Genomic DNA, 288358 nt, shown 5'->3' on the forward strand with positions numbered 1-288358 from the left:
ATCACTTGTCTCAACTCCAATGGACTGCAAGTGCTCCTCCAGGATGTTTTTGTTCACAGCTTGAAGTTCTGGTAGGACTTCCGTGATGGTGACATCTAGGAAGGTTCACTCTGAGTCACTCATACTTGCACTGAAGGAGAAATGCCACATCCAAACAAAATAGAAAATCACATACAGTTCATACACTTGATGGAGCAGGGTGTGGATCAGGTGACACTTATATTAATGTTAAACTATTTACAGTGAGAAGTGAGCTATTAGTTGGACATTATTTTGCCACAATACTATGCTTTAGTGGAATGACTCGGTATTCTTGAAGGATGTATGATACCAAAGGATAGAAATCAGGCAGGTCATTAATGTTGATACACTGTAACCCAAGACTGTCCTTTGTCACAGAATACAGATGGTATTCTGAGAGGAAGATGCCTTTGTGGATATCCATTAGAACATACACAGATGTGTCATTTTGAATCAAGATGAGTAGAAGTTCACCAAACTCCATACACTCGTCATTTCTGTACACAAGAAACTGTCCCTTTTTATATGCAGTGCCCTTGTACTGAATGTCTGTGGTAACTGTGGTATTGCTTTCTGAAAAAGCTAACTCCCTGACCGCATGCTGAATAGTGTCACTGTAGAGGTTGGGATAAAACGCACAGCTCTCCTTGACTTGCAGCAGTTCACGGCATTCTTGCCCTGCTAAAAGATAAGCCTGATACATCTGATGACGTGTTGACAAAGTTTGACAAATATTTTTGAAGCTTTTCAAGTGTCTGGCACATCTTTTGAAGTAACTGTGTTTACATTCAAACCTAAGCGTCCATAACCTCATCAATGGACCAAATTTCAACAACAGTGCTGAATAATGGCGCAAATAGTGGTGCTTGGGTTTTAGTTTAATTCCAGGAAACAACATCTCTCTCATCTCCAAATATTCTTGGATCAAAATGTCAGCGAATGCTATCTGGGACAAGGAAATGCTCTGAGCACAAATAAGATCCACAATGTCTTTCAACTGGAGAGCTAACTGCCATACTTGATGGTTTTGTACTTTGTCACCAATCAAAACTGCAGCAATCTCAAAAGGTTCCAGTTTTGAATGGCTCACCCTGATAATTTGGATCCGTCAGGTTTGACAGTACATGGCTTTGTAAGTGCTTCGGATCCTTTATATTTAAACTGTTTAATGCGTCTGTTTAAAAGGGAGTATGTGAACCATTTTTTATTTTTTATAATGTTCTTCAGGTACAGTGCTAGATCATATGACACAACTCCTTCAAAGAGGTCATGACCTAGACAAGGTGGGAGACCAGGCTGGGATATGTGAAAAGACTGAAGGGTATTGAAGATGGAGTTTACCTTTATTCCTCTGACGTCTTGGATAGTTTCAGACTGGAGATCAGCAACAGCCGCGTCATATGTCTCTGGAGTGCGTGGAGGACCACAGGCATTCGGATCAGCATAAAACTCACTTCGTGTTACTTCACAGTACCTGCAAAAATATTGAGAGCAGCTGAAGTTTTCTGTAAACCCTCCTATGCAATGAGAACCCAAGTTGTCCCCAGCAATACAGTAAAGAACCCCTTTTACTGTTTCTCCATCTACATCTATTCCATCTGTCTCCAAAGATTTCAGATCTGCCAACAACTCTGAGAAAACTTTGGCTATTCCAAAACGCTTGAAGTCATTCTCAACACACAACAAGACTAAAAACATGTTATCTGTATTTGAACGCAAATGAATGGGTAAATTTGCTAATGACAGACTGCAAGAAGTTTGTGCATCTTTTTAGCAGAACCCAGGGGATTCACTACCTCAAATGACTCTTGGTACAAAATCAGTTTGAGGCTTTCAGGGTTTTCATTAAAGAACTGGTGACATTTGAAAATTTTGCCATCATATAAATCCTTAAAAATTTCTACATCAGGACCCCCAAACTGTTGTGACTGTGTATTCCTCCATAACTGTGACTCTAAAAAGCTCTTCAGGGTTTCTCCAACTGGTATGTAGTAAGCACATTTTTCTGTCATGTTTTCATCCATTCCCAATGGCACTTTCTTGGGTTCTGTGTATTTAAACATTTTTTTGAATGTTTGATTTCTGGTGTGTGTTGTTCCTAGTTGTCCCTGATGGCAAGCAGAGAACAAATCTGACTCTTTAATGCAGTCACAGATTTTAGTGACTGCTTCATCTGATAGGTTCATTTCATTTTTTAGTAAACAACTTACCTTATTAATTGTGTAGGCTTGACCCAATTCGTGCACATTCTGCATTTCCTCAGCAATACTCTGTATAGTAGATAATTGGCAAACCTTCTGGAGGAAACCTGGTCTTGTTAGGAGAGACGGCATCCATCCCACTTTGGATGGAGCAGCTCTCATTTCTAGAAATATGGACAAATTTATTAAACCCCCCAAAATATGACTATCCAGAGTTGGGACCAGGAAGCAGAGTTGCAGTCTTACACGCCTCTCTGCAGCTTCTCTCCTCCTGCTACCCCCCCAAAAACCCATCTCCATAGAGACTGTGTCAGCTCCCAAAAAGACAAAAAACAAACTAAAAACCAGCAACAAACAACTTAAACATAAACAATCACAAAGAAAGAACAATACAGTATCCACATCTGAACCAAAGAGTAAAACAGTGAAATGTGGATTATTAAATATTAGGTCTCTCTCCTCCAAGTCTCTGTTAGTACATGACTTAATAATTGATCAACAAATTGATTTACTCTGCCTTACAGAAACCTGGTTGCAGCAGGATGATTATGTTAGTTTAAATGAATCAACACCCCCGAGCCATTCTAACTACCAGAAATCTCGAAGCACAGGCCGGGGGGGAGGTGTGGCAGCCATTTTTCACACCAGCCTATTAATTAATGAAAGACCCAGACAGACTTTTAATTCATTTGAAAGCCTGATGCTTCGCCTCGTCCACCCCAGCTGTGAAACTCAGAAACCAGTCTTACTTGTTATCATCTATCGTCCACCTGGGCCTTACACAGAGTTTCTGTCTGATTTCTCAGACTTTATATCTGATTTAGTTCTGAGCTCAGATAAAATAATTATTGTGGGTGATTTTAACATCCATGTAGATGCTAAAAATGACAGCCTCAACATGGCATTTAGTCTGTTATTAGACTCAATTGGCTTCTGTCAAAATGTAAAAGAACCCACCCACCACTTTAATCACACTCTAGATCTTGTTTTAACATATGGCATAGAAACTGAACATTTAACAGTGTTTCCTGAAAACCCTCTCCTGTCTGATCATTTCCTGATAACATTTACATTTACAATAATTGATTACACAGCGGTGGAGAGTAGACTTTATCACAGTAGATGTCTTTCTGAAAGTGCTGTAACTAAGTTTAAGAATATAATTCACCCACTGTTATCATCTTCAATGCCCTGTACCAACACAGAGCAGAGCAGCTATCTGAACGCTACCCCAACAGAGGTCGATTATCTTGTTAATAATTTCACCTCCTCACTACGTACGACTCTGGATACTGTAGCTCCTGTGAAAACTAAGGTCTCTAATCAGAAGTACCTGACTCCGTGGTATAATTCTGAAACACGTACCCTAAAGCAGATGACTCGTAATCTGGAGAGGAAATGGCGTGTCACAAATTTAGAGGATCATCATTTAGCCTGGAGAAATAGTTTGCTGCTTTATAAGAAAGCCCTCCGCAAAGCCAGAACATCTTACTATTCATCACTGATTGAAGTAAATAAGAACAACCCCAGGTTTCTCTTTGATTTGATTTTATTGATTAGCATTCAAATTCAAATCTCAGTGAAAACAGTGAAAAAACAAACAAACAAACAGTGAAAACAGAACAAAAATCTACCATAAAGAAAGAAAGCATGAGACAAGGCTAATCAAAAGGTATTGGCTGAAGCATTTGCTTATTACGCCAACCCTTTTCACAAAATATCTTTTTGTATGCAGCTCCTGTACACAGGGCTTGAAGAAAATAATAAAACAAAGCAAAAACCAAACAAACAAACAAACAAAAAAAAAACAAAGAAAAAAAAAACTTTCCACCTTAGATAAGTAACTACATCAAAGCAAAAGAATCAAGAGGTTGTTTTTTTTTTTTCTTTCTCCTTTTTGCTCTTTTCATTCTTGATTTATATATTTTTCTATTACTCTATTTTTAAACATGTTTTTAAACAAGGAAAATGAACTACACCTTTTTAAATCACTGTCATAACTATTCCACAGGTTACCTCCTCTAACAGAAACACATCTCTGCTTTATATTTGTCCTTATCTTGTTTTTTTTAAAGAAATCTGTTCCCCTTAAGTCATATTGACTCTCTCTGACTTTGAACAGCTTCTGAGTACTGGGGCAAAGCAAGTTATTTTGTGCTTTATACATTATCTGTGCCATTTTATATTCAACTAAATCATAAAATTTCAGGGTATTCAGATTAATAAACAAAATGTTATTTGGTTCTATATAGTTTGATTGGTTTATAATTCTTATAGCTCTTTTTTGTAACTTGAAAATAGGAAGAGTGTTCGTTTTATATGCATTACCCCATATCTCCAGACAGTAAGTCATATATGGAAGCAACAGAGTACAATAAAGTGTGTATAATGTTTTTTTGTTCAGGACATGCTTTGTTTTATAGAGAATAGCAATGGTTTTTGACATTTTTGTTTTCACGTGGTTTATATGAGACTTCCAACTCAGCTTATCATCAATTATCACTCCAAGAAATTTATTTTCGTACACTCTTTCAATTTCAGTTCCATTAACCCTGATTTTAGATACATTTTTCATTTGTCTAGTGCCAAAAATAATCAATTTTGTTTTCTTTATATTTAATGATAACTTATTTACATCAAACCAGTTTTTTAATATATTTAACTCCTTTTCCGCTGTAGTCAGAAGCTGTTCTAAGTTTTTACCTGAGCAGTACAGAGTGGTATCATCAGCAAACAATACACATTTTAACAGTTTGGAAACACTACATATATCATTTATATATAATATAAATAATTTAGGGCCCAGCACAGAGCCCTGAGGAACACCACAAGTTACCTTCAACTGCTTAGATTTTACATTATTGAATTCGACATATTGATATCTTTCATCCAGGTAACTTTTCATCCACTTGTATGCTATCCCTCTTATGCCATATCTCTCTAGTTTATTCATTAATATAGAATGATCAATTGTATCAAACGCCTTTTTTAAGTCTATAAAAACACCAACAGTATATTCCTTATTATCTATTGCATTAGATATCCCTTCAACAAGTTCCATCACTGCCATTGAAGTGGACCTTTTCACTCTAAAGCCATATTGGTTATCACTTAGGAGATTATGCTTCTCAATATATTTATCAAGTCTATTAACAAATAACTTTTCTAAAATTTTTGAGAACTGTGGGAGTAGTGATATTGGCCTATAATTGGTAAACTGACATCTCTCTCCGTTTTTATGGATTGGAATAACTTTTGCTATTTTCATTTGTGAGGGAAACACACCAGTTTGAAAGGACAGATTACAAATGTGTGCAAAAGGTTGCACTATATATTCTATAATACTTTTAACTAATATCATGTCAATACCAAAACAGTCAGTGGACTTTTTATTTTTAAATGTCTTCACAATGTTAATTATTTCTCTATGAGTTACAGCACCAATAAACATGGAGGACACATTCTGAGTAATATGTTTATTTAGGTCGTTATTATTTCTTGACTCTGGAATTTCTTTTGCTAAATTAAAGCCAACATTTACAAAGAAATCATTAAATTCATTTGCAATGTCTTTAGTTTTATCAAGCACAATATCTTTATCTTTTTTAAAATAATCTGGATAATTCTTATTTTTTGAGCCCTTTTTGATTATACTGTTTAATATCCTCCATGTTTCTTGTGTGTTACTTCTACTTTGCTCCAATAATTTGTGGTAATATTCTTTCTTACTTGTTCTTATAATATTTACTAATCTATTTTTATATAACTTGTACTTTATTTCAGCATCTTTTGTCCTCTGTTTTATGAATCTCTTATATAGGTTATTTTTCTTTTTACATGCATCTTCTATCCCCTTTGTGATCCATGGCTTATTTGATCTGTGATGCTTTCTAGTGATTTTCATTAAAGGACAATGTTTTTCATATAGTGAAATTACAGTTGATAAGAATGCATCATACGCACTATTTGAATCTTCATTTGCAAAAACCTCATTCCAATTGTGTTCCTTTAAGTCCACCTGGAGGGCAGCAATGGCTCTTGTTGTTCTATGTCGTATCATATCAAATATTTGATTCTTTTGTTTAGTTTTAATCCCAAAATAATTTTGAAAAATTGCAAAAACAGGAAGATGATCGCTTATATCAGTTATAAGAAGTCCACCTACTATTTCATGGTCAATTTTATTTGTGAATATATTATCTATCAATGTAGCTGTATCAATTGTTATTCTACTTGGTTTTATAATTACAGGGGAAAGGGAGTTACTATACATTGTATCTATGAAATCTGTTGTTTTCTGATGTCCATTTGGGTTTAGCAAATCTATATTAAAATCACCACAAATTATTTGCACTTTTTTATCATTTAGGTTGCTAAACATAGCAGCAAGTTTTTCATTGAATATCTCAAGGCATGAACCTGGTGTCCTATAGATGCAACTTATAATTATATTGTTAGCTTTTTCAACATGAATTTCAATAGTGACACATTCCAATATGTTATCTATGGTGCTTGACATGCATTCAATCAGACTACATTTCAAAACTTTATCTACATATAAAGCAACACCGCCTCCTTTTTTATTCACCCTGTTCATTGTAAATAATTCGTATCCTTCCAGTCCCATTTCACTAACTTTCTCATTATCGAGCCATGTTTCTGATATTGCAATTATGTTAAACTTTTTTAACTTACTTAAACATTCTGTAATTTTAGAAAAATTTTTATACAGGCTTCTACTATTGAAATGTATGACCGACAATGCATTTGCCATTTTAATATTCACATTGAATTGGTCATCTGTATAGTACTCACAAGTATTATTGGTGTTATTGTAGAAGTGGGTATCTGGGTCAATGTTACTTTCAGGGTCATTCATGTTGTGCTCTGCATAGTTAAACGTTTTGAAGTTCGTTTTCTCAGCGTGTGTGGCAAAATAACCACCTTGACAGTCCTTTTCATAATCAAAGTCTTCCTCTTCAATATCTCCGAATGGAAACCTATAATCTGTGTCCAAACTTGTCATTTATGTGTTTTTGTTGTTGTTGTTTCCATTGTTTTTGAGCCATAAGGCCAGAAACACTTTCCATACCCATTGTTCATTATCCAATCGTCACTTTTCCAATAGATTCCATAGCAGATTCCTGATTATTTATATTGCTCTAAGTCTTTGAGTTCTCTTATCATCACAACTTTCGCTTCTTCGGGATTGCCATTTAGTCTTATCATTACTTTGCAGTTCCTCGTCCATGTCGCTTGTATCTTATTTTGTTTTCTCAGGCTGCGTGCCTGTCTTGCAATTTCAGCAGTCTTTTTCGTTAAATGTTCATTTAAATACACACCAGTCCCTTTTAGCTTCTTACCCTGTTTCAGTAACTCAATCTTTGTTTTGCGACTCACAAACCGAAGAATGATTGCTGGCTTTGTTTTACTGTCTTTTCTGGGGAGCGTGTGGCATGCTGCAATATGATGGCTCTGAATACTTACATTCTTCGTTTGAAGGAATTTTATCACTTGCTGTTCAAGCGTTTGCAGCTCCTCTACCGGGGCATCTTCACCGTCTTTACCTCCGCCAGCTGTTACTCTGGCGTAGGTTCGGTGTTGCGTCTCCAGTCCACTTATGACTAAATCATCCATTCTTGTGTATTGTTCAAGGTCCTCGATTCGCCGTTCCAAGTCGTCTATTTTCTTGTCCTTGTCCTTTATGAGGTTTTTTAGTTGTTTTATTTCATCCATTAGGTCATGTAGCATACCTTGTTGTTTAGCCACTTTGCTCAGTTCATCAGACATGAAATTAAGCGATTTCCTAATCTCCTCCAACTCCTCTTCAACTCCTGGGTTAGCTTTTTTAGGTGGCATTTTGAAAATGGTGAGATTAGTATTTCCTTGTGATGGCCCGTTGAAGTCACTGTTGATTTACTTGTTGGTGCCTTGCTAGAGGAGCCTGGGCCCAGTGGCTGCTGGAGGATCCTGGGCCTGGTGGAGCAGGAGGATCCTGGGCCTAGTGACTGCTGGAAGAGCCTGGGCCTGGTGGCTGCTGGAAGAGCCTGGGCCTGGTGGCTGCTGGAAGAGCCTGGGCCTGGTGGCTGCTGGAAGAGCCTGGGCCTGGTGGCTGCTGGAAGAGCCTGGGCCTGGTGGCTGCTGGAGGATCCTGGGCCTGGTGGCTGCTGGAAGAGCCTGGGCCTGGTGGCTGCTGGAGGAGCCTGGGCCTGGTGGCTGCTGGAAGAGCCTGGGCCTGGTGGCTGCTGGAGGATCCTGGGCCTGGTGGCTGCTGGAAGAGCCTGGGCCTGGTGGCTGCTGCAGGATCCTGGGCCTGGTGGCTGCTGCAGGATCCTGGGCCTGGTGGCTGCTGGAAGAGCCTGGGCCTGGTGGCTGCTGGAAGAGCCTGGGCCTGGTGGCTGCTGCAGGATCCTGGGCCTGGTGGCTGCTGGAGGATCCTGGGCCTCTTCAGCACTGTAGCCAGGCTGACAAAAAGTCAGAGCTGTTTTGAGCCAACAATCCCTTTAACGTTAACTAGTAATGACTTCATGAACTTCTTCACAAATAAAATTTTTATCATTAGAGAAAAAATTACCAGTAATCATCCCACAGATGTAATATTATCTACAGTTACTCTTAGTACCATTGATGTTAAGTTAGACTCTTTTTCTCCAATTGAGCTTTCTGAGTTAACTTCAATAATTACTTCCTCCAAACCATCAACGTGTCTTTTAGACCCCATTCCTACAAAACTGCTCAAAGAAGTCCTGCCATTAATTAGTTCTTCAAACTTAAATATGATCAACCTATCTCTAATATTCAGCTATGTACCACAGGCCTTCAAGCTGGCTGTAGTTAAACCTTTACTCAAAAAGCCATCTCTAGACCCAGCAGTCTTAGCTAATTATAGGCCAATCTCCAACCTTCCTTTCATATCAAACATCCTTGAAAGAGTAGTTGTCAAACAGCTAACAGATCATCTGCAGAGGAAAGGTTTATTTGAAGAGTTTCAGTCAGGTTTCAGAGCTCATCACAGCACAGAAACAGCTTTAGTGAAGGTTACAAATGATCTTCTTATGGCCTCTGACAGTGGACTCATCTCTGTGCTTGTCCTGCTAGACCTCAGTGCAGCGTTCGATACTGTCGACCATAATATCCTATTAGAGCGATTAGAACATGCTGTAGGTATTACAGGTACTGTGCTGCAGTGGTTTGTATCATATCTATCTAATAGACTCCAATTTGTGCATGTAAATGGAGAGTCCTCTTCACACACTGAGGTTAATTATGGAGTTCCACAGGGTTCAGTGCTAGGACCAATTCTGTTTACATTATACATGCTTCCCTTAGGCAGCATCATTAGAAGACATAGCATACATTTACACTGCTATGCAGATGACACCCAGCTCTATCTGTCCATGAAGCCAGATAACACACACCAATGAGTTAAACTGCAGGAATGTCTTAAAGACATAAAGACCTGGATGGCCGCTAACTTTCTGCTTCTTAATTCAGATCAAACTGAGGTTATTGTACTCGGCCCTGAAAAGCCTAGAAATATGGTATCTAAGCAGATTCTTACTCTGGATGGCATTACCTTGGCCTCCAGTAACACTGTGAGGAACCTTGGAGTCATTTTTGACCAGGACATGTCCTTCAATGCACATATTAAACAAATATGTAAGACTGCTTTCTTCCATTTGTGCAACATCTCTAAAATTAGAAATATCCTGTCTCAGAGTGACGCTGAAAAACTAGTTCATGCATTTATTACTTCCAGGCTGGACGACTGTAATTCATTATTATCAGGATGTCCTAAAAACTCACTGAAAAGCCTTCAGCTGATCCAAAATGCTGCAGCAAGAGTCCTGACAGGGACTAGAAAGAGAGAGCAGATTTCTCCTGTTTTGGCTTCCTGTTAAATCCAGAATTCAAAATCCTGCTCCTCACATACAAGGTCTTAAATAATCAGGCCCCATCTTATCTTAATGACCTTGTAGTACCATATCACCCTATTAGAGCACTTCGCTCTCGCTCTGCAGGCCTACTTGTTGTTCCTAGAGTATTTAAAAGTAGAATGGGAGGCAGAGCCTTCAGTTTTCAGGCCCCTCTTCTGTGGAACCAGCTTCCAGTTTGGATTCAGGAGACAGACACTATCTCTACTTTCAAGATTAGGCTTCAAACTTTCCTTTTTGCTAAAGCATATAGTTAGGGCTGGACCAGGTGACCCTGAATCCTCCCTTAGTTATGCTGCAATAGACGTAGGCTGCCGGGGGATTCCCATGATGCATTGAGTTTTTCCTTTCCAGTCACCTTTCTCACTCACTATGTGTTAACAGACCTCTCTGCATTGAATCATATCTGTTATTAACCTCTGTCTCTCTTCCACAGCATGTCTTTTATCCTGTCTTCCTTCTCTCACCCCAACCAATCACAGCAGATGGCCCCGCCCCTCCCTGAGCCTGGTTCTGCCGGAGGTTTCTTCCTGAAAACGGCATTTTCGTCTGAAAACGCTCCGCGTCCACACTACTGTTTTCAGTCATTTTCACAGAGTTGTGCGTCCACATTGAAACGGCCAGAAAACGCTTATGTTCCAGTCCTGCGCATGCGTGAAACGCAAGAAGATTCGACCTGCCTCATTTCTGTCTGCCGTTTATTTACTTTCCTGCTCTTCGAAACGTGGCGGCAAAATGTCGAGGAAAAGCACCGATTTTTTTAAATGGACTAACAATGAGGTGGAGTTGTTGCTGCGAATAACACAAAAGTACAAAGTTGCAAAAGCGAGTGAGAATTAAAGAATTTGAAGAAAAGCTCTCTGGAGCATGTACAGACTGATATTAATCTTTAATAGGGCTGTCAGACAATACAACTGCTGTATAATGCCCTCTGCTATCTTTGTTTAATTGGTCACATGACTGCATCACATTACTAACATGCGTCTCCGTAAGTCTCCGTTTTCACCGTCCACACTGCAACACGAAAGCACCGTCTTCAAATGTATTCGTTTTCGAGAGCGTTTTCCAAACGCTGCGTTTTCGGGGAAAACACCGTCTCAGTGTGGACGGGAGGCCAAAACGGAGAGAAAACGATGCGTTTAGAAACTCCACATGCTTTTAAGATGACCTGGATGACTGAGACTCTACAAAGACATGTTCACAGACAGAAGTGACAGGTAAAGCATTTAATTACTTTCATTGAAAAACTCACAGAATTGGATTCCAGTGGCCACACTGACCACAACTACTGAACTCTTACAAGACTTCAAATGATGGACATCTCTGAGCTTAATCTGATGCTGTGGTGTCTAAATAACTGAACTATGATCTCTGCAGTAATCCAATGTACACTCACTGGTCACTTTATCAGTTAAACCTTAGCATACACTAGTTTTCTGTGGCACAGATTCAACAAGGTGTGGGAAACACATGAAGTCTACACTCTCCACTGACCTGTAGCATCAACAAGCCCCAGGGAGAAAATCCCAGAAGAACAGCAGTTTCTCAAATATTCATACAAACTGATCTGGTACCACGAACCAGGCCGTGTTTAAAAGGTAATTAAATCACCTTTCTTCCCCATTCTGATTCTGGATTTCAGCAGGGCATATTAATACCTAAATGAGTTGCTGCTATGCAACTGCATGATTAGATATTCTGTGAAAAAGCAGTTGAATACCTAATAAAGTGGCCAGTTAGTGTGAATTCTGCTACGGAGAAGTTGGTCTTTGAAAACATCAGTTACCCAGATGCCAAGATTAGAGGCTGATCAAATAAACAGCTAACTCCAATATTTCTTCACGACTGGTGAAGAAGCTCAATGTGATGACGTCATTCAGCTGAAGAATGAAGAATGCAACAGAAACAGCATTTCATACATAACTTCATTATTTACTTTAACAGATGGTGTGTATGCTGCACAGACATTCAGATGTGAGTCACTGAGTCTGTGAATACTCCAAGCATTTAACAGGGTTTTAGGAATAGGGCAGGCCACACAGGTCAATGTTCTTATTAAAGATAATGGAAAACTCCTTAGAAAGCAGCTGGTGAAGGCTGATGCCATCATGAGTATATACCCAGCGTTCACCTGTCCAGCCGTAGCGCTTGGGTCCGCTGTAAGCACAAGAGAAGAAAGGAAGAGGGAAGTAACATTACTCTATACTGACTTATAACAGATTCTTATTATACCAGTTTGTCAACAGAGAAATATATATAAATTTTGTCTGGCTGAGGGGGGAACGCTGGCTGACTCTGGAGTTCGAGTCTCCGGAGGGAAATTCTTGGCAGTTTGAGGCCCCAGGCTTGTGTTGGATACGGTCCATCACAAGAACATTGGCCCAGACCTGTGTTCAGTCCAAGTACGTCACAGGACAGCTGTTCGGGTACACTGTCGGAGTCCATTTCTGCGTACTACAGTGCGCAGAGTGGCGGTGTTCGTTCCTTGGTCCGTAGAAGGCAAGGAACCTCACGGGGGACGCCTCGTGTAGTAATGGGAAACTGGATCCAGTAGAGCGGCAGGCCTTCACCAGGCGGCCAGAGACAAAACTCAATACGTGACTGTATGGTAAGAACTGAGTAAATGTGTGGTGTGTAAGATGGCAGAGAATGGCTGTGTGAGTTGTGGAGAAAGGAAAAGAAATGTTGAACGAGTTAATAGGTTGATGTGTGCGTGTAAAAAGAGTGAAAAACAGGGTCAAATGTTGAAAATGGGGAACAAAAAACAAGGAAAACAAACAAACAAAAAAAGAGGAGTGTAGAAATGTGTGTGAAAGTTGTTTCCAACTAGCAGGAGAAGGTGGTACTGCAGGCCAACACACACACACACACACACACACACACACACACACACACACACACACACACACACACACACACACACACACACACACACACACACCAGAATTGTTGATGAAAATAAGCAATAAAATTAGGGTTTTGTGTCTCAGTGCGTCACTTGCAGGTGAAGAGCAGACCCGGATCAATTTTCCACGTGCAGCAGTCGGAAGAACATTATAGGTTAACATCATTAGAAACACTCCAGCCAAGTTTTGGCTGAATTATTTTACAGCTTAACTTCCATGTGTTTGTCACCCTGAGAACACAAGCTCCAAAATCTCTCCCTGAAGACCAGAAATGCAGTTCCAGAACAACGAGATGGACCTCAAGAGCTCACAGCAGCATCCTGAGCAGTGAAGAAAAGGTCCAGCAGCTGCAGCTGTGCGAGACAGCGGCAGCAAGGAGAAAAATGGCATCATCACGACTGGATGGATGGATGTGCATTTCCAACGAGCTGCAACTTCACTGTGTGTGAATGGACCTTTGAAAGACTGCCTGAGTTGGAAATTTACCACTTTTGGAGCAAAATGAGACAGTGGAAAACAGGACAAAGCTGAAAGACAACTGACTCTCACTGGACTGCTGCAAGGAGATGAGATGAGACCACAGTGGAAGGAGCAGGGAGGACATGGAGGAAGCTGTTTTAGTGTGGGAATGAAATTTGGGTTTATGAAACTGGGAAGAAAGAACGACTGCCTTACGTGGAGAATTGAAAAGTGTCTGGAGCACCGCAAAGAGGAGAGGTACACAAAAATTACACAAACAGAAAAAAGCATTAATCCTACTAACACAAACACACATGCAATGAAGCTCATGAAGATCAAACAGTATTTTAAGCGTTTCTGTTACCATCATCTTGTCCGGTTCACTTAGCAGCTTAAGAAGTGATGCACAGACTAGTGAACTAGTATTATATTGGGCAAAAATGATTGAACCATTGCAGGGGTGAACAGAGTGCTGCAGGGGGTCAGATGAGTGGAGACTAATAGATTATTGAGGTTCTTGTTCCTGATGTGTGGGGGAGGTCTTATCATGATGCACATCTGGGTACATGGAAAAAACTCATCATCTAATAGGATATTGCTGTTGTGTGAGGTGTGACTGGTGGATGAAAGTTTTGGAGATTTATTGATGCATTTTCTTTTGGTACCACTTTGAACCTGCCAGTTTTGATCTATCATTCTAAGAGAGTACGCTTAGACAACTTCTAAAACTAGGCCTTCATATTGTTTTTGATTTTAACAGTGCACTGAGATTTTTTGTTCGGCAATTTTCTCTTTTTCAAGTAGGCCTGCAAGATCGGGATCGAAAGCACTACACGACATGTTGATCAATCACAAGTGAGCTTCTCCAAAATGAAAATGGGCTCAGGAGGAAGCCACTTATTTGGGACAATCAGAAAGTCCCTGCCAAAAAGGACTCAGCGAGGTGATCCAGTCTAAATTATTTTTTCTTTTTTGAAATGGCGTCATTGCTGGCAGTAGAAACTTATTGCGTCACGAGAGGTTCTACTGTCAGCAAATAACAAATGGGGACTGACTGGACTGACAAAAGCTTGACTGACTTGACACCAGTATGCAAGATTGCACCTCCACCTCGACCTGACAAAAGGGTGGATGTTTGTATGTTTCTTTTTACAGGAGCAGAAAGGTGACAGCAGCAGGTTGCATGAGCTTTTGGGCCGTGCTGACTTAACCTCTTAAATGCCACTTTCTGTGTCTGTGAATTTACCAGCAGTGTCTTATTCATGACCTTGTATTGTTTACAGTGCAGAGGTCACTGTGAGAAAGTGTGCACACAGATGCGCTGCGCTAACATCCACATCACTTTTTCCACAGCAGAGGGTTGATCGTGTGATTTACAGCAGGACACACCGCTGGCTAATGTCTTTTTTTCTTATGACAGGGTTACAGGCCTGGAGTGAAGCTACTCCAGGGGAGAGGCCCTGGAAGTTTTAAGAGACAATGCACAACTTCATTGTGCATGTGAGAGCTTAGATTGTGGGGATCAAAGGGTGGGATTGTATAGGAATCTCTTTTACTTCTGTATTAATCACATTATTTTGTTGTATGATGCCTTGGTGCCACTGGATTTAACATGTTCACACTCATGGTGGGGGTGTAGTAAGGAAGTTGGGGGAAGCAGACGACTCCACAGGAAGAGTCTTTTGTGTCTTCGAGGACTCTGGGAGGCAGCAAGGGAGTGTGAACCTTATGGTGTGAAGCAGCTGTGCACTGCCTTTTGTTCCTGGAGAAGGTTTTTAACTGAGAGCCATGCTGGGCTCAGACTCTGCTGACCCTGCGGTCATGCAGGCTCCACCAAGCCTGGTTGTCTGTTCTTTGTGTGTTTGATTAAAGAATGTTAGCTGCAGCTCACCGCTCGTCTGCAGGCTTTATTTAATGGAAAACTTCCACAACAAAGGTGCTGCGCAGTATCTTAGCTGTTCCCAGGACTGCGCTCTTCTGGAAGGAGATCTTAGATGTTGTTCCTGGGATCTGCTGGAGCCACTGGCCCAGTATGGGGATCATGGCACCAACTGTTCCGATTACCACTGGGACCACCGTTACCTTCAGCCTCCACATCTTCTCCAGCTCTTCTCTGAGCCCTTGGTACTTCTCCAGCTTCTGTTCCTTCTTCCTGATGTTGCTGTCATTCGGTATCGCTACATCGATCACTACGGCCGTCTTCTTCTGCTTGTCTACAGATACTATGTCACCACCATGTTGTCCGTCTGGATCAACTTGAAAAACCATTTTAATGTCTTAATACAATGTGAGCAAAAATGGAAAATAGCTGAATCCATGTTCTCGGTTTTGATGTATGCAGAGACAGAACAATAGAATATCCCACGTGTGGGACTAATAAAGGTTATCTTATTCTACTGTATATAGTATTTTATTTTATTCTATTCTGTACAGCTGTGTACTGTATTTATTCTTATTGTATTCTAATTTTTGCCTCATAACTTTTGCACTGTCCACTTCCTGCTGTGACAAAACAAATTTCCCACGTGTGGGACTAATAAAGGTTATCTTATCTTATCTTATCTTATCTTATCTTATATCAAGTCGGGATGTATTTTGTTCTGATGTTGAAAAGAAGACTGCATCTCTAACAGTTACACTAATAATGCTTATCTTCTGACTTTTAAGGTCTCAACAATGTATTACAATGATCACTTAAATGCATTTAGTATTGAGGATGGATTGGAAACAAACTGGATGATTTACTGTTTGAATACATTTTTGTAAATTAATCTCTTACATTTTTAATGGGTGTTTGTCATTGATGGCTGTGGTGGGTACAGTGGTTGTAAATACGTTTAATTGCAGTAGTAGAGATGTCAGAGATGAATGCGAGTTCATTGTTATCTGGCAGTGATGACACTGGTGTTAGAAAATCAGTGCTGTTCAGTGTTAAATTAAACACCAGGTTTAGTGTAAAGTACTACCAACACTAATCAGTGCTAATCTTTTAACACTTAAAACTAGGGCTGTGCGATATGACCGAACTCTCATATCCCGATATAAGACATCTATCGTCCCGACAACGATATTTATGACAAAAATTTACATTTTCTGTCAATTCTGTGAATCTCGGGCAGCTGAACTTGCGTGAAGTGTTTCCAGCTGGGCGTCGTGTAGCTGCAGTCGAGTGCTACGTAAGTTGAAACCGTAAACACTCTGCATACTATTTCACGTGATTCAGTTTATTTTGAAAATCTCAACAGGCTCTTCAGCTTTATTGTGAAAGGTCCATGTGGAAAATAAACAAGCGGACAGCGTCGTTGTTGCTAACGACAACGCGTAGTCCTTCGTCCGTCTGTAGTGTGGTTTTTTAAATATAAGAGAAAGGGACAACTTTAAGAAACTCTACAGTGACCATCAAAATGATGATAAAAAGTTTATTTTGCGACACCAAGAAACAAACGACAGACGTTTTTATATCGTCATCCGATATATATCGTTATATCGAACAGCCCTACACACAGTGTAGAATATTGTTGACACTGCTCCGTGTTAGTGTCATAAACACTAGGTCAGTGTTAAAAATATAACACGTTGAAAAGTGCTCATTTAAACTCAAGTGTGGACACATACAGACACGTTTCTAGTGTTAACTTGAACACTCAGTGTCAATTTCACAGTGGGGATTTTGCTGTGTAGAAGAAGAGAGGTCGGCACTATTGGCTGATGTGCAAGAGAGCTACAACTAACAGGTGGTGACGGAGAAAATGGAAAGGACTTTTGCTTATAGGTGGCGTGATTGTGCAAGAGGCAGGGGCGGGGTTATTTAAGGTCAAAGGTAATTCTGTTCAGCTGCTGCTGATGAGAAGGGCCAAACGGTTTCTACTGTGCTTAATGTAGTCACCTGTTGTGTTTGTGTGAATGGAAATGTCAGGAAAACCAGACATTGCAAAGGAAATAAATGACACATGAATGTGGTGAACTGTGAGTGCACGTACTAACAATTAGCAACCAGAGCGTCAAAATACAGGATTTAATCACCACAATAATGAAATATTTGCATGTCTGCGTTAATCAATCAAGCGATTTATTACTTAAAGCTGACCAGATTGGTTATGTTGGTAACACATAAGTCACTTATTGGCATCTTAAGAATCATTTAGAATTATAAAAAACAAAACAGCTGAGTGGAAAATGTTGACAGAACTGTGTAAACTGAACAGAGACATTGTTGGGTTCCAGTTACTCATATTACCATGAAGTGCTACAAAGCTCGAGTCTCACCTGGTAGGAGAAGAAAGCCAGATTTGTTTGTTTGGCGCCTGTTTGTTGATCACATAGGTGCCGTGGTCTCCACCCAGCTTCACTGTCAGAACACCACTCTGTCAAACAAGAAACAGAAGAAAACGGTTCTGCTTTCATCCGTTAACAAAGCAATTTTGACCAAACATCTACATGGAATATAACTAATCTTAATTTTATTTAACATGTATGTAAAGTTTATCGCAATAAACGTAAATTGTTTCACTCCCTTTCTGTTTGATTTTGGTGACTATGACTGAAAAGCTTAAAATGACTGTAGCAATTTACCCGATGTGCTATCAACGCCTGGGTTTAGACAGAGATACAACGATGTATCGTCTGCATTACAGTAATAAGAAATTCTGTGTTTTCTGAGAAATGAAGCCTGATGGGAGCAAGTAAAGGGAGAATAAAACAGGAACTCCACAAGCGAGTGTAGCAGGGTAACACGTGTTACCCAGCATCTCAGAGTATGTTCTGCTCTCAAGAGGCAAACCATCTTACAGCAGGGCCTCGAATGCCGACGCACGTCTTCAAATGGTTTAATAGGATTGTGTGATCAACTGTGTCAAACGCTGCACTCGGGTCTAGAAGAATTAAAGCAGCCGAAAGCATTGAGCACCTTCAGTAGAGCAGACTGTGTTGCTCTGAAGCCAGACTGAATGTATCCAGAACAGTATCTGAAAATGACAGAACTGACGGGTCCAAACCAGCAGCTTGTTTAGAAGAGGAACAGTTCCATTTCAGACGCTGCTGCTAACAAAGGATGTTAGAAACGTGATGACGACTGTCTTCTCTGAGAAATGGTGTAGGTAACACTTGCACAGGGCAAGTGTCATGTGCATTACTATATCAGTAAGATGGGATAATGAGACTGGTTTGAAGTAGGTGAGAAAGGAGGAACACGTAGGTGGTTCAGAAGGCTCTGGGGACGGGAGCAGAAGACGTTCTCTGATAGGATTCATTTTTCCAGTGAAGAACCTTTAAAATCCTCACAGGTGTGTGCGGCGGTCTCAGACGTGGTGGGATGCAGGACAGAGCTGATTGTGTTGGACAGGACTTTAGGATTCCCAGACTTCTTTGTAATAAAATTCATTTACTCGTTCTGCCTGATAGTTATTCAGACAATCTCTAAACACAACGCTGAGCTTTCTTCCATTTTCATTCTGCTTGACAGCACGAGGGACTTTATTTACCCAAGGCTGAGTTTCTAATTGATGCAGTCTGTGCATTGTTGGTACAAGCTGAACTAAAGCATGCAAGCAGCTCATCACGGTTACAGCGACAAGGAGAGGTTTCATTCAAAGGTGGTTAAAGGAGATTTCAGACGTCATAGGCTGCAGAAAAGAGGCGGTGTGGGTTTGTTTAGGAGATGAGTGAGGGATGGGGATATCAAACATTATGATTAGATGGACACATCAATCACCTCAACACTGATCACTGAAAGCCCAGATGACAAGATGGGGGTTCTTAACCTTTTTTACCTCGGGGCCCAACCTTTCCACTACAAAGTGGCCCCGGGGCCTCATTCAGATATTAACACTATACTGAATAAACTGGTGTTGCTTTTGGTTTGATTTATATTTAATAACTAAATCAAATCTACTTCATTTTAACAGCTAAAACCTTGTCAAATAAATATGGTACAATACAATAGTGTTTGTGGCAGCCTCAGTGTAATTGTATGTTCATCATTTAGTTTCTGTAAATAAGCATTTAGATCATTCTGCCATCATTTATTACAGCTACCATTAAAGTTCACTTCACAGTTAGCAACCTTTACAACATCCATAGACTTACAGAGAAGAGAACATCACAGTCGGCCCCAGTAAGAGCTTCATCTGCGAGGTCTTCAAAGTAATCAGCCAGAGCGTCCAATGTCTCATCGGCCAGCTTCTCATATGCTGCCGCAGACAGTTCACTTTTGGAGAATGACACAAAGTTATAAATGAGTTCAAGTAGTCAAAGCTTAAGCAATGCTTAAGGAGAAAAACAAAAACCAAAATATTGGTTACCTTACATTAGGGCTGCCAAGATTTGTCGACTAGTCACGATTACGTCGACTATCAAAATCGTCGACGACTGATTTAATAGTCGACGCGTCGTTTGAAGCTTTGTAAGATCACAAAAGACGCAGGAATAAGTGGCAGGATTTAAGAGTGTAATAACGGACTGAAACAGAAGATGGCAGCATTGCATGTACAAGGATGCCAGCTACCGCTAAACCCCGAAGAAGAAGAAGAAGGAGCAGCTGTGTCCCAGAATTCATAGCGCGGCCCAGCGCAGTTTCCAACAATGGCGGCAGCTAGTTAGTTTTAATGTTACTCTTATTATTCTTTCTGGGTCACAAAATAAACGTTTAACATATTTTCAGGCGAGAATGTAGCTGTGTAAACCTCAAATATCTGCTCAGTTTATCAGGACACCACATATTTTCAAAAGCGCTCCGACGTTTTCGGAGACGTCTGTTACCCACTAGCTTGTTAGCTAGCCGGGGGCTAGGTCACTAGCGCCGTGAGAACACCGGACTCCCCGCAAATCGTTTTCAAACCCACCGCCGTCTTTCGCTACTCAGGTTAAACATGATATATGAGTCACTTAGATAACTTAAAATGTTATTGTTTGGCTTTTTTTTTTGTATTTTATTTGTTCCTGAGTAAATCAGTTTGTCTGAGATTAAAGTTATAGTTTTTACACAGCTGAATAAACGTCAAGCAGACAGCTGATTATCAGAAGTGTGAGATGCTCCAGAATATACTCCGGTGTCCTGTTATATTTTAGATAGCAAGGAGTTCATTAAACTTCACCGAAACAATCTGCAAATGTCATTAAAATTTAATAAACTATCATCTTGTCTTTATTTTTAGTTAGCACAGACCTTAAACACTTAAAGCTGTAAGCTAATGATAGTTATATGAGCAGATGCTGCTGGTGCAATAAGCTGTAGTTTTACGTCCAATGGATGATCTGATTAGTCGACTAATCGCAAAAATAATCGGTGACTAGTCGACTATCAAAATAATCGTTTGTGGCAGCCCTACCTTACATGCACGAGGGTGACTTTTTTCTGGCTCTGTGAATTCAGGTAGATGGTTTTGCTCCACCTGCAGCCATTAATTCTGCTCCCGAACCACTGAAATAGAAAAACACCAACAAACTTGTTTAATTACTCTTCTCCTTTATGCTCAGCTGGTTTCTGACATTTATGCACCTTATAGAGTATTTATGGCCAACTTTGAAAGTTACAGTTTGTTTTCCCATTTGAAGACAGATGATGAAATCACTCGATGTGAAACATTTGTGACACGCACTTTATCCTTAATAAAGTGTTGAATTTGGAGGTGCAAGGCACTCCCTGATTTTGGACTGAGACATAAGCTAATTCTAACCGTAAACTTTGTTTACTTCTTCAAAGGTTCTGTGGGCCCTTCTATGAACTCTGAGCATCAGGTCTTTCCATAGGTTTTCCAGTTGGATTCGGGTCAGGTGATTGGCTGAGCCTGTGGCAGAGTTCAACTTTGGTGTCATCTTTCCAGAATATATTCTCCCAGTATTTCACAGGCTTGTTGCAAGCAGATGCAACACACTCATGCAATAAAGAGGATGTTTATTGTGTTACAACATTACTCATTTAAGCTGAATTTTCCATTAATATGGTTTATAGCAGGGATGTCCAAACTCCGGCCCGCGGTCCATTTTTAATTGGCCCGCAAGTAATTTCATAAATAGAATAGAATAGAATAAGGCCGCACTTCAACTTTTGCCTGAGTGTATTGCACTTCTTAGTTTTAACACCAGGGGGAGCTGCTGTTGATCAAGTCAGTTGCTCCACCAAAAACGACAATCACAGAAGAAATGTACCCCAAGTTACTAAACAGGTCAGAACCAAAGAAGCGAAAAGTAGAAGAGTGAGTGCAGAAAATTTCAGACACGGTGGGAGAGTGAATGTTTCTTCAAAGAACTCAAGTGTGTCTGTTTGATCTGCACTGAGACTGTGGCAGTTATGAAAGAGGATAATGTACGACGTCATTATGAAACCAAACATCAGGCCTGTGCAGCCGACACTGGTGCTGAGCCAGAGCAGACATTAAAGCTCTGCTGCAGGGTCAGCAACAGTATTTATTTCGTGCTCAACAGGTCCAGGAAAAGGCTCCGATAGCCGCTACACCATCAAACAGTCAATATCTGTAATAATATTCAACTATAGAAGTAATAATATTTGAACAACTCCTCAGTCAGGACGGAGAGTTTAAACAGGCCTAAATTTGATACAGTTCATATTGATTTGTCACATAGTGTGTGTGTGTGTGTGTGTGTGTGCGTGTGTGTGTGTGTGCCGTCTCTGTAAAAACCAGACCGAACATTTGTAGATAAACTGGAGATGGTCGAGAAGCTCGGTGACAACTACAACCCGTCATTAAGTATGTTCAGTTTAAACTAATCACCAGCGAGTAAAAGCTGAACTTACGCTGTGCGACGGCCGGCAGGGGGGATGCAGCGTGCGGTTAATGAACGGACGAAGCCCCGGGAGGTGAGATAATCTCCAGAACTACAGTGGACATAAAGGTCACTGTGAGTGTGGCTCGTATCTACCATTAGCATCATGTTCAGCCATGGACGCAGCTCGTACCTGGTTCCACAGATGCTTCTTCCTCTGCTGCGTCAGCAGGTTGAGCTGACACACGTGTGAGTAAATCCGCGGTGTCTTACAGAGCAGACGCATGGTGACGGTCCCGATAAACAGTCCCGGTGTGTTGACAGCCAACGTTGTTGTCACTACCCGATCCGTACCGGAAACCCGATCGGTACCCCGCATGCGCAAATCTTACGTCACTTCCTCTCTTTGCCAACATTGCGACATTCAATGTATTTGAATGATACGGTTAGCGCCCAGTTAGCTCCAAGCATTTCTCAACAGCTCTGCCTCCTTTTCGACTGCCCGGGACATTTAAACAATGGATTATCTGTATACAAAGAAATGCATGCTTTTCTCCTCAACAGAGAGCGTCCCCCGATTGAGCAACAGCGCCGTAAAATAAGAAGAATGGCGCCTAATTATAGAGTTAATAATGCAGACTTTGTAATATCTCACGTGTAGATTCATCAGCCAGATGAAGTGTTTACTGACAATTGACAGTGATAGCGCACATCATCATCACTATTCCAACAATCCTCTCCTCACAGACAAGCATAAACACACTCGACTATCGCTAAATCAGATTTAACACACGTTTGTAATGACGATAATTCAGTTTATATTGGATTGTGTGTCCACAGGTGTTTGTACTTTGCGTCGTAATAAAATGACGGTAAAAGGCTCCGCCCACTTCCTATCCATGTCTTACCATGCAACGACTCTGTGAATGGACTGGAGAAGTGTAGTGGTAGAGTCCTCCGTCAGGAATGAGATATGTGTGTCGACTTTTTATTCTTCCTTAAAATTATTATGCCATAACGCTGCACAGAGCAGCTCTGCTAACAGTTTATAATAGGGTTTATTCGCTCGGTCAGCAGGTGGCGGTATCCTCGTACACTGGGGAGTAAACTGCCATTAAACGAACAGCAGAAGAAGAAAACATCTGCACATGCGCGGTACGGATCGGGTAGACCCGATTTGTACGGTCAGACTTTACACATGCGCAGTAAGGATCGGAGAGTCCTGATCCGTAACTATCTTTTTATTTTTCGTTTTTGTCCACATTGTACTGAAATGCTTCATTATTGCAAACATTTTAAGATATACTTGTTATTCTTAACATTTTAACAGATACTCTGACCCATAACTATCGTAAAACGCTACGACCGGAAGTAGAAACCTTTCGCGCATGCGGGGTACCGATCGGGTTTCCGGTACGGATCGGGTAGTGACAGTTGTTCCTTCCTCGTCTGCGGCTTTCTTTCTTTTTCGTCATTTGTTGGCGGTTGGCAAACAGCAAAATGGTGTATTACCGCCCCCTGCCGGTGTGGAGAATGAGTTCGTCTTAAACTAAATATGGCCTGATAATCCGGTTGTTCAGTCTGACGTCACTAGCCGTGTCTGGGTCTAAACTCCGCTGCAGGTCCATATATCAAACGATCACTATGGCATTACTGAGAGTTGAAAAACTGTCTAAAGTCTTTCATCTTTAATAAAATGATCAGCGTTCTGCTCTACCAGGTGTAACAATTGAGTTTAACATCCAGGCATCCATGAAAACGGAATTTATGACATTTAACGGAGTTAGAAGTTAGCAGGGAGTTAGCTCGCTAGCTTCTATCTAAATACAATATAGCATGTCCTGACTGCGGGGTTTTGGAAACAAATTAAAACGTACAGCTCTGTTGTCACTTCCAGCATAAATGAAGACAGAAAACTAAACAGCAGTGACGTTTGTAGGGTTACTGAAGTTGGGCTAGCTGGTATATAATGATGTGCTACGTGACCGCTAGCGACACAGCTATGTTAGCATAATATAAACAAGCTAACTTTTTTTCCACTCGATAAAAGTTAATGTGAGTGTTCTCGGTGGTCAGGAACAAATGTAATCGCATGGCAGGATGCTGTAAAAGGACCAAACTTCAGCCAGGAGAACAACTGAGATAATCCATCCACAATACGAGGTTAGTCATTCATATACTGCTGCATGGGCTGGGCTGTAGTTACATCGTAAGGTTTTAAAAACTGAGCTTAAATAAATGATTAGCGGTAATAAAAGCCGAGGGAGCTCAACAGTGATCACTGACTGTTTTAGGAGCTTTTTGAGCTCAAATAGAAGAAAATACATAACATTAAACATGTTAACAACACAAAAGCCATATTAAACGCAGACTACTTTAGACCCGGAAGTAGGATTCGTCGCGTCATCACTGAACAACCGGATACTCGAGTCCATCTCCACTTCCATATCACCGAGCTTCTGGATCAGCTGCCTTCTTTCAGCATCATATTTCTGACAGTAAAACGTGTTTTCCTCCCATTACTTTTGACATCTTTCTTCCATTTTCTGCTGTGTTCTGCTCTTAATCTCTGTCCTGCTAACACTGATAACCAATCCACTGATACCCATGGTACCCATAAGGTGGTGACTCTGAGCTCCATGTCGTTGACTCTGTACAGTGTTTGCTGAATCTCTATCAGAATGTCTGACCTGCTGTCTGAGTCACTGTCTTGTAAACTAGCCAATGATGAGTGTGAACACATCACTGATCTTACTGGTCTTGCGTCTTCAGTCCACTGGACAGCTGACAGAACTGAAACGATTTCTGTGCACTAATAAACTGTCACCGATCCCTTTCCTTACTTTGACATGAAACTCAGGAACAATAAATATATCCCGCTTTGCTCGCCTGTCTTCTTTGATGCATCTGTGTAGATTTTGACATAACTGTAACACCGCTCTATATATGCCTGCACTGTATGTGCGTTTAAAATAAAAGCCCTGTTCCTACAGCATCAGAGAGCACTCAGGACCTTCTTACTGTGAGGCAACAGTGCTGACCACACCACCGCGTTTCCATACTTGTATCATATTCATATGGCATCCCAGGTCGTATCCTCAGAGACTGCGCATACCAGCTAGCTCCTGTGTTCACTGAGATATTCAACATCTCTTTATCTCAGTCGGTGATCCCCACATGCTTCAAAGAGTCCATCATTGTTCCTGTCCCGAAGAAACCCCACCCTGCTTCTCTCAATGACTATCGCCCTGTAGCCCTCACCTCAGTAGTGATGAAGTGCTTTGAACGCCTGGTCAGAGACTTCATCATTTCTTCACTACCAGACACACTGGACCCACTACAGTTCGCTTACCGTCCAAATCGTTCCACAGACGATGCCATCTCTCATCTCCTCCACACATCACTCACTCACTTGGACACTAGAAGGGGGAATTATGTTAAAATGCTCTTCATAGACTACAGCTCTGCATTTAACACCATAATTCCCTCCACACTCACCACCAAGCTGGAGCATCTGGGACTCAGCTCATCTATGTGTCTGTGGATCTCCAACTTCCTAACTGGCAGACCACAGGCAGTAAGGATGGGCGGACATGTCTCAGCCTCCACCACTCTCAGCACTGGAGCCCCCCAGGGGTGTGTTCTGAGCCCCCTGCTGTACTCTTTGTACACATATGACTGCGTGGCCACTACCAGCTCCACCACCATCATCAAGTTTGCTGACGACACCGTCGTGGTGGGCCTGATCTCTGATAACAACGAGACGGCCTACCTGAAGGAGATTAGGAATCTGGAGAACTGGTGCCAGAGGAACAACCTCCTTCTAAACGTCAGTAAGACAAAGGAGCTGATAGTGGACTTCAGCACTAAGCAGGAGAGGAACTACCAGACCCCCGTCATCAACGAGTGCCCAGTGGAGAGAGTGGACAGCTTCAAATACCTCGGAGTTCACATCACGCAGGACCTGTCATGGTCCTGTCACATCAACACCGTGGTGAAAAAGGCCCGACAGCGTCTCTACCACCTCAGACGCTTGAGAGACTTCCAACTGCCCTCCAAGGTGCTCAGGAACTTTTACTCGTGCACCATCGAGAGCATCCTGGCGGGAAACATCTTAACCTGGTTCGGGAACAGCACCATGCAGGACAGACGAGCTCTACAGAGGGTTGTGCGGTCAGCTGAGCGCACCATCCGCTCCGAGCTCCCTGACCTGCACTCAATCTACAGCAGGCGGTGCTGGACCAAGGCCAGGAAGATCGTGAAGGACCTCAGCCATCCCAACAACAGACTGTTCTCTCTGCTGAGGTCAGGAAAGTGATTCCGCTCCCTGAAGACCAACACAGAGAGACTGAGGAGGAGCTTCTTCCCGCAGGCGATACGGTCTCTCAATCACACCACCACACAGTACTGACCCACACATACAGTTCTTACACACACACTGGACTTTCTGGACATTGTTTCACTTCATTACTTAAATCACGCTGCTGTTATTGTGTATATGCTGCTGTTATTGTGTATATATTTATTTAGATTTCTTCATACATTCTTATATAGTTCTATATTGTGTATTTTGTTGTACAGTTATTTTATTTTCAACTTTAATTTATATATTTTATCTTATTCCTTCCTAGTTAAATTTACCCTTTTTAATTTTTCATATTTATTTCCTATCTTATTCATAGCCTTTTCCTTTTTTGTTTTCTTTAGGTCACGAGCAGTTGTCCAAGCATTTCACTGCATATCGTACTGTGTATGACTGTGTACGTGACAAATAAAATTTGAATTTGAATTTAAAAACTATGGCTGTCATAACCTTTAGTTACTTTCCCATCATAAATCAGGGTTCGACATAAGGTGCATCACATCCCTCCTCCCTGCATCAGTCCTGCAGGGTCCTGCAGTCCTGTGGGCCCCGGCTGTTGGGACCCTGCAGGATCTCGTCACACTTTAGTGTCTGATGTACATGATTTAAGAATCCTCTTTTGCACACTCTCAGTCTTACTTACTCATTGTTGCATTTAACTTTTATCACAGCTCAGTCAGATTGGATGTGGAGCGTCTGTGAACAGCAGTTTTCGAGTCTTGCCACAGATGTTCGGTGTGATTTAGACCCAGTACGTGGATATTCTTTGATATAAACCATTACATTGTCTGCTGGAAGGTCAATCTCCACCTCCTTTGCAGTCTCCAACAGGTTTTCTGCCACATGTTTAGCTCCATCCAACTTGATTATCTAATTAGGTGACTTCTAAAGGCCACTGATATCACTGGGTTTTGTTTAGGGGTATCAGAGCACAGGGGGCTGAATACACAACACAATTTTCAGATTTTCATCTGCTTAAATTACTTAAGGGATCCAGAAAATGGAGCTCTCAGAAATGAGGAAAAGAAACAGACCAATGAGGAGGCTCGTGGATGCAGTGATGAAGGGCATGCAGTGGGTGAGGAAGAGGGTGACGACCTTCTGTGGGCGACCCTACAGAGAGCAGCTGAAAGAAGAAGAAACAACAGGCCAACTGACTGACCTCCACCACCAGCACCATGAGCGATGTGTGATGGGGTTTGTCATGGTCCTGAGTCTTTGGGGCTGGGGAGGTGTTGCTGTTCTGGTTCTCTGTACGGGTTTGGTCCTGACTTCATCTGAGTCCACTGATTCCCAGCCTGGGTCTCTCTGCTGTTTCCCTGTTTTATTTTGATAGTCTCCTCTCTAATTCTAATCTGTGATTTTGCTTCCTTTGATCTGGATTAGTGTCAGCTGTGGGCTGTTCCCTTTGTTGTCCGTTGTGAGCTCCCTCGTGGTGCGTGACCTTCTGTCAGCCTGTAACTCAGCTTCGTTCCAGTTTTGTTGCTTTGCCATTTCCAGCACATAAAGCTGTGGTTAAGCTTGTGTGTTATGATTTCTTCTGTGGGATCCACACATGTCTGCAGCAGCAATGCTAATGTTGCTGTCACGTGTGCGATTATGGTCAAAGGCAGTCAGCTACTGTTGCATTACCACATGTGCTTTTACTTTTGTGCAGTATTGTAGTGTTTGTGTCAGGATGTGGACACGTTTTTATAAAACCAGCCAAATGTAATCAGTAGTTCTCGAAGGCTGAAGTGCAGACTGAATGTTTAACAGCTGAAACGTGTCCTTGTTAGACAAGGAAATGAAATAATTATGAAGCATAAAGTGTGATAAACAGCATGTCTCACACATCAGTGACCCGTATGATGGTATTTGTATTCACAGCTCACAGACTGGACGTAGGAGGGGAGGCATTTTAATTTGACTCCAGTGGGCTGTAAAGCTTACATCATTCTGCTGAAATAAAAGAAGTCATGAACTGATTGTTCATGTAAACATACGGATTCATCCTTTAATGTCAGAATAGAAACTGCTGAGCAGAAAGTCTCTTTGATTTGAATCGTCTTTAAGGTCAGTGATGAATCACTCGCCCCTTTCCGATTGGCCACGTGAGTTTTCCCAGCAGACCCAGCTGTTCTTTCACGATGCTTCCCTGGTGCACGTTCCTGCCTCCTGCAGGTTTACCTTCGACCTGTGAACAGAAGAGTCAGAACAGGTGCCATCATGGCGTCGTTGCACCAAAACAAAGACAGAATAGATTCATTAGATCTCTGTGGTTGGTAGAATTAAATAATGATTATTGACATTCACATTTTAAATATAACACAATCATTGAAATGAATTATTCATTATTACAATTCATTATAGGGAATTCTTCTGATTTGGACAACACTGTGACAGCCCTGCAATATCAGGAGCAGCTCAATAACACAAATCAGTCTGCTTGCTTCAGTGAAGTGCAGCGCGTCTGTTTGACTGGCTGTAGATAAAGAATCATTAGGTGAGAGTTTGTACAAACACAAATACAAATTAGTCTAAGAAGGTGGTTCCCAAACTGTTTCTGCAAGGCCCCCCTTTGTCCTACGAGAACCCCCCCATCGAGACACACACACACACACACACACACACACACACACACACACACACACACACACACACACAGATTTTGTTTTTAAATCCCATTGCAGTTTATAATGACGTAACTCCAACACTGGATTACAGGCTCTTACCTGTTGTGGGTCATGTGACTCTTGACCAGATGCCCAGCAGCCAGAGCAGCCATCAGTGAGAGCTCTCCAGCGAGTACGGTGGCACACACGATCCTGGCCAGCTGTCGGGCGTTCTCACCTGGACAGTCCTGACTGGCTCCTTGCACACCCAGCATCTACACACACATGAACACACAAGTTATATGGCAACCAAATCCTTCCACGGATGCAGCTTTGAATGAAACAGTGCTGCTAATCCATTTATCCATGTAAGGATCTAAAAACCACACGACTGTGACATGTTTGTGTCACTGTGCACCAGCACGCCATATACCTCTGCTCACACTTGCACTTGGTCCTATTTTTAGTTGTGACTCACTGCAGACGCACAGGTACAACAACAGACTGTGCAAACTAAAAACAGTCGTCATGGAGACACGGTCCAAGCTGAAATCCAAAATGTTTTGTTTTTACGGACACTGCTGGACATTTAACATCTGCATAAAGTAAATGTGTGGCGTGTTCACTGTGTGTGTTTAATAAAAGGTGCTCGGGGACACGTGTCGCTGATTTGTAATCGTCCAGACAGACACGAACTGGGAGGGAAGCAGAAATAAAAACTGTCTTTATTGAATCAAAGTCTTTTTGAAAAGAGCTTTGAAAGGATTGTTGAGGAAGCTACGCCTGCTTCAGTGGAACGTCATTGTTTTCACTTTTCCTGCTGCAGATGACCGACTGTAAACGGGTTTGCTTTGTTTCTCTCCCGTCATCTTAGCTAGCAGCCTGCTAAACTCTTTTCACGTGACTCACTGATCTACTGTCACAGCAGCGAGTTACACGACTGACAGTTTTTACGGCCTCTTACTTTGTGCTCACCCTGCAGGCTTCCCTCCTGCTCAGCTCTTCATGCACTCAGACCGTGCACCACGCATCCATCAGTCATTGTCATTACTGACACCTCTAACTGAACAATATTACATGATCCTAAACATCTAACAGTTGTGTAACCACTTCAAAATGAAAAGGACTGCCCAGTGTTAACTGTTGATCTTCGGTTGCTTGACATGCTTGATGTGCTCGTACCTGCAGACAGGCCTGTTGTGGAGGCAGGTTGGTCCCTCCTCCTACAGTGCCCAGCTCTATAGATGGCATAGTACAGCAGATGTGCAGGTCGTCTCCTGCTGGGCCTGACGGCTCCATGAGGGTGATGCAGTTACTGCTGCCCACTGACTGAGCTGGGTCCTGTGTGCACACACACACACACACACACACATTAACACAGGACACACACACACACACACACATTAACACAGGACACACACACACACACACACACACACACACACATTAACACAGGACACACACACACACACACACACACACACACACACATTAACACAGGACACATGGGAATAGCTGTGATGCACAGCATTTCCTCACAGGTCATTTACCTGTCCACATGCTATGTAGATGGCTGTGACCAGGTTGGCTGAATGTGCATTAAAACCTCCGATGCTTCCTGCCATGGCTGAACCCACCAGGTTCTTGTTGATGTTAACTTCCACCAGAGCCTCTGTGCTTGTTTTCAAAACCTGAAGGGAGCGAGACCGAGACAGCAGCATGAAACGCTGTCGTCCTTTTACAAACCATCAAAGCGATTCATGAAAAGTGCAGCCACGGTTTGCTTCCAATGAGCTACATCAGAGACCTGACAGGTGGAGCTGTTCTCAAACAGCGAGTCGTTGTTAAATGACAACAGGAAATACTTTAAATACTTTTTAAAATTCAAATCTTTTCAAATGAAAATAGAATTTTAGATGTGAGTGTAGTGTTTCGATTAAAGACGAGTCTCTGCCAGAAAGATGTTCTTCATGTAGGTTAAATCATAAACACCTTCATTTACAAACTGCATGCTGTCTTTGTCTAAAGTTTACATTCGTTTAATGATCGGAAACATTGGGGTGTGACAAACATAAATACATGAGGGCCAAACACTTCTCACCCCACTGTGCACACAGTAGTGATTCTTTGTGACACAGTACTGCGTGCACTCTCACAGTATTGTGTTATAAAGAATGTGATTCTGAAGTTCAGTGTTTTGTGCCGCAGAAAATAAAAAAGCACTGAATGATTGATCAGATCAACATGTTTGACTCAAACTGTGGAGGAAGATCCTGTCAGACTAAGAACAGCAGAGAGTTTAAATATCAGCGTCATTTTTCAAGTCCTCGAAACTCTTCTGGACATTCAAATAGTTTTTTCCTGTGAACAAACTGTGGTTCAGCTCAGCAGGTCCCCCAGGAGGACACTGGAGTCTCCAGATGGGACACACCCAGTGACTCATAGGTAGCACAGGTAAAGAACTCTAACTGCACCTGGTGGGTAAAACCACACAGTTGTGCTCTGTGACGTCATCCTGTTAGAGAGACGATAAAGGTCCATCAGACTTCTGAGTATTATGATCAATAATTTTGAACTTAGATCCTGTTTCTTCAGTTTTGTGTGACAAATTGAATCCTGTTTTCTGTCAGACTGTTTTTAACCCTTAAGGTTGTGCTTAGATTTAATACTTCTCTAAAAAGCAGAGTCAGTACGTGCATCTTCTAAAGTGAAAGTTTGCTTCACTGCAGGTTTCTGCTGAAACTCTATTGGCAGACAGTTAGTCCCAGTAAAGGTTACACAGTGCTTCCTACCTCTCTGACCACCTTGGCAGGGATGGTGGCTTCGCAGACAGCAGACTTTCCCCGGCCCTCGATCCAGTTGATGGCAGCTGGCTTCTTGTCTGTGCAGTAGTTCCCACTAACAGCCACCACCTGCAGCTCTGGGAAGTGCTGCTGCAGTAACCTCAGAGCCTCCTCTGTGCCCTGCGTGTAGATCAGATTCATCACGTATGGTTGCTACGTCATAAATGCATCTGACACAGCGACGCAGGTTCATGTTGAGAAACGCTGATCCATCTAAAACAGTGTTTCCAGAAGTGCTGAATAAGAACCTTTGTTAATCCAGTATGAGTGAGCACTGGGTGATGGTGTAAGTAAACGGTAAATGGCCTGTATTTGTATAACGCTTCACTTAGTCCCTAAGGACCCCAAAGCACTTTACACCACATCCACCCATTCACACACACATTCACACACTGGTGATGGAGCTACATTGTAGCCACAGCCACCCTGGGGCGCACTGACAGAGGCGAGGCTGCCGGACACTGGCGCCACCGGGCCCTCTGACCACCACCAGTAGGCGACGGGTGATGTCGCAGAAATCCCTTTAACAAAACAACACGTGTGTTTCTCCACATTAAACGAAGCTGCAGACACGACCACAGTTACCTTAGAGATCATGTTCATCCCCATCGCATCTCCAGTCTTTGAATGGAAGCGGATATAAAGATTTCTCCCTGCCAGACCCACCAGCAGCTTCTGAAGCCTCGCAAACCTGCAGACAGCAGTCCTCCGTCACACAGGAACAACACACACTGCAGACACACAAACAGAGACTGCAGACACACAAACAGAGACTGCAGACACACAAACAAAGACTGCAGACACACAAACAGACACACAAACAGACACTGCAGACACACAGACAGACACACAAACAGACACTGCAGACACACAAACAGACACACAAACAGAGACTGCAGACACACAAACAGAGACTGCAGACACACAGACAGACACACAAACAGACACTGCAGACACACAAACAGACACACAAACAGACACTGCAGACACACAAACAGACACACAAACAGACACTGCAGACACACAAACAGAGACTGCAGACACACAGACAGACACACAAACAGACACTGCAGACACACAAACAGACACACAAACAGACACACAAACAGACACTGCAGACACACAAACAGACACACAAACAGACACTGCAGACACACAAACAGACACACAAACAGACACTGCAGACACACAAACAGAGACTGCAGACACACAGACAGACACACAAACAGACACTGCAGACACACAAACAGACACACAAACAGAGACTGCAGACACACAAACAGACACACAAACAGACACACAAACAGAGACTGCAGACACACAGACAGACACACAAACAGAGACTGCAGACACACAAACAGACACACAAACAGACACACAAACAGAGACTGCAGACACACAAACAGACACACAAACAGACACTGCAGACACACAAACAGACACACAGACAGACACACAAACAGAGACTGCAGACACACAAACAGACACACAAACAGACACTGCAGACACACAAACAGACACACAGACAGACACACAAACAGAGACTGCAGACACACAAACAGACACACAAACAGACACACAAACAGACACTGCAGACACACAAACAGACACACAAACAGACACACAAACAGAGACTGCAGACACACAAACAGACACACAAACACACACTGCAGACACACAGACAGACACACAAACAGAGACTGCAGACACACAAACAGACACACAAACAGACACTGCAGACACACAGACAGACAGACACACAAACAGACACTGCAGACACACAAACAGACACACAAACAGACACTGCAGACACACAAACAGACACTGCAGACACACAAACAGACACACAAACAGACACACAAACAGAGACACAAACAGACACTGCAGACACACAAACAGACACACAAACAGAGACTGCAGACACACAGACAGACACACAAACAGACACACAAACAGAGACTGCAGACACACAAACAGACACACAAACAGACACTGCAGACACACAAACAGACACACAAACAGACACTGCAGACACACAGACAGACACACAAACAGAGACTGCAGACACACAAACAGACACACAAACAGACACACAAACAGAGACTGCAGACACACAAACAGACACACAAACAGAGACTGCAGACACACAGACAGACACACAAACAGAGACTGCAGACACACAAACAGACACACAAACAGACACACAAACAGACACACAAACAGACACTGCAGACACACAAACAGACACTGCAGACACACAAACAGACACACAAACAGAGACTGCAGACACACAAACAGACACACAAACAGACACTGCAGACACACAAACAGACACACAAACAGACACACAAACAGACACTGCAGACACACAAACAGACACACAAACAGACACACAAACAGAGACTGCAGACACACAAACAGACACACAAACAGACACTGCAGACACACAAACAGACACACAAACAGACACACAAACAGACACTGCAGACACACAAACAGACACACAAACAGACACACAAACAGACACTGCAGACACACAAACAGACACACAAACAGACACACAAACAGAGACTGCAGACACACAAACAGACACACAAACAGACACACAAACAGAGACTGCAGACACACAAACAGACACACAAACAGACACTGCAGACACACAAACAGACACTGCAGACACACAAACAGACACACAAACAGACACTGCAGACACACAAACAGACACACAAACAGAGACTGCAGACACACAAACAGAGACTGCAGACACACAGACAGACACACAAACAGACACTGCAGACACACAAACAGACACACAAACAGACACACAAACAGACACTGCAGACACACAAACAGACACACAAACAGACACTGCAGACACACAAACAGACACACAAACAGACACTGCAGACACACAAACAGAGACTGCAGACACACAGACAGACACACAAACAGACACTGCAGACACACAAACAGACACACAAACAGAGACTGCAGACACACAAACAGACACACAAACAGACACACAAACAGAGACTGCAGACACACAGACAGACACACAAACAGAGACTGCAGACACACAAACAGACACACAAACAGACACACAAACAGAGACTGCAGACACACAAACAGACACACAAACAGACACTGCAGACACACAAACAGACACACAGACAGACACACAAACAGAGACTGCAGACACACAAACAGACACACAAACAGACACTGCAGACACACAAACAGACACACAGACAGACACACAAACAGAGACTGCAGACACACAAACAGACACACAAACAGACACACAAACAGAGACTGCAGACACACAAACAGACACACAAACAGACACACAAACAGAGACTGCAGACACACAAACAGACACACAAACACACACTGCAGACACACAGACAGACACACAAACAGAGACTGCAGACACACAAACAGACACACAAACAGACACTGCAGACACACAGACAGACAGACACACAAACAGACACTGCAGACACACAAACAGACACACAAACAGACACTGCAGACACACAAACAGACACTGCAGACACACAAACAGACACACAAACAGACACACAAACAGAGACACAAACAGACACTGCAGACACACAAACAGACACACAAACAGAGACTGCAGACACACAGACAGACACACAAACAGACACACAAACAGAGACTGCAGACACACAAACAGACACACAAACAGACACTGCAGACACACAAACAGACACACAAACAGACACTGCAGACACACAGACAGACACACAAACAGAGACTGCAGACACACAAACAGACACACAAACAGACACACAAACAGAGACTGCAGACACACAAACAGACACACAAACAGAGACTGCAGACACACAGACAGACACACAAACAGAGACTGCAGACACACAAACAGACACACAAACAGACACACAAACAGACACACAAACAGACACTGCAGACACACAAACAGACACTGCAGACACACAAACAGACACACAAACAGAGACTGCAGACACACAAACAGACACACAAACAGAGACTGCAGACACACAAACAGACACACAAACAGACACACAAACAGACACTGCAGACACACAAACAGACACACAAACAGACACACAAACAGAGACTGCAGACACACAAACAGACACACAAACAGACACTGCAGACACACAAACAGACACACAAACAGACACACAAACAGACACTGCAGACACACAAACAGACACACAAACAGACACACAAACAGACACTGCAGACACACAAACAGACACACAAACAGACACACAAACAGAGACTGCAGACACACAAACAGACACACAAACAGACACACAAACAGAGACTGCAGACACACAAACAGACACACAAACAGACACTGCAGACACACAAACAGACACTGCAGACACACAAACAGACACACAAACAGACACTGCAGACACACAAACAGACACACAAACAGAGACTGCAGACACACAAACAGACACACAAACACACACTGCAGACACACAAACAGACACACAAACAGACACACAAACAGAGACTGCAGACACACAAACAGACACACAAACAGACACACAAACAGACACTGCAGACACACAAACAGACACACAAACAGACACTGCAGACACACAAACAGACACACAAACAGACACACAAACAGACACTGCAGACACACAAACAGACACACAAACAGACACACAAACAGAGACACAAACAGACACTGCAGACACACAAACAGACACACAAACAGAGACTGCAGACACACAGACAGACACACAAACAGACACACAAACAGAGACTGCAGACACACAAACAGACACACAAACAGACACTGCAGACACACAAACAGACACACAAACAGACACACAAACAGACACTGCAGACACACAGACAGACACACAAACAGAGACTGCAGACACACAAACAGACACTGCAGACACACAGACAGACACACAAACAGACACACAAACAGACACTGCAGACACACAGACAGACACACAAACAGAGACTGCAGACACACAAACAGACACACAAACAGACACACAAACAGACACTGCAGACACACAAACAGACACTGCAGACACACAGACAGACACACAAACAGACACTGCAGACACACAGACAGACACACAAACAGAGACTGCAGACACACAAACAGACACACAAACAGAGACTGCAGACACACAAACAGACACACAAACAGACACACAAACAGACACTGCAGACACACAAACAGACACACAGACAGACACACAAACAGAGACTGCAGACACACAAACAGACACACAAACAGAGACTGCAGACACACAAACAGACACACAAACAGACACACAAACAGACACTGCAGACACACAGACAGACACACAAACAGACACTGCAGACACACAAACAGACACACAAACAGACACACAAACAGAGACTGCAGACACACAAACAGACACACAAACAGACACACAAACAGACACACAAACAGACACTGCAGACACACAGACAGACACACAAACAGACACACAAACAGAGACTGCAGACACACAAACAGACACACAAACAGACACTGCAGACACACAAACAGACACACAGACAGACACACAAACAGAGACTGCAGACACACAAACAGACACACAAACAGACACTGCAGACACACAGACAGACACACAAACAGACACTGCAGACACACAAACAGACACACAAACAGAGACTGCAGACACACAAACAGACACACAGACAGACACACAAACAGACACTGCAGACACACAGACAGACACACAAACAGACACACAAACAGACACACAAACAGACACTGCAGACACACAAACAGACACACAAACAGACACTGCAGACACACAAACAGACACACAAACAGACACTGCAGACACACAGACAGACACACAAACAGACACTGCAGACACACAAACAGACACACAAACAGAGACTGCAGACACACAAACAGACACACAGACAGACACACAAACAGACACTGCAGACACACAGACAGACACACAAACAGACACACAAACAGACACACAAACAGACACTGCAGACACACAAACAGACACACAAACAGACACTGCAGACACACAAACAGACACACAAACAGACACTGCAGACACACAGACAGACACACAAACAGACACACAAACAGACACTGCAGACACACAAACAGACACACAAACAGACACACAAACAGACACTGCAGACACACAGACAGACACACAAACAGACACTGCAGACACACAAACAGACACACAAACAGACACACAAACAGACACTGCAGACACACAAACAGACACACAAACAGACACTGCAGACACACAAACAGACACACAAACAGACACACAAACAGACACACAAACAGACACTGCAGACACACAGACAGACACACAAACAGACACACAAACAGAGACTGCAGACACACAAACAGACACACAAACAGACACTGCAGACACACAAACAGACACACAGACAGACACACAAACAGAGACTGCAGACACACAAACAGACACACAAACAGACACTGCAGACACACAGACAGACACACAAACAGACACTGCAGACACACAAACAGACACTGCAGACACACAGACAGACACACAAACAGACACTGCAGACACACAAACAGACACACAAACAGACACACAAACAGAGACTGCAGACACACAAACAGACACACAGACAGACACACAAACAGACACACAAACAGACACACAAACAGACACTGCAGACACACAAACAGACACACAAACAGAGACTGCAGACACACAAACAGACACACAAACAGACACTGCAGACACACAGACAGACACACAAACAGACACTGCAGACACACAAACAGACACACAAACAGAGACTGCAGACACACAAACAGACACACAGACAGACACACAAACAGACACTGCAGACACACAGACAGACACACAAACAGACACACAAACAGACACTGCAGACACACAAACAGACACACAAACAGACACTGCAGACACACAGACAGACACACAAACAGACACTGCAGACACACAAACAGACACACAAACAGACACTGCAGACACACAGACAGACACACAAACAGACACTGCAGACACACAGACAGACACACAAACAGACACTGCAGACACACAAACAGACACACAAACAGACACACAAACAGACACTGCAGACACACAGACAGACACACAAACAGACACACAAACAGACACTGCAGACACACAAACAGACACACAAACAGACACACAAACAGACACACAAACAGACACTGCAGACACACAGACAGACACACAAACAGACACTGCAGACACACAAACAGACACACAAACAGACACACAAACAGACACTGCAGACACACAAACAGACACACAAACAGACACACAAACAGACACTGCAGACACACAAACAGACACACAAACAGAGACTGCAGACACACAAACAGACACACAAACAGACACACAAACAGACACTGCAGACACACAAACAGACACACAAACAGACACTGCAGACACACAAACAGACACACAAACAGACACACAAACAGACACTGCAGACACAACAAACAGACACACAAACAGAGACTGCAGACACACAAACAGACACACAAACAGACACACAAACAGACACTGCAGACACACAGACAGACACACAAACAGACACACAAACAGAGACTGCAGACACACAAACAGACACACAAACAGACACTGCAGACACACAAACAGACACACAGACAGACACACAAACAGAGACTGCAGACACACAAACAGACACACAAACAGACACTGCAGACACACAGACAGACACACAAACAGACACTGCAGACACACAAACAGACACACAAACAGACACACAAACAGAGACTGCAGACACACAAACAGACACACAGACAGACACACAAACAGACACTGCAGACACACAAACAGACACACAAACAGACACTGCAGACACACAAACAGACACACAAACAGACACTGCAGACACACAAACAGACACACAAACAGACACACAAACAGACACACAAACAGAGACTGCAGACACACAAACAGACACACAAACAGACACACAAACAGACACTGCAGACACACAGACAGACACACAAACAGACACACAAACAGAGACTGCAGACACACAAACAGACACACAAACAGACACTGCAGACACACAAACAGACACACAGACAGACACACAAACAGAGACTGCAGACACACAAACAGACACACAAACAGAGACTGCAGACACACAAACAGACACACAGACAGACACACAAACAGACACTGCAGACACACAGACAGACACACAAACAGACACACAAACAGACACTGCAGACACACAAACAGACACACAAACAGAGACTGCAGACACACAAACAGACACACAAACAGACACTGCAGACACACAGACAGACACACAAACAGACACTGCAGACACACAAACAGACACACAAACAGAGACTGCAGACACACAAACAGACACACAAACAGAGACTGCAGACACACAGACAGACACACAAACTGACACTGCAGACACACAAACAGACACACAAACAGACACTGCAGACACACAAACAGACACACAAACAGACACACAAACAGAGACTGCAGACACACAAACAGACACACAAACAGACACTGCAGACCAGTTTACCTGCTGGTGTTGTCAAAGGCGGCTTTGATGGCCTGAAAACCGTGGGTGCTCTCCAGCCAGGCTTTGACTTCAGCAGCACGGCAGGCAGAGGGCAGTCTGACTACAGGGCCCCGAGTCATGCTGTCAGCCAAGATACGACTACGGGCTCCCCCACCCAGCTACACACACACACACACACACACACACACACACACACACACACACACACACACACACATATATGGTAAATATCGACACATGGTTCACAGTGTTTTCATATACTGCGTTCATGCTGTAACTCGTCCTGCAGCACATGCAGAGTAGCAGTAACAACACATGCAACACTCACTGCGATTGCTCGACAGCCGCGGTTGGTGCTGGCGACCAAGCAGCCTTCTGTAGTTGCCATGGGAACTTGGAACTGTTTCCCATCCAGAAGTAGTGGTCCAGCCACACCCACAGGTACGGGCACATAGCCAATCACGTTCTCACAGCAGGTGCCGACAACCTGGGAAACAAGGGCTGTGTTCAAAATAACTTAGTGACATTTTATTTTAAATCTAAGAATTGATGTTTGTACCAAAATAGTTTCTTAGAAAATTAATACTGTACTGGGAATCACCACCACATCCCAGTAAATAAGGTGAGAGAAAAGAACGTGAGAACTTTATTAATCTCAGAGGAAATCATTTGGTCACAGGTGCTTCAGGACAGTAAGAACAGCAACTAAAATAAGTAACACAGATACAGCAGAGCAGCTGTAATCATAAATGTCCCAACACATTACACACAGCTAACATATACAGTGGGTCATTATACTGACTGTGTACTTTTCAGTGTGTACAGTTCTTGTAGTGTGTACGTGTGCTCCTCCTGTACGACGTGATGCTCCATCATGTTGTCACCTGTGCGACTGTAAATACACCTGAGCTTTCCTCCCACTGCTCTGTGGGTCAGGCTGCAATGCTCTGTGTTCATTAATGTTACAGTTATATTAATAATTATAAATGGTAATGATCAGTATAACTAGGCTCACATGGTCAGATGTTGCAGTTACAAGTGTTTGTTTTAATAAAGCTTCTGTTGAGTTTTTTAACCTTAAATGACCTTTGACCTTTTGTTTGATCTGTTTGGTGCCTGTTTTCTTTGTTTTACCCAGCGCTTTGTCACTTCCTGTTTATCAAAACAAACTTTACTTTATAAACAAGACTTTGCTATGATGTGTGTGAACAGTCATTACAGTTGTGTGGTGATAGCTTATAACAAAGAATGTGTAACAGGTACAACACACTACTAAAGTCTTCCTCCTGTCCTTGCCCCGTGGTAAGGCCCTTTGCTTGAAATGTTGAGGTAAGTTTGGAGCAGTTCAGGCAGAAATTAGACGACAACAGAGGAGAACGTAGTTGTGTCTCACCTTCGAGTAGTCATAGTTTGTGTACGGTAAAGAGGAGAGCGCAGAGGAACAGGGAAGCTTGGTTGATAACATTTTTCTTCTAATGGCCACGCCTCGCTCTGCGGTCTCCATGATGGCTTCCAGTTTGTAGGCAGGGATGTGTTTAGAGCTGACCAGGAGCATCACCTCAGCATCACTCAGGAAACGAGGGCCCAGCTGCAACAACCAGACTCACGGTCAGTTATAGTCTGCGCAGACCAGACACTGGGGATTTACTTTAAATACATGATAATAAAATAATATACAGTAAGATAATAAAATAATATACAGTAAGATAATAAAATAATATACAGTAAGATAATAAAATAATATACAGTAAGATAAAATAACTAAAAGACTGAAATAATTCTGAAACGTCTTCATAAACATGTCATTTTCCCCCCACAACAAATAAACATTATGGAAAACAGGTCATAGCCAGTTCATTAAATGATGATGACTGTTGGCATTGACACCATACATGCTGCTTATATAAATATCTACACAGTCCTAACTCAGCAGTAAATGCTGTGGACTACATGCACGCTGTGGTCAAACATTCACTAATTCATTGAATTTCATGGTAATTTGGTTTAATGTTACTTTGTAAGCTGCACGTCGGCCACATGATTCCTGCATCATTGGCAGAGTTTATTTAAAGTAGCTGCTGTGTGTATGAGTACTTTTGACCCCGTGTTTGTACTTTTACCACACAAATGACAGAAAATTCAAACTTGTGAACCAAATTCTTGTTTTTGAAAATCTTTCCAGTTGGAAAAAGAACAGTTCAAAGACATCAATGCGTCTGAGGTTACCGTGGCGTCCGTGACGAGTGTGTGTAAACTGCAGCTCTACAATCACTGCAGATCACACCTTTGTGCAGGTATTTTCTCTTTAAGTAGAGGTGATCTGTTTAACTTATCAAACTGCAACCGAACGAGGTGGAGGTAGGCGGGGTCAGGTCTGCTTTAAAGTGAAGGCAGTCCCATCTTGTAGCTGCAGTTAGCTGCTCTTACTAAATCAAAAGTTGAAACTTTTTGTGGGCTTGTCAGTCTTCCTGTGATAAAGCTGAACCGTTTCAACTGAAAGGGAAACGACATGAGTCAGAAAAGATGAGGAAGGACAAACATGTCAATGGCCTCCACCTGGAAACACTTCCTGTTTGGGGGCCATTGTTTTCCCCTCTTCTCCACATTCACACCAAAGCCGCTGAGGCCGACACCCTCGACTACCTACCTGATGAGGTCAGTAACTTGATTCTATACTCTGATTGAAACGAGCTCCTTTCATTACCAACAACATAACATGTTATGTCAGCATAAGTGCGTTCAAAGCAACATAACGACCCTGAAGTCCAGCACATATACAACTGATGCCTGAGCAGATATGTGTGGGAAATTATTAGCATTCTTTAAAAGATCACAACTGATGGCAACAGTTTTAATATCGCATGATTCGAAACAAAGAAAATGACTAAACGTTTGTGGAACGAGTTTTTCGAAGACGGGCTTCAGCGATTTGCGTCTAATGGCTGACCTTAGGGTCGTTGAGGATGGTCACACAGTGGTTCAGGTCTCTGGGCTTTTGGGGGAGCATGTTCTCCGTGCTCTCAGACTTGGATTCTTCTTCCCTCGTTACAAAGAAGCTCCTTGGATGATGATCGTTGTCGGCAGCAGACAGGGGCCGGATAACCTCGTCTAGGATAACAAGGTTGAATTTGATAACAAAGCGCTAACAAGTCCGTCTGTTTTACCACTATCAGTAGACACACCTCTCTCCTCCTTATGGGCGGGTCCTGGAACAGCCATGGTGTGAGCGGGGGCGTGGCATCGTGACGTAACTAGATCCTCCCTGCAGCAGGGCTCGGATGGGGATGGAGGATTTAGGGTGTGTGTGGAAAGGGAGATGGGGTTCTTCAGTGACAGCGTGGATTCCATCTCAGCCTGTTCAAAGAAGATGTACTTGATAGCCAGCAGCAGGGCCAAGAGCAGACAGATCATTTGCTCTATGTCCATAGTTATCATCCTGTAAGGTAAGATGAAGAGGAACATGTTTCACTTCACAAAAGCACGACAACAGGAATGTCCAGGAAAACTCTGCAATTCCATTATGAACACAAACACAAAGCACAGGTGACCCTGACCACCCATCTCTTCACAGAACAGAGTTTTTGCCCTTTATGTCTCACACAGAAAGTCTCATACGTTCAGCAGCTCAACAGCATGTGCAATGCTCCATGGGGCAGTTATCACAACTGTGCGAACGTTAAATTAAAACAACCTAAACTACTGCATCACCTCGTGAGGTAGAACTGCCAAAGAGGTTTATCCGGCTCAATTCTCCTGGGTGAGAAGTGGTCCAGCTCCATGCCGACCCCGAGCATGTCCACTGCAGAGTTTATGGACAATGGTTCAGCAATCCAGCGGCTGTGAGCATGAACCATGACCAGGCCGAGAGACTGAACGTGGAGCAGAGACAAACATTACACAATTCTTCAAATAAAGACAAAGACACTAAGTAACCCGTTAGAAGCTTACCATGATCATTTTGACCCTCTGTGTTACAGGATTGGGTTTGTTGTCCTCCTCCTCCATTGCTCTGGACAAATCGTTGAGCTGCCAGATAGGATGGCCCCCCTGACTCTCGCGGGACAGCTGAACGAACAAATAACAGGAACAATCTGTCACAGGCTGGGTCTCCGACCCAGCACTCTGAGTTTTCTTTGTATTTTTTGATATGTTATTAGTTTGTGTTATTTCCTATTTGCCTTTAGTTTAGGCAGCTATTGTTCCTGGGTTTTCTATGTTTTGGGGTTTTCTATTTATTTCATCATGTATTAGGTCTGTTAAGTTGTGTTGTCATTTCCTGTTTTATTCTGACAATGTCATGTGTTCTTTGTTCATTGTATTTAGCTTTCCTCTCCTGGTCCTGTCATTAGGTTTATGTCTGTCAGCTGTTTTCCCCCATGTGTCGCCACTTCCCCTGATCACCTCATGTCTGTATTTAAGCCTTTTGTTTTCTTCATGCCATTGTCAGTTCGTCTGTTTATCTCACCAGAGTTACAGTCATAGTCATAGCCTGTTTATTTTCCTCCTCAATCATAGTTATAGTTTTTGGTCTTAGTACCTTTAGTGTTTTGTTTCTTAGTGTTTTGCCTGTTTGCTTTGGTCTCTTGGTTCATTTCCTGCCGTCATCGCAATAAAGGTTCACTTTTCTGTTAATCATTACTATTCCTCGTCATCATCTGCTTTTGGGTCCTGTTTCCGCACACATCGGCGCACCCCGCCGTGACACAATCAAAGAAACCCGCACAAACATCAACATGTCAGACACATGCAGGAAAGCTGTGCCCTTACCTCCAGCAACAGGGAAACACATGCTGGGAAGAAAGTCATGAACACAAAGTAGTTGGCCAAGACAGACATGCATCCAAAGCAGCACATGATTTCCAACTGCCTTACACCTGCAAGACACCACACAGATATCCGCTCGACAACAAGTCACACCTCTATAGCATCATAATTACAGAAAGGCGTTATTCACTTTCTACAGCAACACTCAGTTTCTAAAGTCTGTCCACTATTACAACAGCAATGATAAATTCAGCGTAGTGTCCAGCTTGGTGACCTGTGGGGGAAGAAACCACACCTGGCACTAATGTGCAGTCAGGCAACCTTTGATCTGATTACTAATGCAGTTATGTCCAAATGATTTCACATATAGAAGAAAACTTGTGATTAATAGTCAAACATGTGGGAAACTCAACTGGTGCTAAAGTGACCAGACATAAATACACGACAGCTTCCAGCAAGCTGTGAAAACAGATGATTCAAACAGTGCTTACTTCACAGCAACGTAAAAGTGGCTTCAGGTTACATGTAAAACAGTATGTTTGTGTCTGACATCGGTTCATGGAAACTGTGGAAAACAAGCTCAGGAACCCACAAGCTAGTCTCTCCTAATGCGAACACCCAACAGGAGCACATACCTGACATGGTTCCCACTCCGATCACTAAGCATTCCACCAGAGCATCCAAAGTAAAGGCAGGTCCAAGTACCGCCATCCCATGAGCAATGTTATCCCTCACTTCATCCTGAAAACATATGAGTGACATATCAGTTTCTCCGCTGCTGTTAGGATGTGGCAATAAAAACCAAAATATAATAGTGCATACCTGAGAACTGGAGCTCAAGGCAAACTTGGCGAGAGCGCATGCTTTGGAGAGGTCGATGAGAAGCAGAAAGAAGGGCAAAGCCTCACTGAAAGACAGGATCAAACTCTTTATCGCACGTTTCTGAAAGAGCTCCTGAAAAAAGGACCTTTTTATCGAGTGTGTCCTTACTTGAGGCCAGTGAGCTCCTTATCAAGAAAGTGAATGACAACTGTGCTGAATACAAAGCTGGAGAAGATGGTGAAAAGGCCAGCGATGCCTACAGGAAACGCAGACGGAGTCAGGTCAAAAGGGAGAAACATCACCGGCATGTCCTACAAACACACGAGCACTGATACCTAAAATATATTTGGACCCCAGCTGTCTCAGGTTCTGGAACTGGAAGTAAATATAGACGATGGCGATACAACGCGTAATGGTGAGGATGATGACGTCACTGCTCAGAATCTCCTGCAATAATAAAAAACAATAGAATTAATAGAATAAAATCGCACCACTTGTTATTATTGACACTGATCCTTTGCTCACCTCTGTTTTGGGGCAGTCGAAGTTCCAGCCACATATCTGGTCATTCCCAGTGAACATGTTCATGGACATCATGCAGACAGTGAGGGTGACTGTCCCCACAATCACCTCCCAGGGGTGAGAGGCCACCACGAGCCCGTGGGCACGGAACACGCGGGTCAGCATGCTGCAGCGGGGCTACAACATAACACATGTAAACCGAAGAGCTTCCCGAGGATGCCCGATGATAATCTGACAGTTTGAAACTGGATCGATTGGTTTGATTTCTACAGCGTCTGGTCAAAAGCGCTTAATACGTTAAGATAACAGCCCGTAGAAATGGTTACTGACAGGGTTCGGTTTTACACCACAGCTATTTTAAAGTGCTAAATAAGAAACTTTATTTATACGATTTCAATAAGTCAATTACTCATATAAAGCTGCAGGTTATTGTTATTTTACTAGTAAAATGTCGTTGTGTGAGTGACTGACTTACCTGGTAAGAAGATGATTATGGAGGTCCGATTAACAGCGCGACGTGCAGGAGATGTGAAGCTGCAGATTACACTGCGCTTCACCTCCCAGTGTCACCACACCGATGGAACCATGGCACGCTATGGTGTCATGCAGCACTTCCACCTATCAGCTCCGTCTGACGCTTCGCTAGCGTCGTTGCCCCGCCCCGTTTCCTAGGCGACAGTAGTACTAGGGCATGGCCAAAGCTAAAACGACTAATCTCGCCACACACACCAGGCTGTATGTAAAGATCACGGCATGTTAGTTAGCTGTCAGGCTTTAGAGTCCCCCTTTTATTTCTTTTAAATAAATTAAAACAAAACTTGTCAAAATTTTAAACGAATATCCTCATTTTTGGCTCTTATTTTTCTTAAAAACAAAAATAAGGTTAAAAAAATCTGGTAATTCTTTGTTTTTACATTCATCGGGCCCCAATATGACCAAATATCAAAGAGAAATTAAAAATGCTGCTGTGGAAGAGTTCAGGTCTTAGGAGGTTAAATAACACATTCTAACCGCGATGTAGTACCAATATAGCGGCACCATTTGAATCCAACGGACCGGGGTTATGGAGCGACCCTAAATACAGGAGGGAGACATGAATGAACTTAGTCCGCTCATACCTGAAGTCTGAAGTCTTTGTTTTTTATTTTAAGCAAAAAAAGTTGACGAAGCTCTAAAGCTTTTGACGTTCATATATATATATATATATATATATATATATATATATATATATATATATATATATATATATATGTGTGTGTGTGTGTGTGTGTGTGTGTGTGTGTGTGTGTGTGTGTGTGTGTGTGTGTGTCAGATTACAAAAGAGCAAATTCACTCTTTCTTGCCACAAGAGCTAAATAGTAAAGTCAATATGAACTGGCAGCTACAGCGTTGTGTTAATCCGACTGGATTCAGTTTCCACTTCATGACATCAGTCTTCACAGTCACTTCCACTTCAGCTGATTTAGGTTTGGTATTTCATTTTGCAGTATTTCATTAATCACTGTCCTGTTTACAGTTTTTGTCACTGCACTGTAGTGCTCTAAATGTAATGTATTTCATATATATAATCTTGTGTGTATGTTTGAATAGCACAACAGAACATAAAATGTGGGGTCCCTATTTTATCTGAAATTACAGTATAACTATATTTACCTACTAATACTAAGGTATTTACATTAAAAGAAGGGAATAGAGTTATTTTACCTTATCTAACATCCAGGTGTTTAACAGGAAAGGAGACACAAATTGTAAGGAGTTACTGAGTAAGTACTGCTTAGGTTTGTGCATATTCTCCTTTGTCCCACACGCCATCAGACTGTTTAACTCCTCTCTGGAGGGGAGAGGGAGGGGAGACAGGAGGACAAAGGAGGGGGGAACAACTAAGCTGTAGTGCCTCTTCACCTCACTGTGCAATACTTTTGTTAACAGTCAACGGTGCAATAGACCTCAATACTTGAAATGTGCAATTCACTTGTATTTTTATTTTTATTCCTATTTATCCCCTTTGTATATTTTATTTATATATGTCTCTGTATTTATATATGTGTGTATATATATATAATATTCTGTAACTCTGTAACTTCTGTCGGTGCTGTGCTTTTTGGAAACCGAATTTCCCAGAGGAACCCACCCGAGGGATTAATAAAGTTTTATCTTATCTTATCTTATCTTATCTTATTCAATTGTCTTTTTATATGAAATATAAAAATGATACATTGATAGTTCTCATTATTATATCTGAGCCTGTTTTTATTCACCTTTAATGAAAAACAAAGAACATGAAACACTTCTTAACCGGAAAACGAGCTTTAACTACACAGTGCCAAACAAAACAATCCTTTTTCTAGAGTAACTGTAAATGCAGTAATCTTAATTACTGTGTAAGTCATTTTAAGTACTGGGAAGGACACACAGATTATACTGTAAGTAATTTTGTTGATTTATTTTAATTGTCAGTGAGCCCTTCATTTCCGGGCTCAAAGGTAATTGGACAAATTAAATAAATGAAGATAAAATGTTCATTTCCAATCCTTGGTTGAAAAGCCTTTGCTGGCAGTGACAGCGTGAAGTGTTGAGCTCATGGACATCGCCAGATGCTGGTTTCCTCCTTTTTAATGCTCTGCTGGGCCTTTACTGCAGCGGCCTTCAGCTGCTGTTTGTTTGTGGGCCTTTCTTCCAAAGGTCAGTCTCAATGCTCAGCTGAGTTAAGATCAGGTGACTGAGCTGCCCACACAAGAATTTTCCACTTCTCTGCTTTAATAAAGTCCTGGGTTTCTTTGGCTGTGTGTTTTCAGTCATTGTCCATCTGCATTATGAAACTCTGCAGTCTGACTGCATTTAGCTGGATGTGAGCAGACAGTCTGTCTCTGAGCACTCGGCTGCTTCTGTCCTGTGTCACATCATCAATAAACACTAGTTTCACGATGACACCAAGGTTCCCTCTAATGTTTCATGTGTCTGAGCGAACACACAAACTCATTGAGTGGCCCCTTGGACTGTGGTCACGCCAGCATCGAATCCATCCAAGTCACATGGTTTATTAAAATAATCAAATTACAGCATTTACATGTATGTTAGACTGTGGCGGACCACCAGGTGGCTCCACTCACACCCAAGTTGAAGGGAAGTGCTGGGGTGGAGATTTTGGCGCTTACTGTATGTGAAGTTCTACAGAGCAGGGGCGGAGCGGGGGGGGTGGCTTACTGGGCTTAAGCCCGGGTTGTTTTGTCAGAAGCCCGGGGTCTTTTGGAGTGTAATTTTTTCATAGTTAGATGCCTGGCTGACAACTGTATAAAACAAAAACTACACACAATATTCGAAGCACATAGTGCACACTGTGGGAATTTACGACTGTGCGTGAATCCCCCCTGATATTGGTATGATCCGAGCTCAGGCACTAAGCGGGGGGCGGGGCAGCTGCTGCCTGCGAGTGCGCTGTTGGAGAAACGCAGCCAGGCAGACAGAGGAGAGCTTAAGTTCGACCAGGTACCAAAGCAAATCATTCGTACTGTACAAATAATGTAAATATGACGGTGAATCACGAAAGATTGATATCAAACTGATCACTTGACCCATATTACCTTACTTGCTCTTCGAATGAATCAACAAATGGCGAAATGAAAAGCCGAACAACAACAAAGCTGTTTCTTTAGAGAGTCTCAGCTCACATGTGTTTATTTCATATTTTCAGTTGTTTCCCTCCATGGCTAAATAAATCGGTTTCAGTAATGCACTGATATACAAGAATGGACATAAGGGGCTTCTTTCAAAGAAAAACTCAGGTAGATGTTATTTTATATATTATGCTTTGTATGTTGTTCAGTATAAAATAAATAAATATTGAAATATCTTTTGAATTAGTTAAATGTCAGAATAAAGAGAGACAGAGCTTCTATTTTTTTTTATCACTTTCATCAAATTTAGGAGTACATGTACACTAAGTTTATTGTTAATTAATAAGAAACTCCAGACGATTCTATTCTGAGCTGAAGAAGCTTCTGATTGGTTCGTAGAGTCCATGTGAGTAAACTGGTGGCACAGCTGTGGATGCATACAAGGCAAAACACAGAGCCTGTTTCTGTGACATGGGAACATCAAGAGATGTCAACAAAACACCAGGAAGAGAACTGTGGAGCTCCATAAGTGTGGCTCAGTTTGAATACAATTTGGTGCCATTTGCAATTAAGAAATACAGACAGTTTCTCTCTTTACTCTTAAAGTTAACAAATATGTTTTTATATTTATCAACCTAAAAAAAATAAACATTTAGTCTAATTTGATGTTACAATTAAAAAAGTGTTTGTGTGTAAATATCTGGTTTCAACTGTATATTTGATGATTGTCAGCACAAAGAGGGAGAGAGGAACACACAGAGAGAGGTGAAACAAGAGCAGGTGAGACTCACATGTTAGTCACATGGTTGTTTACCAGAAGTATCACCGTATCACAGGACCTCATGTATCTCGTACCTAGTGTTTCTTTTTAGGTTTACTATTTTTCAAATTCTATATTTATTAAGTTCTGCAGCTTGTTTGCACAACAAGACTAAATAATTATATAAACTTTTCTCAATCTAAATATTGTACTTTGGTAGAATTAAAAAATAAGTGTAGTGCAGGTCTATGATGATTTTTAGTGCTGCTATCATCTAGTTCTGATTCTGGTTCTGTCTTGGTTAAGTCCCAAGTAGTCCTGATTTTGAACTGTTGTAGTCCTGTTTTAATTCCGGATCAGTTCTGGGTCTGGTTGAATTGGGGTTTAGTCCCTGTGTCTTGATACAGCCCTGATTTTGTTCTGCCTTGCTGCTTAATTAAAAACCTAGCTTAAGGTGTCCTGTATATGTGATATATTTTTTTCCTATATGAAGTCATTCTTTTTTGAACAAAACTCAAAACAGAGCCAATTAATCTTTCAGTCATTTCTACCTATTCTACCTATTCTAAAAAAAAAAAAAAATCCCACATGCATACTACCCTTTAGGGCTAAGCCCCAGGTGTTTCAAATGTCTGGCTCCGCCTCTGCTACAGAGTCAGTTAATAAAGTTGGAGTGAGACATTGAGACCTCTCCTGTCGTTATTACATACCTCCACATTGGTGACCCCCACATTGGTGGCCTGGAAGCATCGGCTGCTGCCGGACTTCCACCTCCGCCGATGGCTGCGTTTGCTGTAGCGCTTAAATTGCCGGATTTTTGGCTTCACGACCCTCCTTTATGGTTCGTGCACGTAGAAGCTCAGTTTGCTCTTCGTGGAGTTTCAGCCGACGATACTAAATACCAGAGGTGGGACCAAGTCATTGTTTTGCAAGTCTCAAGTATTTATCCTGAAGTCACAAGTCAAGTCTCAAGTAATGTCAGGCAAGTCAGAGTCGAGTCTCAAGTCACTGGTGTAACAGTCCGAGTAAAGTCACAAGTCTGAAACTTTGAATTTCAAGTCCTTTCAAGTCTTTAAAAAAAAAAAAAAAAGCATGTTGCAGTTATATGCTAAATGTAAATGTTAGACCAGCGGTCCCCAACCCCCGGGCCTCGGACCGGTACCGGTCCGTGAGTCGTTTGGTGCCGGGCCGCGAGAGTTGAGGCTCAGGTGTGAAATGTCTGGTTTTCAGGGTTTTTATCGGTTTTCAGCGTTATTTTGTTATCGTTTTTATCGTTTACTCTGGTTTCCTGGGTCTTTCACGTGTGTTATGAATAAATCTTCTTTTTTTCGGTCCCGGTACTAGTTTTATTTTGTTGTATTTATCCGCGACACCTTAAAGGCCGGTCCGTGAAAATATTGTCGGGCATAAACCGGTCGTGGCGCAAAAAAGGTTGGAGACCGCTGTGTTAGACCATGTAATTTTTAAATCTGTGTTTTTCTCAACACATAACGAAATAGTGAACTTAGAAAATATACACAAATTGTGAAATTGCACCTCTATAAAATGCAGCTCAATTAAACCTAGCTCCAAGAATAATTTTCACCGAAAGTTCTGAGATAAGCTGCATGTTATTCTTGGATGCGCTTGTAGGACCGGCTTTAAAATCGCATGACAAAAATATCATACACATTAAAAAAAAAACTGTATCTCCAATGGAGCCTGGACAACATTTGCTAGTTAGATGAAGTCAGCTATCTCATCGTAGCAAAAGAGAAGCCCCGCCTACTGTTCTTTATGCAACTTCAACTGTCGGACAAAGTTGGAAGTTGTTCCATATCTTTCTGTGATTCTCTTCTTACATGTTTTGCATGTTGCATTTCGGTTTTTTGTTGACTACTTAATAATTTATGTACCTGAAAAAAATAACTCTTTGCAGCATTTTTGAGCGTTTTTTTTTCTTTTAATAAAAACATCTGGTTAATTTGATTGGCTGTGCTACAGCTCACGCACACATATGTACGGAGTGTGGTTTGAATAAATGAATGAATGAATTTAATTAATGGTGCACACTTTCTATATAATATGCGTGTTAACTTTTATATTTGGGTGAAATATCAAGTCTCTTCAAGTAAACCGGTTCAAGTCCAATTCAAGTCCCAGGTCATTGGTGTAAAAGTCCAAGTCAAGTCACAAGTCTTAGAACATCTAAAGTCATAAAATTAATGACTCGAGTCTGACTCGAGTCCAAGTCATGTGACTTGAATCTACACCTCTGCTAAATACCACCATGTGGTGGCCTCACTTGACCCGCTGTCAACCCGCTGCGTGATGACTCTCCTCCGGGACCCCCCAGCCCAGGCAAGTACACCGCCCTCAAGGCGCTGCTGCGGCGTTACTCCCTCTCTGATGCTGAGCGGGCCGAGAAACTCCTTTCCCTCGCGGGCCTGGGCGACGGCACCGCTCTCGAGCTCATGGAGAGCATGCTGTCCTTACTGGCCACGGATGACGGAGGATTCCTCTTCACCTACCTCTTTCTCCGACAGCTGCCGGCTCCAGTGCGCGCTGGCCTTACCAACTCCCCGCTATTGGCCACGAAGGATTACCGCTCCCTTGCGGAAGAGGCGGATCACATCCTCCTGGCTACCAGGAGTTTCGGCGTCCAGGCGATTGTCCCGGACTTATTGGTGGGTAACTGGTGCGTAGAGAACAGTCCAACCCTGCCAGGAAATATGTGCTGGGGAAGGAATGGTATTAAGACACTTTTTATACTTTTTATAGGTAACGAACAATTTCAGAAAAAGAACTGAGGGGCGTACAGGAAAAAGTTGAGTCCAAGTTGTGTAAATGGACATGGTTGCTACCCCAGCTGTCATATAGGGGTAGGGCTCTGATTGCCAATAATCTGGTTGCCTCGTCCCTGTGGCACAAGCTTGTGGGGTTGGTTCCACCTGCTGGGCTGTTCAGCGTCTCATTGTGGATTTTTTCTGGTCCGGGCAGCATTGGCTTAAGGCATCTGTACTGTTTCTTGCCGTGTCAGAGGGAGGTCAAGGACTTGTGGATATCATGGCCAAGACCACTGCCTTCAGATTACAAACTGCTCAGAAGCTGCTTTATGGAAGTAGTTACTGTTGGCTGCCCTTGGCTCGGCTGCTTCCCCAGAAAGCTGGATATCCTGGACTGGATAAGCATCTGTTTTTGCTTAAAACAGCAGAGCTTGATATGATGGGTTTAACACCTTTTTATCATTCAGTGTTGGATGCTTGGAAAACGCTGAAGATTTTCCGTGATCCTGACCCTAGACCTGGCTGGGGATTTTTGAAGAACCATTGTTTCACAATGACTTTTTGTTTGCTGTCATCACCTACAATAAGGACCAAGTTCATTCAAGCTGGGATTGTGAAACTGGGTCACCTCGCAAAACTATCGATAGAAAGGATGTGCAACCTTACTAACATCAAGTCCACCAGAATCTTAAAGAGGATCCTGGAAGACGTCTGGGAGTCCTTACCTGTGTCACTGAAACTATTTGCTGAAAATTGCAATCTAGCTGACCAGTGGTATAATGGGTACGAGTACGTATTTCCAGTACTTTCAGCTGCGCCAGCTTTTGATGGATGGCATGAGGAGAATGGACTGGTGTCGGGTGTTCTCAGTTCATGTGGGAAGAAGCACCTGTATCAGAGTTGTGCCAAGGTGCTGAACTTGTGCTCGGGGGGTCAGGGAGTCGAGGTGGACACAGGTTTTTGGTTCAGACCTTGCCCCGAAGGGCAGATGGAGGGTCCTGTATAAGCCACCTGTTGAGAAACAGGTTGGTGACCTCCAGTGGAGGATTATACATGGATTTATAGCTACGAACAGACACACAGCTAGACCCGACTACTAGGGGTGGATGTCTATTTTGTGAACAACAGGAGTCGCTGTCACTTGTTTTTGTCCTGTGTGAGGTTAAAAAGCCTGTTTAGTTTATTGCAGGAATGGGTGGAAGCCCTGGGTGAGCGTTTTTCTATGGCAGTTTTTGTTTTTAGTCTTAAGTACAGAGCTTTGAAAAGGAAGACTCATGTCTTAATCAATTTCCTTCTTGGTATGGCAAAGTTCGCAATTTGGAAAACGAGGAAACATGAAATGCTTGGACAGGGTTGGACTGATGCAGCAATTAGTTTTAAGGGCTTAGTTGTGTTGTGTTGTATCGTGTTGTAATCTACAGATGTTTACAGATTTGTGGTGTATTAGAGATGTTTTATGTTCATTGAGGGAGGATGGTGCACTTGTTTTGCATTTTTAGAGTGATATTATTATTCAGTGTATTTGTTTTGATAACTACACGTGGATCTAAGTGTGTGTGGTTTTTGGGTGGTGTTTTTGTGATGCTTCCTTTGACTTTGTGAGCGTTTTGTTTGTATTATTGAATTGTGATATGAATAAATGTGTTTGTTAAAGGTCAAACGTCTTTCTTTCTTTCTCAGGATGTACCAACCTGTAGAGTTCGCTACTCTAATATTGCAGCAGTTTCTTGGATGCATTTCCTCTGTTTTGGCAGTTTACGGATGGCTTGTTCCACCTGCTCCCTTGACTGCGTGTTGTCTGTTCACAGTAAAATCTTCCACATGCAAGCACCACACCTCATGATGTGCTGTGCAGGAGACAGGAATAGGACGCAAACGCAGGACTCACAACACAAAGGGGTGAACTAAAGGAGGCAGTAAAACATCTGGACGTTAGATAAGGTTAAACGACTCGATTCCCTTATTTGAAGGTAAATACCTTAGTATTAGTAGGTAAATATAGTTATGCTGGAATTACAAATAATTAAAGCGTACTTAGGGCCTTAGTCTCATGCCAAAATAGGAACCCCACATTTTGTTGTGTTTTGTTGTGCTATTTAAACATATTATAAGGTGTCATGTTTAAAGTATTAGTTCTTTTCAAGTTACTAATCAGGATACCACTTTTGTTGCTTTTCATTAAAAAAAGCAAAGACCTAAAAACGGAGAGCAGTGAATAATGCAATAACTGAATGCTGCCATTCATTTATTGCATTATTCACTCCTGGACTGTGTGAAAGCTGCGCCACAGCTGAATGCTGACACTGTAAAGGACAGAGTGAGGGAGACAGACACCAACAGATTACCCACGTGGTAGCCTCCGTCTCAGTCCGTGTAATCGCCTAATTAATTCTCACTATTAAAACAATAATAGCAAATTTACATTTCATAGTACAGAGTTAATAAAAACATATTGTTCTCTTCTCTCTCTGCTGTGTTCTCCCAGTGGAGCCCAGCTCATCATATTTATATCAATATTCAAAATGTTCAACCAAAAAAAGGTATAACCCCAGATGTGTGAGGATGCTTTGTTACAGGCAGCACAAGAGTAAGAAAGAAAAAGTGAATTAAATAAAAGAATAAATAAGTCCAATAATGTGCAAAAGGCCAAAACTAGAAGAATGCGACTGGCCTGCACCGCGTTCGATGAACTAGAATGAAATATGATGTCATCAAACGACTAAAAGGATGTTTGATGACATCATATTTCATCAAAATATGGATGCATGACAAGGAACATGCAAACGCGGTGTAGCTTTCACACAGTCCCGGAGTGAAGACTTTAGAAAAGTCCAAGAAAAGATGACTTGTGTCTTGAAGAAGCTCAAAATATTTGACTCCATTGGGCACGTGACTCGTTTTTATAATCGGCGCGAGAGGTCCACAGCAGCAGAGCTGCAGATGTGTGGGACGAAGCTCACTGTTGCAACAAACACAAAGCATAAGAAGAGCCTCTGTTCAGTGTAAGTTACAGTTCAGAAACAGTCGTTTAATCAGACACACGCTTCAACGGCGTTATTAAAGGTTAAGTTCACATATGAATCTGATGTTTACATCCCAAAACATACAGTTTAGATTTATTTTAAACTATGAATGCTCAAAACTCCAGTGGCTGTAGGTGACATACAGTTGTTAAAGTCCATGACAGACTTGCTTTTATCCGTCAAGCTCACAATCTCAGACATGAAAGATGACAGTTACTCTTTTTTAATGATAACATCTGCAACAGGGAAAAAAGCCCACCAGTACCAGAGTAATAACCAAACCAGGACTGCAGCTAGCTGTGAAAGAAGAAGCAACACAGGAGTTGTTGATGACAGGACAACTCAGTTATCACGAAACATGAGATCAGTTTAAAGAACATATCAACACGGTCAGTGAGAGAGCCATATTTTTGTAATGTGCTGATTCCAGAAGCCATGAAAAAATTACAAGTTCATCTGCAAATCATAAAACATGGAGCGTACCCACGTATTACTGCAAATGTGATCTGAAGGTCCCTGTTAGTGTCACAGTGATAGGAGTGCAGTTGTTGTCAGGAATTCAAATCCACCGTTCAGGCTGTTACAATGCTGCTCATGTTCACTGCAGGTGGAGTTATTGTTCTTATTATACACAGTGCCCCATTTACAGAGGATCTTCTCACCAGAATGCACAACATAATAACATGTTACAATAATATTCATAAAAATAATAAGAATATAAATAAAAATACTAATATGTAAAACAGAAAAGAAAGCGACCACGTGTACAGTGTCAGAACAAACCGAGAGGAGGAGGCATCACCATGACAACACCCGTGTACATTCACCTGGTAACATCAAAGAAGGCAAGAAGGCCTCCTGCTCCCCCACAGGTCCACGCACGCCCCCTTACAGGGTGCCCCCCCCACGCAGAAAAAAGAAAGAAAAAGATTTAAACAAACGAACCAACACAGCAGTTTGTAGCTGCCTTCAAAATAAATCTTACCACAGAAAAACAGGGTGTATTATCATCATCACAGCATGCACTCAAGGCAGGTCTACAGAGTAACAAGGACCCTTTGTGATTAGGGGGTGATTCCAGTCAGCTCAGAGACACCAGTGGAATCAAAGACTTGGTTTTTAACATTTCATAAAGGGTTCAAATTCACACACTCAAAGTATAATGTTGCCGTCCTAGTGCAGAGTCCATCTGAAGCCTGAAATACTGAACCTCAGGTGCTGTGTTCAGAGAGTTTTGGTCCTCTTCAGGGTCGCGGTGCCATACTCTCAGGAACGCATAGCTCAGACCAGTGGGATCAGGGGTCCCCCCTCTGCCCTCCCCTCTGCTCTCTGATGTGAAAGTAGCTCATTTTAACAGAGGGTGTCTGTATTGAAAGAGAGCTGCACCTGCCAAACACACACAAATATACACACCAGAAAATCACTACACGTGCTAACACGTAGTGGTGATGTCTTTGTCAGGGAGCGTGCATAAGAAAATCCAGTGTTTGTTTGAGAACAGTGTGAGAAAGTTCTTGGTTCAGACCTGCAGCTCATCTGCAGAGTCTGCACATACTACCTGTTGCTCCACAGTCTGAAGTCTGACAGACTAACCACCTGTTCAGGGTGCAATCCTGTTCTGTTACCTGATGATAGATGGGCTGAGACCCTGTGTGAACACTTACATTTATGTAACACTGTCAGCGTTAGATGGTTCGCTCCTTTAGAGGCCACTGCTGCATTGAAAACGGGCTGAATGTGTTTAAATCATTAGCTTTTACACGTGTAGAGGAAACCATGCTGGTTAAGCACATTTGTTTACTCTGCTGGTGAAAAGCTACTCCAGTGTTAACTCTTCACTGTTGTCTCCTGAGGTTTGTGCTGTGGTGATGAGGGTCATTGAGTACCTGTCCTTCTACAGTAGTAGCAGTGTTTCCATTGCTTGCTGCAAGCTACACTGATGCTACAACATCTCGTGGTAACACTACAGTATGTCCTAGCCCAAGTTCTGGGTGATGTCTCTTCCACACACTATAGCTCTGTTTGTCTCATGTTACTGACCTTCCAGACACAGATGTGGGGCCTGCTGCACCTTCACCTGTGTACCCCTCCCTCTGAACTTCAATGAACAGAGAAACAGAAAACTCTAGGCAGGATCTGCTCACCCGTTCCTCTTCGAAGCTAATGAGACCTTCATCATCATCGCTCTCCAGCTCTTCTGGCGCCTCACTGATCAGAGCGTTGAGTTCTGTGTTGGCCGTTCGAGACTTTAGAAGGCTGAAGATGCGCTGCAGGGGGGACTTTCCACTGCCCAGTGGCGACACATCCTGCTGCTCAAGGTTATCGCTTTGTTTCTTGGCAAAGTTAACAAACACCTGGATGGAAAAAGAGATCCTGTACTTTATTTTTTATTTAAGATATTCCTTTTTGAAGTCTTGGATGAAACTGAGTCACTCACATTATCCAGAGTAGTCTGACTGACAGAGTAGTCCTCAATACCCAGCACCTCCACCACCTGCTCCATCTTACTAAAGACCTGAGCCAGGGACATGCGCTCAGACTTCAGCTGGTACTGCACCTTGGTGTGGTGACGCTCCTGCAAATATGATAACACGGTTTACAGTTTACCACATTTTTCAGCTGTGGTATTGTAACTGTGGCCAGTGACTCCAATTATAGGGATATGGACCAGCTCTTGATCCTGTGGGTATCACCTATTAGGTTAGTAATTAGTAGCTAACTCAAGCTGGTGTTGAGGATACTGGCCTAGCTTTAACTGCCTACGACCGGATGCCTGCCCTGTTTCACCTGAATGTAGGGCTGCCACAAACGATTATTTTGATAGTCGACTAGTCACTGATTATTTTTGCGATTAGTCGACTAATCAAATCCATTGGACGTAAAACGTACAGCTTATTGCACCAGCAGCATCTGCTCTCATATAACTATCATTAGCTTACAGCTTTAAGTGTTTATGGTCTGTGCTAACTAAAAATAAAGACAAGATGATAGTTTATTAAATTTTAATGAAATTTGCAGATTGTTTCGGTGGAGTTTAATAAACTCCTTGCTATCTAAAATATAACAGGACACCGGAGTATATTCTGGAGCATCTCACACTTCTGATAATCAGCTGTCTGCTTGACGTTTATTCAGCTGTGTAAAAACTATAACTTTAATCTCAGCCAAACCGATTTACTCAGGAACAAATAAAATACTAAAAAGCCAAACAATAACATTTTGAAGTTATCTAAGTGACTCATATATCATGTTTAACCTGAGTAGTGAAAGACGCGATTTGCCGGGAGTCCGGTGTTCTCACGGCTCTAGTGAGCCTAGCCCCCGGCTAGCTATCGAGCTAGTGGGTAACAGACGTCTCCGAAAACGTCGGAGCGCTTTTGAAAATATGCGGTGTCCTGATAAACTGAGCAGATATTTGAGGTTTACACAGCTACATTCTCGCCTGAAAATATGTTAAACGTTTATTTTGTGACCCAGAAAGAATAATAAGAGTAACATTAAAACTAACTAGCTGCTGCCATTGTTGGAAACTGAGCTGGGCCGCGCTATGAATTCTGGGACGCTGCTTCTTCTTCTTCGGGGTTTAACGGCAGCTGGCATCCTTGTACATGCAGTGCTGCCATCTTCTGTTTCAGTCCGTTATTACACTCTTAAATCCTGCTACTTATTCCTGCAGCTTTTGTGATCTTACAAAGCTTCAAACGACGCGTCGACTATTAAATCAGTCGTCGACGATTTTGATAGTCGACGTAATCGTGGCAGCCCTACCTTAATGCTACATGGACTGATTCTTATATAAAGAGTACAGAGTACTCACAGCGCTCTATACAACATGCCACATCCACACAAGCACTTTCTTCTATGCTTTAAGTGCTTACTATCTAACATTCACACACATTCATACTCGGATGGATGCATCGGTGAGCAACTTAGGGTTAGTATCTTGCTGAAGGCATGCAGACTGGGGCAGCCAGGGACTGAACCACCAACCTTCTGATCATGTACACCCTGAGCTACAGCCAGCCAAAGATGCACCCCACTAGAACCTAAAGTTAGGGACAGTCAACAGCTGTACCAGTTGTAGGAGGCTCCTTGCACTTGTTGAATGGACAGGTAAGTACTGAATGTCCACATCGTCAGACTTTATGTGCAGAGGTTTTATTACAGTGATATAGCACAGGCAAAGTAGCTTAATGAAACAATACAGATCTTCTAATTAAACCACACAAAACTTTACATTCTTGAATCGATTCTATGGCGATGCTAAAGATCTACCACCAGTTTTGGTATATAACCACACTCTTCAGGTAATATTTGCTCTTTATTATATTTATTAAACCGTGGTATTATTTTCTCTCTGATGAGGATCTTTAGATCTACAATATAAAGCAGCTGTTGGGGTGAATTTACACTATATCATGAAAACACAACTGAACTGATAGTGAGGTTTAGTCGGGTGCTACGTCTGTCAGGTTGGTGCTCTGTGGGTAAAATGACGACACTGGAGAGTTGCTGTAACGTACCTTCAGCAGAGCCTCGGGGAAGTTTCTGTTGAAAAACCGAACCACCTCTTTGACGCTGGAGCTGCTCTTTGTCCTCACTGTGATCATGTAGCCATCTCCAAACCTATAACATGTTAAGAGAAGCATGACTGTGCCAAGTCAGGACATAATGGTACAATCATAAAGTTCTCCAACTCTGCCCCTTTAAAAAAAGCACCCCAACATATGTTATATGAGTACTGAGCGAGCCAGAACTGTAAACTTTTTTCTAATTCGGATTTTTTTAATATACCTTTGTCTTTTTTAACCTCATGAACGTGGGCAGCACTGTGCTGTGGTGATTAGCGCTGTTGCCTCACAGCAAGAACTGTTCTCCCAGTGTTTGCTGGGTACTGGGTACTCTGGCTTCCTCCCACAGTCCAAACACATGCAGTTAGTGGGGACCAGCTTAATGGGGAATCCCAAATTGCTCATGCGTGTGAATGGTGGTCTGTCAGACAGACTGGCGACCTGTCTGGGGTGCACCCTGGCTCTCACCCTTTGACAGCTGGCACATCTGTAGTCAACTATGAGACCTGAGTCTGTGAAGGTTCTCAGTCATCCAGGTCATCGTAGTCAAAGGAGCGACCATCTTTGAACAGAGGCGGGGTTTACGACACCAACTCTCTGCCATCTATAATCCAGTTTTGAGATCCCTTCCCAGACGCCTTAACGCCCACTCACATCCTGGGCCATCTGACCTCAGGAATTCACATGATAAGGTGGGGCCAGGTTTCACAATGAACACACCCGAAACTCTGGCTGATTGGGACCCACGCCCAGTTTCACACCTTGGCTCAGGTGATTAGAGGATCATCAGGGGGTCCTTTTGTCCCTCTGTGGGGGGAAACTCCCACTAGGTTTATATCTGGGACTCTCCACCATTTGACCTTAGAACTGAAGAAGCTTCTCGGATGAGAGGTGAAACGTCTTCAAGCAACTTAAAGAAGTCCAGACGCTTTTCTTTGCAAGCTCCTTTGACTACGATGACCTGAGGTTAAGGGTGGTCTTTTGCGGTTGCCTGTGGGATCCCCTGGAAAATACCCAATTAAGCTTCAGTTTCTATGGGAGTATGCATGATGAAGCAGAGCTGCTTCTAAATGTGGACAAATGTAAAGATTTTCTGTCCTTGCATCCTCTGATAGCTAAAGAAATGATGGCAGCTGTGTGCAATGTCCTGGACAGAACAGACTGCAGGATCTGGTGCAGCTGCCACATAAACCTCGTCTGATTTTAAGGACTGCCTGTTTTTCCATGGACTGTGAGGATGAACTAGTGGAGACAGGGCATGAGTGCACGATGAGGAGGAAAGCTTATATGTACTGTTCATTATACCAAAGGTAGAAACCTGATATTGATGACCTCACAGTACTCAAGCTGATTTTAAAATGATAAGTCAGAGCTGTGGATGAGCATGGTCAGGTTGTAAAAACAGCTGGAAAAAGATGAGATCACAGGAGAACAGTGTCTCACCTCAGATTTACTCCACCTCATCCCAAACCACCACAAACATCAGGTGAAAATACTCCTCCCTCACATCCAGCGTTACATCTCCTTCTACTGTCCAAGATCAGCTGTTCCACAGCCCAGGAGAAATTACTGTCCTCTTGTGGCAGTTGAAAGTCTCCATAACTGTGAAACATTAGACTGGAAATGCTGTTGTGGGTACTGGTTCGACATATACTCCCCAGCTGACAAACTCACCTCATGTACTTGTCTAACAGACCACCGAGCTAGCTGCTGGGCTGGATGGAGACAGAAATGACTCTTTAGAGTAAAAGCTGGCATGTGCCTGTGGTGGTGCTTGTTTCAAAGACAACGGCATTTCCTGCTCTACTGCGTTTAGATTTCATATTATTCACTGGTATGCAGCTGGATGTTTCAGAAGGAAAGTATTGGTTTGATGATGATGATAAGATAAGACACTTCAGGAGTGGGGGGTGTGGTGGGGTGGGTGACCAGAGTACTGCTTTCTTTCAGCAGACACTCCTCGTGTCTCCACGTCAGAATGTGCCACCATCATCTGTGCTCTACAGGGCCCCTCACAGAAGCTTACAATAGAGGTGGAAGGCAGAGCAGAAAACCAGAAAGTCACACCCTGAATCAGAAAATCACTGATACAGGAGATATAACATCAATCCCACCATGTCATCAAAACAGGGCTTTATCTATCTATCTCAAGCTTCCCTACAAGACCATGTGCCAGCCACAATCCTTCCCCTGGACATCTGGGAAGACACCAAACCTACTGACGATTGCAGAAATGGTCTGCTGGCTAAAACCGAGCTGGGATGTTCAGGAGAATGTGCAAAACTGTAATGTGTTCTATTGTACAAACTTCAAAACCAGCAACCAGCAGGCAAACACCAACAAACGATGGTCCAAAGGCTGCTAGGGATGTATGTGATGGGTCCATCCCCCAAGAAGATCAACCAAAGTGTCTTTGTTGACACCACTCCAGGTAAGTAGGATGATTCTCTTTAAGAAAGTAACATCAGAAGCTCTGACACAGTGGCCCCTATCTGATCCATTGTCCTCCTGGAAGTCATGAAACCCAGTTTGTCTCCTCACTCTTGCAGACAGAGTCCCAAACATGGACAAATGAACACATCCTCGGAGCAGTGCTGTGGAAAGAGTAAACTGCACCTTAAAAAAGAGACTCTTACACTGAAACCAGACATAAACAGTGGGACAAATCCATGACTCCCAGTTTGCCCTAAATCCAGCTCTTCAGGTGTCCTCTGGTTTCTCCTGCAGAGCTGAATCTTTAACGACGACGACTCTTGGATGTGTTGCTGCACCCTCGAGATGTCACACATCAAACCTCTGGATGTGCCAAATCTCAGTGCTGCAGGTCCTGAGTAACCGTGTCTTCAGAAACCTGGACTATATAACTATGAGTAACTATGATTAAAGAAGGTCCTGACCTGTTCTTTAGGTGCTGGATGCTCCCCAGGCATTTAAACCTGCCATTCACCATAATGCCCAGTCTGGTACACAAGGCCTCACACTCCTCCATGCTGCAGATGTAGTGAAAACACTTTGGTGAAACATTTGTAACACAGATGGTATAACAGGAGGTGTTCCAGAGGAACATGCATGTCATTACTAAGCTTTATAACCTGTGTGACGTCAGCACTACAGAGCGTCCGGTCTTGATTATGTCCAGGATTAAATTCCAGAGGAACCTGCGGGCTTTCGGGTCCATCCCAGTGGTGGGCTCATCCTAAACACAAGCAAACACAACAATGTTTAAAACAGCGACAGACTCTGGATGGACTCTGAACCTTACTGCCTGGGACGTTGATAGGCTGGCATGTGTGATGTAGAAATGTTGGACAACTTTGGACTTTTTTACTATTTGACCAACTGGATGTTGGGTTGATGCTGTCTCCACAGGCTGTTCAGGGACACTCACTGCAGTCTTTAAGTAAAACTGGTTGCATATTTTCTGTATCCATGTTACACTTAATCATTAAAAATGATCACATATTACGATGTTTATATCAAAAGATTACTGTGTTGCACACAGACATTAAAATATAATCCAAGGTATGAGTAGAACTCGCAGAGTAACTAACTTATATAATACTATCACTACTTTTGTAATACTTTGTATACATGTATGCAATACTATCAAGTTTTAATAAAAATATTTATGAATGATCACTCAGATTACTGATTAGCCCCATAGTCACACATTCACATCGTCCTTCATTTTATGCTTTTAAGCACTTCTATCGGCTCCATTTCAATGTTAAACATGCTTCCAAAAATGAACTAAAGCTTCAAACAGAATGTGAAGAAACCGGCGGATTGACCCTCTGATCTTTGTTACGCTGCCCCGAGCACAGAGAGCATCTATTCTTCTTACCAGGAAGATGAGTGATGGGTACCCGATGAGAGCAATGGCAGTGGAGAGCTTGCGTTTGTTTCCTCCACTGTAAGTGCCCGCTGGTTTGTCTGCATACTTGGACAGCTCCAGCTTTTCCAATGCCCACTGCACCACCTGCAGGGGGTAAAGAGTAATGTGAGCTGTTGAAATTCTGCTGTTCAGGCGATGAAGGAGACAACGGTAGGATATCCCCCCTTAATGTGGAACTGCATAACATTTGCTGAATTGTTCCAATATTTGATCCTCAGTTTGTATTCTCTGTCCTACATGTTGGGTCTGACTCTGACCGTAAGTATGGGTCTTTTACTAAATAACTGCGCAATCAGCAAAAGTTCTTGTAGGTTAACATGTCTGCATGTTTTGCTGGCTGTGTTAAGTGGATAATTACAAGACACCACAAAGTTACAAGCTACACAGAGTCCTGTGGAGTCTGATAAAAAAAATAACACAATTAAAATAACTAACTGTTGTATAAAACAGCAGTTATAAAGGTTATTGGGAAATAAAGGTCAGAGGAAGAAGATTACTGCATAAGACTAAACTTCAGCTCTTTTTCTTTGTAATTACTTCACAAAAAACGGTGATAAAACACGCTTCACAGAGTGAGCAAGTTTATCATGCACAGGATATTCTCTTCATTATCTTACTGCACAAAGTCCAACAACTGCCGTCACAATGTGAAGTCGTTTTTAGCTCAATGAGTCAACTCAGGTTTCACCTGCTCGAAAAATGAACCGGAAACTCAGTCATCACAAAAAGTTGCAATTAAGTTTTATCAGTTTAGATGGACCTCACCTGCTGCAGACACACGACTACAGGAGGGGGTCGGGGCTTTGTGAATTCGGTGGCTGTCAGGAGCTGAGGCTCTGACGGTAGGCTGGCCAGTTAGCAAACATGACCGTTTAACATCACCTCTTTGGCAGGACAAGAGCCTGAGGTCGAGGGTCTCTGAATGATTCAGTAGAGAATTGGGGTTCAACCTAGTGGAGGAAAGAGATATTTCCCCTTCATGTCAGGGATTGCATCCTGACTGGTGTCTGTGATTATAGTTCAGCTTACTGAGCCTTCATGTTCTTGGTTTTTGTTTTCTCCATGGGCAGGAAACAAAAACAACATGTAATAGTGGCTCTAGCAGATTTACATTTAGCCAGACTGATGGTCAAACCAGTTCAGGTGTCTTCATTTGCTCTACATGCTCCTCCCAGGTTTCACTGTAAACACCTACGTCGTCTAAATAAACTGCACTGCTTTATAATCCTGACACAACTGTATTCATTAATGTTTGAAAAGAAGCTGCTGCATTTCAAAGACCAAATGGCATGACAGCATATAAATACAGACCTGAAGGACAGAACAAATGTATTTGGCTCTCTGAGACGGAGGAACCTGTCGACGCCCTTTCTAAAGGTCAAACTTGCTCACAAAGTTTGTCGTGGCTACCTGGTCAATACAATCTTTCATTCTGGGAAGAGGATATGCACCTGGCTGTGTGACGCCATTAATTTAGCAAAAGTCAGTGCAAGACCTAAATTTGAAATCTGACTTCTACATCAGCAAACACAGAGATGAACAAGCAGAGGAAGAAGGCAACACCATTTTACCATTTACCTCAGATTCTAATATCTGTCGCTTATCAGGAGATGACCGGTAAAAATGCTGTTTAATAGGCTGAGTATCATCAATATCATGGTCCACTAAATGACCACAAGATGGTGTACCTGAGAACAGAGACAGATAAGACTCTATAATGTTCCCAAAAAGTTTATTCTGTTCATCTGGATGCAGCGTTTCCAGTGCATGTAACTGTCTGTTGTCAATCAGTTGTTCGGGTTTATCTTCATCCAAATGTACAAGTTGCCCAGAGCTTCCCACCAATTTTTTTAAGATGATGTTGCAGCATCCTATCTTCCAATACTCCTCCTTCCTCTCAAGCACCACCGAAGATGAGGTAGAGGCCGCAGTCTTGTGAAAGAGGCGTCTTGGTGCTGAAGGTAAGGCTTTACCAAACATCCCTGTATCACCGCACATTAACATTTAGACAGCACAAAGAGATGCTGAGACGCTGTAGAAACAAAGTCTGCTCACCATCCGACCAACCACGTGAATCTACAAGCTTCTCAAACATACAAAAGAATATATCTGGGTCCAGAACTCGAGCACCACACTGAGTGTGTTAGCGTGCAACCTACGAGCAACACGCTGGTAAGGGGCCACAACCAACCTATATTAAATTTTAGGAGGTGCGGAGCAAACTTCTCCCCGAGTTACACACTGGGCTCTTTTTGCAGGCTGGAGAGGAACCCTCACTGACCACCAGATTACTGAACCAAATCAAGGTCCCACCCAGCATGTAAACTGAGCAACACGCCAGTAAGGACCACAGGTTACAGAAGACTCTAAGGCTGCAAACGTGTGACTCCATGAGCAACCCACCGGGCTCTCTTTATAAGCTAGAGAGAAACTCTGACTCACCTGACCCACCAACGTCAACGCCTTTCTAAAAGGAGAGTCATACGCTGTACATGTAATATGTAACATATATGTAACATATGTGAAAGAGAACTGGATTAGTACAAACCTTAATTTCAACCTTAAGTTGTACAATGATACACAACCAGATAGCAGGTATGTAACTAGCTCTGATTTCTGTCTCTGCTCAAGTACAAACAAACGAAGCGATAAGTTCTGTAACATCAAAAGAACCTGTTTATTAATCTCAATGGAAACAGGAAGCATAATATCAGCTGTTGTTGCTGTTGCACGCCTCACTTATCTTGCTCAAAGTAACATTAGAACCCTTCAGGCTTAATATATTGGATTTCTAAAGTGGGGCCGCCACATCTCCCTGCGACTAGTTGTGACTGGGTGGTGGCCGAGAGGTGACAGGTGGTGCCAGGGCTCAATGCCAATGCCTAGCCCCGCTGTACCACCTGGTTGTGAATCAGGGGGCAGGAGAGGATGCTGAACATGGCACAGTGATCCCAAAAGCATGGTGTGGCATAGTGTGGGTAAGCTGGGAGAGTATGACAGTGGCCCTGCTGTATGAGAGCTTCAATTCAGACCATCGGCAGAGATCTGACAGCATTTCGAGGGAGGCTGGAGGCAGGCCGCTCTCTCCGGTAAGTCCAAAGGTGGAGGTCTCTGCTTCTACATCAATAGTGGCTGGTGCACAGATGTGACAGTGATTGCTCAGCACTGCTCTTCCTCTCTGGAATATCTTTTTATCCACTGCAAACCGTTTTATTCTCCGCGGGAGTTTGCTTCATTCATCCTGGCCGCTGTTTACATCCCGCCAGACGCAGATGCGCAGGCAGCTCAGTGCGCACTCGCGGAGCAGATTCTCCACACGGAGCGGACATTCCCGGACTCTCTCATCATTGCTCTTGGGGACTTTAACAAAGCCAATCTGAGCCATGAGCTTCCAAAATATAAGCAGTATATTAAATGCCCAACCAGAGAGGAGAGGACATTGGACCACTGTTACAGCACGATCAGCGGGGCCTATCGTGCGGTGCCGCGCGCTTCACTCGGACTTTCTGACCACGTCATGATCCACCTAATCCCCGCGTACAGACAGAGGCTGAAGCTCTCCAAACCTGTCGTGAGGACTAAAAAACTGTGGAGCAACGAGGCTGTGGAGGAGCTTCGCACGTGTTTGGAGACCACAGACTGGGACACATTGAAGGCTGCTTCTAACAGCTTGGACGAGTTTACGGACACTGTCACCTCCTATATCCACTTCTGTGAGGACAGCATTGTGCCATCACACACCAGGGTGAGTTATAACAATGACAAACCCTGGTTTACTCCTAAACTCAAAAAGCTGTGGCTGGAAAAGAGAAAGGCGTTCAGAAGCGGAGACAGGGACTGCTACAGAGAGGCCAAGTACAGGTTCACTAAAGAAGTGGACATTGCTAAACATCAGCACTCTGAGAAGATGCAGCAGCAGATCTCAGAGAATGACTCGGCCTCTGTGTGGAAAGGTTTTAGGAATATCACAAACTACAAGCCTAAAACCCCCCACTCCACTGACGACTTGCTCTTAGCCAACACCCTCAACGACTTCTACTGCCGTTTTGACGAGCCATCAGGCAGCCTTCACACCTCCAACGACCCCAACAATAGAGGCACTTTGGACACTCATTCCCCCACCTCTCCCCCCTCCATAGAGCCATCACCACCTTCAAACTGTTCACCTACAACACCCGCCCCCTCACCCCACACAAAAGAGGATTTCACACAACCTCCTCCCACCACAACTCTTCATATTCATGAAGCAGATGTGAGGAAGCAGTTTAGGAGTCTGAATGCTCGGAAAGCTCCCGGCCCAGACGGTGTGTCTCCTGCCACCCTCAGACACTGTGCAAACGAGCTGGCCCCAGTGTTTTCTGGCATCTTCAACTCCTCACTGCAGGCATGTCATGTGCCTGCCTGCTTCAAGTCCTCTACCATAATCCCTGTCCCCAAGAAACCTAGGATCACTGGACTAAATGACTACAGACCCGTGGCTCTGACATCTGTGGTCATGAAGTCTTTTGAGCGCCTAGTTCTCTCCCATCTCAGGACCCTCACGGCCCCCCTCCTGGACCCCCTGCAGTTTGCATACAGAGCCAACAGGTCTGTAGACGACGCCATCAACATGGCCCTACACTTCATCCTGCAGCATCTGGACTCCCCAGGAACCTACGCCAGGATCCTGTTTGTGGACTTCAGCTCTGCCTTCAACACCATCCTTCCAGACCATCTCCGAGGCAAGCTTTCCCAGATGAATGTGCCTGATCCCATCTGCCGGTGGATCACTGACTTCCTGACGGACAGGAAGCAGCACGTGAGGCTGGGAAAGAATGTCTCGGACTCCCGGACCATCAGCACCGGCTCCCCTCAGGGCTGTGTTCTTTCTCCTCTGCTCTTCTCCCTGTACACCAACTGCTGCACCTCCACCCACCAGTCTGTCAAGCTAATCAAGTTTGCAGATGACACCACCGTTATTGGACTCATCTCGGACGGGGATGAGTCTGCCTACAGGAGGGAGGTTGAACGTCTGGTGTCCTGGTGCAGCCACAACAACCTGGTGCTGAATGCCCAGAAGACAGTGGAGATTATTGTGGACTTCAGGAAGCACACAGCCCCACTCCCCCCCATCATCCTGACTGACACCCCCATCACCTCTGTGGACTCATTCCGCTTCCTGGGTACCACCATCACCCAGGACCTGAAGTGGGAGCCCACCATCACCTCCGTCATCAAGAAAGCCCAGCAGAGGATGTACTTCCTGAGGCAGCTGAAGAAATTCAACCTGCCAACACGGACGATGATGCAGTTCTACACTGCAATCATCGAGTCCATCCTCACCTCCTCCATCACCGTGTGGTACGCTGGAGCCACTATCAGGGACAAACAGAGACTGCAGCGTGTTGTGCGCTCTGCTGAGAAGGTGATTGGCTGCAGACTCCCATCTTTGCAGGACCTGTACACCTCCAGGACACTGCGGCGTGCAGCTCGGATCTCAGCTGACCCTTCTCACCCTGGACACAGTCTGTTCGACCTGCTCCCCTCAGGCAGGAGGCTCCGGTCCATTCGCACCAGAACCTCTCGCCATAAGAACAGTTTCTTCCCCTCTGCTGTTGGACACATGAACAATAACCGTATGACTGTACCCGCCACTAACACATGACCCTACGCTGTGTCACTGCATCATTCCATGTTTGGCACTGATCACCACCTGCACTCATGTATATATCTTTCAACGTAGCACTCTTAATTCTTATTCTCATGTATATATCTCATGTATAGCTCATGCACATATCTTTCTACGTAGCACTTTTAATTCTTATCCCTACTTTTATTTTTTCATGTCTATTTAAGTGCTATTTATGACACTATGTTTGCACTGAAGCACCGCAGCAATTTCCTAATGTTGTAAACCTGCTCAACATTTGGCAATAAACCCCTTTCTGATTCTGATTCTGATTCTGATCAAGTCCAAGTGAACCATTCTGCTCTGGTGGTTCCCTTTTCAAAAAAACTGTACCAGAGGTTGAGCTTTCAGAGGCAACTTATCTCTCAACCTTCCCAGTAATATCTATGCTAGTGTGCTGGAAGGAAGAGACTACCAGTTAGTCAAATCTTGGAACTAGGAGGACACAATGTGGTGTTCATCCTGTTTGTGGGACACTGAAGTCAGACTCCGCCAGGGCTGCTCTTTGCCATAACTTTTACAGGCAGCATTTCAAGGCGCAGGAAAGTGGCAGAGCGGTTTGCATATTGGTGGTCATGAGATGGTTATGAGCAGACGGACACTGTAGTGGAGAGAGAGCTGAGGATAAAAGTGATCACCTGTTTCATCTACATTTCTACCCTCAACCACGGTCACAAGCTGTGGGTACGGTTCCACCAAAGCTGCTACTCCTACACATCAAAATAAGCCAGATGAGCTGGTTGGATGCCCCCTTAGTAAAGGGTTTAGGGTATGTCCTATAGGGCTGTGCGATATGACCAAAATCTCATATCCCGATATAAGACATTTATCGTCCTGACAACGATATAAATCACAACAATGTAACATTTTCTATAAATTCTGTGAATCTCGGGCAGCTCGACTTGTGTGAAGTGTCTCCAGCTGGGCGTCGTGTAGCTGGAGTCGAGTGTTTTCTTTCCACCATTTTCTTTCAAAGGTTTATTTTTTAGCACCTGACGGCTCTTTTTTGCTTCTCATCCGTAAACACTCTGCATACTCTTTCACCTGATTCAGTTTATTTTGAAAAATCTCAACAGGATCTTGAGCTTTATTGTGAAAGGTTTACGTGGAAAACAAACAAGCGGACAGCGGAGCCACGCGATGGTTTTACCGTCATTGTTGCTAACGACAACACGTAAAAACAGGTGCTTGTCTGTCTGTAGTGTGGTTATATTAAATATAAGAGAAAGAGAGAACTTTAAGAAATTAATACTACAGTGACCATCAGAACCATGAAAAATATTGCTGTAAACAGTTTATTTTACGACACCACAAAACAAACGACAGACGTTTTTATATCGTCATCCGATATATATCGTTATATCGAACAGCCCTAATGTCCTGCTGGGCAGAGGTCCCGGGGTAAACCCACACTACAGAGATGATGTCTCTGCTGGCTTGGAAACATCTTGATGTCCCCTCAGAGGTGACTGTGTAGTTGGAGGTCTGGGCATCTCTGCTGCTGCCACAGCAGAAAATGAATGATAAACAGATGGATGTCAGTCTGTCCAGATACAAAAATATAAACCATTACGAACACCTGCCTTGGTTCAAAGATGGAGGGCAGCAGGTTCATGGGAGAGGAAACAAGAAACGAGAATGCTTTTTCAAGCAGTGGCACAGATCATCTTTTCTTATCCCTCCATGCAGACTGGTTTGGTTTCTGTGCCGTATTATTGAGCAAGACACTCACCTCAACTTGAAATCGATGCAACCACTGGAATATGTACAGTTGTGTTCAAAGTAATAGCAGTCCAACATGATTAACCAGATCAGTCAGTGTTTTTGATATAAATCATATTATTACATGGCAAATAATTTATCAGTAGGTGCAGCAGAGTCAGAGAAACCAACAGACCCAACAATCATCACATGAATGCACCTGAGTCTGTGCAACTGAATAATGAAGTGAAAGGGGCGTGTTCAAAGTAATAGCAGAGTCCAATCAGTGAGGTCGTTCACTATGTGAAGAAACAAATCTACAATTTGCCAAAGAACATATGGACTGGCCTAAAGAGAAATGTAGAAACATTTTCTGGACTGATGAAAGTAAGATTGTTCCTTTTGGGTCCAAGTGTTTGGGGGTCCACGACCCCCAAACACTGAAATCAAGCCACAGAACACTCTGAAGACCGTGAAGCCTGGTGGTGCAAGCATCACCATATAGGGCTGTTTTATTAAGGTGTCGGGCCTATTTATCACGTACCAGGGATCATGGATCAATTTGCTTATATCAAAACACTTGAAGAGGTCATGCTGCCTTATGCTGAAGAGGAAATGCCCTTGAAATGAGTGTTTCAACAAGACAACGACCCCAAACACATTCAAAACATTCAAAAATGCTGCCTCTTAGGCAAAACCAAGAAATGCAGAGGAATTGTGGAAGGTTGTCCAATCATCCTGGGCTGCAAGAAGCTGGGCGACTCCATGCAGGACAGATGTGAAGCAGTTCTCAGAAACAGTGGTTATACAACTAAATATTAGTTTAGTGATTCACAGGAATGCTAAAATATAATGTGCAGTGTTACAATATTACAGCGTTGTAATGTTGTAAAAACGTTATTATATTTTGAGCTTTACTCATGTTTTAAAACACACTGCTATTATTTTGAACACAACTGTATGTGTGTGAATGTTACACAGCCTGCACACACAGTGCTTGTATAAATGGGTAAACGGGGCAAGTTGCTGAAACTGCTTTGGGTGCTCAGGTAGAATATATATCAGAACCAGTCCATTTACATTCACCATGGCTTTAGCAGTGGGTCAGCGACTGTCTGAGGAAATATATCCATGTTTCCAAGTTAGCCAGTGATACTTTGACTGTAGGAAGGTTATGAAATGCCGGACCCAGAATGAGTTTGGTCATGAATATGAGGCATTATCCTCTTCACTGAGAAAGTGAGGACTGGCCAAAATCTTCATGATCAACATGCTGGCATATCCTCACTTCTGATACTTGTCTTTCTATTATTACGATTTTGATCACAGTTTCTGTTAGTAAACCTAAAGCTGTGTGTGTGTGTGTGTGTGTGTGTGTGTGTGTGTGTGTGTGTGTGAGAGAGAGAGACTAACCCTTTCTTGGTCTTTCCAAGGAATGCCACGCAGGCGAGTGTAAAGCTGCAGATGCTCCCTGGCTGTCAGGTCATCAAACAGAGCATCAAACTGTGGACAGTAGCCGATACCTTGTTGCACACGTAACAGGTCCTTCAGGATGCTGCACACATGCACACACACACAAGCACACTTGGCATCACTTCAGCAGTGGTCCTGCAGTACAAACCCAGACTATAGTCAGTGCCCATGTATTTGATGTCTGATGTCCTTTGCTGCTAAAGTATCTGCTAAGAATGTTACAGTCACATTTACAGTGCACTCTGTTAGTTCAGCCACTAACCTGTTTCTGTTAATGAAAGCCTCTCCTCCAGTAGTACACTCGTCTCCTGTCAGCATCTTAAAGGTGCTGGTTTTCCCAGCTCCATTTACTCCGAGCAATCCAAAGCACTCTCCGGGCCGGACACCCAGACACAGGCGGTCCACTGCAAGGATACGTCCCATCTTTCTGGATTTGTATACCTGAGGATCAAGCAAAGTAACTTTTTGATAGTAATGACCACTTTAACAGAGTAGGATCATTTTAAAGTAATGGCATAACTGAACAAATAGTTTAAAATATGCAGTTGTGTAAAAGTTAGCAAAGTACATATTAAAGTTTAACCTTGGTTAGGTTCTTGATCTTCAGCATGTCATTGTCAGCGTCTCCACGCAGCACTCTTTGTCTCTCACAGGCCACGTCTACATCATCGTCATCGATAGGCTTGGAGCTGACCGGCACCCTCCTAAGCACATATACTCCAGTCATCTTTTAGCGTATTCACTCTGTCAGTAAGTAATTCCACTTGTCTTTACATATCTTTTATCAACTACAAGAAGGGGGATATGAGCATAGTTTCTCCTTGGTCTGCAGTTACAGAACTGTATTGAAGACTTTTACAACAACATTTTTTAAATGTATTTGTATTTTAAAAGTATGTGTATTTAGATGGACTGATCCGATATTACGTATCGGTGTCGGTCTGATACTGACCTAAATTACTGGATCGGATATCGGAGAGAAATAAAAAATGTAATCGATCCATTAAATATCCCAAAAGCACCTCACAAAACTTGCCACATGGCGTAACTCAGCTCAGAACCGTAGCACGTCGGAGCAGTGTGGTCACGTGATAGAGCGGCTGTGGCGTGCGAGACCATTATAATATTATTATTGTGTAGGAACTATTAAGTCTAATATACCCTAGTAAGCTATAGTACTTTTTCCTTTGGGAACCATCTGTGAAAGAAAGATGTTGAATCTATTTAATTATTGTAGAAAAATAATTGATTTCTGTGCATTTTCTTTTACATGTGCATTAAATTAAATTTGATTACGTCAATTAAGCATTATAAGGCAGAGGGTGGGGGGTGGTTCCCTTTTTTTTTATTTTTTTTGCTGGGAGTTGGCAACCATGTTAGTTAGGTTGTTTAATATTTCCACTAAGTACTCTTTAAAATACCAGAATGAGGAGGAGGTGCAGGTTTAAGTAAATTAGATTGATGAGTGCTGAACTATGAAAGATTTTGGCTGCAGTGTATTTTTTGCATACAGTTATAACAGAATAGCTTTAGTTTAGTTTAGTTTTTTAAACTTAAGTATGAACTTGTGCAAAATGCAGCAAGATATTGAAAAAAAACAAACGTTTCATTGATTATAAAATATGCTCTATCGGATTTATATCACTATTGGGAGATATCCAAATTTATGATATCGGTATCGGACATAAAAAAGTGGTATCATGCCATCTCTGTTCACGTTAGCCATATACAAGCAAAGAATAGTGAAAATCAATTTCATTGAGATTTTGATTTTGGCTTCTCAAATTACACGGATTAAGGCCAAGCAGAACTTGGCTCGGGCAGCGGCTGTTGGGTCTGCACTTCCACAGGCCGCTGGTTTAGAGACTTATTCCCATTAAGGAAGCAAGACGAACAGCGATTTTACTTGCGCAAGGGAGGATCTCAGAGCAGCCCTTCTGCCCTCGTTCAGACCACTTCCACCCCGGCCTCCGCTTGCTGCCTTTCATTGAAAACAGTTACAGTACACACAGCACCACCCATTGTAAACCCCCCTATGGTTATAAAAGATAAGGTACCATATGTGTGTAAGCACGTGTGTGTGTGTGTGTGTGCCTGTGTGAGACTGTGTGTGTTTGCATGTGAGTGTGTGAGTTTGGGGGTGCGTTTGTGTGACCTCCTGCCCACAAAAGGATCATAAAAGCAGGAAGCTTACTAAACAAGAAAACAGAACCCTCACATAGGATGTGCCTACAATAAACACTACAGCCTCCCCCACCAGTCAACAGGCTGCGGACGGCAATAGAAACAAAGGAATGTCTTTGATCATACAGTTTTACAAATTTAAGTAACACAATGATAACATTTAACAATTTAAACCTAACAGCGGCTGAAGCAAAAACTTAAACTGTAGGAGGAGTTTGGAGAGGCCATGGAAAAAGACTTTCAGATTGCCTCATTCTGGCAAACTGTCAGGTGACTCAGGAGGGGAAAGCAGTGCTCCACCCACACTCTGCATAGTGTGGGTGGAGCACTGCTGATTTGGACTGTCGGACGGTGGAAGGAAAACTTCAATGACCTCTTTAATCCCACCTCTTCCTTCCATAGAGGAAGCAGAGTCTGGGGACCAGGGGGATGAGTCGTCTATCACCGTGGGCGAGGTCACTGAGGCAGTTAAACAATTCCTTGGTGGCCCCTGGGGTAAATGAGCTTCGGCCTGAGTTCCTGAAGACTCTGGATGTTGTTGTAGGGCTGTCTTTGTCGACACGTCTATACAATGTTGTGTGGAGATCAGGGGCGGTAGCTCTAGACTGGCAAACTGGGATGGTGGTTCCCATCTTCAAGAAAGGGGACTGGAGGGTTTGCTTCAATTATAGGGGGATCACACTCCTCAGCCTCCCTGGGAAAGTCTATGCCAGGGTGCTGGAAAGGAGAGTCTGTCCGTTAGTCCAACCTCGGATACAGGAGGACAATGCAGTTTTTGTCCTGGTCGTGGAACACTGGACCAGCTCTTTACCCTCTCAAGGATACTTGAGGGTGCATGGGAGTTTGTCCAACCAGTCTATGTGTGTTTCATGGACTTGGAGAAGGCATTCGACCGTGTCCCTCGGACTGTCCTGTTGGAGGTGCTCTGAGAATATGGGGTGTCTGGCCCATTGCTACGGGCCATTCGATCATTATACAACTGTTGCGAGAGCTTGTTCTGCATTGCCGGCAATAGGTTTTACTTGTTTCCGGCGGGTGATGGACTTGGGTGTAAATGGGAGATGCCCCCTAGGGTGCGAGCTAAGATCCTGTCTGTCCAGAGTCAATCCTGGGAACAGCTAAAATACTGCGCAGGACCCTGTGTTTTATTTACGTATTTTTGCTGTTTTCTGTTATTCTACTGTTTTTAACTTGTTTTCTGCACAGCACTTTGGTCCTGTGCTGGGTATTTTAAATTGCTTTATAAATAAAATTGGATTGGACCCTCAAGCTCCCAGGCCTCTGGTAGACGACCCGAGCATGAAGGCTGGGGCGAGTGGGGAATTATTTTGTTTTATTTTGTAGCTGCGCCTCAGACCACGCCCTGCCACACTGATATTTGAAAGCTGTGTAACAGCAGGAAACCCTACTACATTATTTGTCTTATATACGAAGCATCAATCTGAAAGCTGCTTTGGTGCCGGCTTGGTACAGTACATAAGTTCTGGGGTTTTTCCCCTTTTTCCTGTTGTTAAGTCATTCATGCTTACCGGTAGTTGTGTTTTTAACGTACCCTTTGTTTATATTGTAAGTACATTTTTAGTACAGTCCTCAGCCAACTCTAACTGTAGATCTCTCAGCATACGACCCTCTGTGTAACTAAGTGGTAGGCATCCAGTTCAAAACTATATATAGAAAACTCACGGCGGGTTCCTCAGAAAGTTGTACTGACAGAGGATGGTGATGAGGAAGCCAACAAAGCCTTCGACTGTCATTGCAACAAGTCCTCGAGTCACAATATCCCACTCAAATGGTGATTTCATCTTGTCAAACTGCCCTAAAACACATAATTACAACAACTTAATGTGCAGCTTTGCGCTTCAATCTCCTAAAATCATTATGAATAAAACAAAAAAGCCTGCAAGACTGTAAATCTTTGTTCTCAACAAATCTTCTGTAGCACCAAACTAAGAATGTGCTCTGAATACCCTTATAAATCTTTAAGTATGTATAGCACAACTTTTAGGTTCTTGCAAGAAGTGTTGGTTCATCTCTGTTAAATAAATCATAGTAGTTTAAGATATTTCTCTTAACTTTATTGTAATTAGCCAGCTCGGTGCTTAGTGTACCTATTTTAGCGTAGTATTCATTGATGTACTCGTTGTAGGCCATCTGCATCAGGCCATGACCCAGGTTGTAGTTGGGGAAGATGAGGAAACAGGACTTTAGGTAACTGTTCACTTTTTTCAAATCCTGCAAAAAGAAAAAAAAGAAGTAAAAGAAAGAAATACAGTAAAAAGCAAAGGTCATGTCAGATACTTTTCCATTTTGTAGTATTCATTCCAGTATGTGGAAGAGCAGGTGATCTAACTCAAAGATCACCATCTCTTCCAAATCTGTACTTTTGCTGTTGAAGGGGAAACGAGTGATGCGTTTGGCTGTGTGTCTGAGGTAAGATAAAAGAATCCAACAGACCTTGTCGTGTTCAAAGAGCTGTAGAAGGAAGGTTGCAACAGTTGCAGTGATGCCTATGAAGAGGTTGATGACTATGAGAAAGACATAGGCTGTACTGGGAACCTTAAACCAGAAGGATGCAGGATACATTATGGGAGTGATCGACCAACTGGAAAGGGGAAGAAAGAAACTTGCTATATGTTTCCATGTTTATAAACAGATCTTAGTATTTCATTTACATTTAGACAAGTAGTAGAGTTTTGTGAAAACTGCACCTAAACAGGACCTAGCATGATACTAGAGTTGAGTTTGCATGTCAATATGACAAAATGTGCTCCTGGAGACATCCACTGTACCGGAACCACCACGACATGTGGTTTTTAATATTTTTCCCTGTTTGTGAAAATAGTTTGCTAATACTATAAAATTACAGCTGTTAAAAATACAAGTGTGCAGCTGATATCAGAGAAAGGCAAAGTGATGATAATATGTTAGCAATAATTTAAAGCATCCCTATGATACTTTATATAATGCATTAGCACCAATCGTCTGAACTGTGCGCTAAAACAATTACAAGGAAAAGTGCAGGTGGTGGAAGTGGACTGACTTCTGTATATTATGTCTATTTAATGGAAGTCAGTATACAACTAAACTACATAACAATGTGAGCAGAGACTCAGAACCAAGGTGAAAAATCGTGTGTGCAGACAGATGTCTCACCCGTAGAGAAGAAAGAGGGAGAGGACAGCAGGGAAGTTTGTTGGAGAGGTGTAGGCTGGCAGGTCAAACACAAACAGAATAATAACGCAGCATGTAGCAGGTACCAGGTAGTTCAGCTGAGGACAGATAAAAGGAGAAACCATGTTCAGGAGCTGCACACACGTTAAAGCATTTAGTAAGACATTCACATCTGCAACATCACATCCTCACCATATCCCAAATATAGTTGGCTAGCCAGTAGATGACTGGGTCACAGCCACTGACAAACTGCAGGTGTTTGGCCTTTGTGGATTTTTCTGCTACTAGGAAAACCACAAAGCTGGCTGGGACAAAGGACATGGCGACAATAATGAAGATGGCAATCACTACATCTGTGCCCTGGAGCCTGCAGGTACAAAAACAAGGACAAGAGCTAGTTCAGTTTCAGTTTACAGTATTTGGTCCTCAACAGTCATTTCAAAGCACTTTTGATAGAAACATTCATAAAGCAAAACTCTCTGAAGTTAAAGCTATACATCAATCTTTACAGTAAAGGAGGAATCTCTCTCTCTGTCTCTGTCCTCTTCTCAGGCCTCTTTGTGGCTCCTCTGCTATTTGTTTTTCCGAAGCACAGTTATAACTGCGATGGATGATCTGATATCAGTACCTCACATAACTCGCCACATGGTAGTGACCTCAGCACGTCGGAGCAGTATGCGTCACGTGACAGAGCAGCTGTGGTGTGTGAGACGTCTGGAGTTACTTCACACTCAAAGCATCTGGAGCCTCACTACGTGCTGCCAAACCAGCATTTCGTCTGTGAGTAGGCTCAGTTAAATGTGATAGAAACCGGCGCTCTCATGACTCATCAAGTGATGCTACTGACCAGCCAGTCGGTGGCATTCAGTCTGATGATGTCACATTTTAGTACCTGCTCGGATTGCTTGGATCCCGGGTGAGCAGATACTAAAAACGTACCTGGTACCAGGTACTACAACCTAACCGAAAACCCTGAAAACCGCACCGAGTCGATTTGAGTAGATACGAATGGAAAAGGGGTTTAATAGACACTAGCCCAGGAGAAGCATTCCCTTTTAGGAGAACTTCCTTTCAACAGGAAGAGAGGCCTGGCAGAACCAGGCTCAGGGCGTAGCAGCCATCAGCCATATGGCTGGATTCACTCGCTGGACCCACGTCCTCATTTTAGGTTTGACAGTGTTTGTAGTAGATAAAGGTGAATGACTTAAACATGAACTGAGCTGCAGTTTGGGGAAGGCTTCAGAGGGGACAGGTGGCGGCTCCCGGGCCTGGCAGATCCCCCATGAACCAATGAGAAGTGAAAGAATTGAAAAAGGGGAGGGAGGGTGGGGCACGAAAACGAGAATGAACAGCTTGTAGAGCTGGGGGAGCATGTATAGATAAGAAGCTAAAGGAGCTTGTTTGGAGGCCAGTCCTGCTCCTAAAATTCAGATACTTTAACTCCAATGAAGAGAAGAGACAAAATACCAGCAGCTGCCAGCGCTACTCCTACGCCTCCTAGCAGAACTTGAGGTCAAGGTCAACAGGATCCAAACTCATCTGAGACTTTTAGAAGATGCACCGATGGTATCAATTTGAAAATCATATGTCGCCTTGTTCTTGAGTTATCGTGTTCACAAAGTAGCGTGTCCATGAAGGGTGACGACCCCCAGTGTTTTACAGCTGAGGGTTAAGGAAGTCTATGACTAACTTTTCTGTTTGATGAATGCTGAATGGACGGGTTCTGACATCGGGGTTTTCTATTCGATCTGAACACTCAAAGCACTTTATACAACCTGCCGCATTCACACAAACACTTTTTCTGTGCTTCATCTATTGAAGTGCTTTCTATATACCACTGACACAGTCATACTCTGTTGGATGCATGGGTGAACAACTTAGTATCTTGCCCAAGGATTCTTGGCATGCAGACTAGAGGAGCCAGGAATCGAACCACCAACTTTCTGATTAGTAGATGGTCTGCTTTCTTCCAGAGCTAGCAACAATGAAGACTCATCGTTTACGTGAACAGAAATGTGACTCTATCACATAAATATATGAGGTAAAGCCACAGACACTTACAAATAGTCTAAAGAAAGGCTGGCACTGGTGCGATTCATCGGGTGGTTTGTTACTGTGATTCCTGCAAACAAACAGAACAAACAATCTGTTGTGTAGTTAAAAATAACCAACCAAACTGGCACAACTTTATTCAGCAGCTATATCTGGCGTGTCTACCATAGGCAGCAGGATTGCCCTTGGAGGGAGGCATGTTGGCACGCAGGATGGCATTGTTGAGGACATTCAGATACGTTGGCATGCTGTGGTAGCCTTTATTGTTGTAGAGAACCTGGACACAGTAAGTTGCACTGTTAGCAGTATTGTATACTGTACCTGTCCAGTTTAGAGTCATTGCGTCTTTGTCTTTACCTGAGCTGATCTGCGCACCGCTATTTTACGAACCATAGGTGGAAGATTTCTCCCAAAAGATGTTGGGATTGATTTCTGAATGTTGCCCACTGTTAAACCACCATATCTGTAACAAAATTAATTTGACAGAAAACCAGTATGTGCATGTTACTGTATCCATGTGAAATTAAGACGAAGTGTAGCCAAAGAGCAATGCACAATTACAATAAGTATGACTTGGCAAAATTAATGGACTTAGGAATTCAGAAAAGTACCAGCAAATACTGATCCACCATTAATAACATCTGGAAAGTGTCTGATTGATGATTTACTTTTCAGCATGACAATGATCTCAGGAGCTCGGACAGAAAAGCATCTGGACATCTTTAAGCTTCTTGAAGACGTTTCATCCGAGAAGCTTCTTCATCATACATGACGAAGGGGATGTAATACCCTGTAGACTTCCAAAGATCCACAAAGGAGTCCCACTCAGACCCATTGATAGCAGCATTACCTCAGCCACTTACAACACTGCAAACACCTCACCACCATCCTAGCGCCCCTTGTAGGGACCATCACATCAAGAACTCCACGACTTCACCGACAAGGTCCAGAAACTTCCCCTGGATCCAGATGAAACCATGGTGTCCTTTGATGTAGTCTCTCTCTTCACTTGCATACCCACCACGGAGGCCGTGGAGACTGTCAGAAAATGACTACAAGAAGACAGCTCCTTGGAGGACAGGACCAACTTCACACCCGATCAGACCTGCACACTGTTAGACCTCTGCCTCACCACTACATACTTCAAATACAACGAAGGCTTCTACAGACAAAAACATGGCTGTGCCATGGGCTCCCCCGTGTCACCTATTGTAGCCAACCTTTACATGGAGGAAGTGGAAAGGAAGGCTCTCGGCTCTTTCAAAGGAAGAGTACCCAGCCACTGGTACAGATATGTGGACGACACCTGGGTCAACATCAAGACACAAGAAGTGGAATCCTTCACTGCGCACATCAACGCTGTGGATAAGAACATCAAGTTCACCAGGGAAGACACAAAGGACAACTGTTTGCCGTTCCTGGACTGCGCCGTGCACATTGAAGAGAACGGCAACCTCAACATCGAAGTTTACCGGAAGCCCACACACACGGACCAGTACCTCCTCTTTGACTCCCATCACCCTCTGGAGCACAAACTTGGAGTAATCAGGACCCTACACCACCGGGCAGAACATGTTCCCTCTAAGCCTGATGGTAAATGGACTGATTCTTACAGAGTGCTTTTCTACTCTCCCAGAGTACTCAAAGTCCTGTATACAACATGCCTCATTCACCCATTCACACAAGCACTAAACACAAGTGCAAACTAATCTACATTCACACACATTCACACTCTGATGAACACATCAGAGGGCAATTTGCGGTTAGTATCTTGCCCAAGGATATTTGACATGCAGACTGGGGAAGGCACCAACCTTCCAACCAGTAGCTGATCTGCTCTACCACCTGAGCCACAGCCACCACAGCCCTAAGCCTAAGCCTGAAGGGAAAAAGAAGGAGCACACACATGTAAAGGAAGCTCATCAAGTCAGCAAAGATGCACAGAAAAGAAGATCAGACACCAGCTAGAGAAAATCAGAAGGACAAACAGAGCAGCACTGTCAGCCCTCATGTAGCGCGTTTATTAGAGAAATTCAGGAGTCTTCTCCAAGCACGACATCCCAGTGTACTTCAGACCCAGCCACACACTCAGACACAAACTGGTTCATCCACATCCGTTTTCACGCCTTGGCTCGCGTGATTAGGCAGAGGATCAATACCGGGTCCATGACTCCCTCAGAGACACTCCCATAGGGCTTAAAAATCTGGGACTCTCCACCAGTTGCTCTTAGAACTAAAGAAGCTTCTCGGATGGGAGATAAAACGTCTTCAAGCAAGTTAAAAAAGTCCAGATGTTTTTCTTTCTGACCTCCTTAGACTATAATGACCTGAACTGAGAACCTTCACAGACATCACAATGATCCCAAACACTGCCAGAGCACTAAGCAAACCTAAAGAAGAGCTTTGGTATATCCTTCAAGAAGCCTGGAGAACTGTTCCTGAAGATTACCTAAGAGAGCTTAGGCTGTGTGGAAGAATAAAGAACTGTACAAACTCTGTTTTTGCCTTATATGCTGTGTCTCTGTGTTCACATGTTTCAACAATGATGCCTGCTGTGTACTCTGAGGGGAGCTCGCAGCTACTCAGGCTCAGGAGGTCCCAGTAGCAGCCCATGACATATAACATATAAGTTATAATTCTGTTTAAACTAAGGTGATCCAACTAGTATTTTGTGCAATTAGATTCTACACTGAAAAGTCAAAGCATCAGTTTGCAGTATGTTGTCAGTATTTCTGTTGTGTGGCTGTTTCCTTAGAGTTGCTCCAGCAGCTGTCCTACCTGTGCAGCCGCACTCTGTCTGATGTGAAAAGCAGATATTCAGAGACGTTCCGGCCTGTGATGTCCACCATAATGTCACCGGTCACCACCTTCATGAGAGGGGGTTGTCCTCCTACCCCACTGGGACAGGAGAAGCCTGTCCCCTGCATAGAGCAGACGCAGCGCACCGGCTCATGGATGGACAAGGGAAAGGTAGGTGGAGATGTAACAGGCTCTAAGCAAAAGTGAAAGAGTCATCATTCATTCAGCGGATCTTTTCCTTAGTCCACGTGGACTTCTCAAAACCGAAAAAACACAGGGGGAATAAACTGCGTTAGAAATGATTTATTAGCTCTCCCAACGAGCCAAGACACAAGTAGGCATCACTGTACGTGTCTATTGGTCCACATTAGCAAAATATAATAAGACAATAACAATATTCTGCTTAAAAACATGAAAGGAACACTTTGCAATCACAGTATGGCATCACATAAATTAAACTTGGTGATCTGGTCAGGTAAGGAGCAGAGGGGTTATTGATCAGTTTCAGCTGCTCTGGTGTTAATAATATTAACACCAGGTGGACTAGATGGGCAACAATGAGACAACCCCCAAACAGAAATGGTTTTCAGATTAAGACCACCGACAGTGTTCGTCTCCTTATCTTTTCTGACTGCAGCGTCATTACTGGTGGCATGAAGTACTCCCTGCACCCTACAGAGGCTGCACAGGCAGGCCAACTCCTACAGCGAGGCACATCAATACATTTCATTATCAGAGGTTATCTGTGTCTCAGCATGCCGTGAGACACAGGCTAGGATAGCTGGACAGGACCGCACAAAGTCCTTAACCCATCAGCTGTACCAGTATCTGCTCCTTTCTGCAGGTGGAACAGGACGAGTGCTGCCAGAGACCTACAAGTGACAGCCAGCAGCCCACTGCTGTCAATGTCTCTAACCCAACAATCATAAGCAGGGCCTGAGAGCCCGAGGTCCTTTAGTGGGGCCCTGTGGTCACTGCCCAGTACTGTGGAGCCTGACTGGCCTTTAACCATACCAGAACTGGCAGGTCCAGCAGTGGTGCCCTGTTAGTGTTACTGTGAGACAGACGTGAACGGGTCCGGAGAAGCCATAGAGAAAGTACATGCATGCATTTGCTGCAATTAATTTTCCACCAAACAGACTCGCATGCTGCATCATTTTTTCACTCTGACTTCAGCCCTCTGTAGATTGATCATTTTCATCAAATGATGTGTCATCCTTCACTCCTAATATATTACCTGGACCACATCACCTCAGACATGCAGCATGATGATGTGTTTCCAAAGTGTTCCTGTCACGGTTCTGGGTCAGTTTGACCCAGTATTTTGAGTTATGCTTTTGGTGTGTTTTGCATTTTGGATTCTTTTCTTATTATGATGATAATGATGATTATGACTCTATGTTTCGGTTATTCTTGTTTAGGGATTAGTTCGTAGGTTTTTGTGTTCTCATGTTTATTGCAGGTTTAGTTCAGTGTCTAGTCTATCTCTCTGTGTCGTGTCCGCGTGTTTGTTTAGTGGTGTCTTGTTTCCTGTTTTACTCTGAAGGCTCATGTTCAGGTCTTATTCCTCCCAGCTGTGTTCCCCTTCTGTCTCTAATTTCTTGATGACTGCCTCAGTGTATTTAAGCCCAGTGTGTCTTTGTGTCAGTGTCAGATCGTCTGTTATCCTCACCTCGTATTTTCCCTTATTGTGACACTGTGTTCATAGCCTGCTTAGTTACTCTGTGTTTATAGTTTTTTCCATAGTTCCTTCACAGAGTGCCTTAGCCTTCTTAGTTTACACAGTGTTCTCTGTCTTCTTAGTTTTCCCAGTTTCAGTGTCCCCTAGTGTTTTTGTTATGCCTGCAGCCACAATAAAGGCTTGCCTTATTTTGGAAACCTAGTTCTGTCTCCACCGTGTCTGCTCTTGGGTCTACCTCATTCCTCACGCCGGCGCGCCCCGCCGTGACAGTTCCTTTAATTATTTTTTGTTTAAGTCAAGTCTTGATTTTCAGATCTAGAGCTACATACGTTAAATGGGTCGCACGCATATTATGGAAGCACTTACTATGAACTGTAATTGGAGGAGTGACTGTTAGGTTCCACAGACCGTCCTCAAAATTAGAGTCTGGGTCATCTGAAGGTGCTGGCGAAGGTGGTGGGGGCACAAAGTTGGAGAGGGGGACGCCCTGAGTGAAGGAGTCCAGACACATAGAATCAAAGTATTTGGCAGCTAGGGTTTTGGAGTTATTGGCATTGGGGTTGAGGGTTTGTGCCAGCTGGTCCAGGGTGCTGTTGAAGGGGGTTTTGAGGATACAAGTAGCACCGATACCCGAGGGCAGGCGGAAGGTGTTGATGATCTTCTGTGGGCTGGCGTCTGGTGACAGCTTGTTCCTGAGAGTGGACCAAAGATGTGTCAGTCACATTTCTTTCTATTCCACTGTGTCAGTGTTGACTTGAGCAAAATGCTGCTGTGCACCAGGATTCTGTTTAAAGTAACAGCTTATTTCAGCGTCTAAAGGCTCCAGTATTTGGACTCATAAGATCTCTTTTGGTCAACCTTGCTAAGCTCTGCTACAGGTCGAGGTGACAGGACTCCATGGAATAATATATGAGGTGATCGAGTTAGTCCATGACCCTGAACCACAGTTATGCTTGGCACGCTCATCACTGACAGTCCTGCTAACACAAGGCTATATCGTTTTTAACACAGGTCACTTTGGCTGTTGTGTGTAAGGGTGACAGTAGCAGGCATAAACAATCAGCACACATCATCACACAACTTGACAATTTAGCCACATATACTGAAACTAATCCTTTCATTACTGATGTTGAGATGATTCACCACCAGAAACCCTTTCCATGTCTTGGTAGAGCTTTCTTATATGCAGCTGTTTACTAAGCAAAAGACAAGTTGCTACAGCAGTGTGGGGACTTACGTAGGACAGTTACAATCAGGGCGTCTACGCTAATTAAACCTGACAGACAGTTTAGTATAAATAATATCAAGCATGCTGAATTTTTATTTGCTGAAAACATGACGCGATGTTCCAGTTTAATTCACAGAGATATCAGACATTGTTATTTGTCAGTCAAGTTGCTGTACTGGCTTTACTTCAGGCTAGCGTGCACTAGAGTGAGCACGAGCAGTTACTTTTCTAATATCGAGTAATATAAAAGAAGTCAAACACAAACAGTTTGTTTGGTAAATGTTCAGCTGAGAAATGTGACTTCACTGTCAAAGAAACATCTGCAATATTTAGTTTTAATGATAAAAATCTGCATGAGTTATATCAGTAAATTAAACATCATCCTACCTGTACTGGGGTCTGTCTTCATTGGCATAAGGGATGAAGTTGCCTCTTGGTTGGGTGTAGTTATGATACTGAGATGGGGACAAGATCAAGGGTGGCAAATCTCCTGTAAAATAATTCACACACAACATCCATCCATTAATCAGGGATCTTTTTACGTAGATTTTACAGCTAATTGTAAAAATAAAGTGCACTGAGCCCTAGAAACCCATGTATTTCATTAGTTTAGTAGCTCCACTGTTTTAACTGTTGAGTGAATAAAATAAACAAATAATTTAAATATCGACTGAAGTGAGCGTGCTCACCAGCTACTGCTACCCTCCACCCTGGTATATCACACATTCTTCATAGCAACACGAGTCACAATGAGCCAAACTTAACAACAAGACAACAAAGTGACGCTTTCAGTCCATGATTATTGATGCTCTCCGTTTCTAAGCATGAAAGCATAAAATGATTATTTAACTACGCTGCTCTGTTCTTATATAAAATGTGAAATCTAAACATGAAACACACTCACATATGTGCGTGTTTCTGCTACAAATATGGGGGCTTTTTTCTGAATATTTCAGGTGATTGCTGCAGGACACGGACATGAATCTCTGGCACTGTGTGTAAAACTCCTCCTCGCCATTTACGCTTTCCAAAAAATCAACGATCATGGCGGCAGCGATCACAGTCACGCCTGCTGACTAAATGTGCAGCATTACCCGTTTGACCCACCGCTGGTTCTGGTTCACGTCTCAGGTCAGTCGGGTTCCACCCCACCCTGCCAACCCAGCTCAACAATCTGGTCTGAGTAACCCTCATCAGTCATCACTCGTGGACTCAGGGTCCTTATCACTACTTCTAAGCGCTTTGCAACCTGTTCTCCAATATGTGCCTTTCTCTTGTTTGTATAGATTTGTTCCTGCTGTCTTACCATCGATACTTTATTGTCATTGTCAATCGTGCAGGAGTAAAGGGCTATTCTATTCTATTCTATTCTATCCTATTCTATCCTATTCTATTACTCGGTTTCTTTGCTGCTAATCTTAGTGTACCACCTTCATGATTCATTTGAATACTTTGGTTCAAACATTTATCTTGTAAAGTTTGATCCACGTATTTTAAGTTTTTCTATTTTAGGAAGATGTTTATGAGCAAAGACTGTTCGATGAATGTGAAATTCAATACAGTTTTATTTACATGTGGCCAAATCACAACAACTTATATCGTCTAAACTGCTGAGAGCCCGCTCAGCAGTTTATTTTTAATAGACTGTTAAAGTATTAGGAGCTCTGTACAAAACTGTATTCACCATAATCTAAATACTGAACTGTTTAACAGTATACAGACAACTTCTGCAATCCTGTTTATCTTCTTGGTAAGGCGGGACAGCAGCAATATTAAAACCAGCAAAGGACGAGTAAAATCTCACCGATCTCGGGCACAGATAAGGCCACGGTCATGGCCACACAGACAAAGAAGGCAGGCAGGAGGATCTGAGAGAAGAGACCCTTGGTGTTCCTCTTGGCACAGTGAAACCTCTTGATAATAAGTCCGTGAAACTGGCTCAGTTTCAACCACCAACCCTCCAGCTTGAAGGTGCCCTGCCCTTCCAGCACCTCCGGCTCTGGTGACGAGGGGTTCTCTGCATCTCCTAAAGTGAAAAAGTTAAAACATGAAATAGACAAACTGACAAATTATGGATGAGAACAGTAATCACAACCGGTCTGTATGATTCTTTAGTGCTCACACTATATGAGCATTTTTATTCCAGAAGCATGAAAAGAAAAAAGATCTAAAGAAAAACAAAAACTAAGAAAAAAACATTTAATGTTGTAGCATTGTCACTTGCATTTATTAACTAATAAACTGATGAAAATATTCATCTAAATTTTGACAATATAAGTCACTAAACCCTGAAACGAGCCATGAGATTCATGGGTTCGAGCATCTAAACTCATGATGAGACTGTGTGTTTTTATAAAACAAAAAGTCTGTTCTTTCCTTTAAAAACGTGTTCAACTTTAAGTCATCTTAGATAAATATTTACCACCTGTTTGTTCAGTTATATTAAATTCTGTTTGACATGCATGGAAGTGCCTGTGAATCCCATCTTTATATCCCTCCACAGATATTCTGTCCGTGCCTTGGCTGACATTTTATCCATTCAAACATCGCATGTGTCAGGCAGTGGTCAGGGATGGAGGCTGTGGCAGTCTGATCCCTAGATATCGAGGCTGGCTGCTGGGACATGAAATGCCACCTCTCTGGTGGGGAAGGAGTCTGAGTTAGTGTGTGAGGTTGAGAGATATTGGCTATAGCAGGCTCAACACATGTCTCCTGGAGAGGTCCTGGACTGTTCAAGTCACTGCTCCATCTAGTGACTCTGTCTTCTTACTGGGAGACTTCGACACTCACGTGGACAGTGACACCTGAAGGGGGTGACTGGGAGGAATGGCCTGATCCGAACCAGATCAGGGTTCTGTTTTTGGCTTCTGTGCAAATCACAGTTTGTTCATACCGAACACTATTTTTGAACATAAGGGTGCCCATACACATGGTACCAGGACACCGTAGGTTGATGGTCAGTTGTCTTATTGTATTATCAGATTTCTGATCTATCCAGAACATTCGCATGAAGAGAGGGCTAGAGCCGTCAACTGACCACCGCCTGGTAATGAGTAGGATCAGGTGGTGGGGGAGGATATTGAACCTGGCACGCCTAAATGTGCCTGGCAGAGGCTCCGCTCTGGGAATTCCTCAACTAGAATGTTGACAGCAGTCTGAAGGAGGCTGATATTGAGTCTATATCGACCATATTCTCCATCTCCATTGCTGAGGCTGCGGCAAAGATGTTATTGCCTGTTGTGGTGGTAATCCCTGAACCAAATGGTGAACAGAGGAGGTAAGGGTAAACCTCAAGCTGAAGAAGAATTTTTATTGGGCTTACTACACTGTGGGCAGCGGACGGTTACCGGCAGACCAAGAGAAGGCGGCTCGTGCAGTAACTGGAGCAAAAACTTCATGGGAAGAGACTTTCAGTTTGTTTTGAAGCAATTCTGGCAAACGAGTGGTACAGGAGGGGAAAGCAGAGCACTACTTACAGTGTGTAGTGGGTGTGGGTGCTGCTGACTTGAACTCATGATGTAGTCAGGCATTGCAAGGAATACTTTAAGCATGTTAATCCACTGACACATCTTCTGTAGAGGACCAAGAGCGTAGCCATGCCCTTGGGGTTGAGGAGGTTTGCCCTGAGCTCGTAAAGGCTCCAAATCTTGTGGGGCTGTTTTGATTGATACTCCTCTGCAGCACTGCATGGAGATCTGGGGTGGTGAGTCCCATCTTTAAGAAGGGGGGGATCAGAGGGTTTCTTTCAATTCAATTTTATTTATACAGCGCCCAATCACAACAACAGTCGCCTCAGGGCACTTTATACTGTAAGGTATAATAATACCTACAGAGAAAAACCCAACAATCATATGACCCCCTATGAGCAGCACTTTGGCGACAGTGGGAAGGAAAAACTCCCTTTTAACAGGAAGAAACGTCCAGCAGAACCAGGCTCAGGGAGGGGCGGCCATCTGCTGCGACTGGGTGGGGTGAGAGAAGGAAGACAGGATAAAGACATGCTGTGGATAAAGACATGGGGGTCACACTTCTCAGCTTCCCTAGAAAGGTCTCTTCTCAGGGACAGCTCGTCCATTAGTCAAACCTCAGATGCAGGATGGAACAAGAGCAAGACGCTGCCTGGCTGCCTCCTAGGTTAGATATTGTCAGCATGACCCATCTGCAGGAGGCTTTGGAGCAAGTCCATAACACACTGGTGGGGTGAGGTGGCTGGGGAGAGGGAGATCAGGGCTTTTCTGCTTAGGCTGTTGCCCCCATAACCAGAGGTGTGGACTCGAGTCACATGACTTGGACTCGAGTCAGACTCGAGTCATTAATTTTATGACTTTAGACTTGACTTGAAAAAATGTTCTAAGACTTGTGACTTGACTTGGACTTTTACACCAATGACTTGGGACTTGAATTGGACTTGAACCGGTTTACTTGAAAAGACTTGATATTTTACCCCAAATATAAAATTTAACATGCATATTATATAGAGATTGAAAATGTGACGTCATTCACGGGTAAAACCGCAAAGGATTCTGGGAACTCGTGGCAAGCGGTACTAGCGCACGCAGGCTTTCAATTAAAATCAGTTACACAGCGATAAAAAGAAACACAAAAATGTCAAGAAGCTGTTGTATTATTAACTGCAATAGCCGGTCGCATGACAGCCACGGGAAGCCGACGGGTAAAGAGATCGGTTGTTATCGGATTACGTCGTTGAAGAGAAATTGTTCGAGCCATGTTTCTGAAGTAACAAAGAGGCGACGGATGGCCTGGATTGCAGCCATTCAAAGATCAAATATAACGTCCCAGAACCCTCCAGCTCACAGGTTAGTCTGCTCCAAGCATTTACACGAAGGTCAGTGTTTTTTAATAGTTAATGCGTCATTTTCATAACATAATTAGTGATATAGGTTACAAGCAAGTCTGGCGCTGAACAGAAATTGTTGCGCTATGCTCCTTTGTTTATTGTGCATAAATAGTGAATTGTCCTGACACAATATTGCGTTTCGCCTCTGTTATTATGGTACATTGACAAAAACATATACTTTTATTCACAGGATAAAACAGTTGTTTTGTATCACTAATTGTCCAGTACGATTACAGCATACAGTCTTATTGTCACTGCTACATTTCTGTGATGCTACCAGAAATTATTTCCACTACTAATTAATTACCGTTGAGCTCAAAGGTCCTATTAATAAACGGTTAACGAATGTGTATTTATGACGACAGTTTGTGAGACTGGTAAACTTATGATACGTACGATGGTCTTTCGTTCTACACGGTGCATTTCAAGGTCCTGCACCCATCCGTCGGTAAACTGTACCTGGGCTTGTTGCAGTGACCTGAAGTTACTAAACTTCATGAGTGTATGCACTCACTCCAAGAACCGTATGATTATAAATATGCATATAAATATGCTACGATGAGATAGCTGACTTCATCTAACTAGCAAATGTTGTCCAGGCTCCATTGGAGATACAGTTTTTTTTTTAATGTGTATGATATTTTTGTCATGCGATTTTAAAGCTGGTCCTACAACCGCATCCAAGAATAACATGCAGCTTATCTCAGAACTGTCGGTGAAAATTATTCTTGGAGCTAGGTTTAATTGAGCTGCATTTTAAAGAGGTGCAATTTCACAATTTGTGTATATTTTCTAAGTTCACTATTTTGTCATGTGTTGAGAAAAACACAGATTTAAAAATTACATGGTCTAATATTTACATTTAGCATAACTGCAACATTATTTTTTCGTTTTTTTTTTTAAAGACTCGAAAGGACTTGAAATTCAAAGTTTCAGACTTGTGACTTGACTCGGACTTTTACACCAGTGACTTGAGATTCGACTCTGACTTGCCTGACATTACTTGAGACTTACTTGAGACTTGCAAAACAATGACTTGGTCCCACCTCTGCCCATAACAAGGGAGGGAAGGATGGACGGATGATTGACTTGTTCTTTTATTAAGGTCATTTTTTCCCAAATTTTGGATTCACTGTCACTCTGCATCATCTGGTCTCCAACCATCATTTCTTGACACATTTTAAAGATGCTCAAACCAATAGAGTGCACCACACCATCATTTGCCTCAGCAGAGTAAGAGAATGTAAAGATGTTTTTAATAAACTAGCAAAAAACAAACAAACAAACAAAAATGTTTTTCATTTGTGTATAAATTCATGAAAGATGTGGCAAAGAACGATCAAACAAGAGTACATCTGCTGTTGTTGTTGTCTTACCCTGGAGGCTAGCAGAGTCAGCCCCCTGTCTGTTGTCAAAGAGCGGACAGTAATCTCCATAGAAGTCGGTATATAGCCCTCCTTCATCGCCTCTTACTGAGCCGACAGATGAGGAGGACATTAGAGAAGACTGGCTCTGGCTTAGTGTGGAGCACTTCACCAGATTGTTTAGTTCCACCGTTGGCTTTTCAGGCTCCACTTGGGATCCTGTCTCACCCTGTGGTCCCCCCAAACCTTCTGAACCGATTGATGATTTCCCTACAGAGCTCCCCCCTGGCGAACCCTTTACGTCTGCTCAGAGATAACAGGGGTGGGAAGAAGGTAATCATGTCAGCCATGTGCCAACCGATGAAGTCAAAACACACATATGAACATATAAGAAACATGTGCTCACCAGCATCGCTGTTTTCAAGAGACTGGTCCTCTTCAGACACTTTGAGAAAGACCTCCTCTAAGGTGGTGTCCATTACCCCAAAACTAGTCAGTGCCAGGGAGTCCAAGCTCTTCTCTAAAGCCTGGAGGCACAATGGCAAATTAGTAAATAAGGCAAAATGAGAGTTTGAAGATTGTTGTGTACAAAGTCTGTCTTTATGTATGACCGCCTTTATTCTTCAGCACAGAATGAAGAATGAACTTTATTTGGAAGTAGTCTTCATGTATACTTATTCAGGCTTTTTGAAGGATATTCCAAAGCTTATCTGTGGCTGTTTGCTGCCTTTTGCTTCATTCTCTGTCAAGATGATTACACACCGCTACAATAACATTGAGGTCCTGGGCAGGTCAGTGAATGGCTGATAGTGTTTCACTGGGAATTTGTCTACCCAGATATGCTTTTACTGCACTGCAGTGTGTTTGGGATCACTAAAAAATGAAGCCAATGCTTACCAGACGGTACTCCATGATAGATCACAACCTGTCACTACTGTCAGCAACACTGCTGGCTTAATTGTCACATTAAACTATGAGATCGACCTGTAAAACATCATAACAAATTTATGTCAAGATGTTTTAAAGGTCGATAAATATGCTCAGCTTTCTTTTGATTGCTACAAACTGAGGATTTGATACAAAAATGAAACGCTTGGCTTCATTCTTAAGGCCTGTTTCAGTCTAGTTCTTGCACAACTTGGCATACTTCCTTAAGAATGGCTTCTTGACAGCCACTCTTACAGTTAGATCATTTCTGATGAGACTTCAGCAAACAGTAGGTCAAATGAAGGGCCGGGTGCACGTGGTCCTGTGTCAGGTGCTGTATTTTTCCCCCGTTTCTAAAGGACGTGGCTTTTAGATACTGGTTATCTGCTCCGGGAGGTTTTCACACTTGTTGTTAATCTCTCTTCCACAGCATGTCTTTATCCTGTCTTCCTTCTCTCACCCCAACCAATCACAGCAGATGGCCCCGCCCCTCCCTGAGCCTGGTTCTGACGGAAGTTTCTTCCTGTTAAAAGGGAGTTTTTCCTTCCCACTGTCGCCAAAGTGCTGCTCATAGGGGGTCATATGATTGTTGGGTTTACCTTACAGTATAAAGCACCTTGAGGCGACTGTTGTTTGGTTCTATATAAATAAAACTGAACTGAAGTTTGTCGGCCTTTATGGGTCTTCTTTTGTCCACTTCTTTGAGGACACTGCACACCATGCTAAGATCTGCCAAGGTTTGGGGTACTACAACACTGTTAAAAAGTTGTTTTTTATGTCACACTTACAGTGCTGGGTCTTTGTACTAGCATTTTGAGTTCAACATTTTACTACTACTTGTGTGGTTTCCACATCTTTGTCCTTTATTTATGTCATTTTAAGTTTTTATTATATCCCATTTAGTTTTTTCATTCTCAGTTTTGCTCGTCTCCTTTTGGGAACATGTATATTTGGCTAGGCCTGAGCCTGGGCCTTTCTGAGCCCTGCCCACTGCAGGCCATGGTCATGGAGGTTGGGGGTTTCCCCTCCCTACTGCTACTCATTTGTAGTTGCTTCCCCTGGCTTGGGCCTCTTTGGTGCCCGGTGGGGGGTCTGCTTGGTGCAGGCCAAATCCACCCATTCATCCATCCATCGATTATGAATCCACGGCCCTCTTCCACAGTTCTACTGTCTTCCTCCCTGCACGGCCGACCTATCACAGAGTATCACTGCTCCTTGCTGAACCTGGTTCTGCAGGAAGCTACTTCCTGTTAAAAGGGAGTTCTCCTTCCCACAGCCACCAAGGCAGTTGTTTTCTGTATTATTGTAGAGTTGTTAGTTTACAAAAGCACCTTGAAGTAACTGTGGTTGTAATTTGGTGCTATATAAATAAAACTGAATTGAATTAGATTAAATTGAAAACACATTGTCTTTTATGCAATTAGCCAGACCATATATAGAATCAGCAGCAGCATCAGAAAAGATGTAAATGACCTGCTTTTCTACTCATCATTCACACCAGCACTTTTTTCTACTCTTTTTCTACACACGTGTTTTTTATCAAACATTCACACTCTGATGGATGCATTGATGAGCAACTTGAGGTTAGTATCTTGGCCAAGGATATTTGGCATACAGACTGGGAGCAACCAGGGATCAAACTACCAACCTTGCGATCAATAGCTGTGAGTTTATTCTGTAACAGAAGAGTTTTCTTTGCTTGTGTAAATGTACCTGAAACAGCCTCTCAAAACAGCCCTTCTTGACAGCCTCAGAAGGCAGCACGTAGGACAGCTCAGTGTTGGAGTCGGACACCAGCAGGCAGGAAGCCACAAACTGACGAATAAACTGAGTGACCTGAACTTCTGAGCAAGGCGACAGAGAGGAGGACGGAGACAGAGACGGAGGCTGGAACTGGCTGGCCTGGCCTTAGCATTGAAAGAAAAAACACAAAGCATGAAGACTTTTGGTTTTTTGCATGGTGGTGGGTAGGTGGGGGTGGTGGGCACATGTTTGCATAGTGCAGGGCTCTTCTGCTTGTGTGCTTTTGTTTTGCCTTTCTATTAAAAGCAGTTTTGGTTGAAGGTTTAATAATCGTGTTACTGCTCTGCTTCTAACATCTTTCTGCTGTGTGTAGTTCAACTCCACGCACACACTGAATAAAATGAACATCATTTATGAGGTGCTCCTTTAACTGAACTCTCACCTCATAAATGATTATATTATAATCAGATTATTGAAGTGAATGCTGGATGTATGTTTGTGATGATACCAGAACACCAGTAAGTATTTTCTACTGTAATTCACCAAAGTATAGACAAAGGTTGTACATATGTCAGATAAAACCAATAAAATCCCAAATGTACAAATCATATAGTAGACAAACAATGTATGCAGTGTATATGATTGCACTTCTGTGTATACCAATGCACACATGCATTCATAAATCATGGCCATATGTATCATTAAGGGCTCTGCTAGACTTCTTAGTGTAAATCTGCAAATGCTCTGTAGGAAATAAAAACACTACCACACACACACACACACACACACACACACACACACACACACACACACACCTCGGCCTTCGCTCTGCTTTTTGACCAGTGTCAGCTTGTATCCATCTCCATAAGTGCTCTTGAGAAAGAGTGGGGAGCCACAGCATTTGAGTTTCCCGTGTGAGATGATGGCAATGCGATCTCCCAGAAGGTCTGCTTCATCCATGTGGTGGGTAGACAGCAGAATTGTGCGGCCTAAGGCAGAGGAGCCACACACATATGTAGGAGGTGGTTTGGGTTACATTTACCAAGCAGGACATCAAAAAAAGGATAGAGCGTGCCTCTGCAACAATATTCTGAAAACTGAACGCAGAGGACATTTTTCCCACGTGCATACAAGAAATATGCACGGACTGAACAACACTTAAATATCTTTGGTGAGGATTGAATCCCTGGATCGATGTCATGTCACTCTGCACGATGCCTAGGAGTCACTCACCTTGTTTGTACTTGAGAATGAGATCCCAGATGGCTCGGCGGGCGTAGGGGTCCACCCCTGCGGTTGGTTCGTCTAGGATGACGGCCCTGGAACCACCAACAAAGGCAATGGCGACAGACAACTTTCTCTTCATCCCACCAGACAATGTCTGCACCAAGCTGTGACGCTTGTTGGACAACTCCAGGTCAACAATCATCCTGGACACACACACACACAGAGAGTTGTGTTCTGTTGGTCGGTTGTCAGGGAGCACTGACACTGGTTGAGTGAAACGTTGTGAGGCAAGTTAAACCCTAATGAGTCCCAAACAACTAAACAGCATTAAGCCTGTGCTGTGACCTCAGTGCCTTTACATATGCACAGTTTGAATTTCCATAAAGGTTCAGGATAGGCTCTTTATCTTACAATACAAGGTGCCTCTGGGCAACTGCTGCTGTAATTTGGCGCTACATAAATAAAACTGAATTGAATAAAAGCAGCTGACTTGTCCATCTCCTTGCAGATGTCTTCTTCAGCCATGCCTTTGAGCCTGGAGTAGAACCACAGATGCTCCTCCACACTCAGCTTGTCAAACAGGACGTTGTGCTGCGGACACATCCCGAGGTTCTGTCGAATACGCTCCATCTCAGTGCGGATATCGTGGCCATAGATGGTGGCAGAGCCAGACGTGGGCGGGAACAACCCTGTCAGGATGGACCTATGAACATACAGTTTAGATTACAGGTCACAGTGATACATTAAACAGGATTTGTTGCTTAAATGTTGTTTGGTCCAATATATCTTTAAAAAATATCATATTTTTATTTTCTTCTTTTTTTGTTTGTTTGTGTGTAGCTGCAGCAGGCTGAACATTTAACAACAGATCATGGATGTTTATATTTCATTATATATGAGTCTTATAAAACCTGCATGTCTCAGTGTGATCTACAAAACCATGCAAGAGTAAATCATTGAGCTCTCCAGTGCCGGAGCTGCACAATAAAAACCATTACTACATGCTGCACACTGCCTCTCACATTGTAGTCGTCTTCCCAGCTCCATTGTGTCCCAAGAAGGAAACCACCTGGTTTTCATGCAGGTTGAGGCTCAGTTTGTTCAGGGCCAGTTTACTGCCTGTCTTGTACACCTTGGTCAGTTTGTCTATACACACCACCAGGGGAAGGTGGTTGGGCTCCTCCTCTATCCCGCGGATCTCCTCTGGAGTTGGAATGACAGTGAGAACAAAATCGGAATCATTTATAAAAATATTGATTTAAAAAGTGTTTTTCTCCGTCGTTAATTCCACTTCTTTTGTTAAAAGCACTAAGAGGAGAGGCAAATAACCACATGCCTGAAACAGGGAGAGGCCCTGTGGTTTCTGCATGGAGATTTGAACTCAGCACTATTATTTACTCGGGACAAATAAGGAAATATAAGGGGCGTGGCTTCATGTCATTTTGAACTGAACTGTCTCGTGTGTCACATTGGAATCTGGAAATTCATAATCCTGCTCAAACATGCAAACTTGGAAAGGTTCCTGTGTAAGGAAATAATAATATTTAATATTATTATGATATTATGGATGGAAAAATAATATTTATCCTTTTACTGAAGTTTAGGACGGTGTGTATTACAGTGTTTTTAAGCTGATTGACAGAATATGGGAATCTTGTCCTCGAGCACCATATTGTTGGTTTTTACCATTCCTCCGGTGGTCCATCGCACAAGCCTGATCCTCCTCCATCACACTGAGCCTGGCAGCTCCACCTCCGCACCAAGGCCAATCCCAGGTCTCCACACGGCCACTGCCAGACCAGTAGGACCTCTGCAGTGGGAAGTACCATGGGCGCGGCAGCCCATACATTCCTAATGGAAAATTAGGGAAAATTGAATCAGCAGAAGATTCCTAAATAACGTTTGTTGGGAGAAAACCTGAGAGAGCAAGGATTTCACACCTGGATGCACAGCCTCTATGTACCAGGTCAGCACACCGTACACGCCAGCATCAATGATGAGCATCATCATGGAGAGACCGAGGTTAAAGTCATCGCCTTCTACAGGTGACTGGCTTATGGTCTGCCACTGAATGCCAACACCTGCTACCTCGTATAGAGCAAAATACTTGGAGCCAAGGCCAAAAGCTGTGGTAGACATCAGAGACTAAAAGAGAAGGAAACAATGTGGATTATCTGATTTCACAGAACAACAGATAAAGAACATTTTACCAACGCACCACAAATTCAAAGAGTTTTGATTGGTGAAAAAGGAAAGAAATGTAAAATGCCTTACAGCAATGCATTTCTCGAAGGCAGTGATCTTGTCGTGAGCCACCTCCTCCCTAATGGCCACATACATATAGGGCACATAGCTGAGGAAATAGATGATTCCTCCGCAGGCAGAAGCCAGCTTAGCTTTGGAGTAGATTACTGACACCAGGAAACTGGGAAAAAAGTTACGCTTCATTTGTTTCAGGACATATTCCACAAGTTTTTAAAAATACAATGAGATGTGCAGCAAAATCACTACATATAAAGACAAGGTTCACGATTTTACAAAAATAATCATCACTCAATGCTCACTAACATTAAAACTCAAGACACCAGGTTTTCCATGTCTGGCAGAAACCTCCAGCACTGATCAAAAAAGTCCTGACCACAGGAGGCTGACTACAAACTCCTCTTACACTGACATACTGACAGCTTAGTATCCATCCATCCGTCCATGAATAACCATGTCTTAAGGACAGCAGCCTAACAAGAGAAACCCAGACCTCAGGAATCTCAGGAAACACTGAGGGGATTATCGGGCCTTTGGAGGGACATTTCTCCGGCGTGCCCTGAGCCTCCTCCAGGTAGGACTACATGCAAAAATGGCCCCAATCTATCTGTCAATCTTTTGTTTTCCATCACAGACGCCAAGATACTTCAATTCCTCCACTTGGGACAGCAACTCTTCCCTGGTGGGAACGCCACCTTTTTGCAAAAATCTAACTGGGAGCCCAGTCAGTCTACATGTAGTGCCAAAACACAACAACAGTCACCTCAAGGCGCCTTGTAAGGTAGACCCTACATACAAGGTCTTAAATAATCAGGCCCCATCTTATCTTAATGACCTTGTAGTACCATATCACCCTATTAGAGCACTTCGCTCTCGCTCTGCAGGCCTACTTGTTGTTCCTAGAGTATTTAAAAGTAGAATGGGAGGCAGAGCCTTCAGTTTTCAGGCCCCTCTTCTGTGGAACCAGCTTCCAGTTTGGATTCAGGAGACAGACACTATCTCTACTTTTAAGATTAGGCTTCAAACTTTCCTTTTTGCTAAAGCATATAGTTAGGGCTGGACCAGGTGACCCTGAATCCTCCCTTAGTTATGCTGCAATAGACGTAGGCTGCCGGGGATTCCCATGATGCACTGGGTGTTTCTTCTTAAGTCACCTTTCTCATTCCTCTCTGCATTTAGTTATTATTAATCTCTGTCTCGCTTCTATATCATGTCTTCATCCTGTCTTCCTCCCCTCATCCCCATCGAATAGCAGCAGATGTGAGTTCCTCCCTGAGCCTGGTTCTGCTGGAGGTTTCTTCCTGTTAATAGGGAGTTTTTCCTTCCCACTGTCGCCAAAGCACTTACTCACAGGGGCCATCTAACTGTTGGGATTTTCTGTGTTCTTTGTATTATTGTAGGGTCTGCCTTACAATATAAAGCACTTTGAGGCGACTGTTGTTGCCGTATAAATAAAACTGAATAGAAGATTTGGAGGGTGAAGGTCTCCAGTCCTAATCGGAGCGCTCAGAGCAGTGATCCCCAACAGGGAGCGTGGCCTCAGCAGAGCGCAGGAACAGCAAAGTACTGCACAGGACCCTCAAGCTCCCAGGCCTCTGGCAGAGGACCCGAGGATAAAGACTGCTCGCAGGAAGGATGGACATTTTATTTGGCATATGGTAATAAAGTTACTTCAGGTAATGAAGTACCTCCCTGGTAGAGTTTGCATGCATCTCATCCTGTCATTATGTCTGTAAACATGATGCCTCGATAAGTCCTGAATCGATTAAAATGAAACGTTAAATGGGTGGAGAGTTTATATTCACAGTCGTGTGTATTGTCAACAAATAGAAAATATCTAATTAATATTTAAATGTCATTTGATGTCTGACCTCTTCTTCAAGGTCAACGAAACATTTAAATGTGTAATGAATGCTACACGTGTACTTGCCACATAAATAAATAATAAAATAGTATAAGTGGGTTTCAACAGGACAAATAACAAAAGCCTGCACATTCATGCACTGCAAACGTCTTAAAGTATTCTTTAAAAGAATAAAGTAAAAATAATAAATGCATATTATAATCTTATTCCCTGAAACCTAAAGAGTGAGCTGCCTTGGTGGAGGTTTGTGCTCAGAGTGCTTCTTGTAACTACTGAAAACACTGCCAGAGTTCATTCACCCTCTTGTTTAAGTGAGAATGACCAGCGAGTATCGAATAAGATTTGATTGCAGATTGTAGGAAGGAAGTGCTTAATCTTATCAAACTGCTGTCAGAGGTAAAAATTTAATTATGCGTTCTCCACTGTACCGATAAATGCTAACTGACAATTTCCTAATTTTTTTCAATGAGTTTTATCTTTCTAGGCTTAAATGCACCATGCTCTATTCACATAGCATTTCAATTCATAGTTTATCTCATGCACACCAGTAGATATATTGGAGGTCTGGGCAAAACTGACCTTTGACCCTGTGGTGAGAGTATCCCCTTCCTGTTCTGTACTAAACATTATCCGTGAAGCTGTGCACACTGAGGCATTGAGCCAGAAGTCTTACCAGAACATGATAGTAGCCACGGCATAGATGGTAAGGAACAGCCAGATGATGAAGGGATCGCTGTGGAGCAACACCCGGCCGTACTTTAAAATGGCCGTGAGAGCAGTGACAGAGATGGACAGCTGGACAAAGCCCGTGATGAACCACGCCACCCAGTGGACTGCATTGTTCAGACCCATCATCTTCATCACCTGAGACAGAGACACTATGGTTATTTGCAAGTATGCACAGTAGTGTGAAAAAGTCTTTGACCCTTATACAACACACTAAACACAAAATGCAGCTGCTAAATAAAAGTATTTATGAATAAGTGGACAAAACCCCAAAGCTACACGGCCCCTAAACCTGGGTGGGCCTCAGCAACAACAGCTGCACTCAGGTGTTTGTGATAACTGGCAGTGAGCGTTTTACACTCTGTGGAGGAAATTTGGCTCGTCTTTGCAGAATTGTTGTAACTCAGCCACACTGGAGGGTTTTTGAGCATCTCAGTCTGACTCAGGTCAGGACTTTGAGCAGGTCAGAGTTGTGTTTCTTGGACTTGCTGCTGTGTTTTGGATCATTGTCCTGCTGAAGCGTGCTTCAGCTTGAGGTCACAAACAGATGGACAAACATTTTCCTTATTGGATGTTTTGGCAGACGGCAGAAATCCTGTTTCCGTTTACCACAGCGAGTCTTCAGGTCCTGAGACAGAAAAACAGGGTTAACTCTGGTTGGTCGGCTCCTCCTGGGAGGGGTCACCACTATTCTGTGTTTCTGGCATTTGTGGTTCGCTGGAGTCCCACAACTTTAGAAACGGCTTTCTGACCTTTTCCACACTGAGACACTTTGTTCCGTCACTCATTGTTTCACACACATCCTTATTTTTAATGATAAATTTGGGAAATTTGGGAAAGTGAATTTTGTGAAGTAATGGGAGTGGTGTTATTTTTCTAGTGACCACTATAACCCACGTTTACCCACTCACACACACCTGCAGCACTTTGAGGTCTTTTAATGTAACACACACAGTTCAGGATAATGTCCAAGTGTCACTAAGCTGAAGTAAATTCTGGGTCATTCTCTACATATTCCCACTGGTGGCTTTTGGTTTTGGGCCCCGACTTATGCTGCAGGATTGTTTGCTTCACAACAAAGCAAATAAAGACATAAAGTCTTCTGTCTTTCATCATCATGCTCAGTCTGCACAGAGCGTTTTTGGTTTTTTAATGTTGTTTTTTGGTAAATGGCCTGTATTTGTATAGCGCTTTACTTAGTCCCTAAGGACCCCAAAGCGCTTTACACGTTCAGTCATCCACCCATCCACACACACATCCACACACTGGTGATGGCAGCTACATTGTAGTCACCCTGGGGTGCACTGACAGAGGCGAGGCTGCCGGACACTGGCGCCACCGGGCCCTCTGACCACCACCAGTAGGGTGAAGTGTCTCGCCCAAGTAGCCGGGGCTCGAACCGGCAACCTTCCGGTTACAAGACGAACTCCCAGCTCTTGAGCCACGATCGCCCCCTGTTTTTTCGGTATTTTGTCTTTATTTGACACCAGTAGTGACGACAGACAGGTGAGCAGAGAGAGCCCAGGCTGCTGCCTTGTGTCATATGGTCGCCCACTGAGTTATACTGGTGCCCAGAGAGGATTTGTCGCACACTGAGAGCTGTGAGCGAGTGTACGATAAACAGAAGTCAAAGATCAGACAGGGACGCCGTAAGCAGGAGGAAAGTGATGACGAGTCCCTGACTGCCGGGAGAAACAGCAGCTTGTCTTTTTTTTTATTAACCTATCAGCGTAAGATTGAATAAAACTTCTCATGTTTCAAAAGTACTTAAGCAGTAAAAGTACTTTTACACTGTTTTATAAAATTTAATTCCATTCAACAAGTTAACATATAATATGTATTTGGTGTAAGGTATTAATCAATGTTAAAAAAAACCATTATAATCTTATCATTAAAACTGTGAAAATGTAAAAAGTGGCACAAAATCAAGAAATAAGTTTACTAAGCAGAACATGGACCCATGTTTGTGTTTTTAAGGCTGGCGTGGTCGCAGTATCAAAGTGGCCTGAGAGGAGGCAGCAAAGAGCAGCACTAAGGCTGCGCGCTGATGTACAGCGTGGAACAATGTTGCCATGGATTGTGGAGCAACTCTGCTTTTCAACACTAAAGGAAACATAAAGGAGCCACACAGCTGCACACATACTGGGAGCAGTTCACTGGTGACTCTTCGCAGCTGCTTGCTTGTGCACATTTATTCCACTGGTCTCGGTGAGAGGTAACAGGCAGGGTGAGCATCCTTGCATTCCCTCAGCTTGCTGCTTGTATGACGGGTTTCTACCAGAGGAGGAGAGAGTCGCTTCATCTTGGACCTGGTCAGGAAAGTTCGTCTACTTATCAGACTTCAGATCCCGGAGGAACCATGCAGTTATTGTCCTGGTTGCAGAACACTGGACCAGCTCTGGACCAGTGGGTGTGGACATGGAGACATGCGATCATGTCCCTCAGGTACATGAGTGCTTGGGCCCATCACTGAAATCACTGTCCATCACTGTCCAACTGTTGTGAGACACTGCTCCACATTACCAGCAATAAGCTGGACTTGCTTGGGGGGTGTTGACATGCACGAAATGCTGCGAGCGATTCTATCACTGAGCCGTACGTACTGCATGTTTTTGTAAATACAAGCCCTATATTTCAAATGTTTGTTTAAAGTTTCAATATTTGCTTTGGTTTAAAACGAATTGTTTGCTCCCATCCCCAACAATCTTTGAGCACGCTGTCGTGTGGACCAATCACGCTAACAAACACTCACCTCTTTAAGCCTGTGCTCTTTCTCAGCTACAATATGCTGAATCATCATGGCCACTGAGTAAACCCAAGAGATCACCATACACAGAGGCATCATGTGCTCAATCACAAAGAGAAAACTGCAAAGACAAGAGTAACACAGGGTATGAGCTGATGATCACAGTAACAGACAGATGTGCTGATGGAGGAATATATTCATCCAAACCGATCGTTGGTTCGTTTAAAGGAACTTTTCAAACTGCTTAAGACATTCTGTTTACATGACGTTCTAATGGTAACGTGTCATTATTTTGTTTATTATTATCACACAAACAGAATCCCAGTAAATAAAGTACAGGGCTACGTGTTAGTCCGTCCCTTACTCGTCTCTGGTGTAGCATGGATAGGGGAACATCTGAACGTAGTTGCCAGGCTCCACCACGTCATGCCCCACAAATGTGTTGATGATCGCTCTCTCTATCATGTCTGGAAAAGAGAATCGAGACAGGGTTCGTATTTCTCTCCAGCGTGCGTGTTACATATTTGTATATCAGCTGATGGTGACGGTTTGGGTAATAAAGGATGTTGTGAGTCAGACTGATTTACAAATTAATCACTTTAAAAAAATTACGATTTTTTTAATTCACATGATGAAATATACAGTACAGTAGAATTATATAACCTTTATTTTATATTTATGCTTAAACATTTTTCATGGGAAACTCAGTGACAATATTCGACATAAATATGGAGAAAGAGTGAGCTAGAACATTATAAAATACAAGGGACTCAATTATATATATATATATATATATATATATATATATATATATATATATATATTTGCTGTCTTCTGCAGGCTTACACATCAGCACGTGACTTGTACTCAGTTATGAATGAGGGTAATAAACAGAGAGCAGCTGAAAGCTCATTCTTTAAACAGGCTGATGATGAACTGAAGTAGAAATATTCTAATAACTTAAAACAACTGTTTCCTTTTAACATAAACTGCAGTGATAAAGACCACAGACCCTTAAAGAGCTACCACACTTGTAGTGTGACCAGTTTTCATAGGAATGACATCCAATAAAAGTCTATTGTAATTTCATTCTATGCTATAGCCTGATGAGACCCATGAAGACACGAAATGGACCCCTCAGACTTCTACGAGCGGGAGCAGGCACCGCTCTCCTTTCTGGAGGAAGAGCTGAGGTGGAAGTCGTCTGACTAATAAACCCGTGAGTCCTGCATTTGGGTCCTCTCCTTCCATTCCCACACACGTGACCGTGAAAGTTTGATTTGTAGTCTTTTTGTAATGATCCAACCCTGTCAGAGCCTGTGACCTCTCCTGGCTAAACAGCCTTACACTGCGTTGTCTTCAGACACGTCTATCACTCTGATTTCATCATTCAATATTCTGTGTCAGTTGAGTGGCTTCCCTGCTTTCAGCAACTAAATAAAATATGATTTGTAGTTAGAAAAGGCTACTGCTGCAGCGTTGTAAGCACGTTCCATCAATCCATCCCCTTCTGCTCATCCAGGTCAGGGTTGCAGGGGGCTTGAAACCCATCCCAGCTGCCACAGGGCAAGAGGCAGGGTACATCCTGGACAGGGTGCCAATCTGACACAAGGCCAGGTAAGCACGTTACCTTTACTTCATAAAAACAAATGAAACTGCACTGATATCAGTGTGTCACCCCTTGGGTCCTGTGCATAAAACCGTTGATCTACATACTGTTCAAAAACCACACAAGACTGAGAATTCTCATTCCAACCACAATCAAACGGTCAGCACTGGGGAAGTAAGTGAATTTCAGTTCCTTACCTTGGATCCAAACAAAGCCATACAGGAAATAGAATTTCCCCCCAGTGTTGGGGCCAGGGCGCCAGTAGGCCCTCCTGATTTCATTGGTCTTCTCTGTTAAGCTGGAATTTTGTCTGATTTTGTACATAACATGTGGTGGAAGGGAGCCATCTTTATTAGTCTGGAAAATCACACCTGGGGAAAGAAAACATTAGAATAGTAAAGAAAATCTAATTTTGCATCAAAACTCTGATGTGGGCATTTAATATGCTTCATGTGATTATGAACGACTCTGAATAATATAGAAACAGAAACAGCTGCTCATCCCTGACAGGACTGTGAGGAATCCTGACTGATTGCTGGTTGATGGGAGAGCGCAGTGACATCCCCGCCTGTGATGTGAATGATGCAACCATGAGTAGTAACGCCCCTAAACGGCAATTAGGAAATCAAGTGGTAATGTCATGTGTATCCACCAGGGGGAGCAGTGTGGGGCACACTCATGTACGTTTTGAGATCCTTCCCAGATGCCTTAACGCCCACTCACATCCTGGGCCTTTTGACCTCAGAAATCACACGATTGGGTGGGGCCAGGCTTCGCAGTGGGTCCACAATGGTGATTGTGACCTACACTCGTTTTCACACCTTGGCTCATGTGATTAGGTAGAGAATCATTAGGGGGTCAGCGACCCTCATAATGGACAACTCTCACTACGGCAAATAATCTGGGAGCGATTGGTTTTAGAACTGAAGAAGCTTCAGTGGAATGAGATATGCCCAAAGGGAAGTCAGCTGACAGGAGTCAGCTGACCTCTAGCTGGAAGCAGTCTGAGGCCTGTGGGTACGCAAGTGACCTTTTTGCAAGCAAAGCACAAACGGGACATTGTGAAAATCTAGAGCATGTCCACCTCACTCCTGCACTTTAAATGCATTAGATACTATGATTACAGTCGGACATGCAAAGGCGACTCACTGGCAAACACAGAAACGTTGTCCCGGTAAGCCTGATTCAGGGTGTAGTTGACAATGCTGTCTTCATCAGGAAAGCCCTTGAAGACATCAACACTGACCTGGAAACACAAGTAACAGACACACACCTGGGTTTGCCACTTATCTGCACTTTAATTTTAATAACTGTACAGTGCTCTGTTTTGGTAACTATTGTCCATGATGTAAATATGTGAAGATTGTGTGTTTCTGTTCTGTGTCCTGTTCTGTTTGTATATGTGGGGGTTTTTTTGTTTTGTTTTTTGCTGCTGTTACAACCACATTTCCCCTTGTGGGACAATTAAAGTAATTATTCTATTCTATTCTATTCTACTCTACTTTACTCTAATCATGTTTCACTGCAGAAGGCTGTTGGTGTTTTAGCACCAAGATGAAACCATCATATGAGCTTATTAAAGTCTTTACATATTTACAGCACGCAGTAGGATCGTGTGCTGTTGTCTCTGTTTTCTCTACAAAGTCCAAAGACATTAAATAGAATGTAAAAACTTCTCAGTGTGATTTAATGCAATGACTTTGCATTTATCTGTGGATTCCTAATAACAATTTTAATAAAATATAAACACAAAGAGTCATCCATGACTGTTGTGACTGACACCAGAATCAAGAAAGCAAAAAAAAGTTAATTCACGTGAATATCACACCAGCGTACCAGTCGTGTTTTCATGTGTAATCCAAACATTTGAAATACTGGTACGTGATTAAACAGAAAAAGAAAGACGTAGCTAAAAGCTGATAGCAGTCACTTGTCTTATAATGACCCCACTCTGTAAGTAACATTAATAAAGAAAGATTATTTCTTTGTTGTTGTTGTTGTTGTGAAGCAGATAAAAATGAATGAATATTGTTGTCATTATTATTGCAGCCCTGCATTCAGGTTTGGCTTGCAGGAGCAGCAGTCTTTGCAGAGAAGCCCAGACTTCCCTCACCCTGACCACCTCTTCCAGCTTAGCCAGGGGGACACTGCATTGGTCAACTGACATATAATCTCTCCAGCATATCCTGGGTATGACCTGGTGCCTCATCCCAGTACGATATGCCTGAAACACCTCGACTAGGAGGCATCAAGTAGGACTCCTGATGTTGAGGAGCAGAGGCTTTACTCCAAGTCCCCCTCGGATGAACAAACATCCGAGGGGGACTTGGAGTAACCTTATCTCTAAGGGAAGAACCCAGCCACCCTTTGAAAGAAACTAATTTCCACCACTTGTATCTGTGACCTCATGAACAAGACCCCAAGAGCCTCCATCACCTGCTAGGGCTAGATAATGTGTCCATAAAACTATGAACAAAACTGGTGACCAAGGGCAGAACTGGCACGGTTCAACACTCACTGAGTCCTACTTATTGCCAACAATATGGTTCAAGTTCGCGCTGCAGTGGTAGAGGGAGCAAATGGCCCACAGCAACAGGCCAGACACCCCAGGGCTGACCCCATGGGACGTGATGACAACTGTACAACTCCCACACACCCTCAAATAACCTCAGGAGGATAAAGAGCTTGTTCTGTGTTCTGCGACCACTTTATATATTGTGAGTGGAACACTGCATCCCCCTCCTGAGTCATGTGCCAGAATCACCTTGATGCTGACCAAAAGTCTTGTTTTATGTCCCCAAACTCCTCCCACACCCAAGTTTTTGCATCAGCAGTCCCATTGGCTAACGAAGCCAGGTAAGACTTTCTTCAACCTGATCACCTCCCATGTCCACCAGTTGGTTCTGGTATTATGGTCCAAACCTGTCCCAGCTCCATATTCATTCCCCGGGTGGCCCCTTCTTAAATCATCTATTGTATTTTCCTTCTTAATGAGAACTCTTTTTCTCTTCTGAACTCGATATCCACACTATGCATAGCTATCCAGGATGCATAAGTGTTTTTATTTTTTTGCCTTTATTGGATAGCAATAGTAGAGATAGACAGAAAAGCGGAGCAAGAGGGGGAGGGAAGACATACATGGATCAGACTCAAACCTGGGCCGCTGCTTTCATGTGGTCAAGTGGCTGAATTTATAGAACTGCTTTTTTATAAGGTCAAAACTAAGTTTTTGGAGTGATGCATTGTTTTATCTTTGTAAAATTTAAGATAAAAACTGTGCTGACCTTAGACATAAAGTGTGTCCAGCCACAGGCAGCATTGTCAATGGTGTCCAGCTGTTCTAGCAAGGTGGAGGTGTTGGGAAGACTGTAGTTTCCTTCCATCAGACTTTGCATTAGCTCAGTGTCTGTGCCATTTATCAACTCAGGGTGCTGCTGAAGATCTGAGAACAACTTGAGCAAAGAAAAACAAGATGAATGAAGCAGAAGCAGAGCACAATTAAAAGGCTCCTGACTCAAAATCTAATTCTAGGAAAAGATGGATGTAAATGTTCCAGCACAGACAGCACTGCAGCGTCATGTCCGTGGGCTCTTTTGTAAATGTACCTGCTGCAGCCACACCAGGTGCTTGTGGAACTGGCCCTCCTCCAGGAAACTCCTGAGCTGGGAGGAGATATTGAGCCACACCCGGGTGTAATGTGTCACATTCCCAACAAATGCAAATGTCTCATTGGCCTTTAAAGAAAAAAGTGAACACATTAGTTTTTCATTACAATCTGTATGAACCTGTATAAACAAATATATGTATATCTATAAATAAAATGTCTTCTATTATTTTCTTATTATTATTTCTTCTTCTTCCAATACAGTAACACAGTTCTTACAGTAGTGGAGGGCACCGTGGTCTTAAACATCCTAAATATATTTACTCCCAGATCTGTGCTTGGACACAGCCCTGTCTCACTGGCCTTTTCAATTATGTTCTATGACGTCAAAGGAGCTTGCAAAGAAAAGCGTCTGGACTTCTTTAAGTTACTTGAAGACGTTTCACCTCTCATCAGAGAACAGAGAAGCTTCTTCAGTTCTAAGGTCAAATGGTGGAGAGTCCCAGATATAAACCTAGTGGGAGTTTCCCCCCACAGAGGGACAAAAGGACCCCTGATGATCCTCTAATCACATGAGCCAAGGTGTGAAACTGGGTGTGGGTCCCAATCAGCCAGAGTTTCGGGTGAGCTCATTGTGAAACCTGGCCCCATCTTATCATGTGATTGTCCCTCTGTGGGGGGAAACTCCCACTAGGTTTAAATCTGGGACTCTCCACCATTTGACCTTAGAACTGAAGAAGCTTCTCGGATGAGAGGTGAAACGTCTTCAAGCAACTTAAAGAAGTCCAGACGCTTTTCTTTGCAAGCTCCTTTGACTACGACGACCTGGATGACTGAGAACCCTCACAGACATATGTTCTATGACAGGTGGACTCCAATCAAATTCTAAAAGCATTTCACAGACAACAGAGCACAGTCATATCCAAGTGCATGATTAATAGTATGAATGCAAAATATCAGCCTTTTTTTCAACAATTCTAAAACAAGTGAATGGAAACATCTTTTGCTTTGTCATTATGGAGTGTTGCATAGATCATGTTGCACCAACACATTGAAAATGTTCTGAATGAACATTGTATCAGGTTAGGGTTAAAAATTAGATGGTGGTGATCTACATCATACTCATTCAGTCCGTTCTGCCTCCCAGTGTTTTGGAAGAAAACACACTAATAGCTTGGACAGTGTATTTTTGCTGGTTATGACAAAAGCTTTGTTCATACTTGATTGATAATGCAAATCTTTTTGTATATATACACGAAAGAGAGTGGTGTTTACATGCCTTCTGAATCACTTTGTCCACCTGGGAGCCAATAGGAGAGTAGAGGATCTTGGGATTTGTAGTCATCAAGTGAACCAGTAGGCCCAAATTCCTTTGTTCTTTGCTGGTGAATCCCAGAGAGCTCATGTTTCCCTGCTTCAAAGCCTCCGGTTCAATTATCCTGCAACAAGATCTATGGTTAAGAGCACAGACTGTACTGCTAAGTAACATCCATCCATTTTCTTCCGCTTATCTGGGGCCGGGTCGCGGGGACAGCAGCCTATGCAGAGAAGCCAAGACCTCCCTCTCCTCCACCACCTCCTCCCGCTTGTCTGGGGGAACACCAAGGCATTCCCAGCTAGCTGAGAGATATAATCTCTCCAGCACGTCCTGGGTCTGCCCCAGGGCATCATCCCAATGGGACATGCCCGGAACACCTCACCCAGGAGGCGTCCAGGCAGCGTCCTTGTCAGATGCCCGAACCACCTCAACTGACTTCTGTCGATACAGAGGAGCGGCTCTACTCTGAGTCCCTCCCGGATGGCTGAACTGGATGCGTGCCTCATCTGATTCCCACTGCTTCACACTCGGCTGCAAACCATTCCACTGCGAGCTGGAGGCCATCACTCAATGAAGCCAACAGAACCACATCATCCGTGAAAAGCAGAGATGAGATTCTGAGACCAATCAAGTGAAGCCTTCCACCACTTGGCTGCACCTTGAAATTCTGTCCACAAAAATTATGAACAGAATCGGTGACAAAGGGCAGCCCTGGCGGAGCCCATCACCCACTAGGAACGAGTCCGACTTATTGTCCGACTTATGTTGGACCAAGCTCTCGCAACGGTTGTATAAGGATCGAATGGCCCGTAGCAATGGGCCAGACACCCCATATTCTCAGAGCACCTCCAACAGGACAGTCTGAGGGACACGGTCGAATGCCTTCTCCAAGTCCATGAAACACATGTAGACTGGTTGGGCAAACTCCCATGCACCCTCAAGTATCCTTGAGAGGGTAAAGAGCTGGTCCAGTGTTCCACGACCAGGACGAAAACCGCATTGTTCCTCCTGTATCCGAGGTTCGACTAACGGACAGACTCTCCTTTCCAGCACCCTGGCATAGACTTTCCCAGGGAGGCTGAGGAGTGTGATCCCCCAGTAGTGGGAACACACCGTTCGATCCCCTTCTTTGAAGATGGAAACCACCACCAGGTCTGCCGATCCAGAGCTACCACCCCTGATCTCCATGGAACATTGTAGAGGCGTGTCGACCAAGACAGCCCTACTATAACTAACAGTACTTTGTAATTTGATCTGTATCTTCTAGGTTATACACTACAGGTAAAAAGTTTGGACACACCTACTCATTTAATGCTTTTTCTTTATTTTTACTACCCTTCCTACATTGTAGATACAAACTGAAGACATCAAATAGATGAAGCCAGATATATGGAAGCAAAGAAAAAATGATAAATAACTCTAAATATGTTTATATTTTAGATTCCACCATTTGTCTTGTTGACAGCGCTGCAAACCCTCGGCCTTCTCTCAGTGAGCTTCATGATGTAGTCACCTCACAGGTGTGCCTGTCAGGGTCCATTTGTTCATTTCTTGCCTTCTTAATGCCACTGGGACCATCAGTTGTTTTGTGCAGAAGTCAGGTTCGGACACAGCTGACAGCCCTATTTGACAACTGTTAGAATTCACATTATGGCAAGAACCAATCAGCTGAGTAAAGAGAAACAACAGCCCATCATTACTTTAAGGACTGAAAGTCAGTCAGTCAAAAAGTTGCTAAAAATTTGAATGTGTCCCCAAGTGGAGTCGCAAAAATCATCAAGCGCTACGATGAAACTGGCTCACATGAGGACTGCTGCAGGAAAGGAAGACCAAGAGTCCCTCTGCTGCTGAGGATACTTTCAGCCCAGATAAATGCCACAGTGCAAAGCAGTAATCAAGCAAAGGTTGGCTATTTAGAAGAATCTAAAATATAAAGCATGTTTTGAGATATTTCACACTTTTTTTGTTTACTAGAACGGTATGCTGATAAAGTGCATGGACAGCAGAGTAGTTTGAAAATAATTTTAAAAAATTTATTATCATAGTATTTTGTGGTTTTAGCAATAATTACTTTGATTTACAACAATTACCGTAATTGTCGGGCTATAAGCCGCTACTTTTTGCACAAGCTTTGAACCCTGCGGCTTTTAGTCAGGTGCGGCTTTTCTATGGATTTTCCATGATTTTTGTGATATCGTAAGACGATTTGTTTTGTGTGTTGTACGGCACTACGTTGCCTGGCGGAAGGATCGGGGTTCAAGAGTGGTATGTTAGTCACATGTCCGTCCGCCAGGCAACGTAGTGCCGTACGAAGTAGCGCGAAAAACAAACTTCAAAGTAGCGCTACGCATTCAGCGGGAGGCATGGATGACGAGCGGCGATAAACTTGCGAAAAGCAAGTTATGCCCAACTCCACCGGTGGAATCTGACAGCGTGGAAAAGTGTGAAAACATCCACGATCACCAACGGATTTCGAAGGGCTGGACTGCTGCATGATGGAGAGGAGGACACCGCCACGGCCCTTCTGAGGGTGTTCGACTCTGACACTGACAACGAGGATTTCTTTGGTTTTGAAAGTGATAACGAAGGAGAGAAGCGGAGAGTGGATGACGAAGCCATCCTGAGCCTGTTTGTATCCGACATTGGAGAAGAGGACTTTGGTGGTTTTAGAGCGCAGGAAGAAGAGAAAGATGGTGAGTGACTGACTTTTCTTCTTGTTACAGCCGTGTCACTGCACCTGAGCCTAAAAGGTAGTCCGAATCTATTTTTCTGGTGTGCTGTAGGTTACTGTTATGTACTACATGTGCAAATATGTACCCATAACTTGTTTTTCAAAATATTAATAAAAGTGATGTCTCCAAACAGCCATCTCTTTCCTGACAATTCCCTTTGTGCATATTCTCTTACATATGATAAGTCAACATTGAAACACCTGCGGCTTTTAGTCAGGTGCGGCTAATGTATGTACAAAACAGGATTTTCCCCTGATTTTAGCTTGTGCGGCTAATATTCAGGTGCGCTTTGTAGTCCGGGAAATACGGTATATCAGTTAGAGGTGGGGCAGCTGTAGCTCAGGAGATCCAGCAGGTCATCTACTAATGGGAAGGTTGGTGGTTTGATCCCTGGCTTCTCCAGTCTGCATGTTAAATATCTTTGGGCAAGATACTAACCCCAAGGTGCTCTCCCATGCATCCAACAGAGTATGAGTGTGTGTGAATGTTAGAAAGTGTTTAACCAGAAAAAAACTGAAAAAAGTGCTTGTATGAATGTGAGAATGTATAAAGACTTTGAGCGCTCAGATAAAGTCGAAAAGTGCTATATAAGAACCAGTCCATTTATCCTTTTAGAGCTCAGTTGTAGTTCATTTAATTCCACACAGTTGACTGTCTACAAGTCCTAGAAGTAATCCTCTTATTTCAATTTCACAAACAGTTAATTGACATTCTTGCTGATGTTGATATCCAGGTATTTTGGTATTTTAATTTCTTCCCATTTAAGCTGTTAACAATCTCTCTGTTCTCGTATTCTTGATGTGATTGGTATTTAATTTATGTGCTAGAACTTTATTATGTTGAGAAGCTGAGGAGGAGCTTTCTCATTGCATATGCTTTGTACTCTGACCATTGTTCATATAAAGATAAAACCTGTGGCTGCTTCTGTTTCTCTTCGGTTGGGTAGCTTTTTTGTAAAAAGGAGTAGTCTAAACACGTGGGCACTTCTTTAAATGTATGTTCATATTATTTAAAACAACATGACAAAAGCATTCCTCATACAATTAAAGACAGTTTTTGTCATACCCACCTGTTATTCCCACACAGAATGGGCTGCAGTCCAGCCCATAACTGTACAAATGCTGAAAACTGAGAATGAGGATTCTCCGTTTCCTTCTTCCCTTTCCCACTTCCTGCTCCTCCACCTTCCTCTCCTCCTTCATCACCCTCTACGGGAATGTCAGTTGTGTTGGGGCCCCATGTGGTGGCATTGAGAGGCCATGTTGTGTTTGCTGGCGATGCTGGAGTTCGACCAGCACAGGCCCCTTTGGGCAGCAGGCGAGCCAGACTAGAAAGCAGGTCCACATCCTTCAGAAGCCTCTCTACATCAGCCAGTTCCTTCAACAGAGCCCCAACGTTAGACTGAGACAGAAGAGCCGAAGAGCTGGGCTGCAGGTGAAGCTGGATGGGAAGAAAGGAGGAAATGGGCAAATTACATGATGGCTACAGCAGACATATGAAAAAGGACCCTGTTTTCAAATGTCAGTGCACATTTTTACTCAAACTAAAGACTGAAGCTGCCTGAAAACACAACTGCAATCTGCTCCAGACCCCCTGCTGATGTAGATGAATAACTGAATTCATGAATTTAATCCTCCCTGTGCTGTCACTATACCTGAACTGAAAACATTTTGAAAGTTTCACATCAGTTGGTGGTTCGGCAGGAGGTGAAAGGGTGGCGATGCAGATTTTATGCAGTTGGGTTGATGCCATGTGATCTAACCAGAAATGCTGTTATGTGACCAATCAATGTTTGGATTATGAGTGTGGAGCCAGAGATGCCGAAGAACTAGAGGTGCAAGAGGTGCTTCAAACAGATGACCTGTCCAACATCTTTACCAGAAAGAGTGACAGAGTCTTACAGAGCTGTCTGCAGCTTCTCTCCTTCCCTTATCCCTCCAAAATCCCCTTAAAGACTATGTCTACTCCCAAATCACCAAAAATCATGAAAAAATGATTTAAGCATAAAGAAATCACAAAGAAAGAACAATACAGTATCCACGACTGCACCAAAGAGTAAAACAGTCAAATCTGGATTAATATTTGGTCTCCCGTTGAATCCCTGTTAGTACATAAATTAACAATTGATCAATAAACTGATTTAGTCTGCCTCACAGAAACCTGGTTTCAACATAATGTTAATTTAGATGAATGAATGTCCCTCAGTCATAGTAATCATCAGAATCCTCGAAGTACAGGCCAAAAGAGGGTTTGGCATCAATCGTCCACTCAAGCTTATTAACCAAAGACCCAGACAGACTTTTAATTCATTGGAAAGCCTGATGGTTAGTCTTGTCCACCCCAGCTGTAAAACTCAGAAAGCAGTCTTATTTATTATCATCTATTGTCCACCTGGGCCTTACACTGAGTTTCTGTCTGATTTCTGGGACTTTTTATCTGACTTAGTGCTCAGCTCAGATAAAATAATTATTGTGGGTGATTTTAACATCCATTCACTAGCTGGGCCCACATCCTCATTTTAGGATTGGCAGCGTTTTAGTAGATAAAGGTGATGCTTGGACATTAATTGAGCTGCGGTTTGGGGAAGGCCTCGAAGGGGACTGGCGACGGCTCCCGGGCCTGGCAGATCCCCGTGCTATAAATAGGAGTGAAGAAGTTAAAGAATTAAGAACAAGGAGGGAGGAAGGGTGGGTCACGTAAACGAGAATGAACAGCTTGCAGAACTGAGGGAACCTATATGGTAAATGGCCTGTATTTTAGGGGTGGGTTTTTATAATCGATTCATCGATTAAGATCGATTCTGGCTTGGATAACGTAAAATCGATTCATTAAAATCCTGAGTCGATTTTTTTAATATAAATTTATTTTGCCTGAAATGCCAGAATCTCTGGTGACATCTCACAAAATTTCAAGAACCACCAAACAGCTAAGACAGTAAATGAGAGCAGGTACACGGATTCTGCACATAGACTTAAACACACAGCGCGACCCGCGGATCAGAATCAGTTAGATGTCGCCTTTCTCACAGTCGGGGCTGAAAGCCGACAGCTCGCTGATTCTGATCTGTCGGCGGGTCCGCGCTGTGTGTTCATGCCCTTTTTGCGCCGATTCTAAAGCTGTTAGTTTGATGTCTCTCCAAACAATATTGACCGAACCAGCAGCAAAAGAAGATCCAAACGCTTCACATAAACATCGTCATGAATTCACTCTGACTTTCAGTTTTGCTTCCACCGCGATGCACAGCTCTCTCTCTCTCTCTGTACTTCAAGAACAGTTTCCCTTTCTTCATTATTCGCTTGCTTGTTACGCACCAGTCTACCGCTGTTTACAGGCTGTCAGCCGCTGTTTTTTTCTCTTTTACATTCTTCCGAAAAGAAAACCTCATTTCTGCTGTTCAATACTGAACAAATTTAAACTTTTTAAAATTATTCAAAATGCAAAACGCTGTGTCTCTAATAAAACCGCTGTAACTTCAGAGGTGATGTTCATATGTTGATTAATGGTTTTCTTTCGTTTTTGATGTACTGCAGAATATTTTTATAAAATCCCAGAACAGGAAAATCACCTTCATGTTTTTCTGTGTTTTATCTTCAGCTACTTTGACACAAAGGCCTCTGCTGTGACGCTCACACCTGTGATAAAGTCTCGAAACTGTCAGCTTCCTTTTTATTGATACAAAAATATGTAAATGTACTGATCTGAATTATAATATTTCTGACTGTCAAAATTTCCCAGATTTAAATCGAATCGTGGATCGAATCGATTCGGGACCTTGTGAATCGGAATTGAATCGATTCTAGAAATCAGTGACGATACCCAGTCCTACTGTATTTATATAGCGCTTTTCTAGTCCCTAAGGACCTCAAAGCGCTTTACACGTTCAGTCATCCACCCATTCACACACACATTCATACACTGTTGAACTCTTGAGCCACGATCGCCCCCTATATATAGATGACATCCGGAAGGAGCGTGTTTGGAGGCGTGGTCCCACTCCTGAAATTCCAATACATAATCTCCAATTCACTAGCTGGACCCACGTCCTCATTTTCGGATTGACAGCATTTTAGTAGGTAAAGGTGGGGAGAGAGAAGGAGAAGAGGACAAAGACGATCGCATGGAGAGCGAACGTCGCTCCGTGGTGTGGAGAGGATGAGCTCAGACAATTCGGAAGGAATGGCAGGAGAAGAGATCAAAGGAAGTTGCAAACAACGGAAATCTTAATGGATGAATGAGGGGAACCCTCGATCGGGTAGCGACGTGGCTCAACTTTGAGCTGAAGCTCTGACAGATAAGAATGCTGGATTTGAGATTTGAGGTAGGGCTCGGCGCCTCAAAAAGCTTGTCTTTGAGTAGAAGATGGAGAGGGGGTGCTTAGCTGGTTAATTACTTCAGATAAGGTAGCAATAACGCCTCAGCTGATTTCTGAATTAACAGAAGTGACAGCACCAGCTTGGGGAGAGTTGATGAATTGAAAGACTGATTAGAGGAAAATAATCTCTGCTATAATAACGTCAAAATCGTCAGAGAGCAGAGTGCGAGTCCACTGGACTTCATGGGAGATGATAAGTCGTTCAGACGCAGTCAGAACCGTGAGTCGACTTAGAGAGCGGTCTCAAATGATTGTGTCGAGGGTGGATGCCTGATGATGCTGGTGAAAGCACATGAGAAGTGAAGGCACGCTATGAAGAATTATGCGCATGACGCAGTTTGGATGTCTTAGAAGGAGCGATAGAGGACAGAACCTGCCATCTCGGTGCCACAAAGGTTCACCTTTGTTTTGCAAAGGCAGGAAAGATGGCAGCGAAACTGGTATCTCGGTGCCGGAGGCATGCTGTTGCATTTGCGAATGAGGGATAAAGAGAGAACCTGTCATCTTAGTGCCAGAGGGGTTTTACTGCTGCTTTGGAATAACGGATGCTGAGAAACTAGCAACGTGGTGGAAGAAGATTGCTGCTGCGATTACGAATGATGGATATAGAAGGAACCACCTAGAAGGATTCTCTGCTGCTTTAGCCCTGATGGATGGACAGGAACTGGCAACTCAGGGGTAAGAAGCTTGTCACTGCGGTTTGCACATGGCAGATATAGCAAGACCCTGACACCACTGTGCTAGAAGGGTTTGCTGCTGCTTGCAATGATAGAAGTGGAGAAACTGGCAGTTCGGTAGTAGGGACGCTAGATGCTGCATGCAAATGGGGGATGAAGGAAAACCTGGCATCCCGGTGCCTTTTTATTTATTTGTCTATGCAGACAACTGCCAACTGCCGAAGCTGCTGCTGCTTTCAGGAATGAGGGATCAAGGAACCTGGCCGGTGCCGACGTTTGCTACGGAGTTTAGCCAAGGATGGAAGAGGCTGGGAACCTGGCAACTCAGTGCCGAAGTATGCTGCATTTGCTATGGAGGGAAGGAGTACTGGCAACTCTGTGCCCTTTTATTTTTTTCCTTAACTATGCAAACTGGCAACCCGATGGTCGAAAAGCTTGCTGCTGCTTTTGCGAATGAAGGAGAAAGGTACCTGGCAACCTGGTGCCGTCTGACGCGCTGACGGTCGAGATGGTGATTGTAAAACTACGTTACTCCTGAGAGATGAGCTGTGTTTAAAGGTATTTGCCGAGAATGGACCCTGTTTGCACGTAAACGAGAATGAACAGTTTGCAGAACTGGGGGGAACCTATATAGATGACAACCGGAAGGAGCATGTTTGGAGGCGTGGTCCCGCTCCTGAAATTCCGATACATAATCTCCAATGTAATGACAGCTTCAACATGGCATTTAATATGTTCTTAGATTCTATTGGCTTCTCTGAAAATGTAAAAGAACCCACCCACCACTTTAATCACAATAGAGATCTTGTTCTGACATAGAAACGGAATATTTAACAACATTCCCTAATGTCCTTTTTTTCTCTGATCACTTCTTAATAAATTTACAATAAGAGATTACACAACATTGAGAACAGATATTCTCACAGTAGACGTCTTTCTGAAAGTGCTGTAACTAACTAAAGGGTATAATTCTCCACTGTTATCATCTTGTACCAATGCAGTGCTACTGCAGGCAGGAATGATTTCCTGTGTTGTTAAATCTGCATTTGGGTAATCCCAGCCTCTTACTGAGCGTGCTCCTGCGACTGGCCAGCACGTCATTGAGTAGGTGGGAGGTATTTTCCAGCATTGTCCTTATCTTGGACAACATTTGCCTCTCCCACGCCACCTTAAGGCAGTCCAGCTCCATCCCCACAACATTACTGGCCTTGCGGACCAGTTTGAGTCCGTTGGCATCTGCGACCCTCAACCTGAAGCTCCATCATGCAACCTCACGAAGGATAGCATGGCCACAATAGACTCATAGAAAATCCTGAGCATTTTCCAACAGATGTTTAAAAGACCTCAGCTGCCTAAGAAAATAAAGACGACGCTTGCCCTTCCTGTAGAGTGCATTGGTGTTTATTATCTATGTGTACTCCAAAAATGTATAGATGCTTCCCCTTGGCAGTATCATTAGAAGGCATAGCACACATTTCACTGCTGTGCAGATGATACCCAAATTTATCTATCCACAAAGTCAATTAACACACACCAATTAGTTAATCTAGAAGACATAAAGACCAGGATGACCTCTAATTTTCTCAAATTTACACGAAACTGAAGTTACTATAAATCTTAGAAATATAATATCTAACCAGATTCTTCCTCTGGATGGCATTACCTTGGCCTCCAGTAACACTGTGAGGAACCTTGGAGTCATTTTTGACCAGGACATGTCCTTCAACGCACATATTAAACAAATATGTAAGACTGCTTTCTTCCATTTGTGCAACATCTCTAAAGTTAGAAATATCCTGTCTCAGAGTGACGCTGAAAAACTAGTTCATGCATTTATTACTTCCAGGCTGGACGACTGTAATTCATTATTATCAGGAAGTCCTAAAAACTCCCTGAAAAGCCTTCAGCTGATCCAAAATGATGCAGCAAGAGTCCTGACAGGGACTAGAAAGAGAGAGCAGATTTCTCCTGTTTTGGCTTCCCTTCATTGGCTTCCTGTTAAATCCAGAATTCAAAATCCTGCTCCTCACATACAAGGTCTTAAATAATCAGGCCCCATCTTATCTTAATGACCTTGTAGTACCATATCACCCTATTAGAGCACTTCTCTCGCTCTGCAGGCCTACTTGTTGTTCCTAGAGTATTTAAAAGTAGAATGGGAGGCAGAGCCTTCAGTTTTCAGGCCCCTCTTCTGTGGAACCAGCTTCCAGTTTGGATTCAGGAGACAGACACTATCTCTACTTTCAAGATTAGGCTTCAAACTGAGTTTTTCCTTTTCAGTCACCTTTTTCACTCACTATGTGTTAACAGACATTTGTTACCCAAATAACAAGCCGTGGGTGACTAAGGACATCAAAGCCCTCCTCAACAACAAGAAGAGGGCTTTCAGAGGGGGCAACAAAGAGGAGGTGAGGAAGATCCAGGTGTTACTAAAGGACAAGATCAGAGAGGCTAAGGACAATTACAGGAGGAAGCTGGAGTGGAAACTCCAGCAGAACAGCATGAGAGAGGTGTGGAGGGGCATGAAGACCATCACTGGATTCAGGCCAACCAACAGCAGGGGAGCTGAGGGAGGTGAGAATAGAGCCAACGAGTTGAATCTGTTTTTCAATAGATTCGACACCACAGTGTCTGCTCCCACCCCCACAACCTCACCTGCAGTCAGCCTGGAATCCAGAGCCACACCACTGTGCCAGCCTCTCTCTTCACATGTTGCCTCCTGTGAGATTCCTGACACCCCTCCCCCACCCATCACCTTCACTCAATACCAGGTTGAGATGCAAATGAGGAGACTTCACTCAGGCAAGTCTGCTGGACCAGACGGAGTGAGTCCCCTTGTCCTCAAGGCCTGTGCCCCCCAGCTGTGTGGAGTCTTTCATAAACTGTTTATGCTGAGTCTGAGTCTGCAGAGGGTCCCGGTGATGTGGAAGACATCATGCCTCGTCCCTGTACCAAAGACGCCACGTCCCAGTGGCCCCCAGGATTACAGGCCCGTGGCATTGACCTCCCACATCATGAAGACCCTGGAAAGGCTCATCCTGGACCAGCTGCGACCCATAGTAAGACCACATCTGGATCCCCTTCAGTTCGCTTATCAGCCTCGTCTCGGAACAGAGGACGCCATCATCTACCTGCTCAATCGTGTCTACACCCATCTGGACCAGCCGGCGAGCACTGTGAGGGTCATGTTTTTTGACTTTTCCAGTGCTTTCAACACCATCAGGCCGACCCTCCTGGGTGATAAGTTAGCAGCGATGCAGGTGGATGCTTCTCTGGTGTCCTGGATTGTTGATTACCTGACAGGAAGACCACAATATGTACGTCTCCCACAGTGTGTGTCTGACAAGGTGATTAGCAACACAGGGGCACCACAGGGGACTGTCCTCTCCCCCTTCCTCTTCACCCTCTACACCACAGACTTCAGCCACTGCACAGAGACCTGCCATCTTCAGAAGTTTTCTGATGACTCTGCGGTGGTTGGATGCATCAGCAGGGATGATGAGACAGAGTACCGGGCTGTGGTCGACTCCTTTGTCACGTGGTGTGAGCAGAATCATCTGCAGCTCAACGTGGCAAAGACCAAGGAACTGATCGTGGACTTCAGGAAGACCAGGAAACACTTGACCCCTGTTTCAATCCAGGGGGTCAGTGTTGACATTGTGGAGGACTATAAATACCTTGGAGTACACATTGACAATAAACTGGACTGGGCTAAAAACACCACAGCACTTTACAGGAAGGGCCAGAGTCGTCTCTATTTTTTGAGGCGACTGAGGTCCTTCAACATCTGCCAGAAAATGCTGAGGATTTTCTATGAGTCTGTGGTGGCCAGTGCGATCCTCTATGCTGTTGCATGCTGGGGGAGCAGGCTGAGGGTCGCAGATGCCAACAGACTTAATAAACTGATCCGTAAGGCCAGCAATGTTGTGGGGATGGAGCTGGACTCCCTCAAGGTGGTGTCGGAGAGGCGGATGCTGTCCAAGATAAAGACAATGTTGGATAACACCTCCCACCCACTCCATGACATGTTGGTCAGTCACAGGAGCTCGTTCAGTGAGAGACTGAGATTACCGAAAAGCACCACTGAACGACACAGGAAATCATTCCTGCCTGTGGCCATCTCCCTGTACAACGCATCCACTTAACACACTGTTTGCTGCTACAGCTACACATGTTTCTTTTCCAACTATTTATTTATGAGTGACTTATGTATGTATGTATGTATATATATGTATATATTGTACTATTCTTAGTTAGTGTATTGTCTGTCTTGTCTTAATGTTGGTTTAAAATGGAGCACTGTAACAAAAAATAATTTCCCCCAGGGATCAATAAAGTATTCTGATTCTGATTCAGATTCAGACCTCTCTGCAGGAGTCCTGACTTAAGCTGAAGATTGTTGATGCTTCCACAGATCACTCTAGAGCAGTCCTGGCCCGAGGAGACCATGGAAAAGAACATCCAGTCCTATATCTTGGCCGGAACCCACATGACACAATGTATTCCACTGTGAAGAACGAAGCCTTGGCCATTAAGTGGGCACTGGAGAAACTCCAATATTATTTGTGTAGATAGGAATTTGATCTGGAAACTGACCACCAAGCAGCCACTTGGATCAATTCGAACAGAATTACAACAGCTGCCTGTTACAATGGTAACTCTCACGTCAGTCTTTTAGGTTCACCATCAGCAAGTGTAATATAGTGGCAGATTACCTGTTACCAAGATTACCAATCTTGACATAATGAGGCCAGGAAGGGGACGACTTTGACTGTAGACATGGATGTGGGCTTGCACACAGGCATCCAGATATTCCACACACATGTGGATGGATGTCTCAAGGCCAAAGAGTCAAACAAAAGGGAAGGGTGACCACTGACTTCACTATTTAGCAGCACAGGTGCAGTCAGCATATATTCTCGATTACCTCTCACTAAAAGCATTGTGCGCAGTCTCCCCGCTGTCTTCAATGCCGGATGGGTAAGATAAGGCATGGACCTCCTGGTATTAACCAGTGGGTTTGCGAACACTTGGGGTCACGTGAGCTGCATTATTCTGGGTTAATTTTTTTCCTTATAACGAGCCTGTTTAAGTTGCCTGTTGCTCATATGGATAACGAGAGATCTTCTGGTGACAATGATAACAATCTGTCAAATGATTAATGAACTCACCTCAACCATAGAGAGAAGATGAAGAAACTACACTGAACCAGGTCCAGAAGCTTTTAGTAGTTAAACAGAGAAACTGACCAACTGAAACAACAGTTGGAAGAAGAAGCAGCCCAAAATGTTGGCAATAATAACCAATCTGATTGTTCCTTCAAAAAGTAGCACAAGCAGATAACAAAAATGACTCAACAACGATCATTACAGCAGGTTTATATTAGGGCTGAACGATTATGGAAAATAATCTAATTGCGATTTTTTGCCCCAATATTGCGATTGCGATGCGATATGCGATTATTTTTTAAGGTCTTTGTCTTCTGTATTATTAAACAAAGACAAGCAATACATCTTATAGTATGGCCAATACTATATTACATTAATTTTAAACTGTTCTTTCCTGGAAGACAGACCTCTGTTATGATGACATGAGGTGATGCATGAATTGATGACTGACATTTTTATTTAACTTCTTCAATCACAACAGTATATTTGAACATACACAATAGTTTATTTTTAGCTTACAAACATCTGAGCATAAAGTGCTGACAAGGAACCCTGGTGTAAACATTAAAATGAAAGTCAGTACAATGTGCAGATTGCAGAAATATACATAAACAAAATCAGTGGCTTTACCACACTCAGTTTTTCGACATCTGTGAACTACTAGACAGTCATTCAATTAAAAAATAATATTAAATAAATAAAACTAATAAATAAAAAATACACACATCTTACTGATCTCTGCAGTCAGTAACATTACACATAAAGTGCAAACATAATAGCAATTGTATAAACACACACACAAACACGCCTTTAAAGTTTAAAGGCGTGAAATTGGACGGTCTAGTTCTGATTAGCGTCACCGCTGTCTCGGTGGAGTTTAATAAACTCGGCCGTCTGCTTCTTGCTATCTAAAATATAACCAGACACTGGTGTAAATTCTCGACTGTCTCATACTTCTGTTTAATAAGTTTTCTGTTTGACGTTTAGTCAGCTGTGTGAAAACCAAGGAGGAACCCACCCGGGGATTAATAAAGTTTTATTTTATCTAATCTAATAACTTTAATCTCAGCCAAACCGATTTACTCACGAACAAACAAAACACTGAAAAAAGCCCAACAATAACATTTTTAGGTTGTCTAAGTGACTTATATATTACGTTTAACCCGAGCAGCGAAACTCCGCGGTGATCTGAAAATGATGTGCCGGGAGTTGTGCCGTTCTCGGCCGCATCAGTAACCCTCGAGCTCCCGGCTAGCTGTCGAGCTGGTGGGTAGCAGACGCCTCTGAAAACGTCGAAGCACTTTTGCAAATATGGGATATCTTGATAAACCGAGCAGATATTTGATGTTTACACAGCTACTTTCTCGCCTGAAAATATGTTAAAAGTTTATTTTGTGACCCAGAAAGATTAGTATGAGTAATTTTAAAACTTAGTAGCGGCCGCCATTGCTGGAAACTGGAGTTTGGCTGGGCCGCGCTATGACTTCTGGGATATGGTAGGCCACGAAGGACACACCCGACCCATCCTTCAAATTCGGGGAAAAGGAGGACGCATTTGTCGGCTACATTTGGAGGAGTCTACGAATTTGGACAGCCTTCGGCGCGTCGCTGTGACGTAATCGGTCTACAAATGCGGCCTCAGGAGGATGCAGCCCATGAATTTGGACATGTCCAGAGTATAATCGCAGCCTTTGCGGTTAGAAAATTGCACTTGATCATGTCGCGATATTATCGCAAATGCGATATATCGTTCAGCCCTAGTTTATATTCAACCAAAGACAAATGTAAAGTCTTCGTGCTTCTACAAATTAAGGAATGATTCAACACTAACTTTGACTTCAATGCATGTTTATTTAAATTTTTGAACATCGTCATTGTTTAATAGCTTTTAGTTGCTTTTTCTTTCCTTTGACTAGATGGTAAATTTGTTAATATTTCTAGCTGATTAGGAGACTTATTGCATTTCAAATGCATGTCCAAAGGCTGCTAGACAATTATGAAGCGTAGACTATAATAGACATGCTTACCATCTGACAGCACTGTGGGTGTCTCGGGGCAGAGAACCACACAGTACTGTTACAACTGTCTTTCGCAAGGCCGACTTTCAGAAACTCTTTGTGTAAGTAACAAAGTCTGTTCTGTAGTCGTGTGCCTCTTTGACTCACATTCAGGCATCAACTGGTCTTTCTGCAAACTGGACCCACACAACCTCACGCTGACCTCAATGACAGAGCTGCTAGTCCACATTCACACTCCTGGACAGTGAAAAAAACTTGTAGCAGCAGCTTGGGTCTTCATGGTTCCCAGAGAATTACAAACTAAAGAAAAGGATCCAGACAAAAATCAAATCAAACCGTACAGATGGAAGAGTCCACACCCACGCTTAGTATGACTAACAAAAAACTTATATCTGCCAGTTAAACGTGCCGTTCAGATCACAGTCTAAATACAAGTAGTACTACCAATCCACAATAGCAAGTTATAGAGATTTAATCATCCAAAATGTAAATATTTAAATAAGGTTTAATTCTCCCTAGCCTCAGGATAAAGCAAAATTAATTAAAGCATCCTCCATTTGATTGAAATAATTCCAATTTGCATAAACTGAGACTGAAGCCCAAAATACTTGTCACACATGATAAAATAGAAATTAATTAACAGACATCTATTATTTTATACGTATGGCATTTAAATATGGCATTGAGCTTAGTACCTTAATATTGAATATATATAAATATATAATTTGTATAAAAAAAAAATACACTTTCAGCAGGTTTTTATTCAGATTACATGAAATCACAGGTACCAGAATAAAACCTTAAAACACATCAATTAAAAGGAGGAGGCAGAGGCCAGCCCAAGATACATGAGCAAAGGTGCTAGTTATGGGGGTCACACATGCACACTTATATGTGGAACCAGTTATATACGATCGGAGACTTTAATTATCTTCAGACGTTACATCCATTTAAGAGCTCTGCACTGCTCCTCCCAGGTTCTAGCCAAATCCCCCTTTGGGTGATCACAGTACTGGTTTCTAAAATCTTTAGACGTAGTGAGTGCAGAATGTGGTTTAGGTTGTCTCCAGTTCCTGCCATACAGTTACTTCCTTTGCTTTTGGGTACTTGATTGGCTGACTCTATCAGGTCCTAATGATAAAATGACTAAAATCAAAATGTTGGACTTCCTGTTATGTTACTATTTTTCCCCATAGCGGACATGTTTAGGTCCTCACAAAGGTCAAACATTTCCCTGACTAATATTAAACCGGCCGGATACAATGAGGTGCTTGCACTTTTAGGTGCAATGGAGAATACTCACTATTGCATGTCTTGCTGATCTATATCGTGTTGAAGCACCAACTAAAATTTCACCTACATGGGATGATGATTACCCAATTGCCAGTATTGGTAGCCGGGAATCGGTCCGCCTGACTCACATTGCACCCGACCCCTTCGGTGCCTCCTGCAGGTGGTGGGTCTGCAGGAAGATGGGCCTATGTCCCTTTTTCGGGCACAGCCCACCAGACGCTTGCCCTCGGGCACCCTCTCCGGGCCTGGCTCCAGGGCTGTGCCCCGGTAACCCTATTCCGGGCAGGGTGAACTGTTCCCTCGATGGTCTTTTCATAGGGGTCTTCTGAATTACTCTTTGTCTGGTCCCTCATCCATGGGAGACCCTACCAGGGGGCAAAAGCCCCCAGACAACATAGCTCCTGGGATCCCTGGGACACACAAACCCCTCCACCACGATAAGGTAGCGATTCGCGGAGGGGGAGCGGGAGATCGACAGACGGATTGGTGCAGCGGCTGCAGTGACAGCACCGGTCCGTCGTGGTGAAGAGGGAGCTGAGTGTAAAAGCAAAGCTCTCAATTTACCAGTCGATCTACGTCCCTACCCTCACCTATGGTCACGAGCTGTGGGTAGTGACTGAAAGAATGAGATCGCGGATACAAGCGGCAGAAATAAGCTTCCTCCGAAGGGTGGCTGGCCCCTCCCTATTTGATGTCTTCAGTTTGCATCTACAATATAGGAAGGGTAGTAAAAATAAAGAAAAAGCATTAAATGAGTAGGTGTGTCCAAACTTTTTACCTGTAGTGTATAACCTAGAAGATACAGATCAAATTACAAAGTACTGTTAGTTATAGTAGGGCTGTCTTGGTCGACACGCCTCTACAATGTTCCATGGAGATCAGGGGTGGTAGCTCTGGATCGGCAGACCTGGTGGTGGTTTCCATCTTCAAAGAAGGGGATCGAACGGTGTGTTCCCACTACTGGGGGATCACACTCCTCAGCCTCCCTGGGAAAGTCTATGCCAGGGTGCTGGAAAGGAGAGTCTGTCCGTTAGTCGAACCTCGGATACAGGAGGAACAATGCGGTTTTCGTCCTGGTCGTGGAACACTGGACCAGCTCTTTACCCTCTCAAGGATACTTGAGGGTGCATGGGAGTTTGCCCAACCAGTCTACGTGTGTTTCATGGACTTGGAGAAGGCATTCGGCCGTGTCCCTCAGACTGTCCTGTTGGAGGTGCTCTGAGAATATGGGGAGTCTGGCCCATTGCTACGGGCCATTCGATCCTTATACAACCGTTGCGAGAGCTTGGTCCAACATAAGTCGGACAATAAGTCGGACTCGTTCCTGGTGGGTGATGGGCTCCGCCAGGGCTGCCCTTTGTCACCGATTCTGTTCATAATTTTTGTGGACAGAATTTCTAGGTGCAGCCAAGTGGTGGAAGGCTTCACTTGATTGGTCTCAGAATCTCATCTCTGCTTTTCACGGATGATGTGGTTCTGTTGGCTTCATTGAGTGATGGCCTCCAGCTCGCAGTGGAATGGTTTGCAGCCGAGTGTGAAGCAGTGGGAATCAGATGAGGCACGCATCCAGTTCGGCCATCCGGGAGGGGCTCAGAGTAGAGCCGCTGCTCCTCCACATCGAAAGGAGCCAGCTGAGGTGGTTCGGGCATCTGACAAGGACGCCCCCTGGGCGCCTCCTGAGCGAGGTGTTCCACCGGGAGGAGGCCCCGGGGCAGACCCAGGACACGCTGGAGAGATTATATCTCTCGGCTGGCCTGGGAACGCCTTGGTGTTCCCCCAGATAAGCTGGAGGAGGTGGCTGGGGAGAGGGAGGTCTGGGCTTCTCTGCTTGGGCTGCTGCCCCCGCGACCCTGCCTCGGATAAGCGGAAGAAAATGGACAGATGGATGGATGGATGGATGGGATGATGATTATAATCTACTGCATATTTTCTGTTGCCACTAGGTGGCGCCACAATAGTGACCAATATTAGACGTCTGACAGTTTGGACTCAAGCATGCCCAGTTTTTGACAGACTTGACAATCGAGAAACCAGTTTCTGTCACCACTATGTGGTGCTGTGACTATTGTTAAAAGCTAACATAGTACTGGGTTCAGGGATGGACCCATATGACAGGTTTGGTCCAGATGGATGATGTATGTGAAACTGAGCAAATATAGTTCAAAAAGTTCAAAAAAAGCATCCTGTAGTCTCAGTACGTGAAACCTGTAAAATATGAACATTTTCTCTGTTACTGAAGCATGTGCACACACGGTCATGACTTTAGAACGTTGATTCATTCCATAAAATAATAATAATCCACGGAGCAGACACAATAACGCCTCTGCACTTTGTGCTGAAGACCTAAAACTGAATGAAGCAGACAGAATAGGGGTTTCGCACTAAATGGATCAGATACAATAGGATACAATAGGGCTCTTGCAATTTCAGTGCTCGGGCACCAACTATTAGACTACCACAGGTAGGGATGGGAGTCGAGAGCAAATTCTTGTAGGAAACCGGTCCCTAGAAGTCCAGTTCCTTGGAATTGTTAGTCTGCCTTATCAATGATTCCCCTTATCAGTTCGTGCACTCCTTCTACAATCAGCTAATATCAGTTCGTGTGTCAGACGAGGAAAACAGAGGCGCAGTCTACAGAGTGCATATAGAAATATAGTTTTATTGCACCAAAGGACGACAGCATGATGGTAAAGTGGAAAACTGCATCCAGGACATAAACAACCGCATTATGTTGCTAACACAACTTTGGTTCTTTGCAAGCTTCTGCACAGACAGCATGCTAATGCTAAGCTAGCCAAGAGCCCAGAGTGAAAGCTAAGTGAATGCCGACCCCAGCAGCCAGACCCTGAACTTCAACAGGTAACAAGCTGATGAGCAGTTAGGCTGCAAACTCCCGTTCTACCTGTTCATGTTTCTAAAGCAGAAAGACTCTCATGCAATTAATTTGCATCAATGTAATTTCTTTATTACTGCTTAGCAATCATTGTACTCTGAAAACGGAGCCAATGAGAATCAATAAGGAATCAAATCGATAAGTGATATCGATAATGGATTCGGAAGCGCTAAATTCCTATCAATTCCTATCCCTAAACTCCAGGGCTGGAGGTCTCAAAACAGTAAGTAGAGTAGGTCTTGGAAATGAAAAACATGCATATAGTTAACAATATTATTTCTCAATGATAACTGTAACTACTGTTACCTTTTCGGTGACACTCTGCGTGTTGATCTGCTTTCTCAGCTCCAGGCTCAGCTGCCTGAAGCGTGCTGACTTTTGCTCCGCCCCTTCGCTACACACAGAATTGCGATACGCCTGGATCACGGGTCGCTGCTTCTCAGGTACCAGCAGAATCTTGCTCAGCTCAGAGGACCTGTCCCCACAGGTGAGGTCCTCAAGTGTGGATGCAGTTAAGAGGCTGTCCTGTGAACAACAGAAACACTTTACATGACCAAAGGTCCTGATACGTTAGTCAGTAAAGTCTTCATAAGGACTTTCAGGCTCTGTGTGACACACACACACACACACACACACACACACACACACACACACACACACACACACACACACACACACACACACACACAGAAGGCAAGTATTAATATTTATATATGTATTGAAAATATGGATCTGTTTATTGTTAGTATATGTGGGCCAAATGTTGATGACCCCTCCTTTTTTCATACCTTCTTCTCTTCACTTTCACCTTCACTCTGACAGCAAGAGTCAGAGGAACTGACAGTCTACACTCAAACAACACACATGTGATTTTGGTCTTTGCGATGTGGCGTTCACATCCCTCTCAGAGGCAAGAAAAAGGTCACACACTGGACTTGGTGCTTTCCCGCGGGCTGGATGTGTGCATCACGGAAATATCTGAGTTGTGCATCTCTGATCGTCTTCCTGTGTTGTTCACTCTAACGCTGCGCTGCTCGGTAGATAAGCCGTGCGCCCCAGCGCACAAAAAGCGAGCGCTTAATGCTCTAACAGCGCCGCTTTTTCTGCTGCCTTTAGGGACTCTGGAATAATGAACTCCACCTGTAAAAGTGTTGAGGACCTTTCGGACATTCTTCATTCTACCTGCACTGATATTTTGGACTCGATTGCTCCGTTTAGGACTGTGTGCACTAAGCAATTATCAGAGCCGTGGTTGAATGAACATACGCGCTCCCTTAGACGTGACTATAGACGTGCCGAAAGATGGAAAAAGGACCGATTGCACGTTTCTCTATAGATTTTCTCGTCTTTCTGCTCACCAAGAAGCTGTAAAAACTGCAAAGACACAGTTTGTCTCAAACTTGGTGTCAGTAAACAGTCACAGGCCTCAGGTACTTTCTAATGTCCTTAATCGTTTTCTTAGTTCACGTGATAATGCTGGAGTCATTTCTTCACCAAGTATTTGTGATGATTTTTTAGCATTTTTTAACAACAAGGTTCTATCCATCAGGGCTGTTGTCTCGTCGTCTGCTGCCTCAGATCCGAGTCTTTCTCCTGCGTGCTCAGCTGTCTTTGATCCCGTCTCCCTTAATGACTTGACTGCGGTAGTTAGTAACCTAAGATCATCACACTGCCCCTCTGACTGTCTCCCCCCAAGCTTGCTTAAAAGCACTTTTAATACTGTCGGGCCTTTTATCCTGAGATTAATTAATACGTCCCTTGCTACAGGCTGTGTCCCATCATGCTTTAAGAGATTTAAAGGGATCTGCCCTAAAGTGGTTTCGGTTCCACTTGTCAGGAAGGTCTTTTTATGTCAATATGGGCCCCCATAAATCCAAAATAGCCCCTCTTAAATACGGTGTACCTCAAGGCTCTATTTTGGGCCCTGCCCTGTTCGCCCTCTATTTGTTGCCATTGGGCTCCATCTTCTCACGGTACAGCATTTCATTTCATTAAATTTCTAAAGCTAAATGAAAATAAAACTGAAGTTGTCATTTTTGATAGCTCTCTGGGCCCCTTTTCCTCCTACTGTAAAACACATGTAAAAAACCTCGGCGTCTACCTTGATGGTTCTTTTAAATTGAATAAGCAGGTGACTGCAGCAGTTCAGTCCTGCTTCTTTCAGTTAAGACAGCTGGCCAAGGTAAAGCCAGACCTCCCGGCTAACGTCTTTCAATGTGTTATTCACATTTTCCTTACTTGCAGGTTGGACTATTGCAATTCATTGTATTTTGGTCTAGACCAGGCCTCCATCCATCGTCTTCAGATCCAGCTGCTCGCCTGCTAACTGGTACCAAACGGAGAGAGCATATAACTCCAGTTTTAGCTTCTCTACACTGGCTTCCTGTCTCCTACAGGATCCAATTTAAACTTTCACTTGTTTGTTTTTACGTGTCTGAGCTCCTCTCTGTTTATGCTCCAGGAAAAACCATCATGTCTAGCTCAAGATTAATGCGTTCCATGCCACGGACTAGTCTCAATCTCGTGGTGATGGAGCCTTCTCTGTGGCAGGTCCCAGACTTTGGAATAGTCTCCCCATAAATATTAGATCTGCACAAACACTTGACCAAATTTAAATCACTAGTAAAGACACATTTGTATGCCCTGGCTTTTAACACACTATGACCCAAGCATTCTGGTCTTATTTTAATATTCTTAGTTATTGTTTTAATTATTTTTATTGTCCTATCATTGTATGATATTGTTATTATTGTTTTACATTGTCTCTTTTAATGGCATTTTATATTATTAAGCACTTTGTGCAGCATTGTTTGTCTGGAAATGTGCTATACAAATAAATTTGACCTTGACCTCTCTCAGGGTCATCCAGTACACCACTCACACTTTTACTTTACTACTTTTTAGTTAGCAGCTCCATGATGAGGCTATTATAGGCACTCAGATTTATCCTGGAACTATCAGTGATCATGCACCGGTCTCTCTCTCAGAATAGAAAACTATTCTGAAGAAGTACAAAAATCTCCTCCTAGATCACATAAGTTTGCAGAGAATATCTGCCTCCTCAAAATACCAACTGGATGATGTTTATCTGGACCACTGAGCAATTCCATTAGTACACGTGGTCGGCTAAGGTTCTGTCTCCCTGTCGCCTTGCCGGTGGATGAAGGTGGTCTCTGGGACTGTCTGTGGCGGCTTCCTGGGGCCTGGAGAGCTGCAGCTGCTGTTTTAGGGTGTCTGTGTGTCCGCCTTGGTTGGTGGGGGACTGGGGTAGATGCTAATACAGCTGATAAATTTGGGGGAACAGAAGAATCATAAGCTGGAGAAGTGATATGAGATGGTAGCAATTGGTTTGTCCCGAGCCAATTCAAATACACTTTTTTGCTTACATGTGACCACTACTCATGCTAGGGAATTCATCTAGGTCGGAGTTTTCTCCAGGACACAGGTCAGACTGACTACTTTTTCGTTTGTACAGTCTGATACCTTCTCCAAGTCCACAAAATACGTCGTCTGGTTGGATAGACCCCCATGCACCCTCAAATATCCCCGCGAGGGTAAAGAGCTGGTCCGGTGTTCCACGACCGGACGAAAACCGCATTGTTCCTCCTGTATCTGAAGTTTGACAAACTGATGGATTATCCTTTCAAGAACCCTGGGAGGCTGAGGTGCTATAGTGGGAGAACACCCTCCAGTCTCCCTGTTTAATGATAGGAACCACCACCCTGGTTTGCCAATCTAGAGGTACTGCCTCTGGATTACCAAGTAATATTGTAGAGGCGTGTCAACCCGCACAGCCCTTCAACACCCAGAGCCTTCAGGAACTCAGGATACACCTCATCGACCCCAGGGGCTCTGCCTCCAAGTTGTTGTTTAACTGCCGCAGTCTGCTTCCTCTATGAAGGACGTGCCAGAGGGATTAGGGAGGTCCTCAAAGTTTTCCTTCCACAGTGTGACAATATGTTAAAAGCACCAAACACAGTGTTGATAAAGCACTGCTTCCCCCTCCTGAGATACCTGACAATTTGCCAAAATTGCCTTGAGGCAGTCTGAAAGTCTCGTCAAACTCCTCCCACCCCCGAGCTTTTTCTTCAGCCACTGCCAGAGCCACGTTCCACTTGGCCTGCCGGTACCTCCTGGCTGCCTCCAGCCCCACAGGTTAACCAAGCCCGATAGGACTCTTTCTTCAGCCTGGTGGCTCCTTTCACCTCCAGTGTCTACCATCTAGCTCGGGAGTTACCATAATGACAGGCACCAGATACCTTGCAGCTGCAGCTCAGTGCAGCAGCCTCAGCAATGGAGGTGCTGAATATGGTCCATTCGGACTCAGTGTCCCCTGTCTCTCTCAGAACGCTGTTGTTGCTGTTCCGGAGGTGCAAGTTGAAGATCTTGTGGACCGAGGCCTCTGCTTGGTGTTTCCAGAGCACCGTCACTATACGTTCAGTTGCGCCAGGTCTGTCAAGCATCCTTCAGAGAACTTCTGGAGACTGCACAGAGACCTGCCATCTTTAGAAGTTTTCTGATGACTCTGGGATGGCTGGATGCATCACTGAGGTTGATAAGATGGAGTCCCGGGCTGTGGTTGACTCCTTTGTCACGTGGTGCGAGTAGAAAGACTAAAGAATTGACTGTGGACTTTAGGAAGACCAGGAAACCTTGAACCCTGTTACAATCCAGGGAGTTGATGTGGAGATTGTGGAGGACTATAAATACATTGGAGTGCACATAGATAATAAACTGGACGGGGTTTAGAACACCACTGCACTTTACAGGACGGGCCGGAGTCGTGTCTATTTTCTGAGGCAGCTGAAGTGTTTAAAACATCATCTTTGTGACCATCTTTGCCATCCTCTATGCTGTTACATGCTGGGGCAGCAGCTCTGTAGCTAACCACCATGTAACACATTTTTTTGTACACTTTATTAATCCCCTGTAGGGAAATTATTCTCTGCATTTAACCCATTCACTCAGTGAAGCAGCTAGCCCAGCTAGCCCAACCTCAGTAACCCTACTGACTAAACAGCCACTGCTGTTTAGTCTTAATTCATGTTGGAAGTGATAGCAGAGCTGTACGACTAAATTTTTCGAAAATCAGAACATGGTATTTTATTTCATCTTAATTTTTTGGGGGAAACGTCTCTCATACCACTAGAGGGAGCTCACGTACCACCAGTGGTATGCGTACCACAGTTTGAGAATGACTGCTCCAGAACATACGGCCTCAGACCTGATGATGCGATTACAAAATTGATCATTGAGCTGCAGCCTAGGATGTCCTGGGGCCATGTGCACGCATGGACACCGTAATGATGGAAGATGGTGTTCGTTATGGACAAACTGTTTGCACAGAAGTCAGATAATACAACACCGCTTGGGTGCAGATAAGGCAGACCATTCCTCCCAGTTACACCCCTCCAGGTCTCACTGTCGTTGCCCACATGAGCCTTGAAGTCTTGAAGCACTTACTTCTAACTGAAGGACTCTGTCTCTAGGTTTTTGTGTGGTGCCCTTGGCCTGTTGAATCCAGCTGTGGGCTCCTCCGCCATCTCCGAAATGTGTACCGACGATAAGGCTGTAAACCTACAGATCACACACAAAACTGTCAGCGAGTCACTGCGGAGTTTCTGGATCACTGTTCTAGTGCTTTCTATTCAGCCACACCGGAGGGTTTTTGAGTATGAAAGGCCCGTTAAACGTCAAGCCAAATTTAAGTACGGACTTTGACTAAGCCACTCAAAAACCTTTTGTTTTTTAACCACTCAGCCGTGGAGTTGTTGGTGTGTTTCCAATCACTCTCGTGCTGCAGAGCCTTTGTGTGCTTGAACGTCAGGAAACAAACTGATGGCCAGAATTGTGTGACTTGATTTTGGCATTGGAAAACAAACTGGTATAGAAGGATAAGATAAAACTTAAAAAGCAAACGTTAATAATACAAAAATGTTGTTTTTAAAATACATTTATACATTTATTTATTTTTACTTTTGTGCAAAACAGTTTCTTTTTATGCTCCGTGGAACTCCTCTGGCATGTTTGGGAGGGACTGAGAGGAGGGGCTTCACAGCCAAGTCTTCACAGGTGTAATTTGCACAGATCGTGGACACGACCAGCGATCCATCTTTACTGAACAACTTTGTAATGGACGTTTGATCTCGGGATATTTCTTTGCTCTTTCCAGCTTCAATCCAGCACTTGAAGCTGGGTTGGCTTAAAGACATTTGCTCTAAACTAGCTTATTAATTGCACACACATTTGCAGGAGTATTGTGTGAGCTAACTGGATTCCCTGCAGTGCAGATCCTTCTCAAGAATTAGAGACCAGTGTATTACTGGAATCCAGTTCCCCTCTGTAGCCACATGCTAATGCCTGACTGAAGGAAGCTGTCCATCCTCTGACTCCCTCTCAGGACACTAACAGAGTTCTTTAAAGTACTAAAGCTAACAATGCAACAATGTACTCATGAACACACCAGCACAACATACTGTCTGAATAGTAGTTGAAATAACTGAGAAGGTGTTTCAGGTGATATGGATGAGTTATCTGGTGGATACAGAAACTGCAGTTTCTCATCAAAGCAGAACACAATGATTACAACAAACATTAAGCAACAGCTGTTCATGCGTTTACTGCACCAATGCCATCCAACCCTTCACTTAATTCAGGATTATATTGTATGATTATTCAAAAGCATCACAAAAACTTTTTGATGAATTTTGAGCATCACCTATCATTTAGTTTACAACTTTATATTTGGATTTATCCTTTTCATTTCTTTAAACTTCAAAAAGTCTTGAAGATTCATGTTTACCTTCCCAGACTTTTACCTACTGTAATTATTTTGTAACTGCCTTCTGGGCATTATGAAGGTTTTGTCCTTTGCACGTTGGCTGCTTTTTAAATTGATTTTGTAATGGGATGGGAAAAATGACCATAGCACCTCGGAAAAAACAAACCCAAAAGAGTCGCGTGACATATTATAAAATAACAGCAATTTTCCTGAGCTGAGATGAATTGAATAAACCAAACAGAGTGAAGACTTTCTGTTAGTAATGGTAAATCACCTCTGCGAGGCTCACTGGAGTGTTGAGCAGAAGGTTGGCTATGGAGTCAGACAAGGAAAGGTTCTTGATCAGGAACTGTTGGAAAACGGATTCATTCTTCAACACGCTGGCCAGAGTGAAGCCTGCACCCAAAACACATGAAATCATGTCAACGCTTTCATGTCATTCAGTAAAACAAGAGTTTTGAAAGTAACATGTATATATGTATGATGTATGATCGAGACGTTCTACTACTGCACTCAGAGGAAACGAGTTTCTTCTTCTCGAGCGCCATCATTCTGCTCATGGCTCTCCTGCTACATAAGATTAGATTTCCAACTGTGCGTATGTTGGTTTGAAATTTCACTGTGGAGCTAAACTGAGTTCATCTTCATTTTGAGGGTCATCACTGGAAGAAGAAAACACACTGCGGCTTGTCCCAATGCAGGATCTTGCACCGACTCGCTAACACTTTGTCCTTGAAATTCAAAACACAAGAACTGTTCCAAAATGGTGAAGCACAGACTTCCACAAAGCAACAGTCAAACTGGATTTAGTACAGCTGGAAGTCACTGTGACGCTGCTATTGATCAACTATGTTGCTGCCATCCCATGATCAATATCTCAGTCTTTCCTTTTATTTATATTTTTGGTCTCAGTGGAATTACCATCCCCACCCTAAATGACCATAGCCCCTCCACCCTTATTTATTTATATCATATAACTGCTTGTGTACAGCCCCACAATGTGTCTGTTTCAATGTTTCTATATAGTTTACTCACATATATGTATACATATATTCCTTGTTGTATATTGTTTTCTTTACTTTGCACCTTTGCGGTCCAGCTATCCAATTTCGCTGTACAAGAATCCGCACAATGACAACAACAGCTCTAAAGTCACACCTTGGCTGTTGTTAAAGTTGTGGTCATGTGGTAATGGGGTGGAGCTGAGGCTCTCCAGGTGCTGCTGCAGGGTCTCCAGCTCTTGACCTAAACCAGGTCTATCAGATGTGAAGAGCTGATTCTGTTCAACCACTTCACTTATCCGCTCCAGCAGCTGGGTCACACTGAAACAGATTCAGACATGAAACATTCTCACACCTCAAAAGAAGAAGAACACAGTCTCTCTACAGGCTGCAGCTAATGACGGGTTCTGTAATATGTTGACTTTTTAGTGCCTGCACATAAAAACAGTGTTGTACATGTTGCCTCAGCAGAAAATATGCTACGTTTTTGATCTTTCAAATCTAAAATAACTATTAACATAAATAAAAATTTATAATGTTGTAACATTCTAGCAACATTGATCACAAAAGTGAGCGTTCAATTCAAGCCTCTTCAGCTGCAGCAAGGCCTAGTTTCAGTGCTGGGAAACGTGAGGGGCTTGGGGGGGTCAGAGGCCTTTGCACTGGAACCATCATATGTAGAAGAACTGACCTTAGAGTGCGCTCGAGAAGCAGTGAACGTATTTCTCACAAGTCAGCCAAAACACAAATGAACAACAGACTGCGGAAGAGCCCTACTCACGTGGAGTTCTTATATTGCAGGAAACCAAATTCATCTCTCTGTCCATCTGGGCAGAGCGACTGCATGATGGGAATGATGCCAGCCGAGGTGAGTGGCGCAGCGCTGTAAAAGGCTGGACATGAGGGGGAGAAATGGGACAGGTGCCACAGAAGGAGAAAAAGACACAGCCACAGACAGAGTGAGAGGGACGAGGGAAACAGAGGAAGTAAATATGAAGGGTTGGTAAAGGAAATCAGACACCAAACAGGACAATGAGTATGAAAAAGGAGAAGGAGAGATTGTGTTAGAGTCAGAAAGGAGGAAAGCTGTCAGGCAGCACAGCAGTTAATGGCCAAAGAGGCTCCCACATGTCAATGCTGAATATGAAGCCTTTCATCATGTTGTCATGGTCTGTGATATTTTCCCACTTCTGTCCATAAATGCTAGCTGGACCATCTCACAGCCGGTGATAAAAGAAAATTTGGTTCCTGCTAATTGCTCCAGGTTTCCATGGTTACTCTGCTCCTGAAGCTTGCCTGTGGGTGTGGATTCATCCTACCCACAGAAACACTTCCCACTGTCCTCCTGCTCACTCTCATATCTGTATTGTCCAGCTATGCCATTCTTACACTTTCTCTTTCTTACCACATGTTTATAACCACTCTGCATGTCTTTTATCCTGTTCTCACCCCAACCGGTCGCGGTCGGCCGCCCCTCCCTGAGCCTGGTTCTGTCTGAGGTTTCTTCCTGTTAAAAGGGAGTTTTTCCTCTTTTTTCCTTCCCCAAAATGTGCTAGCTCATAGGGGTGGGGATTCTTCTGGTTGTTGGGGTTTCTCTCTATTATCGGAAGGTCTTTACCTGGAAATATAAAGCACCTTGAGGTGACTGTTATTGCAATTTGGTGCTATATAAATAACAGTGAATTATATTGAATTGAACTTCTCTCTTTAACGGTTGCCTTCGGCTGTCGTAGTCTCTGGATTGCATACTCTTACACCTGCTGCCCTCATAAAGAAAGGTGTCTATTGCCAGCTTCTAGCCTTCGTTGTTTTACCCTGGTGTCACTGCAGGTCTAAAGCTGAATGTTTCATTTGTATTGTATTTAAAAGTTTACGTTTAGGGAAATCCCCTGAAACACTATGCTTTATAGCCACAAAAAGTCAAAAAGAAAAATGTAAACTAAGTCACTTCACAGAATATCATGGTGGGTTGAAGACAAACCCACAGTGAAATATGGTTTCATTTGTAACAAACTGAGTCTGACCAAGAACAAGCATCGTTCAATGTCTTGCTCCACCCCTTTATCCTTTTCCTTGTGTGTGCCCAAATACACTCTGCAGCATTAAAATAAACTACCGGACTGATTATAGTAAAAACTATCATCATCATATTATGATTGTTTTGGCTAAAAATAGTTTTTCCAGAATAGTTTTATTAACCTGACCCACTAAACATCGGACGTAAGATAGATAAACAAACACGATTTATTCTGTGTTACTCAAATTATTCACAACATGTGGGGTTTTTGTTTTGTTTGTTATTTTAAGTTTTCCAGTTTTTCCTTAACTGGTTTATTTATTTTAATTATTCAACTTATTTGTTTGTAATTAGGTTAAAACGACCATTTATTTAAAAAATGTGAAATATTAAAAACATTGAAATCCATCCGAAAAGGTTGATTCTGTTCATCTGGACGTCTTCAGAGGGAGAAATGTTTCATCATCATCCAGGTGACTTCTTCAGGCTCAGCTGACTGCAGGTTTCTCATAAACAGTACATTTGCTTACTGTTTCAGGACAGTGCCCTCTACCTGTGGAAACATGGGACTACAGAGCCTATACAGGTGGAAGCTTTATAAAAACTCCATCTAATTTAAGTCTAAGTTTGACATTGAAACAATGTCCACAGCCACCAGATTTGGACTATAAAAAGCCCGTCCACAGAGGTCCTACTGACATCAACACTAGAAGTGTAATAGATGTATAAAAAACGACGTCACCTGGAGCTACAAAACAACCTCGTCACTAAAATCGTATGTCCAAAATGACATAAAAGATGTCCCTTTGACGCAGTGGGAACATTTTAACTACACAAAAAGCTGACTTTTACAGATGTTCACTTTTCAAATGAAAAATCAATGAAACAAAAGGTGGAGAAACTATGGAGTCCCCCTTAAACTCATGACTGCATTTAACTGCCAGTCCACAGGTTGTGTGGAGATCACAGGGTCAATACGAGATCCAGGCAACAGCAAAGATTGTCTTTACATGTCACAGGTCACCAAGTATATATAGAATCATTTATTCAGTGACGAGTCCACAGTGAATAATGCCATCGTGCATTTCTATAATGGAAGTGTGAAAATATAAGTAAAATGTGCCCTACAGAGTAGTTCAGTTCATTCTTCAGCTCACTGACATCTGTCCTCTCTGATCAGGTCACAGGCTGGTAGATTTACTGAGGGAGTGTTAGGTGCACAGCATGGTGTAGGAAACAGAATTAGCATGCACTAAACAGCAGCTCATTAAGTTTTCATAGCCTGGTCAGAAACACTGAACATGGTGAAAAGATTCAACAGTAATTACAGAAATATTTGTTAGCGCTGTCGTGGATTAGATTACTTCTCGTAATTCCATTGGATAACAATACAGATGTGCTTCTCTGTGTCCGCCAACCAGCAGTGTGCATCACAGTGCTGGTTCTGAGGTGACCTGAGCGGAGCACACTCACAGGAGCCAGAGGAGCTTTTTTACCTGAGTGCACGCACTGAATTACAACCCAGATAATTCAGGAGCTCATGAGATAAAAAGTAAGATGACTCCTGACTGGGCAACAATACTGTTTACCATCTAATGTCTTGAGTAGCCTGTAAATGTGTCCAATGTACAGATTCAGAGGGAATATGAAACTGGCTTTTTCAATCTACATCCTTTGGTTTTGTGAGTAGTGTGCCCAACTGCAACCACAACTATATACACCAGTGTGTGTGTACACCTGATCATTTGTTTCCTTTATGAGACATGATTATACATCACTACATTTAAGATGCATCAAACTTGGCTGCCTGTTCAGTCTTTTTCTCTGTGGTGCATTTAAAATGCTCCATTTATAGTTAAACCATGAATTCGTTTCTTGACTTTGTATCAAAAATCAACCTTAAGAGATAACAGAAGGGACAGTTTAAGATGATCACTCAAACAAATCTGACAGCAATCTAAATCAAAGTGAAAGAAATCTCCAACAGCCAAAGAATCAATCCGGGTCCCGGGAAGAGCTCGGCCTTCCAATATACAGAGTGTATGTTATATAATCTGTTAGCATAAAACAAATGCACAATGACACTTACACACTGGTCCATCCAAAATGTTGAGAACATGCATCATGCAGAAGAAAGAAAGGAAGACAGAAAAAAGAAAGAAAGAAATGTAAAATAAAAGAATAAAAGACAAAGAAATCAAATAAACTGGGTGCTCTGATGGCTACAGGGAACAGTTACACATGAAAAACCAGCTAACAGCTGAGCAGACACATCACTAGCAGATGAACTACGAACACAAAAACAGGAAATGTTGCAAAAGTTGATCTCATACTTTTGGTGGATCGAGTGGGAGGACAGTATAAAGGGTCCATATAAGACTAAATTAGCTGCTGGTATGATGCTGCAGGTATTACTGTCGGCTGGTCTGCAGCTTCCTTTCCAACGTTTTTTATTTAGTAAAAGCAGTTTGATGTTGCATGTTTTACCTTTGAAGGCAGTGAGGAGCAGCAGCTGCTGCCTCACCACGAGGCAGGAGCTGAATAATGATATCAAGTTTACTTAAGTTCCTCCTGGTAATAGTACTGACCAAAAATGAGGAGTATTAAGGCAGTGCACATAACTCCACCCCCTTTATGGTAAACTTAAGCCATAAATAGAAACACATTTATTCTAGTCAGTATTGGCCACTTCACTGGCAACCCTCTGCATTCACCGCACTGGCATACTTTATTCTAAGGCTGCAATGATTCATCGAGTAATTAGAGTAACTCAATTATACAAAATCCTCAGTGCTGTGTTTCATGCACGACCGTGTTCAGTCATCATCGTGTAAAAACAAGTTTCGCCCACATAAAAAAATATGTATAATATATATTAGGGATGCACCGATACTGGTATCGGGGCCGATACTGTAAAATGTGTGTGTACTCATACTCGTAACAGTTAACCGATACCATGAACCGATACTAACTTATTTCATTAATCAGAGGGTGGCATGTCATTTCTGTTGTAGTTTTTTAGATTGGCCACTAGGGGGACATCCCGCGCTAAACAGGCACAGGGTTAGATGAGTCAGACTGGCAGCTCCAGATAAAAAAAGAGAAACTGGAGGCTGCTGTAGCTAGGCTAAACAAAATGTCAGCAGTGTGGACCGGAACAGCCAACTTTAACTCAGGTTTTGGAAAAGCGATGAAAAATGTCAAGAGAAAATCCACGGGCAGTTAAAACAACAGAGGCTCTGACTCATTTTATCGCTCTGGATGACCAGCCAATGCCGGCCGTGGAAAACATAGGATTCTTCTCAGCACACTCGAGCTGCGATATGAAATTCCCAGCTGCCCACACATCAGGGAGATAATGGTGCCAAAACTCTCTAAAGAGGTAAAGACAAGCAGTGTGTGCGCGATGTCAGTCCTTGATTTAACGGCACAGTGGACTGATGATCCACGGGCAGATGGGGAGTTCGTTCGTCAATGCCAAATACTTTCGTTATTTTGTTTGTTTGTTTACAATATGGACACTCTGCAATAATTTAAAAGTTTATTTTATTCTCAAACCTAATTTGTATTTATTTTATTCCAAACAGAAGTGTTTATTTATTATTCCGAAAGCTCGAGACAGTGCCAATAGTTCAGTGATATTTTGTTAAATTACAATGTGGAGACTCTGCAATAATTTAACAGAAGTGCTTATTTTTCACTTGAAATTTTTTTGTGGTCTTTTTTATTAAGATATTATTTATTATCGGCAGAGAATAAAATAAAACCTCTCTTCCAATTCATTGCATTTGTCTGTGTGTGTGGTAGAAGTATCGGTTTTTGTACTCTGTATCGGCAAGTACTCAGATCCAAGTATCGGTTTGAAAAAATTGGTATCGTTGCATCCCTAATATATATGTATATATATATATATACGGAGTGAATTGTAAAATCAGTCCTTTATGACCAGTTTCTAATTTGGAAACCAATAAGCAGTTCATTTTGAAATAGCTGTTTTTTTCTTTTTTAAATATTTATTTTATGTTCATTAATAAAACAAAAACATTTCTTATCCAATTACTCGATTAACCAATGAAATAACCGACAGGACGCTTCAGAGATTTGCTTTGTCTGGTAGACACCTGCACTTTTTGTTCACACAGTTATTATGCTGGTCTAGTCATTTTTATGTATCTTTAGGTTAACATTTTTTGATTATTATAATTGATAATATATATAAAAATATTCTCTAAACATGCTGAACTTGAATATGAAATGTTTATGTAGCTTCGACAAACTAGATTAACCTAAATCATGGAGACACTAAGAATACCTGTGCTGCAATCACTGCTGTAAACAGCAGGATGCAGTACGAGTGCTGAAATGTTGTTGATTCTGAGGATAGATACAGTAGACGTTTAATCCTGGGTATTAGCAACTTCAGTCAAATGTATTGCTTCCACCCCCCATGTCTACTGGTAATACAATTTTCCCACTGCTGTCTTTAGGTTCTCAAACACTCTGCTTACCTTCCTTGACAGGAATTGCTGGCTTCTTCTGCCTCAGACCCAGGAGGATGAAGAAAAGGACGAGCGGGATGAAAATCTCAAAAGCCAGCACCCACTGAATCGGAACAAGAAAGATAATTTACAGGATTATTTTTTCACTCCATTTCAATGAAATCTGGGCTAAACCTAGTCCAGTTTCAGGTCAGTGATCTTGAGTCATGGGTCTTTACCATTACACTCTCCTTGTCAGTTCCCATCACACAGTTCATAGATCATGTTTCACAATAGACTTTACAGAGTTTGCTTACTTTAAGATATCAATCTTTTACATCGGTGAGGGAGTGAGAAAGATGTCCAGCCTGCACAGCTCCTCTTCATTGCAATGCCAAACCCTTTTTATGTGGCCGTTACTCTAAAGCAGGCTGTGCAGTGCAGTTTAGTTTGCTCTGTGGGCACGTTACAGATTAAAGACACCATCAGAGACAGGCTGATAGGCCACGTCTGCTGTACAGTCCATTGCAAGATATGTGCCTCACAATCAGAGGAGGAGATGAGATGAAAAGATGCTGACAAAAGTACCATAGTTTAAAACAAAGGTTCACAGTAGATTGCGTGCTTATCACCTCACATTTCTTTACAAATGTGAGATGATCAGGGTGCATTCTGACCACCAGAATAATTCTCAGAAATTACTCCAGAAATTTTCAAGGCAATTTCATCAAGCTCTTTGGCATCTAGGGCAACTTCTTGTCATCTTCTCTTTCAACACTCCTGAATTTAACCTGGACATGGACCCCTTGCAGCTGCAGTGCATTTCATTTAATGAAATCTAAAACAAAGGTGTGTGCTAACAAAGCCAAATGAAGGCCTCGATTCTTTCCAGGAATCATGAATCATCTTGAATCTGACAGCCTCCTCTTTCATAACACTGTCCACACAGAACTACTGGAACCATGATGTCTTTGTGCTTCTGTCTTGGATGCCCACAGATACACACCCAGCTGCTGCGTGTGCGTTCTGTTTGTGAAGGTTAGTGCAGACAAAGAGGCTCTTTAGACAGAGACAAGAGTCCACTGACACAGGTTACAATAAACAAAAATGTCTCTTCTCACATATCAAGTTCTGTTATAGATGATCCATTTAATCTGGCAGCACTCTCATACATCTCAACTTTGGTACACTTGAAAAAAAAATGCTAGAAATAAGGAGATTTTAATGTGATTTTAAAACTGTATTACTTTTCATTTCTTGGGGAACAAAACAACAGGTTTTTTTCTCAGAGTGTCTGAGTCTACACACACACACAAACACAGGAAACCCCGTTCAGCTATCTTAGTGAGGACCTTCATTGACATAATGCTTTCCCTTGCCCCTTAACCCAACCTTAACCATTAAATATGAATGGCTACCCCTTACCCTAAACCTAACCATAACCTAATTGTAACCCTGACACTGAAACCACATTTTGAGCTTTAAAAATGCCTTCAAATCTTATTTGTGAGGACCAGGTTGTGTGTCCTCACAAGTGACTGTTGGTTCTAACAAGTATAGTACAGTGTGGGCCATTTATATGGATACACCGTAATAACATGGGAATGGTTGGTGATATTAAAGTCCTGTTTGTGGCACATTAGTATATGTGAGGGGGCAAACTCCTCAAGATGGGCGGTGACCATGGTGGCCATTTAGAAGTCGGCCATCTTGGATACAACTTTTGTTTTTTCAATAGGAAGAGGGTCATGTGACACATCAGACTTATTGGTAATGTCACAAGAAAAACAATGGTGTGCTTGGTTTCAACGTAACTTTATTCTTTCACGAGTTATTTACAAGTTTCTCTTTGTTCACAGCCATTGACATGTCGAAGAGGTTAACACGTGAGGAGCGGATCGAAATTGTGTTGATATCTGGTGAACGCAGTAACTGGGTCATTGCAGCAGATTTCAATGCAAGACACCCTACGAGACCACCCATCTCCCATGCTACAGTCAGCAAACTGCTTGCTAAGTTTCGTGAAACTGGTTCAGTGTTGGATTTGCCAAAATGTGGACGCAAGAAAACTGTGACTAATGAAGAAACATCAGTGGCTGTCCTAGCTTCATTCAGCAAGAGCCCACAGCGTAGCACTCGCCGCATGTCACTGGAGAGTGGCATTAGTCAACCATCCCTTCGGCGGATATTAGCTACTCACAAATGGCACCCTTACAAACTCCAGCTACTGCAGCATCTCAGCGAGGATGACCCAGATCAGCGCACAGAATTTGCAGAATGGGCAAAACAAAAACTGGAACAGGACCCTCAGTTCACACAGAAGATTCTGTTCAGTGAGGCAAACTTTTATGTGAATGGTGAAGTTAACAAACAAAACCACCGCTATTGGTCTGACACGAACCCACATTGGATGGATCCCTCCAAGACTGTTGGAACAACAAAAGTGATGGTTTGGTGTGGTATATGGGGAACAACGATAGTGGGTCCATTCTTCATCAATGGAAACCTCAAGGCCACTGGATATTTGAAATTGCTACATGATGATGTGTTTCCCTCTTTGTACACTGAAGCTGGCACGTTCCCTGAGTTTTTCCAGCAAGATGGTGCACCACCACATTATGGGTGCAGGTCCGAGCATTCCTAGATGAACAGTTTCCTGGAAAGTGGATTGGTCGTGGTGGGCCAGTTGAATGGCCCCCAAGGTCTCCCGATCTGACCCTCTTAGACTTTTATCTTTGGGGTCATCTGAAGGCAATTGTCTATGGTGTGAAGATACGAGATGTGCAGCACCTGAAACTACGGATACTGGATGCCTGTGCTGGCATTTCTCCTGCGGTGTTGCTATCAGTGTGTGAAGAGTGGGAGAAGAGGGTTGCATTGACAATCCAACACAATGAGCAGCATATTGAATACATTTTATAAGTGGTCAGAAACTTGTAAATAAGTCATGAAAGAATAAAGTTACGTTGAAACCAAGCACACCATTGTTTTTCTTGTGACATTACCAATAAGTGTGATGTGTCACATGGCCCTCTTCCTATTGAAAAAACAAAAGTTGTATCCAAGATGGCCGACTTCTAAATGGCCACCATGGTCACCGCCCATCTGGAGGAGTTTGCCCCCTCACATATACTAATGTGCCACAAACAGGACTTTAGTATCACCAACCATTCCCATGTTATTACAGTGTATCCATATAAATGGCCCACCCTGTACTATCAGAATCAATGCGGTGCTTTTACGGCACTTTTGGCTGCACAGGAAACAGAGCAGTGTTCGATTCATCCTACAAAAAAAGATGTTGTCATAAAGGTTGCACTTTTAATCCTGTTTGAGCAAGAGGCAGGATAAACCAAAGCATTTAACCCCACACTCTACAGGCCCCTCTTCTATGGAACCATCTCTGAGTTTGGATTCAGGAGACAGACACTATCTCTGCTTTCTGATTAGAGTTAAAACTTTACTTTTTGCTAAAGCATATAGTTAGGGCTGGATCGGGTGATCCTAAATTCTCTCTTAGTTATTTAGCGCAAGACGTTGCTGGGCACATCCCATGATGCATTACTTCGTTTTTACCAACTATGTTTCCAACCAGTGGTGGCAGATGGCTGCCCCTCCCTGAGCCTGGTTCTACCCGGAGGTTTCGTCCTGTTAAAAGGAAGTTTGCCTTTCCGACTGTTGCCACATGCTTGTTCAAAAGGGAAGTGTAAAAGGATTGATTCTAAAATAAGAATCATCTGCTCACGTCTGCCCACCTGTGAATATTACCCTGTTGTCTCATCCCACAGCAAATTAAAACAGGAAACACATGAATTTAAAAATAATCAAATGTACTTTTAACATCTCAATAGGACCGCCACACTAAGAATGAAATAAATAAAAATATCAGATAATACAAATTAAAGTGCTAGTAGTATTCAAACAAAAACATAATAGGAAACTAAAATGGGTTCTGTCCATAAGTTCAAATAAAGCTTTAAATGGAATCAAAAAGATTTTATTTTCCAGTCCTAAGAAACAATTTTCCGAAGCTTACAGATGATTCAGTTCATGACTTCACGATTGCAGTGGACATGCCCTGGAGTGAGGCGTGCTCTTATCTTTGAGGTGATGTTCCCAGCTGCTGATAACATGCTGAAGATGCTCTCTGTCACGACTTCAGCACTTTTAGAGGTGCATGAGCTTATACAGGACAGTCTCATATAAATGCCTGTGCTTACTACTAATATAACAGAACAAACAGAGTTAGACAAAAACTAATTATACTAATGTCTGTATATTATAGTTTCTCAGGTGGAGTAGTGTTCAGTGCCATTTAAACTATTTAATTGAATATTGATAAAGTCCAACCCACAGATTAACAAGTTAGGTGTAAAAGGTTTACTGTAATATTACCTGTGGTGTACTGCAGTTACAAAACAACATTTTTGGTATAAGTATATGATGCGTCGATGAATTTTTATAGTCAACATCATCAATTAATCAGCACTTTTCTACTCTCCCAGAGCACTCAAAGCACTTTAGACAACATGCCTCATTCACAAAGGCACTTTTTTGTATACTTAAGTGCTTTCTATCTAACATTCAAACACATTCATACTCTGATGGATGCATCAGTGAGCAACTTGGGGTTAGTATCTTGCCCTAGAGCAGCGGTCCTCAACCGTTTTTGCACCACGGACCTGTTTATGCCCGACAATATTTTCACGGACCGGCCTTTAAAGTGTTGCGGATAAATACAACAAAATAAAACTAGTACCGGTATCGAAAAAAAGAAGATTTATTCATAAAACACGTGAAAAGACCCAGGAAAACAGAGTTAATGATAAAAACGATAACAAAATAACGCTACAAACCCTGAAAACCATACATTTCACACCCGAGCCTCAACTCTCGCGGCCCAGGTTTCATAAAAGGAAGGCACTCATCAACAAATACACGGAGATTACTTAATTTGATGGACTACTCATACAGTAAAAACCTAGAAACTACAATATTTTCTTTAGATGCAGAAAAAGCATTTGACAGAGTTAACTGGAAATTTCTATTTGCAACTTTACACAAATTTGGTTTTGGATCCTCTTTCATTAACTGGTTAAAAATATTATATAATTCCCCAACAGCTTGTGTCAGAACAAATGACCAGACATCCTCCAGCTTCTGTCTCCTGAGGGGCACCAGGCAGGGATGCCCACTCTCCCCTTCACTGTTTGCAATTTTTATTGAACCACTAGCAGCAGCAATTAGACAGAATTCAGTAATTAAGGGCATAAAATGCAAGAATGTGGAACATAAAATCAGCCTTTATGCGGATGATGTGTTACTCTTTCTCCAAAACTCACAAACCAATATCTCTGGGGTGATTGAATTGATAAACTCTTTTGCAAGAATATCAGATTACTGGTCAAAATCTACAGTCCTTCCGATTAATTGCTCCTTCCATAATTCCTCTTCTACACCACTGCAATCGGGAAATATAAAATATTTAGGTATTAATGTTTCTCCCAAGCTTGCAGATCTGACTAAATTAAACCATATCCCACTTTTAAAGAAGGTAGAAGATGATCTGGCTCGATGGAAATGTCTACCCATATCACTCATGGGAAGGGTTGCCGCTATAAAAATGATGGTCTTACCAAAAATAAATTATTTATTCTCAATGATCCCAACTAAACCGCCACAAGATTGGTTCAGATCTCTAGATTCATGTATGTCCAAATTCCTTTGGAAAAATAAACCCCCACGTATAAGCTTAACAACACTACAAAAGACCAAGGATAGAGGAGGACTAGAACTGCCTAACTTTCAGCACTACTTCTTAGCCAACAGGCTTCAGTTTATCTCACGATGGCTAAAACATACCCTCTTAGATGAACCTTGGCTAGATGTAGAACAAGCACTTTGCAATAATCTAGAGATTTCAGACCTACCATTTATCAGCTCAAACATCCAACGACATGAATGCTTTAAAAGCATCAACATCAGCTCTTCTCTGACAGCATGGTGGGAGTTTCTAAAATTGACGGCGTCTTCATTAATCCCATGCAAACGTACACCTATCTGGAACAACCCTGACATATTACAAAACAATAATATGATAAACTTTTCAGATTGGAGTGATAAAGGAATCAAATATTTAGAACATATACTAGAAGGAACAGAATTTATTTCATTTGACGGACTAGTTACACAATATGGGATCAACAAGAAAAGATTTTTAGAATATCAACAAATTAAATCCATAGTAAAAAAGAAATTTAAATCGGGTCAAGTTGAACTACAAACACCACCAAGTGTGGTTCAATTTCTTACTCTTAAAACCCCCAAATTACTTTCCAAAATATACAGAATGCTTTCTAAAACAGATGAATCAATATCACTTCCTATTGCAAAATGGGAAGCGGATTTATCAGTTAACTTAGACCTAAACTTCTGGTCTCAGATTGGCTTAAAAACCTTTCATCTAATTAGAAATCCCAGTCTTCAATTAATTCAATACAAAATATTACATAGAGTGCACTATACAGGTCATCGGATGTTCAAGATGGGCTTTACGTCTACCAACAACTGCTCACACTGCCAAACCAATTCACCGGACAATTATATCCACGCTCTTTGGTTCTGTCCACCAGTTCAGAGGTTTTGGCGCGAGATATGTGAAGACTTATCGAAGTGTCTGAAATGTAACATTCCAACTTCCCCCTTAGTGTGTTTGTTGGGCAGCTTAGATAATGTCACTTCAGAAAAGAATATCGCCCATATGGTTTTCACTGCCCTATGCATAGCCAAGAAAACAGTCCTCATGAACTGGAAAAATAAAAATAATCTTAATTCTAACCAATATAGAAATTATCTATTAGATTACATTAGTCTTGATACAGCCTCTGCCACCACATCAGATCAATTGCTCTGGGCTCCTTTGATCAGCTCCATCACCTAGTGGGGGTGGGGGGTCATAGTTTAGTCCCACCTTCGCTGTTGTGATTGGTGTGGGGGTAGGGACAGGCTTAGGGTGTTGGGGGGTTCTTCCTTGGAGGGGTCAACCCGGGGTAGCAGTCATGGACTATTAAGGGCTCTGTTGGCTCTTAGGTGACGGTTTCCTTGCAGCTGTGTGCAGCGGGGCTAGGGGAGGGTCTGTGCTGACGGACGTGGGTTACTGACCTGGTAGCCTGGCTGCCCCTGGGTGGGTCCGGGACAGGCGTGAGGTTCTGGGGGCGCTCCGTCTCTGGGCTGGGGCCCTGGCCGGGCCTCGGGGGCTTGGGTCCTGTTTGGTGTGTTGCCGGGGTTATGGGCGGGTGGGTGTATGGGGGCCCAGCCCTGGCACAGGGTGCCGCCGGTGCATCGAGCCACCTGGGGGGCTCTTCAACTGGTGGGGGAGGTTGTTACATCTTGCAGGAGCTCTCCTCTCTTCAGGAACTCACTCTGCAGGAGGGGGAGTTACAGGAGAGGTGGAGGAAGATCTCAGCCTGGGCGTCTATTGTCTTATGTGGGGCGATCGTGGCTCAAGAGTTGGGCGTTCGCCTTGTAATCAGAAGGTTGCCGGTTCGAGCCCCGGCTCGGACAGTCTCGGTCGTTGTGTCCTTGGGCAAGACACTTCACCCGTTGCCTACTGGTGGTGGTCAGAGGGCCCGGTGGCGCCAGTGTCCGGCATCCTCTGTCAGTGCGCCCCAGGGTGGCTGTGGCTACAATGTAGCTGCCATCATCAGTGTGTGATTGTGTGTGTGAATGTGTGGATGACTGGATATGTAAAGCGCTTTGGGGTCCTTAGGGACTAGTAAAGCGCTATATAAATACAGGCCATTTACCATTTACCATTATGTAGTCTGGAAGATGAGTGGATGACGGGGTGGGTGCAGTTTTCTCTGAGGTGGGGTCGGCTGGGCTGTCCCGGGCTCTGTGGGGCCTGGCGGGCGCTGCTGTACTGGGCCCCGGTCCGGATGGCCCTGGACCCCCTTTCCCTGGCGGGTTGCAGAGTATGGGGGTGCCTACTGGGGTCAGCGGGGGGAGCTGGCCCCAGGGAGGGGTCACTTGCCCCTCCCTTCCTTCCCTCCCCATCTCCAGCTGCCTCCCTCTTCCCGCTCCACCACAACCACCCACACATGCAGGGCCTTGGGGTAAAGGTATGTCACCAGGGTGCAGGGGAGGCACCCCCCCCCCCCCCCTCTGTCCCCTTCTGGCTGCCTCTGCCTCAATTTTATCCCACAACTTAGACATTCACATTACTCACACTCTCATTACACATACATATAGGATCTTGGGGGTGGGCACGCTAGACGGAATCCAAAAGACCATCAGGGTGTACACCCCACCCCTGGCGTCGTTGCCCACCTCTCAATGTTAAATACACGTAGACATTGAGGGCTATCAGGAGGGACCATGCGCTTACCTGCTGCTCTCTGGCAGGTAGCTCCATGCCCTACTGGGTTCTAAATATCGTGGCTCAAGAGTTGTGTGTTCGTCTTTAATCGGAAGGTCACCGGTTCGAGCCCCGGCTCGGACAGTCTCGGTCGTTGTGTCCTTGGGCAAGACACTTCACCTACCGCCTACTGGTGTTGGCCAGAGGGGCCGATGGCGCGATATGGCAGCCTTGCTTCTGTCAGTCTGTCCCAGGGCAGCTGTGGCTACAACTGTAGCTGCCTCCACCAGTGTGTGAATGTGAGAGTGAATGAATAGTGGTATTGTAAAAGCGCTTTGAGGGGTCCTGAAAAGCGCTATATAAATGCAATCCATTATAAATGCACCTTAGAACACACATGCATCAACACTACATATGAGCAGGTGGAGGGAGGTTTGGAGTCTTCTCTGCGGCCTGCTGGAGCAGGGGGGCTAGGAGGAGTTGGCCGTCCGACTGGGGTCTGGAGTGTGGGGCCTCCCTGCTGCTGCCGAGTCGGGGCGGTCTGCTTCTCTCCACCCCAGGGTAACACTACCTGGGTCTGGGTGCAGTTTCCCCCTCCAGGGGCAAGGGTACCTAGACCTGGGGCTTAGAGTACGCTTGGGGAGTGTGATTGTGTGTACAGCGTCTCTTTATGTCTGTCTCCACGTTGGTTGAGTGTGGAGTGAGTGCATATGAGAGCATGAGGGTGGGAATGGATGTTTGTGTCTGTGTGTGCCTGTATTTCTGTGTCTATACGTCAGGTTGGGTATCAGACGCCACCTCTCTGGGGACATCTCAGGCCCTCCAAGGTTTGGAGGCCTATCTCCCCCCACCACCACTTCCCCTGCCAGTGGCGGACTCCCTCAGACATCGGTGCGTTGGTGGTTCTTTGTGTCCGGGGATGGGCGTCCAGGTACACACCGGCTCACTCCTTGGCGGCCGCTTATCGGGGCCTGGAGCCTGGGGCTCGCTCGGGCCACTTCGGAGGCGGGGTGCCCCCGGCCTCTCGGCCTGGGGCTCGGTCACTCAGGCACGGCTGGCTGCCGGCGGAGCTCACGGGCGCATCACTGCAACTCCCCCTGGCTTCTGCTCCGCGGCTGCTGAGTGAGCCCTCATCTGGGACTCTCCTCAGCTCTTTCTGGGACAGTGGCGCGGCTGCCCCTCTGTTGGTCTTCCTTGGTCTCTTGTGTTCTGGGGGCCTCTGGATGTCTGGAGTCTTGATCTCCTCCACACCTGCTTCATGCCCTGGAGGACGGGGCTGTGCCCCCCCCCCCCCACACCCTCTAGCAGATCATTACATGAAGGAACCTCTTAAAAACAAGCGCGTCCATGCTCACAGGTGTACACACGGGTGATCACACCCACAAACTACACCCTTTTTGGCTCCTACCTCAAAGCACACTGTGTTCTGTTGATCTTATGTGCTGCACAATAATGTTTAATATTTAGTATTTACTGTCATATTCCCATATATCATTGTGATGTTGTTTATTCTATTACTCTTGTTCTCTTCTGCTTGTTTTCTTTTTTTCTTTCTCAGCAGGTGATCCAGGTGAGATGGATTTTTTGTCTGTTTGTTTTGTTGGTTTTTGTTTTTTGCCCTTTATCCCCGTCCCTCTTCCCCGCTGTTTTTCTTTCCCTCTTTCTTTCTCCCTTTTCTTTTCCCCAGTCAAGTCTGTCCCGTATTTAGCAAGTGAAAATAAAATAAAATAAACAATAAAAGGTGAATCAAATGGACCATTACGGCAAGGCTGGGATGGTCCATTTGGTAAAGTAAATCCGTTGGGCATCTTTCTTCGCCTTTAAACAATAATTCTGATGGCAAAAGAGCCAAACGGGACAGGCAAATAAATAAATAAATAAAAAGGAAAGAAAGGCTCCTGGCTCTTCTACAGGGACAGTATATAGCCACTGGTACAGATACATGGATGGCACCTGTGTCAAAATAAAAACTCAAAAAGTGGAATTCTTCACTGCTCACATCAACTCAGTGGATAGAAACATAAAGTTCACCAGGAAGACATAAAGATAACAGTTTCCTGTTTGTGGACTGTGCTGTAAACATTGGAAACTTCAACACTGAAGTTTACCGGAAGCCCACACACACAGACCAGTACCTCCTCTTTCACTCCCACCACCCTCTGGAAAACAAACTGGGAGTAATTTAGGACCATGCAAAGGAACAACACTGTCATCCCTTATGTAACAGGTTTATCAGAGAAGCTCATACATGACATCCTGGTCACCCAGCCACACCCTCAGACAAACACTGGTTTATCCCAAGAACAAATCTCCCAAACCTAATATAGACAGTGTATGCTGTGCAGTGCAACAAGTAGTACTCAGACCTCAGAGAAACCAAACAGCCACTGCATGAACTCATGGCACAACATAGAAGAGCCCCGTGACAGGACAAGACTCAGCTGTTCATCTGCATCTAAACTAGGGCTGCCACAAACGATTATTTTGATAGTCGACTAGTCACCGATTATTTTTACGATTAGTCGACTAATCAGATCATCATCCATTGGAGTAAAACGTACAGCTTATTGCACCAGCAGCATCTGCTCTTATATAACTATCATTAGCTTACAGCTTTAAGTGTTTAAGGTGCTAACTAAAAATAAAGACAAGATGATAGTTTATTAAATTTTAATGACATTTGCAGATTGTTTCGGTGAAGTTTAATAAACTCCTTGCTATCTAAACTATAACAGGACACCGGAGTAAATTCTCGAGCATCTCACACTTCTGATGATCAGCTGTCTGCTTGACGTTTATTCAGCTGTGTGAAAACTATAACTTTAATCTAAACCAAACTACTTATTCCTGCGTCTTTTGGGATCTTACAAAGCTTCAAACGACGCGACGACTATTAAATTAGTCGTCGACGATTTTGATAGTCGACGTAATCGTGAGTAGTCGGCTAATCGTGGCAGCCCTACTCTAAACCAACAACAACTGTCTGCTACCAACAATGCAGTTTTGAGATCACTACCCACACACTTTAATATCCACTCACATCTACATCATCAGGTGATCACATGATAGAGTGAGGGAAGGTCTCACAGTGGTTGCACCCGAAACCTCGGCCCATAATAACCCACACCCTTTTTTCACACCTTGGCTCATGTGATGAGGTACATGATCAATAGGTAAAACTCCCACTAGGCTTTACATGCCTGGGACTCTGCACCGTTTGGTTTTAGAACTGAAGATGTTTCTCCGAGGAGAGCTGAAATGTCTTCAAGAACCTTAAAGAAGTCCAGTTGCTTTCATGTCCAAGGTCCTTAGACTACGATGATGTGGATGACTGAGAACCTACATAGACATGTTCTTCTGATCAGCAGATGACCTGCTCTACCTCCTTTTATATGAGACAGTTGTGTTTTTTTTTTAATGACTAACTAACATCAAATGGTTCCCACTATGAAACGTAACCTGTAGCTTGTCTTCAACAACATTAAAAATCTAGTTAACCATGTTCCAGTGAATGTCAGTGCCACCTCTGTAATATTTAATTGGAAATCGATTGTATATTCTATCATAACTACCTCCCAATCTGCAAATTACCCCTAAAACATAATTAGCAGGCATCTTATAGAGCTAATGGAACACAGAAACGTACTGATTCATTTCAGTCTGACAATTAAAAACAGTTCACAAGAAGCTTAGGATTATGAATAGGATTTTAATCAATACTTAAGTAACATGACTTGACTTCAGTGTTTGACACAGCTGATCAGGCAGTTTTCCTCAACAGGCTGTGAAACAGGGCTGGCATACTTGGAAAAGCAGTCAGGTGGTTCAGTGCTGACAGTTTTATTTCATCCATGCACTCCACAAACATAACTGCCACGTATACTTCTTCCATACTGTAGAAACCCCCCCCCCCCCCAAAATGTGGTTCCATGCATTTTTTCCTTGCTTGACTTTGAATTTCTGATATTTGAACAGTTAAAACTGAAGTCTTTACCTTCAGCCTAAAATCAACTCTCACTGACCCCTAATAAATCCTCCAGTTCTTGGTTTAAGTCACCTGACTGAAACATCTTAGCATTTCTGTGGAAAAACAAACCATCACAAAAGGCAAAAGATGATGATGGTCCAGAACTACCAAATTGTTGTCATCACTTCTTCACCAACAGATTGCAGTACGTTTCATAACGGATCATATCAAGCTCCTGAAACTCAGCATCCATTCACAACAGGCACTCTGTGGACAAAGCTCTGAGCTGCCTTTCATTGTCTCCAGTATTTTGCATCAGAACTGCTTTAATAGTCTTAGCATAAACACCTCGTGGACAGCCTGCTGTGAATATTTAAAAATAACCAAGTCTTCATTTAACCCATTTGGAACAAGCTCGATATTTGTCAGAAAAGAGATATTTAGATATTTTTTAGGTTAACTGTCCTTTTAACAATTAACTGTGATAACTCCAAAAAACAGCAAACAAACTGAAAAATCACACACTTCTTTCATTGTGCACAAAACTTGAAACAGAAATTCACCATTAATTCCTCACATTTTAGTCCAACCAGAACCCGAATGTGTTCTCACGTCACCGTTATTGACCATTGATATTTAGATATCAGATCTGATCTGATCAGACCAACAAACAGCTGGATGCAGGAAAGTTCAGTGCTGCACTCTCTCTGTGAAACCAGGTTTTCAGTATTTAAGGACAGGTTTATATTTAGTTTTGATCAGGTATGAGTATTTAACATGTATTACATAGCACACGCTGCAGATCTGTTAATATTCCTATACCACACGGTCAGGCCTTGTGGATGTGTCTGTGTAAGGAACACAGCCTCGTCTGTAAGCATGTAAATTACACACAGTTGGTGAAGGAGATCCGAACCTCGTCAGTAACTTCATCCATGTGTGGAGCAGAACAATCAGAAGCTCAAACTGCATCTAAATGCCCTGAAGTCGAGTCGAACTTTGAAACCCAAGGATTTCGAGGTCATGTCACGTCTCCGGTGCAAGCCCTCGGTGGTCCTTAAAACGCTCCTCTACAGATTCGCTCTATTATCAGTCAGGAGCTTCATTCTTCATCCCTCCACCTCTAAAGTCTTTCTCTCTCGTATCCTCTCCTTTCTCCTGTGCAGATGGTTTATCCCTTTCCTGTTGTGTTTCCGTTTTTGTGTTATCTCTTCATTTAAAATCTTTTTCTACGAGTCCTCAGCTATTCGTGGTCTTCATAGATACCATGCCAGCCCACTTCTGTTTACTAGATCTAGGTCAGACACACTGCTAGCTGCTGGTACCACAGACTGACACCACATTACAGCAGAGCCCTGGGTTTCGTTACTGTCACATGTATGTATGTCTTCTATATTGTGCATCTACACAAAGCTGCATCTCGAAACTGGACAGTTTTCACTTATTCCATTGGCTGATTTTTTTCGCTTAATACAAGATAAAAACAAGTTCCTATATCTTACTGAAATTTCTCTGTAGCTGATTGTGTCTTATTTTGATTGATTGATTGGTAATTTATTTCAACATGTGAACAATATACAGGTACATTTAGAAAAGAAAATAAGAGAGAAAAAAATACATACAAAAAAAACCATTCTGATTAATTTACATGTTGAAAGGGAGGAAGTAAACACTTTATTTAATCCCACCCCTTTACCATAAATTATCAGTTAATATTTAGTCAGCTTCCTTACTTATAATTTGTAATAAAAATAGTGAACAGATTTCTGATTTACTATATACTATAATATCACATGAGTTTGTTTGTTTTTTAAATAGAGACATTCAATTAATTTCAATATTTTCCTTTTCTTTATAGTTCGAGAAGATCATATTTTTATAACTATTTTTGAACAGTTTTATGTTTGGACGTTGCTTTAATTCCATATTCAGACTGTTCCATAGTTTCACTCCATGCACAGAAACACAAAAGCCTTTTCTTGTAGTACAAACCTTCCCTGTTTTGAAGTTACAAAAACCCCTTAAATTATAACTTCCTTCTTTCAAAAAAAACATACTCTGAATATTTCCTGGCAGTTCTTTATTTTTTGCTTTGAATAGAATTTGTGCTGTTTGGAATTTTAATTTTAAGTGTCATGAGATTATTTTGACTAGAAATAAGCCAAATATAATCGTAAGATTGTGAGTTTTTGCCGCGTGGTGCCTCGGCTACGTTTAAAGAGAAAGAAAAAGAAAACTACCGACTGATCAAGCAGTTCTGTGACCAGGCGAGGCCCGCTTCCCTTCAGACCTATCAGTGACACGGCTACATTTTGTTGGTGTCTTCCAGCAACACCAAAAAGACCATGTGAGACAAATATAGTGGACAACTGCAAAAATGTTTCCATGGTAAACCCCTTCAAAACACACTGTCCTAGTCAAGAACACTCTGAAGGAGGTGGGAGTATCATTATCAAGTGTAAAAATGTAAATACAGAAGGTTTCATAACACAGTGTTGTACTCCAAGTGGTTTGAGTGCTCAAGTTGAAAAGCTTTGTAATAACCAGCACATTTATCACAGGAAAGCTTTGGACCGATGGAGCCAAGATTAGTTTGTACCTGAATGATGACAAAAAGGCCAGAAATAATGGAACAGCTTATTATCCAAAGCAAACCCCATTATCTGTCAAACACGATGGATGCGTTATTATGACAGGGACAGGTATGGCCGCCAGTGGAACTGGGTTACAGGTGTGTATACATGATATAACTGATAAAGAGTAGAGTACGGTCCTGGGCCCTCCCTAACCCTGGTTCTGTCCCAGTTTGTCTTTCATTGCCAAGTACTTACTCAGAAGGGATTGTCTGAGTGCAAGTGCACTTCAGGGAACTGCTGTTGTGATTTGGTGATGATCAACGACCCAAAGCATACTGCAAAAGCAACTCCAGAGTTTGACTCCACGAACAAGAAGCTGAAATACCTGTCCCTGCTCGAGCAGAATGATTTCATCACCATTATGTCACACACAGCATATATGAATTACCTGAACACTGCAGTCAAAATTAAGCTTCACAATATTCCTGTTGCCATAAATCTTAATGTGAGAAAAGTTCATATCAAATCTATGTTTCATTGGGTGGTGCTGAAGTAGCTCCGCAATGACAACAACATGTTACAGCCTACGTTCTCAGGCTGACATCAAACATGTTGTAATATTTCTAAAATACTACAACAGCTGTTGAATATGATCACAATCATAATCGTGATCAGGCCACGCCAACATGGCTCACAGACGCTGCATAGGCCTGCTCACAATTCATACAGTTGTTTATGTCGAAGCAACCTGTTCGCCAGCACGGACACACGCACAGTACACGTTCCTGCTCAGCAACACCCAGCCACTCTCACGCTGCGGTATTATCCTAATGCCTGATGGGAACATATGCAGACCGAAGCGGGCGGAGGTAGAATTAGTCCAAATATCATCTGTGGGCAATGCAGCAGCGGGGCAGAACACAGCCACACTTACCGGCCCCCTCCTCTTCAGAGATATGTTCTTCCACAGCAGAAGATGGAGTTGGTGCAGGAATCCCATTTTCCTTCTCACTTTTACTTCACGGTGTCCTAAATGTAACAAATCAGCATAACGGCGGTGACGTCACGCTGGATTTAGAAAACAAGGGGATTTCTATCCCGTTTCTGGGCATCCTGGATCCGATTCAGCCAATAACAATATTATTATTATTATTTTAGCGCAGGCGGAAGGAAAAATGAGCATTTATCCGAGAGCGGCGGCAAAATGCGTGACGGGACTGAGTGTCATCCTCTGTAAACACTTCACAGTCTTGCTTTATCATGCAACTGCTGGAGTTGGAACAGGAAAGCAGTTTGGGAGCAGCCTGGCAAGCTCCAAACCACAGACTTCCGATAGACCTTTCAAAACAAAAGCCTCTTGACTCAGATTTGGACGGTGGAGCATTAGAGCCACATTACGAAAAGAAAGTAGTAAAATCTATTTGGATTAAAAAGTCAAAATGTGAGGATTACACTTGTTTCCCTCTACAGAAGTTGTGAATAGATCCTCTTTACTGGACGAACCTTTTATCTGTCCTCTGACCAGTGGCGGTCCTAGCCTGTTTGGTGCCCCGGGCGAACACTCCCTCTGGCGCCCCCCCCCCCCCCCCCCACCCACCCACACACACACACACACACACACACAAAACACATTAAGGATTGTACATTAACATAAAACTGTTGTCGGAACCACACTGAATTTCACCAGAGAAACACACACACACATGAAGAGAGAGAGAGTATGCATAGTATGCAAACAGCTACCAAACAGCCATCATAATTCGAGAGAGAAATCAACAACTGACAATGACTAATTGATATTAAAACCTGTAACATAATGTGTTGCTTGGAGTTTAGTCTGTTACTGTTGCTATTTTTACCATTTCTTCTTGGAGCAACTCTACCCACATTATTTTCTTAGGGATTAATAAAGTATTCTGATTCTGATTGGTTCAGGATGACCTGCCATTATCCAATCACACATCTGCTTACCTGTATCTTTTGCTCGTTTCTCCTCCTCTTCTTTTCTCTTTTTTCTAAACTGAGCAGCTGATGGCTTTGAACGTTTCTTGTCCGTCTTCCATTGGTTTTAATTTTGCACTCCAGTATGAACACAAATCCCCCAACTCGAGGATCACCACAACTTAACCTAACACACCTACACCTTAGTTCACAGAATCACTTTGTGTAGGGTGCATTTCTGGGATTTCCCACAACCCAGGACTCAAATCATGAATAGATAATGGGCTTGGATTTACATCATTATGAATGAAATGTGCTCTATTTGGAAGCAGCTGGCCCCGCCCCTTTCGACGGCTTGTGTGAGACTTTAAATCAGCAAACTGTAAATTATAAATGTTAAATTGTTATTGATCCTTTACCCCGAGTCCTAAAGTTTATATTTATTTTCTTACTCTTATATTTATTGTTTGGTTACTTGCACTGCTGTAACTGGAGCCTCGTCGTCTCGTCTCTCTATATCCTGGACTGTGTGTAGCAGAGATGACAATAAAGTATCCAAGATGGCCGACTTCTAAATGGCCACCATGGTCACCACCCATCTTGAGGAGTTTGCCCCCTCACATATACTAATGTGCCACAAACAGGACTTTAATATCACCAACCATTCCCATGTTATTACGCTGTATCCATATAAATGGCCCACCCTGTAGAACATGTGTAGCATTCATTTCATTGTTTATTATTAAATATTAAGTAAACATGTGAAATAGTTATGTATTTCAACAATTATAACCTGTTACTGTAACGTACATAACAAAGTTATAATAAAGTTATGTGCTATTTCAAATCCCAATTTATCATTCCCTACATATTCCTGTATGTTGGCAATACAAACAATGACACATGTAGTTTTAAGTAGCCTGACACAGGACACGGTTCTTTCTACATCCATACACACTTCTAACATATCTGTTTCTAAGTAAAAGACCCTGAAGACCTCTGTGGACATAAGCCAGATGTTAGTGGATGGTTGACATCACCCATCTCTATATGTCCTCAAAGTTTTATCAAAAATAACTCAAAACCAGGGGCGGAGCGGGGGGGTGGGGGGGGGTGGTGGCTTACTGGGCTTAAGCCCGGGTTGTTTTGTCAGAGGCCCGGGGTCTTTTGGAGTGTAATTTTTTCATAGTTAGATGCCTGGCTGACAACTGTATAAAGCAAAAACTACACACAATATTCGAAGCACATAGTGCACACTGTGGGAATTTACGACTGTGCGTGAATCCCCCCTGATATTGGTATGATCCGAGCTCAGGCACTGAGCGAGGGGGCGGGGCAGCTGCTGCCTGCGAGTGCGCTGTTAGAGAAACGGAACCAGCCATACTAAGGAGAGCTTAAGTTTGACCAGGTACCAAAGCAAATCATTCATACTGTACAAATAATGTAAATATGACGGTGAATCACGAAAGATTGATATCAAACTGATCACTTGACCAATATTACGTTACTCGCTCTTCAAGTGAATCAACAAATGGCGAAATGAAAAGCCGAACAACAACAAAGCTGTTTCTTTAGAGAGTCTCAGCTTACATGTGTTTATTTCATATTTTCAGTTGTTTCCCTCCACGGCTAAACAAAGCGTTTCAGTTATGTACTGATGAACACAACAATGGACATAAGGAGCTTCTTTCAAAGAAAAAACTCAGGTAGATGTTATTTTATATATTATACTTTGTATGTTGTTCAGTATATTTCTATGCAAAACGAGGGATTTCAGTACACAGCAGGATATTCACAGTTGTAACCAGACATTTACACTTTATGGAGAAAACATAAAACATTTTTACTGTACAACATCAATTTAGAGTAAACTTTTGTTTTAGATAAATATTGAAATATCTTTTGAATTAGTTAAATGTCAGAATAAAGAGAGACAGAGCTTCTATTTTTATCACTTTCATCAAATTTAGGAGTACATGTACACTAAGTTTATTGTTAATTAATAAGAAACTCCAGACGATTCCATTCTGAGCTGAAGAAGCTTCTGATTGGTCCGTAGAGTCCATGTGAGTAAACTGGTGGCACAGCTGTGGATGCATAAAAGGCAAAACACAGAGCCTGTTTCTGTGACATGGGAACATCAAGAGATGTCAACAAAACACCAGGAAGAGAACTGTGGAGCTCCATAAGTGTGGCTCAGTTTGAATACAATTTGGTGCCATTTACAATTAAGAAATACAGACAGTTTCTCTCTTTACTCTTAAAGTTAACAAATGTGTTTTTATATTTATCAACCTAAAAAAAATAAACATTTAGTCTGATTTGATCTTACAATTAAAAAAGTTTTTGATCTGAAGAGTACATAAATATGCGGTTTCAACTGTATATTTGATGATTGTCAGCACAAAGAAGGAGAGAGGAACACACAGAGAGAGGTGAAACAAGAGCAGGTGAGACTCACATGTTAGTCACATGGTTGTTTACCAGAAGTATCACCGTATCACAGGTCCTCATGTATCTCGTACCTAGTGTTTCTTTTTAGGTTTACTATTTTTCAAATTCTATATTTATTAAGTTATGCAGCTTGTTTGCACAACAAGGATAAATAATTATATAAACTTTTCTCAATCTAAATATTGGACTTTGGTAGAATTAAAAAATAAGTGTAGTGCAGGTCTATGATGATTTTTAGTGCTACTATCATCTAGTTCTGATTCTGGTTCTGTCTTGGTTAAGTCCTCAGTAGTCCTGATTTTGAACTGTTGTAGTCCTGTTTTAATTCCGGATCAGTTCTGGGTCTGGTTGAATTGGGGTTTAGTCCCTGTGTCTTGATACAGCCCTGATTTTGTTCTGCCTAGCTGCTTAATTAAAAAACGTCTGGCTCCGCCTCTGCTCAAAACGCTTTGAGCTATTGTGCGCTGACATAATGATGACGCAAACACACACAAACAGGACCAAAAAAAAACCAAACAAAAAATTTTACTTTCTTCTTAGGCAACAATAATAATAATACTAATAATAATAATAAGAACAAGAACAAGAACAAGAAGATGTAGCAGTTACGCTTTAGGTAGTTCTTTAAATGTGGAACATGTAACTGGTTTTTGTCATTATTTTACATTTTTATTCCAAAATCAGATTTATGGAATTTATTTAAATGAAAATGAAAACTGAAGTCAATTTTATAAAGTGATGTTTCTCTCTCACACACACACACACACACACACACACACACACACACACACACACACACACACACACACACACACACGCACACACGTATTAGTCCACTTTCCACATTAACACAATTAAACTAATATCCAAAATCATTAAATTTCAAATTATTTACTAACTGCAATTAAAATAGTCCTTTTACAGTTTGACTCCATTAAAAGGAACGAGCCAGTAAAAATCCTGCGTCTTTTAAAAAATCCCTTCAGGACAAAGTCATAGAAACAAATCGCAGACATGACAGCTTGCTCGGCCAGAAGAAGACTTAATCAGAGGGAAACTGTTGCTCAGTTTCTGCACACTTCTTTCTCACTGTTTGTCCAAATCTGTGTGTTTGTAGCACTGAAAAGACTTCAAACACATCTGCATTTTTATTGACTGAAAAGGTTTTTAAAAAGTTAAAAACTTCTTATTTCAAGGGGCTGGAAAACTGTTCAGAAGCCAAAATCTCTATATGTGTATGTTGTCATGGCCGTGAGCCCAGTGCAGCATCACAACATTATTACAAAGGCTTTGGAGTGGAGGGCCCACTCCTGAAGACCTTCTATGACTCTGTTGTGGCTTCTGCTATCTTTTATGGCGTGGTCTGCTGGGGCGGCAGCATCTCTGCTGGGGACAGGAAGAGACTGAACAGGGTGATCCGAAGGGCCAGCTCTGTTCTAGGATGCCCTCTGGACCCAGTGGAGGTGGTGAGTGACAGGAGAACGGCGGCTAAGCTGTCATCCCTGTTGGACAACATCTCCCACCCCATGCAGCAGACTGTGACAGCACTGAGCAGCTCCTTCAGTGGGAGACTGCGGCACCCACGGTGTGGGACGGAGAGATTTCGCAGGTCTTTCCTCCCCACTGCTGTCAGACTCCATAATAAAGACTTTAACTGATCAAGCACACACATCCATACATATGCAATAATACTAAGTGCAATAATCCTTTCTGTCATCGTTGTATTTTTACTCAGTTGTATATAGTATTTGTATTTGTATTCTATTTTTATCTTATTGTATATTTATTTTATTTTATTCTACTGTATATAGTATTTTATTTTATTCTATTCTGTACAGCTGTGTACTGTATTTATTCTTATTGTATTCTAATTTTTGCCTCATAACTTTTGCACTGTCCACTTCCTGCTGTGACAAAACAAATTTCCCACGTGTGGGACTAATAAAGGTTATCTTATCTTATCTTATCTTATCTTATCTTATCTTATCTTATCTTATCTTATCTTATCTTATCTTATCTTAACAGAACAATGACCAAAATGACATTTGCATTTCAAAACAAACCAAAAACATAAAATGTCAGGGCCCCTGAAGGCTGATAACACAGTCCGGACTCAAATGCAGACACAATGAGCAGCTGATTGCTCTGAATGAGGATTTTATTAAACACAGAAGACTTGGTTTACAGGGAAATGTAGGGAGTGAGCGTCACAGGGGAAGAGGCAGATTACTCCACTTAATTTGAACAGTTGGTTTGGGAGGACATTCTCTGAGGACTGAGGGCTGTAGAATAGAGCAGTGATTGTGGGGGAGACAGCCAGGTGAGTGAGTGAAGGAGCTGAGATGTAGTGATTGGACGTGCTGTGCCGAGGCTGCAGAGCATGCGTCAAGAAATCCAGGAAGTGTTTCATCACGTGCACACTGAGGCAATGACTCTGAAGCCTCAGAATTTCAGACAGTGTTTCAAGTGTTGGTGACATTTATGAAAATATATAAAGCACAACGGATTCCTGCCAAAATATGTGTGTTAATGTTCATGTTCGAGTTTCACCTGTGACGTGGGAGAAGGGTTTCAACACTTTCAGCTCATCCCTCTCAATAAAGTATTAACATAATGTTCCTGTAAATCCCTCGTTGTTGATCAATGGTCATGACAGTTAGCATATTAATGATCATAAACTGACCTCACACCTCACTGTTGATTCATTGGGCTTATTAACCTTATTGTGCAAATGTCCTGTTCATAAGACTCCTGAAATCCAGAAAGCTACACAACATGGGACGGTTCATTTACAACCACAAGTCTAACTTAACTCCTCTTTTGTAATAATGAAATAATCACATTGTTGCATCTTTCATTTACACAAAATGTTTAAACCTATTTTTTACTGGGGGGCTTTGTTGCCAGTACAACAGCAAAAATGCTTAGAGAGACTGGGGTCAGAGGACAGGTGCAATGAGAGAATTAGCTGCCACTGCTGAGAGGACCAGTCACTGGCTATGGCTAAAAAGGGCTGACATCACTTAGCTGCCCAAGAGATGTCAGCCCCCTGCCTCAACTAGAGATGGACCGATCCGATATTACGTATCGGTGTCGGTCCGATATTGACCTAAATTACTGGATCGGATATCGGAGAGAAATAAAAAATGTAATCGATCCATTAAATATCAGAAAAGAACCTCACAAAACCGTAGCACGTCGGAGCAGTGTGCTCACGTGATAGAGCGGCTGTGTGTAGTTGTAGCCTCGCTACCAAACCAGCATTTCATCTCAGAGGAAGTGATCCCAGAGAGAAGTAAAGCAAGTGTGCAAGTTCATCTCTGAATGTTTGTAAAGCATTCCCACGTTAAGCTTAACAACCGATATATGGAGCGACTGCCTCTCCCTCCCTCTCCTGCTGCTACTTCAATCATGAAACTGATCAATGATCAGCTGATCGTCTCTCTCGTTTGTTTTTGGCCCACTTTGCACCAGAAAGAGGAAACCAGCGGCTGAACAACAGCAGCACGTTTAAGCTTGATCAGCTGTTGTTAGAATGTATTTAATATTACTTTCTACTCCAGGATCTTTTTCTACAGCTGACGGCTGGTAACTGTGCAGGGGCGGATCTAGCAAAGTTTAGCCAGGGGGGCCGATAGGGCATGAACAGGGAAAAGGGGGCACAAAGACATACTTTTCTTTCTTATTCTCATTTAAAATGTCGAGCTTTTAATAAATAATTATCCAAATCTTACACCCAAAGTTTTAATCTGATGTAAATGTATAGAAGTCCATTACTGTATATAGTAACTGTTAAGTCTAATATACCCTAGTAAGCTATAGTACTTTTTCCATCTCTGCAGTTCTGTTGAAGAAAGATGTTGAATCTATTTTTATTCTTGAAAAATAATTTATTTCTGTGCATTTTTTTTTCACACTGCATCAAATTAAAGTTGATTACATCGATTAAGCATCATGAGGTGGGGGGTGGGGGTTCACTATTTTCTTTTGTTGGGAGTTTGCAGCCCTATTAGTTAGGTTGCTTAATATTTCTGCTAAGTACTCTTTAAAATACCAGAGTAGGAGGATGGAGCAGGTTTAAGTTTATTAGATTGATCAGTTTTGCTGAACTATGAAATATTTTGGGTGCAGTGTGTTTTTTACATACAGGAGTAACAGAATAGCTTTAGTGTTGTTGTTTATTTAAACTTGAGTATGAACTTATACAAAATGCAGCAAGATATTAAAAAACAGTTTTATTGATTAAAAAACACTATATCGGATTCATATCGGTATCGGCAGATATCCAAATTTATGATATCGGTATCGAACATAAAAAAGTGGTATCGTGCCATCTCTAGTCTCAGCAGGGGTAAAACATGGTTGACTGCTACAGCTGTCTCGGGGCCTCCTGGGGACTGTGCAGTTAACCTCATGGTACTGAAACTAAAAGGAGGAATGAAAGAATAGGAAAGAAAAATGTTCCCCTCTGCTCTTCTTCCCTTTTCTGGGAGGCAGTGGGGAGGTAGAGCGTACAGCCCAATCCGGCGGGGAGGTGTGGGAACCCAGATCGGGCGCCCCCCTTCCAGCTCTCCTCTCTGCTCTCTCCTATCTTGTCCCTTTTGTCTTACTTCTCTCTGTCACCTTTTCTGTCCCTTTGAAGAAGTGAGGCTCAATAGATGCTAAAGATGTAAGTTTTATTCCTCAGTTGCAGTGAATAGATAGAAAATAAACTGTAGGAAACTAAACAGCAGAAAGAAGAAGAGAAATAACAATTAAACATAAACCACTGACACTCCAGGGCCTGATCAACCCTGGCAGGGCCTCCTTGGATGAGGGTGTCTAGTGATAATGGCCGAAACACCCGATGAATCCAAGGTCCACAACTGACAATGTGTCCAAATCATAATAACATAATCTAGATCAGATCTCTAATCCCTAAACCTAACCAAGGAAGAAAGAATGGCAGATCAGCCTGGGTAAAAGACCGAAAGATGAGGCACACAACGATGTGTGCTGCTGGTAAAGTTTCCTCATAACAGCCGTCCCTCAAGAGTCTCTCCATCTAAAGCAATGCTTTACCAGGGACTGTAACATCGAGTTTTTTTACTGAATCTGATTTGTTGTCTTCACCCTCTGAGGTGACCGTCACCGTCCAAAGACATGCAGCTTGTGGGGATAGGTTAATTGATTAATCTAAATTGCCACTAGGTGTGAATGTTCGAGTGAATGTGAGTGTGAATGGTTGTCTGTCCCTGTGTGTTGGCCCTGCGACAGACTGGCGACCTGTCCAGGGTGTACCCTGCCTCTCGCCCTATGACAGCTGGGATAGGCTCCAGCGCCCCCCGCGACCCTGAAAAGGATAAGCGGAAGCGAATGGATGGACCCTCTGAGGTCCAAAGTATAGTGAAATATAACCGTCCATTTGAGTTTACATTTGTATTTCACCTTCAAATTGTTTCATTTCATTTTTCTTCCTTGCCTTGCTTGGTATCATTCTTTTCAGCACAACCTCACGTGTCTGAATTTACAGATAGTTTTTCACTGCCGTACTGTAGTAACACAACAGATCTGAAATCACACAAAAACATAAAATCCTACCAGGAGTTATATTTGTCTTACTGTAAAAACCACAGACATGTTTCGTGCGTGATTTTTTATAACTTGAAATGCAAATATAAATTGTACATTTTGAAAACTATGTGTGACACAAATTTGACACCAGTTTTGTAAACAATAAAGTTATGAACAACTATTTGTCTAAAAATGGAGCCAATGCATCTGGCGGGTGTTTTTGTACGACCACTTAAAAATAACATCCATCCATCTTCTTCCACTTTATCCGGGGCCGGGTCGTGGGGGCAGCAGCCTAAGCAGAGAATTTATTATATTTATTATTTAAAAATAACACTATAACTAAAATGAGAGAACAATCAGGTGTCACAATAAGATAATAATAATGGATTGCATTTATATGGCACTCTTCTAGGCACCCAAAGTGCTTTACAATTCCACTATTCATTCACTCTCACATTCACACACTGGTGGAGGCAAACCACAGCTGCCCTGGGGCAGACTGACAGAGGCGAGGCTGCCATATCGTGCTATCGGCCCCTCTGGCCAACACCAGTGGCCACCAGAGGACCAACACCAGTGGCCACCAGTACCCCAGAGGCGCCAATGGTGCGATATGGCAGCCTCACTTCTGTCTAGGGTAAAGTGTCTTGCCCAAGGACACAACGACCAGGACAGAGAGCTGGGGGATCGAACCGGCGACCTTCCTACACAACCAAATCCCACGTGTTGCCTTTATTTGTTATTGGTCGATACGGTACATTTTTCCACCAATAGGAAAGAGATGGCAGTCCTTTTTTTTCTAACCATTTCACACTAAACGTGATAATAGTGTTCAGAAAAAAGGATGGCTTATATATATACTTTAATCATAACTCTAGATTTAGTGGCCTGGTATTAAAATGTAAAAACTGATGTATGCTTTCAACACACTGAAATAGTGGCTGCAGCTTGTTGCTGTGTTAGCTTAAATCAGTCATGTGATTTGGAGGTGCAGCGTGAGGGTTAATAACACTCACCTTCATTCCATTTCCAGAGTGTAACAACCGACCACCTGTGTGTAATCTGAAATCCCCATGGTGAATATCCCCCCAAAATGTGCTCGGGGGGGATAAATATGCAATATATTCACTGATAGCTGTATCTGGCCTCAAAGTGTAAATACTATTAATACCTAATAAACAACACTCTCACATGCAAACCTAGGAAGGCCCCAGTGGTGGCAAGAGTTCATTTTGGGGTTGCACATGCCGCCCCTCTAGATCCGCCCGTGACGAAACGTTTCTCCCCCTGAAAACGTTATTTGGGGTTCCTGTAAATCATGAAAAGTGTTACTACTTTAATATTCAAGTCTGGGTTTTCTATTTCAAGGTGAAGTGTTTGTTGCGTGCAAAGCAACTGGGGTACAACAATACCTGATATATTGGTGTCATTTAGGTGCTTACCTCCAAGCCTTTATAGGTTTGCTGCATGATACTCGTATACCTGTGCATCTTGGTACTGAGGAGAGAAAAAAATATAGTATTTCTAAATGAAAAAAGTCACCAGGTGTTTGGCATCCAGGGGCAACAAATGAGTACAGGAAGGCTGCCCAGATTGAGTAATTAACATATTTCTTAGTAAAAATGGACTGGAAACTATTTCTGCAGTTTCTACAGAAAAGGAAAACAGAGGTAAATATGTTTACACTTCAAACTAAATTTACTAAAATGAGGTAAAATGACACAGGGACTATATTTGGTGATGTGAAGCTCATTTTTTCTTCGTTACTGTCAGGGTTTCTGGGTCTTTGACCCAGTATTCTTAGTTCATGTTCACTGTTTATATTCTGTCTGCTTCACCTCCTGTTTTATTGTGTTAGCCTTGGTCCATGTGCATTATGTTCCGTCCTCTTCCCGTTTATCATTAGTTCATTATGTTCAGCTGTGTACTCACCAGGTTCTAATCTCTCATCACTCAGCCTGTGTATTTATGTCCCTCAGTTCAACCAGTCCAATGTCGTGTCATTGATGTTATTGTGATGTTGTTCTCGCCGCTGTTAGGTTGTCCTCTGTTCAGTTCCGTCAGGTCAGCCGGTCAGTTGTCAGTCAGTCTTTCATTCATCCATTCAGTCAGTCGTCCAGCCGGCCAGCCGTTTCCTACTTCTGTTCTGTTTGTTCACTCCGTTGACAATAAAACACCAATCTTCACCTACCTGTGAGTCCAGCGTTTGGGTCCTCCTTCTTTCGTCCACAACCTCATCCTGACAGTTACACATTTTCACTGACTGTAATGCTAGCTTAGACCGCCAACCTTTGGGTTACAGCTAGTTAGCTATAAGCTAAGCACAACTAAGTTTGTCAGCATGAGTTTCCAGAATCGTTATTAATGTTGATATTGTGTAAATAGAGAAATAAAATCCTATATGCTGGGCATTGCCACTGAATGAGTTTGTGTTAAACACTGAGATTCATAGCACAGTAGACACAGCCCAGAAATGGCTCCCTGTTGCTACAGATCTCGGTGCATACTGCCACATGCTGTCATTCAAAGTGTAAAAACATGACTTTAAAATAAATAAGCTCATTTGTATGTGCAGATATTAAACCCCTGTTTGAAATAGGAGTTATCTGACTCAATTCAGCTTTATTTATACAGCACCATATCATAACAACAGTTACCTCAAGGTTCCACAATTTCTTCTAAAAACAAAGTAAAAGCTTTGACACTGTACAGTCGTGACTTCAGACAGGGAAGTAGCTGTTTCAGTGCTATACAAAAGTGAAAATTGTCAAGGCTGGAACGACCAGCACAAAGTTGGGACTCAAAAGCAGACACAATAGGCAACAAGTGCAAAGCTTTATTGGACAGACGAGACAGGAGTGGAGCCCACTGCAACAGAGAGTCAAGGTGAGTCTATTAACTGACAGAAGTGGTTGCTTACTTAGACACGGCTAAGATCCAAGGTCCCCGATGGGAGGATGTTTCTGGGTGAGTGTCAGAGAGAGTCAGAGTGGAGGAAACAAGAGGTCTGACTTTGAGCAGTTGCAAAAAGCAGGATGGCAAGCTGACCTTTGAGTTTCCAGAAATCTGGGGAGGGATGAGTGGTAGAGGCCAGCAGGGGAGTTTGTCAGGCAGCAAAATGCATAACCTTGGTTTGCAAGTCAGTATCTGTTTATTTCTACTTTCCATTCACAGTTTAAAGAACAGAGAAACACTTTATCTGCACAAAGCAGATTCCCTTCTTTTTATATCCTGTCACTGAAAGTCAAACCGTCTTTCACCACCCATGGACATGTTGGAGTGAAAAACAAAGTCTGCAATGTAGGTGACATCAGGTTGGGGTTTCATCTTCCTCCATTCTCACCTGTTCCCTGCCGACACCTACATGTTCTTGCACCAGCCAGCAAAATGAACTTGAAGTTGCAGCTTTGCTACAGTTCTATTGGTTTATTGCAGTTTCACAGCTGAAGACTGAAGACTGCTGAAAGAGGCCACAAGCGCTATTAGCAATTTTCCATCATCTCTTGGCTCTGTCACATTTGGGTTACACTAATTCTTCTGCTTCCAAGATCTGCATTTGTTACAGCTGAAGATGGCATTCTTACAAAAACCTTGAATGCTGCATTTGAATGAAAGACTGTTCCTGCCTGTGACAGATGGATTGCTTTGTTGCTGTAACGGGGAAATTCTTGTTGTTTCTTGTGGTTGCTGCAGTCCTGCAATGGTCTTGGACCAGGTCTGAGTCTATGCTCTCTGGATGACTGTCTCCCTTACTGGCTCCTGGCCCTGTGTTTGAACTCGGGATTAGGTTCTGGAGGACATGCTAACTGTAAACTAGAGACTTACGCTCACACGAGTGGCAATAGGTTGTGTGACATCTGCACTGGACATATGATCTTCTGGTAGGCCTTGGTGTAATACTGTGGCTAAATCTGTCTTTGTTTTTATTGTTTATAGGTTTTAGAAAAATCGTGGCCTGGACCCACTTCGGAGGTGGGGTGCCCCCGGCCTCTCGGCCTGGGGCTCGGTCACTCAGGCACGGCTGGCTGCCGGTGGACCTCACGGGGGCGTCACTGCAACTCCCCCTGGCTTCTGCTCCGCGGCTGCTGAGTGAGCCCTCATCTGGGACTCTCCTCAGCTCTTTCTGGGACAGTGGCGCGGCTGCCCCTCTGTTGGTCTTCCTTGGTCTCTTGTGTTCTGGGGGCCTCTGGATGTCTGGAGTTTTGATCTCCTCCATACCTGCTTCATGCCCTGGAGGACGGGGCTGTGGCCCCCCCACACCCTCTAGCAGATTATTACATGAAGGAACCTTTTAAAAACAAGCGCGTCCATGCTCACAGGTGTACACACGGGTGATCACACCCACAAACTACACCCTTTTTGGCTCCTACCTCAAAGCACACTGTGTTCTGTTGATCTTATGTGCTGCACAATAATGTTTAATATTTAGTATTTACTGTCATATTCCCATATATCATTGTGATGCTGTTTATTCTATTGCTCTAGTCTTCTTCTGCTTGTTTTCTTTCTTTCTCAACAGGTGATCCAGGAAAAGAAAAAGAGGGAAAAAAAGCAGATTTTCATTGTCTTTTCTCTCCATCTCTTTCCTCCTTTTTCTTCCTCTCTCCTTCTGTTAACTTTCTTCTGAACTTTTCTTCTTGTTTTTCTTTCCCGTCCCCGAGTCCAGTCTGGCCTGATTACAATAACTTAGAATAAAAATAACAAATAAAGATCAAATAAACTATGACAATAAGTGGACCAGTATAGCAAAAGGCCCACTTGGGAAAGCAAATCTGTTGGGCATTTTTCTTGGCCTTCAGACAATAATTCTGATTGTTACAGTGCCAGACAGGACACACAAAAAGAAAAAAAATACAAAATATGAGTAACTGTATTCTGTTACAGTTAGCGTTTAAAAGGGTGGCATTCAGAATACAGTTACTTTGTTGAAATACATGGATTGCACGGCGGTCTTTTCCTGTTTCATATATTAGGCTATGCTCTCTCTATTTTTGGTAATTCCACGCTGGTGGAAACCCAAACAAAACACGCATTAAGAGGCTCAAATGCCTGTGTCTCAATCTGCGGGTTGAGCAACTGATCACCACCTGATGGTGGATCAGATTGCGGGGGGAGGATGCTGGACAGACCTGGCGCTCCTGAATATCACACACAAGTCTCATCCCATCCACAACCTCGTTCCCTCCCCATGGAGCTGCAATCCACTGCTGTTGCTCAATGACAACTTCACCAAACTTGTATTTTCAAAATGCCTTTGTCACAATGAATCAAACAGAGAAAAAGCCATTTTCATACTCCGTGCTGGGAATGATTAAAGGCCCATCTCTGTGAGGTGATCATTTCCTTCTTTGCCCATCTGAATAAAAGCTTAATTTAAAAGATTATTTACTCACATTGCCACATTAGATCAGCGGATTGTTAGCTGTCCTTCATCTAATTTACTCAACCAATGCACAACTCCCACATAGCAAGCAGGTCTGGCCTGGATCTGGTATCAAGCCGTCACTGCTGGTTGACTTCTGGCATGATAAGACATATGTCATCCAGATATGGGCCAGGGCTGGCACTGATGCCACTGTCTATGTGCTGGCATGCCATATTTGACTCGATTATGGTTTGGTTTATGTGGCCCAGGCTCATAGAAAACAGGTCTGGCCCGGATCCGGCATCAAGCTGGCACTTCTGACTGACTGGTGTCATGACAGAGTGTATGTCAACCAGATGTGGGCCAGGTCTGGCAATGAGGTATGTCTTCTATACACACCCCCACTGGCCTGCATGTCTACAAACTACACACTAATCTTTTAAACTCCTGGGGCACTAAACAAGGTTATCCCCATTAGCTTTTGCTTTGCTGTGGTACCACTGGCAAAAATCCCTCTCTTTTGCTGGGATTTCCCTTCTGGCACCAAATTTAAATCTCTTTGTGCAGATTATCTACTCCTATATGTCCCTGATCCAAACAACTAAACCCCAGCAATCCTATCAACTCTCCAAAAATTCAGTTTAAGGCCTTGAGGTTACAGCAGTCAGATTTAGGGGATTCGTTACCATGACGCTACCCTCACTTTTCTCCAAATTATTTGGCTGCTATTTCCAAAATGAAGCAGGACTTCCAAAGATGGGCAAGTCTCCCGCTCTCACTAATAAGCAGAATCAATGTTGTGAAGATGAACATTAGGAATTAGGCTCATCCTTTACTGTTTGGTGTGAAATCTTTTAAGGATCTTTATGAAGATGGTGTGTTTTGCAACTTCACTGTTTTATCCTTCAAGTTCTCCCCACTGCCCACCTACCTCTTCTGTTACTTTCAGATTACAGACGGTGCAAGATCCCTGTTTCCCATGTTACCTGCTATAGCCCCTAAGCAGATGTGGAGAAAACTCCTTTGCTCTGATGTGCATCAAAAGTCATTTGCTTCTAATGTGCACGGCAGACTCCTTCCTGTTATTTATTCCTCAACATCTAAGGTTAAATCTGCATGACTCAGCCATGACTGGTACAAGGCAGCTCTTGTCTTTCAATGCCTTCATATGCACTCAGTTCACTCTTGCACAAGTCAAGGTTTTCAGTAGCATTCACCTATCAAAAAAGGTTTACCAGTGTCATTGACCACTGCAATAAATGTCAGATTTTACATTCCAACCACTCATATGCTTTACCACTATTTCCTTGCTTACAAGTTTTGGGAACATTATCATGACACAATTTCCAAAATATTTTCTCAACACCTGACACAGTCATCCCACTTTGCTGTCTTTGGTCTCACAGTAGAACACGACTGATTCTCTATTAATCAGCTGCAGGTCTTAGCATTTTCATAAAGTTTGGCAAGATGACACCTGATCTTCTTCTGGAAGTCCAGCGGTGCTCCCTTTAACACAGTGGCTCCAAGTTCTAGTCCAAGTGATGTATTTTAGTTTATTATAACTCCACATAATCTCATAAAGTAAGCCTATTCCTTGCCCTCGCATTTTTTTGTTAATCCTGTGTTCATTGACCCTTTCTTTCTTTAAAAAGTTTAGATTATTTATGTGCTTATTGTTCTTTTTCTTTTTTCTTGGGTTGGGGTTATATATTGATATGTGTGTGTGTGTGTGTGTGTGTGTGTGTGTGTGTGTGTGTGTGTGTGTGTGTGTGTGTGTGTGAGTTACTATTTGCTTTTGGTTTCTTTCTCAAAATAAGAGGTGTGGTGGGTGTGGTTTATGGCTCAACTGCAAGGTGTAGTGGGTTCAGGGGCAAGTGTGAGGGGATCATCTGCAGGTCATGGCTCCCCTATTTGAGTCACATGGTGGGACCTGCAGAGGAAAGGAGCCCAGAGCGGAACATTGTGAGCTAGTGGGCAGTGTCAGCCTGAAAAAGGCAATGTGTGAATAAAGGACTGTGAAACTTTTAACACATCTCATTCAGCCAATTAACTCTAACATGTGTTAAAGAGAAAATATATCAACATACTCTGTTTGTAGTTCTTGTGCTTTAATTGCTTGTAGCGAGACAGTGCTTTACTATACTACCTGAGCACTCACAGTACAACTTACTGTGTTTTTCTCTGCACAGATTCCTCTGGATTCCTTCCTTGGGTGTGCAGAGTTTGAGAGTGTTGTTTGGATTCCAGATGTGTGGATTCCCTTCCTATCTGGACCTCTGGATCACTATTCCTCTTTGCACCATGCGTTTTTCCTGTTAAACTTTTAGTTAGGAGCCCTGTCTTTGAGTTTTGCTTTCCTCAGTGGCCTTGACATATATATTTTAGACATATATATTTTAGACATATATATATATATATATATATATATTAGACAACAAGGCGAGACTCGTTTGAATGCCTGTGCAACCGTTATTTTTCCTCTAAAGAACAAAACCAGTCTGCATTGTTGTTTAATTTAGCAAGAAAACTTGAAAAGAAACTTCAAAAACCATCCCAATACCCTTGATTCACTCCGCCACACTAATTCACTAATGACTCTCTGGTCTTTACCATGTGCATGAGAAACATGCCTCACCCTCTCCCAAGGTGATTTGAAAAATGGGTCGCAAAAATGGTGTCTGGTTGACTTTTTTTTTTTTCAACTGGTTTATTTTTCAACTGGTGCCTTAGTGTATTTGAAATAAAATATGAATGTAGAATTACAACTTCTATACTATTAGCACAGCTCTAAAATTAATCCAAACAGTTATTGTTTCATACAGCTTTCAGACACCTTTATGATATCAGTGGGACCCTGTTGTTTGCCTCCTATACAGTGCCTCACATCAGCACTCAAAGTACACAATACATTTAGAGCTTGGTATGTACACCTCCCAACACTGTGCATCACTTAGCATGAGCAGATATGAGCATTAAGGTGAATCTTGGGTGACAGCAAGAGAAAACGAGCATTTCAAGGCAAGGGTTAGAGAATTAAGCTGATCAAAAGTATCACTGAACAGGAATACTGGGCTTCTGTGGGAAGTTTTTGCACAGTCTACCAGGTTCTGATAACTACAACTTCATAAACAATTTTAAATGTGTAAGTCAAAGCTGAGGCTGCAGAGGCACTGATGGGAGGCCACACTAAAAGGCTGAAACGGTTACATTGTGGTTGGCACATTCATTGAGCGGTGTAACCCAATGCCCCTTTTCTCTGCAGAGATACGGGAACAGGAACAGGAAGACCAGCTTGTGGTTTACGAATCGAAAATCAGCAATGGAAATGTTTTTGACTCCACTGGTGGCTGTGCTAGTTCTGCAAAACAGAATGCATGAGTGATTTAAGAAATAACTAAATGAGTGTAAAACTGGGTGGTATTGGTGGCAGATGTCTGTGGTAACTCTAAAACCAGCTGAGTGCGAGCGTAAACACACCACACTGAGAGTCAGGTGAATGTTAATACAATAAATCATCAGCTCTGCCCTCATGTGTTCATCTGAAATTACTTCATGATAAATGATAGTGTTTGTTTCTGCTGATGGCTGATCAATTAATCATGCAGATTAACAGCCACACCCATCGCCCACACTCTGTGTGTGAGGCAAGAAATGAGTCACAGGATTTGGCATAGGCAGGGTTTCCTTTGTGTTCTTTAGATTGAGCAGGAAAAAGCTTCAGACTGCTTGGTATGGTACCCAGGTAAGCAGCACAAACTTGTTTTGATTTGTTTTCAGCTGCTAGACTGTCTTTGCTTATTATAATCATGAAATATGGCTGTTTGTGTGTTCAGATGCATGAAAAATGGGGAAAAAGGGTTTCCTTTTTCTCTCTCTTGAAACTGTTCTGTTCTTAGACGCATGTTTGTGGTGTTCCCAGCTGTCACTGTGCCACTTTCATTTCAGTAGACTGCTGTTTAACAAATATATGAAAGTGATCAGAAAAGGAATGAAATATAGTCAGAAATAATTACCTTGACGTTTTAATTATTCGATGAATATTTGATTATTATTAAAAGAAATGCTGGCATTTAAAAAAATGAAACCTAAACATTTCTGTAGCAGCTACAGTGTGTGTAATGAACATACTGCAGGAGCAGAACGATGACAGGGGTTGTGTACACACAGGTGCAGCGTTCGATACTGTCGACCATAATATCCTATTAGAGCGATTAGAACATGCTGTAGGTATTACAGGTACTGCACTGCAGTGGTTTGTATCATATCTATCTAATAGACTCCAGTTTGTGCATGTAAATGGAGAGTCCTCTTCACACACTGAGGTTAATTATGGAGTTCCACAGGGTTCAGTGCTAGGACCAATTCTGTTTATATTATACATGCTTCCCTTAGGCAGCATCATTAGAAGACATAGCATACATTTACACTGCTATGCAGATGACACCCAGCTCTGCCCCTGAAAAGCTTAGAAATATGGTATCTAAGCAGATTCTTACTCTGGATGGCATTACCTTGGCCTCCAGTAACGCTGTGAGGAACCTTGGAGTCATTTTTGACCAGGACATGTCCTTCAATGCACATATTAAACAAATATGTAAGACTGCTTTCTTCCATTTGTGCAACATCTCTAAAGTTAGAAATATCCTGTCTCAGAGTGACGCTGAAAAACTAGTTCATGCATTTTTATTTACTGGCTTTTAATACAGCATGAGAGTTATTTGTTAATTCATAGTTGGTGTTTGCTTTTAATACTCTAAGTTGTTTTATTATGTATGTTGTATTCTTGTACAGCACTTTGGTCAACGCTCCTGTTGTAATTAAATGTGCTATATAAATAATTAAACTATTAAACTATTAAACTATGCATTTATTACTTCCAGGCTGGACGACTGTAATTCATTATTATCAGGATGTCCTAAAAACTCCCTGAAAAGCCTTCAGCTGATCCAAAATGCTGCAGCAAGAGTCCTGACAGGGACTAGAAAGAGAGAGCAGATTTCTCCTGTTTTGGCTTCCTGTTAAATCCAGAATTCAAAATCCTGCTGCTCACATACAAGGTCTTAAATAATCAGGCCCCATCTTATCTTAATGACCTTGTAGTACCATATCACCCTATTAGAGCACTTCGCTCTCGCTCTGCAGGCCTACCACAGCACTTTACAGGAAGGGCCAGAGTCGTCTCTATTTTTTGAGGCGACTGAGGTCCTTCAACATCTGCCAGAAAATGCTGAGGATTTTCTATGAGTCTGTGGTGGCCAGTGCGATCCTCTATGCTGTTGCATGCTGGGGGAGCAGGCTGAGGGTCGCAGATGCCAATAGACTTAATAAACTGATCCGTAAGGCCAGCAATGTTGTGGGGATGGAGCTGGACTCCCTCAAGGTGGTGTCGGAGAGGCGGATGCTGTCCAAGATAAAGACAATGTTGGATAACACCTCCCACCCACTCCATGACATGCTGGTCAGTCACAGGAGCTCGTTCAGTGAGAGACTGAGATTACCGAAAAGCACCACTGAACGACACAGGAAATCATTCCTGCCTGTGGCCATCTCCCTGTACAACGCATCCACTTAACACACTGTTTGCTGCTACAACTACACATGTTTCTTTTCCAAATATTTATTTATAAGTGACTTATGTATGTATGTATGTATATATATGTATATATTGTACTATTCTTAGTTAGCGTATTGTCTGTCTTGTCTTAATGTTGGTTTAAAATGGAGCACTGTAACAAAAAATAATTTCCCCCAGGGATCAATAAAGTATTCTGATTCTGATTCTGATTCTGATTAAAAGTAGAATGGGAGGCAGAGCCTTCAGTTTTCAGGCCCCTCTTCTGTGGAACCAGCTTCCAGTTTGGATTCAGGAGACAGACACTATCTCTACTTTCAAGATTAGGCTTCAAACTTTCCTTTTTGCTAAAGCATATAGTTAGCAGTGTTGGGAAGGTTACTTTTAAAATGTATTCCATTACAGAATACAGATTACATGCCCCAAAATGTATTCTGTAACGTATTCCGTTACGTTACTCAATGACAGTAACGTATTCTGAATACTTTGGATTACTTAATATATTATCATGCTTTTTACAACAACGTGAATGTACTATTGCTGTGTGATTTATTACTATTACTGAAGGTCCGCGACTCCGAACTGTAGTAAAGGGACCTCTGACTAATACGGCGGGGTCCCTGTCGGCTCGTAGCCGAAAAATAGCTTTACTTTGTTGTGTGGGTCAACTTTTCTTGCGAGAGACAGAGAGAGGCGTTGAAAGGCTGCTCCAACGGAACTTATTGTTTTCGGAGGAAAACACGAACACGGTGTACAGTCGAGTCTTAATAGCTTACTTACAACTGGGCTCGTCAGGCTCTCTTCTTGGCTGCAGTGGTTATTATTATATTTACATGCTTCCAGCTCCCGTTTCTGCTCGATGACAACTCGTACCTTTCCACTCGCCTTTTTCTCCCTCCTCGCGCTCACAGACCCATAACGTGTATGGCAGTCCATTCTCCCTGCAGCACGGACTACACTGCCCATGATGCTACATTCTTTAGAGCTATGCTTGTAGCCTTCTGCCTGTTAGCTTAGCACAACAACAACAACAACGAAAAGGCGCTCTCTCACCCAGGAAACACACAGTCGCAGAGAGAGAGAGCGTCGCCCTGTAACCATGGCAACCGTAACGCTGCCGCCTGGAACAGCAGAACGTAGCTGTCAAACAAAACCCAAACAGTCCTGACCCGCGACAAAATGAAACAGGAAAGTACCGCAGTGTAATCCATTTATTTCAACAAAGTAACTGTATTCTGAATACCACCTTTTTAAACGGTAACTGTAACGGAATACAGTTACTCATATTTTGTATTTTAAATACGTAACGGCGGTACATGTATTCCGTTACTCCCCAACACTGATAGTTAGGGTTGGACCAGGTGACCCTGAATCCTCCCTTAGTTATGCTGCAATAGGTGTAGGCTGCTGCATTGAATCATATCTGTTATTAACCTCTGTCTCTCTTCCACAGCATGTCTTTATCCTGTCTTCCTTCTCTCACCCCAACCAATCACAGCAGATGGCCCCGCCCCTCCCTGAGCCTGGTTCTGCTGGAGGTTTCTTCCTGTTAAAAGGGAGTTTTTCCTTCCCACTGTCGCCAAAGTGCTGCTCATAGGGGGTCATATGATTGTTGGGTTTTCTCTGTATCTATGAAGCGCGTTGAGGCGAATTTTGTTGTGATTTGGTGCTATATAAATAAAATTGAATTGAACAGGTGTCATGTACGAACAGCAATTTTCCATATTAGATCTAAAATAAAATAAAATGAAACTGTTGCTACATGCCTGCCACAGTTTCTGTCTTGGTTGATTACATCTTGCCCATGTGCAGTTCCTGCACTGATGAGAGTGTGTGAAAGTAATATTTCTGATCTACCCTTCCTTCCCTTTTAGTGTTCCATACCATTGATCGGTGGCCTTTTGACCTGGAATACACCCAGCAGCCATGACAACATCTGGTCCCAGGGCCTGCTTTATTCTCACCTTGCATGTCGTCATTTTTCTCTCACTGCTGTTCTACAACAGCTTCTTGACCCACCGCGAGCTGCAGAGTTACCCCAACGGTGCTCATGGAGACATCAGGATTCTGGTGTGGCACTGGCCGTTTGGCCGCTCCTACAGTCTGGACGGGAACAAATGCCTCAAGATGTATAACATCAGCCGTTGTTTACTCACTGATGACAGAGCTGACTTCTCTGCTGCCGACGTGGTTGTGTTCCACCACTATGAGCTGAGCAGAGGTCTTTCATCTGTGCCCCTACACCTGGATCGACCTACGTCTCAGCACTGGGTGTGGATGTCCTTGGAACCTCCTGTCAATAATGTGAACCTCACACATTTCAACGGCCTCTTTAACTGGACGATGAGCTACAGGCGTGATGCAGACATATCCATTCCTTATGGGCAAACAATGCTGGGAGGTGATAATCTAAGTTTTCCAGCTGCTCCAAATCGCTCCTGCTTTGCCAGCTGGGTGGTCAGCAAATACAAGCCTCAACAGACTCGGGCTGCTTTTTATCAAAGACTAAAGAAGCATATCTCCATAGAGGTGTATGGCAGGTGGAACAAGAAACCCTTGCCAGACAAGAAGCTTTTGCCCACCATTTCAAACTGTCTGTTCTACCTTTCTTTTGAGAACTCTGAGAAAAAAGACTACATCAGTGAGAAACTCTGGAGGAACGCTTTTCAAGCAGGGGCTGTACCAGTGGTTCTCGGCCCCAACAAGGCCACCTACGAAGCCATGACCCCCCCACATTCCTTTATCCATGTAGCTGATTTCAATAGCCCAGCTGATCTGGCAACATATCTGAAGGTTTTGTTTGCAGACAGGCAGGCCTATGAGAAATACTTGGAGTGGCACAACACCTACCGAATTAAAACCTACAGTGACTGGAGAGAAAGGCTGTGTCAGATCTGTGTCAGGTATCCCAGTTTACCAGCCAGGAAAGTCTACCACGACCTGGACAGCTGGGTGAACGGCTAGTGTCTGATTTCTTCACCAAAGGTTTCAGACTGCGGATTCTGCTGAGTTTCCACATGCAAATGTAAAATGCAGAACACTTGAAGTACAGTGGAAGAGAATTTGCTGCACAGTCAGTTAATTTTGGTAAACGGTGAGAAACTGCAAGTTGAAGCAGATGGGTAGGTTGCTAATAATCACGTTACACATGTTCGAACTACAGGTAAACGTGCCACTGAACAAGAAGCACGGTTTTTGTTAGTACTGACTGCTGGTGTGCAGTATCGTCTCAAAGGACATGAGCGATGGCAGATACACACTACAGATACATTTCATTACATGGTACCAGACTGAAATAATAATTCAGGGCTCCATGCTGGGCCACTGTGTTTTATTTAGGGCTATTCTTTGTGAGCAGTAGCAGATATTCTCCTGCCACTGCTGGACATTTCTCTGCTGTTTATCAGAATATTGGTGCCCCTTCCTTGGAAGGCGCATTAACATTTGCTTACTTTGTTCAATGCCACTTGTTCAAATGTTCTTGATGTTCCTTAGTGCACTTGACCTAAAACTGATCGCTGGTTACACGATGTCACTCGGGCCTCAGAAGGACGTGCAGGAAAGCGGAAAGAAAATGGAAAAAAGATCAACTCCAGATCTCCTTTCATATGTTAGGAGGAGCCCTGTTTCTTTATCAGGATGCTGTTCGAAAAGCAAAACTAAGTATTTATCAGATATCATCTCTAACTACAGCTACACGCCCTGTGTCTTATTCAACATCATTAATTCTGTTGTCAACCCTCCACTCACCACACATTCACCCATTTCCCCAAAAACAATCAGTTCTGTCTCTAAACTCCCCTTCCTGTCCAAAATCCTGGAAAAAGCTCCAGATTAATGACATCTCAGAAACATTCAGCCTGGTTTTAAAGCGCTACATAGCACCGAGCTTGTGCTTTTAAACGTTTTTAATGATCTTTTATTAATTGCTGACTCTGGTAACTCTGCTATTTTAGTGCTTTTAGATCTAAGTGCGGCATTTGATACAGTGGATCATGGGATTCTCTTATCATGACTGGAGAGCTGTGTGGGTATTAAAGGAACTGCATGGTTCAGATCTTATTTAACTGATAGAAGTTTTTCTGTCAGGTTTGGTGGCTCTTCATCCTCATGATGAAGGCTCTAAAAGTTTTGCTAGACGGCCTTGCCCATATGGAAAAGAAATAGTAAAAACTTACATGATTTACTCATGAAAGTTCCAGTAAGTATCCAAAACATACAAGTTTCATTATATAATTTTTCAAGGGATCTTATATCTGTTTTCACTCTTGTATGCTTTTCATACAAGTTTCACACAAGACGGAACAAACTTTATAAGGTTTATAAATATCTTTTCCATATGGGTGATGACATTAAATCATGGTTTGCATTAAATCTTTTGAATGTAAATGATCAAAAAACTGAGATTGAACTATTTGGACCTTCTGAGCCTCACTCTTCTCTTAAGGTTGACCTTGGTGCTCTGGAAAGTCCAGAGGTCCCTTTGCAAAGAATCTTCGAGTGTTCTTTGATGACAGTTTTTCATTTGAGAAAAAATAAATTCTGAACATTTTGTCATTTGCTGACTTTGAGAAAGTGATCCATGCATTTACTTCATCCAGGCTTGATGCCTGTAATATTTTGGTATCAGCCAGGCTCTGCTCTCGTCTTCAGCTGGTTCAGAACGCTGCAGCCCGACTCTTGACAGGCTCTCGTAAACACAACCACATTTCCCCGGTCTTGCTTCGTTGACACTGGCTTCCAGTACGTTGTAGAATTGATTTTAACATTTTATTGCTTGTTTTTAAATCTCTAAATGGATTAGCTCCATCATACCTCTCTGATCTGGTAACTAAAAATACTCCAAACAGAACTCTCAGGCAGCTGATAAGTTGCTTCTAGCTGTCCCTGGCAGCAGGCTAAAACACAGAGGAGATCGGGGCGATCGCTGCGCCCAAACTTTGGATCATCTTCATATTAGGATCTCTCCCACACTCGACATTTTTAAAACCTTTCTGAAAACACATTTTTACTGAGTGTTGTTTTGTTCTTTGTGTGTTTGATCTACTTTTCACTTTTTTACTATGTACAGCACGCTGGCCAACCTGTGTTGTTTTCAAATGTGCTTATAAATAAATTGATTGATTGATTGTGTGGTTTAAAAGAATTCACCTTAATGGTATTATTGGATGTCTGCTATGTAATAATAAAATGAGAGTGCCATCAGTTGAATATGCATTTTTCGTCTTTTTGGCATTTGATGACAATTTTAATGGCAAATGGAGCTGGAGAGTGTCGCTGTTTGTACAAAAGATGCACGGGCAGAACAACCGGACATTTTTAACATATGTTGTTATTAACGTGATAATTTCCAGTTTGAAATACTGAAAATGATGTGTGTGTCTGATAGACGAGTCTGTCTTAACACAGAGTTTTCAAGGTGTGTGAAGGCCACCATCCAATCAGCCAGAGTATATGTGTACATATGTGGAAATATCAGAATGAAACAGAACATAGACACAAATAGGCTGTGTCTATTTTTTGTGTTTTTAGCTGACTTGCTCTCTGTACTTCAACATTTAGCTGCATCTGTTTTTTAAACTCTCATTTTCACCACCGTTCCACTGACACAGACACGATTTGCTGAGAGACGAAGGATGACACGGACTAATTTGGTGCTGGTTGGAGCTTCCATTTAAAGTTGTATTGAATGTTTCTAAAGCATGCTATGATATGCAGGGTTTTCACACGGTTTGGTGCATTTGCTCTGTGAACGAGGTCCATTGTCTCGCTGCAGTGTGAACCGTTTTTCACAAGATGCAAAGCAGAATGTGAAGCATTTCTCTGAAGCATAAAGTGCCACTTCCTCCTGATGAGGGTGGAGTTGATTCAGTGTCCAAATCTCTACATCATCAAAAACTTGGTGCTCGGCTCTTTCTTTGTGAAATGCCGGTTTGTCACAAGTCAAGTCAGCCAGTGATTGTTAGTTATTGGATGAATAAAGAGAATAACAAACAATGAAAATGTGGTGTGTGTTATTTCAGCGATAGATGTGATGGGTGCGTCGATGACTGAGATAAAAGCATGTGGTTTCACACTCAGATCCACCCCTCACTAATTCAAACTCTCTGTGTGGAGGTTGGGACAAAAACCTCAGAGTCGAGACTTCATTATACCACAACATCACTGCGGGCATGTTTCATGTTTCAGTTTAAGATTTTGGTTTTAACTTTCAAGGCTCTTCAACAACAAGCACCACCATATATCATTGAACTTTTACAGCCCTATGCCCCTAGTAGGTCTCTGAGGTCGAGTAGTCAGGGCCTACTTGTCATTCAGTATACGAGACTGAAAACTAGGGGTGATAGAGCTTTTGCTACTGTGGCCGCCAGACTGTGGAATTCCCTTCCTCAGGACTTACGATCCGCTGATTCATTGATTACTTTTAAAAAACAGCTAAAAACACATCTTTTTAAAACTGCCTTTTGCTAACTTTGTTTGTATTTTGTCTTTTTAATCTGTTATATCTTGTAAAGCACTTTGTGATCTCTATCTAGAAATGTGCTATATAAATAAAATTTTACTTACTTACTTACTTACCCCCTGTGGTTTCATCTTATATGAGTGTCTGAGTTTCTGTTTTTAATGTGATGATCTTTTAAAATGACTACAATTAATACAAATGGCCCATCAACATCATGGGTGAGGTATATACAAATAAACAATACACTTCAAATAAAATTGCCAAGAGCAGCTGGTAAGAGTCTTATAGTATAATATATATGTCCCAGTGTTTTGAGTTTTACATTATTATTGGACTTTGATTTTGTCATCATTTATCATTTCTAGTCTTTTGTTACAATGTTACAGTTCTTAGTCTTCTGGTTCTGTCTCTGTGGGCCATGGTTGTGGTCGATCCTGTCAGCTGTATCCCCTTGTGAAGTCAGCGCCTCTGTGTTATGTTTCCTGTTTTACTTTGAAAGTCTATGTCTTATGTCAGTGCTTCTGGTTTTGCTTCCCTTGTTCTGTTCAGTTTGTTTCTATTTAGTTTGAATGCTTGTATTTATAAATTGGTTTATCTTCACATAAAACCACCCTCTACAATGGATATACTTATGAATTGGAGTGTTATATGGAATTCCACATTGTAACATTTTTTTTTTCATACTTTAATTACATTTATGCACATATTACAATCTCTCGTTGGGAGACAACATTAGTGCAACAACATCTTGAAAAGGTTGAATAAGAAACCAAACGAAAAAAACAAAAAAACAAAAAAACCAAAAACAAAAACACATATATACATATACATAAATATATGAAGGCCATTTTTATGACATATAACAGTTTCCTTTCTGCGAACACTTTAACATACATGTGGCTTACTTAGTACACCAAAAACACAATCATTCAAAGGATAGAGGTTCAGTCCCATTGTCGCATATCAAAGCAGCCTCTTTACATGAATCCCTCAGTAATTCTAAAGATGACAAAAAAGATTTTAATTCAATTTTCAATACAGTTAGGGAAGGTCTTTTACTTTGCCATTTGCATTTGTGTATGTGGTATTTGCCCATAATTATCACCACCTTGTGTAGCATGGACAGTTCCTTAGATGGATCACCATTATTATATAAAACTTGTGTTAGAGTCAGTGGGGTCATCCCATCTATTCTTATACTCAACCAGTCTACTAAATCTTGCCAGAAGTCAGTTGTTACTGAGCAGGAAAAAAACAAATGATCAATACTTTCCACCTTTTGTGAACAAAATCCACATGGCTCTACCTCAAACCCAAACCTTTTTTTAAGCATTTCAGCTGCTGGGTAATATCCATTAATTATTTTAAATTGCATTTCTTTGACTTTGGGGGGGATAGGCCATTTTAAAAAGTGCGTATATTTGTTCGTTAATTCCACATTGTAACATGGATAGACAGACAGATTTCAAAACAGCCAGCTGGAATGTTAAAGGGTTGAATAACGGGATTAAGAGGAAGAAAATATTAACATATCTAAAGTTACCAAGAGTTGATATAGCCTTTATTTAAGAAATGCACATGTGTAAGTCAGAAGCCTTAAAACTTAAATGTTCCTGGGCAGGTAAAGTCTTTTCCAGTCCTGGAGCTGGTAAAAGTAGGGCAGTGTCGGTTCTGATTCATAAAGCAGTTAGCTTTACTGAAACAAAAGTAATAACAGATAAGGAAGGTAGATTTATATTGGCCCTAACTACTGGACACACCAATAATTTTATGTAATATCTATGCACCTAATGCGGACATACCCGCCTTTTTTCATAACCTGTCACAGTATCTTTTGGAATTAGAAGTGCACAAATAGTGGTAGGAGGAGATTTTAATCAAATACTGGATCAAGACCTAGATAGATCACTTAGGAGAGGCACAGAGAGTAAATCTGTAGTTGCCACAAGGCAGATGACCTCAGATTTAGGTCTGAATGATATTTGGCAGACAATGCATCCAGAAGGCAGGGAATACTCCTTTTACTCTCCGCCTCATAATGTTTATACTAGAATCGACTACTTTCTTATTTCTGAAGCCTTAGTGAATAACTCTATAGATTCAAGTATTGGTAATATAGTAATTTCGGACCATGCGCCAAGTTTTCTATGTCTTGGAAATATTTTACAGATCCCCCAAAGCCGCAGATGGCATTTAAATGTGTCCTTAATTAAAGACTCTGGGTTTATTAAATTGATAAGAGATGAAATACAATTCTACAAACAGACAAATAATCGAGAGGACACTACATTGGCTACTTGGTGGGATGCTATGAAGGCATACTTAAGGGGGAGGATAATTTCTTACGCTCCCTTTAAAAAGAAGGCAGCTAACAAGAATATTATTAAGTTAGAAGCCAAATTAAAGGCACTTGAGGCAGTACATTCCCACACAAAAGACAGAGTTACGTTGAATAAAATTGTTAAAGTTAAATATAAGTTGAATGTACTGTACAACAGAAAGGCAGAATACGCTTTATTTCGCATTAATCAAGCATATTGGGAAATGGGAGAAAAGCCGAGTCGCTTATTAGCATACCGTCTTAAACAGAAAGACAGTATGAACCATATCCCAGGCATACGGCAATCACATGGGGTTATTTCAGCTTCTATTAGACATATAAATGATGGATTCAGGGCCTTTTACAATAATCTTTATTCTACACAAGGTAGTTTAGATGAACAGAAATTCGAAGCATTCTTTACTGATTTAAACCTGCCACAGCTTTCTACTACTGACCAGCAGATTATAGATGCTCCAATTACAGTGGAGGAGATTACCCGTGCAATTAACAGTATGCCACTTAATACAGCTCCAGGATTAGACGGGTTACCATTGGATTTCTATAGAGCATTTGAAGATATGTTAAGTCCCCTTTTGCTCGATGTTTATAATGAGGCGTTCAAAGTAGACTCATTACCTCAGTCAATGCACTCTGGACTTATAACATTTATTCTTAAAACTGGGAAAGACCCTTTAGACCCAGGTGGTTACCGCCCCATATCTTTGCTGAATTCTGACCAAAAAATCTTGGCAAAGGTCTTAGCGGGCCGATTAAAAGCAGTAATGGCGAAAACAATTCATGCAGACCAATCTGGTTTTGTTCTAAACCGCTATGGTTCAGATAATATTAGGCGGTTGGTTAATTTGCAAAATGATGTATATGATTCAGTATATCCAACAGTGGCCCTATCGCTGGATGCTGCAAAAGCTTTTGATTGTGTTGAGTGGGATTATCTGTTTAAGACATTAGAAAAGTTTGGTTTTGGTGACAATTTTATCAGGTAGATAAAGATATTATATGATTCGCCTTCAGTGCGAGTATTGACGAATGGGCTCATATCAGACCTATTCCTTTTACAGAGATCCACAAGACGGGGTTGTCCCCTTAGCCCCGGGCTTTTTCTAATTGCTATAGAGCCTCTGGCACAAAAACTGAGAAATAATGTAAATATATTTGGAATTTCGATGGGTAATAGTCAACATAAGCTTCTATTATATGCAGATGATATGTTGTTACTTATGACCCAGCCTGGGAAGTCAGTTCCAGCCCTATTAGAATGTATAGAAAGCTTTACGCTGCTTTCAGGGTATCGCGTCAACTGGGATAAATCAGAGGCAATGCCTATGTCAGGACACTGCCCCCATACTTTATTTAAACAGTGGGAGTGTCAGTGGTCCGTGAATGGTTTGAGGTATTTGGGGATACAAATTCCCTCGGATTACACTAAGATGGTTCGAGCAAATATGGAGCCAATGATTGAAAGAATAAAAATGGAATTTGGTAGATGGTCCAGAGTGCGTCTCACAATATGGGGTAAAATTAGTTGTATTAAGATGATGACTGCACCCATGATCTTTTATATTTTATCTAATATTCCATTACACATTCCAGATAAGTATTTCAAAGATCTAGACTTTTTGATCCGGCAGTAGCTCCCCGCATCGTTTAAGTATTAAGAAACTTCAAGCGAGTGCAAAACAAGGACGTTTTTCATTGCCTAATTTCCAATGGTATTATTGGGTGATGAACGTGAAACAACTTAGAGCTTGGTTACCTACTGCGCCAGTTAAACCCATCTGGTCCCATATAGAGACGGAAGTTAATGGCGGTATTTCTCCTTGGAGGGAGCTGTTTGATACCAGTCATAAAACTAACCATCCTATAATTGCAAATGTGAAGACATTGTGGTGTAAATTACATAGGGCAGGTCGCTGGGACATTATTAAATCACCTTCGGCAACCTTATGGGAGAATAAAAGAATTTTAATTGGAGGGACATCGGTTGACTGGCTACAGTGGCGTAAAGCAGGCATCCTTAATGCATCAGATTTATTTGACTGTGGGACCAAATGTTTTTTAAGCTTTGATAAAATTGTGGAGTTATATAAGTTGAAGCGTAATCAATTCTGGAGATATGTCCGAATACATAGTTCATTATTGAGTTGTCCTGTGGGCGGCCCTGTGGAAGTCCTGCTCTCAAGATCCCCCTTGGGTAAAGGCATCACCACTAAGATTTATCACTTATTGCAAGAACGGTCAGCTCACCCTCTCCTGAAAGTTAAGGGCTACTGGGCCCAGGACGTGGCATTGGACATATCTTCAGTTGAACAGGATTCATGTTTTCAAAATTTTAATACTATGTATAAAGAAACAGGCAGTAGATTTATTCAACTTAAGATAGTCCATAGGTGGCATCGAACACCGCAACAATTGTATAAATGGAACCTGGCCTCTACGGACGAATGTTGGAGATGTAATGGTCAAAATGCCTCAATTTTACATATCTTATGGAGCTGTTCGGCACTTCGGGATTGGTGGGAAAACATAATGGAGGTAATTTTCAGTGTTTTAAAAAGGAGATTTGGTATCTCACCAAAACTGTCCATACTTGGTATAACCACAGAACTTTCTGATGGAGATTTTTCCATTTATACGAAAAGATGGATTATTCTGGCTCTCACTACGGCCAAACGGGTGCTGCTAAGACATTGGCGGAAAAAGAGCCCCCCTCCTTATGAAGAGTGGCTAAAGACAATGGCTAAGTTGGCGTCTTACGAAAAAGTGGCTTATGGTTTATTAGATAAATTGCATCAATATGATTGTATTTGGCCCTTTACATGCTGGCTTTCTGTAACTTGAAGAACAGGAGTAATGACAGAGTGGTGGTGTGGGGATTGGTGCGCGAAGAAAGAATAGGATAACTTTGTTTTTGTTGTTGTTGTTTGTTTGTTTTTTAAAATTATTTATTTATGTATTTATTTTTAAGTTCTGTTATTAAGGTTTAAAATGAAATAAATAAAAATTGTTGATGATGAAAAAAAAAGTTTCTTTTGTGACCCAGAAAGAGTAATATTAAAACTAAGTAGCTGCCGCCACTGTTGGAAACGAATTGGCTGGGCAGCACTATGAATTCTGGGATAGGTTGGGTTATGAAGGATGCACTGACTCGGCTTTCAAATGCGACCTGCGAAGTAAGGCAAGTTTATTTATATAGCACAATTCAACAGCAAGGTGATTCAAAGTGCTTTACAGAGACATTAAAAAACAAAAACAATAAAAAGCATGATTTAAAATTGATTAAAAAACAGTAGATAAAATCAAAAATCAAAACAGATAAAATCAGAACAGTAGATAAAATCAGTAGTTAAATGTAAGTTTTGAAATTTAAGCTTAAAAGTGTGGATTTGGTGCTTTATTCAAATGCAGCTGAGAACAGGTGAGTCTTCAACCTGGATTTAAATAAACTGAGTGTTTCAGCTGATCTGAGGCTTTCTGGGAGTTTGTTCCAGATATAAGGAGCATAAAAGCTGAATGCAGCTTCTCTGTGTCTGGTTCTGACTCTGGGAACTGATAAAAGACCGGATCCAGATGACCTGAGGGATCTGGAAGGTTCATACTGGGTCAGCAGGTCACTGATGTATTTTGGTCCTAAACCATTCAGAGCTTTATAGACCAGCATCAGAACTTTAAAGTCTATCCTCTGACGGACAGGCAGCCAGTGTAAAGACCTCAGAGCTGGACTGATGTGGTCCACTTTTTTGGTCTGAAGTTCTGAATGAGCTGTAGTTGTCTGACTGATTTTTTAGGTAGACCTGTAAAGATGCTGTTACAGTAGTCAAGCCTAGAGATGTCACGATACCTCTTTTTTATGTTCGATACCGATATCATAAATTTGGATATCTGCCGATATGAATCCGATATAGTGTTTTTTTTTAATCAATAAAACTTTTTTTTAAAATATCTTGCTGCATTTTGTATAAGTTCATACTCAAGTTTTTTTTTTTTTTTTAAAAACCCACTAAAGCTATTCTGTTACACCTGTATGCAAAAAATACACTGCACCCCAAATATTTCATAGTTCAGCAACACTGATCAATCTAATAAATTTAAACCTGCACCATCCTCCCTATTCTGGTATTTTAAAGAGTACTTAGTGGAAATATTAAACAACCTAACTAATAGGGTTGTCAACCACCAGCAGAGGGAACCACCCCCCACCCCCCACCTCGTGATGCTTAATTGACGTAATCAACTTAAATTTAATGCACGTGTAAAAAAAAAAAAATTATTTATTTTTCCACAATAATTAAATAGATTCAACATCTTTCTTCAACAGAATTGCAGATTGCACAGATGGTTCCCAAAGGAAAAAGTACTATAGCTTACTAGGGTATATATATTAGACTTAATAGTTCCTATACAATAATAATATTATAATGGACTTCTATACATTTTACATCAGGTAAAACCTTTAGTTGTAAGATTCAGATATTTATTTATTAAAATTAAACATGAAAATAAGAAAGAAAAGTATGTCTTTGTGCCCCCTTTTCCCTGTTCATGTCCTATCGGCCCCCCTGGCTAAACTTTGCTAGATCCGCCCCTGCACAGTTACATCAGCTGTAGAAAAAGATCCTGGTGTAGAAAGTAATATTAAATAAATCCTAACAACAGCTTATCAAGCTTAAAAGTGCTGCTGTTGTTCAGCCGCTGGTTTCCTCTTTCTGGCGCAAAGTGGCCAAAAACAAACAAGAGAGAAAAGCCGATCAGCTGATCACTGATCAGTTTCATGATTGAAGCAGCAACAGGAGAGAGAGAGAGCGGCAGTCGCTCCATATATCGGTTGTTAAGCTTAACGCTGGAACGCTTTACAAACATTCAGAGATGAACTTACACACTTGCTTTACTTCTCTGGGGTAACGTTCTGGGAAGCTCCAGGACAGGTCTTGCACGCCACAGCCGCTCTATCACGTGACCACACTGCTCCGAGGTTATGAGCCGAGTTACGCCATGCCGCAAGTTTTGTGAGGTGCTTTCGTGATATTTAATGGATCGGATTACATTTTTTATTTCTCTCTGATATCCGATCCAGTAATTTAGGTCAGTATCGGACCGACAACGATATTCGGATCGGTCCATCTCTAGTAACAATTAAGTTTAACATCCGGGCATCCACAAAAACCGAATTTAATAAATTTAACAGAGTTAGAAGTTAGCAGAGGTGAGGTGACCGTGAGGGTATAAAGCCACCTATAAATAAAATGTTGTTATTACTATTATTATTATTGTTATTTTTACTATTATTGTTATTGTTATTATTATTATTATTATCATTGGGCAGCATGGTGGTTAGCACTGTTGCCGCACAGCAAGAAGGTCCTGAGTTTGATTCCACCATCAGGCCGGGGTCTTTCTTTTGGAGTTTGCATGTTCTCCCCGCGTACTCCGGCTTCCTCCCACAGTCCAAAGACATGCAGTTTGTGGGGATATGTTAACTGATTAATCTAAATTGCCCATAGGTGTGCATCTGTGAGTGAATGTGAGTGTGAATGGTTGTCTGTGTCTCTAAGACCACACATCACGTAATAGCAATAGATAAATCTTTGAAAAGATAAAGTCTGACCTGAGTCCTGGAGAAAACTCCGACCCAGATGAAGGCCGCAGCAGGAGTAGTGGTCAGAAGAAAGCAAAAAAAGGAAAAAGGTATACAGAGGACAAACTGAGCCACAAACAAGCTAAACGTGGTGCTCGGGGCAAATTATCAATATGGCTTTTGTGACAATAAATCACTGAAATCTTCGTGCCTTGTCCTTTATAGTTAATGCATTTCTGTATCATAGGGCCAGTGTAAAGAAACAGACATAACTGCAGAAATCGTCACATTTGAATTTTATTTATAAAGATTAAAAATTAATGATTTACAAGATTGTTGTTTTTCTTCTGGTCGCTTCAGGTTTAGTTTAAAAGGCATCAAATACGGCATCAGGTGTATTGAACTGTGCTGTATGACTTAAAACATCTGATGATACGGATTTATTTTACAAAACAGGAGCTACATGCAGTAAACTGTATGCATGAAGGATACATGAGGATACTTCATTCTTCTCTGTTCAACTCATGATCTCGTCTATCCAGTAAATGGCATCGAATTTGTTTTACTTGACAGACCTTCTCAGAATAGAAACTATATATTCATTTTTAGTGTAACTCATTTTTTCTTTGGTGTATTATAATCAAATGTTTCATGAAATGTAAATACAAGCTAAGTAAATGTAAAATTTATTTTATGATCCTTTTACATCCATTTTATAATTTAACTGATTAAAATAAGAAACATGTGAGAAAAAGTGCCACGTGTTAGTGTTGTTAAAGTGTGACCTTTATTATTTATTACTGCATGTCAGTCAAATGTGCTGAAAGGAAACACCATACAGTATAGTTGTACTTAGTTAATATATGTGGTGCATATTTATATAGCGCACATATGTGAAAGCTGGAACGATGTGGAACTGTGCTCAGTAATAACTTCAAACAGCTCTACAAACACACAAACTGTCACGGTCCGGGGCAGCGGCCGTGTGGAGAGCGGAAGGAGGACTCAAAACGCAGCACTTATTCAGGTGTGAGGGTGATTTATTGATAATATCCAATATAAAGTGGGGATGGTAAAACAGAACTAAGGATGAACTAACTGGGAGAAACTACACAAAGAAATAGCAAACCTGAGCATGAAGGGAGAGCACGCAGGGGATTACACCAGGTATGAACACAGACGACGCGACGAGGAGCAGAGGAAATCACACACTATAAGTACACAAAGAGACACTGGGAAATCACACACAGGTGGGGGAAACAGCTGGACCTGATTAACCTGACGAGACAGGGGAACACTAACACCAGGGACCAACAGAGGGAGTACAAACCCAGAACCCAGTGTCTAAAATCCCAAACACAAACCATCCCAAAACAGCCCAAGAATAATAACAATAAAGAACACAAACACAAAGTCACTGAGTCATGGTCGCAGGACCATGACACAAACTGCTCCCATTCAGATTGTCAGAGAATGTCTGTAAGATAAATACACTGTAGCTGTGGGACTGACAGGGTGCATGTATGTGTACCATGGAGCCTGGAGCTCAGTGGTTTCTGAAGCCTTTTTCCACTTGTACTTGAAGCTGTCTGCAGGCACAATGTCAATCATGACCACATAATTGGTAAAAAACTGGAGCCTGGTGCACTTATGCTGCAGCACAGAGATGATTGCAACAATCTGAAATGCAATATTCTGAAACCCTGAGACCTGGTGTTGATGCAACGTCAGCATGTCAACAGTATTCTTGGACAGTAGGAAGCATAATGAACTCCATCACATATGGCAATACCCAGAACACACCCACGTCCCAATATTTAGGATTTCAGAGTGTGATCGTAGGCTTGAAGCAACGACCTATGAGTGTGCATGGCCTAACGAGCCAGAGCTGTTTTGGCAGCTTAATGTATTAGAAAAATGTTTTTAAGAATAATAATAATGAGAATAGTAATAATAATAATGCCACCACCTTACCATGGTGGAGGGGTTTGTGTGACCCTATGAGTCCAGGACCTATGTTGTCAGGCTTTACCCTCTGGTAGGGTCTCTTAAGGCAAATTGGTTCTGGGTGAAGGGGGCAGACCAAAAACAATTCAGTTAACACTTACAAAAGAGGAATAAGCAAGAGCTACTGTATCCTGCCCAGGATAGGTTTACCAGGGCCCCAACTTGAAGCCAGGCCTGGGGAAGGAGCTCAACGGAGAGGACCTGGTGGCTGAAGCTTTCCCCATGGGGCCTGCTCTGCGATAGGCCGACCCCCTTCAGGAGACACCATAGGGTTTGGGTGCAATGTGTGTTGGGTGGCGGCCAACGGCAGAGGCCCTGGCAATCCAATCTATTGGGCTACTGGGACATGGAAGAAGCTTGAGCTGGTGTGTGAGGTTGAGAGATACTGGCTAATATAGTCAGGCTCGCCTCAACACACAGCTCTGACTCTTGAAGCAGTGTCACGGAGAGGGCCTGGACTCTGTAAAGTCTCGATTTACCCTCGGTGCGAGAAACTTTCAGTCCCTGTACACATTGGACACGCTGTTTTTTAGTCTGAAATTGCATGCTTCATGGCAACATATCAAAAGTTCTCATGATGCTAGGGTCATGTCCTCGGATTAAAACTCACAACTTTGAACATAAAGTAACACCTTTACATTTTTCTGACAAAATTTGAGATGGCTCTGATCAACCACCTTGAAGCTGTACCTGAAAGAGTAAGACATGTGTGATGCACCACGGACCCACACAGCGTTTTTTTATGTGTTGGGTTGTTACAGCTGTGGACCATATGGTCAGCTGCACGCTGGGAATACTTTCAGACGTGGCGCTGTGGAGCCTTTTTATATTCTCCAAATCCTCAAAAGACCTGATGCATGTGTAGACTTTCACGAGTTTTACAGTATGTTTAGGCCCTTAGGAAGACCATGCATTTGCCTGAATATCAGTAATCAGAGCAGATACAGTAAGGCTTTCACAGAGTGCTCAGGTCTTAATCATAACCATCATATTTAAACTTTTATACAATGTTTTATTAACAAAAACAAAAAGATAATATATAGTTGTCACAGTGCTGATGTCGATGCAGTGCATGTTTACTGCATATGTACAGGTTTGTGAAACAGCAGGGTTCAGTTTCATACCAGAGAAACATTCCTCCTTGAATTAAGATTGGACAGAAATATTTGCTAACCTATGAAATATTGGATTAAGATGATGCAAAAAAACCAACAAAGAAAGAAAAACAAACACTTTACAACTACTCAGACAGCGATTATATAAATATTTATTTATTTCAGCTCTGGTATATCCACAAGCATGCTAAACATGAAGTAATGAAGTTGTCCTAAATGTACAGAATCATAACACTTAGCCTTCAAACAGTCTCACATGTAGCTCATGTAGAGAATGACTTGTTGTACACAGAAAGAAGGAGCAAATAAAGACAACCAGCTGGGCTTTTGCTCAGCACTGGTGAAGCAGAGCTGCAGAACGTCTTTACAAAGACAAACAACATGAGAATTACATCTCTTCTTGTAATTCCTCATCCAACGACTCATTTTGCTGCACAAGCTTAAGAGGTTTGGATTCAACAGTCTGTTTAACATAGTAAAGGGCTTCCGTGTTAATATTCCCTGGTACATATGTGAGTTTGGACGTGGACACTCGAACATGAGCAGCTCCAGTGCAGATTAATGTGTTCCTCCAGTATGGAAGTGCTGACAGGCTGAGAAGAAAGAGCCGCAGACAGCGGCTTTCCTGAGAGACGCGGTTACATCCAGGTTTCCTGGACTGTTTCACTGTTTGCAGCTGGACACTCATTCTACATGTATGAAGAATATCTATGAGCTATGTGGGGCGATATGAGCATATATAGAAAGGCAGCAGTGCATATTAAGTCCTAACCAGGTCAGACGAACAGCTCTAGTACAGGAAAAGCAGAGAACGCCCAGTCAACATAAAAATCCAGAGTTTCTGCTGTTAGTGACAGAGACCGTTATGAAGTCTGCAAAGAAAAGGAGATTTCTGCATTGATTATAACGGTGCGCTTTATTAGGCAGAGCCCACTACATGGACTGCATACTGTACCTTCAGTAGGCAGGTTATTGGATAAAACTAATGCAGTGTAATGTAAAAGCCCTGGAACACGGGCAGCTGAATTATATGGATGGCCTTTACATGATGATGAATGACAGAAACACTCTGTACAGTGCAGGTAAACAGTTTGAACGATCATAAAGGGAGGATTTGTTGCACGTTTGCATTTATGCATCGATGGAAATATCGTAACAGTGAGTGTAATATTCAATCCATAATATTTAAATAAAATCATAAATCAAACTTCATGTTCTTTGAGTGATTATTATGCAGGACAAAGTAAAATGCACAAACATAGATTTGACAAAGGAAAGAAAACCTGATCCAGTGTGTGCCAACACATGTTCTGCTTTCTCTAGAATACATTTCAAAATGTCCCCATCTCCCAGGGAGTAAATTTAAAAGCTTTGGAATCAGTTCAATGTTGGAAAAGGCTGCAATCGCACACTGCAGCTGTTGATGCATAAAGGGAACGCTGTTTCTGCGACGCTTTAAGTTGTATATTTCTGGGGACTGTGGCCGGCGCCGTTTTTAAAATATTCTCAGTCGTTTCTTTTGTTCGGATTCTTTGATTTTAAGTTTCTTTTATGGCGACGTGTCCACAGCTACATGTAATTTTCCTTTTTTCTCATATTTTTGTTGACGCCTCAGCAGGTCGAGACCTCTTCAAAGTAAAACTGGGCGGGGATGTAGAACGTGAAGGTGTGGCTCCTCGCTGCTTTCGTCACAATGGGTACAAAAGTCGAATGCATCAAGTTTAACGTGTTATACATGACATTGTCTTTTCCCAACAAATACAAATTCACATTAAGAAATCGAATAACAGATGTGCATTTGACACAGTACTCAGGACCTCCTGCCACACTGACTGACTGAGAGGTAAGATAGCTCCTGTACATATCAGCCACTAGTTACAGCTCACAAAACCATGAAAACACAATGTCAGCTGTAGACCAAATACACAAGACCATCTGAGTTCATACAGAATTTTCAAATTATACGTGTGTGTGTGTGTGTGTGTGTGTGTGTGTGTGTGTGTGTGTGTGTGTGTGTGTGTGTGTGTGCGCGCGCAACTGGTTAAGCCGCTGCAATCCGAAGTTTGTGATAACTGGCAGTCTTCTGCAGTTCTGTCGGGGAGTTGTGTCTCACTCCTCTTTGCACAATTCTTGTAATTCAGTCACACAGAACAGCTTCCGAGGATGAACCACCTTTTTAGGTCATGCCACAGTATCTCAACCAGATTCAGGTCTTGACTTTGACTCGGCCACTCCAAAGTCTTCATTTTGTGTTTCTTAACCCATTCAGAGGAGGACCTGCTGGTGTGCTTTGGATCATTGTCCTGCTGCAGAACCCAAATGTGCTTCAGCTCGAGGTCACAAACAGATAGTCGGACATTCTCCTTCAGGATGTTTTGGTCGTTGGCAGAATTCATGTTTGCATTTACCACAGCAAGTCTTCTGGTCCTGAGACAGCAAAACAGCCCAGACTGTCACACCAGCAGCACCATATATCACTGCTGGTATGATGTCCCATTTCTGAAATGCTGTGTTACTTTTACACCAGATGCAATGGGACACACACCTTCCAGAAAGTTCAACCTTTGTCTCGTCAGTCCACATTCCCACTCGCTTCATCACACAGGGCTGTGCAGGTTTGGATTTTTCCCCTCTTAATCACAAACACCTTCAGTTATACATTTAATTTACTTGTGTTATCTTTGTCTAATATTTAAATTTCTTGGATGAACTGTAAGAATGCAGATGCATGTAGACATGGTGTCAGCAAGACGGAAATCAACTGAAAAACAATGTGTACATAACACACAAGAGAAGTCGCTGAGCTGAGTTGTGTTCATATCAACATTACATCCATTTAAAAATGCTGAAATAAAAGCAAAGCCTGTTCTATCAGTGAGCTCATAAATGCTGAGCACGTATGGTTGCATATGTGTGTAATAAACAGTAAAGAAATATGTAAACAAAACGGGAAAAACCAAATGTAGTTTGGCTGTTTAGGGTATGTGTCCGATCTGCGCACTGGAACAATTAAACTGACGTGTAAATATTTGTACATACAGGTGCTGCTTTTAGAGCATGAAACGTCTCTGTGTCCAGGTTCATTTGTGGAATCTCTGCAGGTAGAGGGTGGAGTCGTCAAACAATGGGTTCTTCACCTCCATTTCCCCCGTCTGAAGGAGAAGAAAGAGACAGAGGGGAAGATCTTAGATTAACACACTTCCTGTCTTGGCCCTGGGAAGTTCAGTTATTGTTTAATGTCATCAGTTTATTCCTTAGTTTGCTTATGCTTCTCATATATCTTTGCGCTTACTTTGCTCTTATTTTTTGTTTTGTGTTCCATCTTTTCCGTCTCATGACTCTAAGTCTTTGTTCTGACTCTGCAGAGTTCAGAAAGATTGAAAGAGCAGCTGAAAGGGTCGAGTGTTGCATAGAGAATCTCTGAGAAACCTTCCTGCTCTTCACACAGAAACAGCGTTGGAGACAATACAAACCCGGCCACAGTGAGTGCTGAATGAACCTTCTTCTGGATTACACGCTGTGTATTATGCAATCCATACATTATTAGTAAAACTACTGTTAAGACAGCTACATAAAAATGACATAATCTACATAATAATTTTTAAAATACTTATTAAAGGGTTTATTTATTCATTGTCATTATTCAGTTCCTGTAGTTTCCCATAACTTTTGTGTGATTTATTCCTTAAATTCAGGTTGACGGGTATGACAATGATGATGATGATGATGATGGTGGTTTGATTGCACAATCCCAGGAAATGATACAGAAAATGTATAAAATCAGTATCAGCTGTAAATAATCTCCCATGTTCATATCTCAAAGTGTTGGCTGTAGGTGCTGTTTGCACAGTCGCTCATTAGGACCAGGTTGAACGCTAATAACTTCTAATTCTCTCTTACCTGTCAGCACATGGAGTTTTTACACCCACAGCTGCCTAACTAGCTAACTAGTTAAATACTGCAGGTTGGACACTTATTTGCAGGACATGCACCTGGATTCGGAGCGTCCCTTTCACAGCACAACATTTTTGAACCAGAGTCTTAACATCACAAAAGCGATGCACTAAGATTAGCGGCAGACGACTTAAATAAGCAGATATGACTGTGATCGTTTCCACTGTGACTGATAACTTACTGGGAAAGTGTAAATGGTGAGAACTGCCGGTTGTGTCAGAGTTTACTGAATCCCTGAACCAATTTAAAAGATATAAATATACAGTGCAGTAAATGGATGCACCATCACACTGCTTTTGGATACACACCAACAGTTTTCCTAAATGCTGTTTAGCGGCGTTACTACTCATGGTTGCATCGTTCACATCACAGGCGGGGAATATCGTTACCGCCAAACATCAGCTGTAATCAGTCAGGAATCTGTCACACACTCACAACTGTCCTGTCGGTTCAGTGGCTGTATCTGTACCCACATTATGCCTTAATGTTATCCTTATTTCTTGTTGATGGATTCCACTGACTCAGCATTACACCATCACAATGACACAGTGGACACAGTTGAACTTTTACTGAATGTGGAGATAAGAATGCAGCGTTTACTCACTGGTGCAAGTCCAGGACACTCATACACGGTGAAATCTCCATCCTCATTCTCCTCATCTGTTGAGGCTGCAGAGTCAGGAACTTTAGGCTCAACCCTGTGTCTGCGGAGAACACACAAATATTCAGCAAGGATAACAGCGAGACAGGATAGAGATACACATGCCAAGGTAGGATGAACATGTCTGTGCAGGGAGGGTGACTCACTTTCTCAGGGAGAGCATCTGTTGCTTCTGGTGCTGGTAGTGGTACATTTGGGCACTGTGGGCCAGCTTCTTGTCCCCAAGCTGGAAGTAAACAAGGGGTAGAGGGGAGATGAGAAGGTTCCTTCCTGAACAAGTAACCATCACAGTAGTGGACATGCAAGAAAGAGTCTCAAGCCCGAAGAGTTGGACAGCAACCAGACGCTGACATGATTCACGCCTACCGGCTATAGAAGCTAACTGCACTCCAGAGTGTCCATGGATGAGACACACCTACAATAACTGAAGGCAGGACAGTCCTGATTCCAAGGACCCTCAGAAGGAACCAGTCCCGTCCAACTACTGGCCATAACTTGGCTCAGCACCACATGGAAGCTCCATCATAGCGGCTAAGATTAACAGGCACATGGCTCAATACATGAGTGGGTGCCAGGAAGGAACTGGCAGAAACACCAGAGGGACCAAACCTTAACTATGGGTTGACTACAAGTAATCCCCTCAGTGCCCCAAACATGGATCCTGGAATGCCTACAACTGCAGAAAGAACAGAACCTTAAGAATCTTCATCAGGAATTCGTTAGGAATGTGGCGTACAACACCAAGCTTTAGCCAATAGCACAAGATTTACCAAGCTCAGGGGGCTTGGTAAATCTCCCACTACTGTTCTGTATGGGCCTCAGCCAGATCATTAACAAGACTGCCTATGGGTACCGACTACAGAATGGAGCAGTTGTTAACCACCTCCTGTACATGGATGACATCAAGCTGTATGGCAGGAGTGAACCAGACATCGACTCACTGATCCACACCACTAGAATGTACAACAATGACGTGGGAATGTCATTCGAACTAGAGTATTATAGTCGGATGGTAACAAAGAGAGGAAAGGTAGACAGAACTGAGGGGATCGAACTACCAGAAAGCAACATATAGACATTGAGGACGGCTACTCAGGCAAATGGAAACCATGAAGAGGCCGCTAGGAAACCCTCTAACCACCAAATACCTGCAGAGGGTCAGACTCCTGAAGAGTCAGCTGAATGGGAAGAACATAACCCGGAAATCAACACCTACACCATCCTAGCTGTCAGATACTCTGCTGGAACTGGAATATTGTCAAGGTAGAAGGAATCGTGAAGAAAGAAGCATATATTTATAAAGATTTTTAAAGAACACCTTTATCATTCATCAGCAAAAAATGGGTCTGGATCATGACTTTGTCTTCCTACACAATCCAAAACGGAAGAAGAAACAAGTGGACATTCCTGACTGGCCTGCACAAAGATTTTACTTTAATCACACTGAACATCTGTGGGATTAAATGAAGATCACGATCCATAGCAGGAGAGTACCGAATCTAGAGGAGCTTGAGAGATTTGCCAAAGAAGAATGCACTGGGATCGTCTGTACTCCAAGATCCACTCGGTGTGTGTACTGTCAACTACCAGGGAGCAACAATACGATGGCAGACTCGAGACTGAACAATCTTAGAAGGAAAGGAGGACGAAGAAGAAGAAGAAGGGCAAGTGGACCTACAGCAGAGCACAGCAGCTTCCAGGAATAAGAACCAAAGGCAGACATCCACCAGGGAGTCTCTTTAACAGTGAACAAATCTGATGGTACTTTTCTGAATTCATAATTCCATCAGTTTTCCCCAATCCCTCCCAGAGCCTCCATCATGACTTTTTACAGATGCCCACAGAAGGTGCCTCTCCTGATCTCAGTATCTCTCACACACTGGTGATGACTTAAACCACAAGTGTTACATTGAGAGTCGTCATTTTAGAATTCACTGATTTTCAGCCTAGTTTTTATGTAGTTACTGTTACCTTACTGTTTTCTCCCTTATTTAAATCATTAAAGCCAAGTGCAATATATTTGAGTTTTCGAGGCTTCTACATCATCAGTTTGCTGGATTTCTTTTAGAATAAATTTGATACATTGCAAAAAAAAGTCTGATGTAGCAAATATGATAAAAATATAAACTTCAAATAATTACAGCATTTTCCAAAAATTGAATTTTCCAGCGATTACTTCGATGTCAGACTTTGAAGGGTTAAGAGCTGCTTCTGGCGAACAATTCTTTCACCGGGGCCGTTTCTGACGAGGCTCCTGTGAGCAGCAGGTGGAAACTGAAGGGCCAAATATCTCAGATCCTGTGTTTCCTGTTTCTATACAGTTCATCAGGTTAAGATTTTTGTTTAAGGCGTTTCGGGTTTACATTGTGTACATTTATGCTCACTAAACAGCACTCAGATTATGAACTGCATGTGGAGCATTGGTGGTAGAGTTTAGATCCTTGCATCGCTCAGCATTGAAGGCAGTGGTGATCTGAGACAAATAAAGACACTGAAAAGTATTTTCAGTGTGTTTTCTCCTAAACATTTAGTCACATCGTTTCCTCACCAAATTCTCGAATGCCTGAGCACTCATCAGTCCAGATGAAGGGTAGTCCACTTTCTGATTGATATGAACATATTTCTGAAACCTGTAACAATAAAACAAAATAAACACAACAAAACACACATAGTGAAACATTTGGAGCTGACTGAAAAGAGCTGATAAGTTGTATTATAACACATTAACAATGACAGTTAACGTTCAAAACACATTATCTCATGAATTTCACAACAAGAGGCAGCTCTTGACTCTGTTGTTCCCAGTATGGTTGGAACAGCTCAGCTCTCTGTGACTTACATGCAAACAAGCCACGAAGAAGACTTAAGAAACCACAGAGTACATCGCAGGTCTGAAAACTGTCTGTTTCAATATTTTGTTATCTTTCAGATTCATTTAAAAATAGATTTTTTTTCTCCATCAATCTTCACAGAACACGTCTCAGTGATAAGTATGTGTAGTGTGTCACCCAAATGACTCTCAGACCATAAAAACCTCCATCCTGTAGTGGTGTAATGAAAGGAAGACTGTCCACAGTTTCCAACAACGTACTCCCGGGAAACCTGGAACTGGCAGGGATGGGTAGACTAGTGAGGGAAAGTCAATTCAGAAAAATATAAAAATGTGTGCTTCTATGTGACTGCCTCTTCTAGAGTGCTTAGGATCTCAGAGTGGGGCAAAGTTTACAGCTAAAAACCCCAAAACACTGGGTTAAGGAAGTGTGTGTGTAAGCCTGGAGGGCTCAGTCGGTGTCTGAATCTAAAGGGAAGGAAAACACTTGAGTTTAAAGATTAAGACGTTTGGCAAATACTTTTGTCCGTACAGTTTCCTGTTCTCTCTCTGAGCACATTGAACAGCTCTGTTTCTTTGTCATCTCTTTTTAAGATTTATAAGAAAAACAATAAATTACATGGAAATACTGTAAATCAAATGGTTCCAATCAATTTAGCATCTCTAACAGAATAATGATGATGGATACGTCTACAGTGCAACTGCAGGCCATCCTGTCCACTCCTGAGAGGGATAGTGGGGACCTTTTGGTTTATGCAGCACCTTAGAGAGAAAATAATAAGCTTACCTGACCCAGCAAGCCAACGCTACCAGCAGTGCCAGGGAACCTGCCACAATGACGACGCTGCTCATGACTGAGAGGAGAAACCAACAGACAGCATGAATGATAGAAGTGTTTGCTGGTCTGCAGACATCAGAGTAAGACATGATCCTTTAGTGAAAGCTTGGAGAAATGAGGGAAGAGCTGAAAGGACAGCAGCTGAAAATAAATAGATGTGAGTGAGTCAGGCCTGTTTCGTGCAGCAGCACAGACAACAACATTGATAACAGTAATGCAGTGTGGCAGAACTAATCACAGCAACGTCTGAGTTCTGTCGTGTCCTGCATTAAACTCAGGTTCAGTCCCAAGATTTTAAAGTAGGCGGGGCTTAGATTTCGTTTGACTCGATACACATGCCATGATAACATCAGGACGAGTTATTGACAACTGCGTATTTGACAACCCATGAACTTGGCTGGAGGCTGAATTGTTGATCATGTGTGCTTGAGTGCATGTGCCTCCCACACCGACCATAGCAAATCCAAGTCAGCATCTCTTTTGGGGAATTCTCATCATCCCCTCTGGTTTTACGTATTTTTGTCACATGATTATGTCTGTTGGTACCAATGACGCGTGCACTTGTTTGAAGATTTTATTGCAAATACTGTGCGTGTCCATTTTTGGTGTCCAGAGGGTGCAAAAATTAAAATCTGACACCGATACTAATGCAATCAAAGAGCTGTGTTGCTAATATTTGACATATCCAAGCCCCACCTTTGGCCCATCCCTTTAATGCTCAGTACATGGGAAATAATTAGGTTTTTTTCATGTGTTTTTTAATGAATAACTTATAATTCAAATCTAAATTGGCACTTAAATGATTAAAATCCTGAAAATGATTGCATATTTGATCATTTTGATGAGGTCTCACGTTGATAAAGTGATTTATTTAAAAAGTTATGTGTGAAGATTGTGGTTTTAATGCGGGTGTACATTTCTGCTACACACGATTCTAGAGGGAAGTCAGTTTGAGGAGGGGACAAGAACTATTTCTCTGGAGCTCTACTGGATGATGATGGTCCAACTGGATTAAGACTTTTACACCAGCAGTCACAACCGTTTTTGCTCCACGGACGGTTTAATGTCAGACAATATTTTCATGGACACCTTTAAGGTGTCGCAGAGAAACACAACAAAATGACAACAACCAAGACAAAAACTGTGGTGTTTTGTAAATATAATAATAAACGTGTGATTGTGTAACTGTATCAGCAGCGTCCTCCTGAAATGCGCCAACAACATTGAGAGTAACGTCCTGCTGAGCCTCAGCTCTGCCAGCCCGGTACCAAACGACTCACGGACCGGTACCAGTCCATGGAACGGGGGTTGGGGACGCTGATTTACACCACGGCCTCTTGCAGCAGCACATAAACCCAAACTCGATTTCGTTTAATTAAACGGTACCTCCTGTAGTGTGTGTGTGTGTGTGTTAAGTACACACCACAGCACTCAGGACAATGTTGGTAGACTGAAATACAGCGAGATCAGGAGGAGGCGTCGGCTTTATCCATTTTACTGCACAATTACTTTTTTCACACATGTGGTGAAAAGTAGTTTAAGTTGAATCCTCACAGCGGCCTCTGTAAGGTGACGTCTTCTGTTCTATTATTCAAAACGACTCTATAGCTCTCTTGAAATTAAGCTGGGTCCTAACTCAAGGACAGAAAGACTTACTGATGAAGACATGGTCGTCAGGAGGGTAGCGGAGGATGATGGGACTGCTCAGAGCGGCAGTGTGGTTTCTAGGGGTGGGTGAAGCGATGCTAGTTAGCAGGACACTCTGAGTAGGAGGCTGTTCCACAGAAGATGCTCTGTGAGTGTAGCCATGCTCTTCAAACTGCTTGGATGTGATCTCCTGGGAGGATGGGGCTAATACCAGAAAGTAAAGAGTGTGGATTTATTACTTCATTAGGGAATTTTGTCACATAGCAAATATGGATAAGAAGAAGAGTGTAATACCTGAGCTGTAGGACTCGGGTCTCTGTTCCCTGATGATTGCAGAGAGAAAGTCAATCTCCTCATCGAGCTCAGGGTATGGGCTCACTTTATCTGGAGGAACACAACACCAGGATTCTTACCATCTTCATCTAAACATTTGTTTACTAAAGCTCAGGTCCACCACCGAGCAGTATCTTAGCTGTTCCTAGGACTGCGCTCTTCTGGACAGAGATCTCTGATTGGGGGGTCACTGTACCAAGTACTCCAATTACCACTGGGACCAGTTACCTTCACCCACATCTTCTCCAGCTCTTCTCTGAGCCCTTGGTACATCTCCAGCTTCTCCTGTTCCTTCTTCCTGATGTTGCTGTCATTCAGTATCGCTGCATCGATCAGTACAGCCGTCTTCTTCTGTTTGTCTACCACCACTGTCATTTTGTCTGTCTGTATCTGGAATAGGATGATAGGTCGGCCATTCTCGACCACCCTGGGAGTGCATCTTTACACAGACTGCACATGGATCGGCCTCTCATGGATCAGGGTGCTGGACTTGGGGTGTGTATGTGTGTGAGTTTTGTGGTATGGATATTTACCCCATACCACAAAATCATCAGCTACTGCTCCGTGTTGTCTCCTACTTATACATCCAAGCACAGTATGGAGTCGGTGGTATGACCAGAGTTGTGCTGATGTACACAGGGTGAACAGCTTCACAGTTTTAATAGCACTGTTGTTTGCAGTTATAAGCTGCCTTTGCACCTCCTACACTCATATACACCAACACATGCACCCAACATATCACTCCCAACAGTGACGAGTGGGAGGAGCAATGGGCTCCTGCATCTTCGGTATGTTTGTATGTGTGCCGTGTGAGAGACATGCCAGTGCTCCAGGAGAGCTGACCTCTGGTTCTCTAGGGCTCTTGCCCTTTGACCATGAGGGCTCACTGAGTCTGAGGCCTCCCTCCTTCTGCTGGAGTGGTCACGCAGTTGTCATGGAGATGTATGGCTTTGAGTCTTCAGTACTGTTGGAGGGCTGCAGATGCTCTGGGTCTTCTGGGCCATTTTCCTGGGAGGCATCACCCTCATTATGAAGTATGTTTCATCACACACACACACACACACAGTGAACATCCAGCAACAACGAGTTAGTTGAAACATGACAACATGGAACATGTGGAACTGCTTCAAAGGAAATTGTTAATCGGTTAAATGAGTTGTTTGCAGGCAGTCGTTGTGTTTCCAGTGCGGAGCTTCATTTGTCCAAACCGTCTGTACGCACTCACTTCTCCAACTCTACCAAAGAGGTGTGGCCATATTAATGAACAGAGAGACAAACGTCACAACTTGCAACAATATAACAGATCCAGAAGTTAGATTAATAATACTTCTTTAATCAATATATGCATGTATGTAGTACTAGTATTTATGGAACAAATGTTAATGACCCATCTTTGTTACATTGTTTTTCACCTCACTCTCTGGTCACTGACACCACACTTATAATACGGACTTCAACTTTCAACCCAGAAACTGCCAGGCTCAGTCCAGCAGTGAGTGAAAGAACCTGCACGTCTACACACAGTCTGAGTGACTTTGGTCTGTGCAGTGTTTGGTCATCATCCCACTCTCAGGGATTTCATCTCCTCTTCCTCAGCACACCACTCAAACTCTCGTTTAGTTAGCAGCTCCATTATGATGGATGTTACAGACACTCAGATTCCCTCTATCACCATCAGTGCACCAGTCACACCACCAATTAGGAACTGAAGATTTAATACTTTGTTACTGGAAAAACTGGTTTCAATGTTCAAAACCTGAGAAATTCTTCAGAATTGTATGAGGTCTACTAACACACAGTGAGTGAAGAAGAAACACCCAGTGCATCTATTGCAGCATAACTAAGGGAGGATTCAGGGTCACCTGGTCCAGCCCTAACTATATTGCTTTAGCAAAAAGGAAAGTTTGAAGCCTAATCTTGAAAGTAGAGATAGTGTCTGTCTCCTGAATCCAAACTGGAAGCTGGTTCCACAGAAGAGGGGCCTGAAAACTGAAGGCTCTCCCTCCCATTCTACTTTTAAATACTCTAGGAACAACAAGTAGGCCTGCAGAGCGAGAGCGAAGTGCTCTAATAGGGTGATATGGTACTACAAGGTCATTAAGATAAGATGGGGCCTGATTATTTAAGACCTTGTATGTGAGGAGCAGGATTTTGAATTCTGGATTTAACAGGAAGCCAAAACAGGAGAAATCTGCTCTCTCTTTCTAGTCCCTGTCAGGACTCTTGCTGCAGCATTTTGGATCAGCTGAAGGCTTTTCAGGGAGTTTTTAGGACTTCCTGATAATAATGAATTACAGTCGTCCAGCCTGGAAGTAATAAATGCATGAACTAGTTTTTCAGCGTCACTCTGAGACAGGATATTTCTAACTTTAGAGATGTTGCACAAATGGAAGAACGCAGTCTTACATATTTGTTTAATATGTGCATTGAAGGACATGTCCTGGTCAAACATGACTCCCATGACTTCTCACATATTTACTATATCTCAGGTTACCTGTTGGAAGATCTTGTACAAAAAGTTAATGCATGTTCTGCAGGAACTAATATGCACTAAAAGTTGGAATACAGAATCTAATTGCGTGAATACAGAACATTCTGGTCATCCTGTGAAAAGAGTGAGTAATATGAGGTAGGAGCACCTACCTTTAACAGAATGAGTGTGAGGAGCATGTCTCCTCTTGACCACGCAGCGTCCACGGGAGTTTTCCACCAGGGGGCGCAGACAAGGCCCACAGTGGGAGCTGCCAGGCCGGCAGAAGTGTCTTCCTGCCAGGGCACATTCTAAACTCCGAGGGCACAGAGGAGAACCTGTACATGAACATACGACACAGCACAGCACTGTTTTTCAAAATACTCTGAAGTGAAGACGTCTCACGTTTCTATTTTCATTTTACACTTAGAATTTTTATTTTACTTTAATTACGTTTTTATTTCAGCATCTCAGTGGTTACATTTTGCTCCCTGGATTTACAGTGAAATCCTCTCTCAGGCCATTAGTGACAGAATCATTACAACAGCACACAATTCATTATGTATGTTTTAGATCTTAGACATGTGTTAACATGCCAACAGAGTGACGCCTCCTCTGTTGGTTAGCACCAGTATGGAGGCATAAAAACACATGATATTCTTCTCCAGCAGCTTGAATTTCTAACAAATATTCACTTAGTGGAAACAGAGAACAGCTACTCTGACAGACGTGTGACGGTAACTGAGCCGTGCTACATTACACTGAGTGTAAAAACAAAAAAAGACAGAAAGTCTCCTCAGACAAGCAGAGATCCGTAAGTGAAACCAACAAAGTGACACTGGACCCTCAATGGTACCAACTTGTCAAACAGGTGATTAAGCAGGACCGTCCTGAAGCATGTTTTATACACTTCTGAATGCTAATGAGGACCTTACAAAACGCTCATCTCATCGTGTTCAACAGAAAATGAAATTAGCAAATGAGCCCAAAAACGTGTCTTTTCCTGACAGACTTCTACAGAAACTACACGTCTGTTTGCAAATGAACAAGTTTCTGTCAGATCAGGAAACAAGCTGCTAACTTTTTTTCTTTATGCATCACAAACCCACACAGGAGCTGAACGAGCCGGGCTAAAGTACTCTGAGATATTCTAAGCACTGTTTGTAGCATTTTAATAATATTTTTGAAAAAGTCTTTAAGGGACAAATATATCAAACAAGATATTCTCTTCAGTTTGGTGCTAATTTTCTAAATATTTATAAAAATATAAAGTACTGAGCAAAGTCTTAATGAAGCCCTTTCATCTCTTTGTGTATTCCTTCCAACTAACAATTAGCCTGATAAGTTTTAAGGGAGCTTTAAGCCTGTGGTGTCAGAGTCGTTTTACACTGTGGGCCACATACAGCCCACTTTGATCTTCAGTGAAAGAAGTCACATGTTTAACTGTTTTTCTATGAGATGAAGAAAAAGCTGCTGTGACAAATAAGGAAGTCTGCCAGCACAACTCTTTGGACTTAAACTGTAAGAGCTAAATGTATAAAATAGCTCATTGCCCAGACTGTTAAAAAAGCCAGAAGAAATGTCTTTGATTTGAGACACAGCTAAGTGCTTTGCATGTTTGCATAATTTGTGAAAGTTGACATTTCTTTGGTGTCCAATAGCAGAAATTAGGCTTTCTCATCAGAGGTTTAGGGGAAAAACAGCAACATTGTACACAACTGTACAGTGGTGTGTAATGAACAAGCAGACAGATACAACAGATGTGGTGGTACAGCTTGTTAAACCAGATGTTCTGGTCTGTACCACTGCACTTCCTGTCTTTGGAACATCTGCCCAAGCAACAGCTCTCCAGGCTTTGGAATGTCGTTTTTATGGACACTGGCTGCTTTTTCAACCGTTTCAGTCTAATCTTTGCACCTGAACAAACAGTTTTTGTGTGTGTTAAGTCAGTTAACAGAGTTAATGGTGACGTATAAATTATTCAAGCATCAAAAAGCCAACTATGAAGGGCTGTTGTGTCTACACACACAGTTTAACATGTGTAAAACTAATTTTTGTATTAACAAGATGATTCCCAAATAGCCTTTAAAGATACACATAAAGTGTTTTATTTGTCATTTGTACACATACACTAGATGTGGGTACATAGAAAATACTGTGCAGAGCTGAGAGTCAGGGACAGATAAACATAGGTAGAAAAAAAACATGTCAAGTAGTTTCAGAGAGCGCTGTGGTATGAGAAAACCTTTGTCATTCAGAGATGTATTGCATGTTGAAATGTGTATTGCACCAACTAAATTAGATTGTGCGTGTGTCTGTCCTTATTTTGTTTTTCCCATCAGGAATACTGTGGTAGGAAAGGAGCTGTTATGGAAGCGTGCTGTGTGCATATCATCAGACTCTGCTCGGCTCAGGCTGGATGTTCAGAGGAGGCTGTGACCTGGATGATAACCATCTCTGATGATAGAGTTGGTACCACAGGGACCCCCACAGCCGTGTGTCAGTCCACTCCTGTACCACCTCTTCACATAAGCACTTGTTTTACTTCAGTTATTTTCCACGATCAGAGTTCAGTTTATTCTTTATTTTAGTTAGTTGCGTTTTTCCTGAAATCTTACACTTATTTCAGATGTTTTGTCTATGTTGAAGAGGTCATTCTCCTCTGTTTGGGCCGTGATGTTTTAGATGACGTGCCTGTAACTGGACTCCTCCGGCAGCTTTATGAGGCCCAGGATGCTCGTGTCATCAGCATACTCGATCCTGCCAGTGTCAAGCTAGGTGGCAACACAGTCATGGACGCACAGGGTGAAGAGTTTAGGGCTGAGACTGACGGTGAGCTCAGAGGAGACCCTGCCTCCCATCCTGAACACCTCTGCTCTGGAGGTTAGAAAGTCCAACTTTCCTGGTCTGATTGTGTTGAAGACAGAACTGTAATCCAGGAAAAGCGTAGGTTCTATTGCTATCCAGGTACAGCAGGCCAGCACATGAGTACCAGTGGCACCAGTGCACTTTCTGTCCTGGTATTAATAGCTCTCACTGTGACTAGGCTAGCCTTTAGCTGTCTGATGTAGGCAGATCTTAGCAGACATGTCACATGGTCAGATTTACCAAAGGCTTGGTTCAGTGCATGCCTTCCTGATGTTACTGTAACAGTTTTGGCGTGCTTTTTCAAACGTTCCAGTGATTACATTCTCCTAGAATGATGCGAACACTGTCCAAATGTGTGTTTTTGTGCTTACTGATCATGTGGTGCATCCTTTGCAGAGGTGGGAATGTACACAACACTCGAAATGTTACATTGCTGTCCTCTGGATAAATAAAAAGAATTGCACTTTAAAGTCAGGTATTCCATATCCACTAGCTTAACATTTGCCAGATCTTGGCATGGAGTCGCTTAAGTATTCTGAGGACATTGGATAAATAGATGGAAAAAAAGTGGCAAGCCTAAACAGCTATCTGCAGCTGATGAACTATATCTGAATGTAACATCCTAGAGAAGTAGGAAAACAATCTGGCAAAGACATTACATAGCACCTGAGAGACACATCTGGGACTTCTGTTGATACATTTACTGTTTCAGAAAGGGCCTTAATGGAAGAGTGGATGTCCCACATAGTTCTGACTGTGTTGACTATTTGTCTGAGGTTCAGACGTCAGTGATGAATCCACAAACCTTCACACACCGTAGATGAAAATAACTAAGTGTGTTTCCTTAAAAGACAAAGGAACTTCAGATCTGTTTGCCAATAATATTGGTTTCTATTCCTGAATTCCGAGTCCCCAAAGATCGTTTAGACACTTAAACGATCTTGATTCAAGAGTTAGGAGTTCGCCTTGTAATCGGAAGGTTGCCGGTTCGAGCCCCGGCTTGGACAGTCTCGGTCGTTGTGTCCTTGGGCAAGACACTTCACCCGTTGCCTACTGGTGGTGGTCAGAGGCCCCGGTGGCGCCAGTGTCCGGCAGCCTCGCCTCTGTCAGTGCGCCCCAGGGCGGCTGTGGCTACAATGTAGCTGCCATCACCAGTGTGTGAATGGGTGGATGACTGGATATGTAAAGCGCTTTGGGGTCCTTAGTGACTAGAAAAGCGCTATATAAATACAGGCCATTTACCATTTTTTTAATGTGCACCTGCAGACCAACAGGGATCAGAGAACAGCACCAACTGTTTCCTACCATAATAAACTTGGTGGGCCAGTCAGGGCAGCCTGCTGTATCTAGGCCAGATGGACAGACAGATGGTCAGCTTAACACTTACAACCATGATTTTAGGGTGGCATGGGGCTTCGTCAGTCACTGGCTAATTGATCCCGGGACTATACTCGGCACAAATGTTCCTGTATTACTATGCCAGTCAGTAATGTTATGGCTCTCCATGTATGCCATGCACCCTGCTGGATTGTCTCGTCTTTACACAGCCTGCACCTGGGGTCTTGCCTGGTGTGATAGACCCCAGCCTCTATGGATCTTGTGCTCAGAGCTTGTGCTGCCATGATTAGTGCCTCTGTGCTGTCTTTCAGTCCAGCCACTGGTAGGATTTCTCAGTATAACTTCTTCTGTCTGCCCGTGGGACATGCTGTGCAGGGACCAGCCCTTCCATGATGGTGCCGCTTGGTTATGAAGGGTATCTGACGACAGGCAGATTGTTTTTAGCATTCAGCTGACTCCTCGGGACTTGCCTGAGCCTCTGTCTGATCCTGGTTCTTCCCACTGTATCAGTTCCTGTTGGTTCCCATTTCCCTGTGGAATTCTTTGTATTCCTTGTAGCTGTACTCCTGTCTACAATCTCTCCTTCTGGTAGTGTAATCAGATTAGTCCTGACTACCTTCCCTCATTTACATAAATATGTATGTGAGTATGCGGCCATTTAATAATCACACACACATAGAAATAAACACATATAATAAAATGTGATGTGTTACAAATAAAACAGAAATATAATAAGAATTCTTCTGATAAAAATCTTACAAATCTCAAATGGGTAGTAAAGAAACAGCACACCAAAATATTTTAGGGTTTTTTAGAGGGATCAGCATACTTGGTGTATTTCCTCGTTACTGTAAGTCTTTAACTATAACAGCTTGCATCAAACTGGCATTGACCTAATTAAGCATTAACAGCTCCATGTGTAGAATGAGATTGGATCGCCATACTTTCTATAAAGTTGTGCAAAGGTAGTTCGCATTTTGTTTTCTGACTGTTACAGTTTGCTAAACATAACACAGTCTAGTGGATTTACACGTTATACCTAAAAAACAAACAAACAAAAACGAAGCTAAAATAAATCAGGCAATGAGAAGCAAATGAATACATTTCTATCATTTTTATTTCCAGTACAGCAAAAACATCCCTCTTTAGGAATATTAACTGCTACGGAGACTTAAACATTTACTTGAAAACCTTTAATTATTCAAAAATCACTTTTTAAATGCCCACTCATTAGGCAGAGTGCCCATATGTTACCCAAGCACATTGCACAGAAATAAGACAGCAGCTGTGGTCTCCATCACACAGCATGGTCCATAATCAGGTTGTGGTCGAACACCCCGAACAGGAGTCTAGATTTAGCTCATCAACAGTCATCGCTACGGGCCTGACGTGTCTAAACTGAACGAACCGAGATTCTTAACAGTTCGTTCATCTGACAAACACTCGTTTGAACCTTTGTTTGAATAAAGATACTACATGATAAGAACACCAGCTGATCCCTGGCACGTTTTAGGCGTTCAGGTTGTTTGTGCATCCAGCAAGCGCTAATTTACAAATGGCCATTAATGCCCATAAAACCATTGTTGTCCATGAAGTATTAGACACAGTGGGCTACCACGGTGAACTGAGCGGCATGTTCTTTCACTGACCACACAGACTGTGATATGTTATGGATCAGTTCTGTATGTACCCCCATTCTGCCACACACAATAACTAAAGCACCAAATGTGGGTTAATCCACCACTGGAAACAGAAACAGCTGTTTTTTTAAATGATGTATATTGTTTTTAAAAGCATCACAGATCTATAGATATGAGCTATAAAAGGAACTGGAACTTCAGACCTGTGTCATCAGCATGACTCTACGTGGCCGCTGACGTCTGTGACAGGGAGCTCTTCAGCTGTGACATCAGGAATGTGCTCCTGAGAACCTCCAGGCCACAGCAAACAAACTCTGTTTAGATAACAGATTTGCTAACAAATGCATGTGGAACAACACCTGGAAAACATATTCTTCCTCTTCGCTGCCTAATAGGATCTGTGCAGTTGTGCTCTTCCAGCCTGACACAACACCACACATCACAGGGTGAGAATACCCCAGAACTACTGTAGTACCACCCCCACTGTCTGCACTGCGCTGGCATGCATGCACTACAGCCCAGCAAACATATGTGCACATCTTAACCCTGGAAACGAAAGACTCAGTGACGACCAGCATGATGCAACCATTACAAGCTATGCTGTAGCGTCACCTTTAACTTCTTTTTCATACGGCAGCTGTTACTGACTCAGTGTCATCTGAGTCATCTTCAAATAAATCAGTATATGCAGGTAAAAACAGACAATCCCCGTTAGGATAAACACTTTGTCCCTGCAGGCTGACAACATCAAATCACTTTAGACTGAAATCCCATAATATACACAGCAATATACACACTGAATGGAGCAAACAGTAACTGGCTTCATATATTCACTGGGCTAACATATGCCCATTAGATGTCATCCTTAGACGGATTTCTGTAGAGAGCACCTCCACAATGAGAACTGTTCCCAGGGTGATGGTGCGCAGTGCCGGAGGCCCCGCGCGGTTTCATAAAGCCTCCAAATGCGTCTCCTTACCTGCCAGGCAGCTTCTCAGCGCCAAAAGGGCAACGAACACCACCGTGTGTCCGAGCAGACGAGCCCTCATCCTGGGCACAGACACCAGACGAAGGCGGAGGACGGGGAGATGGTGGCGGCACTGATCATTCCCCCATCCTCCGGTGTTTAGAGAGGAGAGGGACGCAAGAAGACAAAGCAATAACGAAAAACGGCGAAGACACGAGGATCAGCGAGTGTCGTCGGGACGCTGCTCTGCGTGTTTTCCGCAGGATGTCTGCATTTTCCTCCGGCCCTGCTCCTACCGGACAGCAGTCCTTGCTGCTGCTGAGGCTCAGCTGTGGCAGAACGACGCCAGGCTATGACGCAAGCACGCTGCACGGCCTTCACCTGCCGCTGACATCAAACGCGTCTAAAGTCCGATATCACTTTATGCAGAATCACATGTTTTTATACTCATCGTCACAATGTTTGTGTGCAAAAAGAGAAACCCTTTAAATCCTTGTTAAACCGAGCCTGGAGCATGATGTCACTCAGAGGGTCCAGCTGTTTGTCTTGAAATGGTAACTATATCTTTTTTCTTTTAAATAATTTCGAGTTTTATCTCAAAATGATATTGTTTTTTCTTAATGTGGCCCTACTACTCCTTTGTATGGTCTGTAGCTAACCTGGTGTAACCAGGCGAGCAATGTGCGATTGGACATGTGGGGCATTATGTCCACTCAACAAATTTCTTAAAACATCTCCGTCAAATACAAAGAAATAGAGGAAACACAGTCGACTTAATCTTTACACCCGGAGATCCGGTGGGAATGAAAGCAACAAGGAAATGCACAAACCGGAAACATGTGCTACACGGTTATTTTGATTTTTACTACACTGATCCCAGAAACATGTGGAAGGGTGGAAACACATCACTGGGTACAAAAGGAGGGACGTGGACTGAACACACGCTCTGCTCGAGTCATCTTACTCCACCCACAACACCAAGTCTCCACTCTCGCTGCTCTCAGGGGGGCTGCCAGGACACCGCAGAGGATCATCTCCACGAAGAGTTCATGAAGTTAGTGCCATAAGGTGTCCTCTGCACTTGGTTTATATATTATTATTATTATTTTATTATTATTATTATTATTATTTTTATTATTATTATTATTATTATTATTATTATTATTATTATTTTATTATTATTATTATTATTAATTTTTTAAATTATTATTATTATTTTTATTATTTTTATTATTATTATTATTATTATTATTATTATTATTTTTTTAAATTATTATTATTATTTTTTATTATTATTTTTTTTATTATTATTATTTTTATTATTATTAATTTTTATTATTATTATTATTATTATTATTATTATTATTATTATTATTATTATTATGTTAACTTTTCTTTTGTTCTGTGTTTTTTGTTCTTAATATGTTGAATAAAATGCTCTTTTTTCAGCAATGGGAGTTTTGAATTATGAGTGTACAGCACACAAAGTACTGTGATTAGGTATGTGTACAGATAAGAATTTATTTATTATTATTATTGATATCACTTATGATTCAGTTGATAATCAGGTTATGTGCGGTCTAACACCCCGATGATGCTGATCACCATCATTACATTCATGCAAATGAACTTCATGCTGTGTGGTCACATGTTGGTGCATGTTGGAGGTGTTTGCCCTCTTTGTTGTGATCAGTGTTGGAGTCATTACTCAGAAAAAAGTAATGCATTACTCAGAAGACCTTCGTTAAAAGTCATGGTTCTTAAAACCAAAAATGACTGGATTACTTCCTGCTCCCTGATATCTGCATCAATGTTCCCGACCTGGCTGCCCATATTTCAAGGGACTCCTCCCATGGTCTTTCTCCTGCATTTCAGCAGCTGTCACGACCAAGAGGAGGAGAACGACCTATGTTCCTCAGAAAGGAAGATGATGATGAAGATGATGAGCAGGAGACATCATCTGAAGATTGAGTCGTAGGCCTCCACAGTTAGAAACTGCAGCAAGTAACAACAAAGGAGCCAGCACCACCTGTACACTGTGGACCCTCTCTCTGCTCATTTTTCGTGTGTTACAGTATGAATTTGGATTTTATTGTTTCCTGCTGCCTCCTTTCCTGTTGGATTGTATCTACAGAGAAGAAATAAGTGCGTCTTCAGGCCTCGATGTGCTCGTTCTCCTCTTTAATCTCGCTTCTTCCAAAGAGTAGAGTCAAATCAGCATTAGCTCAGAGTTTCATTAGATAAATATAATTCAAGTGATTTGATTATTTCACTTTGTGAAACAGTAAAGACAAAAACCTGAGTGTTATTATTCATTAGGATGAACAAGTCCTACAGGTCACTCCAGGCTTTAAAGGAAACAGACACTTTTCCTGTTAGTTACAACAGTGACTCAGTTATACAAACGCCGACAAGCTCAACACCTGTCGGCATTCTTAACGGGGAGACAGAACACCTGTCACTTGTTGAAGAGTTATTCGTCTGCTTTGCTGTGCTTGAAAGAGCAAGAGCAGAATATTAAATGCGAGTTATCTCCCCAGACTTGAGCTGTCACAGAATCAGTGTTTGTTCTGCACAAGCTAGAAGCTGCCGTGACATTTACAAATAAACAAGATTAAATGTGTTTCCACCTAAAAGACTTTCATTAGATTATCACACTAACTGTGACTAACTGCAACATTTCACCCTTTCACACTTAGATCTGAAATAGTCGAGGTTCAGACGTTCAGTGGACCATGAAGCTTGTTTGTAACGTACGCTGCTGGGATCTTGTGATGTGAGCTGTTTGACTCTCAGGTTTTGTTTCCACTGAGCCTGCACGCCTATGTTTATGAGATATTTCCACCAGACATGGAAATGGGGAAATAAATCTCATTTGTCTCAGTAACTGCTAATACATTAGTGGATGTGATCTCTCATGAACTTCACACTGTTCTGCTGATGTGTTAAAAAGTGATTCGCAGTTTTTCTGTGTACCTTTGCTCACAGAGGGAATTTGAAGGGTTTATATATATATAAAAAAAAGAAATGACTTATTACTAATTATCTTTGTGACTTCATGACTTTGTTCCTGTGCTGTTAAGCAGCTGTAAATCTCTTGATAGTACTGTGATGTTTCCTTCGCCCCTTTAGTGAAATCTTTTTTGAAAAATACATTTTTAATGTCAATTACATTTTTTTTAATGAAAGTGAAACAGTGGTAGCAGCTTCGACCTTTGACCTTGCCTGTTCTTTCTGACTCATCTTCAAGTTTTCATTAGAGACACGTCTGGAAATGATTTTACATTAAGTGATTCACAATAGTTCAAATATGGAAAATCTATGTTGCCGAGCAGAAATGCCTCTTTGGTTAGACTGAGGATGAATTCACCTGATGCCTGAATAGACTTTCTGTTAAATGTAGAGAAAAAGAATAGACTTGAGTTACAGCTGAATTACTTCCTGTTTTTCTCTTTGGAAGCACAGCTGGTTTCTGTGGAGGTGCTTTAATGAATTTGCAGTGCAGTGTGCTGCTCGCTCTGTTGGTCGAAGTTAGTGGCGCTCACCCAGCATCCTTTTCCCAATCGTGTTTAAATCCGACGTGTTGGCTGATACTGTCGTCCAGCCGTGTTCACACTTTGGATTCTGGTATTTCGGTGGATGGATATCCTGCACGAGTCGTCACAGTCCACAGCAAAAATCACGATTTTCTTTTATACGTGTGTGTACTCGTAATAAACAGACATACGACTCACATATTCAAAGCTCAGGCCAAATGACTTTGATTTGTAAAGATGAGAATCTTGGCACCTCAAAGCAACAGAGGCGTGAAGACACGAGCATCCAATCACAAATCAGCCTGGACCAGTATCCAGCAATAACAGCTTCACTGCTCCTGTAAAGATGTTGCTCTTTAATTACAAAACTGCTGCACTGTGTGACGCAGGCAGACAGAGCGCTCAAAAGGCTCCGTCTCCTTCAGATGGTCTTAATAATGTTTAGGTTTGATATAGTGGATTGTTTCTACGCGAGCCCATGAACCCGCCCAGCACCAGGTCAGTGATCTTGCTCTGCAGCTCACAGAAGGGAACAAGTAACGTCTGACTACAAAGGTCAAGGAGCAACTCTGGATTTACAGCAGTGTCAGAGGAACTGTTCAGATTCTTCTGCAAATATGCTAATACTAGATTAAAACATTTTTATAAATACTCATGCAACTTCACTGCAACTAAGTATAAGAATGGCACATAAGGAAAAATACTGGAGAAAAATGTCCTCAGTTTATTTGTGCTCAGAGTTTAAAAAGTGAAATACAGCACACAGTGGAAAAGTGCACAGAGGGTTGTTCAAGTCAACCTCATAAAATCTACAGTTTAAAAACACTTTATGCAGTAAAAGATTCTCCACAGTTGATTTGAATCCAGGGAATATTGTTCAGAAAGTGCAAACTGCAAAGGCAAATACAGTTTCAATTCTTTAGTTTTCTACCAACAGTGACGCGGGGATGTGTTTATAATAAGTGTAACACACAAAAAGAAGACGTGGAACATTTGTGTGATCAATAGATGAGTAACAGAGATTCAAACCAGAGCAAAGGATGGAGGACGACGCAGAACTGCTCCGTAAAAACACCTAAATGTCAAACATTAAAGAAAATCATAGCCTCAGATTTTGCTCATTTCCAAGTTGAACAGAAAGTTTTCTGTTGTGAAACGAACAGTTGACATTCTGCTCGTCTCTACAGGGACGTTCTTCAGGATTCAGGTCATTAGAAATATGGGTTACACATTCACACCCATTACCTGTCACCTTAGTCTATGCATGTACACAGAGACACCTCCATCCTGCCGTGATGTAGTTCTTAGGTGGAAAGGACGTGAGAAACGTCCTGATCACCTGGAACAGCTTATGTGTGGTGACGCTTGTGTTTCTTATTGTCCAGGAGCAGTCTGTACGCCGCTCACTGTTTACATTTTACTAACTGAAATAAAATTCTCATTAAAGTTTTAAGTTTTGTTTAGTTCCCTATACTAACCTTGGTGTGCACGTGGCAACAGAAACGATGACAAATATACTTTTGATCGATAATTTATTACCAATAAATCATTTGCTTCAGAAACTTCAATCTAAAAATGAAAAAGTGTGGAAATGATAGAAAATGATGTAAAATGACAGTTAATAAAATCTTTCTTGTTACTGATGTAAAACAAACTCGTGCTGACATGGACACGATCGTCTGCACTCAGGATTCATTCTTTTGTCACACGTTCTTTAAGCTGCTCATCACTCAGTGACAGTTTAATGCTTACAGTTTGAATCACGCAGTTAGAAAAGTCCGATTGAAGGTCAAACCACAGAAAACATCCAGCTTCTTGAAGGCACCTCGATCCTGGCGCTCTTGCAGCTTGTCACATTTATACACAGCACACAGACGGTGCTCATGTTTCTACCAGGTGAAGACAAAGTTTGGGTTGTTGTGGTTAAAAAAGGTATTTAGTGTCTTAAACTTGGTATAAACGGGAAAAGCAAAAAGAAGCGGGCAGGATTCACTTTAGTCGCTGGGCTCCTGCAGCGACGCTCGTCTCCTGAATCTCAGACTCCTTTTGTGCTGCTGCAGCAGGAGGCAGGAGTAAAACCTCCGACTCCTCCTGCTTGGATGATGGCTGCTCTTCTGCCACGGCCTGACTTTCCTCTCCCTCTCCAGCAGACTCGGTCGCCTGGAATTCCTCTTTCTGCTGCTCCTCGGGTTCGTTGTCGTCTTCTGGCTTTCCTGTGGAGGCTTTGAGACTTGCAAATCCATTCTGGTCACACAAAGGTTTGTTTTCAGAGTTCTCCTCCCCAGCTCCATTCTCTTTCCGCCCCTCTCCATCTTCCTCTAGTATGTCTTCAACACCAGGCACCTCCAGGCACGACTCGCTAGGCAGGACAGCGGTGCCGTCCGTCTGGATCAAGGACACCACCTGCTTCACTCTTTTCTTCTTCCGGGACGTCACACTTTCCACCTCACCATTGTACTCGGCATCATTCTCTGCCCCATCCACCTCCTCCTGGTCGCCTCCGTACTGTCCCGCCCAGTCGATGGAGGGATTATCTCCAAGCAGATGCAGGTTGGGGTCACTGTTGCTCAGAACAATACTGTCCCTGTACAGATTGTGTCTCCTTTGGACTGCCGCCTCCTTTACAGCTGCAGACAGAGAGAAAAGGGTTCAAATGTGGATTCTCACAATAAGTTCAATGACTTATGTTGTGTGCACAGAGTACAGCGAGGACCAATATGAATGATGCTGATCTCCCGGGTTAAATGGATCCAAGATGCCACTTTTATATCATATTTAATCTGAATATCTTATCACAGTGAAAGCAGCTGTGACCACTACACGGAGACGTTTGTTAAACACTAAATGCTTCTTTAGAATTTGATACCAGCATCTGTGTTGCATCACTTTGATCTGTTGCACAATTCAAGGCCGATTTTTCATAATGTACCAAATGTAGGAATCAGAGGAATTAGTGGATGACCCGTCTGGACTCGAGGACCTTTCTGGGGAACTGTGTCGTTTGAATACTTGCAGAGTGTGCTTTGGCTTTCTCTGGGTGACAGGATATTTTGCTTTGAAACCTTTTTGTCTTGATCAACATTCATCATGTCCTGTCTGATTTGTTACTTTGTGAGTCCATGCAGGCTTTCCTCTTAATGGTACCCATTGCACTGCCTGCAATGTTGCCTCCTGGTAGTATAATAAGGCCCTCAGTTCTGACTGCTTTCACTCTGTCTTTCTTCATCGATACAGAAGACTGACCCATTATAATGTCCTTCATGACTGACTGCAGCACAACCTCTTCAAAGATGTTTTCTACCAGGATGAAGTGGGAAAAGTCCTCGAAGATGAGCTCCTCAAAGCGTGGCAACTCCTGGTGTTTCAAAGAAGAATGAAACCAAGAACAAACAACAATGAACCAGTCACAATGCTTTTCTTTGTTACAGAAACAAAAAGCTAAATGTGCATTATTAATTTTCCAGGTTCTGGGGAAGAGAGAAGGTGATGTACTCACCGATACAAAGCAAGGGTTGAGCTGCTTTAGAATGTAGGGGATGAAGATCTGCAAGAGAGCCTCGCGGAAGAAACACTTCCTCACTGTGCTGCTGTCATAGTCAAACTTCTGAACCACAGGAAAGAAGGAAAAGGACAGCTTTACTGTGTGTGTGTGTGTGTGTGTGTGTGTGTGTGTGTGTGTGTGTGTGTGTGTGTGTGTGTGTGTCAGATGGCAACTATAAGCTGTAACTTCATTTTGAACAAATGCAGTATATGTGGAAGCATTCACAACGCTATGATGTGAATGCTTTGACAGGAGCTTCCATGTGGTACAGAGGAAGGTTGTTGGCCCTTTCTTGGATGTCTGCCACTGTGATGGTTACTGGTCCCAGTTCAGGGAAGTTGCTGTGGTCTGCTCTTAGACCCAATAGGCACCGAGCACTGCCGTTATGTGTTGCGTCCTTCTCCCATATGCTCTTCCAGTATTGCTCCATCTCCAGTCTTCCTCCCCCTTGCTGAAGCATTTTTGCAGCAGAAATTGTTGACCTTCTGGATGGTTCTTCTCTCTCCACGGGGCAGCGACGGAGCTCAGAGAGACCATCAGGTTCGTGGTGACCTCCCTGACTAAGGCACTTCTACCCTGATAGCTCAACAGGCCACGAGTTCCTGCCCCAAAGTGGAGGAGTTCAAGTATCTTGGAGTCTTGTACACGAGTAATGGGTGAAGGGAGCGGGAGATCGACAGATGGATTGGTGCTGCGGCTGCACTGATGTGGATACTGTACCGGTCTGTGAAGAGAGAGCTGAGTGTAAAAGCCAAGCTCTCAATTTACCGGTCGATCTACGTCCCTACCCTCACCTATGGTCACCAGCTGTGGGTAGTGACCGAAAGAACGAGATCGCGGAAAGAAACGGCCGAAATGAGCTTCCTCCGAAGGGTGGCTGGCCTCTCCCTTAGAGATAGGGGAGTTCAGCCATCCAGGAGGGGCTCAGAGTAGAGCCGCTGCTCCTCCACATCGAAGGGAGCCAGCTGAGGTGGTTCAGTCATCTGACAAGGATGGATCCTGGGTGAGGTGTTCTGGGCCCGGCCCAGGATAAGCAGAGGAAGATGGATGGATTAATATGCTCACACTCTATATGGATGTTGTAAAGTGGAGCGAATCCAACCACCAACCTTCAAATCTACCACCCCAGTCCTCCTCTTCCATGTGTTTCTGGTTTAGGAGAAAATGGTGATCTAACAGGTTTTTACTGATCACGTGTTTTACCTTGATAACTCTGTCCTGGCAGCGCTGGATAGTCTTACAGAGATCCTCACCGCCCTGAGACTCCAGACTCTGGTGAAGGATCTGCTCAAATGTATAAACAGCATTGTCCATTTGCTGTAAACAGACACAGATGGGGACACTATCACGAGTGCATTCAAATGTATCAGTATATTTTATAATAGCTTGACTTTGATAATTATCACATAAATATGATATGAAAGAAGATCTATTAACTGATCCAAAACTTGATGCTCCATGATGTGCCTCCACCTAGTCATACTTCCCCTTCTAAGCAAATACACTTTCATTCAGAAGTGCTGCCTTCCTGCAGTCCTGTTGTGTTCATGGTACTCAATTCCTCTGCAAACTGAGCAGCAACTATTCAAGTTTAATTTATTCTTACAACACTGAGAGTAGAGAGATGCTCACACAAAATTAAAGCAGACATAAGCAGTGTAACGTTGACCTCAGAAAAGGAGGCAGGAAATGTTTCGAGTTCAAACACGGACAGTGAGACTAACAAACCACAAAGTATTTCATATTCAATAATAACTCAACTATTCTCTTTAGAAATAAAACTTTCTGATCTCATCCTGACAAATTTACAGCAATCAGTGAACATCTCAATTCTAAGAGATGAAGGCGACAACATAATGTACTTTGTATGTGATTTAATACACAGGAATGGAGGATATTTGCATAAGAGATGTTTAAATCCAGACGGGAGCATTTCTTTGTGGTGTTTTATGTTTTAGTGTCTGCTAGTGTTCTAAGCTTCTTCAGAGCACACATCAGTGATTCTAATGCATTCGCCTTTTCATGGAAGTCAGCTGATATGAGTTTGTGTGTTACTTGTTTCTCGAGTCATTGTTTTCCTTCCAACTGCATTCTGTTCTGGGTTAGTGAAGGTGAATCATTTGTTTCACTATATTCATTTTGATTTACGTTGCCTGTATTTGTTACACATTCAGGGATCTGAGAACGGTCAAGTTCCTAATACAGCGGGGAGTTTGTTTTTCAAAGTGTGTGATGTTTATTTACCAGTAAGTGCTGATTGTAACCTCCTCCCTCTCCTCCGTTTATATCGTTTGTAACATGTTGTTTCATTAGAAAATGTAATAAAATGAAATTTTCAACAAATAAAATGCAGATCTTTAAAAATACATTTGATCAGAAAACCATTCGTACAGTAAATTACGATTGTAATCAATACATCACTTAGACCTCCAGCAATATGTTAAAGCTGCACTGCTTTGAAAAGCCAGCTGCCAGTAAGCGATCATCACCTCTCTCATGAGGATCTGGACCCTCTGGATGAACACCGAGGGGCTCGAGATGTCAAATCTCTGATCCAGACCTTCCAGACTCAGCTGCATCACCTTTTCATAGCAGCTGCACATCTTCACTGGATGGAAGGCAAGCATTGAGATCTTCTCCATGTGCTGAGGAAGAGGAATAGATTACAAGCACTGAATGTCACTAAATGTTTCTGAGTTCAATGGAGGCAGAGGGAGTATCTCCTTTACTGAATTCCCCTCTCTAGGAGGACCTCCTCTACGTGCTCACCTGTGCCACCATCTCCTTAGTGCCCTCATTCAGGACGTTTTTGCTCATGTCCACCAGCTCTCGGAAGAAAACCTCGCGGACCTCGAAGAACCCTCGGCTGGTGGGCTCCAGCAGGGCCTCTAGGATGGAGCTGATGTAGGGCTGAATGCTCACCTTCAGCAGCTTCTCTGCTTTAGGAAGAACCACGGCTGCAAAACAAGAGAGAAAAGCAGGCTTGCAGTTTCAGGCAGACGTCTGGGATCGTTATGTCAAATTAGAAATGTGACAACCTGTAAATAAAGCCTCCAGTTGTTCAGTTATACATCAGTAATTTGTCTGCTAGCAGTGCATCTACCTTCCTGTGTGTCACCTAAACAGAGTAACTAACACCTCCACTCACAAGCTTCTATCAGTCACTTCAGTACGTACAGAACGTGGGGAGAAGGCATTTTCTTACAATGCTGAACTGAAGGGTTTTAAACAAATCCTAAGGACAACGGAGGAAGCATCAGGGCTGCTCCTGTTCATGTTTTATTGTTACTGTCTTTTATTTTATTTTTTTTCCAGTTAATTAGTTGTTATATGAATTATAATGACTACAGTATGTTTATCAAGCTGTAGTTTTGTGAGGATATTTAAAACAGGTTGCTGCTCAAAATGAGACTGTCTCAATGAGGTTTACCTACATAAATAAAGGTGAAATAAAATAAATAAATTTAAAAGAGTTAATCCAAAATGCTGCAGCAAGAGTCCTGACAGGGACTAGAAAGAGAGCAGATTTCTCCTGTTTTGGCTTCCTGTTAAATCCAGAATTCAAAATCCTGCTCCTCACATACAAGGTCTTAAATAATCAGGCCCCATCTTATCTTAATGACCTTGTAGTACCATATCACCCTATTAGAGCACTTCGCTCTCGCTCTGCAGGCCTACTTGTTGTTCCTAGAGTATTTAAAAGTAGAATGGGAGGGAGAGCCTTCAGTTTTCAGGCCCCTCTTCTGTGGAACCAGCTTCCAGTTTGGATTCAGGAGACAGACACTATCTCTACTTTCAAGATTAGGCTTCAAACTTTCCTTTTTGCTAAAGCATATAGTTAGGGCTGGACCAGGTGACCCTGAATCCTCCCTTAGTTATGCTGCAATAGATGTAGGCTGCCGGGGATTCACATGATGCATTGAGTTTTTCCTTTCCAGTCACCTTTCTCACTCACTATGTATTAACAGACCTCTCTGCATTGAATCATACTTGTTATTAACCTCTGTCTCTCTTCCACAGCATGTCTTTATCCTGTCTTCCTTCTCTCACCCCAACCAATCAGAGCAGATGGCCCCGCCCCTCCCTGAGCCTGGTTCTGCTGGAGGTTTCTTCCTGTTAAAAGGGAGTTTTTCCTTCCCACTGTCGCAAAAGTGCTTGTCCATAGGTTTTGTCTGATTGTTGAGGTGAATGTTGTGATTTGGAGATATTAAAAATAAAGCTGAATTAAACTGAGTTAATTGGCTGGAAACAAGTAGAAGCACACGTAGATTAGATTAGTTAATTTATGTTGCATGTAGCACCTTGGTTCCTGGAGGAACGTTGTTTCGCCTCACTGTGTACTGTTAAACTGTATATGGTTGAAGTGACAATAAAGCCAACTTGACTTGAGATATCATACAATTTAAAAAGTTACCCTTCAGTAACTTTGTTTGGTTTAATGTCTCCTATCTGCAGCTGAAACTTTCTGAAACTGTCTCCCTGCTTTCCACAGGTCGACAGTGATGTTAAAATATCAAACTGTGAGATATTGCTATATTTTTATTATCTTTTTTTTTTTTTTTTAAACCAAGACAATGTAACATCTACATATCTCCATCCATCTCCACACACACGTTATGTACTTTTACAAATATGTAACAGTAAGTTAGTTGCTGATTTGGCCTTTTTGTTAGTTTGTCTGGTTTCCTTGTGCTTGCTGGACGTCTCTCTGGCTACTCTCTCTCTCACAGCTACATTTAGAACCAATCATCTAACTGCATGGATGATTGGCATCATCATTCCTTTGTTCCTTTGTTCCAAAGCAGGTAAACTATAGGTTTCATAGGTTTATACACAAGCATTCTCACTGATACTCTTGCCATGGTGCAGTTTTAGAAACAAGCAATAAACGTTCCTATTAAGATATGAATCCACATTTACAGCTAAAACTGAACCCACAGTAAGAATTTTAAGCCCTGTAGATATTTAGAACAACACTGCTTTAACATTTACAGTTATTATTACGACTTCTACTTCCATGAGTATTCTATCGATGACGGGCTTGTAACTAACCAAAGATGAAAAATGCTCTGAGAAATGTGCTGCTAGTATCTGAATGAGGAGAAGTGTTGCTCTTATCCAACCTCTGATCTTGTTGGTCACGTGTTCCTTGGATGTGATGATCTGGTCCACGTCTGTTCGTATGGAGGCCTCTAAAGAAGAGCGGTTAGCCTCACACTTCTGCAACACTGCTTCATACTGCGTCTGGCACTGCGCCTGCACCAGGCTGTACACAGCATCACTGATCTACAAACACAAAACACACAGCTGATGTTGCCAAACTCACACCTGTGCAGTACATCGTCTGTTTAAGTGTCACATAGTAGCCTAAATGGTTTGGAAAATGCATGCAGTGAATATATTTGTATATCTGCGTAACAGACTATTGAGTTTACAGGTGAATTTGCAAGCAGTTGGGCTGTACCTGCTGGAGAGGTCCTGTGGAACTACAGACCTTTGAAGAAATGTAGATCAGCTTTTTTTCTGTTGCACTCACATTACTAAAATAAGCTCCAAGCTTATACATACACTACCAGTCACAAGTTAGAACACCCTAATCTTTCCAGTTATTTACTGCAATTCAAGTCATTCAGTCCAATGAACAGCTTGAAATGGTACAAAGGTGAGGGTGAACTGCCAGAGGATAAACAAAGGTGCAGTTACTCAAAACTGAAAAATAATGTACATTTCAGAATCATACAAAAAGCCTTTTTCAGGGACAACAAGGGTTAACAGGTTAAATCTGTTCTGCAGCAATGCAGGTTGATCAAGCCTTGAAAGCTGCTGCTACTAATTCCTGCAGCTGTTCCAACTTTCTGGATTACTCCCCCCTCTGCCTGCATAGAAGCAGTGCTGAACACACCGTGGTGCCATACGCTCGTCAGCTGCGGCAAGAAAGCCTTTGATAAGATGTCAGAATAAGACAAACAGGTCTGTCTGGGCCATGAAACATCAACACTGGACTACTGAAGACTGGAAGAAGGTAAGATGGACTAATGAATCAAAGCTTGAAATCTTGGGCTCATCACGCAGGATCTTTGTGCGCTGTCGAGTAGGTGAAAGGACGGATCCACAGTGTGAGGCATCAACTGTCAAACATGGAGCAGGAAGTGTGATGGGCTGTTTGCTGGATCCAGGGTCGGTGACTCGTACAGAGTGAGAGGCTCCCTGAACCAAAACAGCTACCACAGCAGGACCCTCTGGTGTGCAGTTGGTCAGGGGTTCATCCTACAGCAGGATAACGACCCAAACGTAAGTCCAAGCTGTGCCAGAACTACCTCAGGAACAAAGAACAAGATGGTGAGCTTGGAAACATGGAGTGTGCAGCACAGTCTGCAGACTTAAAGCCCATCCAGCTGGTTTGAACTGGACAGAAGAGGGAAAGCAAAGCAGCGACAAGGTCCACATTCATGGGGAATATTTGATTTCTATTGTAGAATGACTGGCACAGGTTTGTTCAGCTGCTCTATCTGCCAAAGGTGCTACTTTGGTGAGTCAAAGGTTAGAATACATTTTAGTCTATAAACTGATTCAATGATTTCTTTTTTTAACTCCACGTGCTTATTTGTACTACGCTATTGTTTATTTCAGAGTGCAATCAGACAATCAACTGCATAACTTTCAATGACAAACTGGACAAATTGGGGTGTTCTAAAACTTTTGACTGGTAGTGTACATCTGAATGAATCACACAACACCTTTGTCATTAAAGTTCCTGTTATTCTGGCAAAATAGCACCATGTTTGAAACAAAAGTGCTAAAAAGACCCTGAAAAGTTCCAGAAGAACAAGGAGCATTTCAAACAGGTGATGTCAACATTTACAAGTCCCCCAATCACTGGTGCAGTATCCACCAAACTTGCAGGTTAACACTTATTTTGCTAAAGACTGAGTCTAATAATCCCAGAGTAGTTCCTCACCAGTATCCAGTTCCTTTGTCTCTCATGGAGTTTGCCTTTGAGGCGGGGGGAGATGAGGTCTCTCAGCTCCGAGAGGAGGCCCTCCATCACCAGGTTAGACAAGATCTACAAGGAAAACGATTCCCACATACAAATAAGAGGACCACGAGCGCTCTGCATTTTTACAGTCGCTCGTGTGATCGTCATGGTAACCTCTCTCTGTACGTTTTCCATGTTGCCACATGTAAGGAAGCAGAACATAACAGAGGGACTCACACAGGCCATGTGAGATGAACTACAGCGCGTGCAATTAAGTTTTCTTCCACAGAAGACAACGTAAGGTGGTTATGCTTCCATCAAACCAAGTCTGTTATCACATAATTAATAATATTACATTTTATTTGTGGGCGCCTTTTTAAAGCATAATCAGACAAACAGAATGATTTAAAAACACAGCATTAGACAATAACTTAATTTAAATGACATAAATGTGATTTGGGTTTGAAGAAGCATCTAGAAAAACCTGTTCAGCACTGAAGCATGCACAGCAGGGCCTGACTACGATGCAACATGTGCATAAAGCATTTAATCTTCTGACCATCAGAGGTGTTTGGTGAAAACTTTGAATAACCTCGTGTCGCAATTCAATGAAAAATCAGGTTGAGGGAGGACATCAAGTTTACATTTCATGACACAGCACCTGATTCATCCCAGCTTCCAACCCCCCCCCCCCCCCAAAGTCCGATTGAGGCCACAGAAGAACATTTCTGCCAACGCTACCTGTGACGGTGCACCACACATCATTTCCCAGGTGCCATACTGGCCTTGAGCTTGACGGTAGAGTCGCACTGCATTAGTGAAGGCTGGTGTCTGAACTTTTTTCTCATCTGACAAACCTGGAATTGAAGAAGCAGCCGTCAGTGAACTTTTAACTGATAACTGCAGGTCTTCTATCAGAGAAATGATGAAGGTAAAACAGGAGGGAAAGCAGGGCTGATGACAGAATGCAGCATCGTGAGATTAAGGAGACTCTTTTAAATAATGGAGTTTTCTCTCCTTCAGATGGTACCAGGCGATTTCAAACAAGAACAAAAGTGGAACAAATCTGTTTCACCACAATTAATTAGATTTTTTATACTTTGATCATCAATCACACAACTCCTACAATGATCCACGCTTCATTTGAATGTAAATATAAACTAATGGATGGATAAATTACAGTTAACTGTTTTTAGTTGTTCGCCTCCACCAACCAATCAAGCTGCAGTTTAAACACATAACACACAAACAGTGTCATCATTTTATCCTGCTGAAGAAAACACTGCGAGCTGGTGAATGAACAGATGACTTATTAAACTGGGGGTCGGTCGGGTGCAGGAGCCCAGATGACTTTTTACAATGAATGAATTTTGTTGGCTTCATATTCAGTGTTTTACACGAGAAATGTGAGTAAAAATGATCAGATTTCATAACTGTGTCTGAACAACATCTAGGATATATCTGCAAGTTAGTTTTACTACATAATTAAAACTAATGTATGTACCTTGGTAAGGTAATTGTTTTGCCATGTAATTATAGGTTCGTTGTGTAAGGACACTGCTCAGCTTTTAATTTGTATCAGAGGGATTCATTTTTAATTTTAAGATAACAGGAGTTTTTGGCCATGCAATCCATAAAGAGGAAAACGTGGGGAGAGGGCTTGTATGACACGCGGCAGAGGTCATCAAGAGGTACAAGCTACCTCGGAGTACACTCGTCAGGCCACCACAGATGGATCGCCAAATCTGACTGGAACAAAAGTCGGGCTGCTCAGAAGAATCCAGGGCAGGTTGAAAGAGGACAACCCTGAGCAGAGGTTGGTTTTTTACACTGCATAATCCACCAGGAAGCCCTGTGCAAGTCTGTGCTGCACCTCGATCACGCAGTGACGCCAGTTGTAAAATGCACTTTAGAGTGAGGGGACCAAGCATCCAGATGATGTCACAGAGGATGCTGGTGTTGTTTGGCTCCACGTATGTGTGTGAACAGACAAAGCAGCACCCACAGATCCCAGCTGAGTGATGAACACCTCAGATCTGTTCTTGCCACAACAAAACTAACCGGAGATTCTGATTCACTGACAAAAAAGTGTGATCTTAATGTTTATGTTTGATATGCATGCATCTGGTGCTGGCCCGTCACATTTTAAAAGTCAATGTGGCCTCTGAGCCACCCCTGCTCTAAACTCAGATGAAACACAGGTTCTTGTACTTGGCCTTCAAAATTGTAGAAATGCAGCATCTATCCAGATTCTCACTCTGCATGGTCTTACTTTGGCCTCCAGTGAGACTGAGGGTTCGTGGAGTCATGTTTGCCCTTCAGTCTGCATATCTGTCTCTAAAGTTAGAAATATCCTGTCTCAGAGTGACGCTGAAAAACTAGTTCATGCATTCATTACTTCCAGGCTGCATGACTGTGATTCATTATTATCAGGAAGTCCTAAAAACTCCCTGAAAAGCCTTCAGCTGATCCAAAATGCTGCAGCCAGAGTCCTGACAGGGACTAGAAAGAGAGAGCAGATTATTCTGAAAAGACAAAACAAAACAAAAACCTTATCATAGAAGTGTATTATCCCAGCAGAGCCCTGTACTGTCAGGCTGCTGGTTTACTTGTGGCACCTATGGTGCTTAAAAGTGCAAAGAGAGGCAGAGCCTTCAGCTTCCTCAGACTCAGGAGACAGATGCCCCCAGCTGTGATTGCTGTTAAACGTTTGTTCTTCCCAGAGTGCAGATCCAATCGTGCTGTTGTATTGTAGTCTTGACCTTACAATATAAACTGCCTTCAGGCAACTGTTGTAGTGATTTGGCACTGTTATTTATTTATAAATAAAATGTCAAAAAATGACAGACAAAAGCAAAAATGTTCTGAATCACATTTAGTGTTAAATTTAAATTATCTCAGGATATTTGTTTTAGTTTCACTTCTGATGGTTGTAAGCACGACGTCAATTAGATGTGCATAAAAACGAGTGTGTGTGTGTGTGTGTGTGTGTGTGTGTGTGTGTGTGTGTGTGAGAGAGACAGTACGAGGACTAAACTGTGTCACAGGGTATTTAATGAAAACAACTTCATTTCGTTCACTGTAGTCAGACTATCTGGGACTTTATGGCCCGTATGTAGTTACTGCTATAGCTCCGGTCAGGAGCTGACATCTTTATTGGCAAGTCTCAATCACAGCAACAGACTTAAGAGTCAGTAAAGCAGAGAAGGAAAAGAGAGCAGGAGCACAGAAGACAGAAAAGCAACGTGCAGATCTAGTTTTTGTTTACAGCACAGAGAAGAATCCAGAGCTCTGACAAACATGAATGAAACTGAAAGTAGCAGCTCTTCATTTGCAGCCTGTCTAACGTGTGCCTTCCTCCTGCTTTGCATAGATTCCTCTAGTTTGTTATTCATTCTCTCTGTCCTACTATTATAGTTTTACACCACGCACAGCTGGTGTGGAGCACCCACCATTTCGTTGTACACGCACAATGACAATAAAGGGTTATTCTATCATTACATTAGCATGACTCACCATTGTTGGAGTGTCTGACACAGTCTTGGAGTACCATATACCACTTCTGCTGCTCTTTCTCTGTCGTCACACAGAAATAGTAGTGGCGGGCATAAGGGTGCCACATTATCAGAGGGTACGGAGTGGCACACTTTAGAAAGGGGGAACTTCCCACCTTGGCTTTAACACCTAAAAATAAAAGCGTTGCATTAATAATACACTGAAAACCTCACTGAAGTTTCTCTGTAGAGTTAAAGGGTAACAAAAAGACTTCATGTTGTCCGTGCTCACTGATGGTGTGCAAACATTTCTGATTTTGCAGTCAACATTTCCTTTTCTTGAGTACAGCAACATTCAGAAACACCGTGGCTGCCAGTGCAACCCCCCCCCCCAGCCTCCAAGAAGACACATCTGCAGTTTCAGTGTTAAACTCCTGCATCCTCGCTCTCCAGTTTCCTCATTAACAAATTTGCGTGTGCTTTACCCCATCAGCCTTTTACAGCTAAGACAATGGCAGCTCTCAACTAACAGCTAAGAGAAATGTTGGTCTGCTTCACCACAGAGAGAGCTCAGTGCCTTCAGCAACAACATTCAACCAGTAAGGCTGAAGTCCTGGAACCTGTTGTTGGATGCACACTATCCACCCCAGCTTCACCCCGCTGTGGTCTTTACTGAACAACAGGGGTCAGGATCGGGCAGCTTATATCTACCATAGAGGCAGGGTACACCCTGGACAGGGCTCTCACAGTCACACGTTCACAGTGACCAGTTAAGCTGACCCCACTGACTGCATGTCTTAAGTTGCCACAATAAATCATTGCATTTGATGAACTGAGTTTCCTGTTGATTCGAGTTTTCCCCTTCCTACTGTAATAAGTACACTCTCCTTACCTACCCGCTCCTCACCTGGCAAGCTGTTGCTGATCAGATTCAGGTATTGCTCCATAGATGTCAGGACTTTATACCCGGCACAGCTGATGGTTCCTTTGGGATGGAGGAGTCTGTCATGGCACTGTGGTGAAGCCAAGGAAGAACAGAGTCGATGTATTAGACAGTGAGTAAAACTTGCTCATGTACAGAGAACACTGCACCCGTCTCACCGCCTTGCTGTCGTAGTACTTGACGTCATGGGAGTCTGGGATGGAAAGGAAGTGGTTCCTCCATTTCTTGTTTTCCTCCAAGTACTGGAAGAGGGAGCCTGAAAAAATGGCCTTGTTCTCCAGAGGAATCTGTGACACCGAAACCGAAGAGAAACCTTTGAGTCATTAAAGTCTCTCTCTGTCCATTCAGAGCCAAGAGGACTCACTATGGTCATAATCCAAATGATTAACAGACATAGCTCGCTAATCTGTGAGCAGCATCGGTGTGACACTCAAAACAATGAGCCACGTGGGACATCCTTACTGCAACGATCACTCGCTGGTGTTTGGAATAAAAGCAGAGCTTTCAGAGAGGATTTTGTACCTTGCGGTGAAGCAGCTGAGGTTGCAGGGTTCCTCCTCCCTCTACGTCAAAGCGAACTTTGTTGAACAGAGCTACCGCGTACTGCTGCTCATACAAACGCCCAAACTCAGCAATCACCTTTCCGGTCCGAGCTGCAAACACAAACAAACACACACACACACACACACACACACACACGATACAATTAAATCTGCGCAAATGTTTCATGATGAAAGAAAAGAAAAAACCTGAATTTGGGTTACAAAACAAATTAAAAGGGCCTGTCTTTCTTTACAAGCTCTACTGTTAACAACGACACTTATTTCTCTTTGGTTCTTATTTACAGCAAAGCAGTTTACCAAATTATCATAATCTAACCAGAAGCTCAGGATTAAAATGACATTTTCTTTAAAAATGACCAACATCTAAAGAAAATGAAATGACAAAGAGGCCTGTCTTATCGCACACAGCCTGGATCTTACTGCTCAGTCTAATGTCTTGGCCCCGGCCCACAGACAGTGGAACCATTCCTGTCTTCCTTCTGGACCTTGTTAGTTTCTTCAGGCCGAGTTGTTCCTGCGTTCTTGCCTTACTGGTGCTGCCTTCTTTAAAAACAGTCACAGCTTTCTCTCCAGCTAACCTTGTTTCCTTATATAGAGAAATTGGGGCGTGGCAGTATGCAGATAGACTACAAGATGTAAGCACAAGCCTGTGGATTTGGAGGCAAACTGACTAACATGTGCACAGTGGTAAGAACAAACTGGCCGACATGCACGTGTCATGAGTCTAACGGTGAAATTGATTATTTTTTTTGCACATGATGAGAACATCTCCACACACACAGGTAAATGAAGCCCACGCTTCTGTTGTATGATCAGTCACACAGATGGTCTCACTGTCAGGTTCAAACAAAGCGGCCTGAGGCTGAATTAAACTCATCCTCTGGCCTTTATTACTGGAACAGGAATTCAGCCCGCTGAAGGCGACTGGCCTCCTTTTATACTCGACCTGCCTCAGGTGAGCATCTGGAACGGCCAAAAACAAAACGTCTGAAGAAAGCAGCACCAAACCGAAGAAGAAACTTTTACATGTATACAAACTCTTTCAGATAATAAATAATTATTCACATACTATATGTATTCATTCACCTCTCATTCTGCCATCCATCCGTCCCAGCCACCACCCCAACTCCCACCCACAAGCCTGAATCACCGTCCCCACCTGGGTGGGGGCAGATAAACTGGGCTGGACCAGTGTGAATGGCTAAACATCTGAATTTTGGGGTGTCCAACTCATTTTACACACACATGCGGCCCAGATTCCAGTCTCACGTTAAAACTGTGCAGCGTCTTCACCGCTGCTGCCTTTCTGTTTGAAACTGGGGGCTGTGTGGGCTTAACGCCGTCACCTTTTATTCAGATGCTGCTTGTATTGCAGGTCTGTTTTCAGTGGATGCAACACTCTGGTCTAACATATCGGCACGCTGCAAAGCTGTGCATTAAAGGAAGCATAGAAGTAAACACTGCGTCAAGACTTTTTTATTATTGAATTATTCAAAATTCTCAATGTATTGCAGCCCTAGAAGGGTTAACACAAACCATTTATACCCTGGAGTGGTTAGGAGTCATAGCTAATGTCACAATGCAGAGCAGCCAAGAGGCTTTGACTGTTGGCATTATATGAATAACATTGAATTTAAGTAACATATTGAAGTTGTAGCTGCAGTCAAAACTGCAACGGTTCCTGTAAACATCTGTGTCACTGTTTTTCACATAAACCATGAATATCAATGACTGCGGCGGCGGCTGGACACAGATACTGCAGGAGTTACAGATGACATGGCTGAATTAGTCCCAGATGAATGGACCACCAGCACCAACGTCATGTCATGCAAGACACGACAATCCTATCACGATTGAAGAGAGTACCTCTGACAAGGAAAATGATTTACTGCCTGTAAATAATGAGAGCACTGCTTTACACTGGTGTGCATAAATAAGCTCATCACTGTACACTGACAGTGATGAGCTCCCATCAACACCAGAAAGACACACGCAGGACGCCAGCGATGACCAAACCTAAAACGACTAATGCCACATCCTTATCTTAAACGCATTTACAAAGTCACTCGTTGTTTGTATTTCTCTAACAAAGCTGGACAGTATTTTTCTGTCTACGTCTTCATTGTGTGATAAATACAAAGAAAGGGAGGAACCGTCGGCCACCTTTTCTGGTCCTGCTCTCGCGAGTTTCTGGGAAGAAATATTTAATATATAAAACCTGATCTATGACGGCATACTTGCAGTGCTGGGCACATTCAGATAGCGTTAATGTTCTGACTCAGTGAAACCATTAATGACTTGGAGATCTGCAGAGAGGAGTGGGACAAAATCCACCCTGAGATGTGTGCAAAACTTTTGGCCAACTACAAGACAAGTCTGACCTCTGGTATTGGCAAAACCTATGTTGGCACCTAGTACTAAAGCACGTTTTCAAAGGGGTCAAATACTTATTTCCTTCATTAAAATGCAAATTAATGTGTAAATTGAAGTGCGTTTTTTGTTATGGTTCCGTCTCTCATGGTTCAAATAAACCCACCATTGAAACTATGAACTGAACATTTCTTTGTTATTGGGCAAACTTGCAGAATCAGCAGGGGCTCAAGGAATTTGAACCGTATAACTTTCCTCAAGGTTTAGAAGTGCGAATACGGGAATTTTGAATAAACTTTCACGAGGCACATTTGTAAACTTGGACACTCTTGTTTGATGAGAACGCCTGGTTGGCAATCTCTGACCCAACTTATTCCAAAGGTTTTCTACTGGGTTAAGAATCCACACCAAAGTCACTCACTCATGTCGTCATGGAGTTTGTGCAGCAGCGCACAGCCATGTTGGAACAGAAAGGGCCCATCATCAAACTAGTTCCACTGGGAGCATGAAATTGTTTAAAATGTTTTGCTATGCTGAAGCGATACAAGTTCCTTTCAGTGAAACTAAGTAGCAACTCCTCACAAACAGCCCCCCTCCAAACGTTACACTTGGCACAGTGCAGTTAGACAAGTACTGTTCCCCCGGCAACCGCTAAACCTAGACTCGTCCATCAAGTTGCCAGACGGAGAAGTTAGACTCCTCACTCCAGAGAAATGTCGCCACTGCTCCAGAGTCCAGTGGAAGCTGCTTTACAATTTGGATGAAGCTCATAGGCCAAAGTTGGCGACCTCCACGCAGCAGATTTAGAGTGTAAAGACCCTTTAATGTTACACAGAAAGCCCCAGAAAACACAAGCAGCAAGTACTTGGAGACGATTAACAATGAATGATCATCTCGCTCCCCCCTTAAAAAACCAAAAACAAACAGTTTTGCATTTCATTGTTTTCTATGTTCTTTATAGATTTTTATTTTAAATCACATTTTACAAAGTTTCTGTTCTGGTATCATAGAGATCCTTTTCTGCAGTCACATGAGTCACATGATCCGAGAAAGGCCCCTTCATCATCACTAAAGGTTCAGGTTCATCTGATCCAGCCAAAACTATACGTTACCAGTAGTGCAACTGGAAAACAAACATAACCCTGGAGATGCCCTCCTGGAGGGAGAGCGCAGGCCTATTTAAACCATCCCGACGCCTCTACCCTGGTGTAAGCCAATCAAATTAACTACCATCACTGAACCTCTGCAGGGGGTAACCCTACTGAGTATACAAAAAGGGGAGTGGCCATAACAAAATGACGTGCTCTACTCCCTGAGCGACAGCCGTCCCAGACACAGAGTCTGTTTGCTGGTTCCACAGAACAAAGCTGAAGGCTCTGCCTTCCACTCCACTTTTAAACAGCCCAGGAGCCACAATTAAGCACGTAGTCTGAGAACCAAGTACGGTACTGGAACAGTCTTTGAAATCAGATGGGCTTCTTGCTGCAGCATGCTGGAGGCTTTTCAGGCAGTTTTTAGAACAGCTGGTTGAATGAAGAAAATATCCTGGCTGAGCTGGAAACCTGGAAAACATTTTCTTAATTACAAAAATATCGAAATACTCTCCTATACAGTGAAAGGTCAAAGTCAAATAAAAGAAGCCGTGTGCGATCTAAACTACAGAAACTGTACCTTTACTCTGTGTTCTTGGAAGGCTTTCTGACATTAACAGGAGACTGAAAGCGTTCATGCAGTGTTTTGGTTTGGTGTGTGTTCATGAGTGTTTGTGTGTGAGAGTGAACGAGTGAGGAGTTTGTGTCTGTAAGCCTGCGATGAAGAAAAGCGACAATATCAGCATTTTAAAGTTTGGCCTGAGCGCTGATGAAACATCTTTGTACTGCTGAAAACGAGTAATTATGATGGTTAATAATAATGTGTTACCTAACAAGCCTCAGGTCACTGGCTCAGAGTTTTACCAGCCCGTGTTTGTTGTTATCAACTCATGAAAAGCTTTTATTTTTATATTTTTAAATATTAACGCACTTTAATTAACACAATATTTTATATTATTTCACTTTCAATCTGAAAAATGTTATGAAAGCTTTTGGAAAAAGCTCCACCTGAGCTCAGCCTGTCAGACTTTTACACGTGACTGCTGAATACGTTTGTACTGCAGGTCTAGTTTAGTCACAAACGTGGGTGAATCGCTCGCATTTCCATGGTGACAATGGCGCACTATAGACCGCTGCAGTACACAAAGCGTCCAAGCAAAGAATTTGTGTCAATTAAATTAGTTGAATGGTTGCATCCCTAACACATTTATTGTCCAATTTGAACCAAAAGTGTGACAGAGTCCATCCCTGAACACATCTAACTGCAGTATTTGACATCACAGTAGCACCTGATGGCAACAGCAAAGTCTTTTTACATGTTAAGGAACAGTTTTGGTGGTTGGGATGAACAGCCTAAAATGTGGTCAAAAAAGCCTCCAAGAGAATGTCTCACTTTATGTTCAAAACTTTTCGCCAAAGGGCGCGACCCGGGCAGAATGGCGATTTATTGGCGTGCTTACTGGAGAAACTTTGCCAGTAAGCAGGAAACAGCTGTAACTCAAAGACACATTGTACGATCCTCCCAACATTCTCCGGTGTGATGGGAATCCGTCCATGAACAGATGAAGCGCCACATGGTGACGACAGGAAGCTGTCACCTACTGCTCCTTCCAGGTTGAGCACGTCCACCTCAGAAGCAGTCTGAATACACATCAGAACTTGATGATGCTGGCGTGCTCTGGTGGCTGGGGATTCGCCATGAAACAGGAAGCAGTTTGAGGGGTTTGGGAAGCTGGAAAAGTCATGAAATTTGGCAGAAACGTGCAGCGTGTTAAAGGCTCTCAGGTTGTATGGCTCTGGTCATTGAATATTACAAAATGGCTCTACGTTTCAACTGTGAAATCTTGCAGCTTATGTGATGTCTCAAGATGTACAAAACATCTCTTGGAGCTAAACGCCAAACCCAGAAGAAAGGCAGCTATTTTGAATTTAAAGTATAATTTTGACAGACTCCCCGGGACTTCATCAGCTCAACATGACCTTTGATGAGTACAGTCTAAAGACCTTGGTGATGTTAAATTGAAGCTTTTGAATTTTCGTGAAATAATTCACCACAGGAGAAGATATCGCACATCTCAACTGAACATTGTTCAATCTGCCCCAGTGGCACGCTGAATCATCCAGGTAAGAAAACCTCAAAAAAGTCAAGTCCGTTCATCTGGATGTAGCATTTTCATGGGGAGAAACTTTTCATCACTCATCCAAGAAGTCACTTGTATATGTCAACTGAGAAAATGTTACGTCCAGATTCAACTTTTGGGAATCTCTCCCAGACTCCCAAATTCCTGATGGAAGACAGAGACTGGAGATATCTATGTGCCCATATTAGGTCGTGTTTATAGTTCCACCTACTGTCAAAAAGCTTCTAATCATGATCCAATCTATGCAACATTTTAATTGATGGTTCCACTCGATATGTAGCAGTATGTCATATAGTTAGTGGGTATTCTATATTGCCACCTAGTGGGCACAGAAGGTAAATGGTCAGTTGTAAACACACCGTCTCTTATGTTAGCGCTTTTCTGCTCCAAGCACTCAAAGAGCAGTCAGTGAGGAAGTGATGTGACACTGAATCAGCCATGTGACTGTGTGACTCACCCTGCAGCACGCTGGCTGTTCCCAGGGTGCGAGGGCCTTTCATTGCTGCTTTAAATGTCATAATTTTGTTGGCGTCTGTCAAAACATGGATAGAAGGAGTTCTGTCGACTTCTTACTGGCCATGTCATATATTTCTATTGAGGAGAAGTTAACTTTGAAATAAGTATTTCTCATTTTATCAGACCTGTTTAAAACAATCACCTGTGCGATCAGTTGGGTATTTGCTGAAGGTGAGAGGACCACATGTCACCAGGCAACAGGAAGATACAGGTCAGAGGTTAGAGATTTCACAGAGCCAGGGACAAGGGGAGGGAGGGGGGGATTTCCTGTTTCACTCACTCATAGACAAAGCAAAGCTCTACATTCATCCGTGTAAAAACAAAGTCTTCATTAAGCAAAACACTGAAACACTGACTGTGACAACTGGAGCAAATAAACCCAACCAATAGTGTCCATTCTTCAGTCTTCTTGGTTTTAAACGAGACGCTCATTTTATCTTCAGTGTAGATACTGACCGGTACAGTTAGAGAGTTTTCACAAGTGAAGTGAAAATGAACGTTTGCGCTCTCTCTCAAACTCACTTTGACATACATATATGTGTAAATATTAAAAAAATGTCCCCTTCTCGCCCCTGCGGGCGGTTTATCAAGCTCGGGTCTTCTACCAGAGGCCTGCGCAGTATCTTAGCTGTTCCCAGGACTGCGCTCTTCTGGACAGAGATCTCCGATGTTGTTCCCGGGATCTGCTGGAGCCACTCGCCTAGCTTGGGAGTCACCGCACCTAGTGCTCCGATTACCACGGGGACCACCGTTACCTTCACATCTTCTCTGAGCCCTTGGTAATACTCCAGCTTCTCGTGTTCCTTCTTCCTGATGTTGTTGTCATTCACTATCGCTACATCAATCACTACGGCCGTTTTCTTCTGCTTGTCCAACACTACAATGTCCGGTTGGTTAGCCATCTGTATCTGGAAGCCCCACAGGACCTTAGGTCGGCCATTCTCCACCAGCCTAGGGGGCGTCTCCCATTTTCACCTCGGGACTTCCAGATTAAGGTTCGCCCATGCAGAAGTAGGTTGGAAGGCAATAACAGAGAAACCCAGGATTGGGTTTAGTCAATGAACTGAGGTGCGGGATAATCCATAATCTGGAGACTCTGCTCAGTGAAACTATGATTCTCCTGCTGCCTGGTTCTTCATGTGTCCATAACCCACCCCAGACAACCCACTCAGTCAACAATAGTTCAGTTTTCTCTAACTACAGTCTGTTAGCAGCTATGACATTCTCATTTTCACATGTCATAGTACCAATTAAGTGCTGACAACTCAATGCCCAATAATAACAGTCAGTATCTTCATGCATCCTGACTAAATGTTAAAACAAAGAGGCAACCAGGACACTAACTGATGAGTTTAATTTCTCTAATTGTTACAGTCCGTTTCAGTGTTTTGCTCACAAAAACCCCCAAAACACACAAGTAACTGGCCATATTCACACAGACTTTGTTTTTACATGCATGCTCACTCCAAAATATAAATGTAAATAATCTGTTACTAATCCAGTCTTGCTTTTAAACCGTGTGGTATCAGAGGCCACTCTCAGTTTTCAATAACAGGACTCAGCTTCTCAGCGTGCTAAAGTTTCCATCCAGCCACACAGAAACGTATTTTTCATGCATTCCTCAAATTCCACATCTGATACGTGTACGTGCTACTCTGAGTTGTAATGACAGTGAAGGAAAAAATTATCTTTAGCCTCAATCATGGCATTCACTAAGTTTCCTGAGCTTTAGGTAATCCCTCTAAACTTTAAGCAGAAATCAAGCGTGGAGGTCAGTGTAAAATAGAAAGGTCACTGAATGTCTGTAGGTCTATACCAATGAGGTTCATCCCACATTTCAACTTCCTCCATTCTATGTAGATTCTATTTGTATTATAGCCAAATCCAAGTCTAGTATTACTCAAATTTTCTTTGGCCTTTCTGGGAATCTGTGGCCAAAACTTGCAATTAATTCTTCAGACGAGTCATCAAACCTCAAATCATTTTTTAGTAAAAAGAAAAGAGAAGACTTTAAAAACAAAAACAAACCTGTGGAAGCGAGCATTGTCAGCTTCATACACACAAAAACTGTGAAGCTGGATTTTACAGTGCTTAAAGTTAAAATGTATTAAATCTGTTCAGCGCCATCTTCTTCCAGTACACAGTGTTACATCACTGGGTTGGTTGGTTTCGGTCATTACCAGTTAGGTAACATAAACTAATGTAACCGACCCAATAGCTCAGCGGAAGGAAAATTAAAGATTCATTTAAGGGGCTTACTTTGCTGCAACATTTTCATATTAAGACCAAGGACATACTGTCCACGTTCACTCTCTCTTAACCAGTAAGTGTTGTTGTTGTGTAGCTAGTTGCACTGATACGGGAAAATCCCCCTGTTGGCTGTAACATTCAGGTTTGTAAAGCACTTTAGAAATGAGAAAAGTGTGGAGAAGGGCCTGTTTGAGTTAGCTGACAAGTGGTTCACCCACATGCTGGAGTCAGAAACTCCACGTTTTCCTGGTCTGTGATGCTGTAAACAGTTTACCGATCAGGAATCCCATCAGTACGTCTGCAGGGAAAATAGGTCGTGTGTGCGCAACGGGGAGGAAACAAAAACCCCAAGACAGTCCAAGGAAGAGGCGCCACACTTTTTTCACGTCAGTGTTTAAAAGTTTAACTTTAATCTGTCAGAAAAACAAAAACAACTCATTCCTTTCATTGGATTTATATGTCAAACTGAAACTCAATGTTTTTAAAGTAAACATCTCAAGTCAAACTCAGCTAAATAAGATGTATAAGAAATGTGCCTTGACTCTGTCTTCTATATTTTTAAATATCAAAGCAATTTAATTAAGACTTTATATTATTTCTCCTTCAATCTGAAAAATGTTACGACAACCTTGAAATAAATATGGTCTAGTACACCCCACGCCCCCCTTTAGTTGCAGCCCTGTTTGCTGCAGGTATGCTTCGATGTAAAATATCTTCAGCAAACGATATAATTGAAACATGTATCAGACTAGGTTAACAGTTCATCTGCATATTTAAATACTTCTGGAGGATTACTGGTTGGAGCAGCGACAAAGTTTGTTTTTCTTCATGTCACAGTTTGTTGGTGCTTTGATGAAAGACTCCCACCAGCTTTTTCCCAGTAAAGGTTTTAATTGTGGTGACAGGAACAGACGCTCACCTGAGACTGAACGTGAACAGTGCATCCTTCATTTGAACATCAATGTCACTGTTGCAGCCAAAGTCAGTACAAAGTGAAACCCTTTAATGGATTTTTAGTTTAAGTCTCATTATATTGGTTCAGTTATTAGTTTATATCAACTAATTAAAGTCTATCAGCAGCAACCAACCAGCCAACCAAACGTTACTTAGATGTAATGTTCTGTACTGACAGGAGATGGCGCTAAACACGTTTCTAAAACTTTAAATCGAGCTTCACAGACAGAGTTACATCTATGTAGGGCTCCATGACGTCAATTAGTCATTATACATGATGTGTTTCATGTCCATTTTAATCCAGTACTAGAAAACTGAGCCCAAATATCTACCTTCATGTGCGGTCTTCTTTATTTTATGTACATTGCTTCATTTTCTAAATGGAAAAAAAGATAAAGAGCCTAGAAACCCAAACCCCGTACAGGTCACTGGTCTATCAGGTCAGGACTGGTCAGGACTAACCCTACAAAAATATGTGTGTCAGTTGTTTTGAAAATTAAACATCCCAACAACTAAGCAATGAAACAGTAACATGAACACTTTTTGTGAGTGTAATAAAAGTCACTGAAGTTCCTGAAATTTGGCCCAGTTCAGGAGAAATTGTAACAACACCCCACCCACCACCACCAAAAGTTACAACATACTTGTGGATTCTTCTGTCAGCTGTAATCCTCACAAATAAAGAGAACTGAGGTGAAACAAGCCAAAAATAAGGAATTGCTAAACCTGAACTTTCCACTCCTAACACACAAACTGCAAAGTCAGAGTCCAACGGAACCTTCCGTCCAGTCTCGGGCAGAAGATGAGTGGAACATCAGGAGGTCATCAGTGATGCCTTTTATATGAGACACATCAGGCACGAGTACTGTGACACTTAAGTCCAATAGATACTGTACACGAGTGTGCTGCTGAAAAATGTCAGCAGCTAAGCTTATTCGCTTCAGACTCGACAGCAAAGACTCCATATTAGAGAAAACCTGATAGGCTGTGACATGTCCGAGGCAGGGCCACTGACGATCAGCAGAACTTTATCTGCTGCACTCCCCATTTGTAACAAACTTTAACGGGTCACATCATTTCCTATTACGTTTCCAGTTTTTCCTTCTCTTTTGGTGTCGTGGAAGCGCTTCAGTACGACAAAGAACAAACCCGAACCCTAAAGACAGAGCTGTTTGGTCCAGCTAAGGAAAGAGAGCGGTGCGGTGCCCAACGCGCTACGTGGATATTTGTGGTTTATCAACGAAGCAGATAAAAAGCCCGTTTAGTTAGTAAACAAAGAGGTGCTGGACTCACGCTGACACTGTGGCAAAATGGAAAACACGCCAAACCAGCACTCAAACTAATCACCCGCGGCGCTCCTTACCTGTGATAATCTCCCGCTTGCCTTCATCCAGGTGACTAGAAATCACATCCCCCATGATCAGTGAAGCGTCCCACGCGAACGCTGCGTCAGACCGACAACTACTTTTTAAGACAAACAATAAAGTCTATAGAGACGTGTCTCCTGCCACAGCAGCCCTGTCCGCTCATGAAATGACTGCAGCGTCAGTAATAACGGGTGGTACCAAACACTCAAGTCGAAGCTGTCGAAAGGAAGTTCAAACTGTGTAAGAACTGTGCGTTTTTCTCTCGGACAGACACACCCTCCTAAGTAGGAGGAGAACTTCTGCCGTGCAGCCACGTTACGTTAAAGTCTCGTTGGGAAACAGCAGACCCAGCGCTGTGGGACAGGGAAGGTTATTATAGAGCAGCTGGACAATGGAGACGAAGTCAAAGCAGTAAAAAAGAAGATACAATGGCAAGAGAGAGAGTTGGTCACACAGGTTTAAATAACACACTAAAGAAGATGAATAAGCACGAGACAGGGGATTATGCATTTTGTGGACAGGAGGAGACATTTGAACGTGTGATGTTAGAATGCGCTGAATACAGGCAAATACTCACATTACAGAAAAGCAGAGTTCAGTTAAGGGTGCACGAAATATTACAAAGGAACGCAGGGCGATATTTGGGTTTTTAAGAGCAAGTGGTGTTTATATGAGAATATAGATGTATAAACTGACTGAGCCACACTCCAGTCCAGAAGGTGGCGGTAATGCACCTTGTTCGCCAACCGCAGCAAATAGCGACCACAGGGCTGTAGCCATGATACAAAGAAATCCTGAGGCCAACACAATCACCATTATTATTTTCCTTTTCCTTCACCTCGATGGAAAACATCATAAGATCAAGAAAAGCTTCGAAGGATAATTGTTTCTGTAATTTTACACTGTTTTTGTTGATTAACAAACGTTTCCATCATTAATGTTTGATGGAAGAAGAAGGAAAACAGCAAAATGATAAATTACAGTTTTATTACAAAATGAGTTTGAAGAATTCATGTTCCTGCCTCTAAAACTATATTAAAATTACTGTCGTTAAATATCATTTCGGCCCACAGGATCTTAGCTCGGCCACTTCACCACGCTGGAGGGCGTCTCCTATTTTGACCTCAGGACTCCCATATTCCCATATCCCCTCCATATTCGCCACAGATGTTTCTGTATACTATGCTGGACACTTGGTTATGGCGTTCCAGTTCCTGTGCTGCCATGATTAGTGCCTCTGTGCTGTCTTTCAGTCCAGCTTTGTCCAGCCTGGTAGGATTTCTGGATATCAGCCACCTCCTCTATCTGCCGGTGGTACCGTGCAGGGGCCTGTCCTTCCATGATGGTTCCTCCTCTTCCTCCTCATTCCTGGGCTTCTGCTGCCTGAGGTATTCACTGAGCACGCGGTCGGTTGGGCTCATCTTCCTGATGTATTCGTGGATGTTTGTTGTCTCGTCCTGGACTGTGGTGCTGACACTCACCCGGCCTCCTTCCTTCCACTTAGCGTACAGCCTCAGGGTGCTGCTTGGGGTGACCCGTGGCACATTACGCACATGGACATAAATACGTATTTCTTACTTGTCGGTGCTGCGTACTACACAATAACATTCAATATTTAGTATTTACTGTTAGTTACAGTTATCTAGGTTATTGCTGTGGTGTCATGTTTAGTGTGTTTATTGTGTTGCTCTCTTTTGCTTGTTTTTGTTTCCTTGTTTTTTGTGTCTTCTCTTACGGTCCTTCTTCCCCTCTGTTTTTCTTTCTCTCTCCCTTTCTTATCCCCCAGTCATGTCTGTCCCGTCTGTAACAACTTGAAATAAAAGAAAAGAAATAATAATAATAACAAAGGTCAACCAAATGGACCAATATGGCAAGGCTGTGATGATCCACTTGGTAAAGTAAATCAGTTGGGCATCTTTCTTGGCCGTCAGACAATAATTCTGATGGCTAAAGATCCAAACGGGACAGGCAAAAAAACCAAATTGATAAAACGTGTAAAAGGAAGATGTCCAGCGATAAAACAGACAGGCTTTCCTTCTTTCCTTCTTACACAAGAAATATCTTGTAACTCACCAATCTCATGGACTCACGCTCAAAGAAACCACATAAACTTCCCCTAAGCAAACGAATGTGTACACTTGTGTCTGCATTCATATTTTGTTAAATGCGAACAAAATGATGGCAGAAGCGCTGCCAAGTGTCTGCACAGACAGAGAGGCTTCAGTTAAGAGGGAAGAAAAAGAATCTGTGTTCACGTTCAATACTTGAATTTTAAAAAGCAAACAAAACATTTTCAGAAACATTTGTGGATGTTTGTTTGTTTGTTTGTTTGTGTTACTTGAACACTAAAGTGGCCCTCCAATGAGACGACAGTGCCAGCAGCGGCCCACAGCTCATTTGACCCCTGATTTTAGACTATATTTTTCACTACACCAACAATTGATAAATATCTTCTACAAACACGTTTCGAAAAATCTGAGACAACATAACAGCGATACTGGAAAAGCTACATTACTGAAGGTGAGTGAAACATTTGGTTCAGGTTGGTTAGCACAGTAGAAAATTTACAAATAAAAACAAAACAAATAAACAATAAAGAGTGTCGTAAAAGGATTTGTTTTTCAAAATAAAACATTTTACTCTCCTCTGTCCTTCTGGCTCACATTTGTGGATATTTGAACTCACAAGTTAAATGTATATTCTGCAGCATCTCTACTATTCCGCGTAACTCTGCACTGAGTACGCGTGAGAGCGTTGACTTGTCTTCTGCTGCCCTCGCGTGGACACCAAACAGCGTCTAAGTGCGCCATCATACCATAATCATCTCAGTAACTCTTGATGTACATTAGATATAAACTCACATTATATATACCTAATACTGATTTATTATCCCCGATCCATTATTTCATTTTCATGTAAGGGCTCATAATCGAGGCGCGGACGAGGCTTTCCAGAGTTTCAAAATAAAAGTACTTAAATTTCAGTCTGTGGGAAATTGACAATTTAGGGACAAAACTTGACCTGATAATCTAGATTTTTTACATCCACAAGTAAAACACCTACTTTACATTTTTCATAATAACAATAATAATGATAATAATAATAATATATTGCCTGGTTTGCAATATAGCCCCTTTAAGTCAAAAGTGTCCAAACAGATTACACTTATGTTGCAGTTCAGTGCAGCGAACTTCAGCGTTTTCTGCTCATCACATCTTTTTGACCATTTTCATGTTAGTTTCACTCCTGTAAGCTATTTGGTGGAGCAAACTAGAGCTTACAGGATATCACATTTTCAGTTTACTTTATTCTACCTATTCCAAAATCTAGGATGAAGGAGGAGTTGTTGATATGTATTAGTTGACTTACTTTAGAACACTTGCTATTCAGTATTTTGTTAAAGGGAAACCAGGAAACCAGCTCGCCTGCATGATTTGACTTGAAACCTCAGGAGAGGTTCTCTCTCTCCCGTTTAGCCTGTTTTGCTATGCTCGCCTAACTGGAGGCTTTTATTTTGAATTTAACTGGAACGACTGGGTGTTACTTACTATGATGAGCTTTACAGTAGTAATAGCTCCACTCGGTTTTCTTTGGAGAGCAGGACGCGCACTGACGGGATCATCATGGCACCGCTGGGACTAAAAGCCATTGTTGGAGAAAGTAAAAAATTTTTTATTCTTATTTAATTCTTATTTTTATTCTGATTGTTGTTGTAACGTGGGGCCGAGCTGCTCCTTACTTTTTATTAATGAAATGTTGGTGCGCTAAGACGCACGGAATCACTGGAGCAAAGCATCTGCTCATAACATCTGAAGTGTCGCAGGCAGTGAATTAATTGCACTATTCGCTGGTGTTCTGCTAAATTCTGCCGTTATTGCCCGTTATTGTGTTGTCAGTGTAAAAGCATGGAGCCCAGGTCCGATGTAAATCCGGTCGCGCTAATCTTTGTGCGGATTAAATGCTTTGACATAATTCTCTGGGGAAGACCAGAGGTGGAGGAGGACAGATCCGACTCTGGCTGCCTCAATAACCGAAGAAGCCTTAGTTTATACTGCCTTTACTATCCCAGACCTGTTTCTTCCCCTCGTGCATTGATTCCACGGTAGTTGTGAGCACAGTTTGGTAATTCCAAACTGTGCTCACTGATTTTCGATTTGTGTTAGTTGCGCTTAATAAATCGCACCAGCGCATCTTTAGACTTCCAAAAACAGCACGCACCCAAACGGCTAAAGGGAGGTTCAGTGAACTTGGCAGTGATGCGCCTTCACTAACTCATTGAGTAACCATATTAATAAAACTGGTTACAACCTATCAAGCCTTTGGATAGTGACTGTGCAAGTTATTGAAATACTGTCACAATTTAAATACATGTTAGCAGTGACATGGCCGTACACGGACAGGAAAGGTCTGACATTTACTCTAGACCAGTATAACAGCTCTATGCAGATCATATTTCCATTTAAAGACAGAGATTTAGGCTATTTAAAGGATGTTGAAGAAATTCATCAAAGAAAATCAAAAATCAGACAGTTGCTGTCAAACAGTCGTATTGTTTAGATTGTGATGGAAATGAGACAGCTATGCTGGAAAACAACCGAAAATCAAGTGTTATTTAAAAACAAAATCACAAGGTAACAATCGCTCAGAAAAATACTAATGCAATACTGTAAAGTACTTAAATCCTAAGAAAAGTCGTTGGATGAAAGCACAGGTGTAGGCGTCACGATATTTACGACACAAAGACTCGTCCCCTGCTCTCATGAGCATCCCCTGAAAATCGTCTATGTCGAGTTTCATTGGGTGGAAATTTCATGTTTTAAACCTTGAAATCTATGCAGAGAATTAGACAGCTGTAAGCATGTAACGCTCACAGCTGCCTTGGTTGAGGATCCTCAGAGAAAATAATGGTAACATTCAGCTGCACACATGCTTCAACAGAAGAAAACAAAGTATTCACATTACAGTGCATTCATGCTCTCATCTGAGAATGCGTCGTGATCACAGAGACTGTCTGCGAGTCCAGAAACTTCCAGGTGAATCTGAGCAGTGAAGGGTCACATCAGAATGAATGATAGTGAGGCTGTGATGTCAGAGGGAGTGCCCAACAGGTTATCTGTCTGCAGACCAAAGTCATGACCATAGATGAGGGATTTAGTTTATGTTGCCCAAACATCAAAACGTTGTCTCTCATGAACACACTGTACAACATGATGACAGTGTTTGTCAGGAAAGAGAATAGTGAATAGGAGAGCTAGAACTGAAGCAACAGCCGACTGTGCCTGCTGCCCGTCAGGCGGTGCTCCATTCTTCCACAGGCACTTACACCTAATCCAGCGGACTAATCGGATAAACAGGACTATTCACTGACTTCACTGTAGTGTGTCTCTGACAATAGCTTTTCTCGTCATGTAGCTTGGTCTACCTGATAAAGGTGTATCGGCTCATTGAGGTGTTGTGTCACAAATAATGTGCCTAAATCGATCATTTACAGTTATTGTAAATTCCTGCATGAGATGGCTGGCCTCACTGTGTGACTGTCATGTCACTGCAATGTGCTTATGTCAGCTGAACAGCAGCTCTTCAAGCTTAACGATACCTTTTGGAGGAACATGATATGTAGACTTATTTTGGAGAGCAAGTGTTTGTGTTTATCAGTGTGTGTGTGTGTGTGTGTGTGTGTGCGCACACTGATGCAGCCATGTATGCTGCTTTCCTGTGATGTCACGTCCGCTGACACAGAAATAGCTGTGGGCAGTAGGGAGTAGTGGATGGGGTAAGAGGATTGGGAGCAGATTAGAGGCAACAATTGCAGTGGGCCTGTCTCTCAGTCTCTCCGTGCTCATTCTCACATCCTGGACATGTGCTTAAATCCCCAATAAGGGAAACCTTGACACATTTTAACAGAATATTGGGAAATACTAGATTTGCTCTGCTTAAAAAACAATAAAAGAAAAAAGAATGAACTAATATCTTTTAGAAATGTCTCTTTGTGTTACTCTGTCTCTGTGAAAACAGTATTTTTTCCCTTCCTAGTTCTCTAGTGTTTTGCAAATTCTTCATAACGAAATGTTTTAAATTGTCAAACATTAGATTTTAATACCAGACAAAAACAAACTGGGCAAAGAAGAAAACTAAACTTTAACAGAACCTGAATCCAAAGATTAACAAACATACAAAACTAGAAAGACTATTGAACTCAAACCACGACAGCTGCGCCAGAAGCTTGGACGCTTATGATTCACCAAATGTAACCAGTCGTTCTTCAGCCCGTGTCATTGGTCTGCAAATATGGAAATAACTTTGAAGTCTAATCAGTGTATTGTTCATACATGTTGCACTGCTATTATTTTCTATTTTATGGTTAAATTGTTATAATTTGTAATTAAAATTAGACACAAGCTCTGAAAAAGGATTTATGTTACAAATTTGACATCCACACAGCCAAACATGTAAAATCACTGACGTCAGTTCAGTGCTTACATTTCTGTGGGAGATCTCCTGAGCTGTGACCATTGTGAAAGTTCAAGTATCAAACCTGATTCAAACAGAAGATTCGCTGTTATGCATCTATCGGCGTAAGTGTTTGCATGATAATCAAAATGCTGTTTGAATGTGGCTTAGAGCAAAATGTGCTTTGACTGCTCAGAGTTGAAAAGTCCAATAAAAGTATCCAAAGTACATTAACCAATCAGGTGAGGGGACAGGTGGCTGCACACATGTCAGCAGCATCCTCGCAGTGAATGCACCAAGGTGAAATAATAAGCTTTGCTGCAATTTGGCAAAGTCTGGTGTCAAATGAATAGTTTCTGATTTATACCTGCTACAAGAGTATTAAAAATCTTCTGACCGAGAGCAAAATAAAAGCATCTGTGATGCCTGAATAGAACTAAAATTCAGCATTGAATGGCTCCTCGCATTATTCCTGAGGTGGCAGCAGCACGTCTGTGACCATGTTTGTGTGTTTCTCAAAGATGAGATTAGAGTGGAAAATTACCCCCAACTGATTTTACATGTGTACATAAAAGACCTGTAGAGGACTTGATGCCCGATGTAGCTTTTCTGAACCAATAATAACAGTTTTTGTTTCATCTTAGTTTAACTTCAGGACCTTTGCACACATCTGTTAGACAGTGTATAGAGTGGGAAAGGTTTGCTCAATCAGTGGCTCTCACTGGAATGCAGAGCTGCCATCAGCACAGCAGTCTTATTAAATGTCATATGCCAGTATAATGTGACCTAGTGGTAGCATATACAGTGTAGACCTTTGGGGGACTCCGCTGCATAATATGGAAAAACATACAAAATATGATTTAAACGACTGCAGAGCTGTCGTAGATATACCAACCCAGTGCTACAGCCTCACTATGAAACTGTAATGATCCACTATATTAAATGCTACACTTGGGTCACATAGTACAAGAACAGAACATTCATCAGTATTGCTGCAACACAGTGAGCTATGATATCACCCTAACAAGCACAGTCTCAGGACTGTCCAAACCCTGACTGAGATGTTGTTCTGACTGCATGTTTCAGAAGGCTGAAGACAGTTATAATAGATAAGATAAGATAAGATAAGATAAGATAAGCTTTCTTAGTCCCACACGTGGGAAATTTGTTTTGTCACAGCAGGAAGTGGACAGTGCAAAAGTTATATAGCAAAAATTAGAATACAATAAGAATAATAGACTGTACACAACTGTACAGAAGAGAATAGAATAAAATAAAATACAATATACAGTAGAATAAAATAGAATAAAATATACAATAGGATAAAAATAGAATACAAATTCTATATACAACTGAGTAAAAATACAACTGAGGTCACTTTTATAGCATGTGGACTGTAATCGTAGCAGCCAAGGATGAAAACATCACTGAGAAGTTATGGGAAAATATTATCAATAAAACAAGCAAGAGTTAGAATTTTTTATTTGATTTGATTCATTTTATTCTTTAAAAAAGTTTAGAAACTTTAATCTTAACGTGATCATCAAAGCTTTCATCTCTTGGTGATGTATATGATGATGATTCATCTTCATCCATCCAGTTCCAGTCTGCAGGATTGTCTTTTAAGAATGTGAATGTCTTTATTGATCCAGGCCACCAACAAGCACCACATTTCTTCTTTACCTTAAAAGCTGCAGGAACCTAGAGTGGACATGCAAAGAAGGTTAAAATGATTCTCTAGTCTTTCCTGTCTGAGATAGAAGGAACATTTCTGAAAACGCTCCTGCTTGTTTACTTGGAAACATGATATCAAAGAAAATACCTAATTGTTCTGATACAAATAAATACATTTAATATGAACTCATTAACACTGAAGAATGTCCACAGTTATGTGTAAGCCCAGTAACATGCTTTATAAAATCATGTTAATTTATTATACCGAGGTGTCAACATTAAGATTAAAATCCCCAGCTGCTCAATCACGTTGGCAGCTGCTAAAATAAAACCAATTCTGTCACAGCAGCACTTTGAGACAGTGATCCAGGCCTTTGTTAGCACTCAGCTGGACTGCTGGACTTTATAAAGGTTACTCGTCTACAGAGGAGGCAAAATGCTGCAGCTCGTCTTGTAACTGGAACTCGAAAGTTTGAGCACATTTCTCCTATTTCAGCTCCACGTCACTGGCTGCCCATTCCTTTTAGGATTCATTTTAAAATTCATTTATTTGCTTTTAAAGCTCTCCATGGCCTCGCCCCATGTTATCTCTCTGAGCTGCTACAGCCTCATACACCCGCTCTGTCAGGTCAGCTGATCAGCTGCTCCTGCATGTACCCAGGACTGGGCGTAAACTTAGAGGAGATCCTGCTTTTGCTGTAGCAGCTGCCAAACTGTGGAACGAGCTGCCTTTAGAGATCAGACGGCTTCTTCTCTGCCTGTTTTTAAATCACTCCTGAAAACCCAGCTCTTCACCCTGACCTTTGACACCACGTGAGATGTTGGTGTTTAGTTTAGTTTAGTTGATTCTATGTTGGTCTGTTTTAATTTTAATTCATTATGTGTTTTATTTATTTATTTATTTTTTATTTTATTCTATTGTCTTATTTACTGTACCACACTTTCATGCTGTGCTGGCTATTTTAAAGCTCTTCATAAATAAAGCACTTTATAAAGTGCTTGGATTACTTAAAAGAAACAAAGAAGGTAAGAAAACAACAAACAGATGGTGTCAGTAAGAGCGGTCTCTCTGCTGTGACACCAGCAATGCTTTTGTTTTGCCAACATGCAGAGATAGATTATTGTCCTTGCACCAAAGTGCCAGCTGTTGCACCTCCTCTCTGTAAGCAGCAGCATCATCATCGTCCCAGCGCTCTGGTGTCATCTGCAAACTTGATAATGTAGTTTTTGTTGGAGCTGGAGGTGCATTTGTGGGTCAGCAGCGTGAAGAGTAGCGGTCTCAGCACACGTGCCTGCAGGGTGGGAGGGGGCCGTGCTCAGTGTGATGGTGTTGGATTCCAACCTGTGCTCTCTGGGGTCTATCAGTGAGGTCCAGGATCCAGTTGCAGTGGAGCAGGGCAGGCTTGCTGATCAGCTGTTGGTGAATGATGGTGTTGAATGCTGAGCTGAAATCAGTGAACAGCATTCTTACGTGGGCGTTACGTTGATCCAGGTGTGACAGGGCCAGGTGGAGTGCCAGTGAGATCGCATCGTCTGTTGATTTGCTTTGACTTCATGATGATTGGAGTAAGTATTAGTGGGCGGCAGCCTTTGAGCTCCGAGGCTGCAGCTGTCTGTGACACAGCAGCTTGGCTCAGGGCAGCGGTTCTTAAAGAGTTCTGACAGGTGGGGCGCAAGTTATCGTGAGGATTGGGAGGAGTTAAAATGGAAAAAATGGAACGCCACAAGGAAGCATAGTTAGCCCGTTATTGTTTTCACTGCTGATAAATGATGTGTTTAAGAACATAGAGGGTGGAACGGGGTTTTCACTTTCTTCAGACGATGGGGCGATGTGGGCAAGAGGACGACGGTTAGACTTTTTGGTAAAGAAAGTACAGGCGGCAATCACAGCTCATATAAATGGGGGTTTAAACTCTCAGCTGATAAGACTAAATAATGTTTTTACGAGAAAAAGAGTTGGTGTTGACATCAGGGTCAGATTATATGGACAAGCATTACAAAGGGTAAAACAATTTAAGTTTTTGGGGTTGTGGTTTGATGAAAGGGTGACATGGACTGTACATATTCAGAAAATAATAGACGGATGCAAGAAAGTGTTAAATATAATGAGGTGCTTAGTGGGAACTGACTGTGGGGCTGATAGGAAATCTTTAAAAGCTTTATATACTGGGTTGATTAGGTCAGTATTGGATTATGGGTGTGTAGTATATAATTCTGCTGCCAGAACAAGTCTTCGTAAGTTGGATAGTATCCAATATCAGGCGCTAAGACTCTGCACAGGTGCATTCAAAACAACATCTGCAGCAGCTGTACAGGTAGAAATGGGGGAAATGCCATTACAAACAAGAAGAGAGCAACTGACACTGACTTACTGGGCAAGTTTACAAGGACGTGGTCAAGATCATCCGACAAAAACTGTTTTCCAACCGTGCTGGGAAAAAGAGAAAACACAATTGAAGAGCTTTGGGTCTCTTAAATTCACATACAGTGCAGGAATATATTAATCAGTATTATAGTCAAAATCTACACAGATGCATCAAAGAATACAGCCAACCAAAGCGGGATAGCATTTATACTTCCTGAGTTTAATATCAAGGTGGGGAAAAGGATCAGTGACGATTTATCAGTGTGCACAGGAGAAATGGTTTCATTATTGTTAGCAGTCCAGTGGATTGAAGAAACAAAACCACTAAGATCTGTGATATGTTCAGACTCGAGCTCATCACTGGCCGGTCTGCAAGACAGTCACTCAGACTGCAGACTGACATTCTGATAGAGATCCAGCAAACATTGTTCAGACTTGTTATGATGGGGCTTATGGTCACATTCTTATAGATACCAGCGCATCATGGAGTTAAAGGAAATGAAACAGACTGGACAGCAAAAGTCGCAACGAGGAGACCGATGGTAGATATTAGTGTGAGTAGGACGGAGCTCAAGAGTAGAATACGATACAAAATGAAGGAAAGGTGGCAGAAGCAATGGGAGGAGGAGAGGAAAGGGCAATGGTTTTATAAAATCCAAAGGAAAGTGGGGGAAATGAGAAGTACAGGCCGAAACAGGAGAGAGGAGACGATTATATCTCGACTGAGATTCGGACACACTGGTTTAAATAGCACATTGTTTTTAACAGGTAAACACTGTACAGGGGAGTGTGGCTGGAGCAGGGAACAGGAAACAATAGAACATGTTTCCTTGAATTGTCAGAGGTTTGATATTGAAAGGAGACAACTGCTCAAAAAGCTGGACGATATGGACGTGAAGTTGGACTTGATTGATTTGTTTCGCACGACCTCTGTAAGTGAAAGTTATCGGGCTGTATTTTGGTTTTTAAGGCAGACCCATTTGTTCGAGAGAATTTGAAATTTTTTTTTTGTCACCATCACGCCCTGCCGCAGCTCTGCCGTCAAAAACAGGCTCCCTGCAGCCACTAACAGTGAGTAGTATTAAACTCTCACTAAATTATATATTTTTCATCTCTGCTCACCAGTTTCTGGATCTTTTGTTTTTATAAGACTAAGACTGAACTTTATTTTTCCATGTTTGGCGATGTTCACATTCTGTTTAACTTGTTGCTTTTTTGAAGAAGTGCTGCAGACGAATGAAGCAGTCGAGTGACAAAAGTTAGTTGCTTGAAATGAAAGTTGTTTGTTTAAAACAAAAATTACTGACGGATTCAGTGAATCCTTCGGGGGGATAATATTTCTGCCATGTGAGGAATGATGTAAAAAGACTGAGAACCACTGGTTCAGGGAGATGTTGAAGACGTCTGCTCGGACGTCAGTCAGCTGACGATGAGGCGGCCTACATGGATGAAGTGAAGAATCTGGCATCGTGGTGCCAGGACAACCACCTCCAGCTGAACGTCAGCAAGACCAAGGAGCTGGTGGTGGACTTCAGAAGGGGTCAGCACAGAGACTACAAGCCCATCATCATCAATGGAGCTCCAGTGGAGAGGGTGCAGTCCTTCAAGTATCTTGGTGTCCACATCTCCTCAGACCTGACATGGGCTGCCCACATTCAGGTCCAGACCAAAAAGGCTAGGCAGCGCCTGTATCACCTACGACAACTGAGGAAGCTCAGGGTCTCTCCAAAGATCCTCAGGATTTTCTATACAGGCGCTGTGGAGAGCATCCTCACACAGAACATGACATCGTGGTTTGGGAACAGCTGTGTGAAGGACCAAAAAGCTCTCCAGAGAGTGATCCGTACAGCAGAACGCTGCTGCAGGATTGCTCTCCCCCCGCTTCAGGACACCTACACCAGGAGATGCCGGACTAGAGCAGCGCAGATACTGAAGGACCCGTCCCATCCTGGCAACAAACTGTTCCAACTTCTGCAATCTGGTAGAAGGTTCCTCATCTTCCGGGCAAGGACAGAAAGACTCAAGAGGAGCTTCTATCCCCAAGCCATCCGTGCCCTAAACACACACACCCGCCCTCTCACATCATCTATAATTGACTGAGACAGGACTCTTCCAGACACTAAACCAAGGCACAATGTACATTTCAATTCCTTTAATTTTAAATATGTTTATATTGTCTATCCTGTAAAATAGTCAGATGTCTATTCATATTAATGTACAGAATTCACCTGCTTGCTGCTACTACTGCACATTCACCCAGTGTATATACTATATGTATGTATATATATATATATAATGTTCTTCCTCTACCCCCCCCCCCCCCCCCCCCCCAATTTTTGCACATGTCGAGGAGCGTGTCAGGCTACATTTCACTGTGTGTTATACTTGTATAACTATGCATGTGACAAATAAAGAACCTTGAACCTTGAACCTTGATCAGCACAGGCTGTGAGGACAGTATATTGTCTGGTGCAGCAGCTTGTGGGGTGACTTTAGCGAGACTCCTTCTCACATCGTGGACAGGGACAGCACTCGTTTGTCTGGCGAGGGGTGGTTTTCTGTGCTGGCTCCTTGTTTTGAGTCTCAAACCTGGCGTAGAATGAATTAAGTGCTTCTGGCAGAGAGGCGGGGCCTTGTAATGATGGCTTGGATGTCTTGCCACATTCGCTGAGAATCTCTTGAGCAGGCGAAGTAATCACTGACTTTCTTTGAGCACTCAGGCTTTGTTAGCTTGATGCCCCAGCACAGATCGGGTCTTGTCAGTCTGAGCGCTGCCTCGTCGTTGGCCTTGAAGGCACCAACCCATGCTTTCAGTAGTTCTTGAACGCCTGCAGTAAAGCATGGCTTCTGGTTAGTGCATGTTGTGACAGTTTTGATGATGGTGGCATCTCCAATGCATATGTCACTGTCTCAGCATACTCATTTATGTCTATGTGATGTTCAGTGGTCGCCGCTTCTCTGAAGACGCTCAAAACTGTAACTACACTGCACTCTCCAGATTTTATTTTACATTTCTGTTATAAGACCAAACTTAGCCAAGGTGGACAGAAGTCACAATTAGAGCAGGGCGATATGGCCAAAAATATTTATCACGATATAGATTTGAAAATTTGCGATAACGATATAACTGACGATATAATTGATGTGAGACAAAATGCAACTCCACAACTTTGCTAGCGTTTACAGCATCCTGCCATGCGACTGTATTTGTCTCTAACCCTCAGGAACCTTCACATTAACTTTTATCGAGTGGAAAAGTGTTAGCTTAAATCCTGCAGCTTCACTGTTTATGTTATGCTAACATAGCTGTGTCGCTAGCGATCACATAGCACATCATTATATAGCAGCTAGCCCAACTTCAGTAACCCTACAAACGTCACTGCTGTTTAGTTTCCTGTCTTCATTTATGTTGGAAGTGACAGCAGAGCTGTACATTTGAATTTTTTCAGAAATCTCTCAGTCAGAACATGCTATATCATGTTTAGGTAACTAGCGAAACTAGCGAGCTAACTTCCGTTAACCACCTGCTAACTTCTAACTCCGTTAAATGTAATAAATTCTGTTTTCATGGATGCCTGGATGCTAAACTTCATAGTTACACCTGGTAAAGCAGCAACGCTGATCGTTTTATTAAAGATGAAAGAATTTAGACAGTTTTTAACTCTCAGTGACGCTGCAGTGTTCGTTTGACTTTGGGACTGACGGACAAACACCAAACCACTTCCACATCACTGAAGTGGCTCCATTTTTACAAACCTATTCTGGTTCATCCGTTTCACTCAACGATCCGCTTTCGCCATTCTCATTCTCCGTTGCCGCTATGCTTTTTCGGCCATGTGCGTATGAAAACAAAGGCACTGCACATGCGGGTTTTACCCATATTCTAACGCGATATTTCATTTTCTTATCGTTGCCTAACATTGTACCGGTATTACCCTGAACGGTATGATATGGCCCAGTCACAATGGAATTGTAGGTTGGAAATTTTCAATTTCAGTTCAGCTGTTTTTTTTTTTATTTAGCAACAACAGCCGAACACTTAATAAACTGGACGAGGCAGCAGATTTTCTAGGTTTGCACAAACTAGTCTGTTAGTTATTAAGACTGGAATATCAAAAATGGGCAACTGGCAGATTTATGACCTGATGTGTGAAAATGCTCTAACTCTTGATTGAACTGTACAATATACACAAAATGTTTTGTTTACAGAGATAATGAACAACGTCATCAAGAAGGCAAGAGAAAAAGGAAAATGGAAGGTAATTGTCATTAACATCATTATTCATACGAAGTTGGATATCTGTGATTCAAAGATAAACAAAGACATTCATTAAGTATCAGATATAGTAGTTTCCTTTGCTATGTGTGATTTTATTATAGGTTTTGGTGGTGGACAAGCTGAGCATGAGGATGGTGTCCTCCTGCTGTAAGATGACAGACATCATGTCTGAGGGAATCACTAGTAAGTACTACCAACCCAGCCACACCCAGCTCACTTGTATGGAAGCCCGTTTCCGCCACAAAAAAAAAAAAAAAGGATCCATAACTCAAAATTTCGAGTTATTTTCTCGAAATTCTGAGTTATTTTCTCAAAATTCCAATTTATTAACTCAAGATTTTGAGAAAAGTAACTCGAAATTTCGAGTTAGCGCTGCCAATCAGTAATCTACGTGAATGACGTCATTTCCTCGTTACCCGGAAGCTGAAGCCTCAGCTACAAATGCTACAGCTAAGCTGCCGGTATTACATCCAGTCGTGAATGCACAGATTGCTGAGTGTTTTCAGCCTGGCTTCACAAATGATGAAATCCCTGTGTTATTAGCTGAATCACATGGTGTTGCTATCAGCAAACGTACTCGCGAAAGCGCCAATTTGTTGGGATCCGTTTTTGAGTGTGCGTTCCTCTGCGCCATATGCTTCCGGGTAACAAGAAAGCGACCTCATTCACGTATATTTTTGATTGGCAGAGCTAACTCGAAATTTTGAGAAAAGTAACTCGAAATTTTGAGTTATGGATACTAGCTGTTTTGTTTTTATTTAGTGACGGAAACGGGCTTCCATACACTTGACCTGTAGCTGTGTAGTTAGTTTAATCTGTTTTAAATAAATCAAATTTAACTCTAATTTCTAATTAAGTTAAATGTATCCAACAGTGTTTACAGTGTGAAAATATTTCTATATTTATTTATTTTTTTGCAAGGTAATTGAAATATTAGAAAAGGATAAGATCAGCTGTGCGGTTCCTCGGTCGTTGATCCAGTGTTTAGTTTATTTTCCTCTGTTCTCAGTTTAAAGTTTCTTATTGATTTCCAGTGTTCTTGTAATTATGTTGTGAATTACATGCTGGAGTTCAATGTTCGTAGTTGTGATCTAGTCCCAGAGTTTGACTTCATGTTTATTTTTCTTATAGCAGTCTGTTGAATACCGGCTGTTTAGTCTTCCCTACGTATCCCATGCCCGGTGTACGTGTCTTACTTTCCAATCCATCAGTCATGTGCCAGTTTTACTTCCCCCTTTGTGTTTCGTTAGATTCTGTTCACCTGTTCATTGTCCTCATGTGTGTATTTAAGCCTTCTGTTTTCTTCAGTTCCTTGTTGCATTCTACCAACAGGTGTGTTCCAGTATTGTTTTTTACTTTTGCAAGTTCCAATAAAAAAAGCTGTCTTTTATGAGTTCACTATTTTGAATAAAAATGTCAGATTAAAGACAGGCTTTGGTATCCGTTCCCACCAGAACATTGCTGACTAAATAGTACTTTAACTGTGAGAAACATGGCACCAGGTAGTGACGGTGTGATGAAATCCCTTGAATGTGTCGACTTTTTCCAGCCAATTGCTTTGCCAAAAGGCAGATCACACGAAGCTCCGTCCAACAGCTCATTTGGGAGTACTGCTGCGATGATGCATGTGGGCTACATACCAAACGTAATGATTAGGGATGTTACTGGCCATTAATTTCTTAGTTGACTAACTGTGGAAAAAATTCCACTAACAACTAGTCTAAAATTAAGAAAAACTCAGATCCATCCATCCATTCGCTTCCGCTTCTCCTTTTCAGGGTCGCGGGGGGCGCTGGAGCCTATCCCAGCTGTCATAGGGCGAAAGGCGGGGTACACCCTGGACAGGTCGCCAGTCTGTCGCAGGGCTAACACACAGGGACAGACAACCATTCATACTCACATTCACTCGCACATTCACACCTAGTGACAATTTGGATTATCCAATTAACCTATCCCCACAAGCTGCATGTCTTTGGACGGTGGGAGGAAGCCGGAGTACCCGGAGAGAACCCACGCAAACACGGGGAGAACATGCAAACTCCACACAGAAAGACCCCGGCCTGATGGAGGAATTGAACTCAGGACCTTCTTGCCGTGCGGCAACATTGCTAACCACCGTGCCACCGTGCTGCCCAAAAAAAACAACTCAGATATTAAGTTAAATTTAAGAACCATCCATTTAATGGAAAACGTCAAAACTAATATCAGAGGTGTTTTGGAGAAAGCTAATTTCCGCCACATGTAGAAGCTTCGTCAGTTCTAATGTCGAGTGGTGGAGAGTCCCAGATTTAAGTCCTGGGGGAGTGTCCCCAAGAGGGGATCCTTTAATCACACGAGTCAGCAGTGTTGGGCAAGTTACTTTGAAAAAGTAATTAATTATAGTTACTAGTTACTTCTTCAAAAAAAGTAACTGAGTTAGTAACCGAGTTACAAGATTCTAAAAGTAATTAATTACTTGAAAAGTAACTATTTCGTTACTTAAAAAAAAACAAAAAACGTTTAACCCTTTTGATGTTTCCTCCACATTTCAACTTTAAAAAGTATTTATTTGCCTTGTTTGGTATCATCCTTTTCAGCACAACCTCACGTGTCTGAATTTACAGTTATGTTTTCATTTTGACATATTGTATTAACACAATTGATCTAAAATCAGACAAAACACATAAAATCCGAGTAGAAAAAGTTATATTTTTACTGTAACAACCACAAACATGTTTAATGAATCATGTTTCATAACTTTAAATGCAAAAATAAATTGACAATTTTAAAATTATATGTACAACATCACAGCCTGATACCTGCAGGTCTGACAGCAGCAGGTGCATCACTCCTGTTTCTATCTGGAGACAGCAGTCACCTCATTGTTCTGACACACAACACAAAACTATCCACAACACTACACACTAACTACACAAGACAACACGTCACTCCTAAATCTTCCCCCTCTTCCTAAACAACCAAATGTCATGTTGCCATGTCATTTTTTGATTTGTGATTATATATCGTTGTTGGGATGATAAGTGTCTTATATTGGGATATGAGACTTTAACCAGCCTGATGAACGCACTGACCTTGCTCTTTATCCACTTCAGTTGTCGAAGATATAACAAAGCGGCGTGAACCTCTGCCCAGCATGGAGGCCATCTACCTGATCACACCCTCAGACGAGGTAAATAAAGCAGTTCCTCTACAGCAGGGGCGTCCAGCTGCAGTCCTTGAGAGCTGCTGTCCTGCAGCTTTTAGACGCATCCTTGCTCCGACACACCTGAATCAAATGGGTGGCTTGTTACCAGGCCTTTGTCAAACTTGATAACCATTGATTCAGCTGGTTGGAGCAGCGATGCATCTAAAAGCTGCAGGACGGCAGCTCTCGAGGACTGGAGCTGGACACCTCTGCTCTACAGCCTCATTATGTGATTTTCTTCATTGCAAATGTTTGTCCATCAAATTAGAAACGACACTTTCCTTTGATTTGAATCCTTTACTACAATACATTTAGTTTGATGTTTGCTTTCAGTGATATGTAACTCACTCAACAATGTAGCAATGAATTATTAGTCTGTTCGTCTTTGCTCTTTCAGTCTGTCGAGGGTGTGATTGAGGACTTCAGAGACCCTCGGACTCCGAGGTACAAAGCCGCCCACGTCTTCTTCACTGACAGTGAGTAGACCAAAATCACACCCACAACATACACGATTTAGTTTTATTTATATAATTCCAAGTCATAACACATGTGGTCTCAGGACACTTTATATAACGAGGTTAAGACCATATCAGGATCACTACTCTCTTTAACTCGAAGCACGTTTACTGTATTTAAAAATCTTCACAGGTGTCTTTGGTTTCTGTATTTTTTCATCTGTCAGTATAGTTTCACAGCTGTTACTGGCTGGATGATGCTGTTTTGTCTTTCTTTTTTCCATTGGGAGATAAATACAACTGAATAAATGTAACTGAAAGTAAAATATCCTAAAATTTTAAGTTTTACAAAATGTAAAATAATTAGCAGCTTTTAATAGTGCAAAATAGGCTCTTTGAGGAGTCACTATGACTAATAAATACCACTGCTAGTCCAAAATAGTAGATCATACAATACTGAAAACACATTTTAATAAAGTCCAACACGCCACACTGCAGCGGTGCTTTGTAGACAAGTGGGCAAAGTTACAGTCATTTAACTCGTGCAAATCCACGTGAATTTAGTACGCCTACATTTGCTTTTCAAAAAAGGAATTTAATTTGAAAAAAACAGGAAAAGAGTCTTTATCCAAACTTGGTCAGAGGGGTTACAGTCAGAGTGAGACGACTACAACAGGGCCCCTGAACACATCCTGGTCCCCAAACAGCTACAGATGCTCCACATATTTCCAATCATGCATGTCTCTATCACAGTATTTCACTGTGTTAAATGACTTTGGTTGTGCTTTTGGCTTTTTTTCCATTCCTTTGGAGTGTTTTAGGTTTTGTGCATGTGTAATGTCTGCCCAGCTTCCACAGCAGCATGTTGTTTTTTCTCGCCTGTGAAAGCTGAATGAATAAAAGACCTCCACAGCAGTGCAGGCTTTTCTTCCCTTTATCTGCTTCAGTGCTATGTTACAAAGTGAGTTATGTTTTTAAAGGCAGACACATTCTGCAAATTTCATGACAGTTTGCACACACAGACACAGGTCTGGTGGAAATGTTTTATTAAACTCAGACATGGTCATTGCAACATGGCTCCATAACAACACCTAATTAATGAAGTAGGTCTTTAGCATCGTTTATGGTGAATGACGCATAAACTTAAATTGACAACTTTATGGGGCTGATTTGACAATTTCCAGGCATTAGACCGTTCCAAACTCCTCCTCTGGATTTTATTGGAATCATTGTTTGGAACTTAAGAGCTGGTCAGTCTGAACTACTGACCATTTCCATTAAATCTGTCTGTGGTGTCAAGCAAATTTTAATAATTTGCCATGGACCAAACGTGGCTGTTATAAGTCTTTGAGACTCAACACATCCACTGGTAATGTTTCATATTAGTCATAGCACCAGTTAGTGAGAACGGGGAGCAGGCGGGTCCCAGTTCTGACTGAACAGAGCCATCTACAATGTGGTCATGAAAGCCTTAAAAGGTTAAGTGTTTCTTTTTATTGCCACTTTATTAAGGACGTGACCCTGACAGCAGGGTGAACTTTGTTTACTGTAACTCAAAGACACGCGAGCTCCAAATGTCACATGTTTGACAGAAGTCAAAGTATTCAGTCGTCTGAACGTGAGAGACATCTCTTTCCTAATCCATATTAATATGACGTGTTTTATCTTTGGCTGTATTTTGTTTTAATAATTTCTATATTTGTATTCCTCTGTTTGACTTTGATAAGCTGCCCATTACTACTGTAAATATGGACAGAAAAACTACACGTGCTTAATTATACTTTTATCTAAGACTGATTTAATGCGGCTGAAGTTATTTACAATTTTCACTCAAAAAAACCCCAAAATCACTCCTTTGTTCAAATGTGTATTTTGGACAGAAAAGGAAACAGAATCCAGAACCATAAACACCATGTTGAGCCAAGCAGATAAAATAAATGAAACATTTAATTCTTACTCTGTAAAACCTACAGTTTCTCTAAGTAAACCAATATGTTTGTCTTTGCTTGCAGCAATCCCAGACTCTTTGTTTGGACTCTTGACCAAATCCCGCGCTTCTAAAGCGATGAAGGCCTTGACTGAGATCCACATAGCCTTCCTGCCCTATGAGTCTCAGGTAAGATCCTGGCCACCATCAGTCATGACTGATGGGTAACAATATTCTTATTGAGTGTTTTGAGATCTTTGTGTTTGTATAATTTGAATACAGATGAATGAATAGTCAGTAAAATCTCAGCTGTCTTTCCACGATTTATTGAACTGAGCTACAAGTTGACTTTTCATGTTGCAAGAAAGTGAGAAGAAAACTGATTGTGCTGAAACCATGTAACACATTTATGACCAGATTTAAGAACGTTGCATTATTAATGAGTAGAAGGAGACGAATCAGCTTTGCACAAGGTTCACAAGGTACCAGTTTGATTTCAGGATTATATAAGACCACCAGTAACCACCCAGACTCAGGCCTGCATTAAACTGGGAACTGCTGTAACACTGAAACACTGTGCACATGGGAGGTGTTGAGGATGTATCCTGTAGTGTTGCCTCTGTATACCACTTTACAATATTAAATATTCAATCAAATAGTCAGCCCAGTTATTGTCCAGTTATTTCTGAGCCTGTGAAAACTGAGCACTATGTAAAGAAATGGCTTTAATTACTTAATGCTGAAATTCAGTTCGATTAAAGCTGAATCCCTGCACTTCAATCGAGTATTGCTGCGTCTAAAATCCAGTGTTGTGGTGCAGATGGGAAACTATACAACTGTGTGTCGTCTTTGTACTGTTTTCTGTCGTCAGGTCTTCTCCCTGGATAAAGTGGATGCTTTCCAGGACTTCTACAGTCCCTTCAAGGCTGACGTGAAGAATAACATGTTGGAGCGTTGTGCTGAACAGATTGCCACCCTCTGTGCCACGCTGAAAGAGTATCCAGGAGTTCGATACAGAGGGTGAGCTCCTTTTGATTTTTTTAAAGACTGAATTGGCTTTCTATTTAAAAAGTGGTGATCTCTGATCCTGTGGGTCTGCCCCAGTAGGTCTGCAGGGTTTGGATGGAGCCAACGGGGATTCGCCCAGTACTAACTGCCTCTCTCCTCTGGGTGTCTACCATGTCTCCTCTGATTAAAAATCAGGAGCCCTGAGCAGGCTCAGTGCTGGTGGAATACAACTGGAGAATGTCAACAGTGCAGACTTTGAATGTAGCAGACTGTAGCTTTAGCAGCAGCAAAGCACTTATACTTATCAGCCTGCTACAAGCCTATGCTGACTTTGTTCTGATCTTTGTGAGGAAAATGCTTGGAGAGGACAAGCACAACCAGATCTAAAGATTCACTTATCTAGCAGCATTCCTTGGAAATTCAATCCCCCAGGAATACAGTGGAAATCCAACATGGCACAAATGAGCAGAGAAAAATCGAGTAAAACCATCAAAACCAATTTGCAGCGTCACAGTTTGTGGTTGATCCCTCTGGTGTGGTCTGTGCTTCACATTCCAGCTTCTTATTTCCAATCTCCTGACCTGACTTATATTGTAGAAAAGAATGGGAAGAACGACTTATCTCCTCTGCACAGCACTTTTGACCTTCTGAACATTACATCATTCGAGATGACCTTAGTCCCTCTGTGACACCCGTTCACCGTTGTTGACACATAATGACCTGATGTCCTGATATCCAGCAGCTCCTCAGCATCCTCTCTCTGACTTTTCAACAAACATGATTTGAAACAAAGTTTAAAATCTAAACTTTAATATCACTTCATTTCATTTTCTGTCTTTGTATGATGCACTTTACAAGATTTTTCTGTGTATGTGTGTGTCATAATATGCTCCATACTGCTCCCATCACACACACACACACACACGTTTAAGTCTAGATCATGTCTACGCACACACTCATTTCTATTCTAACACATTAATCACACTTGTACTTTGATTGCATCTCTGATCAAGAATGAAGATGTTTCATTATTAGCAAAAGCACATTTAGACTTTTAACATAACAGGCTGGATGTTAAGGCCTTTTCCCCTCAGACATGATCGGAGGTGAACCATCAGACTTCAGTCTCTGCTTTCTGGACAGGGTGGTGTGCACATCTTTCTCAAAGCAAACTCTACCAGAAGACAAAGAGGCCTGAGGGCTTTGTGTTGTTCTGAGGTTTAGCAGTTTAGCAGAAGACACTGTTCTCTTCTGGACATAGGTCTAATTTTGTTCCTGGAAAATGCTGGAGCTACTCTTGCAGTTTGGATGTATGCGGCACAAATGTTCTCGTAGTCCACTTGCTTGATCCAAGTGCTGACTCAGCTTGCATCGTCCCGTCCTGCTATCATGTACCAGGCTGTCTGCAGGCCGCCTGTGATAGACTCCTGTCTCTATCTGGATCTGTTCTTGTGCTGCCTTGATCAGAGCTTCTGTGTTGTCCTTTAGGCTGGCGTCTTTCCGTTGCTTGTAAAGCCACGTGATGCTGTAATTTTGGGTGGAACCCTCCATGCATTGTGGAGAAAGTGACATCAATATCCTCCTGTTGTCAGCCTATTATTTCAGTTGAGTATCTGCTGACTGGGATATGTGTTGATATTCCTGTCAAGGATATCCTTATTCCATCCCACTGAGCTGTCCTACCTCCTGGAGGAATCACACTGTGGGTTTTTGTGTATTTCTTGTGGTTCCTGTCTGAGATGCCCGGCCCCCTCCTCTATCTTGCTTTTAACAGCTTGAATTTGGATGACCGTCTTCTTCTTGCCAACACTGTTTTATTAGAATCTGATTTCTGGACGATTTCTCTTATTTCTAAATAAGCCAAATGTTTTCTTCCTGGCTGTCGCTTCCATGCTGTTTGATTTTTAAAATGTGCATGAACTAATACCTGGATAAATGAATACCTGTGTGTGTTTGGATTAGGGACTACAAAGACTGTGCAGTTCTGGCTCAGATGCTTCAGGAGAAGTTGGATGGCTACAAAGCTGATGACCCCACCTTGGGAGAGGTAATGAAGTGAAATGACTAGATAATGAATGGAAGAACCAGATTATGGTAAACATGTGGACATTTCTGAAACAAGAGAAAAACAGAGGAAATTACACACAATGTAATAAATCGTACCCAGCTCTAATCTGCCATAACATCCAGGTTGCTTTTATCGATCATTAGTTCTTTTACAAGCTGCATTAAAAACTGTACAGCTGTTACACGTGTTAATTAGAGTTAAGTAAGAAAAGAATAAACTCACATAGTAAATAGATTTTCACTCAGCTGTAGTTTTAGTTTTCAGTGTTGGGGGAGATCAGCTGGACTGCTCCCATGATTAAGCATCGACTACGTCACTGTTGAGTGGGTAACCATCCACAGAGGATGAAACAGACGTTATGGTCTGTCTGTGGGCTCCATTGTTCTTGGGGCGATAACTAAGCTGCTTCGGTTCTTCCAAAGGTTAAACTGATTGCTGTTGGAAGAAAGACGTGTGTTACATGTTAAAGCAGTGTTTTCTATATGCTCTGGTGCCTCCAGGGTCCCGACAAGTCTCGCACTCAGCTGCTCATTCTGGACCGAGGCTTTGACCCCGTGTCACCTCTCCTGCATGAGCTCACACTGCAAGCCATGGCCTACGACTTACTGGGAGTCGAGGATGATGTTTACAGGTAGAGATGCTACTAAAGGAGGTCTGACACCTGCCACATGCATTTTTTAATGTTATGACTGAAGGTTTGGGTCACACAAATAGAAATAATAGCGACAATGTGAAAATCAAGCAGTCTGTTAACACGTGTCTGTTAACACGTGTCTGTGAGGTTTGAGACCAGCGGGATGGGAGAAACCAGGATGAAGGAGGTAGTGCTGGACGAGGATGACGATCTGTGGCTGAGTCTGAGACATAAGCACATCGCTGAGGTGTCGACGTAAGTGGCTTTCACCTCCTGCTCACAAATGCAGTCAAACAAAGGACTGGTCCCTGCTGTCACTAACGTGCTTGCTCAGGATACTGAGAACTTTTTCTTTTACGTGTCCTCTTTGTGTCTCACTATGCACAGAGCTGTGACTCGCTCACTAAAGGAATTCTCTGCCAGCAAAAAGATGAACACTGGAGAAAAGGTAAAGGCCACGGCGTGTCTCTGTGTTCGGCTTTCTGGATCCTCTGTTCGTCCTTCACATAGTTACAGTGAAAACAACATGACCATACATTTGTTCACTCATCTCAGTCACTTCCTACCACCAATCACTAAATTCTCAAAGATTCTCAGACAGTTCATATAATAATAATAATAATAATAATAATAATGGATTGGATTTATATAGCGCTTTTCAAGGCACCCAAAGTGCTTTACAATGCCACTATTCATTCACTCTCACATTCACACACTGGTGGAGGCAGCTACGGTTGTAGCCACAGCTGCCCTGGAGCAGACTGACAGAAGCGAGGCTGCCATATCGCGCCATCGGCCCCTCTGGCCGACACCAGTAGGCAAGTAGGGTAAAGTGTCTTGCCCAACGACACAACAACCAGGACAGAGAGCCCAGGGATCGAACCGGCGACCTTCCGGTTACAGATACGCTTCCCAACCCCCTGAGCCACGGTCGCCCCGTATGTCGAGTTATCGAGCTAGTCATCAAAAGTCAGCATTATTAATGACTAATAACCTTTCATTCACACTAGTCTGTTGTCTTTGTAGATGAAAGGTATTTGTTCTGTGTGTCTCTGTAAGAAGCACAGCACACTAAGAAGCCTCTGTTAATGTGCACAAAATCTTCATTTTTTTATCCATAATTGGAAACTTTTGTTCTTTGAAATCAGCATTAAAGCCACTTTTGGTTTATTCTGCCTCCTCTCAGTCCTGCAGCTAATGCCTGCCGCTTCAAATAGGATTTTCAGTTACTGGAAAAATATTCACAAACATATATCGATGTGTACGCAATAAACTGAGCTGTAAACTTGTACTTTACTCGCAACTATTTGTAACGCTAAGTTATTTAAGGACTAGTTTATGGCAATGGATGAATTTACTGACTGACGCGCAGAAGAAATAGTTCTTTATGGAGCCTAGATGGTGTGAATGATGAGACCAAAAACTGCAATGTCTTGTACCAAAAATATATTGAATAAATAGGGGAAAGGGGAAATGGAACAAAAATAATTAACACAACACACAACATAAATGTCCACAATTAAATAATAAATCAATGCTGTGATTTTTCTGTGCAAGAGTCCTTTTGCTAAGAGTCCTTTTTTTTTTGGTCCTTTTCTTTTTAAAGTTCACTTTTAAGGTATTCCTCCTTAGGGTCCAGCTTCATACAATGGGGAAATATGTCCGTAATCCAAAGATGGCTAAGTGGGGGAAAAGAGGGGAAAACAAAGGATGGTCCTACCGGCTCGCCACTTCAATATGAAGAAGATCAATTCAAAGGGGGGGAAAAAAACCTGGCCTGTAGGTCAGAAAAATGTCCATTAGCACATCAAGTTCAATTCAGTTTACCGGTAAACAAATATATTCTTCTGCAAGTCTAGGTAACAATGCAAATCATAAATCATCATCAATCAATGTACAACAGTTAAATCATTAATCATCTTGGCTACGTAGCTTAATCTATACAGTCCAGTAGCGTTCGCTACAAACAATACAAAAACAACAATAAAGGAAAACAACTGTCTAACAGACAGCATAGCCGAATTCAAGGCAACACATAACAATAATCATTCAATCGCACTTTGTTTCAAAGTAAGCCCATAAAAATGCTTAAGTAAACAAAAGTGTTCAAAAACAGCAGTTTATGAACCGGAGTTCTGCTCGCGGTGGGAACGCTGCCGCACAAAGTCATTTTTTAAATCGTGAAAACGATCGGCTGGTTACTGACAACCAAAGGTTGAAAGATATTAAGGACACTTACTGCTGAGTTTAAAGTTTAAAGATGAATTGAGGAGAGAAAACGCTTTGTTTTCCAATACCGCTCTAAATGCCATAAGCTCACAGCCACAGCAGGAGTCGAACCCGGAAGTATCCCTCCACAGCCGGTTTTCAGAGTTGCCGCGACGTGAAAGGAGCCAATCAGAAGAGGGACCTCAAATCAGCTGACGTGGGTCATGTGACAGGCAGTAGTTAATATGGGTTACAGGTTCCCCCCTCGATCTCATGTACGTCCCTGTACATGGTGGTTGGGTCCGGATGACAGGTTGTTCAGTGGCAGTAAGCAGATGGTCCTCTTCATCCTCCAGTGCATGAGTAAAGGCAGTGGTTAAGCCATGGACGAGTGCCTGAATACTCTTCAAGATGAGCTGACCAAGCGTAGAGTATTGTAACCGGTCCGGAGGTTTCCTGGTCCGAGTTGATGTTCTCAGAGGTTCTAGTTCAGAGCTGGAGGTGTCAGAGTTAGATGGTAGATCAGCAGCAGAGGACATACTGGACTCAGTCGGCAATTCAACATTGGTAGGTTCAGCAGAGGACAGACTGTCCTCTGATTCCACAGTATCAGGAGCTTCCTCCTTGACAGGGGTTTCCGAGTCAGGGGTTTCGCTCTCTGCTGGCTCAAGAGGAGGCAAAGGGAGCGTAGCAGGTTCACAGACTGGTGTATCAGATGGTAAAGGTTCAGTGGCTGGAACGGCGGATGACGGTTCTGGCAGATTATGGACAGTGGTGAATTGCAGAGGCTCTGAGACAGGATCATACCATTGATGCAGTATCATTTCATCCTCATCGTCTGACTGAGGTTGTGCACAGTCCTCATCAGAAAGGTTGAATGACTGCTTCCTGGTTGGTTTTACAGTTGTTCGGTTGGTTCTAGTGGAATGGGGCAAAAATCCACATGGTAATAGGAGATCTCTGTGAAGAGTACGAATCGGTTTGGATTTGTTCTCTGGTCGGACAGTGTACACTGGAAGAATTTTTGCTCTTTTTACCACCACATAGATGTCTGGTTCCCATTTGTCTGCGATTTTGTGTTTGCCTCGGAGTTTCACATTACGTACCAGCACCCTGTCACCAACGTCCAGTTCAGAGGGGGTGATATGTTGGTCGAAACGGCTCTTGTTTCTTTCCATGAGCTTCTCCGCATTGCCAATGGCAATTTTGTAGCTCTTTTCTAGATTTGACTTCAGGTTCTGGACATATTGCGAATGAGTGGGTTGATTGCCGTCCACAGGAAGTCCAAAGACCAGGTCAATCGGGAGGCGAGGTTGTCGACCAAACATGAGCTCATAGGGTGAGTAGCCAGTAACATCACTCCGGGTGCAGTTGTATGCGTGGACCAAGGGCTTAACAAAATCTTTCCAGTGAGTTTTCTCTTCTGTGGTGAGTGTTCCGAGCATATTCAGGAGTGTTCTGTTAAAGCGCTCGACTGGATTTCCTCGTGGATGGTATGGTGTAGTTCTTCTTTTGTGAATTCCAGCCATTTTGCAGAGTTCTTTTATTGTGCGTGACTCAAAGTCTGGTCCTTGATCACTATGGAGCTTTTCTGGGATACCATAATGAACCAGAAAATTGTCCCAGAGACATTTGGCGACAGTCTTTGCTTTTTGGTTTGGAGTGGGGACAGCGACAGCGTACTTGGTAAAGTGATCTGTTATTACCAGGATGTCTTTGGTTCTGCTCCTGTCAGGTTCCAGTGATAAAAAGTCCATGCAAACCAGTTCCAGAGGTCGATAACTTTGAATGTTCACCAGGGGTGCCGCTCTTTCAGGTAAGGCTTTCCGTTTGGTGCATCTCTCACATGTCTTCACTTTATTCCACACATCATTGGCCATTTTCGGCCAGTAGAATCTTCGACGTACGAGGTCAAGAGTACGTTCGATGCCCAAATGACCCATCTTGTCATGCAGTTCTGACAGTACTTTAGCCCGAAATTTCTGAGGTAACACTAACTGGTGATAGAGCTGGTCCCCAACTTGCCTCCTCCTCACGAGAATGGCGTTTTGGAGCTCCAGGCGATGTTGGTCTCGGAGTAGAAGGGGCAGTTCTGGGAGTTCATCCCGCAAGACGGGAGGTGGGCTTTCCCCAGTCTCTAGCAGCAATATGACATGCCTCAGGGTCTGGTCTTCCCTCTGTCTCTCAGCGATTTCAGCATTCGTCAGCTGAGGAACAACAGGAGGTGCAAACTGAGTGTCGTTGACGAAGCTGTCAGGCAAACTGTCGGCATGGGCAGTTAGTGACTGGATGAGTGCGGTGGTGGACATCTTTTCAGCCATACTATAAACGAGCTGCCGGTCACAAAGGGCCTTGACTGTGTGTTGATCGATGGAAATTGAGGAAGAATGACCCAGATGATGTTGGGCAAATCGGAGAATTCTCTCCCTCTCCTTGTGGGACATCTGGTCATTGGAGAGTTCTCCATGTGGCCTGCGAGAGAGAGCATCAGCATCTGGATTTTGCCTACCAGATCTATACATGATTTTGAATGAAAATGTGGAAAGAGCAGAGAGCCAACGGTAACTGGTGGCATCTAATTTAGCAGAGGTAAGTAGATAGGTGAGTGGGTTGCTGTCAGTAATGACAGTGAAGTTGGTGCCGTAGAGATAGTCATGAAACTTCTCCGTAACAGCCCACTTGAGAGCCAGAAATTCCAGTTTGTGAGCTGGATATTTTGACTCACTCCTCGACAGACCACGACTTGCATAGGCAATCACCCGGTTTTGTCCTTGTTGCTCCTGGTACAGAATAGCTCCTAGCCCGGTAGAACTAGCATCTGTATGGAGAAGGTAAGGCTTCTGGGGATTGGTGAAAGCAAGTACTGGTGCTGTCGTGAGTTTTTTGATAATGGTGTCAAAGGCTTGTTGACATGCAGGAGTCCAGCGACTGGCAAGTGGTTCCTTAGGATCCAAATATTGCTCTCGCTTGAAGGTGGCTCTGAGTTTCCGCTGTGATGGAGGATATCCAGCAGTAAGGTCATGCAAAGGTTTAACGATGTTGGAGTAGCCTTGGATGAACCTACGGTAATATCCTGCGAAACCCAGGAAAGAGCGAAGTTCTTTAAGATTCTTTGGAACCGGCCAGGACTTAAGTGTCTCGATTTTATCTGGATCTGTCTGTACACCATCCTTTGACACAACATGCCCCAAGTATTTAACGGATTTCTGGAAAAACATGCACTTTTCAACTGAGAGCTTGAGTCCAAATTCCTTCAAACGGTGAAGGACTTTCAGTAGTCTCCTCTCATGCTCTTCAAGTGTTGGTGCAAAAATAATCAAGTCGTCAATGAAGACCAAGACTTCTTTCAAGTTCATTTCTCCCATGCACTTTTCCATTAGTCGCTGGAAGGTACTGGGTGCGTTCGTGACTCCCTGGGGCATTCTGTTGAACTCATAGAATCCAAGTGGACATACAAATGCTGTTTTGCTCTTGTCTTCCTCCTCCATTTCAATCTGATAATAACCAGATTTAAGGTCAAGGACTGAAAACCATTCTGATCCAGAGAGAGCTGTAAAAGTATCCTCCAACTTTGGCAATGCATATGCATCTTTGATGGTCTGCAGATTTAGTTTCCGGTAATCAATGCAGAGCCGCACACTCCCATTCTTCTTTCGCACCACGACAATGGGTGATGCAAAAGGTGACTCTGACTCTCTGATGACCCCAGAGTCAACCAGCTCCTTCAGGTGTTGGCGCACAGCATCCAAATCTTGAGGATGGATTGGTCTTGGGCGCTGTTTGAAGGGAGTAGGGTCAGAGAGCTTGATCTGATGTTTCACTGTCAGTTTTCCCGAGGTCAAGGTCGTGTTTTGCAAAGACATCATGGAGGGCGTTTAACTTCTCAGTAATACGACTCTTCCATTCCGGTGTTAAGGGGGAGTTACCAAAGTTGAAGTTGAACCCAGAAGTCACAGGGTTGGGAGGCATACTGTCATGACTCCTTTCCTGACACTGAATAGACTGAATGGCACTGATCTCCGCAATGATGGCTTTGGCTGGGAGGGTTACGTCATGATCAGACTGGTTGCAGATTACCACAGGTAAGTGGTATGGCTGGTGAGAAGGGAAATCCATGACACAAGACGGGACCATTAAGCCACCTGGCAGAGGCGACGAAGTTGGATGTTCCACCAACACAGCCTTCTCGGCCTGGAGGCAGCGTCCGCAAATTAAGCCCTCCAAGGCAACAGTTTTTCCAGCTGGGATGGTCTGTGGTCCGTCAGTGTGCAGCTTGATGATTCCATGATGGTTACTGTTGGCCAGTCTGTATCGTTGCTCAAGGATTTTCAGCACCGTTCTGTATCCATGTGGGGCTGGAATGGAGGGTTGTTGGTCTGAGAATGCTCTCTCATATGCCAAGTCCAGAGTGTTTGTACCAATCAGTATTGACGGCTGTTGAGCTGATTGGACATCAGGAACTACCAGGGCAAGTGTGTCAACAGCTGTGGTGGAACCCAAGAAGTCGGGAGGGAAAGTGACGTTCAGCTCCACATAACCAAGGTATGGAACAGCTTGGCCATTTGCTCCTTCTATCTCCAGTAGATTTTTCAGAGGTTGTATCTCATGGTCAGAAAGATAATCATGGCGGAAGGAGTGAGAGATGGTGGTTACCTGAGACCCAGTGTCTAACAGGCAGTTGAATACAGTTCCTCCAATCGTGACCTGTGCTGTGCTTCTGGTTCCAATGAGTCCTTTAGGCAATGTGATGGAACGTCCATCCTGCTTGTAACTGGGACATGGGTCGATTGCAGCCTCCGTCTGTCCCTCCACAGAGACTGCCTCTAGTTTGACGATTTGTTATTGCTGTCCCAAACCTGCTGTCTTTTTTCAAGTTGTTTCTTCTTTTTCAGAACCAGTGTCGGGTTTGGAGGGTTGGCGCATCCTGCTGACATGTGCCCATCCTCTCCACATTTAAAGCAGTAGCCTGCTCTAGGCCGGGAACTGGTTGCACTGCTGCTGGGTCTTGGTTGTGCTGATCTGAGTTGAGGTGGTGCTGGCTTGGAGAATTGAGATTTCTGTGAGAGAAGAGCAGCCATTTGACTCTGCAGTTTCTGCATCTGTTGCTTCAGCTCATTAATAGCCTTGGTGTCTGAATGGCTACAAGCACATGTGCTCTGGGAATGAACAGCGGCACGAGGCTTGGATGCAGTTAGGTGCTTCTTCATGGGATTCTCCTTGGCCAGCTGTCTACCCTCCTCAGTTCGAAGCAGTAGGAGGAGCTCTGCAAAATATGGGGGATCGCTCCTCAAGTTCTCCAACTGTAGTTTGTTTAGGATATCACTATCCCAGCATCCTCAACAAAACTGCTTGAGTAAATGTTTGTTGAAGTCTGAAGACAAGATACCACCTCTTTTCATCACAGTGTTTAATGTGAGTTGTAAATGTTGCAAAAAAGCAGAGGGTTTCTCACCCGGATCCTGTAACGTATTCAGGAATTGAGCAAACAACTCTTCACCATCTTGTACCAAAGCAAAAGCAGAATCCAACACTTTTAAATAGATGGATGGAATTGTGTTTGAGCCCAGCCCTTTCACAACATCTGCTGCCGGAGGTAGCAAACTTTCAAGGATGCGACGAGTGATCTGTAGAGGTGCCAAATTTGGATCTGCTAACAGCAGTTCAATGTGAGATCTCCAGGTCTCATAATCTGTTTCGTTAGCTGGTTTGGGGATCTTCCCAGAGAAAGGACGAAGTCTGAATGCAGATACGGTGTCTGTTTTTACAACATGCTCCACCACTAACTTTTGTATTTCCGGGGGGTTCATTTCAGTCTGTGACAGTGAAAATCTTTGTGGATGTGGCAGTGACCCCTGTTGGTCAGGTGAGGGATTGCTGGTAGCTGTCTCAGAGATTGCGGAGTGTCCAGACAACGACCCCTGCTGGCCAGGCAGAGATGATGCAGGCTCCACAATTTGGACTGAGGCTCCCTCTAAGTCACTGTCTTGTTCGATTCCTTCCAGATGCTCACTGATTTGTCCCATCATTTCCCGCAGAATATCTGGAAAATCCCTGCCGCTGCGGCGTGCAAGTTGCTTGAGCTCGCCGAGGTAATCTGCAGGGGTCCTGACTCCTCCTGTGGCTGTGCATTCTGCGGCAAGCGATCTTACACAAAAAGTCAAAGCCGAGTGATTCTTTGACTGATGAGTATATGGGAAAAACGTATTAAGAGCAGTTATCGCAGAACTATCACAATATTCAACGATCAGGTTTTTGTAAAAAACACTATTTGCGTCATCCACGAATATAACAGTTTTTATACGACCGTACTGTTTCAAATAATCAAGAATTTCCTCATCTTTCTCAGTGTTTGTGGCACCAGAAACAATGACAGAATGTGCAACATTGACCCCACTTTCCTGAATAAACTTCATTTTTTCTTGTCGCGGACCTTATCAAAACCACAGAAATTACCGAATATCAAATTACATCAAATAACACAAAAAAAAACCCCTCATTCACCCATCAGGCTCCTGGCTGGCTCGCCACATGTAACGCTAAGTTATTTAAGGACTAGTTTATGGCAATGGATGAATTTACTGACTGACGCGCAGAAGAAATAGTTCTTTATGGAGCCTAGATGGTGTGAATGATGAGACCAAAAACTGCAATGTCTTGTACCAAAAATATATTGAATAAATAGGGGAAAGGGGAAATGGAACAAAAATAATTAACACAACACACAACATAAATGTCCACAATTAAATAATAAATCAATGCTGTGATTTTTCTGTGCAAGAGTCCTTTTGCTAAGAGTCCTTTTTTTTTTGGTCCTTTTCTTTTTAAAGTTCACTTTTAAGGTATTCCTCCTTAGGGTCCAGCTTCATACAATGGGGAAATATGTCCGTAATCCAAAGACGGCTAAGTGGGGGAAAAGAGGGGAAAACAAAGGATGGTCCTACCGGCTCGCCACTTCAATATGAAGAAGATCAATTCAAAGGGGAAAAAAAACCTGACCTGTAGGTCAGAAAAATGTCCATTAGCACATCAAGTTCAATTCAGTTTACCGGTAAACAAATATATTCTTCTGCAAGTCTAGGTAACAATGCAAATCATAAATCATCATCAATCAATGTACAACAGTTAAATCATTAATCATCTTGGCTATGTAGCTTAATCTATACAGTCCAGTAGCGTTCGCTACAAACAATACAAAAACAACAATAAAGGAAAACAACTGTCTAACAGACAGCATAGCCGAATTCAAGGCAACACATAACAATAATCATTCAATCGCACTTTGTTTCAAAGTAAGCCCATAAAAATGCTTAAGTAAACAAAAGTGTTCAAAAACAGCAGTTTATGAACCGGAGTTCTGCTTGCGGTGGGAACGCTGCCGCACAAAGTCATTTTTTAATCGTGAAAACGATCGGCTGGTTACTGACAACCAAAGGTTGAAAGATATTAAGGACACTTACTGCTAAGTTTAAAGTTTAAAGATGAATTGAGGAGAGAAAACGCTTTGTTTTCCAATACCGCTCTAAATGCCATAAGCTCACAGCCACAGCAGGAGTCGAACCCGGAAGTATCCCTCCACAGCCGGTTTTCAGAGTTGCCGCGACGTGAAAGGAGCCAATCAGAAGAGGGACCTCAAATCAGCTGACGTGGGTCATGTGACAGGCAGTAGTTGATATGGGTTACATATTACTCTACTAAGGAGTATTAGACACATTCAGAAAAAAAAGTTATGGTTTATTTTGCAAATAAACTCCAAATTTTGTAGATCAAACTTGAAATAATATTTATATTAAGTCAATGTGGAGATAAAAGGAGTTGTTATTGCAATTCAGCTCCAATGGCTGCCTTGTGTAAGTTAGTTGGTGAAATTGTGCTTCTACTACTACTAAACACGAGTGTGGTGTAAAGTAGGGTTGTGTGGTATAAGGATGTTGCAGAAACATGCATTCAATCAGAAGGCAGTGGGTGTAGTCATGGCGATGGCTAAGATGCATGTTACATCAAAAGACACAATGAGACAGGTGATCGAGCTGTCTCACTGACCCAACAACACGAGGCATGTGCAGAGTGTGTAGCTGCACTGGGAGTTGACTTAAAATGACAAGTTCAACTTTATCCTCAAACTGTTTCAACATTACTGTCAAAATGAACAATGTTTCCTGATCCATTGTGGATTTACACCTGCTTGATTGCAACCTCTCTACTGACAAATTCATGAATTTGCGTGCTTTGGCTTTTGCAACACTTCTTGCGCAGATACCTGAAACCCATCATTCCTCATTAGGTCCAGCAGCAAAAATGAGGGTGAACAAGCATTTTGGCTGTCAGTAATAATGTTAGCTAACTAGCTCTCCAGCATAAATAACACTGATCAGTATGGTGCTGTGACATTAGTGTCACATCAGTGTGTTCTCGTGCAGTTTGGCTCGTTGTTAGCAGCAAAAGAGGACAGTCAGCTGAGCCCTCGCTCTCAACCACAGGACTCAGGGGCATCAGGACATTCCACTTTAAATGACGCAAAACTAGTCTTCCTCAGTACGTTCTTGCTTCATGCACCCATGGTGCCAGTGCGCTCTTCCAGCTGGCATGTAGGCTTTATCAAAAAAGAAAACAAAAATGATATTGACCCACAAGCTCCAGATTACCAGTCCAGCCCTGTTGTTACCAACAGCCAAGATGATCGTTCACTCTCAGTTGTGCTTATGTAGCAAGGACTGAGGGATTTCCAGTGTCTGCATTGATTCCAGTAAGAATAATGGCAGGGACTAGAAAGAGACTGTATGTTTCTCCCATATTAGCTCCTCTTCATCGGCTCCCTGTCAAATCCAGAATCAAACTTCAGATCCTTCTCATCACATGAAAGCTACCACGCCCCACCTTATCTTGGTGACCTTATAGCACTGCGTCACCTTCACGTGATGCACTGGTGGCCTCCCCTCCCGTGGCCTGGTTCTGGTGGAGGTTTTTCCTCACTGTTGCCCAAATGCTTGCTCAGAGGGGGTCATGTGATTGTTGCGGTTTTCTCTGTTTGCTTTGCATTGTTGTGGGCTCTTTATCTTACAGTATAAATCACCTTGAGGTGCTTGATTTGGTCCTATAAAAATACAATTGAATAGCCTGTCTTGCCTGTAGTGGGATATTGCCTGTTTTGGCTGATACTACTGTACAAATCTTTGGTGTTTCAATCACTGGCTGCCTTAAAAAAATGTTTTTTCTCTTTTTAAATATACAGAATTCTACCGACGACTCCTTTAAACATCTGCTCAGCCTACAGGACAAACAAAACCTCAAAAACTCATCAAACTGAAGTTCTTCAAAATTATTCTATTAATATAACATTACAGTAAATATGATAAAATTATATATTAATATTACAATCAATTAAATATTGATATTTGGGATATGAAAGGCTTTGTACTCCTTTATGGAAGACATTTAAATGAAGGTGCAGATAATAAGTCATATAAGTGAATAAAAACATGATCCTGGTCCTTATGAGGGTAAAAAGCAGATAAATGTATTCAAAACATTGTTCAGTCAGTGGAGAATAAAACAGTAAAAGCATTTGGTTTATTGTTTTAGTTGTGTAGCATCATTTGTAGCTGATGTTGTTGTTGAAAGAATCTTTCATACCCAGTGAGCCAATGAATGAAGACATTTTATTCACTGCAGGTGTCTCATTGTCTTTCAGACCACCATGAAGGAACTCTCGCAGATGCTGAAGAAGATGCCTCAGTATCAGAAAGAGCTCAGCAAGGTAGGAGCTAAAGTCACAACAGACAACAGCGTTCATGGAATACTGAATCTGCGTATATGTTTACCTCATTATTCAAAATTGTGGTCACATTTAATCATGATGTTGTAGAATTATACTGCAGACATGACAGAAACCAAAAGAAAACATTAGCAGCAGCTTCTTCTGCTATGAAGTACATACATACATACAACGTGCTGCTTTCCCCTCAGCATAAGCATAAATTATTATAAAGTTTTTGTCTTTTTATTCTCAGTCCATATGAGAATATTTTGTTTAATGTGTTGAATTTGTTTATAGCTGTGAACTATATTGATGTAGAGATGTGTGGATAATCCACAACACATTTGGTTCTGACACTTCATGACAAACAGCACGAGGAAACAAGCTCATTTAGAAGCGTTATGTAGAAAATATTAAGATTATTATTAAAATTTAATAAAGTTTAGATCTGATGGTGGTCACTTTGTCAGCCTGACTGGCAGCGTCTCTCTCTCTCTCTCTCTCTCTCTCCTGCTCAGTATTCAACCCACCTCCACCTGGCTGAGGACTGTATGAACCGCTACCAGGGCACCGTGGACAAACTTTGCCGTGTGGAACAGGTAAATCATCAAAACTCTGTTGGATCTGTCAACACTGAGGGAACAGGCCTCAGGGTCTTGTTTCAGTGTGACCGCTGGGAGCATTTAGAGTGCCGTGACAAAATATTTGTCCCCTTCCTCATTTCTTTGCATATTTCTCACACTTAAATGTATGACATCATCAAACAAATTCTAATGTTAGCCAAAATGTTAGCTAAAAAGAAAGTGTGGTTTGTCGCTATTATTGGACATGAGGGTTGAAAAAAAGGGTTTTCAGCTTTAACAGCTCTGTGACACTCGAGTATTCTTTCTTCTGAAACTTTGAGGCGATCTTTCGCCCATCGTCTCTCTGGGCATTGCCACGTAAGCCAGGAGTTTAAACCAGATATTCTCCACTTAACCATCCAAGGTGGCAGGGGAACAACATGAGAACAGAACAGCAAGGCTGGAGTAATATGGGAGAAGTATGCAACGCATCTTCATTAATCCTGGGAAATCAGTATCAGTTGAATGATTGAGGTAAAAACATTATGACAAGATCAGAACTAATAAATAGGCTGATATTTAACACAAATGACTCTCGTTCATTTATTCTCCACGAATTGAAATCCACTTCTTTTTACACAAAATCACAATCACTTAGTTTAAAAGAGGAAAAGAGAAAAACAAATGAAATGGAACAAATTAAAAAAGAGGATTTCTGCATTTCCTAAAGCTGCACAATGTTAAGCAGAATTAATGTTCAGTGTGAAGGTCATCACTGTCACTCTCCAACATTTGCATGCTGTTCAATGCAAATACAACAAAACAGCACAAACATGTTCTCTGAAGGTTGTTCCAGCTGCCATGTTGTACGTTGTCCCATCCAGCACTGGGTAGTGATGTGCGAATCATGAACGAATCGTTCAATGCTCGAGAATCACTTTACTGACTCGTGAATCACGATTCACAAACCCAACTGACTCACTGACTCATCCCTGTGGCTGTTAGCAAACTAATTCCATTAGTACAAATATATCTAGCTTATAATTAAAATTGTGGGGGGGAAAAAACAGCCAGTTTCTTAACAGAAACATTTCTGCTCTGAACTGGAAGAAAAAACCCTGAGCAGAAGCTCACATCAAGACAATTGCTCCTCAGTTCACAGTAGCATCGCTCTGCTAACATGCTAGCAGCACATTTGAGCTACTCACCCCCTCCCTCCTGGCTCACAGCTTCTTCTTCTTCTTGGTTGGCAACCAATGTTAAGGAGCATTACCGCCCCCTGGCACACAGCTCAGTGGACATTTAGATGAGAAAAAAGGAAAATACTTAAATAATAAAATAAAATAAATGTTCTCTTTAGAAATCTTAATTTTATTTGCTCTTTTTTGCTCTATAAAAATAGTTGTTTTTCTTCTTCAATCACTCATCTTAGCTGTAGGATTTACATGAAAAGAGAAACAAATTAAGTTTGAGTGAAAATGTACATTTGTTGCACTCTCTGGTCAACTGACTCAGTGACTCAAAAAACCCGATTCACTTTGGTGAGTGACTCATTCAAACTCGATTCAGTAAAAAGAATCGAATTTACCATCACTAGTACTGGGCACCTCGTCATGTTGTTGGACACTCTCTCTGCTAATGTCCTCTTTCTCCGCATGTATTACTGTTCGTATTGTTACGTTTTGGTGTTGTCGGTGTGTTGCTTTTGGCGTGACTGTTATGTGTTTCCTGTTTTACTGTGAAAGTCTGTGTTATCTTAGTGTGTTCAGTTTACATTTTTCCCTGTCTCGTCAGTTCTAATTTGCCCCAGCTGTGTTTCCCTCCTGTGGTCCATTCCCTGATTGCTCCTTCTATGTATTTAAGCCTTGTGTTTCTGTATGTCATGGTCGCGATCTTCCCCCCCGTTGTAAATAGTTTGACGTCTGGTGTTTGGTGATGTAAATAAATGTGGTGTTTTGCTTTAAATCTCGTTTTGGGATTATTTTTATTTTCCTTTTTTTTATTTTTCTGCGTTGCACCCCGGTTGCCTAGGCCGGGGTGTAACATATGGGGGCTCGTCCGGGATCGCTGGAGGGTCCGAAGGAGGGACAGCTTCGGCCTTCTGTCTTCGCTGGAGGGTCCGAGGACCGCTTCAGCCTCCGTCTGTTTTCGCTGGAGGGCCCGGGGGCCGCTTCAGCCGTTCGCCGTTGCTGGAGGGTCCGAGGGAGGGACCGCTTCAGCCTCCGTCTGTCTTCGCTGGAGGGCCCGGGGACCGCTCCAGCCTTCATCCGCCTTCGTTGGAGGGTCCGTGGGACCACTCCAGCCTTCGTCGTCTGCTGGAGGGTCAGGGGGACCGCTCCAGCCTCCATCAGTTTCATCTGCCTCCGCTGGAGGGTCCGTGGGACCGCTTCAGTCTTCATTTGCCTTCGCTGGGGGGTCCGAGGGACCGCCTCAGCCTTCGTCGTCTGCTGGAGGGTCCGTGGGACCGCTCCAGCTTTCATCCGCCTTCGCTGGAGGATCCGAGGGACCGCTCCAGCCTTCATCCGCCTTCGCTGGAGGATCCGAGGGACCGCTCCAGCCTTCTGCGGCTGGTGGGCTGCGTGTCCGTGTGTGCAGCTGGTGGGCTGCGTGTCCGTGTGTGCAGCTGGTGGGCTGCGTGTCTGTGTGTGCAGCTGGTGGGCTGCGTGTCTATGTGTGCGGCTAGTGAGCTGCTCGTCTGTCTTCGCTGGAGGATCCGAGGGACCGCTCCAGCCTTCATCCGCCTTCGCTGGAGGATCCGAGGGACCCCTCCAGCCTTCCGCAGCTGGTGGGCTGCGTGTCCGTGTGTGCAGCTAGTGGGCTGCTCATCCGCCTTCGCTGGAGGATCCGAGGGACCGCTCCAGCCTTCGTCCGCCATCGCTGGAGGGTCCGTGGGACCGCTCCAGCCCTCATCCGCCTTCGCTGGAGGGTCCGTGGGACTGCTCCAGCCTTCGTCGTCTGCTGGAGGGTCCGTGGGACCGCTCCAGCCTCCATCAGCTTCGTCTGCCTTCACTTCAGCCTTCGTTTGTCTGAATCAAACTTTTCACTTGGGGTTACATGTTTGATTTTTTGGGTGGGGGGAACTGTTACGTTTTGGTGTTGTCGGTGTGTTGCTTTTGGCGTGACTGTTATGTGTTTCCTGTTTTACTGTGAAAGTCTGTGTTATCTTAGTGTGTTCAGTTTACATTTTTCCCTGTCTCGTCAGTTCTAATTTGCCCCAGCTGTGTTTCCCTCCTGTGGTCCATTCCCTGATTGCTCCTTCTATGTATTTAAGCCTTGTGTTTCTGTATGTCATGGTCGCGATCTTCCCCCCCGTTGTAAATAGTTTGACGTCTGGTGTTTGGTGATGTAAATAAATGTGGTGTTTTGCTTTAAATCTCGTTTTGGGATTATTTTTATTTTCCTTTTTTTTATTTTTCTGCGTTGCACCCCGGTTGCCTAGGCCGGGGTGTAACAGTATACATGCTCTGTAGAACAGGTGTGCCCCTTGATCTCTTTTGGGTCCGTATATAACAAATAACAAACCGTGGGTAACACAGGAAGTCAAAGCTGTCCTCAACATGAAGAAGAAGGCTTTCAGGAGCAAAGTGAAGGAGGAGATGAAGGCAGCACAGCGGGAGGTGAAACGCTGCCTGAGGGAAGCAAAGGACACCTACAGGAGGAAGGTGGAGCAGAAGTTGGAGAGGAACAATATGAGGGAGGTCTGGAATGGTGTGAAAACCATCACAGGCCACAACACCAAGAAAAGCACAGTGGGGGGGACTGTGGAGAAGGCAAACGAACTCAACAACTTCAACAGGTTTGACCAGCCCACAACCCCCCCACCCTCACCCTCACCTTCACTACAGAGTCCAATCCCCACTCTCCTACCTCCCTCGCTTCCCCCCCTTCCTGACACCATGACACCCCCCTCCTCCAATCCCTCTCTCAGCAGCAAGACATCTCCCCCCCTCCCCTCCTCCCAAACATCTCCCAGTGTCACAGTGGATCAGGTCAGGAGACAACTGAGGAAGCTTCGCCCCAGAAAGGCAGCAGGCCCAGACAAGGTGTGTCCTAGGATGCTTAAGGTGTGTGCTGCTGAACTTGGGGAGCCGCTACAACGAGTCTTCAACCTCAGTCTGCGACTGGGGAGAGTGCCCACCCTATGGAAGACGTCCTGCATCGTCCCGGTCCCCAAA

The 288358-nt window shown here is 42.7% G+C and overlaps 8 protein-coding genes across 9 annotated transcripts in view; 2 read left to right on the forward strand and 6 right to left on the reverse strand.

The window, feature by feature from the left end:
• LOC147316637 (uncharacterized) overlaps positions 1-8321 on the reverse strand; it is a 10999-nt gene extending 2678 nt beyond the window's left edge. The window contains exons 1-3 of the mRNA XM_086313159.1: positions 2232-8321; positions 1363-1495; positions 1-130 (exon numbers count right to left, since the gene is read on the reverse strand). The exon at positions 1-130 is cut by the window's left edge and continues 88 nt beyond it. The gene's annotated coding sequence lies outside the window, so the exon portion shown is untranslated. The remainder of the gene's footprint in view (positions 131-1362; positions 1496-2231) is intronic.
• Positions 8322-11367: 3046 nt separating this feature from the next.
• Positions 11368-22624, reverse strand: fxn (frataxin). 2 transcript variants are annotated; one of them, XM_086313161.1, is made up of 6 exons: positions 22436-22623; positions 22274-22354; positions 20847-20938; positions 19606-19726; positions 17788-17885; positions 11368-12313 (listed from the first exon to the last, which is right to left on the reverse strand). In XM_086313161.1, the coding sequence occupies exons 1-6, from the start codon at positions 22619-22621 to the stop codon at positions 12175-12177; spliced, it is 717 nt and encodes a 238-aa protein (XP_086169287.1). In that variant the 5' UTR covers positions 22622-22623; the 3' UTR covers positions 11368-12174. The 2 variants fall into 2 exon arrangements, with proteins under 2 accessions (XP_086169287.1, XP_086169288.1); XM_086313162.1 differs by lacking the exon at positions 22274-22354 and having other exon boundaries at positions 22436-22624.
• Positions 22625-28489: 5865 nt separating this feature from the next.
• hmgcra (3-hydroxy-3-methylglutaryl-CoA reductase a) lies at positions 28490-47403 on the reverse strand. The gene is made up of 20 exons (XM_086313163.1): positions 47248-47403; positions 46776-46949; positions 46586-46697; positions 46419-46506; positions 46251-46335; positions 46064-46169; positions 45432-45538; positions 44613-44729; positions 44373-44533; positions 43847-44100; positions 43612-43772; positions 42058-42252; positions 40993-41151; positions 40665-40822; positions 32628-32733; positions 31992-32162; positions 30750-30890; positions 30382-30540; positions 29320-29474; positions 28490-28781 (listed from the first exon to the last, which is right to left on the reverse strand). The coding sequence occupies exons 2-20, from the start codon at positions 46935-46937 to the stop codon at positions 28730-28732; spliced, it is 2649 nt and encodes an 882-aa protein (XP_086169289.1). The 5' UTR covers positions 46938-46949; positions 47248-47403; the 3' UTR covers positions 28490-28729.
• A 9514-nt stretch (positions 47404-56917) lies between these two features.
• On the reverse strand, positions 56918-161210 carry abca2 (ATP-binding cassette, sub-family A (ABC1), member 2). The gene is made up of 48 exons (XM_086313186.1): positions 160869-161210; positions 145066-145159; positions 139322-139433; positions 138698-138861; positions 137814-137935; positions 136222-136335; positions 131065-131283; positions 115407-115777; positions 111567-111726; positions 110289-110417; positions 109968-110135; positions 107833-107929; positions 106881-107054; positions 105439-105541; positions 105081-105195; positions 102276-102466; positions 99751-99901; positions 99417-99621; positions 99163-99327; positions 98499-98679; positions 97967-98179; positions 97483-97679; positions 97065-97238; positions 96220-96413; positions 93986-94106; positions 93592-93882; positions 89162-89383; positions 87745-87847; positions 86496-86821; positions 84428-84641; positions 82007-82112; positions 81815-81926; positions 81659-81719; positions 79790-79964; positions 79580-79695; positions 78881-79028; positions 78535-78658; positions 78110-78242; positions 74826-74946; positions 74505-74683; positions 74183-74324; positions 65350-65484; positions 64598-64701; positions 64403-64495; positions 61458-61560; positions 59372-59509; positions 59079-59288; positions 56918-58320 (listed from the first exon to the last, which is right to left on the reverse strand). Exons 1-48 carry the CDS (start codon positions 160932-160934, stop codon positions 58285-58287), a joined length of 7392 nt encoding a protein of 2463 aa, XP_086169312.1. The 5' UTR covers positions 160935-161210; the 3' UTR covers positions 56918-58284.
• Positions 161211-182724: 21514 nt separating this feature from the next.
• Positions 182725-183942, forward strand: LOC147316641 (alpha-(1,3)-fucosyltransferase 7). Its single transcript, XM_086312812.1, has one exon. The coding sequence runs from the start codon at positions 182752-182754 to the stop codon at positions 183787-183789; it is 1038 nt and encodes a 345-aa protein (XP_086168938.1). The 5' UTR covers positions 182725-182751; the 3' UTR covers positions 183790-183942.
• A 14520-nt stretch (positions 183943-198462) lies between these two features.
• On the reverse strand, positions 198463-218211 carry npdc1b (neural proliferation, differentiation and control, 1b). Its single transcript, XM_086313191.1, has 9 exons — positions 217885-218211; positions 211233-211397; positions 208551-208640; positions 208266-208460; positions 206559-206625; positions 205490-205571; positions 203088-203167; positions 202885-202984; positions 198463-201478 (listed from the first exon to the last, which is right to left on the reverse strand). The coding sequence occupies exons 1-9, from the start codon at positions 217952-217954 to the stop codon at positions 201407-201409; spliced, it is 921 nt and encodes a 306-aa protein (XP_086169317.1). The 5' UTR covers positions 217955-218211; the 3' UTR covers positions 198463-201406.
• Positions 218212-222109: 3898 nt separating this feature from the next.
• Positions 222110-247926, reverse strand: niban2b (niban apoptosis regulator 2b). Its single transcript, XM_086313164.1, has 14 exons — positions 247611-247926; positions 236885-237015; positions 236521-236649; positions 236327-236432; positions 235442-235609; positions 232667-232782; positions 231908-232012; positions 230073-230235; positions 227719-227906; positions 227439-227594; positions 226153-226266; positions 224905-225012; positions 224652-224763; positions 222110-224035 (listed from the first exon to the last, which is right to left on the reverse strand). The coding sequence occupies exons 1-14, from the start codon at positions 247663-247665 to the stop codon at positions 223398-223400; spliced, it is 2289 nt and encodes a 762-aa protein (XP_086169290.1). The 5' UTR covers positions 247666-247926; the 3' UTR covers positions 222110-223397.
• Positions 247927-251141: 3215 nt separating this feature from the next.
• stxbp1b (syntaxin binding protein 1b) overlaps positions 251142-288358 on the forward strand; it is a 48906-nt gene continuing 11689 nt past the window's right edge. Inside the window, exons 1-13 of the mRNA XM_086313190.1 lie at positions 251142-251274; positions 262313-262362; positions 262484-262565; positions 265475-265551; positions 265964-266042; positions 268034-268137; positions 268820-268968; positions 270919-271003; positions 271525-271655; positions 271806-271913; positions 272046-272106; positions 283555-283620; positions 284139-284219. Of these exons, the coding sequence (XP_086169316.1) occupies positions 251238-251274; positions 262313-262362; positions 262484-262565; positions 265475-265551; positions 265964-266042; positions 268034-268137; positions 268820-268968; positions 270919-271003; positions 271525-271655; positions 271806-271913; positions 272046-272106; positions 283555-283620; positions 284139-284219 (1110 nt within the window). The 5' untranslated portion in view covers positions 251142-251237. The remainder of the gene's footprint in view (positions 251275-262312; positions 262363-262483; positions 262566-265474; positions 265552-265963; positions 266043-268033; positions 268138-268819; positions 268969-270918; positions 271004-271524; positions 271656-271805; positions 271914-272045; positions 272107-283554; positions 283621-284138; positions 284220-288358) is intronic.

The sequence above is a fragment of the Aulonocara sp. 'chitande type north' Nkhata Bay genome, linkage group LG12 (assembly GCF_057382095.1).
Source record: "Aulonocara sp. 'chitande type north' Nkhata Bay isolate Kocher_YH1m ecotype deep benthic linkage group LG12, A_spYH_male_GT1.1, whole genome shotgun sequence".
Taxonomy (NCBI): domain Eukaryota; kingdom Metazoa; phylum Chordata; class Actinopteri; order Cichliformes; family Cichlidae; genus Aulonocara; species Aulonocara sp. 'chitande type north' Nkhata Bay.

What these genes read in the sequence shown, in the direction of transcription:
- niban2b (XM_086313164.1), bottom strand. Translation starts at nt 247,665, where the DNA reads ATGGGGGATGTGATTTCTAGTCACCTGGATGAAGGCAAGCGGGAGATT. An exon ending in TCAACCCTTGCTTTGTATCG is followed by an intron (nt 224,764 to 224,904) that starts GTGAGTACATCA and finishes TTGAAACACCAG; the next exon opens with GAGTTGCCACGCTTTGAGGA. An exon ending in CATGAAGGACATTATAATGG is followed by an intron (nt 224,036 to 224,651) that starts GTCAGTCTTCTG and finishes CTCTGTCTGCAG; the next exon opens with CTGTAAAGGAGGCGGCAGTC.
- hmgcra (XM_086313163.1), bottom strand. Translation starts at nt 46,937, where the DNA reads ATGCTGACCCGCGTGTTCCGTGCCCACGGGCTCGTGGTGGCCTCTCAC. An exon ending in GTGTTTCCCTGTTGCTGGAG is followed by an intron (nt 44,730 to 45,431) that starts GTAAGGGCACAG and finishes TTGTTCGTTCAG; the next exon opens with CTGTCCCGCGAGAGTCAGGG. An exon ending in CTGCCAAGGTGGTCAGAGAG is followed by an intron (nt 30,891 to 31,991) that starts GTAGGAAGCACT and finishes CGCTCCCTTCAG; the next exon opens with GTTTTGAAAACAAGCACAGA.
- npdc1b (XM_086313191.1), bottom strand. Translation starts at nt 217,954, where the DNA reads ATGAGGGCTCGTCTGCTCGGACACACGGTGGTGTTCGTTGCCCTTTTG. An exon ending in CAGATGCTCTCCCTGAGAAA is followed by an intron (nt 202,985 to 203,087) that starts GTGAGTCACCCT and finishes TGTTCTCCGCAG; the next exon opens with ACACAGGGTTGAGCCTAAAG. An exon ending in AGTGTCCTGGACTTGCACCA is followed by an intron (nt 201,479 to 202,884) that starts GTGAGTAAACGC and finishes CTTCTCCTTCAG; the next exon opens with ACGGGGGAAATGGAGGTGAA.
- fxn (XM_086313161.1), bottom strand. Translation starts at nt 22,621, where the DNA reads ATGCGGGGTACCGATCGGGTTTCCGGTACGGATCGGGTAGTGACAACA. An exon ending in AGAAGCATCTGTGGAACCAG is followed by an intron (nt 22,355 to 22,435) that starts GTACGAGCTGCG and finishes TGTCCACTGTAG; the next exon opens with TTCTGGAGATTATCTCACCT. An exon ending in ACTGTGATGTTCTCTTCTCT is followed by an intron (nt 17,886 to 19,605) that starts GTAAGTCTATGG and finishes CTTGTTTGACAG; the next exon opens with AGTGGTGTTCTGACAGTGAA.
- LOC147316641 (XM_086312812.1), top strand. Translation starts at nt 182,752, where the DNA reads ATGACAACATCTGGTCCCAGGGCCTGCTTTATTCTCACCTTGCATGTC.
- abca2 (XM_086313186.1), bottom strand. Translation starts at nt 160,934, where the DNA reads ATGGGATTCCTGCACCAACTCCATCTTCTGCTGTGGAAGAACATATCT. An exon ending in TCCTCCAATTACAGTTCATA is followed by an intron (nt 84,642 to 86,495) that starts GTAAGTGCTTCC and finishes ACTTTTGCTTAG; the next exon opens with AGCCTGTTACATCTCCACCT. An exon ending in GTCAGACTACTCTGGATAAT is followed by an intron (nt 59,289 to 59,371) that starts GTGAGTGACTCA and finishes TTTTCCATCCAG; the next exon opens with GTGTTTGTTAACTTTGCCAA.